Raw genomic sequence first — 273,124 nt, forward strand, 5'->3', positions numbered from 1 at the left:
GGGATTTGGACATGGTCAATCACAATGTTCAGAAGTTTCATGTAACTACACTTTGGGAAGTGGGCAATGTTGGGAGTGGAAACTTTCAGGGTAATCATGGTAAGTCAGTTGGGTAGCTGCAACGATATCAGTCATAATTTGAGTTAGTATCACTCAGGGCTGTCTGCAAGGATCAGTCAGGGTATTGATGATGGTTAGTGTTGGAAGTCAGCTCGATGAAAATCGGTGAAAGAAATTAGGCACAATGGTGGTTAATAGCGTTGTGAGTGCTGACTGCTTGTATTATGATAAAAAAACGTTCTGTTTCTTATGTTCCCCATGCAGGTTTACTGCAAGCCTGTCTGATGGACTCAGTCACAGCATAGGTTATTGTCTCTATTTCTCTGGTGCAATGAAGCCAGAGAGAACTGGCAAAGGAACGGATGTGCCAGCAAGCTGCTGATCAGCAGTAACCTCCAGAGGAGTAAAAAATGAGGTCTGCAGATGCTGGAGATCACAGCTGCAAATGTGTTGCTGGTCAAAGCACAGCAGGTTAGGCAGCATCTCAGGAATAGAGAATTCGACGTTTCGAGCATAAGCCCTTCATCAGGAATAAGGCCAACCAACCTCCAGAGGAAGCAGTTGCAGCTGAAAGTCTCCTTAGGCTGCAAGGGAGGTACAGAGGCTCAGAGTCACGTCCCTCAATACTATTTTTATTCATTCATGGGATGAGGGTGTCGCGAGCTGGGCCATTCATAATCGCCCAGGGGGGAGGTTAAGCGTCAATCACATTGTTTGTAAGCCAGACCAGGTAAGAATGCCAGTTTCCTTCCCTAAACGGCATTAGTGAACCAGATGTTTTTTTCCAAACATCAACAATAGATTCATAGTCGTCATTAGATTCTTACTTCCAGATTTTTTGTATTGAATTCAAATTCCACCATCTGCTGTGGTGGAATTTGAACCCAGGTCCCCAGAACATTAACTATCTGGATTAACAGTCTAGCAATAAAACCACTAAGCCATCACCTCCCCAGAATGGAGTGTGTGGCACCTTATAAGAGTGTAGTGCATGAGGTGAGTTTGGGAAGTTAGCATGAGAAAACTCACTAGGCCTCCTGGAGAGAAATCCTTCATGAAATTCACTAAGAATAACACTTAGCCAATTTCTGGTAATATCAGCCCTAGGCCTAGAAACAGGTTTCTAATAAAACAGAAATGCCATTGATACTTCCAGTTCTAAGTGCATAAACTATTCTATGAAATATTCAGTCATATTTTCATATGTAAAATGCTTTCAAATGAATTAGTTGAGGTACAATTTAATAGATCTATCTCCCTTTATAATGGCTAGATTTAAACCATTGTCAATCATTTGGGGAGAAAACTACTTTAAACCCAGGAGGTGTTTTTATCAGTTGAGACCAATATTTCCTTCATGACTCTATGACTCTAATTCAAACAGTAAAATGAGGTAAAGTCATTAATTGTAGCGTACTTTGATATGAGTTACCAGAAAACTTGAAAAATATTGATGCAGAGCAAAAAAAAAACACGCCCTGTTTTAATTTGCCATGTTGATATGGTCTTATCACTCTTTACATCCAACTGCAACCAAAATCAGGAAATACATCTTCTTTCAGCTGTCAATGTCAGTTGTATTAGTTTGCACATTACATGGGCGCTTGCTTACTACACACAAGTTCAGTTTGTAAAGTTTGACCCAGGCCTTGTTGTCTGTGGTTTTACAGACTGCTGTCTATGGTACAGCTAAGTGCAAGAGCTCAAAGACGTTTGCAGTATTGTGACCACATGCCCACACTTGGAGAGAGAAGAAATTAGTAAAGTGTGGTTTTCTCAGTGATTATTCTGAGCTTGTATTCCTAACTTTGACAGTAAGTGATAATTGTGTGTGTGTGGTTTGATACCTCTCTTCATTGATTCTTTCCTTATTATCTGGTGCCTTTCTAAGCTGTTTAGATGAACCCAGTCATTACGTCAAACTTTGCAAGATATATGCTGCTGCAACCTGACTCTTTTCAGAATTGCTGCCGTGATATGTTTTGGGCTGTGCTAAGTGAACTGATTCCTAAGGCTAAGGGAATCTGTCCTTAACCCAAGGGATTAGAATAGTGAAAGGCTGCAAAGTCAGTAATAGAAATACAGTATGCTCCAATGACAGGATCCTGTCAAAGTGGTTTTCAAGAAATGACTGATTTCTCTTTATTGCATTATTAGAAGCAGAATTAATAATAAAATATCTATTGAATTTGCAGTTGAAACAATTGCTTCTGTCACTGCCCTCCAGAATCAGGACATTAAGCCTCTGAAGGGCAGGAGTACAGAGCTGATTGTGAAACTTTGTGCTGTCCTCTTGGTTTGCTGATCCAATCTGTCCTGTGCCATTTTCCCCAGTGATGGGACAATGGGTGGCAGGGTTAAGTGACATGTAGCCAATTAAAAGCCCTTGCCCAGTACCCCCAACTCCAAAGGTGCAAAATAGGCAAGATGCCTGGAGATGGCCTCCTGGCAGGAGGGGACAGTAGTGGGTCATGCTTTAGGCAGGCTTCATGATCCTTCCCACTCACCTGTGACCTTGGCAATCTTGTGAAGATGTTCAAACTCCACTGTGGTGACCCAGCTGCTGGAGATATTTTTAACTTTGACGTATAGAGGGCTTCAAAATGAGAGGTTCCTCTCTCTTAGGTGAACTGGGAAGTGCTTCTTCTTGACTGCTTGGGAGGGAGGCAATGATGGATGGGAGGGGACGATCCTAATTGATTTGAGGCCAGTCCTATTGTCCTTATCCTTTGGCCATTAATTGATCAATTTAAGGAAAATCATAGCTGTGCGATTGCTGCTGTATTGTGATCCATGTTTAATCATGAGCCAAAGGTAAAATTACCCTGATCCATTGATTCATCATTCACTCATACAAATATAAATTAGATTAGATTACTTACAGTGTGGAAACAGGCCCTTCGGCACAACAAGTCCACACCGAAGCGCACCCACCCAGACCCATTCACCCCTGAACCTAACACTACGGGCAATTTAGCGTGGCCAATTCACCTAACCTGCACATTTTTGGAGTGTGGGAGGAAACCAGAGCACCCAGAGGAAACCCACGCAGACACGGAGAGAATGTGCAAACTCCACACAGTAAGTCGCCTGAGGTGAGAATTGAACCTGGGTCTCTGGAGCTGTGAGGCAACAATGCTAACCACTGTGCCACTGTGCCACCCTAAATAGATTGTGGTGAAATTTGCACTCTTCAAGACATTGTCCTGTCATTCTACTGTCCTTGTCAACGTGGAGATTTGTTACCTGGCACTTTATTACAATCTTAAAAATAATAATAATCATTCTCCAATTTACATGATGTTCTCATGTGTCTGGCGTGGGATTCATCGAAATGAAGGTCAACCCTGAACCGCAGCTAGCACCTACACTACCACCTGGTGGACTCATGTATATGCTGAGTGAGGCAGCTCTGCAGTGATTGATCTGGTGAGGAGCTGTGGTTGTTTCTTGGGATTTTAGACCACGAGGCAAGAAGATGTTCAGAGGCAATTGAAAGAATGCTGTGCTTAGAATGCGGGTTATTAAGAGACTTGGCTGGGTTTGTTGTAGAAAATGAAACAAAAACAGAAATTTCTGGTGAAAGTCAACTGGTCTGGCAGCATTTGTGGGGAGAAAGCAGAGTTAACGTTTGAGTTTGGTGACACTTTGAATTTCTGTTTCAGTTCCAAATCTCCAACATCCACTGTGCTTTATTTTGTTATATTGTTGTCGCAAATTGTGGGAGCCATTTTTATGAGTTTCTGATTTTTATTTTTATACTTATTATCTAATGCTATGATTTTTTTTGCGGGGTTTGTCATTTAGTAGAATCAAGAACAATAACAGCAGTGGTGCCACAGAATTTCATTTGCTGGTCAAGGAGAAATTGAATTTGAATATTTTAAAGTGTTAAATAATGAGAAATACCAATTCAAAACATTCAAGGCACAGACCTTTTGTAATATTTCTTAACTTTATTGTCACTTTATAGTCATGATGTAGATAATGGTCCCAGCAGACCATTAAAGTTGAATTTTAAAGTTGAACTTTTATTGTAAAGCTGTTTAAAATGCTGGCAGTCTCTGAACAGGAAGCCCCCCCTTAGCAAGTAAAGTGATCTTTTTAATCTAGTCGTTGTAATAGAAGAAACATGAGGAACAAAGCATTACCTCTGATAATGTTCCTTTGAAATGAATACCTGTATTACAAGTGTTGTTTATGCTTGATAGTACGATGGTCTGGATCACTGAAGATGGTTACTATGTTTTCAATATGAAACTCTTTGTTGGTCACTTGATGTAGGCCACAAAGATATACAGATCTCAGCGCATGTTAAGCATTTGCAATTAATATCATGATTTGGTAATTTATCAAGGCGATCATTAAAATACCAGTTTCTGAATGATAACATTTCTTAGCAGTGACAAGCAATTTGCTCTGAATTAGTCACTAATAGAAAAAAACCTGAGAAGTTTGCTTTGCATATCCTGTATTATGAATTTAATTTCTCCCTTAGCACATGGCCCAGTCTGTGCCTAATTAAACTTTTGTCCTTCAGCTTTTTTATTATAGGACAGCTATTAAGAATGTCTCCTATCCCATTTACTGGTGATTTTACTGTTGTACCAAATTCCAATTTGGTCAAGAACAATTTCATGCGATTTACAGTCATGCATAGAGGAGATTTCATATTAAGTGAACCTTGAAATTAGTCTTTTATTGGATATACAATTTCTTCATATCAGAAATATATTGAGTGCAACATTTATGTCCTTGACAACAATGCAAGCTGCAGTTTTGTTCATTTTAAGCCCTAGAATATGTGATAATTCACAAATTAAAAGCCACAATTGTTAAAGATGAGACTGTTAGACACATATTGTTTTTCCTCATATATCTGTTCTCCTTCCACAGCTGCTGTCACATTATCAGATTCTCCACAATTCCTTCAGTTTCCATTATCATCCATGGCCAGGTTTCCTTTTCACTGAAAAGTGGCTTTGAGACTATCACTCTGTCATTATCAAGCAAGCACCAGCTACTTTCCTGTCATTAATCATTAAACGCACAACTGGAAGAATTTTAACTGTTTGCTGCATTATCATAGTTTTGAAAAATGTAAGCAAATTAATTTCATTCTTCTGCAATTTTCTTACAATGAATTACTCTGTTAACTACCTTTTACTGTTTAGGTTTTGCAGGAAAATATCCATGAGTTAAGGGAAATATTTTGGTATCAGCCCATTTCTTTACCTCTGACCATCTTATTATGTTCCCCTTTATCAGATCCTTTTTTGATTTCACATTCAACATCTACCACTGTCTCAGTTGTTTCCATCTCTGATGTCTTTAAATCTTCCAATGTGTCTTCCTAAGATAGTGTGTTATTATTTTTGACATTTAATCCTTTTGAATTTCCTTTTAAACACTTTATAGCCCATTTTTCTTTTCCATTTCTTTTAAGTTCAATCATTCCTCCTTTCTCTTTCTAAAATTTGAATCCTTACCAATTTTGGTTTGCTAACATGGATATTGATCTGAGTGTTTCCAGAATCGTTTGTTTTTATTTCAGATTTCCTACAGTTGTAAGTTCATTTTTTTCCAATTTATGAAGTAAATGGAATGGTGAAATTCAACTTAGTTAACCTTGAAAAGTGAAGGGAAAAGTATTTGTGCAGATTCAGACTCTTTTTAGGTTTCTAATGAAGATCTCAAATCATACACAATTCAATCAGTTTGAAAAATGAATATTATCCTTTGAAGTCGCATTTACTGTTAGTGGACTAAATAAATTCTTCAACCATATTTTTGTTGCAGTGTAATTCCTTCCAAAGTGATAATAGCCCCATTCCCATTGTGATGCTCTGGGTGAGAGGTAGCTTCAGTTTGCAGAAATATAGCATCACCCTTCAGCAAGATATTCACCAACATTTTAAAAATTAATTCATGGAGTGTGAGCTTTATGATTGGGCCAGCACTTATTGTCCATCCTTGTTGCCTTTGACCTGCATGTAGTTTCACAAATGCATGATTTAGTAACTTTACTTCATGGCAATGAGTGAATGCATCACTCTTTAAAAAAGTATCAGCGTACCGTTATGCAAAAGCAGAAAAAAGGGAACTGTGCAAAATAAATCATGTATAACCTGAACACTGAGGCTATCAAAACATTGTTCATTCCTTATTTGTAAAGTAGGAATGTTGGATTTGAATTTATATGTAAGCCAAGTTTGAATAGGGCACAGTTTTGAATTATTATATTTGCCTTCTAGATAATTATTGTTACACCCAGACTCTGGGCAAGGTTCCACAATTTATTATAGTTTTCAATGTTATGTCCTTGATTGTTAAGCTTCCAGGTGAGTTGCAATGAATTGGCTTCCCTTCTTTAGTCATCCATCTCCCCGTTTGGTTGCAACAAGGTTAATTTAAAAATGAATCCCTTCACTCGATGCCTTTCTCCCAGACCTAATGAACTTTTGATTTAAAAGGACCCAATTTAACCAGTTTTCTGAATTAATACAAAAGAATGAGTTTATTAATTCCTAAATGTGTCTTACATTTATCAGATACATTAGGGACATTTAAGTGACTCTTGGATCGGCACATGGAAGATAGTACAATGAAAGGTACATATGTTAGTTTGATCTTCGAGTCGGATAAAAGGTCAGCACAACATAGAGGGCCGAAGGGTCTGTACTGTGCTGTACTATTCTGTGTACATGAGAGAATAAATAGTAATGTAACACACATACATGCAAGTTAAAAATAAAAGATGATTTCAAAAGATAAGAGCTTAAAAATCAAATATATGGATTGGTTTCTGAATTGTTCACCAAAAGTGGATAGCTTAAGAGTGGATAGTTGCAATGGATGTTCCTAGTGGCATTAGCGCTGGCAGTTGAATTATCTTAGTTTTGAAAATTGTTTGAGTTCTGTTGAAGATGGGTAGATGGGTACAAGGTTAGGCTAATGCAGTATGTGGAATGTTCTGGGCAATGATGTATGGGAGACAGCAAGCAGCTTGCAGTTAACAGTTAGCTGAGATATATTCATGTAAGGAATTAGTTAGACTAGTTCAGACAGTTTAACTGCAAATCCATAAGAGGAACAGTCGCAAGTGCATAAGATCCAGATGCCATAGAAATCAATATGGATAGTCACACAAGAATTAATAATAAGGGAAGACTTGCGTACAAGAAGCAGATGGTGGGAACAAATAAGCCCTGAAGATAATATGGAAGTAGAAGTCCTGTTGAAGTTAGAGGACTCAGCACCTTATATGAAAATAAGCTGTGTCCTGTTTTCACAGAGATTGACTGACATAATGTTTGTTTTATACCAATGTAACTACTGTGACACAAACATGTATAAATATATTGTTTTGAGCTGTAAATGGCAGACTCTGAGGTCTCTTCCACACTGTATTGGTACAAGCTTAATAAAGACCACTGTGTTGCAGCCCATTTTGACTGAAGACATAATTCCCTCCAACATTGTAGTTTTGTTTGTTTTTGACCAGGTCTGAATTCCAACATTCAAGGTGAGAAAAATCATTTTGTTTTCTGTTTCCCTTTTGTCTGGTTGCTAGCTCCCTGACGTATAATACTTAGAGCATCTTTACCTGCAACACTAGGGTGACGAAGGGATAATTCTTCAGCTGTGACCATTATGGCATGCTAATGTTGATGTGCAAGAGCATTCAGTTCCACTAGCACACTCCAGTAGAGTTGAAACTGACTTTTAACTCCTATCCTTACACATTCTTCAAATGAGAACACCTAAAATGTGTTTGCAGTTTGGGACATCATTTACAGGGGATTGTTTGATGTTGAACAGTAGGTTTCTACCCCCTTGTTATCTTTGTAATCACCAGTGACAACAGTCCAGTCATTTAGAATTTTCTTTGTATGTTATATTCTACTGGAATATTTGCCAGACAACCACTGAATTTACATCTGCAGTTGTTTTGACTCTGTAGTAGTCCTCTTTTTAAAAAAATACATTTTGGAATTAAGGGCTAAAAACAGGCATAGTATTTTCTAACCCATTGTCGTAGCATTATAAACAACTTCAGTATCTACGTTCTTTTGTTAGGACAATTATATGGTTTTGATAAATTTAAGACTCAAACCATTTTCAGAGTGTGAACATGTCATAACATTTGTCATATTACATTTGTATCCACTTATAAATAAACTTTCACATATTTATTACACTGTAAGCATTTATTATGTTGCTACAATCACAATTTAACATAGTTAAGAGGCCATTCTATCTTCTTCCAACTACATTCCATTGATACAACATCCCGCAGACAATTTAAACTTTAGCTGCCAGTATCCTATTCAGAATGTCATTTCAGATATTGATCATTCTGACATTAGTCTTGAACATTTACTCATCTCCTTTCATAGGTGTGTTTTTCATTCCAGTTTGTATCTTGTGTACAGGCAGATGTACGGGCAAATCCTGTCCCATTTACAATATTCCTCACAATCTTGCAGTCTCTCTGTACACTGGAGAGAATTCAATGTTGCTTTTATGCGCCAGTGAGCAAACATCCACAGAATGTGTAAAATTTACCATGACTGGAGCAACATACAATTTAAGCTTGACTTTTGTATGCCACTTTTTGTTACTGTGTGTGCTGTTTTGTAGCCCCATTTTTGGCCTTCATGCATGGCCTCCTGCCGGGAGCAAGGAATTGATGAATTTATTCCAGATCTCTTTCATCTCCAGCTACTCCAAACTCATTTATTGAATAAGTATATCTCATTTTTCATTTAGTGTATAATACCTTGCATTTAACTCTACTGCATGCCATCTGCCATAATTCTGTTCACTTGTATTCCTAAATAGATCTTCCTTTGTCCCTAGACTTTTCACAAAATTTATTTGGATTAAATTCCTGGTATATTACAGAGTTTGTTGGCCATCAACCAACAGATACCACAGACTACATCTAATGAGATGAAATACCATCCAAATAACAGATTCTGTTGACAAGAACAGCTAATAGATTGGATTAAAATCCAATACCACAGTCATTATGATTGTTGTTAAAAACTCTGCACAGCAGAATCTGGCTACTCTACAAATTCTCTGACATACCATGTGGTCTATTTTATATGTCTATTATAAATGGAAAGAGAAGAGCTAATTGTGGAGAACAGGAAAATTATGGGAAAACTACACAGATACTTAGTCATAGAGTCGGAGAGGTGTACAGCATTGAAACAGATCCTTCAATCCAACTCATCCATGCTGACCAGACATCCGAAATAAATCCTGTCCCATTTGCCATATCTCTGTAAACTTTTCCTATTCATGTTACCATCCTTTTAAATGTTGTTATTGTACCAGCCTCCACTACTTCCTCTGGCAGCTCATTCCATGCACACGCCACCTTCTGTGTGAAAACGTTGCCTCTTAGGTCACTTTTAAATTTTTCCTAAACCTATGCTGTCTAGCTCTGGACTTCCCCACCCCAGGGAAAAGGCCTTGTCTAATTATCCTAACCATAACACTCATGATTTAATAAATGTCTATAAGGTCACCCCTCGGCCTCCAATGCTCCAGGGAAAATAGTCCAGCCTATTCAGCCTCTCCCTATACCTCAAATCCTCCAACCCTGGCAACATCTTTGCGAATCATCTGAATCCTATCAAGTTTCACAACATCCTTCCAATAGCAGAGAGACCAGAATTACACGCAGTATTCCAAAAGTGGCCTAACCAATGTCCTGTACAGCTGCAACATGGCCACTCAACTCCTATACTCAATGCACTGATCAATAAAGGCAAATATATCAAATGCCTTCTTCACGATCGTGTTTACCTGGGACTCCACTTTCAAGGAACAATGAACCAACACTCTAAGGTCTCCTTGTTCAGCAACACTCCCCAGGATCTTACCATTAAGTATATAAGTCCTGCTCTAATTTGCCTTTCCAAAATGCAACACCTTACACTTATCTAAATTAAACTCCATCTGCCACTTCTCGGCCCATTAGTTGATCTGATCAAGATCCCATTGTTCTCTGATGTAGCCTTCTTCATCATCCACTACAGCTCCTACTTTGGTGTCATAAGCAAACTTACTAACCATATCTCCTGTGTTCACATCCGAATCATTTATATAAATTATGAAAAGTAGCAGAACTGATCCTTGTAACATACCACTAGTCACAGGCCTCCAGTCTGAAAAGCAACCCTCCACCACCACCTCTGACTTCTACCTTTGAGCCAGTTCTGTATGCAAGTGGCTAGTTCTCCCAGTATTCCATGTGATCTAATCTTGTAAACCAGTCTACCATGAGCAACCTTGTCGAATGTCTTCCTGAAGTCCATGTCGATCACATCCACCACTCTGCCCTCATCATTCCTCTTCTTTATTTCTTTAAAAAACTTAATTAAATTAGTAGGACATGATCTTCCATGCACAAAGCATGTTGATGATCCCTAATCAGTCCTTGCCTTTTCAAATACATCTACATCCTATCCCTTAGGATTCCCTCCAACAACTTGCCCACCACTGATGTCAGGCTTAGCAGTCTAGAGTTCCCTGGGTTGTCCTTATCATTTTTATTAAATAATGCACCAATCTTCTGGCATCTCATCTGTGGCTATTGACAAAACAAACATCTCAGTAAGCTGTCCAGCAATCACTTTCCGAGCTTCCCACAGAGTTCTTGGGTATACCTGATCAGGTCCTAGGGATTTATCAACCTTCACGCTTTTTAAGCTGTTCAGCACTCCACCTTTTTTTCAAGATGTTGCTATTTATTTTCCCACATTCTATCTCTTCCCTATCATTCTCCATAGTAAACACTGATGCGAAATACTTGTTTAGTATCTCCACCATCTCCTGTGGCCACACATAGGTTGCCTTGCTGATCTTTAAGGAGCCCTATTCTCTAATTACCCCTTTGTCCTTAATGTATTTGTAGAATACCTTTGGATTCTCCTTAATCCTATTTGCCAAAGTTATTTCATGTCCCCTTTTTGCCATCCTGATTTCCCTCTTCAGCGTACTCCTACTGCCTTTATACTCTTCTAGGGATTCATTCAATCTTTGCTGTCTATGCCTGACATATGCTTCTTTCTGTATAAAGAGGTGCTGCTTAAAAAAAAAGCTGGATTGAGTGTTCATAAATCTCTTCAATGAGATGAGCTTTATCCCAGAGCATTGACATTGGTAGCAACAGAGGTGGTGATTTTCTTTCACAACTCTATAGATTCTGGAAACACGTTTCCTGACTTGAAAGTGGCCAATACAACCTAAATATTTAAGAAAGGATGAAATGGGAGAATGGAGAGTTATAGACCTTTAGTTTGATATCAGTAGTAGGGAAAATGTTAGACAAAAGTGGCTACGACAGATGCTGGAGATTAGAGTCAAGATTAGAGTGGTGCTGGAAAAGCACAGCAGGTCAGGCAGCATGCGAGGAGCAGAAAAATCGATGTTTCGGGCCAAAGTCCTTCATCAGGAATGTTAGAAGGTACTAAACATAATAGTTTAACTGAACATTTAGAAAAGAATGAAAACGCTAGATTTGGACAGAGTTGACATGAATTAATGAAAAGAAAATCATATTTGATAAATGTGTTGGCTGTTTTGAAGGGTTACTTGGAGCACAGACATAAGACAGTCAATCAAAGTGGTGTATTTAGATTTCCAGAAAGTATTCAATAAGATCCACTCAAGAAGTTCATGAATAAAATTAAAACCTGTGTGAATGGGAGAATGTACTAGTAAGATTGAATAGACAGAAAGCAGAGACTCAGAACAAATGCATCATTCTCCAGATGGCAGATTGTTATAATGAATTACTGCAAGGTGCACAATTATTCATAATCTATGTAAATGATTTGTAAAAGTGGGACCAATTGTAATACAGTAATTTTTTTATTAACCAGCACCCGTGGGATCAGGAGTGTATCGGTTGATCAAATATTCCGAATAATCAAGACATATGTATAACTGCAGTAATCCCTGACCAAGCAAAGTTTTGAGACATCAACACTGCTGAAAAAATCTCTGTAAACACATCAACATGCCACCTAAAATCAATGTAAAAACACACAGTAAGGAATCGAAAGATAATGCAAGGGGTATATACATTACTGGCATACTTTATTTATAACATAAAAACTCAGACATCGCAGTAGATCGCGGTATTTGACATATATCATTTTTTGCCAGTTTATCAAGAGCACCAGTTGAAAAGGTGCCAGTTACAGTGAAGAGTCACTAAAGATATAAGTGCAACAAGCAATTAGGAAGGCAAGCATTGTATTGGCATTTATTTCAAGGTGATTTGATTACAGAAATAAAGAAGTCTTGCTCCAGTAGGGTAGAGCTTAGTGAGACCTCACCTAGAATTTGTGTATGATTTTAGTCTCTTTATCAAAGGAAAGATAGACTTGCCATAGAGGGATTTCAGTCAAGGTTCACCAGATCAGCACTTGTGATGGGGATTGTTTTATGAGGAGAGCTTGAGGAAACTGGTTGATAATCCCTTAAGTTTGGAGAAATGATGGATGATCTCAATGAAACTTATAATATTCTCACAGGGCATGATACATTGGAAATAGATAGGATGTTATCCCTGGCTGGTGACTCTAGAACTAACGGGCCACAATTACAGGATGAGGGCAGATTTTTTAAGATCCAGGTGAAGACAAATTTCTTCATTCAGTGAGCAGTGAATATGTAGGATTCTCTGTCCCAGAAAGTTGTAGAAGTGCAATCATTGACAAAGATCAATACATAAATCAGTAGGTGGCTGTGGCAACTAATGACATTAGGGGGTTTGAATATAATGCGGGAATGTGGCATTGAGTAGATGATTTTCCATGGCAGAGTAGGCTCAATGGAATGAATGGCCCATTACTGTTTTTAAAAGAGATCACTTTATGGTGCCCTCAAATTTCACCAAAGCACTCAGCCATGTCTATTAAATCTGCTGGAAAAGATTGGCAGCCTGCCAAAGCTGTTCAATGTGATCTACTCTTTCCATGACATTGTGATAGGTAGAGTCGGATATAACAGTGTGATATCAGATGTCTTTATGATCTACAGTGGGGTCAAACACCATTGTCTTCTGGCACTGAAAATCTTTGGAATATTCTTCTCTTTGCTGCTGACGTGTGCCTTCACACCTTCAACAAATGCTGTTGACTTACTTACCAGAACTGATAGAAGATAACATATTGCCAGATCATCATTGGAAAGTAGCTATATGATGATGGCACTGCATTAGCATGTGATACAGAGGAATACCTTCAGTGGCAAATGGACAGACTGTCTGGTGATTGTATAGAGTTTGGTTTGATCAACATCCAGGAAGACAAATATCATGGTGCAGGAAGATGCTGTGTCTTCATTTATCTGTTTGACAATGTGATGCTGGAGCTTGTTGATAGCTTCACATTTCCAAGTTCCACAAGTTTGGAATCAGTTAATGCATCACAAAAGCTGCAGCTGAGGACGTTTTTCCCCTGCAGCATAGGAGGCTAAGGGGTGACCTTATAGAGGTTTATAAAATCATGCGGAGCATAAGATAAATAGCAAAATTCTTTTCCCTATGGTAGGGGAGTTCAAAATTAGGCAGCAAATGTTTAAGGTGAGAGAGGAATGGTTCAAAAGTGATCCGAAGGGCAAATGTTTCATAAAGAGGATGGTACATATATAGAATTAACTACCAGTGGAAGTGGTAGATGCAGGTCACTTAAAAGATATTTAGATATGTACATGAACAGGAAAGATTTAGAGGGACATGGGTCAAATGCAGGCAATGGGATTAGTTTAGTTTGGGAAATCTGGTTGGCATGGACAAGTTGGACTGTTTCCGTGCTGTTGACTCTGACTGTAACAGCTCTGGAAAAGAGTATGAAACAAAAGCACCTTGACTGAGAACACCAGTCTATGGGTGGGGATGATAAGTAAGTTTGCAGATGGCATGAAGATTGGCCGGTTGGTTGACAGTGAGAAAGAAGATCTTAGGTTACAAGAAGATATGGAAGGTTTGATCAAATGGGCAGATGAGTTGCAGATGGAATTTAACCCTGACAAGAGTACGATGGAAGAAGTAACAAGACGAGGGAGTATTCAATAAATGGCAAGACCCTAGAAAGTTCAGAGGAACTGAGGGATGTTGTCCACTGAGGATACTTGCCCACTCATTCCGGCAAACAGGAGGAGAGCTCAATAGAGTAGCTAAGGCGGTATATGGGACACTTGCCTTTATCATTCATGGCATAGATTGGAACTACAGGGAGGTTATGTTGAACCTGCAAAAACTTTGATTAGGCCACAGCTTGGATTATTGTGTGCAGTTCTGGTCATGTACTATAGGAAGAATGTGATGCACTGGAGGGGGTGCAGAGGAGATTCACCAAGTTGTTGCCTGGGTTGGAGTATTTTAGCTATGAAGAGAGGCTATTAGGCTCAGATTATTATCTTTAGAGCAGAAAAGGCTGAGGGGGCAATTGACTGAGGTATGTAAGATTATGAGCGGCATGGAAAGGTGGATAGGAACTAATTGTTCATCTTAGTTGAAGGGTCAATAACAAGGAAGCATAATTATAAAGTGAAAGACAGGAGGTTTAGAGAAAAGAAAATTCACCCAGAGAATGATGGGAATCTGGAATGCACTGCCTGGGATGGTAGTCGCGGCAGGAAACCACACAACCTTTAAAACATACATATATGAATATTTGAAATGCTATAACATTCAAGGCTATGGACCAAATGCTTTAATGTGGGATTAGTATAAATAGGTCAGCACAGAATTGATGGGCCAAAGGGCCTCTTCTGTGCTCATGCCTCAATGACTCCATGACCAAGCTGGCAATGTATCTATCCTACATCCCCTACAGTGGGGAGATGAGGGCAACAGATGCTAGGCAGGAGAAAAGGCTGAACATTTTGCACTTCTGCTGTTTCAGATGTACCCATTCCTATCTTTTGACAGGACAAGGTCAACAACGCAGAGGTCCTGGAGCATATTGATGCCATTTTTGTTTATTCACTCATGGGATGTGGCCAACGCAGATTGGGTCAGCATTTAATGCCCATCCCTAGCTGTCTTTGAGAAAGTGGTGATGAGCTGCCTACAGTCCACATGCTGTAGGAAGATCCACAATACCAGTAGGGAGGGAATTCCAGGATTTTGACTCTGTGACACTGCAGGAACAGCGATATATTTCCAATTCTTGATGTTGAGTGACTTGAAGGGGAACTTGCAGGTAGCAGCTATCCTATGTACCTGTTGCCCTTGTCTTTCAGGAAGAAAGTGGTCATACATTTGCAATGTGCTGTCTAAAGACATTGGGTAAATTTCTGTAGAGAGTACACACTGCTGCTACTGAGAGTCAGTGGTGAAGGGAGTGAATGTTTGTGGATGTGGTACCAATCAAGCAGCCTGTTTTGTCCCGAATGGTGTCAAACTTCTTGAATGCTGTTGGAACTGCACCCGTCCAGGTAACTGGGAAGGATTCCACCACACTCCTGACTTATACCTTGTCGATAGGGACAGACTTTGGATAGTTAGGATATTGAGTTAAATGCAGAAGGATTCCAAACCTCTGACCTGCTCTTGTAGCCACTGTGTTTATGTGGTGAGTTCAGTTCAGTTTCTTGTCAAAGGCAATCCCAGGATATTGATAGTTAGATATTCAGTGATGGTAAAGACATTGAATGTCAAGGGCGATGGTCATCACCTGGCATTAATATGGCACAAATGTTAGTTGCTACTTTTTGGCCCAAGTTTGGATTCATTTGGACATGGACTGATATGATGTTGCAGGAGTTGTGGATCGTGCTGGCATAGCAAAGACCGTCTGTGCTTGCTCAAACACATAGAGTTCATTGGATGGAATTTGGCTGGCACATCCTCCTGGGTGTCCATAACTCCACTACAACGTCATTTGCAAGAATGACAAGGAAGAAATGGACATTGCCTCTGACAACTGGGAGACAGTCACTGACAACTGTGACCCTTGGAAGCTGATGTTTGGAAGGGCATTGGAAGAGACTATGAGAAACTAAAAGCTCAGCTGGCTGCAGAAACAGAGGCCAGTGAAGTCTTCACCTTTTCAACTCACTGTCTTCCTCTGCAGCAAATGCAATAGAGATTACCATGCTAGAGATAGGCTCCTGATGCAAATAGGAGTTGCTGAACAGAGTTAACCTCTCCATTTCAAAATGATGATATCTCTCTTGTTGGAAGACCGCACAGATACAACAGAGTCCATCTTAAAAAAACACATGCAATATCTGAGAGATTCTGTCGGATTGCATTAACTAACTTGCTTAGACATCTTAGTGCACCACAGTCTTAATACGTGCTGCAACCTCTATCCAACCACCCTCACCTCATCTTCCAATTAACACAGAGTCATTAAGTCTAGAAATCAGATTACTTGATATTATAGAATTTGAACATGTAATATGACCTACAGGAGTGATTGCCACTTGACAACAACAAATCAGGAGCAATGTTAACAAGGCGCCATTTATTAATACAAGGCACCATTTATTAATACACTATGGACGCTGGAAATTTGAAAAATAAACAAATAAATGAATAATCTTAGAAGTGGCCAGCAAGCCATCAATTTAAAAAATTCTGTTTCTCTCTACAGAAATACAGCTAGAGTGTCTATGTCTTTCATGTACTGTCTATTCTGATTGCAATTTATTATGCAGTAAGGCTGAGGAAGTATGGGGGAGGCCTGTTGTTTGATTTGTTCTTTGTGATGAAAGAGCCCCCTTCAGGTTGGGAACGCCACAATTTTGGTGCGCCAATGATAATGCTAATGCTAAATGTCTAGGTAGGATGTTGTGTTACTTGGAGGGGAGCTTTGGCATAATGTTCCCATGAGTTCACTGTTTTATCTTTCACTATTCCATCAGTGCTGGGAAATCTTTTCAAGAGAAGCGTGGTGAGCTCCTGTAGTATATTATGCAGGCTATCTCTAATGCAGATGCAATTAGCAAATGGTAGAAAGGAATGTTAAGTGCCATACAAGAATGGCAATTAACCAAGTTTTGCTGCCCTGGAATGTATTGAGCTTCATGGTGCTGTTAGAGTTACACATGCAAGTGTTGGTATCACATTTGGGCATTTTGATGGAAAGTCTTTCAGGAGGTAATACAATGCCCAGCCACTGCTCGACTCTTGAATCCTTGAAATTATTTTAAATTTTGACTAGTTAAACTTTCAGTGAGTGGTAGTCCCCAGAGTATTACCGATAGGGTCTCAAATGGTATTATTTTAAAGGACAGGTGCAGATATCAAGGCTTTCTCTTATTCAAGATGGTCATTACCAAATACTCATGATTTATGCGTGTTTTACCAGTCTAAGCCTATAGACATTTATGGGGCTGTTTCATTACCTGAAGAATTGTGAGTATAGCTACACCAAATGGAATGTAGTGGTTTGAGAAGGCAGCTAACCACCACCTTCTCAAGAGCAAATTAGGTACACACAATAAATGTTAGATGCTTGACTAGCATAGATTAGCCTGAGATACCTGTATCCCATGAATGAATGTTTTTTTAAAGGCTGAATTTTATACTGGTTAGCAGATCCAATCTGACTTTGTAATGGAACCAAGGTATGCATTGAAACAGCTGGGAAAGTTGTATTCAGAACACACTGTATATGTCCTGATTCTCTGATTATTGACTCCTAACTACCACAAACATTTTGTTTTGTACAAGGTATAACTTCAGTCACAGGAGGCTTTTTATTTTGACTTCATTGAACTCAGTTTTGCTGAGGGTTCTTGTGTAATACCACAACTTGTCATATTCTATCCTGTTGTTTAATAAGTTACTTTCATCTGTTCACTAAAACAGCCTCTCTCTAACAGAGAGAACAGGCTGTAAAACAATTAAAAAGATCAGATCGGTAAGATAAGATTAGTGTCTGATCTGTTAGATAAGAAATGAAAGCCAAACATTCATAATTGGAAATTTAAAAAGGTCTAAATTTCTAAAAATGTGGTTCTCTTTTGTATTTTTTGTCGAAAATAGAAACACTAAAATTGAAGTGCATTTGATAATGATCAGCGTCATTCTAGCATTGGTTTCCATGTTACTGCAGTCATGTGGTGCATGGTTACTAACATGGAAACACAATACCTCTTATAACAGAGAGTCGAGCATTATTCATTGACCTCCATTCAGAAATTATTCAACAAAAGATTTAGCAGAAATTAATTATGTGTTGTAGAATGACTTAGACTCAGTGAGCTGTAAGGTGCCGAGAAAAAGCTGTAGCTTCATTGTTGTACATCAGTGCTTGTACAGGGAAGACAACTTTGCAATTCTTCTAATGGCAGAAGATACAAGGTGTGAGCAATCTACTAAATCAGAGGATGATCTAAGTGCAAATGTAAGTGTACCAGATTCTTATTAAGTAAATATTTTAATATAACACTTACCCTATCTGTTTTCAATAACTGAAATGTTAATATATTGGATATATGTTTAATAGTAGTTACAAATAATTTTACCTGTTTAAGAGTGAGGATTTAAGAACAGATGTTAATAGTAAGTATGTAATTTGGTGCATGATATTTATGACAAAGCCAGATATTTATTTAAGTGAGGAACTTTATAACAAAGGTTACATTAGATGTATAATTGCAGTAGATCATGGCATATAAATTAATCTGATGCATAAGAACGCCTCATCTTCCTGGTTCCAGAAATCATGTTTTTGAGTGTAATTGATACATAAATGAAGCACTCCCAAAATGTTTTCTGCCACAAAATGACTTAAATTAGTAGTCAGCCTGACTTTTTGGCTTTTTGCACACGTGTTTTACTTACTTTATACCTAGGTGCAATGAATTGAGCTGATGGTACAGATGGTATTGTGAAGAAGGAGTTTAAAAATGAACAAACAGAGCAGACACTGTGTGGCAAATGACAAAGAAAAAACAACTCTGTCAACAAAAATATGAAGTATGAACTTGGTTCAAACAAAAAGTTATAAAACTTGCCAAAAAAGCAAAGGTCTATTCTATGGTGAGGGAATTCAGTGGTGGTAAAAACTGGTTCAAGAGTGGAAGAAGAAGGAATTGAATGTGGAGAATATGCCCACATCTAGTCTATCATGAGAACAGGGGCAGACATTAGCCTGACCTTGAGAAGCATGTATCAGAATGGATCCCTTTGAAAATCATCAGAATGATTTCATTGTCACCAAAAATGCAATGTGTGTATGCACATGTAAGTGGCCAAATCACATTCTGAGTCCAGCAATGATTTCATAGCATCAGTTATTCGTGTAGATGCTTTAAGGAATGAAGATATTTGCTGCTGTAGCAGAAGACCAAAATCAAGCTGACACAATCAAAAGACCTTAATGTCAAAATGGTCAGTTTCCACAATTTATCATCAGACAATGGCACAAATACAAATACTCATCATGTTACTTCAGCAACACAGATTAAGTGTTCATAATTCTCAATAATCCCAGCAACTGTTCTGTGAAGTAGAAAGATTGAAAAACAATTCTTGTAAAAACGACAACACACAAGGTTACAAGATATAAGGTGATATGAGCTTGCATGGCTAAGAAGTATAATTAACAGCTAAGATGATTTTCAAGTGCTGAAAATCAAGTTTCTTGGAGGGGTTTTGGGGCATGTCCACCATAATAGTTGGCTGGATGAAAATAATATGAGGTTATGTATTCATAATCTGTGGACTGGGATGTCCTGGTGAGCTACACAAAGAACGCCTGTTGGTGTTCATATACCATATAATGATAGGTTGGAACTTTATTCTCTGGACCATAGGAGATTGAGAGGTGACTTTATAAAGGTTTATAACATCATGAGAAGCATAGGTTAGGTAGATTGCCAAATGCTTTTCCTATGGTAGGGAACTCTAAAAGGTTAGCACTGCTGCCTCATAGTGCCAGAGACCCGGGTTCAATTCCCCCCTCAAGCGACTGACTGTGTGGAGTTTGCACATTCTCCCCGTCTCTGCATTGGTTTCCTCCGGGTGCTCCGGTTTCCTCCCACAATCCAAAAATGTGCAGGTTAGGTGAATTGGCCATTAAAGTTGCCCATAGTGTTAGGTGAAGGACTAAATGTAGGGGAATAGATCTGGGTGGGTTGCGCTTCAGCGGGTCAGTGTGGACTTGTTAGACCGAAGGGTCTGTTTCCACACTGTAAATAATCTAATCTAATCTAGAGGGCATAGATCTAAATTGAGACGGGAGAGATACAAAAGGGTGCAAAGTAATCATTGTTTCACACAGAGGGTAGTGAGTGGAACGGACTGCCAGAGATGGTGGTGGAGGCGAGTACAATTTTGTACTTCTTCCGTCAGGCAGAAGATACAGAATCTTGAACACACGCACCAACAGGTTCAAGAACAGCTTCTTCCTTGCTGTTAATAGCCTGATAAGTGGATCTAGAAGAAAGTGAGTAATGCAGATGCTGGAGATTAGAGTTAAAAAGTGTGGTGCTGGAAAAGCATAGCTGCTCAGGCAGCATTCGAGGAGCAGGAGAGTCGACTTTTCGGGCTTCAGCCCTTCATCAGGAATGTGGCGGGGGGGAGGTGGGTAGGGGTTGGTGGGCTGAGCGATACAAGAAAGGTGGGGCTGGGGGAAGGTAGTTGGAAAGGCAATAGGTAGATGTCGGTGGGGAATGATGTGGATAGGTTGGAGCAGAGAGTGGAGCGGAAAAGTAGGAAGGAAGATGAACAGATGGAACAGTTCTAGAGGGCAGTGCTGAGTTGGAGGGTTGGATCTGAGATGGAGGGGGTGAGGGGAGATGAGGCATCTGGTGAAATCGACGTTGATGCTGTGTGGTTGGACGGTCCCAATGTGGAAGATGAGATGTTCTTCTTCCAGGCATTGGGGGGTGGGGGGCTAGGATTTGGCGGTGGAAGAGGCCCAGGACTTGCATGTCCTTGGCGGAGAGGGAGGGGGTGCCAGGATTTGGCAGAGGAAGAGGCCCAGGGCTTGCATACCTCACCTACTGTGTCTATTGCTTTTGATGTGGTCTCCTCTATAGTGGGGAGACAGGAACCTTACCAACTCATGGGACATTTCAAAGAACATTCAAGAACACATGCACCAATCTACCCCACCACCCTGTGGCTGACCAATTCAACTCCACTTCCCACTCATATGTCCCTTAGGTCAACATCTAGGCATGTACCTCAATTAGCGATGCAGAATGGTATAGATGGATAGTTGATGGAGAATAAAACCTTCACAAAGAGTAGAAATATGTATGCTGACCCCTTGATGTATGTGCAGTTGGCCAACAAATTATAAGATACTGTTTGTATGCAAACTTTCATCAGATTTTTCAGAAAATGCGGAATATCAGATTTAGTGGAACAAGAGTAAGGTGATTTATTATGGAGTGATGATTCTGATGACCCATTTAAAAAAAATCTTGCTTTTCATCAGCATCTACCTCCTAGAGGTATGTTGTTGTGATTTATTTTTGTTATTTTGTCCTGTTGCAGGGAATGTCCTGCTGTTCCTGCAGACATTTTTGATAAAAAAAATGCTTTTTTGTTGCAGACAAAGTCTGCTCAGAGGAGACACTTGCTGTTTAAGGATTTCAGTTTGCTATGGTAATTGAACAGCCTTGGACAAGGTGAGGCTTTCTCTGAAGTATAAGAGATCAAATAGAGCCTCATTCAGGATACAATGCTATAAAAACATGAATAAGTTCATCTTATAGGATTCTGGTAGCCTGCTAAACAATACAGGTCATTTATGAAAGAATCCATTCTCTCTCTGGTTCCGAACTGTGATTATATTAAGAGTTCTTTCTTAGAATGAAGTATGTATTGAATGTCTTAATTAAATCTTCGTATTTTGCTGTTCCTTTCTTCATCCCCAATCAGGCAAGTATTGTATCAATTATTTTCGCAATGACATATAAAAACCTGCAGCCACTTGTACTGCATCTTCCATGTGTTTGCTCACAATCATGCCCAATTTTATGTTATCGGCAAACCGGGAAATGTTGCATCTGGTTTTCCAGTCCAGATTGTATGTGTACGTTATCAATACCCAAGAAATGATCCTTGCAGTATCCCACTAGTCACTGTCTGTAACCCAGAGAAAGACCCATTTATTCCCACTCTCTATTTCCTGTATGTCAACCAATTCTTATTTGATGGCAATATATTATCCCCATCTCATGTGTTTCATGTTCATTCTGCCCATTAACCTCCTATATAGGACCTTATCAAAAACCTTCTGAAGATCCAAATATACCACATCCATTGTTTCTCCTTTATCGAATCTACATCTTCAACTCCAGCCGATTTGTTACACATGATTTGCCTTTCATAAACCCATACTGGCTTTGTCCAATCCTGTTAATTTTTTCGAGGTCTGTTATCACAGCTTTTATGTAAACTCTAGTATTTTTCCCAATACCAATGTTAAAGTAACTGGTCTATAATTCATTGTATCTTTTCATACCTGTGAACAGGAGCCTTTTTATTAACTGTATACACTAGGCGTAGAAGTGGTAGGAAAGAACATCCCTATACCATTGCTGGCTTGGACCTTGTTCCAAGTATTTGCAGATGCCAGTAGGCATCGCTGATGACATATCCCATAAGTTGTATGGTAGGACTTATCCCTTACAGAGACTTCTAGGGTTGACATATATGGTGACATCTACTGTAAGGCTTATTGAGTGACTATTTAAAACCTTCTATTCTCTCACTATTATTTTATCCTTTCTTGCTTATTTAGATTTTCTATATTCAAGAGATGTGGACAACCCTTTCAGAACCACTGTTTATTGCCTATCCCTAACTGCCTGATATGCTGCTTTTTCAAATCACTGTGGTCCACAGGGTGTAAGGACATTCATTGTCCTGTCAGGAGAGAGTTCCTCGATGTTGATCTGAAGATGCTCATGGAGTGGTGATATATTTTGAAAGCAGGAATGTGTGGAATTTGGAAAAGAATTTTCAGATTTCCGTGCGCCTGCTGCCCATTGGCGATAGTGAGCATGGGTTTGGAAGATGCTGTTGAACAAGTTTTGGTGAGTCGCTACAGTGCATCTTGTGGATGGTACATTCTCCTGCCTCTGTGAACTGCTGATGAAAGGAGTGAATGTTGAAAGTAGTGGATATGAGCGATCTATGAGTGATAACAATTCCCTGGATTTGAATTTCAACCAGAATGGAGGTTTAAGCTGACATCCACAGAATGAGAACTATGGTAACCAGTAAGCAGATTCTGGAAGCTGTCATGAAAAATAACAATGGTGGTTTTAAAATGGATGCTTTATGTTTTTCAATCAGAGCCCAGGCAAAATCAAAAGAACATTGTGAAAAGTACATATCTCAAACAGGAAATGGACAACTTTCCCCTTTGTAACATCATCAGTTTCAAAGATAAAAAGAGTGAAGTAATTAATGTAAAAAAGACAAAATATTGAAATGTGTATAGAGTCAATTCCATCTATAAATTGAAAGTCATCATAGTTTGAGTGTAGAATGATGTTGGGTATATGTACATTGGATATTTCATATCAATTCCTTTTATAGTAATTCTGCTATCAAACTTTCAGTAAAGATATTTAATTGGTGAATTTTACAAAGGTTCTTTGTTCTCTTAAAGCTGATTTAAACCTGACAGAACTTTTTTCCTGATTGTTCCCAAGGGAAGATTTTGGATGCCAGAACAAAGAGAGTATTTACCATTTCTCCAGGATAACTAGGTGCAGCAGTGAACTATTCAATTCTCTTCCACCCTCTTCCATCAGGGAGAAGATTTGAAAGTTTGAATATGTATGCAAACAGATTCAAGAACAGTTTCTTCCCTGCTGGTATCAGATTCTTGGAAGGCATCTCAAATGTTAATGCTGGTGTCTCTCTGTGCACCTTCTGTGCAGCGGTAACACTGTGCTCTGCACTCTGTTCTGCTACTTGATGCACTTTGTATGGTACGATCTGCCAGTAGAGCATGCAAAACAATACTTCTTACTGTAGTCCAATAACTGGCTTCAATAAATCAGATCAAATCAAATCACTAGGATCTTGACTGATCCTCTGTCTCAATGCCAAATTCCTGCTTTCGGCCTGTAGATTTGGTGCCTTTAACATATAGAAATTTATCTATCTCATTCTTAAATATATTCAATAATGCGGCCTCCACAGTCATCTGTGGTAGAGATTGCCATAGGTTCACAACCGTTTGAGAAAATAAATCTTTCTTCACCTCAGTCTTAAATGGCCTACCTAGTATACCGTGTCATCTGCTTCTGTACTCTTCCACAAGGGAAACATCCTCCATGCATCCAGTCTGTACCAGCCTGTGAGAATTTTACTGTTACCTTCAATTGTGATGATCAGAACAACCCACTTCCCAAATAGAAATTAATGATAATGTGCTTGTTGTGAATGCATTTTGATGCATACATATTTCAGATGTGATGTCCTTCATGTACAATACTGTTCATAATTTGAGTTTGTCTCTTGCTACAATTAGTATACTATGAACACCACTGTAGTGAGCATCCTTTAAAAGATCTTTATTGAATTACACAGGATGATGGTCTTTATGTCAGTATGTATGTGAAATTGCAATCTTCTTTAAGAGAATGGGTAAAAAGTAGTTATCATTCATTTATTAAAGTTTAGTCAATGTTTTGTTTGCTCAACAACAATCAGCATTCCCTTTCTACCAGCAAGCATTTGAAAGTACAGCAATGTGTGAATGCAGCAAGGTAATTGAGTCAACCCATTTCAGGCCATTCTTAAAGTTGTTTACAATTTAAATAATTCATCTCTTCAACTGTAGAAGAAATGGAATGCTCTGGAGGGAGAATAGTATCAATTTGTCTTGTGGAAACATAAAGGGAGAACAATTTATGAGCTCAAGTTTACCATGTGGTAAATGGAAGCAGAAATTTTAAATTTTCCGTGCATGTGTATCAAAGAGATCTTAAAAAATGTTTGAAGTCAAGCTGATGCTGGAAATAATTTGTTGGTAATGTATAGCCATCTAAGCAAATATGGTGCTCTTTACCAGTGCTAATATCTTAGAATCTTACAGAAGTAGTGTTGCCCTGTGGACAAGTTGCTGGGCTTCCTTGCTCAGGTTTTACTGGTGTGAATGCAGTCTAGCATGTAATAAACCCAAACTGTTAAAAAAAAATCTTCTGCTGGCTATGCTTGTTACTTGCCTCCATCTTCCTTCCCACTTCACTGGGACTTATTTTAGGCCACTACCAAGCAGGCCAAACTTCAATGTGACCAAGTGTGAGTTGCATATGGAAGTATGACAGGTGTTGACTGCTGTTTGTGGAGACCATACTTGGTATCCTGACAGTAGTATCACCAACGTGTTGAGAAAGGTACTCATAAATAATTTGTTCAGATTTGTCAGCTGAGGTTTTTTTCAGAATGGCAGCTGTAATTTGTTCTTGTTATTATCCCTTTTATTTCCATTTAGAGTGAAAATACAGTATTATTTTTATGGTTCATAGACATGTACAATAAAGTCATTCTGGAACAAGGTCTATAAATTCACAAGTGGTCGGAAATTTTCCCCAGTGATCGTGAAATGTTGGTGAACACATACAATGTCCAGACATGATTCTTTGTTTAAATAGCATGACAGTTTTGGGAAATCTGATTTTTATTTTCATTACTCGCCTGATGAAGGGTCTGATGTGGCCTTGAAGCTCATTGTCTGTACCTATTAACATGGGTCAATTTTAGTATGCTGTTTTCTTTGATAACTTTTAAAGATGGCGTGAGTGACTTCAAACACACTTTGGATTAATGGGAATTTGCAGCTTTTCTGATTAACTCTGTGAGGCTTCTAAGGATGCGATGAACTGTAATCCTGATTCTACTGTCCATTACTGTGTGTGGTGTTGTATTTCCTCATAAATAATAGTATCAGGATGGAAGGACATACTATACTATACACTCATTGGGATAATGTAGCTATGTTTATCTTAGATGCTGTATAATTCCATTATTTATTATTTAAGCCATTTACACAATATATCAGACCATTAGCTGTTCAAGGTGCTGTAAGCAATTGAAAATTAGGTTCTTTAATGCTTACATTTTCCTTGGCTTTTTTTTTGTTGATTATTGTTCCAACTGTAAGATTAAATATAAGGTTAAAATGGATGATAGCATGACAAAGGAATATAGAGTCCATTTAGCTAGAACAGTCAGTTTTAAACTTCCAAATGTTAGATTGAAACAAATCTTATAAAGTTTCGATGTACTTTTATTCCAAGAATGTATTAAACATTTTCTACATTTGCTAATACCAAAGTCCATCTATTTACAACTGACTTTAAACGATCATGCTTACTAAGATCACTCATGCTTCTCCTGAAAATGGAATACACTGTTATTAGTTCAATTAAAGGAGCAGAAATGTGAGGATTTCTGGTCACTATCGTAATTCAACTCTTTCTTCTTCCTTTTATAGATCATATTGTATTTTAACTACAAACTCAGATGTTCAAAATCAATTTTGTACCATATGTGATTAGCATTCCCAACTCCAAATCATTTTAATTTTTATAATAGAATGAGATTTGAAGGCAAATGGATGAATGGTAATTCCAGGATCTACACCTGAATCCCATCTTTTAGATTCCAGGTGCTTAACTGTCTGTATGTGGTTTTGTTCCTCATAGATCTTCAAAACCATTTTTGACCAAGCCACCTCTCCTTATAAATCCTCCTTTCACTTGGCTTCCATTCCTTTTCAAAATCTTTCTGTGAAGCTTTGAAACTATTTTCAATGTTAAAAATGCAGGTTGTTGCTGACTCTCTTCTATTTAACATTTAGGTTTCTGAAATATCAGTTGATGTGACCAATTTGGATGGAACTTTGCCTGTGAAAAGGAAACATCCACGAAAAGGAAAGAGAAAACCGAAGTTACCATTTAAATGTCAATTTAAGGGAACAACTGAATGTTTCTACATAAACAAAAAAATTATCTTCTTTACTCTGATGGTTTTTGTTATTATGTTAATAACATGGACCTTACTATGGGTCTTTGTATGTAAGTATTTTGCCTAGCTATTCCCATAGAACAAATTAACTTCATATTTTGAATTTATGATAGATTAGTAGTCTATTCAAATGCCAGTGGGAGAAAGTGAGGACTGCAGATGCTAAAGATCAAAGTTGAGAGTGTGATGCTGGAAAAGCACAGCAGGCCAGGCAGCATCCGAGGAGCAGGAAAATCGACGTTTCGGGCAAAAGCCCTTCATCAGGAATGCATGAAGGGCTCTTGCCTGAAATGTCGATTCTCCTGCTCCTCGGATGCTGCTTGACCTGCTATTCAAATACCAGTTCTGATATTTAAAAAAGTTCCTATCAAGCAAGGATGACCTTGGGATTACTTAATACAAACTAGCACCAGATTATAAAATCAAATTGAAAGTTTTAATTGAAATGTTTACAAACATTTACAAACATTTCAATACAGTTGAAAACTTGATTATAACTCACATAATTGCCCATTTGTGTGAAAAGTTTAGGATTTGCATAGATACATTTTGGAGTTCATTGATATTCATTGCTTCTGTAAAGTGACTTCTCTGTCTCACTGTTATTAGAGTTGACTCACGTTGTTTCATCGCTAGTTGCACAATAGTGTTCAGTGGAGAGTCGACCTCTGATACCTTCTTGTGAATCAAATTGATGTCTTCATATATTTACTTATGTGTGTCCCAATCGATCTGAAAACAAGCCAAGAAAATATTGGGCAAGAAAGACCTGATGCCAATCTGAGCTATTTTTTTCCACAATAATGTAAAGATACAGAACACCAATTAACCAGACTCTCAATTCATTCAATACAACATGGCTTTAAATAATTCAAAGCTTAGAAAAATATGAACTACCTCATGTCAGTAGATTGCGTATCTCAATTGCAGCAAATGACATCTATCTGTCCTCCATTTTTCTAATATCTCTGCAAAATGCTCAGATTTCATTTTTAAAACTTGACTGAAGACACACAAGTCCTTATTCCATAATTTCCTGTCTTCATAGGAATTTAAGGCTTCATTCCTAACCACTGCCTCTTGTCTGATTAGATGCAATCAGAATTGGTATCCAATGTTTAACATGTTCCTTCCCTTTAAAACAAGTTTCATATACTTAAGAAGATAATTTAATCCTTGATGATGTCAATATTTGTTGAGAGACTCTGATTTAAGGTACGACACTTTATGTTTTTCTGACACCCTGAGCAACCCATGTCACTCTCGGCAATAATCAAAATAATGTGACTTTAGCTTCAATACACAATTTCCCAAAGCTTACAGCTCTTCCCTTCAATCCTGTGTGTGAAGTAAAATTATGTTATTTTAAAACACACTACTTAAATATTATTGTTTTCTACATGCATTTTGTGGAAAAATGTTAAAATGGCAAATACTGTGATGCGTTACTCTTGATTTTTTGCAGGAAAGGTGTTTTTATTTCAGAAATCTAACCATGATGCATGTATCTTCATTTGCATCCATTCAAACTAACCAAGCGTGTATTGGCTGTAATTAGTGCCTTACCCAAATAAAATACAGAATACTGGCAGTATTAGCCACAATTGCATGAGAAAATGGGGTAAATCTTACCTATGTTTAAGATTTTGGGAGTTTCTGGAATAGTCTTTGAGGGAGAGATACTTTAGTAAAGTACCCATGGGTCTCAGGCAGGAAAATGAGTACAGGTAGCTCTAGCTTGTTTTGGCTATAATGTCGCAAAAGAAATAGGTAACGGTATTTTCGAGAATGAACATAGAACATTACAACGCAGTACAGGCCCTTTGGCCCTCAACATCGCGCCAGCCTGTGAAACAAATCTGAAGCCCATCTCACCTACACTATTCCATTTTCAACCATATGTCTATCCAATGATCACTTAAATGCCCTAAATGTTGGCATGTCTACTACTATTACAGGCAGGGCGTCCCTACAATTTTGAGTAAAGAAACTACGTCTGAAATCTGTCCAATATCTATCACCCCTCAATTTAAAGCTATGTTCCCTTGTGCTAGCCATCACCATCTGAGGAAAAACGCTCTCACTGTCCATCTGATCTAATCCTCTGATTATCTTATATATCTCAATTAAGTCACCTCTCAACCTTCTTCTAACGAAAACAGCCGCAAGTCCCTCATCCTTGCCTCATTAGACCTTTCCTCCATACCAGGCAACTAGTAAAATGCCTCTGAACCCTTTCCAAAGCTTCCACAGCCTTCCTATAATCCGGTGACCAGAACTGTAAGCAATACTCCAAGTTTGGCAGCACCAGAATTTTTTACAGCTGCAACATGACCCCATCACTCAGAAACACTCAATCCCTTTACCAATAAAAGCTAACACACCATATGCTTTCTTAACAACCCTATCAACCTCGGTGGCAACTTCCAGGGATGTATGTACATGGACACGAGATCTGCGGGTCCAAAGATGTGCGGGTCAGGTGAATTGGCCATGCTAAATTGCCCATAGTGTTAGGTAAGGGGTATATGTAGGGATAGGGGTATGGGTGGGTTGCGCTTCGGCGGGTCGGTGTGGACTTGTTGGGCCGAAGGGCCTGTTTCCACACTGTAAGTAATCTAATCTAATCTAATCTAATCTAATCTCTCTGCTCATCTACTCTGCCAAGAATCTTACCATTAGCCCAGTACTCTTTATTCCTGTTGTTTCTTCCAAAACCTTACACTTTTACACATTAAACTCCATTTGCCACCTCTCAGCACAGCTCTTGCGATCTTGAAACCATATTTCTGACCTCACTACTCTCAACTTGCTGGACATTGTAATGACAATTTAGACTCCCACCCCTCTACTGAATTTGTTGAAACCCTCCTAAAGGCCATTAGCAAAGATTCCCCCCAGGATATTGGTACCCCTCTGGTTCAGGTATAGGCTATCCTCTTTGTGAGGTCCCACCTACCCCAGAATGAGCCCCAATTATCCAGGTATCCGAAACCCTCCCTCCTGCATCATCCCTGTAGCCACATGTTCAACTCCTCTCACTTCCTGTTCCTTGCCTCGCTCACATGTGGCACGGGTAACAAACCAGAGATAACAATTCTGTTTGTTCCAACTCTAAGCTTCCATCCTATCTCCCTGAATGTCTGCCTTAAATCCCCATCCCTTTTCCTACCTATGTCTTTAGTGCTTAGGTGGACCACAATTTTGGATGCTCCCCCTCCCCCTCAAGGATCCTGAAAACACAATCTGAAACATCATGAACCCTGGCACCTGGGAGGCAACACACCAAGCATGAGTCTTTCTCGTTCCCACAGAATCTCCTATCTGTCCCCCTAACTATGGAGTCCCCAATGACTAATGCTGTGCTCCACTCCCCCATTCCTTTCTGAGCAACAAGGATAGACTCTGTGCCAAATCCCTGTACCCCATAGCTTACCTCTGGTAAGTCTTCCTCACCAATAGTATCCAAAACGGTACACTTGTTATTGAGGGGAATGACCACAGGAGGTCCCTGCACTGTGTGCTGGTTCCTTTACCTCTTTTCGCAATAGTGTGATCCCATGGGGATTGGTTCGACCACTTTGTTATGTGCATGCACCAACGACAGCAACAAAATCTCAACGCAGTTCTGTGCATGTGCCGATGTCTACGCCAAAGTCTCTGCATCATTCTGCACGTGCGTGATATCAGCATCAGTCATCGTGTCATTCTGTGCATGCGTGATATCAGTGTCAGTGTTCATGTCATTTTGCACATGCATGATATCAATGTCTGCCTTTGTGTTCTGTGCATGCGTGATATCAGTGTCAGTCTTCGTGTTGTTCTGTGCATGTGTGATATCAGTGTCAGTCTTTGTGTTGTTCTGTGCATGTGTGATATCCGTGTCAGTCTTCATGTCGTTCTGCACATGCATGATATCAGTGTTATTCTTCGTGTTGTTCTGTGTATGCATGATATCAGTTTCAGTCTTCATGTCGTTCTGTGTATGTGTGATATCAGTGTCAGTCTTTGTGTCGTCTGTGTATGCATGATATCAGTGTCAGTCTTTGTGTCGTTGTGTGTATGTGTGATATCTGTGTCAGTATTTGTGTCATTCTGCATATGTGTGATATCTGTGTCAGTCTTTGTGTCGTCTGTGTATGCGTGATATCAGTGTCAATCTTTGTGTCGTCTGTGTATGCGTGATATCAGTGTCAGTCTTCATGTCGTTCTGCATATGCGCGATATCAGTGTCAGTCTTCATATTGTTCTGTGTATGTGTGATATCAGTGTCAGTCTGCGTGTTGTTCTGCTCATGCTCTGACAGAGCAGCCTTCTGTAAGAGGTACTGTACAGAGAGCAATTTTCTTACATTTTTTAAATGTACTGTGTTAAATTTACTTTTGTTTTGTTAATAAATATGATTTCAGCCTTCATACAGGCTGTGCTCTCACTTGTGTTAGACTTTTGGGTGATTTTTGAGCGATTATGAGTGATTTTTTTGCTGATCTGCCCCAACCTCACGTTTCCCACAAGCCCCATTATTTCCATTAAGTGATTTTCTATTAAGTGAGGTTTCACTGGAACACAACTATGGCATTATGGGACAACTATCTGTACTTGGGGTCAGGATTGAGTTGGTCTGTGATTCTGTAATATTGGGTAACTTGGCAGAGGTCTAACCTATGAAAGTTTGCTGCAGTTCTTGAAAGCTCTGGTTAAACTGGTATATTGCATTCAATTCTTGTTTCACCAGAATAATAACCAGCCTAAATTGAAATGATGATTAGGCTTGCATTCCCTGAACGTGCCAACTGGTGATCCAATTGAGGCATTTATATGAATAAATAAGTCAATAGGGTAAATGGTGAAAAACTAATCCTGCAGGCAGTGGAGTTCAGAATGGAAAGATGTAGTAGGTTAATCAGAGCGAGGCCATTCAGGATTTGTTAGTTGGAGAAATAGAAAGGTTTTTCTGCAAAATACTGCTGAGTTTAGAAGAATTGAATTTATTAAATCTGAGATACATAATTTTTGTTAGTCTGAGGTATGAAACTGAAGTTGAGCTGTAGATCTGTCCTTATCTAACTGAATGGCCAACCTGATAGACTAAATGGCTTGTTTGTATAATCACATGCCTTGAGGTGCCTCATCTTAAGAGGTTCTGCTGTATCTTTTACATCCCAGAGGAGCTCCTCTTCTCCTCCTGCCCCTATAAAAATAAATGAATGAGTCCTTTGGGGCTTCTCTTAGGTGACTGCCAGTGAATAAAGAGTAGATGCCAATTCTCTCCTGCTGAGACTTAAAATGGTATTGGGCTTTATTGATTCAAAATCTCTAACTCAGCTATGAGCTCTTTCAGGCATTTGCCTGGACTGCTTATTTTGAGTATTTGACAAAATTGCACAACCACAATAGTGATAGAATCTGGTGAGTAAACTCCTGCTAGGCAGGAGGCCTCAAAATCTTCCTTGATTCTTTTCCTTCAGAGTTTTGTTAGTTCAATCAGAAAGGCAAAATTAAATTGTAATTTGTACATGTTACTTCTGCCGAAGAAGTGCATTTTTCTTACTTTAAAGTTTAGCATTATGTTGATTAAAAATCTACATTAAAAATGGTACTTTCTTTCCATTATATAGTGAGAACACAAAACAATACTGCTTTGTATTTTGCTGGATTATTCCGTATAGCAAATATTGAATTTATTCCTGAGTATCGAAGGAAGGACTCCACTGAATTCCTCTCCATGGCCGCTAAAGTTCAGCAAGTGGTAAGAAACCTCTCTCACACCTTATGGTATATTATACAGGATTAAATACGGATAGGATGATAACTGAATTCTGCACGCTGTGAATAAGTGGGCTATGGCACGGTTGAATTAACTGGGAACATTTCCACATATCACATAAGTAGTGTTATATTGTAGTACACATTTTATATTTGTGGTTACTTGTTGTGAATTGTTTGCTTCTCTAATCTTAACTGTTTTATTTAATATTACGAAGGTTGGATCAAATCTCTGCTAATTAGTTGGAACTTCATGGTGGTGGATTTGATGAGATTCATTCAGTGGTTCTCGAGACTATTCAAATGGTATTACCCATATTCTAAACTAATTGTATACAAACTTTAGTCATGAACAATAGAAATTAGGAGTGAGTGCTGTACATATTTTAATGAAAGTTATATCCTTTCAAAAACTTTGATATAGTTGTGGTTTTCATTAAATTTAGAAGGCGATTGTGAGTGAAGAAACATAAAACTCGTAAAATATAATCTAATCAGATCCTGGGTGATATTCCTGGAAGATTAACTTGGTTAGGTAGTAGGCTTTGGCAACATAGCTGGCTTCACCCAGACTGTGCAGTGTGGTAGACTGTTCACATACTGCATTCAAAGTAGCATATCATAAGGAAGCAGAATTCATCAACAGAAAAAGACTCGATGTGATCAATGTACTAGTCTCTGTGATGATTGGTTCCATGTCTTAGAAGTCTGCCCCAAGTACTTTGAGAGCTGTAATAGTGGTTACAATATTGAGAACTTCCACCTTTCAGCTGTGTTTCAAGAGCCAGATTCCTTGCAAAGGATGGTTACTAAGGGACAACAGCTACCCTCTGAAGTCTCCATTATGCAACTTCCTGACTGCAGCATTGTGTAGATGCAATGTTGACTAGGGTCATGATGGAGCAGATGATAGGTTTGCTGTAGGAGAGCTTGGTATTCAATCTGGAGTTTGCTGCAGACAGAGCGTGCGACACCATCCTAGCATACAATGCTGTACACAACTGAAACAAGTAAAGAGGGGAAGTGATGGATTCTAAACAAGCTGGGAGAATGGCAGTAGTGTTTTGTGGAGGAAGGTTTAGGACTTTAAGCAGAAAGGTACATGATAGAATGCTGTAGCATCAAGAACAACAAACCATAAAAGATTGTACTGATACCCAGTAAGCAAGCAGCTCCTGTCAGTTCCCAGAGACAAATGCAGCTTCTGTTTGCTTTTGTTCATTTTTGCTGTTGCTGAATAAAAATGAATGCTTTAAATAATTTGCAAGCTTCGCTGGATGTGCTGATACCAATTGAACAATGAGAAGATATTGAGTTACAGTGGCCATTAGGGAACAGGATTCTAAGATTAAATGAAAATAAGGACAAGTCTCTTAGTGCTTTAAATAGCAATAGGTGTAAGAATGTGCATTTCCATGTGCAATGAAGTCACCATTGTGGCCTGAGCAGTGTTTGTTTCTGAAGAGCACGGTGAAGGATCACTCTGGGCTGTCAGTGCTTGACCAAGTACACAGCTAAGTTTTAAAGATGGCGCTGTCACCAGGAATCCCAGTTTATCCCAACAGTGGTGAGTACCTCCACCTACTGTGATTGGGAGAATAGAATGTGTGGGTTGCCATCGAGGCATTTGCATAGGTAACGAGGTGAGGTTGGGAAGGTTGTGTGAGAAATCTCACCAGGGCTCTTAAAGAGAAACCCTTTGTGAAACTCATCAAAATTGATACTTAGTTTATTTATGGTAAAATTCAGCCCTGAGTTATGGTGTGAGGGGAAACAAGCAATTGGACTATTATGTAAGCATTCAGGCATCACATCAATTTTCAGAAAGTGAGACTAACGTTTATCTATCAAATCATTGTATGAACTCCATAGAGGCTAACATCCCATCACCAAGTCACCTGTTATATACACATGAAAGGTCCTTAACACTGGCTCAGTTCACTCAGACCCAGCTGACATTCCTCTTTTTTATCTGTCAGCCAGGGCTCCCTGATTGGATTAGATTAACAGCCCCAAAGAGGGAACTCATATTTTAATGAGGTCCACCAGTTGACCTTATTACAATTGCTACATCTCTTTCCCTCTGGGTTCAAGGACATCCGCTGGCCTTTTTTTCTTGTAACACCTCCTGGGGTATTTAGACGTCGGGTCAGGTTTCTTTGACTCTACATCGGATACGTTCAGAATGTAACATACAGGAGCTTGCTTCTTGAGTCAGGGCGTCTCAGGAGGAATTCACTCTCTTTTTCCAGTGGCAAAGGCATCGAGGTGGCAACATCCACCATGTCAATCTCAGATTCTGAGGTCTCTTCAACGCTTGACAGAGAGTTATAGAGATAAAGATGTGTACAGCATAGAAACAGACCCTTCAGTCTAACTCGTTTGTGCCGACCAGGCATCCCAAATTAATCTAGTCCCATTAGCCAACATTTGGCTCATATGCCTCTAAACCCTCTATTCATAGAGACATCCAGAACCCTTTTAAATATTGTAATTGTACCAGCCTCCACCACTTCCTCTGGCAGCTCATTCCATACACACACCACCTTCTGCATGAAACAATTGCCCCTTAGGTCCTTTTAAAACCTTTCCCCTCTCACCCTAAACATATGCCCTCTAGCTTTTGGCTCCCCTATTCTGGGGGTAAAGATCATGACTATTTACCCCATAAATGCCCCTTATGATTTTATAAACTACTATAAGGTCACCTCTCAGTCTGTGACACTCCAGGGAAAAAGCCTCATGCTATTCAACCTCTCCCTTTGGCTCAAACCCAAACCCACAGGTTCCGCCAGCCTTTCCAATTGTTCCAAGGAGCTGGGATGTTTGCTCCCATACCATTTGCGAATTTTCAGCTTTCATGTGGTCCACATGCTTGTTCAGGACCATCACACCTACCTGACTCTATACGTCACTGGTTCTGACCTTGCATTGGTCATGCCTATTACCCATGCAGGGCCAGTTCTGTGGTTCCTACACAAGCTTGCAAAAATGCAAGATGGCCTTCACTCCTTCGATAGTCCCTAAACCCTCTTAAAAAACTTCCAGGTATTTAATTAGGACTTAACTCAGGCAGCCATTTTCTAATTGAAAAATTTCAGCCAATCAAGATGAATCTGTCTCAACCAATTTCACCCCATCAAGCTTAGGCCCAAGTCTTTTTCTACAATCACGACCAACTGAACCAACTGTTTCTCAAAAGAGACTAGAACCAAAGTTATACTGTAAATCCGTAAAGGTTCTCTGGTATATGTTCTCAGTCTAGCTGATCTTTTATGCAAACTTAAGGGTTGGACTCCAGATTGAATTTTGTAAGACTGGTTCTGCGATCACTGAATTGGCCATGCTAATATTGACATCCATTAGAATCGAATGACCATTTAATCAAATGTTTATTTTGATTGATTCTGGCTTTCAAGAGTGTGTACTGTCCTGGATACTGGTCTATGAGTTCTCTTACTCAATTTAGGTCTTGTAGGACTTCCTTGCTGTCTCAGGTCCCTATACCTGCAACAACTATAAACACTTGCTGATCCAGAGGACAAATAGTCAGACAACTAGCAATCTGCATCCACGAGCACAAACTAGCCACAAAACACCACGACCCACTATCTCTAGTAGCCACGCACATAGATTACAAGGACCACAAATTTGACTGAACAACACAATGATCATAGGACAAGCCAAACAGGGGACAGTCAGATAATTTCTAGAAGTATGGCACTCATCCACGAATTCCATCAACTAACACATAGACCTAGACCCAATATACCAGCCATTACAATGAGCAACTGGAACCAGCAACCGGCAACTGGAAGCAGCAGGAATTAAATCAAGTAAATTCTGGAAGACACACAGTGCAGCAGCTCTTCACAGGAGGCTTCAAAGCACTGAAGGTGTTACCTAGCCAGGGGATGAAACATCTGCAAATCAACTTTCCAGCTAGGTGAACATACCCACCACTACGACAACCGGCACCCAAGCAAACCTTGAACTCATATAGAATAGAATAGCAATGTATTGACTCATGTATTTTTCCATTGTTCAATTAATGGCTCCTGATTTGGGATACAGTGGAAAACCATGTCAAAACTACCACACAGGGCCGGGCCGAGACTGCCCTGTCATATTGAGATAAGACCTCCATTCTGGGCTATTGGAAGACTCAGAAGACACCTCCAAAGCAAAGACGAGACGTCTGTGCGGGGAGTATACCTTCACACTGGATACTGGAATATCCAGAGGCTGCTGAAGAAGACCTACACAATGGGATGGGAATGCCACTTTAGGCCGGGACCGCCCCTCCCGGACAAGTCCGCCACCCTGGGAAACTCCCTGCCAGGGCGCCAGGTTTATACCACCATTCGGAATTGTTGGAAAACACCTCATTACTGGCCCTGGGCTGGGAGAAGATGCCTTCCTCTAAAGTCATTAAAAGAAGATAGGGTACCAGGCTAAATGGGAACATAAAGAAATGTGCTGAAAGAAAATAAAGTAAAGCAGACAGAGTAGATGATCTTTGGGCAATTAGACTGAGGAGCCTGCAAAATGCGCTGTGATTATGCTTCACTTGTTGCATTTCCCAATGATAAAGCTAGTTGTAGAGTCTGAAGTCCAGTTGGGCTCAGCTAGTAGGTGCTTTTGCATGGTTACATCATTAATCCCACATACAACCAGTCTCTCAGCATCTCATTAAGGGTTAAACCAAAGTCACATGTCTCTACTGGGCATCCTAATTTAGTCTAAAATCCCAAAATGAATTTCTCTAATTCTCAAATTGCTCAATTCAACCAATAATGTCTCAGAAATAGAGGAGGCGTGGGGTCATCATATTCCTTAGCTAAATCCATCAACATTTGAAAGGTTTTAGTATCCAGACCTCAGGGAAAGTAGACTCCTAATAACTAAGAAAGCTATGGGTCCACAAGCTGTCAGGAGAATTACTGTTGCTTTCCATCTCCCTCAATGTCATTTGCCCTGAAAAAATAATGCATTCTTTTCAAATGCGGGGCCCAATCTTTGAAGGCAGGTAAGAATGAATGAAGTTTCCCAAATAACGGTATGATGCTAGAAGTGCTCACCTCAACTCAAAGACAATAGTTGCAAGCGAGTTTCTTCAGAAAAGTGCTTTACTCACAGCATCACTGACGTAACTCCAGTGACATCAGTAACCCTTTATTTACATGTGGAAAGTCCTCAATGTAGTCCCCACCCTGCCCCTGCTCCCTCAGAGCCAACTCTCTGACACTTTTCATTTTGCCTGTCAGCCAGGGCTCCCTGACTGGACCAGATTAACAGTCCCAATCAAGGAACTCATATTATATGAGGTCCACCTGGCTGACCGCATGACAATCATGAAACCTTAATCAATACAGCACAGTGTCATAGTCTGTGCTCTTTCACTCATGGGCATGCAGTAAAAAATGCAGGAGACAAGTTTTATAACCTACAGAAAAGGTCCTGCTGTGATCTAAAGGTTTATAAGGCCTCACAAGGTTTATGCACAAATCTAGTAATGCATAGATTGGAGTTATTCATGAAATGTCAGAAAGTGACATTTATATAGTCACAGCTTTAATGTTTACAGATATTGTTTCTCTCGTAGATATGTCACTTAACCAGGTGTGAGTGATCTCAGTGTCGTTATGAATGGTAGAGTGGTCTCATTGGGCCGAATGGCCTTCCTTCCACTCCTATGACTTATGGTCTTACGGTCTTATGTTATGTTAACTGGTCAATTTTATTTCATCTATCACGTATTCAGTATTGTGCTTTTCTCTTCCTTCAGATGAACAATGTTTATAAGAAATCACTTTTCTCCAAGTTGTACAAGCAATCAACTGTTTCTGACTTGAGGTACTGTATCTCACAAATTCATTAATTATAAAGATTTGAAAGCTGAATTTCCAGGATGTTGAGTTTATATAGCGGGACCTAAACAGTGATTTCCAAAAACAAATGAATAATGCCTCTGAAAATGGCAGGCACATCTTGGTACCTGGGGAGATTTTGGCTGAAAAAAATGAAAGTAAAGTATTAGGAAAAGAACTTTCATCAAAAAATTGCATTTTTGTTCCTTTTGAGCCTGATTTAATTTTAGTGTTGACAGAGAATTTCTGTCAATGGTGTAATTTTATAAAAACCTGTTCCTGGTATTGAGAAGATCAAAGACAGTTTGCAATTACCTTTTGGAGAACAGCAAAAACATCTATTGAATTGTGGGAAGGCTCCAGACTTGCTGCATGTTATATTGGAAGATTTTCTTCAAATGTTTTTTTTCTTGGCCCCACTAAGTCTCAATATTATGCGACTTCTATCATTAAAGTTACACCTGTTCTACTTTTTCTTTATCTATACTGGTACAAATAGTGTACATTATAATAATATTCTTTGGGGTTAATGCCATATTATTACTACTATTTGTTTGGACATCACAACCACATCAAGTCTGTTGGCAACGTAGGCCATGAACTCTATAATTACATAGCTCATATTAATTTCATTTGTGTTCCAAATTTAAAATAATCAGCAACAAAACTTTTGAAAATAAGATCATCCAGTGTTTATTACTTAACTAGTGTTGAAATTTACTAAGTAAAAACATGATGGTCACTAGATAAATAATAAAAAGCAAAGAATAAAAGCAGATAATGATAAAATGTACTTGTAAAAGAAAGATCCGTTTATAATTGTTGGAATTACTTGCTTGTAGATTCTCCTTAGTAGTAAAACCTTATAAAGATAATGTCAGAATTTAATAGCTGCAATGGCTTCTGTGGTTGAGTAGTTGGTGATTTTTCCCACAGAACGACTAAGCAGAACTGGCTGTGGAAAGTAATACAAGCTCCTTTAACTCTTTCTTTCAGCTTGTGCCCCAAGGTGGCCAGGGTCAGTGCAGCAGACTTTTGCTGCTTTGATATTTTCTCCTCACTTTGATGTTATGTCATCAGAGTTCTTAGATTAGGTTAGATTAGATTACTTTTAAAATGGTGTCTAAGAGCGTGTTATACAGAACTAACTGAAAGTAGCTGCAATGTAACTTTTGATGAATACAATGACGACAAAGCAAAGTCCACTACGCTGGAACAAAAAAAATTGCTGAAAAAGTGCAGCAGGTCTGGCAGCATCACATTTAAACATAACCAAAATGACAGCAGGTCAAATATCATATGGTGCACTGTAACATTATTGTGAAATATCTGAAACTGGGAACTATAGGGGTTGCTTGAGTAAATATTGAATTTGAATAATTCAAATCATAATACAATATAAACTTGAAAGAATTTTTTAAATGATTATATTTGAGAATGTTCCCTCTTGTGTTTCTTACATAGTAACAACAACAATGGTGGCATTCTTGTTCACTTCTGGATTGTTTTTATCGTTCCAAATATGAAGACCTTGTTTGTGTGTGAGGACTGTGTCAGTGCAATCTTAAAGGACTCTATTCAGACAAGTCTGGTAAATCGCACATCGATTGGATACCTTCTTGGACTTCCTGTGGACATGGACTCAATTATTGTTAATGGTTATTTTTTTGGCTTATCTGTTTCAGTTGTTGAAAATTGTATTTTGTGCCATATGTTATTTTATTGCTAATGGTAAATTGATTCTGCATGAGATTGACTGCAATGCTCAGAAGCTGATGAAAATTGGCTCAGACAAGTGTAAAGTGATCCATTTTTAGTATAAAGAATGAAGAGACATATAAACTGAAGTATGCAACTCTACCCACAGGGTATGTGGGCATAAATGTAGAAGATGATGGGACAGGTTGACAAAGTGGTTTAAAAGGGTGGTATGGGAATTTGGGCTTTATAAATAAAGATGGAGTGCATTGAAGCAAGGATGTTATGATGAACATTTAAGACGAAAATGGTTTGACCTGACTAGGAACATTGTATTCAGTTTGGGCACTGCACATTAGGAAGGATGTGAAGGTTTCAGAGAGGATACAGAAAAGATTTACAAGAATGGTGCTGGAGGTACCATTATTACATGATTTGGCTAAGTTTCCCTGAGATAAGAAAACGTTGAAAGGGGATTTTAGTCAAGATTCTCAAATTCATCAACTGTGTCATTAGAGTAGATATAGAGAAACCGTTCCTGTTGGTAAAATGGTTCAGCATCACAGGACTTAGATTTAAATTGACTGGTGAAAAAACCAAAGATGATGTGAAGAAAATCTCTTTTTATGCATTGGTTGGTTAGGATCTAAAATATGCTAACAGAAAATGTGATGGAGGCAGATTCAGTTGTGGCTTTCAATTTGGCTTGGATAAATAACTGAAGGGAGAAATGTAAGTTTACAGAGAAAAGACCAGGGAGTGGAGCTACCTAAATTGCTTTTATAAAGAGCCAGCATAGACTGAAGGATTGAATGGACTCCCCCCGTACTGTAACAATTTTATGGCATTAATTCAAGTTTAAGTCCAACAAATCACATAATTTTGTTGAGGGAAACAGTTATCTAGAATGGAACACAGAAATAGGAGATTCAATCAACCAGTTTCTATTGGTGCTTGATCCTTAACTATTCAACATATTGGTAAATGTTGACCTGATCCCCATTCAATCACTAACTCTAACAGGGCATTTGGAGCACAAAGTTCTGTGTGAAAGGTTTTCTCCTGAATTCTGTTCTCAGCTTCTTATATCTCCTCTAAGTTCTTAGTTCCATTGTTGTCGTAAACCACACAACCACTAGAAACTGTCTTCTATCTTTTCTATATTTTCCCTTCATAATTATAAACACCTCTATCAAGCTATATCAGTCAATTCTTTTTTGATAATTTTTCAAACTTATTTGTTTTTAAATTTCATTATAACACACAGCACGTTTGTAATCCTAAATTGGACTATTTCTATTTCTCAACATCCTTCCCTTGGGTGAATCCTTAGGAGATGTATAAATTTATATGTAATTACTTCCTGACCTTTCTATTTGAACACCTTACCATAAACATACAAATCTATCAGCTTTTTATAGCTTTATCCATTTGACATGCTAATTTTAATGTCCTGTAAATCTGAGTTGCCAATTACCCCTGCTCTATTCATGTCGAAGTGCAGTAAAACTTTAAAGAATTTTATCAACTCAGATTTATAGAATTCCATCTGCTACATTTTAGTCTATTCCAAGATCTTATGAAAATCACCTTCAGCTGTCTTTGGCTATTAGAAATATTTACTCTACCTCTTATTTCAGTATCATTTGTAAATTTTTGCACAACAAAATGGATGGCACAGTAGCTCAGTGGTTAACACTGTAGCCTCATAGTGCTAGGGACCTGGGTTCAATTCCAGCCTCAGGTGACTGTGTGGAATTTGCATATTCTCCCTGTGTCTGAGTAGGTTTCCTCGTGCAGTGCAAAGATGTGCAGGTCAAGTGGATTGGCCATGCTAAATTGCCCATAGTGTCAGGTGCATTAGTCAGATGGAGGTTGGTCTGGGTAGGCTGCTCTTTGGAGGGTTGGTGTGGACTTGTTGGATCAAATTCCTTGTTTCCACACAGTAGGGAATCTAATCTTAAAAAAAAATCACTTCCTCTTGCCTGGGTACAACTTTGTGAAGCACTATTGTCTAGTTCTGACCACTCTGAGAAATTGCCTTTTAATCATTCTTTTACCTTTGGTCTTCCAACCAATTTTCACTCAATTTGCAATTTCAGTTCTATATACACTAAACCCACCTCCAACCCCCCACACACTTTTTTCTCCAATTGCCTCATGTGTTAAAGGCAATGATGGAAGTCCATTTCAAAATATGCATGGCAATTCCCACAGTATCTGTCACCTCTTCTAGTAACTCATTAGGCAAAAGTGATTGTGCCTATAAAGATTTATCAGTTAATGTTTGCTCCTGACTTAATTTCTAAAAGTAATGAACAGTAACATTTAAGAGTATCCTCTTTGCATGTGCTTGAGATATACATGAAGAACACTAACAAGTTGTGCATTGATACACTGGGTTACTAATGTACACATTATTGACTTTTTTCTAAAATTATCCTTTCATAAGTTAATTTGTTATTGCATTAAGCTCTTTAAATTCAACATGGCTATTTAAAATGAGCTTAACATCTAACCTCACAACTGAATAAGTATTTACAATACGAGAGCTTTATGGTTTCAGGACCATTATTTTTCTAGAGGGTCCAGTAAAAACAAACACGAAGAATGCTAGAGAAACTCAGTAAGTTTTGCAACTTCTGTGGAGTCAATGTTTCTAATCTGTTATGAATCTTCTTCAGAACCCACTGGAGTTTTTCCAGAATGCTGCATTATTTTCAGATTTCGAGTATCCGCAGTATTTTGCATTTCCTCTAGAAAAATAGTTTGCTAATTACTTACCAATGACAGACCTTGTAAGTTGCTTGTGTGCACCTGCATCTGTGTGTTGTATGTGTCTTTGGATGAAATATTTGAACGCAACTGTTTGCAACTGTCTGCCTTCTTAATGCATTAGAATAAACTGCATATCCTGAATATTAAATAATTTTTATATTTTTACTTTTGATAGCTGGCCTCCGTTCTGATTACATTGCTACAGCTGTGACAGGTGAGAGTTTTAATTTAGTTTGGTCTTATGCAAATATTCTAAACTTTCAAGGAATAACTTTAAAAATGGAAGAAAATCTTTACTGAGCACCCTTCATAGCTTCAAGGTCTTGAAGGGTGGATATTGGCTAGGTCACCAGGAAAAGTCATCTTTAAATATTGTATGGGTTGATATTTTGCTGACAGATGTAATTACCACCTCTTTGTAGAGCTACATCTGCTCAGATGCAGGAATTCTACTGGAAGTCAAAGGAGCAATTGGTAAAAGTGTCTGGACAATTCACTACAGTAACTTTCACAAAAGCTCCTGAGAACCCAAATTCTAGTATAGGAACAGTTCAGATTAAACAAACAAAAAACTTAACGAAATATTGCAGATTCCTTCGGCATAATGTTCCCCTTCTTGTAGTGACGTGAACAATGCAGATACACGAGGGGAAAATAGAGGGAGAAGGAAAAATCTATAATTCCGACATCAGAAATGTTTCCTCAATTTCCCCGTAAGCTTTCATGGAAACTTCAGAATCTCACTATTGAGCAGCAACTACCTTATTTACATTCATTTGCTTTTCATTATTAGCCCATTTGCTGCATTCACACACCACTTCTAATTCTCCACTCCATCCTCAAGAAACAAGATTGCACAAATTCCTGACATGAAAGTCAGAACGGGTTCTAGATTAGAGTGATGCTGGAAAAGCACAGCAGTTCAGACAGCATTCAAGTAGCAAGAAAATCAACGTTTCGGGCAAAAGCCCTTCATCAGGAATAAAGGCAGAGTGCCTGAAGGGCGGAGAGATAAATGAGAGGACGGTGGGGGTGGGAGAAAGTAGCATAGGGTACAATGGATGGATGGGGGTGGGGATGGAGGTGATAGGTCAGAGGGGAGGGTGGAATGGATAGGTGGAAAAGAAGATAGGCAGGTAGGACAAGTCATGGGGACAGTGCTGAGCTGGAAGTTTGGAGCTGGGGTGAAGTGGGGGGAGGGGAAATGAGAAAACTGGTGAAGTTCACATTGATGCCCTGGGGTTGAAGTGTTCCAGGCATGAGGGAATGATTACAATCAAAGGTGGAAATTTGAAATAAAAGGATGGGATCTCATTGACCATAAGAAAGGACGGGGAGCACCGGAAGTGAGAGTGGGTTTCAAGGGTCAACATCATTATGATCTCAATGTGGAGAGTATAAATGATCATTAAGAGCATGACAATTTGCAAAGCAATGACTCTGGGGCTAATGTGGGGACATGTACAACTATATATACATACATATACTTAGATTTTAAAAAGACTGAATGGAAATGGGGAGGCTGAAAGATCATTGGGGACATGGGCAGCAACACAAAATGAAGTATGGGAGGATTAGTTCTCAGGCAAAGCCTACAAGTCACTCACATGGACACAAATACAGAAGGACACTCAAAAAGCTTAACACCATTAAGGACAAAGCAGCCCACTTGATTGGCACTACATCTACAAACATCCACTCTCTCCACTACCAATGCTCAGCAGCAGTGTGTACTATCTTCAAAAAGCATGGCAGAAATTCACCAAGGCTCCTCAGACTGCACTTTCTAAACCCATGACCACTTCCATGTAGAAAGACAAAGGTAGCAGATACACTGAACACCACAATCTGCAAGTTCCCTTCCAAGTCACTCACCATCCTGAATTGCAAGTATATTACTATTCCTTCATTACTAATGGGTCAAAATGCTGGAACTCCCTTGCTCATGACATTGTGGAACCACCTACTACAAATAGACTGCAGCATTTCTCAACAGCTCACCAACAACTTCTCAAGGGAACTATGGTTGGGCAATAAATGCCACCCCAGCCATCAGTACTGAAATAACTGTGCAGAGGCCAATATACCATCAACAAATCACCCTTTATTTACGTGTGCACAATAAACTGGCTGTAGCCAATCAACCAGCCAGCCAACCAGCTCAGAGTCAGTCCCCTGAACTGATGGGATTCTAAATCCCGTGTTTATTTTTTTCTTCTTGTTTATGAATGAATTAAAGAAAAGGAACAGGAGTTGAAACAACTCAACAGAGGCTGGTATCCCATCACCAAGTCACCCTTTATTTACATGTGGGAAGTCCTTGATACTGAAAATCTCCTGTTAATATTGGTCAGCCAGGGTGTCCTGATTGGCCCAGGTTAAAAGCTTTAATCAAGGTTTGTGCAGTCAATGGGATCCACCTGATCCAATCACTACAAGTACCCACGCCATAACTAAATTAAAATAAATTCTATAGTTGTCATTGGGAGATGATGTTTTTGCAGCTGCCACAATCACACACTGAATCGTAAGTATGCAAGGATATGGTCCCCCTTCACCTGCTCCATTCCCAAACCTCCTTTACCTGTTCCAGACCCAATCATCATTCCGCCAATCCAGACCTGATTCTCCTTTACGCAATCCAGATCTGATCCCTTTTCACCTGTTCCAAACCCGATCTCTTCACCCAATCACCCATCATCTGTTCCAGACCCACCCCTCCCTCACCAGTTTGACACCCTTTCCCCTTCACCCAATCACCCTTTATCTGTTCCAGATCTGACCCCCTTCACCCAGCCCAGACCTGATCCCGTTTCATCCATTCCAAACCCAATTCCTTCACCCAATCATCCATTATCTATACCTGACCTGATCCTCCCTCGCCTGTTTGGCCTCTGTATCCTATTCACCCAATCACCCTTCATATATTCCAGACCCAATACCCCTTCACCTGGACCAAACCCGATCCCCCTTCACCTGTTCCCGATCAAATCCCCCTTCACCTGGTCCAGATCCCTTCCTAGAAAATATGGCCCATTATCTTTTCTGTTTTTAATTTCTTTTCCATAAGAAAAGAAACACTTGTAGTTACTCTTAACTCATTGCATGGTTTGCGCATTGGGCCAATCCTTCAGTACATTGAGACTGAAAAACATTGTGTATGTATTGGGAATAAAGTGTCATTTGGATTCAAGATGATTGAGTGTCATTGCTGGGGTTCACCTGGGATGGGGATTAACAAGATTTTAAAGATATAGTGATCGGCTTTCAAATATTGGGGCATCGTTTTTTGTAGAACATCCATAACGGGTCATTACCTTGGAGCTCCACTCCAACATTGGGATAAAAGGTTTAGGGTGGAGCAGGGAGAATAGGGTAGGCTATGGGAAATGGCAATCCAAACTTTTGTGACAGGTATCTGGGCAATATCGCAAATGAAAAATGAGTTCCAGATTGTCAATTAATTTTCAAGTTCCACGTGATTTAGATCAATATGCATATTACTCAAATATTTGCTGTGATTTGCTCTCTTTTCAAGCAACTGACAAGCCATTTTGTAGTTGCTAGGGACAGTTGTGCAAGCCTGCAAGTTTGAAGGGTTTGAGTTGGATTTTTCATCAACGTGTGGGCCCATTGGGCAGAAACCTGGACCTGAAGATTTGCCATACTCTGCAGCTTTGGAAATTGCTAACCACAATACACGAGTAAGGAAAGAACTAGAATGTGTGAAACCAGTATATCCCTTCAGTTGTAACTTTGCCAGAATTCAACCTGCCAGGATATATGGTATTGAACATATTCGCTCATGCCTTTGATTTAACAGATTTAGAATCAACATATAGTATCTGCACTTGGAAACTCTCAATTTGTTCAATTGGAGGAAAATTGATGGGCCATGAAGGATTTTAAGGAGCTGTAAATTTACCACTTCATTGTCTTCTGTTATAGTTTTCATTTATACAGATTGTAATCGTGCAATTATGGGAGTGATTATGAAAATCCTTCACTTGAGGAATTTTAATGTGGATCCATATGAATATTAAAAGACTAGTCACCGCTGATGATGGTACTGGAGCAGCATTTGGGAGCTGAGAAATGAGGCAGAGATCCATAATGCAGTGCCTCCTAATTGTGAGATATTCTAATACATTTAAATAAAGTACAGAGTGGTTTTCCCTCTTCTTACAATGGGTTTGCACTCTGTATTCTAGTCACACATCTGCACAGACCTAGGAAAGCTCTGAGTGTAATTGTGTTGATAAAAGGGTCAAGACTTTTTAAAGCCCGACCTATACTTGTTTCCTTTGTAACTTTTTTAATAAAAAAGAATATATGTGATATTGCAATGAGTTTTCTTCAGGAAGTAACATTATAATATAAATTAGAAAAACTAATAAATGACTCTAAATTAATTGGAAAGCAAACTGTACTTGAAGAATTTTCAACAGTGTAGAGAATAGTTAGAATTTGATGGAATAGAGATTTTCAGAATATAAATTTTCGTGCTGTTTAAAGGGTAATAAAGAATTTACAGTGTCAGTTACAGAAGCAAAGTTGGCAAGTCAAGCTTACTCAGGATGGGTGTGATATTGGAATGCCTCAATCATTGTTCAATTTATGAAAAGGGTATGTCATAGAAAAAGTGTATGCAGGGGAAATTTAGGAAGTGGACATACAATGTCAAATCATCTGTAATAAGACTTTGCTTTCTCCAGGTTCTAAATATGTTATCGATAAATTTGCTGAGCAGGCTGGTATTCCAATTCCTCTAAACATCTTTGCTGCCTCTGGACAAGTACACTGCCACTTCAAGCTGACTTCACCACCAGGACATGTCATTCGTCTCTCCCTCAGCTCCTTACAGATTGAACCAGACAGCTGTGTCACAGATTCACTTAGCATTTATGACTCTCTCATGCCTATAAGGAGTAAGAATTTGTACCGGTATGTTTTATTGTGCTTCAAGTATTTTTGGATAGCTGGATTGCTTAACTGAACAATACCATATTTCTGTTGATTTTACAACATGCGCTAAATAGTCGTGCATAACCAGGAATGATTACCTTTTACTTCAGGCAGGAAACAAAGATCTTAATCTGAGTGGCAGCCAGTGACTAATGGGGTACTGCATGGACTACTGCTTGGACTCCAGCTTTTCACAATATATATTAGTTATTTAGATGAAATTACGGAATGTAATATCTCCAAATTTGCAGATGACACAAAGCTGGGTGAGAGAGTGCACCATGAGGAGGACGCAGAAATACTTTGGTGTGATTTCAACAAGTTATGTGAGTCAGCAAATATATGAAGTGTCATGTGAGATTATCCAATTCAGTAGCAAAAACAGGAAGGCAGATTATTAACTGAATGGCAATAAGTTGGAAAAGGGGATGCACAGCCAGCCCTGTGTCCTTGTACAACAGTCACTGAAAGTAAGCATGCAGATGCAGCAAGCAGTTAAGACAACAAATGATAAGTTGGCCTTCATGGTGAGCAATGATGTCTTGCCGAAATGGTATAGGACACTGGTGAGACCACACCTGGAATATTGTCTGCAGTTTTGGTTTCTTTATTTAAGAAATGTTTTAGAAATGGAGGGAGTGAAGCAAAGATTTACTAGATTAGTTCCAGATCATCTGGACTGGTACAGCTGGCTCTAAGGGCTAAATGGCTTCTTCCTGCTCCTGGTTTCTGTGTTTATATCTTGCATGATGTGAGGATAAAGCAAACCTTTGGATAATCTTGTAAAATTGCATCTCAACAATGTGTACATTGTATTCTACTTTTACATTGACATGAAGAAAGGTAGGATCAATTAGGATTATTTTCACTGGAGTTTAGAAGAATGAAGAAGGATCTCATAGAAATCAATAAAAATCTAACTGGACCGCTAAATGTAGAAATAATGTTTCTGACGACCAGGGAGCCCAGAACCAGTGGCCCACCTTTTAAAGATAATGGGGCAGGCCATGTAGGACTGAGATAAGGAGAAATTCCTTCGCCCAATGAGCGGTGAGCCTGAGGAATTCACTGCTACTAAAAGTGGTTTAAACCCAGACATTGAATGTTTACAAGAAGGAGTTAAATATATTTCTTAGGGCTACATGGATAAAAAAGAATGGGGAGAAAATAGGGATAGCACACTGAGTTGGCTCATCAGTCAGATAATTTGGACTGGTACAGCAGGCTCTCAGCACTGTCCCCATGACTTGTCTGGACTTGTCCGACCTGCCTAGCTCCTTTTCCACCTATCCACTCCACCCTCTCCTCCCTGACCTATCACTTTCATCTCCTCCCCCACTCACCCATTGTACTCTATGCTACTCTCTTCCCACCCCCACTCTCCCCAAGCTTATCTCTCCACGCTTCAGTCTCTCTGCCTTTATGCCTGATGAAGGGCTTTTGCCTGAAACGTCGATTTCGCTGCTTGTTGGATGCTGCCTGAACTGCTATGCTCTTCCAGCACCATTGATCCAGAATCTGGTTTCCAGCATCTGCAGTCATTGTTTTTACCTCTAAGGGCTAAATGGCTTCTTCGTGCTCCTGGTTTCTGTGTTTATATCTTGCATGACGTGAGGATAAAGCAAACCTTTGGATAATCTTATAATATTGCATCTCAACAATGTGTAAAAAGTGAGGTCTGCAGATGCTGGAGATCAGAGCTGAAAATGTGTTGCTGGTCAAAGCACAGCAGGTCAGGCAGCATCCAAGGAACAGGAAATTCGACATTTCGGGCCAGAGCCCTTCATCAGGAATGCCTGATGAAGGGCTCTGGCCCGAAACGTCGAATTTCCTGTTCCTTGGATGCTGCCTGACCTATTGTGCTTTGACCAGCAACACATTTTCAGCTCTCAACAATGTGTACATTGTATTCTACTTTTAAATTGTATTATAATCTGTAAATTGCTATGTAAATTAACCTAGGTGAGTGAAATTGATTGACACTTTTTTTATTCATTTATGAGTTGAGGGTGGCGCTGTCTAGGCCAGTATTTATTGCCCGCCCAGTGGGCAGTTTAAGAGTTAACCACATTGCTATGGGTCTGGACTCACATGTAGGCCAGAGCAGGTAAGGATGGCAGTTTTTATTCCATAAAGGACATTAGTGAACCAGATGGGGTTTTCCAAAATCAGTAATTGATTTGTGGTCACTATTACACTCTTAATTCCATGTTTCTTTTTATTGAAATCAAATTCCACCATTTGCCATGGCAGGATTGCGTACCCAGTCCCCAGGACATTACCTAGTTCTCTGGATTAATGGTCTAGTGATAATACTATGAGGCCATTGGCTTCCCTAACTATATCAGTTGGCTGTTAAATGCGCTTGAGAAAGGGCTAGCTTGAGGGTGTGGTAAAGCTGTCACAGAATCCAATGTCCTTGAAGATGAGGTGCATGGCAACAGCTGTCCAGGGAACATGCCTTTGAGACATTAGTGTCTATTGTCCAAGATGGAGGTCGAGGAGTGTAAATGGTGAACTGCAGTTTCCAAGTTTCCAGGTACCTATGCTGACTTTCATATTGGGAATTTTAAGTGTGCAGAATAGGAGAATGCACATTAATGAGGTGAGTTTAAGTAATCATGTGGAAAATAATGAGCATTAATTCTTATAAATAGGTAATTCTTCAACACTAGAGAGAACCTTGTCTTGATCTGTGGAACTTGGATAGGAAATGTAATTTTTCAGACTTGATGTCAAGATACTCACTCAATACCTCACCAAATTTTCCCAATTTTCCTACAATAGTTCAAATCAATCTGGCTCTTAATAGTGCAAATGCGATGGGTGAAGAATCCCCAGAGTTTCCTTCAGATAAATTTCTGGAGAAGTACATTAAAGAACCAATTGGGGATCGAGTTATTTTAGATTTATGATTATGTAACAAGAGATTAATTTTGCTGTAAAGGAGACTTTGAGAAATAGTGACTATAATGTGATAGAATTTTACATTAATTTTGAAAGTTACATAGTTCATTCTGAAAATAGGGTCTTAGATCTAAACAATGGAAACTATGAAGGTATGAGGGGCAATCATGGTGCTCTGAAAAAATACATTAAAAAATGTAATGTTACATGGGCAATGTATAGTATTTAAGGGAATATGATATGATATGTAAAAATATATTCCTCTAAGGCACAAAATTCCAACAGGTAAGACCATATGACCATAAGGCATAGGAGCAGAAATTAAGCCATTCAGCTCATCGAGTCTGCTCCACCATTCAGTCATGGCTGATAGGTTTCTCAATCCTATTTTCCTACTTTCTCCCTGAAATCCTTGATTCCCTTTACAATCATGAACTTAACTATCTCTGTCTTAAATATACTCAATAACTGACCTCTACAGCCTCCTGTGGCAATGAATTCCATACATTCACCACTGTCTGATTGAAGAAGTTTCTCCTTATCTCTGTTCTCTTATTGAGTTTTGAGAAAATTTGCAGCTCAGGTTGAGCTAAACCATGTCAGTTTGCTTTCAGAGCTGGAAGGTTCGTTTTCAGACATTTCGTCACCATAACATCATCAGCGAGCATCCAACTGAAGCACTAGTGATAAAGCTTGCTTTGTGTTTATGTGTTTCAGTTTCCTTGGGCTGGTGATGTTCCTGTTCGTTTACTCAGGGAGTAGTAAATGGATTTGTTGATAGCATTCCAGTTGGAATGCCAAGCTTCTAGGAATTCTCATAATTGACTCTGTTTGGCTTGTCCGAGGATGGATATGTTGTCCCAGTCAAAGTAGTGTCCTTCCTTATCTGTATGTAAGGATACAAGTGAGAGTGGGTCATTGTTTTGTGGCTAGTTAATGTTCATGTATCCTGGTGGTTAGTTTTCTGCCTGTTTATCCAATGTAGTATTTGTTACAGTGCTTGCAAAGTATTTTGTAAATGACATTAGTTTTGCTTATTGTCTGTATAGGATCTTTCAAGTTCATTAACTGCTGTTTTAGTGTGTTGGTGGGTTTGTGGGCTACCATGACGCCAATGGGTCTGAGTAGTCTGACAGTCATTTCTGAAATGTCTTTGATGTAGGGGAGAGTGGCTAAGGTTTCTGGACGTGTTTTGTCTGCTTATTGGGGTTTGTTGCTGAGAAATTGGCGGACTGTGTTTATTGTGTACCCGTTCTTTTTTACTACACTGTATAGGAGATTTTCCTCTGCTCTGTGTAGTCCCTTTGTGCTGCAGTATGTGGTGGCTCATTGAAATAATGTTTCAGCAGCAGTTGCCTTGCCTTTATTCAGCAGATATATCGTCACCTCTGATTCTATCTTCTCTCTCTCAAATTGCAGAGTAAATTCGATCATGTTATGATCACTGCTTCCTAAGGGTTCCTTCACCTTAATCTCACTTATCAAGTCTGCCTCATTACACAACACCGAATCCAGTATTGCCTGCTTGCTAGTGGGCTCCACCCCAAACTGCTCCAAAAAGCCATCTTGTGGACATTCCACAAATTCCCTTTATTGTGAACCACTATCAACCTGATTTTCCCAGACAACCTGCATATTGAAATCCCTCCATGATCACTGTGACTTTGCCTTTCCTACACATCTTTTTTTAATCTCCTGGTATATCTTGTGTCTCAGCCCCTGACTACTGTTTGGAGGCCTATACATGACTCCAACTGTGTTCATTTTTTACCTTGCAGTTCCTCAATTCTACCAAACAGACTCTGCACCATTGGACCCTACTTCGTTTCTTACTATTGATTGATTTGATTTCTTACTAATAAGGCAACCCCACTGCATCTGCCCACCTGCCTATCTTTTTGATAGGATGTATATCCTTGGATATTCAGCTCCCAATCCTGATCTGCGTGCAGCCACATCTCTGTGATGTCCACCACGTCATACCTGCCAATTTCGATCTGAGCACAAGCTCGTTGACCTTATTCCTTACACTGCATGCATTCAGATATAACACCTTCAGTCCTGTATTCACTGTCCCTCTTCTCATTGTCATTTGTTTGTCCAGTGTATCTGAACTTTGATTGCTAACTTTTTTTATACACTCTGTCCTATTTGTTCTGTGCTGGAGATTTTAATAACCTCTCCTGAGTTCTGCACTCAATTCCCTCCTCTTTTAGTTTGGGTTTTCTAATTTTCCCCTATAAGTGAACCTTCCCCATCATCATTTAGTTTAAAGCCCTGCCCACAGCCTTGGTTATGTGATTTGCTAGGACTCTGGTCCCAGCACGGTTCAGATGAAGACCGTCCTATCGGAACAGGTCCCTTCTTCCTCAGAACTGGTGCCAATGTCCCATGAATTCGACCCCATTTTGCCCACACCAATCTTTGAGCCACGCAGGTGCACACACCATTTACACAATTGTGAACCAGGTGTATTCTTTCACACTGCTGACTTTGTCCTGAAGGTAGTACTTTATTGAGTCACTTTCAAATTAATGAATAGTCATGTCATGCAAGCATATCTTAAATATGTATCTGCTGTATTCCTTTGTAACTTTCAACATGTTTATTCCCATATCTCAAACATTAACCAAAGTTTTGCCCCTCACCTAAGTAAATCATTCCACCGTAACGTTTCCTGCTCTTATGGTCTCTATATAATTACCAACCCTCCAATTCATATTTCTGATTTTGGCTTTTTAATTAGGTACATTTTTTTTCATTGTTGCACATATTTTTCATCTATACTACAATGAATCATGAACTGTAAACACCAATTTTCAGTTATGTAGTCTTGAGAATGCTGTACAAAACATTTCTGCAGAATATACATTTTGCACAATCGATTACAGTTTTCAATTGGAGTACAAAAGAAACAAAATCAATATATGTCTTGAATATTGTTCTACGTTACAATCATAGATAATAGAAGTCCTCCAGAAGATAGTGATTTCTAAATGAAGAACTGTGACCAATGCACTGGTATTATTATTCAAGTAATTATAAATATAAATTTGTGACTATTGTTTATGTCTGTCAATTTCAGAGTCTGCGAACCCTTTGCTTCTTTCCCAGTTTCCTTTGTGTCTACTGGCAATGGCATGTTTCTCTCATTCAAATCCCTCAGAATGCATGGAATAAGAGAAATAAATGGGTATTTTGAGGCAATTCCCAGTGAAAGTAAGTTGTAAAAAAATTTGTCATTGTAGCTTTGAAAATTTGTTTCTGAGCACTTACAGCTGTTAATTGGTGCCCTCTTTGTCTACTGCATAATGAAATGAATCAATATAAAATTAAACATAATTTATCTCAAGTCCTATTATACAGCTGGCCTTCTTGCTGCCATATCTATTTCGAGAGTGCGATGCTGGAAAAACACAGCAGGTTAGGCAGCATCTGAAGAGCAGGAGAATCAACATTTCAGGCATGAGCCTTTCATCAGTTTACTTACAAGTTGATAGTACTGGTAGTTATTTATATAACAAGATTGTGACAATTCTTTGAGTAAACTGAATATTAATGCACTAGTCCTGTTTAATTACCCATTTAACCTGAACACCTCATTATAGCTACAAATTAAAAGAGAAAATGGTGGCACAAAGGCTCAGTGGGCTAAGCAGAGCCCACCTGGAGAGAAAAAAACACATTTCAGGTCTGCGATCTCTCAACAGTACTGGAAAAAATTAGCAACCAAATAGATTTATGTCAGGCGGTGAACAAAAACAAAAACAAAGGTGGTTTTGGGTTGGAGAGGGAAGAGACTGAATGACAGAAGAGTTGGTCCTCCAGAATCAAAGAGAAAGGAAATGGTGGAAAACAAGAACTAAAAGATGTGCCCAGATCAGGCCATACAGTCATAGAGATGTACAGCACCAAAACAGACCCTTTGGTCCAACTCGTCCATGCCAACCAGATATCCTAAACTAGTCGAGAGTGTGGTGCTAGAAAAGCACAGCAGGCCATGCAGCATCCAAGGAGCAGGAGAATCGCAGTCCTCCCTTCCTCCTAGATATCCTAAACTAATCTAATCCCATTTGTCAGGGCTTGGCCTATATCCTTCTAAACCTTCCTATTCATATACCCATCCAGATGCCTTTCAAATGTTGCAATTGTACCAGCCTCCGCCACTTCCTCTGGCAGCTCATTCCATATATGCACCACCCTCTGCATGAAAAAATTAGGTCACTTTTAAATCTTTCCCCTCTCACCCTAAATTTATGCCCTCTAGTTCTGGGCTTCCCCCACCTCAGAACCTTGTTTGTTTACTCCATCCATGCCCTTCATCATTTTATAAACGTCAATAAGGTCACCGCTCAGCCTCCGGTGTGCAGCTAACTGAAAGAAAAATACAAAAACACAATAGCAAAGAAAAGGAAATAGGTGTTTACCACCTGAAATGGTAAATAACTACCTTGATGTTGAATCCTGGTGTCTGTAACTGTGAGGCTGGAAGACAAGGTACTATCCTTGAAGATTACATTGAGCTTCACTGGAACAGTGCAGAAGGCTGAGGTCAGAAATGTAAGCCAAAGAACAAAATGGAGGATTAGAGTAACAAGCTCAGGAACATGCTTGCTGCCTGAAAAGGGATATTCTCCAAAGTGGTCACTCAAACTGTGTTTGGCCTCTTGCCTTCCACAAATCCATCACAAATCTTTTGTCCTTGTCCCATACACACCTCTTCATCAAAACTTACTATATCTTTAACTTTTTCCAGTACTAATGAAAGGTGACAGTTAAAAAGTTAGCTGATTCATTCTGAACATAGATGCCCCTAATCTGAATTTTTTCCGGCATTTTCTATTTTCATTTCAGATTTTCAACATCTGCAGCAGTCAGATTTTCATTTCTATTATTACAGGCATTGTGTTCCTATTTAATACCAAATGGACATTTGTACGGGTTTGCCTAATATTTACCTGATGCAGACACAGATATTTATAACTTGTATTTTCATAAATCATTTTCAATATAACCACACAATAGAAGTGAAAGAAGAAGCAAAGAATCAGAGGGCAGAATAGCAGGGCTCAAGAGTCCATGTTTATTAATAATGAGCTTTTATCCAGTTCTGAAAATGTTTAAATCAGTGCAGATTTCACTCTCAAAACCTAAATAACCAATTGGAGCAAGTAAAGAGTATGTGTTTTATCAATTGTCAGAAGGATATAATGGAAAATAGAAATGTAATGCTTATGTATTAATGATAGATCTTATAAAATTCTCAGTAAGTTGTGATATTTAATTTGGGAAAAACTTCAAATACTTTTGAAGTTGACATTAGATACAATTGCTAATTGGGCATTAAACTGTACCCACTACAACATTAGTTTTCTGTGAGACAACCACACATATATAATTTGACTTTGTCAATAGGTTCCTTGCTATTTCATCACTGATCCTATGAATGTTTGGAAGAAGTCAACGAGTACAAGCATTCTGCTTATTCATTTGAATAGTGCACATTACATGGACTAAGCTGCCACGTAGGCCTGCATTTTCCAATAGCCAGACTGTCATTTTCCTGGCCCTGCTTGGAATCTCCTCTTAGAAATGCAGAACTCTCTCCTTTCAATTTTAATAAAAGGGGGTAGAGTGGCAATCACACATGAGAACACCACTAGGAAAATCCTGCCCACAATGTCAACAAAAATATTTTTATGACATATCTGAATATATACCGGTTAATTTCCTTATCCTTCTAGTCTGTAGACTGCCGACGGCTTCCAGACAATGTGAGTGGAATGTTCCTCAAGAGTCAGCATTCCTCACACAGATCCATGGGAGACCTGATGTAATTTCAATGCAAGCAGGCACTAACCTGAACTGCATCCCCATTACAATTGGATCCTTGGGGAGGATAGGAGTTGCAGGAAGGCAGGTGGTCATGGGGACCAGGAAGGTGGTAGAGAAGGTTGGATGGAAGGGCAGTACCCACTCCTCTTCCCCATGTCAAAACCTTGATCAGTGCCTGTGAACAAGGGACCTCTGGTTAAGGCACTGGCAAACCAAGCTGTCTAGGTGGGTTTCTGTGGACATGGGAGACTTATGTGAATCCAGCTCACTCCCTGAGCCACCACTCAATCCTGGTGGGCTCAAGGATAAGGTGTTCCTTGGGTTTTCAATGAGCCTACCTGCCTTCCCGCCGGCAACAGGCAGGTTTTCTGCAGCGAGCCCTTCCAGTCTAACCGCAGGGCACTTTGCCCACTGCCAGGGCTGACACAGAGTCTTCCAGACAATTCCCCCAGCCTATCTCCTATCTTGCCTGCTGTAGTGGGCTTTATTCAATTCTGCCTAGTGTCTCTTCCATACAAATCTATTCTTCTCTCAGAACACGATAAAACCTGATCATTTTGAGACTCAATTTGGCTGAGTGGCAGCACTTCAGTCTGTCACAAGGTTGTGTAATCAAGCCCAACTTCAGGGGTGATATTGATTGAAGTGATGAGTGATGTGAGCCAGACAGAACCCTGTGTCTGTTCTCTTAAGATGGACCTTCCTTGGGATCAAGGACCCCAGGGTAACAGTCCCATTTGCTGAGAGGTTCCAGCCAATCAGAGGTAGAATCTCTGTTGGTCAGCAGTGTCATTCAAGTGGTAGTGGCTGCAGCTGGGACAATACCCAGATAGTACCTAGAATCATCGCTGGATCCCAGGTATGGGTGAGTGATGGTGGGTGAAAGGTTGGGGATTATGGGCTGGGAGGATGTCCAGGCTGCATGGCCATGTGATGGCTTTCAGTGTGCACCCACTCCTGACTTTGCAAATCGAGGCCCCTTAATCAGGCAGTGAGTACCTTTCACTGAGAGTTCTTCCTGGGAACTTGCAAGTGATCACAATGCAGGTTTGCTTGTCATTCCCTCCACACATGGTGAGCCCACACTCTGGCTACTGGGTTTTTGTGCCAGGATAAGCCTCTTAAATTTGAATCAGTTGCCCTGGCAGTAGGGTGAGGAAATTGTTAAAGACAGTCCTTCCACATATTTTAGATTAGATTCCCGACAGTGTGGAAACAGGCTCTTCGGTCCAACAAGTCCATACAAACCCACCGAAGAGTAGCCCAGCCAGACCCATTTCCCTCTGACTAACATTACAGGACCATTTAGCATGGCCAGTTCACCTGACCTGCACATCTTTGGATTGTGGAAGGAAACCGGAGCACCCGGAGGAAATCCATTCAGACACGGGGAGAATGTGCAAACGCCACACAGACAGTCATCCAAGGCTGGAATTGAACCTGGATCCCTGGCCCTGTGAGGCAGCAGTGCCAACCACTGAGCCACCGTTCAGCCCCACTTGATTGAGATTGAAATATGGTTTCTACACATCACTCTCCTTCCCAATCAAATGCCCCTCATGTCTTCTCTTTTCAAGGGGTAGCCATTAAATTCTTCACCTGGACTTGAACAGAATTTAATTTCACTGTAGTATGGAGAAGGGTGAGGAAGGTAAGCATACCAGAGGTGAGCTAGCATTTTTGACATTGATTCTTCACTGTGCCAGTTTTTAAATTGGTTGGCTTGGAAAATAATGCCAAGATTTCTGATTTTAAACTAAATAAAAGCATCAGTGAGAGTGGGAGACAACCTTTCAAGAAGAGATTCAACTACATTTCTATGAAATTCAGAAGAAAGTAGAATAGGTGCTGTGAGAAAATGGCTGCCATTTCACTGCCAGCCCATTTTGCCCAGGGAGTCCAATTTCACACCTTCACCTTTCTGATATCATTAAACTATTGGCCTGTTTCTAATGATATAAAAGGTCAACAGTATTATTTGAAAAGGGAGTCTCTCGTACCTTGGCTGACATTCTCCAGTCAGCATCATCAAAAAAAAGTCAAATTATCAGGTTATTATAGACAGCTATAATAATCTTTCACGTAAACTCATTGTACAAAATTACTTCAGCAATACTGGTCTCATGCCAAATTGCCTGACCACCAGAATGTAAGGTTCCATTGGAACTCAAGAAAGAAACATGTGGTAGGCAGGTAAAGTTTAAAAAGAATTTAAGCAAAACAATTGATTGTTTTATTTACATTTGCTTAGAATTTGAAAGCACAATAATTTCGACAGATGGAACGAGATTAGAAGGAAATATCACCAGTCCATACTATCCAAGCTATTATCCTCTAAAATGTAGTAGTACCTGGACATTTAAGGTAATCCCAGTTGACTGTCTGTTTGGAAAATTTACAATGTTTGTTGGAATGCCAATAAATAGAAACATTCTGCTTAACGTCCTTCAAAGTGCCATCTGTTGGTAACATAATTGATTAGTACTCTCTTCAAACTTTGATCAAAGTAGGTAGTCAACCCTGTTAAAGTAATTGCATTTTACATTGTTGTTCATCTTTTAACTGTAATGACAATTTTAAAATTAACTTGTCAAGCCATTTCATGTTAGAACACTTTTAAATAGAAATTATATCAGAATATTAATGGTGGCCATGAAGAAAGCCATAAATTAAGTAGTGTAGCTTAAGGAGAAGGTTATGTATGCGCAAAATGGTTCCTCAAACGACTTCCTACAATACTAAGGGGTTTAAATAGGCCCTAACCTAAGAATAATGAAGTTATCTAAGCACTAGGAGTTATTGCATACCAATGTTCTTGTTAACTGGGACAGAGTTAACCGTAGCAGTGGTCTAAAGAGGGCCTTCAGTAATCACTATATAACTGGGAAAGTAACAGGAATCTCCACAACACACTCGTGCCTCATTACATTCTGGTCCTACCATTATGTCCATCATCTCTGGGATAGGAAGGCTCCCCCCATAGGCTATTTCCAGACCTCGGGATATCCCAAAGGATTCTTCTGCCAGTGAACTGTGGTTAGTTTTAAAGTTAAACATAGAAAAGTAATTTCTATGGTCATTGAGTTGCTAATTAGATGACATAAAGTTAAGATGGACATCAAAAGGGTAACAGGAGATATAGAATTGTAGATGTAGAGTCATTCCTGGCATCCACAGGTAGACCACTCAATGTAGAAATCGGGGTGTTTCTGATGAAATATTAACTCATATTTACTGCAGAACAACATCTTGGCTCTAAATCAACAAGTTTATGAATATGGCATGCCAGTTCCTCAGAATCAAATCAGAAAGTCCAAGTTTTTTTTTGAAATAAACCATTTAAAATTTTTTTTTTCAACATTTGTTTCTGATAGTTGGGATTTCACCTTAATCCCATTTAGATCTTTCAGACAACTGACACTGATGTTAAGAGGCAAATGGCCTCCTCCTCTGCTGAAGCAATCTAAGTCAAGAGTTTGGTGCTGGAAAAGCACAGCAAGTCAAGCAGCATCCGAGGAGCAGGGAAATCGATGTTTCGGGCATGAGCCCTTCGTCAGGAATGCCCAAAACGTTGACTCTCCTGCTCTTCAGACGCTGCCTGACCTGCTGCGCTTTTCCAGCACCACATTCTTGACTCTGATCTCCAGCATCTGCAGTCCTCACTTTCTATTTGGCAATGACGTCTAGATGATAAGACTGGACTCTGATTAAGTGGAACCCAACTCCATAGAAAATGCTGTGTGCAAGTTCCACCATTGTCTAGTTTGTTTATTAATGTAACCATTCTGCAATTCTCTTGATGGATAAAGATATTGGAAAGGTGCAAGGAGCCTCCTTCACTGTTTGAAATTATGTATTTTTTTCAGAAATGTTGCCACTGAATTTTTATTTTGTGATTCATGCTTTAGTTTATCTGATAGCCAACATGAAGAGTAAATTTCTGCAAGTGCACGTGGCAGGAAGAAACACAATAAAAGAGTATTTCCTCACTACACTTAACTAATATTATGAGAATTATTTTTCAGTGAAGAACTTTATGAAATTTGTTTCTGCTTCATTTTTGCTTCTACACCAGTTTGTTCCATTTCTTTGAGTTTCTGGAGCTTTCTCGTGTTATGCTATTGGTTTAATTTATATATGACAATGTGAGACCAGAGTGAAGATGCTAGTCTAGTTTTCCTTGGGTTGGAATGCTGCTGCACTAAGGGGAAATTACACTTGAGACTTATGAGTGCACTGTAATATCTGGACATATCTGCTTACCACTGCAGATAACAAGTAAATATGGCCATGTTCTGTCTAGGTCTCCAGATATTCACCTCACTGGGATCAGATTCTCCACAGGTGGGAGTGTTGGGATTGGCAGTGAAGGGTTATGAGGGAGGAAATATTCCAGAATAAGCTACATAACAATCAATGATTTGGAGGTTCTGGTGTTGGACTGGGGTGTACAAAGTTAAAAATCACACAACACCAGGTTATAGTCCAACTGGTTTAATTGGAAGCACTAGCCTTCGGAGGGCCGTTCCTTCAGCAAGTGGTTGTGGAGTGCACAATTGTAAGACACAGAATTTATAGCAGAAGTTTACAATGTGATGTAACTGAAATTATACATTGAAAAATACCTTGATTGTTTGTTAAGTCTCTCAGCTGTTGAAATGATCATGATTGTTTCACCTCTTTCATTTGTAAATCACAAAACTTTTTTTACAAGTTACATTCTCAGGTTAACTTTAACAATTGGTGTCAGCCTTTGTGCACGCGCGCGCGCGCACACACACACACACACACACACACACATTGTACTTTGCTCAAAGACTGCATGAATCCATGGTAAGACTCTGTTAACTCACTTTTGAGATTAGAATCAATCTAAACATTAGGGCACAGACAGGGAACACAGGGGGTTAACACCTTCAACATCTTAACATCTTATCTGGCTGACCCCAATTGTTAAAGTTAACCTGAGAATGTAACTTTTAAAAAAAGTTTTGTGATTTACATATGAAAGAAGTGAAACTAAAATGGTCATTCTAACAGATGAGAGACTTAACAAACAATCAAGGTATTTTTCAATGTATAATTTCAGTTACATCACACTATAAACTTTTGCTATAAATTCTAGGTCCTCCACAACCACCTGATGAAGGAGCAGCGCTCTGAAAGCTAATGTTTCCAATTAAACCTGATGGACTATAACCTGGTGTCGTGTGATTTTTAACAATCAATGGCTAGACATTTGAGTAATCTGTGACCAATCATGAACTTCGCTTTAGGTTGGAGGTTGAAAATGAATAGGATGGGTAAGGCAAATATAAATTATAAACATTACTTTGATGAATGTTCTGTTGTGTGTTTGTCAGACTTCTACACCTTCTTTTGGACTAGCACTGAAATTTCATAACTACACCGTGAAGGAAAAGGGACTTGAAAGGTGTGATCATGGCTGGTGGAAAATCAATGAAAAAATGTAAGGCTTTTTTTATTGTTAAAACCCATATTGCATCTATATAAAATATTTTCACGTTTTATTCTGTCCATTTCCATTGCCACTAACCTAGTGATAATTCGTTTGCATAACTCGGGTTTGTAATGAAAAATACTTTCTTCAGCCACATGAAGGAAGGATATTTGTAGGCCTATTGATGATGATATCAATGTCCTAAATTTCGGCAAAGACAATGAAGTGGAGTTGCAATCATTAGTGAGTGGAGAATTTGGTATGGTTAGAATCGGAATGCAACAAAATTGGGGCTCTTGTAATGCTGTGGTAGTGTCCATACCTCTAACACAGGAGATCTAAATTTAAGTTCCACCTGGTCCGGAGGTATGTAATACCATCTCTGAACAGATTGATTAGAAAAATATCAATTATTTCATATGTATCTGCAAAATGTAGGTAGAGGGAATGAGAGTATAAACAAGGCATATGTTTATGAACTTGTTGAATATTTACTTTTTCTTCTGTTTCAAAGTGCAAATTCAATATGATGGAGCCAATTCCCTCCGGTTGTCCAAATTAGCTGTAATTATTTAGGCTCCATCCATTAAATTCACCTTAGCCTCAGAGGGGCTGATCTCTTGTGAGAGAGAGCGAGAGAATTAATGGTGAGTTTAACCTAAGAGTCACCATGCCTCTGGGCAATGGGTAATGTTGAGAGGGCAGACCTTCATGTTGACCTCAGCCAATACAGGAATTGAATCCACATTTCTGACGTCACTTTATGTCACAAGCCAACTGAGCTAACTAATCCCCAGAGCCCCTGAGCAATGAATGAAATATTTACTATTTTAGAGAAAAGATTAAAACTCTGCTGATCAAAATTCTCTTATTCTCAGTCTGAAATAGAGCTCCAAATAATCAGAACATTGAAAAATATTGGTCCATTCATGATTGTGATTGTAGAATATTCTTTTCATTCAGGTACTGTGGTTATCAAATAGATCACCAGACAGTGTTCCACATAGCGAATTTCCTGGTCAATATCATGTTCCAGTGCAGTGGAAAACAATCAGACAAGGCATTTCTAGCAGAATACAGCAGTTATAACATCAGCCAGCGTAAGGATCTTTTTATTCATGAACACTTAAATTCATTTATGCACAACTTACAATAGTAGAATAATTAAATGGTTGCTTACCATAGCCAACTGAGCAAAGCTAAGAATGTCATGAACTGCAAACATAGTAGCAGGCTGTAACAAAAAAAATTAGACTTCTGCTTTTACCCGATAGCCATGTGTTCAATTGAGGATGGGTTTGGCATCTGTTTTAAGTGTAATCTGGTAATATTTTACAGCCTTTTAATTCTATGAGACAAAAGTGACTCCTGCTCCTGTGTCTAATTTTACTTCAGTATGTTACTCACTGACTTGTATATTAACATTTCCACATGGATTTTCATTCTCTGTGACTTTCCCAAGAAACGTGAATTCTTGCATTGGGCTTCCTTTAGTGACTCAGTTGTTTATTGTGATTACAGGCATGGCTTGCCATAAGATATAGAAGCAGAGTTAGGCCATTCAGTCCATCAAGCCTGCTCTGTTATTTGAAGCAGGTCGATATGTTTCTCAACTCCATTCTCCTGCTTTCCTCCTGTAAACCTTTATCCCCTTACTAATCAAGAACCTCTCTGTCTTAAATACACTCAATGACTTGGCATTCACAGCCCTCTGTGGCAATGAGTTCCACAGATTAACCATCCTCTGGCTGCATAAATTCTTCCACATCTCAGTCTAAAGAGTTATCCCTTCAATCTGAGACTGTTCCTTCAAGTCCTAGTCTCTCCTACTAGTGGAAACATCTTCTCCATGTCCACACTATTCAGACCTCTCAGTATTCCGTAAGTTTCAATGAGGTTCCCTCCCTCACCCTTCTGAACTCCATCAAGTAAGACCCAGAGTCCTCAACCATCCCTCATATGATAAGCCCTTCATCCCCAGGATCAATCTTGTAACCTGCCTCTGGACCCACATTAGGCCAACACATACTTCCTTAGATATGGGGAAAATGCCCACAATATTTCAAATGCAGTTTAACCAGAGCCTTATACAGGCTTAGCAGTACATTCTTTCTTTTGCATTGTAGTTCTATTGAAATGAATGCATTTGCCTTTCTAACTGCTAACTGAACTAGCATGTTAACCTTAAGAGAATCATAACTAGGACTCCCAAGTCCCTGAATGATTTGGATTTCCAAAGCCTTTTCCTGTTTCATAAATAGCCTATGCGTCAATTCTTCCTAACAAAGTGCATCATCTTGCACTTGCCCACATCATATTCCACCTGCCACTTCTTTACCCACCCTCCTAGCCTTTCCAGGTCCTTCTGCAATCTCCCTGCCAACTCAGCACTCTCTGCTCCTCCATCTGTCTTTATGTTATCTGCAAACTTACCAACAATGTCCTCAGTTCCTTTGTCCAGATTGTTAATGTATAATGTGATAGTTGTGGTCCCAACACTGACCCCTGCAGAACTCCATTAGCTGCAGGTCGCTATCCTGAAAAAAACCCCTTTATCCTCACTCACTGCTTTCTGCCAGTGAGCCAATCCTATATCCATGCCAGCACCTTGTCCCTAACACCATGGGCTCTTATCTTATTTTGCTTTTGGCAGGATAGGTGGGGCCTTCTTCCTATCTATGGACCCTCTTTGTAGCATCACGGGAATCTTGTAAAATGGTGGTTATGGTTTTTTCGACGCACCTGCCCACCATTGCTGCCACGGCATTTTTTAGTTCTACCCCCTCTGAGGTGAATGACTTAATCCCTGCTCAGCCTATCTGTTGTCCTGTCGATTTTGGATTTTATTTTGGGATGGATAAGGCAGAATTCGTTACTCACCTCAGTTGAAGTCAGTGCCTGCCTCTGTGCTGTTACTGCACTGTCCTAGCAGTTTTCCCCTTTGTGCTTTTTTTCTGGTTTTGCCTTCACCCAGTGCTTTCTGGTACTGCTACATGTCTTGTTGGGCTTTTTCTGCTGCTCACTGCTGGTTTTCTGGGTACCGTCACCATTTGCCACCATGCAGGAATATCATTAGGAGTTTGATAATGAGCGGGAAACTTAAGGCTCATGCAAATAGCGAACAATTAAGAAGAAGCATGTGATGCATCGGCTTTCATTCAAGATGATTTGAGTTCAGAAGAAGGGATCTCCTACTCCAGCTGTATAGGGCCTGAAACAATACCTAGAATATTAGTCTGCAGTTTTGGTCTCCCTACCGAAGAAAGTTCCAGTTGTAATGCCATGCTTCTAGGAATTCTCGTGGATGTCTTTGTTTGGCTGGTCCTAGGATGGATGTGTTGTCCCAGCCAAAGTGGTGTCCTTCCTCATGTGTATACAAGGATACTAGTGAGAGAGGGTCATATCATTTTGTGGCTAGTTGATATTCATGTATCCAGGTGGCTAGTTTTCTGCCTGTTTGTCCGATACAGTGTTTGTTACAGTCCTTGCTTAGTATTTTGTAAATGACACTAGTTTTGCTTGTTTTCTGTATAGGGTCTTTCAAGTTCATTAGTTGTTGTTTTTAGTGTGTTGGAGACACACACGAGAATTCCTAGAAGCATGGAATTCCAACCAGAACTCTATCAACAAACACATTGAGTTAGACCCCATCTACCATCCCCTGAGAAAAGGAACCGGAAGTGACTTCAACACAGGAAATAACATCACCATAGGAAATGACATCACCAAACCAAAGAAACCCAAACACATAAATTGAAAGCAGGAATTCTCAGCAGTGCTTTGCCTGAGGCCCACTGAAGATGTTACCTAATAGGGTGACAAAACATATGGAAATGAACCTTCAAGCTCAGCGAGCGATCCTACATCCAAAACCTCAACCTGAGCTACAAATCTTTTCAAAAAAAAGCTAATTACTAACTTCATGTGTCTTCAGTTCCTGATGTCAAAAGGGGCCGTGGTATCACTGCACATAACTTGCTGGAAATTGTTTCAATGCTATGCCCTGCTGCTGGAAGAAGAGGTTTTCACCTACAGACAAGGTGAAGGACTGACATTGCTTCCATCATAAAGTCAGAATTGCATTATTCACTGATGACTACACAGTGTTCCATGCAATTTGCAAGTTCTCGGATACTGGAGCAATGTGCACAAGAATGTATCAAGACTTTGGAAAGCATTTAGACTTTGGTCAATAAGTGGAAAGTAGCACTTGGGTCACACAAGTGCAAGGAAAAGACATCTTCAACAAAAGGGAATCTAACCATCACTCCTTAATATTCAATGACATTCGATCTCTGAATCTCCCAATATTAATATGTTAGGCATTACTATTGACCAAAGGTTGCACTGGTTCAGCCAATCAATACTGGGGCTACAAGAGCAGATTGGAGCTAGGAATCTTGCAGTGCTTGACTGCCCCAAGCATCTTCAAAGTATAAGTGATTGGAATATTCCACTTGCCTGGATGAGTGTGGTTCAACAGCTCTGAGAACATTCAACAGCACCTAGAACAAAGCAGGCCACTTGAAAAACACTCTATACAGATGAACTTCGATTATCTGAATGGCACAGGCAGGGAGTATTTTATTGGATAATCAAATGATCGAGTAATCGAATGCCAGATACCACAGTTTAGCCAAGCATTGGGACCTTGTGTTTTTGCTGGATAATCCGAAATTCGGATAATCGAATGCCAGATAATTGAGGTTCCTCTGTACACCTCCTAATTATTCACTGCCTCCACACAGCGGCAGTAATGTATATTATACACAAGATGTTGTGTAGTAACCCATCAAGGCTCCTTGCACAGCACTTTCCAAAGCCATGAAAGCTAGAAGGATAAGGACAGAAGATGTATGGAAGCATCACCACATGCAAGTTCTCTTCCTAATGACTCATCATTCTGACTTGGAGCCATATCACTGTTCCTTCACTGTAGCAGGATCAAAAACTCCCTTCTCAGCAGCAGCATATTGTACCTGCATCGTGTGGACAACAATGATTTAAGAAGGCATCTCACCATCCCCTTTTCGGGGGCAATTAGGGATGTCCAAATCTTGCATCACTCCCATAACACACACTTCATGTTTATTGTCCTCACACTAATTACCATCATCATCTTGCTCTTAAATAGCAGCAATTTCAGATGCTGGGACTGCAGCTATGACAGCTTCATCACCTTGCTCCTTCCTAACTGTTGAATAGCTCCCTATTCTGTTTATCTTTATCTTATACTTCTCTCTTTCCTAGCTCACTCACTACAGGCACTCCGGACAGAGTTGTATTTTCCCATTCAATATCTAATCACATTTATCCATCCTTTGTAAAGAGAAAATAGCACAGAATATAAGGATCTAAAATAATAGCAGGGGATGAACACCCACCATCAGATTACCAATCAAGGTGATCAGTGTTAAAAATCACACAACACCAGATTATAGTCCAACAGGTTTAATTAGAAGCACACTAGCTTTCAGAACAATGCTCCTTCATCAGGTGATAGTGGAGGGCTCAATCCTAACACACAGAATTTATAGCAAAAATTTACAGTGTGATGTAACTGAAATTATACATTGAAAAATTGATTGTCTGTTAAGCCTTTCATCTGTTAGAATACTATGATAGTTTCACTTCTTTCATGTGTAAATCACAAAACCTTTTTTTAAAAAGTTGCATTCTCAGATTAGCTGTTAACAATGGTGGTAGCTAGACAATATGTTGAAGGCATTGGCCCCCTGTGTTCTCTGTCTATGCCATGATGTTTAGATTGATTCTAATCTAAAAAGTGAGATAACGGAGTTTTACATGAATGCATGCAGTTTTTGAGCAAGGTACAATGTAATCCTGCAAGTACAAATTCACCTCACAAAATATATGTGTGCATGTGGGTCGTTGTCTGTGTGCGTGTGTCTGTCTGGGTTGGGAGTTGTGAGTGTGAGAAAGTGTATGTGTGTGTGTGTAGTGAGTGCAGAGTATCTTAAGTCTGTGAGGGGGTGCATGTGTGTCTGTAAGTGTGTGTGTGTGTGTGTGTGTGTGTGTGTGTGTGTGTGTGTGTGTGTGTGTGTGTGTGTGTAGGAGTATGTGTGTGTGTGGATAGTGCAATGGTAGTCACCTGTAATGTGACATGATAGCTAAATTCGGTACCCATAGGGATGGCCTCAACCGGGACCTTGGGTTCATATCACTTTACAGGTGACCACCATTGCACTATTCACACACACAGATAATCCTACACACACACACAGGCACTCCTATACACACATACACACGGACACACATACACACAGACGCGCACACAGACATCCACACACACCCCTACAGACACACACACTCCCACACTCACACATGCACCCCCTCACAGACTTAAGATACTCTGCACTCACTACACACACACACATACACTTTCTCACACTCACAACTCCCAACCCAGACAGACACACATACACAGACAGACAAAGACCCACATGCACACATATATTTTGTTTGGTGAATTTGTACTTGCAGAGTTACATTGTACTTTGCTCAAAAACTGCATGCATTCATGTGGAACTCCGTTATCTCACTTTTTAGATTAGAATCAAACTAAACATCATGGCATAGACAGAGAACACAGGGGGCTAACACCTTCAACATATTGTCTAGCTATCACCATTGTTAACAGCTAGCCCAAGAATGCAACTTTCTATATAAAAAAGGTTTTGTGATTTACACATGAAAGAAATGAAACTATCACAGTATTCTAACAGATGAAAGGCTTAACAGACAATCAATTTTTCAATGTGTAATTTCAGTTACATCACACTGTAAATTTTTGCTATAAATTCTGTGTGTTAGGATTGAGCTCTCCACTACCACCTGATGAAGGAGCATTGCTCCAAAAGCTAGTGTGCTTCCAATTAAACCTGTTGGATTATAACCTGGTGTTGTGTGATTTTTAACTTTGTACACCCCAGTCTAACACCGGCATCTCCAAAAGGTGATCAGTGCCCTTCCAGAGCAATGGACAGTCATGATAACAAGACAAGCAGTTTACTGAGAATCACATCTGCCTGTAATTTCTAATTCTTCATGGACTTCATGAAGTTGCAAATTCAGTTAGCATGATGACCACAAGCTGCATTTTGACTCAGGTTACCTGTCTGATAGCTCTTATCGTCTTTCTGTTTTCACCAGTGAGTCCTTGAAGATACAACAGAATAGCATAATCCTCTTGCGATACAGTTGCAGATGCTACCCCTATTCACCAGCATTGGTACTCTGCATGTATTCAAGGGATTTGCATTTGCTCAAGCAGCCAGGAGAAGCAAGCAGAAGCAGGTGGTAGTGGCAATGACAGTCAAAGAACTGGCTCAATGGATGGCAATCCCTTCCCCAGCTGTGATGAGGAGGAACGAAATGGGACCTACAAAGATGAAGCCTTGAAAAGAGAAATTCTTTCAACATGTGGAGTTTCACATTTTGGGGTATTGCAAAGCATTCAAGGCCTTATTGAATTTATGAAGGAACCAGCTACTAATCTGTGTGGACTCCCAACCCACGGCATCAGTGTTGTGCAGTCATCCTCAGGGCATGTAAGTCCTTTTAGGGAAGCACGATCATAGCAAGAATCTCTGCCACCAGCCTCTTCAACTTTACTGAAAGCTCAAGTAGCTGCCACTCCGATTATGGTTTCCTCCAGGAGCCAAATGGACAGGAACATTCATGGTATCACCGATGACCTGTATTATATGTGGCTGCAGATCAGTGGGATTGTTGGAAAACAAATTAGTGGAGTCAGCAGTGGCCCTGTGGGAATGACACATGTACCAGCAGTGGGTTGGGAGCTGCGCTTGACTGTCCTTGTAGTCATTGAACATCTATGAGGAATAACTAGCCCATCACAAGTCAATGGTCACAAACGTTTCAAAGACCCAAACATCAACAACAGTCAGCTTCCACTGTTTATTTTGAAACCACTGAGCAGCTGATGTAGGACTAACCAAGGATTAGTAAACCATCTTTTAAGGAGTGTATTACAAGTTTGGCATATGACTGAGAAATGTAGTCAAGATAATTACTGTGTTTGGTAGTTGACAGATTAACTTTTCACATTTAGCATTCAGATCTACAATATCTTTTCAAAGCCTCTAAGTCTGTTTGTCATTCATATGAAAGTTAGCTGAAAGGTTTATATGTTCCTTAATGAAGAATTCACGGAGTGGTGAAGGATGTAAGAAGAACTGTTAATGAAGAGTCAGATAGTGTAAGTTTTCAAGAGAGGAAAATAAGAGGGAACCAAGAGTCCTCTCAACTTAAAAGTTCGATCGAGCAGGTTTCCCAAGGCACTGGGGAATGACTTCAGTGCCTTCATTAGGAACAGCGCTCCGAAAGCTAGTGCTTTCAAATAAATCTGTTGGACTATAACCTGGTGTTGTGGGATTTTTGACTTTGTACACCCTGGTTCAACTGGCACCTCCAAGTCATAAATACAGAGGAGTTGACATTGCGAGATGTTGATGCTCAGGCGCGATGCCAGCAGCAGATAATGGCCATCATAGCCAGTTTGCTGGACTGAAGTGAATCTTGGATAAAATGTAGGTGAGTCAAGGACAGCAGGAGGGTGGCCATTACTGAGTGCGAACAGTTTCCTTAAATGGACTATTCAGCCCTTAAGACTAATGAAAGAGGCTTTAAGATTTAAGATTCCTCAGAGAAGTTGGACTTCCTTAAACAGAAAAGGGAAGCAGGGACCTGCACAAGTTAGATTGGTTACATCTGAACATTAACAGGACTGACATCCTCACAGGGAGGTTTGTTAATGCTGTGGAGGTAGGTGTAAACTAGATTGTCAGGTGGATATGATCCTGAAGAGGATTTCAGAGTAGAGAGAACCCGAAATGGAATTATGAGTTAAAACGCAAGCAAATGAGTTTGAAGGCAGAGGGAATGTAAGCTAAGTAAGGAAGAAGTGAGTTTAGTGAGGCTAAGTAGACTTTTAATGCAAGGAGCCTAGAGAATAAGAGGGAAGAGGCAAGGGCACAGATAGGTTTGTGGAAGTGCGATATCATTCCTATGACAGAGACTTGGCTGAAAAATGGGCAGAATTGGAACTCAACATACGGGGTTAAAAAAATGCTCAGGCAACATAGTGAGGGGGATTGAAGAATCATGGAATCATGGAAACCCTACAGTGTGGTAATAGGTCATTTGACCCATCTAGTCCATACTGACGCTCCAAAGAGCATCCCACCAGGCCCACGCCCCCGTACCCTACCCCTGTAACCCTGCATTGCCCATGGCTAATCCACCTGACCCACACTTCCCTAGACACTATGAGCAATTTAGTGTGGACAATCCACCTAACCTGCACATCTTAGGAACTGTGGGAGGAAACAGGAACACCTGAAGGAAACCCATGTGGACAAAGGGAGAATGTGCAAACTCCACACAGATGGCTGGAGAGGATGAATCGGAGAGTTTGGGATGGTTCTTGAAGAAAAGAAGGCTGAGGGAAAATTTGATGGAGATTTTCAAGATCATGAGTGGGCTGCATAGAGTAGATGGGGAAAAGCTGTTCCTGCTTATAAAACAATAAAGAACAAGACGGCATTGATTTAAAGCTATTCATAAACAAAGCAAATGTGAAGAAAGAAATTTTTTTTTCATATTGTGTATAGTTAGGGTATAGAATCCACTGCCTGGAAATGTGGTGGAGGCTGGCTCAATCAGGTATTCAAGAGGGCAACGGATGATTATTTGGATAGAAATGGTGTGCAGTGATATGAGGAAAAGGCAGGAGATTGACACTAAGTAAGAGAATGGATGCAGGAATGATAGGGTAAAAAATGAGGTCTGCAGATGCTGGAGATCTCCAGTTTCCTCATTTCCCCTCCCCCCACCTTGTCTCAGTCGGTTCCCTCAACTCAGCACCGCCCTCCTAACCTGCAATCTTCTTCCTGACCTCTCCGCCCCCACCCCATTCTGGCCTATCACCCTCACCTTGACCTCCTTCCACCTATCACATCTCCATCGCCCCTCCCCCAAGTCCCTCCATCCTACCTTTTATCTTAGCCTGCTTGGCACACTCTCCTCATTCCTGATGAAGGGCTTATGCCCGAAACGTCGAATTTCCTATTCCTTGGATGCTGTCTAACCTGCTGTGCTTTAACCAGCAACACATTTTCAGCTGCAGGAATGATAGGCCAAATGGCCTCCAACACCATAGCAATAATGTGATTTGGTTATATTAGAAAAAATGAACATAGACAAAGGGGAGATACTAATATATTTTACATACTTAACATGGGTTAATCCACAGATGCCTGTTGAGGAAGGCAGGGGAAGAGATATCAGGGGCCCTGCAGTAATTTTCAGATCCTCTCTGGCCACAATGAGGCGCCAGAGAACTGGGAAAGTGCTAACATTGTCCCATTATTGAAAAGGGGAAAAGGAACAGACCAAGGAAACTACAGACCAGTCAAACTAACCTTGGCGGTGGGGAAGTTATTAGAAAGAATTCAGAGGGATAAGATAAATCTGTATTTCGAGACTCATGGATTAATCAGGGAGAGCCCATGAAATACAAGTCATGTTGGATCCAAAATTAGCCGAGAAGGAGAAAGCAAAAAAGCAAAAGTAGAGAGATGTTTCTGTGACTGGAAATCTGTTTCTATTGAAGATACATAGAGCTTGAGCTGGGACCTTGCTGTGGGTGGTGTAACTTATTTAGATTTAAATGCAGAGGATAGGACCAAGACATTCGCAGATGACTTGAGTATAGGTAGGATCGTAAATAGTGAGGAGGATAGCCATGCTGCAGGAGGATATTAACAGATTGCTCAGGTGGGTACAGAAGCGACAAATGGAATTTGCGCCACAAAGATGTGGAATAATGAGCCTTGGGAAGATTAACAAGGTAAGGAATTACATTGCTGAAAATGTGTTGCTGGAAAAGCGCAGCAGGTCAGGCTGCATCCAAGGAGCAGGAGAATTGACGTTTTGAGCATGAGCCCCTCTTCAGGAAGAAGGGCTCATGCCCGAAACGTCAATTCTCCCGCTCCTTGGATGCTGCCTGACCTGCTGCACTTTTCCAGCTACACATTTTCAGCTCTGATCTCCAGCATCTGCAGTGCTCACTTTCTCCAAGGAATTACATTGTAATGGTTAAAATACTGGAAAGTACTGAAGATTAGAGTGAATTTGGTGTGTATTTTCTCAGGTAGGTATGGTGGTTAAGAAGGCATATGGGATACTTGCCTTTATTAGCCATGACAATGAATACAAGACCAAGTAGGTTATGCTGGAGCTTTATAAAATGCTGGTTCGGCCCCAACTGGACTATTGCATGTAGTTCTGGTTACTACATTATAGGAAGAATATGATTGTACTAAAGAAGTTGCAAAGGAGATTTACAAGTGTGCTGCCTGAGCTGGAAGGTCTTCGAATTAGATTTTATTGTCTTGTGTACTGAAGTACAGGAGTACACTGAAAGATGTACAAAATCGTCATTCTCCAGCGCCATTTTCGAATACATAAGAAAGGATTCAAAACAAAAGCAGAAGTAAAAGAAACAGAGCCATTTGAAAAGGAAACATCTCGATCACTCCCCTGCTTCTGACACGAGTCTTGAGACCCCACCTGACAGAAAAATAAAGATATGGAGTTCATCTTATAGTCTTTGAACACTCAGGTGTCTCGAGTCCCTGCATGCTGCAAGCACTGGAACATTGGAACCTTACTGCCCCTGCTGTCTGATACACAGGCCTAGCCATGGCTTGCAGCCGCAGATCAGTCTGTGTGTCAGGACCAGGGATTCAGCCTGGGACCTCGGGCTGATGTGACTTTGAACTGAGGATTAGACCTGGGACCTTCGGCTGAGGTGCCTTGTTCCGGTTTATGTTGCTGCCACTGCCTCGTCCTAAGACTGCCATTCCAGGAAAGAATGGTTCTAGCTGTTGCTGCCATTCCATGAAGGATCTGCTGTCACTGCTGCCATCATTCTGAGACAGAATCATCCACATCTCTGCTGCAAATAAAGGAGAAACAAAAGAAAACAATAAGAGAGCAAATGTAAAAAGAAAGAGAAAAAAAAAAGCAGGTGGAAGGGAACAAGTCCTGGGCTCAGGACCCTGGTCCAAATGCTACTACTCCAATGCTACCATCTTGAAAAAAAGGATTTGAGTTATGAAGAAAGTTTGGATAGGCTGGGATTGTTTGCCTTGGAGCAACAAAGGTTGAGAGGAGACTGGAGAGGTATGTTTGAGATCATGAGGGCATGGAAGTGGATAGGAAGACATACTACCAGTGATCATAGATTTAACGTAAGCTGTGGAAGATGAAGAGGGATTAAAATTAGCTTAGAGTGGTCAGATTGTTGTTGATTGTTGTAGACATGATGGGTTGAATGGTCTTGTGGATTTAAATGTCTATGAGTCTGAGGTTGGAGCTATCAGGAGCATACCTGATGAAGTGCATATGCTGTTCTTAAGGCATTCCTGGAGAGCAATTCTTAAGCATTACTCTGGAGAAGAAAGATATAATTGTGTCATTCAGTCGCCAAGTCACAAATAGCCTATCAATTACAAACAAATCAGCCTATTGCTTTCAAAACAGAGATTTTAAGGGGTGGACTTCAACCAACCTCCTACCCCTAGGTCCAAAGGACCTGTGAGGCTGGGGAGAAGTTTACTACAAGCAACCTCCCTCCTAGGCCCAGTTACTGCTCCTTCTTGCTGTTTCTGTGGTTGGACTTTATTCTCCATTCAGGTCACAGCTACAAGAATGACACCCATCCTAAACTCTGTGCTTATATCGGATAAAATAAGCAAACCAGAAGCCAGAAATAAACAAAGTTTAAACTCAAATATCCTTAGAAATCCAAAAAAAATCAATAGTACATGGATTTTTATGATATGAATGCTGCTTAAATGACTGTTTCCACTGTATTTCTGAAACCAGTCCCACCAGCCTTTATACAATGGATTCAGTGCTGAGTGAAACTTAGCTGTTCCATGAGAATATTTCTTTGGGGTCCAAAGTGCGTCAAATGTTCCTGTCTTACATTTATTCTCTTGTTTCATGCAAGAGCCTAGGTCACTTACATAAAACATATATGGCTATTGTCGTGATGATTGGAAATTGAGTGGAAATGTAGTAGTAATGGTCCCAAGGACATTTTCATTATACACTTATTCCATTCCTACAGGGGAAGCTTAGGGGTAGGAGGTTGGTTGAAGTCCACCCCTTAAAATCTCTGTTTTGAAAGCAATAGGCTGATGTGTTTGTAATTGATAGGCTATTTGTGATTTGGCGACTGAATGACACAATTATATCTTTCTTCTCCAGAGTAATGCTTAAGAATTGCTTTTGCATCACTGTCAAAGGAAAGTATGCATTTTTACCACATTGTACTTTTTTTTTGTTTATAAACAAATGCTGAACAAATTAACTAATAAACTGAAAGAAATAAGTGGAACAGAACTTTCTGTTTACCACTGCAAAAGATATCTGGGAAATGCTTTGTGCACGGTTCATAAGATGAAAGGTATGATCCTTGCTCTTGGTCCAAATACCACAAAGAATTACATGCAGTTTCTGACATGAACAAGTTTGCTCAGTCCGGCACATACAAAATCTGACTTCGATGTTAAGTTACTTCAGATGTATGGTAGAGTTGTTCTTTTAATCACTGTTTTTTTCCATTTACTTCCTCCAAGACAATGTTAACATTGTGCAGATTAAATGAGCTCAATTCTCATTTTTTTTTCTAAAGCTTGTCCTAATGGATATTATGTTTGCTCTACTGGTCTGTGCATCCGACAGTCTCAACGTTGTGATGGATCAGATGACTGCTTTGATGAAAGTGATGAAGTATTTTGTTGTAGGTACCTCCAAAGACTATTTGCCTTAAAGCTACATTTACTTCACAAGAAACGATAGCTAGAAAGTGTTACGTAAAGAAAACCTAATTGATAGAAAATTATGCAGGGTGTAAATTAGACATGTAGATTATTGTGGACAAATTTCTGTCGTACACTGCTGCCATATATAACTGTCCACAGCAAGCCATAAATTAAAAATATTATTCCAAAAGGCTACTTTTGCAAGTGCTTAAAGAAATATATATGCTGGGACTGATATTGTTATATGGATGCAGATTGAAATGGCGGTAAAGCTTGCTTGTCATTGTATATTTCACAATTAGTTTTATAAAAACAACATTTTGCTTTCTGCCTCACTAATGAGGCATTGGGTGTTCTAAGTGCTGTAATTGCATGGTGTATACAAACTGAATGCCCCACAAAGATAAGTCTTGTCATTTCAACAATGTGTATGTACTCTGTTAACAATGATATCTGATAATTACTAATAATCAACCAATCTGGCATTGAAAATTAATTGTTACAAGTATGGAGCCCATTCCTTCAGGTTTTAGTATTTATTGAAGATTTTAAAAATATACTTTAGTAAATTATTTTTTCTTTATATCACTTTTCCTGCTCTTATTTCTCTTCCTTACATGACTCAATATTGAAATCACCTTCTGTAATTTACATTTCTTTCTCTGTCCTTGTGCTGTAAGTTCCACAAGCCCTTAATGTGCTTACTTAATCAGGCCCAGGCCTGATGAAGGGTTATGCCTGAAATATCAATTCTTGCTCCTCAGATGCTGCCTGACCTGCTGTGCTTTTTCCAGTACCACACTTTATTGACCCTTGCTTAAAGGTTCTTACTTTATTCAAATAGTCCCAAGATGCCCCAATTCCTCCCTGTTTCACAATGTCAAAAACTTTGCATGCAGCTAAATTTAAACCCAGAATTTATGGGGCAAGACTACCAGATGCTACCATATGCCTTTCTAAAGCACACTCTGACCATGCTAGGTTATTGGAATACAGGAAATGGGTGCAGTTCATTAGAGGAAATGTCATCTGAATCAGTGCCATTCAAAATTACAGCAAAGTTTGTACTTGCTGAACCAAATCCCTTTTTCCAGATCCCCGCACTATAACATTGATGTCTTGGACAATTTTCAATACAGATTTAAAATCACACAACACCATGTTGATAACCAACTGATGAAGAAGCAGCGCTCTGAAAGCTAGTGCTTCCAAATAAACCTGTTGGACTATAACCAGGGGATGTGTGATTTTTAATTTTGTACACCCCAGTCCAACACCAGTGTCTCCAAATCATAATACAAATTAGATAGAATGTAAATCAAAAGATTAATGATTGTTAAAAAACAAAACTTTATGAGGTAGAAACTCATCTTGTGTTGTTGTACTCCCACAGAGTATCCCCATTACCAATACCTTGATCCTCTGTTAATCTGCTATTACTACTGATGTTTTCCATCTCTGGCCTCTTGTTGTTCCCTACTAGAAGGCTCAGAATGGGACCAAATTAAACAGCAGGATTATCCAGCCAACCTGGAAGTAATAGAACATTAGTACATATAAAACACACACAGCACTAATGAAAAGGAATATTGAGCCATAGCAGCAATAGTAACATTGTTTCAAGAGCAAACACTTCCCCCATTGTTCTGTAAAAATCTGTCTTCAGTAGATGATGTTCTTAAATGTCAAGCTTCAGAAGTGACCTCTGAAAACATAATTTCCCAACCTATGCTGAAAATGTAGTGAAAAATTTGAAGGTAATGAGACCAATAACAGAAGACTTTTCTTTCAGGATGTAGGCAGTTTTCTTTATTTCTTTTTGTAATGATATTTTCAAGTAGCTAGATGGGGTCTGACAAGTGAGCTCATTACAGCTTTCCTTCATTTAAATCCAATATTTGACAGTAATATAGAAATAAACATAAGTTGTGAAATTGCAAAGTTTGTTTTTGATTGTTGACCTAAAAACTTCTGCTCCAACAAAAGTTGCAAATAAAACAGTAAAACATTTTGAAGGAATTATTTATTGTATTAAGTTCCCTTAATACAAGAGATGAAGCCAGGTTATACCAGAGCTTTCAACTGTTTAGCATGTGTGCAATAAGTGTTAGGATTTCAGTCCCAAATTTTTACATGTTTTACATGTTTCAGTTTGTGATATATGGACAATGTGCAAAGCCTGGTGTGGTTGGTGGAGGGGATGTCAGATTGGGGGGGTGGGGGGGTGGAGTTAAGAATGCTGAGTTACAAATATGCCAATATTTGCCAGGATGTTTTGAAATAGCTATTACGCGACATTAATAAAGAGACTACCTGAGCAGCAGAATAAATGGCAGCGTTTATTAACTATAAACAAACAAAATAAACTGGTATTTTAGAATAGAACAGAATAGTAATTTACAGGCATGAGACATGAGACATGAACCTAGAGTGGTCACTATGGGTCAATGATTGCATGTAAGTTGCCACTTTGTGTAATATTTAATGCAAATGGAAGTTTGAATGCCAGACTCTTTTTATTATTTCTGATTTACAAAAAAGGTGTCGTTTAAAAATCTCAAAAGAATAGAAGTGCCACAATCATTCTTATCAAAATCTCCAAATAAAGAAAATGTGTCTAAATTACAGATTCGTTAACTCAACATCTATCATGAGGAAACTGTTAGAAGCTATCATTGTAGAAGTTATAGTAAGACTCTTGAATAACTTGAATAATAACATAATCAGGCAGAGTCAACATGGTTTGTGAAAGAGAAATTGTATTTGACCAGTCTGTTGAAATTCTTCTAGGTGGTATCGTGTGTCATAGTTAAAGGGGAACAGATGGATGCACTAAGTATTTCCAGAAAGTATTTGATAAAATACCCACCAAAAATTAATATATGGTATAGGGTATATCATTTTGGCATAGGTAGAAGCTTGGCTGGCTAGCAAGTAACAGGAGTAGGCCTAAATGGATCTTTTCATGTTGGCAGGCCGAATTAAGTGGTATGCCACAGACATCAGTAGAGCACCTCAACTTTTTATAATTTCAATAAAACACTTAAATGGAGGCATATTTGTCAAATTTGGGAATGACACAGAAGTAGGTGGGAAAGTGTGAAGAGGACATGGTAGCTACAAAAATACATAGATTGGCGAGGGCAAGGATCTGGAAAATAGAGTGAAATGTGTGAAAATGTGAAATTGTCTATTTTGTCAGGAAGGATAAAAAGAAGCATGTTATCTAAATGGTGAGAGATTGTAGATGCAGAAAGATGCATGAATCACAAAAGGTTGGTATTCAGGTAAAACAAGTAATGAGGAAAGCTAATACAATGTTATATTTTATCACAAGTGGAATTGGATACAAAAGTAGGGAATAAAACAAAGAACTGTGGATACCGGAGACCTGAAAGAGAAATAGAAAGTGTTGGTGAAACTCAGTTAGTCTGGAAGCACTTGTAGACAGAAAAAGAAAGGAAACATTTCGAGTCTATCTCTCTTCCCACTCCGTTCCACCACCCTCTCAATCCCAACCCCATCATCAGCATTTTCCCAGCTGTTTTTGGTTCTGAGGTAGGGTCACTGGACTCGAAACATGAACTCTGTTTTTCTCTCCACTAATGCTGCCAAATCTGCTGAATTTCTCCAGCATTTTCTGTTTCCTTACAGAAGTTGGGAAGTGAGGCTTCTGTTATACAGGATATTGGTGAGACCACATCTGGAAGACTGTATACAGTATTGATCACTTTGTTTCCTTGATCACTTTAGATTCTTGTTAAGCAAGGGATTGAAGGTTTATCAGGGATCGGTGGGATTGCAGATTTGAAATCACAACCCATGATCACAATAAGATCATTATTTTATTGGATGGCAGAGAGGGCTGGAAGGATTGAATGGCCTACTCCTTTTCCTAATTTGTATGTTTGTATACAATGTGCTGTTAACTTTGTTTGTGATTGGGTTTAATTTAGCTCCACCACCAAAAGAGTGCAACACAAATTCTCCACAGCACTACTTTATTTGCAATGGAGTCAAAGACTGTGAGAGTGGCACTGATGAACTCAACTGCACTGACTGTGAGTATTAAACAATATGAGTGAAATATACAGATTGATTCATATTTCAAAAATTCTAAAATGTCAGTTTTCATTTTCAGCTGTACCTTGCACAAATATCACCTATAAATGTAAGAATAACCTTTGCATTAGGAAGAGGAATGCTAAATGTGATGCAAGTGTAGACTGCTTAGATGGAAGCGATGAAATGAGTTGTGGTGAGTATCATATCTGTTATGGGGGAATATACCATTGAACCATTGAAGAAAAATTCATCTCATATAACACTTTTTAACTGCAGAGAAATGTTAAAGTAGCTTATCAGTGCAGTTTGCTTAAAATTTGGTGTTTGATAAGATTCCCCATGGTAGGCTATTGCACAAAATACAGAGGCATGGGATTGAGGATGATTTAGCAGTTAGGATCAGAAATTGGCTAGCTGAAAGAAGACAGAGGGTGGTGGTTGATGGGAAGTGTTCATCCTGGAACTTAGTTACTAGTGGTATACTGCAAGGATCTGTTTTGGGGGCATTGCTGTTAATCACTTTTATAAATGACCCAGATAAGGGCGTGGAAGGATGAGTTAGTAAATTTGTGGTTGGTGTAATTGTGGATAGTGCTGAAGGATATTGCAGATTACAGAGGGCCACAGATAAGCTGCAGAACTGGGCTGAGAGGTGGCAAATGGAGTTTAATGTGGAAAAGTGTGAGGTGATTCACTTTGGAAGGAGCAACAGGAATAAAATGTACTGGGCTAATGGTAAGATTCTTGGAAGTGTAGATGAGCAGAGAGATCTTGGTTTCCACGTACATAGATCCCTGAAAATTACCACCCAGGCTGATAGCGTTGTTAAGAAGGCATACGGTGTGTTAGCTTTTATTGGTAGAGGGATTGGATTTTGGAGCCGTGGTGTCATGCTGCAGCTATACAAAATTCTGGTGCGGCCACACTTGGAGTATTGTGAACAGTTCTGGTCGCCGCATTATAGGAAGGATGTGGAAGCTTTGGAAAGGGTTCAAAGGAGATTTACCAGGATGTTTCCTGGTATGGAGGGAAGATCTTATGCAGAAAGGTTGAGGGACTTGAGGCTGTTTTCATGAGAGAGAAAACTGAGAAGTAACTTAATTGAGACATATAAGATAATCAGAGGGTTAGATAGGGATAGTGAGAGCCTTTTTCCTCGGATGGTGATGGCTAGTGTGGGTGGATATAGCTTTAAATTGAGGGGTGTTAGATGTAGGCCAGATGTCAGAGGTAGTTTCTTTCTTCAGAGTAGTAGGGGCATGGAACACACTGTCTGCAACAGTAGTAGAATGACCAATCTTAAGGGCATTTAAATGATCATTGGATAAACATATGGATGAAAATGGAATAGTATAGGTTAGATGGGCTTCAGATTGGTTCCACAGGTTGCTGCAACATGGAAAGCCGAAGGGCCTGAGCTGCACTGTAATGTTATAACTTCTATGTTTTAAAATATATTTTCATTCTGAGGAATTATTTTCTGAAATCAAAGCCAGTCATTAGTAATTCAGGGTTTTAACGACAATTAAGTTAGAAATCCTACATATTCTGATGTAAATTATCAACTTACTCCAGTGGTAACTTAAGATTCCTGGAAAAGTATAGAGTGGAAGATACTCGGTCAATGATATTAAAGTGATTGTGGATCAATGTTCAACTAATTGTTTCTTTTCAATTCAATCATGCTGATTGTGGTATTCCGAGGCAGTGGCGCAGCCGAATAGTCGGAGGATCTAATGCTCGTGATGGACAGTGGCCCTGGCAAGTTAGCCTACACTTTTCTGGATCACCATATTGTGGAGCTTCAGTAATAACAAAAGAGTGGCTCCTATCTGCAGCACATTGCTTTCAAGGGGAAAAGTAAGCAAAGAAATTATGATTACTTGATACGCTGTTTTTGCTCAAAAGTGGTACAGTTCTGTTGCAAAGGATTCAACTGTAGGATGTAACTCAGATACATCAGAATTTCATCAGGTTTTGAGATATAGTAGTATTATAGAAATTTGCAATACTGGAGGCCATTAGGTCCATTGTGTTGGTGCTGGCTCTTTAGAAAGCTCATGTGCCCCCCCACCCCCCAAACCACATCACTTCCCAAATTTACTCTTAACCCTGTAGGTGTTTCATCCTGTTCAATCCTTTTTTGATTTATGGCAACAGTTTCCACCATCTTCTTTGTTTCCAGAATTCAACAGCTCAGTGAAAGAAGTTCTCCTCCCCTTCTCTCTTGGATTCTTTATAATGAAACTATGACATTTAGTCTTGTACTCAATGCTCAATTGAGTATAACATGTTAAGTATGACAACGTTATCACTTACTAGGAAGAATAATATTTTTCTATCAAATCCTCTCCTCATCTTAAAATCCTTTACTAAGTCACCTGAATCCATCCGTATTCCAAGGAGAACTGTTCTAACCTCTTCAGCTAGAATCTCACCTCCAGTAACAACCCAGTATGTCCCTTTACCTTTACTGCAGCTATTACATCTTTACGGAAGTGTCGTACTCAGATGATGCACAACACTCCAGCTGAAGTCTAAGGTGTGATTATAATGGTCTTTTTTGCGTTTTTTCTTGTATAAATGTAAGTTACTCATTTTTTAAAATCCCAGCACCTTTAAACATTGGCATTTATAGGCATTAACATCTCTTTGCTTAATCTGTACTTAATCTGTACCATTTATAGCATATTGATTTTCCCTATCAATCAGTCCAAAGTACATTGCCTCTCAATTCTCTGTATTGAATGCTACCTTCACACTTTTGCCTATTTAATTATTTTATATTATCCCGAAGTCTATAATTACTTTTATCATGATCTATTACTTTTCCGATTCTGTATCATACAAACTTTATACACTCCTGTTTATATCTGTGTTTACATTATTTATGGAAACTCAAAAGAGTACTGGACCCAATATTTGTCCTTGGAAAACACAACTACAAAGCATCTCTTAATCTGAAAAACATCCAACCACCACCACCCTCGGCTTACTGAAATTGCATAAATTCAGTATCAATACTATTCACATTCCCCAGAAGTTCTATAAGTGTATTAATTCTTACATTCTTATAATTCTTCTTAACAAATTTTAAATAAAGTTACCAAAGAAAGTTGAATGTGTAAAGATAGAATTGGTGTTAACGTTGAGATTAAGCTAATATTGCTTATAATAATAAACTAAAATATCAGTAAAGAAGCAACATGTCATTCTTTACATGATTTTGATAACAATAATATCTAAACTTCAAAGTGTTTTATTAATGGAGAAATACTTCGGACATCTTGAGGATTAGAAAGCTTCTCTACAAATTCATTTTCGTTCCTGCTTGAGTCTTATATTCAATGGTCAATTAATTAATTGACAACATTACCACTTAACAGCTCTATTATAGTAATAAATAATTTTGTGATTATAGCTCCTAAGTCAAGGCCTCCTTGTGGGACGGTGGTAATGTCTCTATCCCTGGACTGGGAAACCTGAGTTCAAGTCCCACCTGCTCCAGAAATGTGTAATAACATCTCTGAGCAAGTTGATTAGAAAAATAGGTTAATTTAGAAAAGCATAGGTTTTAACCTATTGTGTAAATAAGAATTAAATTCCTGTTGAATATGAAGAATATTATTTTAAGTCATTGTATTGTGTGGTGGAACGAACCTTGCATTTCAGAAACAAGAATTTATTTCTCTTTTTTGAAGAATGTCTGATCCCAGGTCATGGGTAGCTCATTTAGGAATGCGTTCTCAAGGAAATGCAAAATTTGTAAGTGAACTCAAAAGGATCATTGTTCATGAATACTATAATGATCGAACCTTTGACTATGATATTTCACTGCTACAACTGAAGGCGTCATGGCCAGATACACTTGCACCAGTAATCCAACCAATTTGTGTTCCCTCACTTACTCAAATGATATCCAATGGAGAGAAATGCTGGGTGACTGGCTGGGGGCAGAAACAGGAAGCAGGTAAGAATATCATGAAGTTCCACAATATTTTGCCTAAATTACAGGACTGTACTGTACTAATATGAACACATGTTGTTTTATTTATAATTCAATATAAATTTATACTAAGGAAAGGTTTCACTGGAATTACAATAATGCTCACTTACAGTTCTCTACTTGAACATGCCTGCTATTTCCTTCTCTGGTAACAATTTTAAATTGTATAGAAACAGTTGCAGACTTGATGTTATACTTAACCCCAAGGTGATTTTCTTTTTTATAATGCTACCACACCATCACTAAGATTGATTAGATTAGATTACTTACAGTGTGGAAACAGGCCCTTCGGCCCAACAAGTCCACACCGACCCGCCGAAGCGCAACCCACCCATACCCCTTCATTTACCCCTTACCTAACACTACGGGCAATTTAGCATGGCCAATTCACCTGGCCCGCACATCTTTGGACTGTGGAAGGAAACCCACGCAGACACGGGGAGAACGTGCAAACTCCACACAGTCAGTCGCCTGAGTTGGGAATTGAACCCAGGTCTCAGGCGCTGTGAGGCAGCAGTGCTAACCACTGTGCCACCATGCCGCCCATTGCTGTTATGAATACAAGTTTATATGATGGTTAAGTTTTCATAATTTAATATAAAATAGAAGGTCGAAGAGGCTTGTGTGATCTGCTCTGAATCAGGTCTAATAGCAGACCTGGATGGCTTATTTACTATATTGGCCAGAATTCTCTGAGATGTATGGGAACAAAGTATATACACTCTTGTCCAAATATAAAGGCAACAGCACCTGTGCTAACTGTGGATAGACCTTCGTCTCTGAAATTTTGGATGGATATCTGGACATATAATCCCCACAGATAGTTACAGGTAAGGTGCCAGAAGACTACAGGTTAGCTAACATGGTGTCACTATTTAAGAAAGGGGGTAAAGAAAAGCCAGGGATCTATAGACTGGTGAGCCTGACATTGGTATTGGGCAAGTTTGGAGGGAATTCTGAGGGACAGGTTTAACATGCATTTGGAAAGACAAGGACTGATTACGAATAGTCAGCATGGCTTTGTGTGTGGGAAATCATGCCTCACGAACTTTGATTGAGTTTTTTGAAGAAGTAACAAAGAGGATTCATGAGGACAGAGCAGTGGACATGATCTATATGAACTTCAGTAAGGCATTCGACAAGATTCCTTATGGAAGACTGGTTAGCAAGGTAAGGTCTTATGAACACAGGGAAAAGTAGCCATTCGGATGTGGAACTGCCTTGAAGGTAGAAGACAGAGGGTGGGTGTGGAGAGTTGCTTTTCAGATTGGAGGCCTGTGACCAGTGGAGTACCAGAAGGATCAGTGCTGGGCCCACTACTTTTCATCATTTATATGAATGATTTGGATGTGAACATAGGAAGTATAGTTAGTAAATATGCAGATGACACCTAATTTGGATGCGCAATGGATGGCGAAGAAAGTTACTCCAGAATTCAACAGGATCTTGATCAGATGGGCCAGTGGGCTGAAAAGTAGCAGGTGGAGTTTAGTTTAGATAAATGTGAGGTGCTGCATTTTGGAAAGGCAAATCAGAGCAGGATTTATATACTTAATGGTCAGGTCTTGGGGAATGTTGCTGACCAAGAGACCTTGGAGTGCAGGTTCATCGTTCCTTGGAGGTGGAGTCGCAGGTAGATAGGAAGAAAGAATTTGGTATCCTTTCCATTATTGAACAGAGCATTGAGTATAGGATTGGGAGGTCATATTGCAGCTGTCATGGAGTGGCATGGTGCCTCAGTGGTTAGCACTGCTGCCTCACAGTGCCAGGGACCTAGGTTCGATTCCAGCCTCGGGCGATTCTCTGTGTGGAGTTTGCACATTCTCACCATGTCTGCTTGGGTTTCCTCCAGGTGCTCTGGTTTCCCCCTAAGGTCACAAAGATGTGCAGGTTAGGTGAATTGGCAATGCTAAATTGCCCATAATGTTAGGTGCATTAGTCGGAGGGAAATGGGTCTGGGTGGGTTACTCTCCGGAGGGTCGGTGTGGACTTGTTGGGCCAAAGGGCCTGTTTCCACACTGTAGGGAATCTAATCTGTCTAAGACATTGGTTAGGCCAATTTTGGAATATTGTGTGCAATTTTGGTTTCCTGCCTTGGAAGGATGTTGTGAAACTTGAAAGGGTTCAGAAAAGATTTACAAGGATGTTGCCAGGGTTGGAGGTTTGAGCTATAGGGAGAGCTTGAACAGGCTGGGGCTGTTTTACCTGGAGCGTTGGAGGCTGAGGGGTGACCTTACAGAGTCTTATAAAATCATGAGGGGCATGGATAGGGTAAATAGACAAGGAGTTTTCCACAAGGTGGAAGAGTCCAGAACTAGAGGGCACAGGTTTAAGATGAGAGAGGACAAATTTAAAAGGGAGCTAAGAGGCAACTTTTTCACGCACAGGGGGATGTGTATATGGAATGAGCTGCCAGAGAAAGTGATGGAGGCTGGTACAATTACAACATTTAAAAGGCATCTGGATGAGTACAAGTGTTTCGAGGGCCATGGGCCAAGTGCTGGGACTAGGTGAGGTTAAGATGTCTGGTGGGGATTTAAGAGTTGGACCAGAAGGTCTGTTTCCGTGCTCTATGACTCTATGACTGTGGGAGGAAGCTGGAGCATCTGTCAGAAGCTTGCACAGACACAGGGAGAACCTGAAAACTCCACACAGACAATGTGATCATGGCTGATCATCAAATTCAGTACCCTGTCTCATTCTTGAAAAGATTCCATGTTTTGGCCTCAACTGTCTCAGTGGCTGAGAATTTAGGTTTAACACACTCTTGGTGAAAAGATTTGTACCCATCTCAGTCCTAAATGGCCCATCCGTATTCTTAGACTGTAACCCTTGGTTCTGGATTTCCCAGTCATCAGGAACATCTTGTTTGCATCTATCCTGTCTGTTTTCCAATAACTGTGCATTTTTCAATGTAACTCTACTCATTAACAGAGTCAAAGTATTTGCAACAACTTGCAACAATTTTTATCTAAAACTAGGAACATGTTAGCTTTAAAATGGGGATTGAATAACAGCTTCTAACTTGTTGCACCTAAACACCACAGATGATAGAATTCCAACTTCACATTACTTGGGAACCATGATGCGGAGGAGCTGGTGTTGAACTGGGGTGATCAAAGTTAAAGATCACACAGCACCAGGTTATAGTCCAATAGGTTTATTTGGAAGTACAGGTAGACAATCCTTTATCTGAAATTCCAAAATCTGAAAAGCTCCAAAATTCGAAGGCTTTTTCCTGAAGTTTTTTTTCTCCATAACAAGGTTGTTTGATGTGCAAGCAGTTAACCCAATTCAACACCCACTCAACCCACATCACTCAGATGTGATGTAGTGGCATGGCCCAGCACTGGCAGGAGTCAATTCTGTCTCAGTCCTTAAGGTAATCATGGTTGGGTCTGCTGTTCGGTCTTTTTTTTAATTTTACTCCAAAAATGTCATTCAATCCTTTAACCAAAAACTTCTGAGATCTGAAAGACAGCTGGTCCCGAGGGTTTCGGATAAAGGATTGTCTACCTGTACTAGCTTTTGGAGTGCTGCCCCTTCATCAAGTAGCCATAACTTTGTGTTGTGTGATTTATTACTTGGGAAGATAACAAAATGAATATTCATGGTCCGAACATACAAGAATTAGGAGTAGGAGTAGGCTATTTGGCCCCTCAAGCCTGCTGCACAAATTGGTAAAATGGCTGATTTGATTATGTTTTCCCCATTTGCTTCTCATAATCCTTAACTCCCTAACCACTCTCCTAATCTAACTCAGTCTTGACTATATTCAGTAATCCAGCCTCCACCATCCGCTGGGGAAGAGAATTTCACAAAGAGACAGAAAGAAAAACTCATCAGTCTTAACTATAAAGTCATGAGTTTTTAAACTCTGTCCCCTAATTCTCTAAAGGAGGAAACATCTTCCCTGTATCCACCAAGTCAAGTTCCCTTACTTTCAGTAGGATTACCATTCATTCCTCATTTTCCAATAGAGCCAAATCTAACATGTTCAATCTTCTCTTATACAGTTAATCACTTCTGCTAGGAATCTTTGAATAACTAGTGGGAGGCAGTGGTGATGGCTGAGTGATGATATCACTGGGACGTTAATCCAGGGCATGGATTTGAGTCCCACCATCCCATAATGGTGAAATTCAATTCAATGAAATTGATGTCCATCTGTGTTTATTATTGACATATGGGATGTGGGTGTCACTGGCTGGGCCAACATTTATTGCCCATCCTTAGGTGCCATTTGTGACAGCTGAATGGCTTCTAGGCCATTTCAGATGGTGGTAAAAGGTTAACCATATTTATGGGGTAAAGAGTCACATTTAGGCCAGATTAGATAAAATAGTTTCCTTCCCCAAATTGGTTTTATGCCAATCAACAGTGTTTTCAAGGTCATTAGAGTTGTAACTTAAAAATAATTAAATTCAAATTCCTCCATCTGCCAGGTCCTCAAAGCATTACCTGATTCTCTATATTACTAGATGAGCAACAATATCACTAGATCATCACCGTACACACTGTGATCAATTTAAATACTGTAATGTAATGTTCACATGCATAGGTGAAGGGCATTGTTAACTATTTAGAGCAGTTGTACATATTATGACTTCAAAAGATGTGGAACTTGAACTTAGACCTACTAAGTAAAAAATGAGGTCTGCAGATGCTGGAGATCACAGCTGAAAATGTGTTGCTGGTCAAAGCACAGCAGGCCAGGCAGCATCTCAGGAATAGAGAATTCGACGTTTCGAGCATAAGCCCTTCATCAGGAATGAGAGAGAGTAGCCAAGCAGGCTAAGATAAAACAACCCAGAGGCGGGGGCATGATCATTGCGCCAAAGGAGTACACAATGTCATTCCTGGTTGATCTAAGACACCATTGTTAGTGTTCTTGTGGCATAGTGGGAATGTCTCTACCAAGGGACTTGTCACTGACAGGGTCAGCATTGGTTGCCTATCCATAACTGGGCTTGAACTGTGTAGCTTGCTATACCATTTCAGAGGGCAATTAAGAGTCAACTGCATTGCTGTGGATCTGGAGTTAAATAGAGACTAGACAAGGATAGTAGGTTTGCATCCTTAAAGGATACTGACATACTGAATTTTTTTTTGCAACAACTAATAATTGTTTCATAGTCACCATGACTGAGACTGACTTTCAATTTCAAGCTTATTTATGGAATTCAAATTCCACTCACTACCACTGTGAAAGATGAACCAATATCCCTCGTGGATTAGCCTGAAATCTTTGATTGTTAGTTAAGTGACATTATCCTGAAATTACTGTCTTTTCCCAAATACTGAATTAAGTGTTAAAATTCTATTGAACTATTGAAATGGATCAAAGTGAAGTAATGCTTTTGTAATTTTCTTTTACCTGACTGAAGGTAGCAGTGATTCTACAGTTCTTCAGCAAGCAAAGGTTGAAATCATGAATCAGTCACTCTGCCGTTCCACCTATGGACTTGTCACTCCACGCATGCTCTGTGCAGGGTTACTTTCAGGGAAAAGAGATGCATGTCGCGTAAGTAGAAAAACAAATACCTTTATCAAAGTAAAAATCAAACTTAACAGTTATTCTGTACTTAAAAATTCATGAGCATTCAGATTTTCTATTTCCAGTATTATAGATATTTTCCAATCAGCATGTTCAGAGCACATCTCTGGAGCAGTTGAGATTTGAATCCAGGTCTGGTGGGCTCAGAATAGTGACAGTACCAGTGTACCACAGCAGCCCCTATTTCTAGCATTGCACAGTCCCTTTGCAATGGTTGAAAATACCTAGTCACCACAAAAAACAGAAATAGTTAGCAATGTTGTATTTTGCACAATTATTAATGGAAAAACATTTCCCTTTTCAGAAATACATATGCAATTATTTAGTATATAACAGCCCAAGGGGAGGTGAAGGTGCTCTAATAATACCACTGGAATAATAATCCAGAACCCCTGGTTAATGTTCTGGTGACTTATGTTTGAATCACACCATGGCAAATAGTACAATTCGAATTCAATAAAACTCTGGAATAAGAAATATATAACCATACTTGTAAAAACCTATCTGGTTTGTTAATGTCCTGAAGGGTTTGGGCTATTCGGAGAGGCAAAATAAACTGGGGCTATTTTTCCCGGAACGTTTGAGGCTGAGGGGTGACTTTGTCGAGGTTTATAAAATCCTGAGGGGCATGGATAGGGTGAATAATCAAAATACTTTTGACAGAGTAGGTGAATCCAAAACTAGAGGGCGGATATAAAAGGGACCTAAGGGGCAACATTTTCATGTAGAGGGTGGTGTGTGTGTGGAATGAGCTGCCAGAGAAAGTGGTGAAGCCTGTTACAATCACAACATTTAAAAGACATCTGGTTAGGTACATGAGTATGAGGGGTTTACAGGGATATGGGCCAAATGCTGGCAAATGGGATTAGATTAATTTAGGATATCTGGTTGACATTGATGAGTTAGACCAAAAGCTTTGTTGCAGTGTTGTATATCTCTACAACTATGACTATAACTAAATCTACCGCTCTTTACTCGTCTGGCTTACACATGACTCCAGACCCACAGCAATATGGTTTACTCTTAACTGTCCTCCTGGTAATTAGGAATGGGCAATAAATGCTAACCAAGGCAGTGGTGTCTACATCCCATGAATGAATGAACAAAATCTGGTCATTGTAAGTAGCTTTCCAACAGTTTTTGAAAAATGCTACATTATTCACACAATGCAGCTTGTATTAATCTGTGTTGCCGTTACAAAATTTTCCAAATTAATGGCGAAAAAAGTCATCCAGAAGTGCCTTCTACCAAAACAACGTGCTCAGCATTGAGGTCTTAATCATTCATTAATACCTATGTCTGACCCTCAGAATTCATTGACAGCTAGAGACACTCAAGAGAAGAATGGAAACACTTTAGGGATATCTTCAAGCATCCCCAAAGAAATCAAACAAATCTGTCGACGCTTGGAAGTCCCTGACGTGTGAGCAACCGAAATGGAGATTTATTTGGGAAGGCACAGAACACATCAAAAGAATTTGTTGCTCCAACTGGAGGCAAAGGGATAGTGCACAAATCTCTAAACAACTCAGCCTTCTGTCTCAATAAGCACCAAGTACCCTCCCTGTGACAAAGTGTGCAGATTTTGCACTGGACATATCAGCTATCTCAGAATCCATTGATCCAGAAAATATGCAAATTATCCTCAATCCCGAGAGACTTGCTAAGAGAAGATCAATCACAAAATGTAGGCTTTCCTCCGTGGTTGAAAAATTGGTATAGCCATGTGCCATGGAAGCTCATTTGCAGAGAGACCTGTTTAACTTTCAGGGCATGCAAAGTTTAGACAAAGGTGTAATTTGTGGCAGATATAATTGCCTGGGCACACACTTCTATTTACTGATGCAAGGTGTACCAATCTGTCAGGTCAGATTTGTGGCAATTGAAAAGCTTAACTATCAACTCCATTGCATATCTTTATGATGCACATTGAATTTATCGGTATTGATCTAGGTCAATACTAGATTCACCTACCATAATGTAGTGTCATTACAGACTGTTTTCTTAATTGTCAACGTAATTGGAATGTATTCAATGATGAATTTATGCTGGACTTCTTGCATCATTAAGTATAAATGTAGATCCAATATAGAAAATGTAGAAAGTAACTGTTGCTTTCCATGACTCAGAAACAATAAAAAAATTCCATGGTAAAGGTGATAAAACAGAGAATAGGAATTTCCACAATCACTGACTCTCAGATTTCTGTTGCCACCATGATATAGTTTGGTTGCTTCTCTACAATCAGGCTCATTTTCATTTTTAAATTAGTTCCCTCCTCTGTTCATATTACTGTAGCAGTTCTAAACCACTTGCACCCTGTGCAATAAATTGGCCTGTCTTTAAATAAGTACACTATTTGCAGTTGTAAACTCAGCATTCCTGTAGTCCAAATGACGGCAAGAATGTCATACCATTGCTGTGCACCTGCCATATTTGAGTACATATAGTGCACTTTTTGCTGCCATTTTCAATAGAAAATCCCAGAAGTGGGGTGGGGGGGTCCAATGGGGAACTGGAAGAATGGCATCTATAGAAATTACTGCTAACTTTGCTCAAGGTTAGTCTCAAACCCTGCATAACTGAAACAATTGATGATTACTTTTGCATCATTTTGTTTTATATTCAGGTGTACAAATGACTGCTGGACAGGCACATGGATGGCAGTAAATTGAGGGGTGTGTAGGTTAGGTTGATCTTAGATTAACTTAGCTCGACACAACATTGTGGGCCGAAGGGCCTGTACTGTGCTGTACTGTTCTATGTTCTATCCCTCTCCTGAGCATATGCAGCAACAAAATCACATTTATGCCAGCAGCTGTTGTATATCAGAATGCTAGTTCATTTCATGAGTTAGACTGAAGATCCTATTGAGGCCTTGAAAATTTACCCCCACAATCCATGCTGCAGGTAAGAGATGAGGCTGATGTCCCCTGAAAACAGACTGAGAGTCATCAGTGACAAAGAAATTGAAGGCCATGGTGATCTCATGCCCCTGGCCATCCTGCCTACAATTCTAGCCCACTCGTCCAACAGGTCCTGATCCAGGATGTTACCTCACATGTCACATGAGGGGATTCCTCATGAAGGGCTTTTGCCCGAAACGTCGATTCTCCTGCTCCTCAAATGCTGCCTGACCTACTGTGCTTTTCCAGCACCACACTCTTGCTCCACATCTCAGTTATGGATTCATAAGAAATGGGCCCTTCGTCCCACAGTCACGGACAGCTCCCAGGTCCAGCTGGTGTTAACAACAAACACAAACAAAAACCGAAATTGCTAGAAAAGCTCAGCAGGTCTGGCAGCATTTGTGGAGAGAAATCAGAATTAATGGTTTGGGTCAAGTGACCCTTCCTCAGAACTTAGCTGTTGTTAAGACATGCTTCAGGAGAGTACAGCAATCCACAAGGTATCGTTACGGTTGAGAACTTGGTGGACTTCTAATGTTTTAAATGACACAGGGCTTTGAATCTAGTCCATGGATAGCTGGGATCTTGGTGAATAGAGGGACAAACAGTATATTTCCTTAACCATTGAAATCAGCAGTGGAATGACCAATAAGAAGGATGAAATAACACCAGTGAATTCCATTTGAAATCAGACATTGAAAGAGAAATAAAGAGGGAAAGAAACATTGGGTGAAAAAGAAGGTAAATTATCTCTGAGACCTAGTCACACCCTAATGGAATGAAAGTCAGCTCTTCACAGCACAGAAATACGTCATTCGCTTATCATGCTGACAGTGGCTCTGTGAATGAACAATTTACTTAGTGCCATTCTCTTACCTTCTCCCTATAGCTCTGCATATTGGTCCCTTGCAAATAACAACCTCATTCCCTTTTGAAATCATCTGGTTATTGTTTACTTTCTGAACAAAAGGCATGATTGGAAGTCATTAATAATTACATGCTCTTAAGGGGGGCACTATAATTATTAGACTTATCCTCCAGCAACTAGTCATGTGCAAATACAGCAGGCTTATGAAAATTATGGATTTTCACCTGTGAGATGCTGATTTCGCACGGCTCACACTGAAACAGCACAAACTAGACATCACTATGTGGCAATTTGCAGTAAATTGCAAAATGCAGTAATGGTTCTTATAGGGTTCACATTGAAGGCTGCATTAAACTCCACCCAATCTGAAATATCTCAGAGGTTAGCCCTGGGGAATACTGTTAATTAATTAAACCTTTAGACATAGCATAGAAAAAAGAATTAGTGTTGTTGGTTAGATCAGTTGGCTGGACAGCTGGTTTATAATGCGGTGATGCCAACTACAGCTGAGGTTACCTAAATTAATTCACAATGCTTGTGACGCAATAGTCTCATGGCATTATTGCTAGACTATTAATCCAGAGGCCCAAGTGATGTTCTGGAAGTCCAGGTTTGAATCCTTCTAATCAGTGAGAGTGATGAGTTGATAGGTTTGAGATTTTGGGCTCCTGTGTCTTGACCTCTAAACCAGGAAGCCTGGGCTGAAGTCCCACCTGCTGTATAGGTGTGTAATAACATCTCTGAACAAGTTGGTTTTAAACGAGATTGGTGTTGGCACTCTATCAAAACCATTATCCAATGGTAGTTAGGTCTGCAGCATATACAACACTGACCAACTTATGGATGATTGATGTGCCTTTCAGACACCATTTGTTTTGGAAAAATCTGATCAATTTATTTTTAAATTTGTAATATTTATTTTCATTGCCGGTATTTTCAGGTCTTTGATTAATATTGCAGGGTGACTCTGGAGGACCATTATCTTGTCAGGAAAGGATTGGTGGAAGATGGTTTCTGACTGGCATCGTTAGCTGGGGCCATGGATGTGGAAGAGAAAATTATCCTGGGGTCTACACAAGAGTATCAAAGTTTGCCACTTGGATCCAGCAGCATGTCTCTACTTTGCCAATTACTGATGATTTTACATAGTTATACATTTGGATTATGTAATGGAACTTACTGCGACTCTTCAATGTGTTTACATTAAGAAGGGTTACATATTTATCAAAATGATAATAAGGTTAACCTAACCCTTCAATTATGCTATTTAAATGCAAAAATAATTTCCAAAATTATGACAGTGAAAGTTATTCATGTGTTTACTTATGTTATAAACAGAACATGCAAAGTCAATGTAAATTTAAATTCAGTTTCCCAACTTTATTATAATGGTTTAATGGTCGACTTTCCTGCTCCTCGGATGCTTCCTGAACTGCTGTGCTTTTCCAGCACCACTCTAATCTAGACTCTGGTTTCCAGCATCTGCAGTCATTGTTTTTACCTATCATGGTTTAAAACACAACCGTGCATTCTTTCAGGGGTTATGTTACTTCAAGTAACATTATTAAAGAATGAATATGTTGTTTTCTAGGAACATAGAAATAATAATACATAAGCACAAAATCTAGAAATGGAGTGCTTTGTTTTTATTTTTACATTTATCATAGGTGGGAAAAACTCAAGATGCACCAAGTTTATTTTACCTTTTGGATCCAATTCCAAGCCATAGATACTTACTGCTTGTTAGAAAGGATAAGTATTGTACAGTTCATTGCATTTATTTTAACTTTAAAGAAAATATCCCTTTAAGTGCAGTTTGGAGGCTGAGTTATTGTTTATTGCATTTGAGGAAATCTCACGTTGATTAAGCAACAGAAAACAGAGGAGTGAAAGGATATATCCATTCTCAGTCAGTAATTGGTAAAGCCTTCAATGATCAGGCCTTAGCCATACATCCTGTCAAAAGTGAATAGATCACAATCACATTGTATTTCATATTTCTTTACAGAGGACATGCCCAACTGAAATAGAAAATGGTCACATCATTTTTCACTTTCAAATAATCGTAATAATTTGTCAATTTGTTTCAGTATGACTCTCTCAGTGTTAAAAATATTGATTGAAGGATCCAAAGCATTGTGGGGTCTACCTACAGACTGCAAGTGATCAAGAAAGCAACTCACATCACCTTCTTAAGAGCAGCTAGGGACAGGCAATGAATGTTGGCCCAGTAAACGATGTTCACCTCCCATGAATGAATATTTAAAAAATCACAGGGACTCAAGTCTATGCCTTAATTGTGCTCCTTAAAGTATTAGGTTACCTTTTCAATAGTGAATCTTCCTATTTTGGTTTAATTCAAAAGATTTTGATTTTGATATATTTTTCCCTTGAGTTGTCACCTATATTTACAACATCATCACATTTTGTAGTTTAATACAACAGTAAAATTGATGGTCTTGTTGCTGATTTGATGTACTGTTTCTGTACTGACTAAATAGCTGTGTATATGAAGTTGCAGTGGTGATCTGATAAGCTGTATTTGCATTGGAAATTACTTTTATTCCAGTTACATGTGTTTGAAGGTGTGTGAAGTGTAAGGATTAAATATAACTACCCTGTATTAGGAAGTGATCCAAGTTAGTGCAGTTCTGGGGGAGGAAAGAGCCATTCTCAAAATATTCTCCATCTTGCTAAAAAATAGGAGGAAATTAAAGTAATTAATACAAAAAGAAAAAAAATTCTGTCCCTATCAACAATTAATTTCCTTGCACATTTGAGTGGAATTCAAATGTTGAATCCAGGTGTTATTCTACTGTTCTTTTCTTATATAATATAAAAACAAGGAAAAATATAATTGTACCCCAATTTATTTCAGGATATTGGTTTATAGAGGACATACCCGACCAAAGTTGAAAATGGACACATCTTTTTTCACTTTCAAATAATTGCAATACACCACTTTATTTCAATATGACAGGAATATTGATCGAAGGATCCAAAACATTGCTTATTCACATACTGATAATACTGTATTTTTCATGTTGATCCAGAGCAATATGTTCTAGGAGAAAGTGAGGACTGCAGTTGCTAGAGCTCAGAGTTGAAAATGTGTTGCTGGAAAAGCGCAGCAGGTCAGGCAGCATTCAGGAAAAAGGGCTCATGCCCGAAACGTCGATTCTCCTTCTCCTTGGATGCTGCCTGACCTGCTGTGCTTTTCCAGCAACACATTTTCAGCCCAGAGCAATATGTGGCAGTATCCACAAGGCCTGTCCTTGACTGTAAGGGATGCTAGCCCAGAGGAAGAAAATACTCCACTCGTGTGTAATGTGCGGTTAAACTTCAACAAGTTATGTCCTACTCCACTTTCCTTGCATTTTCCTTAATAAAAGTTATTTTATCCCAGATAAGTTTGTCATCTAGTTGTTTTTTGAACAAGGATGCAGCATTTGCCTTTTCATTTAAACTACTCACACTGTGCTTCTTGGAGCAGAACAACCTGTCATGATGTAATATGGAGATAGTGAGAACTGCAGATGCTGGAGATCAGAATGGCTAAAGAGTAGAGCTGGAGAAAGCACAGCAGGTCAAGCAGCATCAGGGGAAAGTAGGAATTGGCATTTCAATTCGGAAACTTTCATCAGGACTGGTGCATCCTTGTTCAAAAAACTACTAGTTGACACTTAGGAATCAGAGAGTGAAAGCAACTGTTAAAGGCAATTCCAATGAAATAATGAACCGAAAAAAAAGAAGTGGCAAACTTACCTAGGTTAAAATAACGTTTTTAAGGAAAGGGGAGCAAGTCCTGATGAAAGATTCTGAGCTGAAACATCGGCTCCCCTCCTTCTCTGATGCTGCTTGACCTGCCGTGCTTTTTCCAGCTCCACTCCTTTTCCGCTATGGTGTAATATGGAAAATACACCTGGAAAGAACAGTCTACCAGGCGTACATTTTGGTTGTCTACTTACCTCCATATGTATTGCAGTCTTTTTACTATACACACGAATATTGACATATGCACAAGTGAAAATCAGTGTAAGCAGTTGGGAACCACCAAATTCACATATATTCCTCGTCAAAGTATGAAAATGTAAGTTTGAAGCCATTACTCATGCACATTAGGTATGGCATGTGTAATAACACACAATCATATTAACAGTTTCATTTTCGGGTTTTGCTAAAAAAAAGGCACATTGTTATGAGTTCTTTTGTCTTCCATTTAATAGGACAATTTACAAGAATATCAATATCAAGGGTAAAATCAACATTCATAATGCATCAGAGTGCTGATTATTAGAAGTGATGCTGTGGAGATTGCTCTAATTAATGATCATTGACAATTACCTGCCAGGAGAAAGTGAGGACTGCAGATGGTCGAGATCAGAGTCGAGATTGTAGTGCTGGAAAAGCACAGCAGGTCAAGCAACATCCGAGGAGCAGAAGAATTGACGTTTCGGGCATAAGCCTTTCATCAGGAACCTTCCTGATAAAGGACTTATGCCTGAAACATCGATTCTCCTGCTCCTCGGATGCTGCCTGACCTGCTGTGCTTTTCCAATACCACACTAATTAACTGCTGGGTTTTGTTTAGATTTTAAATCAGGCAGGTTGAGTGATTGTTCATGTTAGGGCTATTTGGTGTAGTTGTGTCCCTATCTCTTGACCATAAAGTGCTGGTTCAGGTTCCACTTACCACAAAGGTGTGTCAAAACCTGTCTGACAAGTTTGATTAAAAATGTGTTTTTGGCTGATGGTTCAGAGTATTGCTCTGAGAAATGAACCAGCAAATTATGATTGAGTTGAAACAAACACAGTGAATGTGAATGCTCTTTCTGTCTGCAAAGGACAGAGTCCTGTGTATTGATCCAAAAAAAAGAGGAAGAGTTGGAGAAACTCAGCTGGTCTGGTAGCATCTGTAGAGAGATAAACAGTTAATGGTTCAAATCCACTAAAATAGATAAGTTCTTGAATAGTAAGGGTATGAAAGGTTGTGGGGAAAGACAAGAGAATGGGGTTGAGAAACATATCAGCCATGATTGAATAGTGGAGCAGACTGAATGGGCCAAATGGCCTCATTATGTTCCTATACCTCATGGTCTTATGGGTTCTTTGTCAGACCCTTCTTCATTGCAGATGCAAGCCTGGTTAACAGACATAGTTTGTAATATGAAAATATAAATGGTTGCACCTTGAAAGAACCCAAAATACACACACATACACATGCACCCACATGTAAAGGGAGAAAAGAAAGCTGATTTATAATTTTCATAATTTTATAATTTTGGCCAATAAGCCTTAGTTCTTGAAGGCAAAAAGGATAAGATTGAGATGTTCAGATGGCTGTCAGTCTGACATTCTGGTTATAAGGATGACATCAAAAAAGTGCTGTTGATTCTGAGATCCTGCCAAACACAGCTTTCTCAGGAAGCAGAGTATAAAGGAGTCTTCCAGTTGCTCTTAAGGAGGACAATCAGACTTCACACTGAATTCACTTCAATGGTGCAGCGGAAACAGGGGAAATAATCTGAGTAGCTAGTTCTTTAGCAGGCTTCTCCCCGTTGAAAATTGAACTGTACAAAACATTGTTTAAACAGAACAGCAATAAAGTTCAGTCATGAAAAAGGTCAGCTGTTCCTGGAAGTGAGTTCAACCAACCAAGGTCAGCAATTATCTGGAACAATGCAGTTTTCAATAAATATTTTCTTAATAAAAGTTCAAATGTATCTTTTCATCGTCCTTTCAAAAATAATGTATTCAAGTGTGTACAGTCATTCATACTCAAGTCCACAAAAACCATCATAATAGATAATTGCCTGATGTCAGGATACCTCATTGCACCTGGAGTCAACATTGAGGACTTCAAAGGCAACTCCCTTCCAATTGAATACCCCTGTGGTGTCATCTCTAGTGGGTCTGTCCTGCTGGTGAGAATGGACATAGCCAGAGAAGGTGATGGTGGTGCTGGGTTATCAGTGTCATGTATGATTCTGTAAGTGTAATAATACCAGGCAGTTGTTTGATGGTCTGTGGAACAACTCTCAACTTGCACTTTGCCAGATTGACAGGATAAGTGTGCTGTTGTCATTTCTGATGTCTAAATCAACACCACCTTGTCAATCTGTTTTATTATTTTGACTGTTATGTAGTGGGTGTAATACAACTAAACAGTTCATGATGCCTTTTCAGAGAATATTTAAGAATCAACCACATTGCTGGGGTCTTGTTTCATATTTAGGCTAGCAGGTAAGGATGGTGGATTTCCTTCTCTGAAGGACGTTAGTGAGCCAGATAGGTTTTTCATGATGATTAACAATAGTTTCAAGGCCCTAAGACTAGCCCTTAATACCAGATTTTCTTTACCAGTAATGCTGTTATGGACAGAATTTAAGTTTTAGAATTGAACTCTCTCCCTGTCCTCATGTCATATCCATGAATCGATTGTGATTTAATTTTTCCTCTTTTAAAACAATGATTGCATACTTCCCCTACCCTTTCTGTTTGTTCATTTGTAAGGGCTGCAACATTGTGCTGAAGTTAAATCAGAAGTCAGATTAATTCAACACATGCTTAGATAAGAGGTATGTGATCAGTTTGGGAGGCAGAGGGAGTGATTACTTTGCAACATAGGAATGCTCACAATATAGAGGGAAGAGATCAAAGCAGAAAGGCTAAAGATATTATTCAGTTAGTAATAACTTAACTACAAAGAAACTGAGATAGTAACTTAGTCACATCCTTGTTTTTGAGATGGAGTCCAAAAGTCCAAAGCTTGAGTAAACAGCCTTGAATTCCTTTGTGGGCATGTTTGGTTGGCTAGCCAGTGGTTGTCAAGTTATAAGCAGCATCTTCTCTTTAAAATTCTCTTCAAAGGTCTGATAAATAATTTTTTGAAATGTAAGTTCTGTTCTACTGTTTTAATTAACAAAAATTGTTTATTTTCAGAGAACACAGACACAGTTCATTATCTTTTTACAGGCAAATACATATAGATAGGTATTAAAGTTATTTTCTTCGAGGAGAAAGTTGTTAAAGTTATTTTGTCAACATTTCTTTTAATCTGAAAATGGCAGATGCCCCTCAAATACAATCACAGAAATAACAAAAAAGGGTTAGTGAGGGTCAACTAAAATTTAATACTGAAACACCTCCAAAACTCTTGAGACAAAAATAGAAATAGCTGGAAAAGCTCAGCAGGTCTGGCAGAACTTTCTGAGGAAGAGTCACTTGACCCAAAATATTAACTCTCCACAGATGCTGGCAGACCTGCTGAGCTTTTCCAGCAATATATGTTTTTTGTCTCTGGTTTACAGCATCAGTTTTTATCCAAAAGTCTAGGACCACTAGGTTTTGTTTCTGCATGATACATATAAAATTCAGAACTTTTTACACTTGTTTTGAACTAGCTGCTGATTGCAGGAAAATCATTTGTCCAGATCCTTAGCAAGGGGGCAACACATTGCTATGAGCCCAGATCAAAGCAGAGCAACAAAACTGGTGTGGGCATATTTATATGGAAAAGACAGCATCCAAATTTCCTCAATACTCTGTTTGTTTTACACCTGCCTCGGAGCAGATAAACAAAAAATTCTGCTCCCAACTGTATGTTTGTGAATCTAGTAAGTTGAATACAACAACACAATCCACAAGTGGCACCTTTCCACCGTTGCAGATAATGCCGGTGATCTGACAATGAAAGGAAGCATGATTCTGGATTAGTGGTGCTGGAAGAGCACATAATGAAAGGAAACACTCAGCAGGTTCCTATATCAACTAAGAAACCATAAAGGATTCTCCTTCTCAACCTTCACCCTTGTCTGAGGTTAGTGACCCTCACCACCACCAATGGTCTATCTCGTAGAGTCATCCAGTGCATGAATAGTGCCTTCAATCAAACTCATCCATATTGACTCATCCTATTGCCTGTGTTTGGCCCATTTCCCTCTAAACTTTGCCAATTCATGTATCTGTCCATATTGTATTAAAACAGCAGTCCTATTTTCTCAGTGTCTGTGTGGGTTTCTTTTGTGGATACCGGTTTCCTCCCACAATCCAAAGATGTGCAGGTCAGGTGAGGTGGCTGTGCTAAATTTGCAATAGTGTTTAGGGCTGTGTGGGTTAGGTGCATTTGTCAGAGGTAAATGTTGAGTAGTAGGGGAATGGAAATGGGGCTGGGTGGGTTATTTTCCAGGGTCTGTGTGGACTTGCTGGGCCAAGTGGCCATTTTCCACACTGTAGGGATTCTATGGTTCTATCTCTGAGCAGGTTGATTAGAAAAGAACAAATTCAGCTTGTGTTTGCGGGCAAAAAAAAACAAACAACTGCGGATGCTGGAAATCAGAAACAAAAACACAAATTGCTGGAAAAACTCTGCATGTACAGTTTCAGGCTCCTTCTTCAGAATGGGTCACTGGACCTGAAACTTTAACTTTGCTTTTTCCCCACAGATGCTGCCAGACCTGCTGAGTTTTACCAGCAATTTCTGTCTTTGTTTCGTTGCGTAAACAGTACGTGAATACAGCAAGATTGGACAGTATCAGTGCACATATAAACAGTCCACATTTGAAGCCGCCCGCCGTTTAGCAGACTTGGACCTGATGTTTGAGGAATACAAAGGCTCTGAACGAATAAGATTGTTTGGTGTCGAAAAAGCTGCTTTTGAAGACTCTCAGTGGGGCGCAGGGCGGCGCAATTTCCCCCACAGGCCACGTGCCCTGATGGTTAAGATTCCTGTGCAGTTTCTGCGCCTGTAATGCGCTGCCCACTTTCAGTTGGGCGAGCCCAGAGTGGCGCAAAATTCTGCTGGGATCGTGGGCTCTGAGAGGCTGCTGTAAAAATTGCTGGGAAAGGGCGGTTGAGAGAGTAAATCCACACAAAGTAGGATCGGAGTGCTTCTGGAGGTTTGTGGAAGCGAGTTGATCCTGAGGAGATTCTGCTTTTAACGAAGTAAGGCGATGTTAACTTTTTCAAAACAGAGGATCTCTGAGGTCTTCACTGTTTCAGAAGCAGTTGCTCATCAACAAAAGCAGGTAACATCCTCCAGTGGGCAACAGGTAAGGTGTCATCACCTGGAATGAGAAATCAGCTGAATTTTAACGATCACGCTGAAAAAAAATTGAAGCAGTTTAAAATCTTTTTTAAAAGTCAACCCATGAATTCTAAATACTTTTGTTATTGATGACAATTTCTCGGTAAACCTCAAAGCCTCGGAGGAAACATTTCTTTTCCATAGAGATTCATTATTTCATAAAATTACAATGCTAGTAGCAGTTTGCCTCATCAGGTGAAATTTATTTAGTGTGTGATGTTTGAAACATAGACTCAGATAAAACGCGTTTATTTCCGTTAATCAATTGTTTGTTATTAATCGTCAATTGCAAAGTTTATACTGACATGTCACATTTCCGAGATTCACATTCGATAAATCTTATTGTAACAAACAGAAATAAGCCGCTCATAACAAAATAATTGCCCTAATCACAAAACTGATGTGCAAGTTACCTGATGCAATGTAAATTTTAGTCTAAACTTTTCTTATTTATTTAAAATATAAACTACACTCAGGTGCACAATTTAAAACGAAACCGCAGGCTGTTAAAGTTGCGTTTGATTTAAATATTTTTCAGTATCTATAGAGACAAAAAAAAACACGTTTCTTTAACAGCTTTGCCTTTCAAACATGCTGCCCCAGGATCAAAATTTCATGATGGACAGAGTTGCAAACAAGGTGAAATAACAATGAAAGTGCTTGAGTCACCATCTGCACTGTAAGTGTGACAATTATCGGAGAAATTCCAGTATACTTTAGGTGATCAAATTCTGTTTCTACTTTTTTTTCTTCTTCAGAAATATCCTATTGCAGATTGTAACAAAGAAAGCTTGCCCACCGATCAGTGTCTCAATCTCTCATCGGCCCATTCTGTTGGTCCATTAGCACTCAAAACCTACCTCTGCCCTCTGGAGTTCTCCTCCTACAATTTGGCAAGAAGTGAACCCTGCAGAAGATGGATCCTTGGCTCGTTGCCCATAATCCCTCTAACAGCAGCAATAATTGTTGTTGTCTTTTGTTACTGTTTCTGTAAGTTTAAATCCTGCATTTTGGTTACGTAAATTAGAAGTCAAGTGGCTACTGTCTAGGCTGAGTTGACAGTGCTGTATAAGTTTAGCTTCAGTGTCTATTTCAACTTAGCAGAAGTTCCATGTAGATAGTATCTCCAGAATGTGGATGTAAGGTGTGATTGTTCTCCTTTTCAGCGCCTGCCATCTCCATTTTCTACCTGAGTGGAAGTCTAGAAATCTCTAACCTCACCTACACCAATGAGTTAGGAGACCCACGCTCACAGCAATTTATTTCACAAGCACAGGCAGTTCAAAATTATGTGAGTTTCAAGTTTTTTTTGACAGTACCATTTTGATCAGTAGCAAGTGTAAGTAATATGTGTGGTTATGTTATGATAGTGCTATTATTTATGATCTATTTTAATGATTACTTTCACTTTGAGCAAGAAAATGCTTCTGAACCTTATGATATAATTCAAACCAAAAAGGTTACTATGAAGATAGCATTAATAAAGGGAAGATTAGGTAGAGAGCAGATGAATGCAAAAGAACTGGTGGCCTGAAATGCATCTACTTTAATGCAAGGAGTATAGTATAAGGCAGATGAATTTAGGGCTTGGATTGGTGCCTAGGAGTATGATGTTATTGCAGTCACAGAGACTTGGTTGAAGGAAGGGCGTGATGATTGGCAACTAAATGTTCCAGGAGATAGACGCTTCAGACAGGACAGGGTAGGAAGTAAAAGGAGGGGTGGTGGTGGTGGAGGAGGTGGTGGAGTTGTATTGCTGGTCAGGGATGATATCACGGCTGTGCTAAAAGAGGACACTATGGAGGTCTTGGGTAGTGAGGCATTATGGGTGGAGCTGAGAAATAAGAAGGGTGCAGTTACAATGTTGGGGCTGTATTACAGGCCTCCCAACAGTGAGGGTGAGGTAGAAGAACAAATAGGTAAACAGATTATGGAAAGATGTAGAGGCAATAGGCTAGTGGTGAAGGGGGTTTTAATTTTCCCAACATTGACTGGGATACACTTAGTGTAAGACATCTGGATGGGATGGAATTTGTAAGAAGCATCCAGGAGAGTTTTCTAGAGCAGTATGTCAATGGTCCAACGAGGGAAGGAGCCATATTGGACTTGGTACGGGGGAATGAGCCAGGACAGGTGGTAGAAGTTGCGGTGGGGGATTTCTTTGGGAACAGTGACCACAATTCTATAAGTATTAGGATACTTGTAGATAAAGATGAGAGTGGTCCTGAGGGAAGGGTACTAAACTGGGCCAAGGCCAATTATATCAAAATTAGATAGGAGCTGGGAAATGTGGATTGGATACAGCTATTTGAAGGGAAGTCCAGATTTGATATGTGGGAGGCTTTCAAAGATAGGTTGACGGTAGTGCATGTACTGTTGAAGGCAAAGGATAGGAAGGGCAAGATTCATAAACTGTGGATGACCGGAGAAATTGTACGAGTAGCCAAGTGGAAAAGAGAAGCGTACATAAGGTCTAGGCAGCTAAGGACAGAACGGGCCCTGGAGGAGTATCAGAAGCGTAGGACAAATCTTAAACGAGGAATCAAGAGGGCTAAAAGGAGTCATGAAATAGCTTTAGCGAGTAGAATTGAGGAGAATCCAAAAGCATTTTATTCTTATATAAGAAGCAAGTGGGTAACTAGGGAAAGGATTGGTCCACTAAAGGATAATGAAGGAAGGCTGTGTGCTGAACCTGAAAGTATGGGTGAGATTCTGAATGATTACTTTGCATCAGTGTTCACTGAGGAGAGGAACCTGATGAATCTTGAGATTAAAGATAGAAGTTTGATTAGTCTGGATCATGTTGACATAAGTAGGGAAGATGTGTTGGGTAGGCTAGAGGTTATTAAGGTGGACAAATCCCAGGACCGGATGGGATCTATCCCAGGTTGCTGAGGGAGGCAAGAGTGGAAATAGCTGGGGCCCTGACAGATACCTTTGTGGCATCCTTAAATACAGGTGAGGTGCCGGAGGACTGGAAGGTTGCTCATGTTGTCCCCCTGTACAAGAAGGGTAGTAGGGATATTCCGGGTAACTACAGACCAGTGAGCCTGATGTTGATGGGAAAGTTGCTGGAGAGGGTACTGAGGGATAGGATCTATTTATTTTTAGAAAAGAATGGCTTATCAGTGATAGGCAACATGGTTTTGTGCGGGGAAGATTGTGCCTTACCACCTTAATAGAGTTATTTGAGGAAGTGACCAAGTTGACAGATGAAGGAAGGGCTGTTGATGTCATATACAAGGACTTTAGTAAGGTGTTTGATAAGGTTCCCCATGGTAGACTAATGGAAAAAGTGAAGTCATATGGTGTGCAGGGTATTCTAGCTAGGTGGATAAAGAACTGGTTGAGCAACAGGAGACAGAGAATAGTAGTTGAAGGGAGTTTCTCGAAATGGAGAAAGGTGACCAGTGGTGTTCCACAGGGGTCAGTGTTGGGACCACTGTTGTTTGTGATATACATAAATGATATGGAAGAGAGCACTGTTGGTATGATCAGCAAGTTTGCAGATGACATGAAGATTGGTGGAGTAGCAGAAAGCATAAGGGACTGTCAAAGAATACAGGAGGATATAAATAGACTGGAGAGTTGGGTGGAAAAGTGACAGATTGCTTTCAATCCAGACAAATGTGAGGTGATGCATTTAAGCAAGACTAATTTTAGAGCGAATTATACAATGAACGGAAGAGCCGTGGAAAAAGTTGAATGGCAGAGAGATCTGGGAGTGCAGGTCCATTGTACCCTGAAGGTTGCTGCACAGGTGGATAGAGTGGTCAAGAAGGCATATGGTATGCTTGTCTTCATTGGACAGAGTATTGGATATAAGAGCTGGCAGGTCATGTAAAAATTGCACAAGACATTGGTTCGGCCGCATTTAGAATACTGTGTACAGTTCTGGTCACCACGTTACCAAAAGGACATGGACGCTTTGGAGAGGGTGTAGAGAAGGTTTTATGAGGATGATGCCTGAGGTGGAAGGTGCTAGCTATGAAGAGAGGTTGAGTAGGTTAGGTTTGTTTTCATTAGAAAAAAGGAGATTGAGGGGGGATATGATTGAGGTTTACAAAATCATGAAGGGTATAGACAGGGTGGATAGAGACAAGCTTTTTCCCAGGGTGATGGATTCAATAATGAGAGGGCACGGTTTCAAGGTGAGAGGTGGAAAGTTTAAGGGGGATGCACGTGGCAAGTACTTCACACAGTGGGTGGTGGGCGCCTGGAACGTGTTGCCAGCAGAGGTTGTAGAGGCAGGCATGGTTGATTCATTTAAGATGCGTCTGGACATATGCATGAGTAGGTGGGGAGCAGAGGGATACAGATGCTTAGGAATTGGGCAACAGATTTAGACAGTAGATTTGGATCGGCTCAGGCTTGAAGGGCTGAAGGGCCTGTTCCTGGGCTGTAAATTTTCTTTGTACTTTATTCCTTTAGAAGCCAGTTTATCAATATGTTTTTTATAAAATTTAGTTTGAGTGGAAAGTATCAAATGCTAGTTTTGCATGTAAATCTTATGTGTAAGTAGTCATTAGAGCCAGGTTAACATACTAGAGAGGCTATTCTCTCCTTGTAAGGAAAAAAACAAGGAAACGTGGGTCAGTGGGTGACTGACATTAGGAAGAGCAGATAATGTAACTCCTCCAGTTGGCACAGTTTTAAAATAGTCCAATTGGAGGAACAAGAGCAGTCACTTCAGATTTCATTAGATTTTTGTGTAAAAGTACTATTAACAACAATAAATATCAAATTACGCATTACACTACATTAGCAATTCAGCCACTTTCAGATTTTATCTTGGTTAAGTAGATCTTTTGCACCATAAGTACAAAGTGCCATGTAAACATTACAGTGTAGTCAATCCCAGACTCAGTAATGGTGAGGACTAGCATGTCATTGTATACAGATCAACAACTATAGAGATTTGAATGTAGTTTGGCAATGCTTTAAAGTTAACCTGATATTTGCATTTTTTCACTGCATCTGTCAATGGGCAGTATCCCAGCAATTCCTGAGCAATACTTTGCTCAAACATATGCAAATAGGGAAGATATGTGGTGATCATTGGAGACACAGTTACCAAAGTGCTTTCACAATGCAATTGCATATTCATTTCTGCATTGTTGAATTTCTTTTTTTTTGCTGACCTGTCTTTATTTGTGCTGCGAGAGATTTGAACTTTACAACAGAGTTGATTTAGGAACCATCCTCACTTTGGTTATAACTATGGTATCTTTAGCCTTTTCCTCTTACAATATTGAAGCAATGACACAGGACGGCTTGCATACCAGACAGCAGAAGCAGCATTTGATAAATTGACCAAAGCAATTCTGGAATATATGGAACATTCCAATATCCTGCTGTTCTACCAGTCCCAGTCATTGAATAATGGTGGGCAATAGACATCCAAAATATCCCCATCTTCATTGAAGGAGGAGCCCATTTCATCAATATTGCCATTTCTTTACTGTTGCTGTGTCTGTTATGTACATATGCCACAGAAACTGCAGTGGTTCAAGAAGGCAGCTCACTGCCACTTTATCAAGGGTGTTAGGGATGAGCTGGCTTTATCTGTGACACTGATGTCTCTGGTAGAATTTATAAAAATATGCTTTTGAAACTCTGTCTTCATATCACTTAATTTCTACATTTCAATTTACCTTGTCTTTTATTTTATTGTTTTCTGCTTTGATGGAATCCAGTTTCATTGACCTTTACCTTGGTTTTTAAATTTGAAAATTCAATACTACATTTGAAATATAGATGCAATACTCAAGTTGAGGCCAAACCAATGTTTTCAACAGATTGAACATAACTTTCATGCTTTTGTATTATATGTCCCCGTGAAAATGCCCAGAATACTGTCTACTTAATCACTCTCTCAACATGTCTGTCACCTCTGCTCCTGTACCATTTAAAATTGTACCCTTTATATTATCTCTCTCCAATCTTCCCTGCAAAATAAATCACTGCAGACTTCTATGAATTAACATTCAGCTGCCACAAATTTGATCAAGACCACCAACCTATCTATCTCCTTTTGAAGTTCTTTACTGTTCTGATTTTGATTCACGACATTTCAAGTTTTGTATGACCTGCAGATTTTGTGATTGTTCCCCGAACATCAAATTTAAGATCTTTAGTTGGGTTTGCAGTCTGATGCATTTGTGTGTGCAAGTGATACAAAAGTGCACAGGACCCTGTTTTAAGCAGGCAAAGGGAACTCGCAGATGCATTGTACCTTTGTCAACAAAGGGGTTATAAAGTCAATCAGTCTCTGCAGCAGCCTCATGGCAATGACCTGACCAATCAGAAACTGAGAATTGTTCTTGCTGTGACTCCATGCCAGTGATGGCCCAACCAGTCACCACCCTCTTTTCATGAAATTGTCATTTTCTTTCAAGTCTAATTCTTGCATTCTAGTCCTGATGAGTGCAAAATGAAAAGCAACAATTTTAATATCTTTTCAGCAATGTTTAAGTTCTTATTTTGCTCACAATTCTGCTGTGCAGAATTTTATCTAATGCCTGTGAGAAATCTATTTGTACTACATGAACAGCATCAATTTATTTTTATTTGTTCCTGGATGCAGGTGTCATTGACTAGGTCAGCATTTATTACACATCTCTTATTTCCCCGCAGAAGGTGGAGGTGAGCAGCTTTCTTGAATCACTACCGTCCTTGATACGTAGGAACACCCACAAGGCTGTTAGGAAAGGCATTCCAAGATGTTTGACCCAGTGACAGTGAAGGAATGGTGATTCAGTTCCACGTCAGGATGGTGTGTGACGTGGAGGACATCTTGCAGTTGATGGTGTTCCCATGACAATGCTAAGCACGTCCCTTGAGCTGGTAGAGGTCATGGGTTTAGAAGGTGCTATAGAAAGAGGCATTGTGAGTTAATGCAGTGCAGGTAGCACACATTGGTGGTGGAGGAATTGAATTTGATGGTGTTGGATGGGTTGCCAATCAAGTGAACTGCTTTGTTCTGGACTGTGTCAAGCTTCTTGCATGTTGCTTGAAGCTGCACCATCCAAGTGATTTGGGAGTATTCTATCACACTCTTGACTTGTGTCTTGCAGATGTTAGCCAGGGGAAACAGAGGTGAGTTACTTGCTACAGATTTCTTAGCTTCTAACCAGCCACATTATCTTTAGTTTTGATCAGTAGTGACACTCAGATGTTGATAGTAGGGGTTCAGTGATGCTTATGGCATTGAGTAACAAGGGGAATTGATTAATTTTTTTCTTGTTGAGTGGTGGTGTCCACTGTAATACTTACTGGGAAACTCACTGGAAAACAAGCCCTGCTATTCCTGGAGTCATTTCAAAGTTTAAAAATTTAGTGAGTACACAAAATTTCCCAATTTCTCTGTCTTTTAGATTTGATTGACAGAAACCAGGTTTCTATGTTTAACAAGAATAGTTATTTATTATAAATAAATAGATTCTAGCTGCTGGTAAACAATTATGAACTGTTGACGTATAATTCTGTAATCCCCTGAAAATGCTCCACCTACTCACATATAGATAGCACAAAAAACATTGATGTCATAGGGTACAAGGCAAGACCGGGAAGGCAATTCATTCATTTCTGTCTACAGAGTACACTGAAATGATACCTTTGGCTTGTCAGGTCTTGCTGCCCCTTGATCTTCTTCCGCTGAGTCTTTTCACTTGCTTGCTGGAGGCAGAGAGTGACTGGTTCAATTTAACTTATAAAGTCTCTGACATATTGGTTAAAAGCCATAGCTCACACCAAAATTGGAGGTGTAGTAGACAGTGAAGAAGGTTACCTCAGATTACAATGGGTCCTTGATCAGATGGGCTAATGGGCTGAGGAGTGGCAGATGGAGTTTAATTTAGATAAATGCGAGGTGCTGCATTTTGGAAAAGCAAATCAGAGCAGGACTTATACATTTAATGGTAAGGTCCTAGGGAGTGTTGCTGGACAAAGAGACCTTGGAGTGCAGGTTCATAGCTCCTTGAGAGTCACAGGTATATAGGATAGTGAAGAAGCTGTTTGGGGACCTTATACAGTATTAGAAGATCATGAGGGGCATGGATAGGGCAAATAGACAAGGTCTTTTCCCTTGGGGGGGGAGTCCAGAACTAGAGGGCCTAGGTTTAGGGTGAGAGAGGAAAGATATAAAAGGTACCTAAGGGACAACGTTTTCACGCAGAGGGTGGTATGTGGATGGAACGAGCTGCTAGAGGAAGTGGTGGAGGTTGGTATAATTGCAGTATTTAAAAGGCATCTGAATGGGTATACAAATAGGAAGGCTTTAGAGGGATATGGGCCACATGCTGGCAAATGGGACTATATTAGGTTAGGATATTTGGTCGGCATGGATGAATTGGACATCCCTATGACTCGATAACTGATAAGAGAATATAAACTGGATTTGTTCAGGCTTGAACATTTTACTAGCAAGGAAAGGCTGGCTGCTTCCATTTCAGAAGTACAATAGTTTCTGACCAAACATTCAAACCCACATGCTGTTCAGCTTCCTGGGAGCCAATCCTTAAGCTGTTGGCAGGCAAAAGGCCTTTGTCATTGCTCTGTGGAATGGTGTTCAGTCATCAATCAGGTACTTCCAGCCAATCTCCTCTCCCGCACACACAGCCTGGCTCCAGCCCGACTGTTGTACCCACTGGGTGGCATGTTGGTTCAGTGGTTAGCACTACTGCCTCACAGTGCCTGGGTTCTATTCCAGGCTCGGGTGACTGGTTGTATGGAGTTTGCACATTCTCCCTGTGCCTGCATGGGTTTCTTCTGACTGTTTTTGTATCCTCCCACAGTCCAATGATGTCTAGGTTAGGTGGATTGTCAATCCTAAATTGCTCATAGTTTCAGATTTAACCATGAGAAATGCAGGGTTACAGGGATTGGGTAAGACTGTAAGTCTGGGTGGGGTGCTCTTCAGACTTTTTCCACACTGTAGGGTTTCATCTCTTCCCGTTGCTTGGACAAACAGCAGTGCAAACAGCATCCACAATGAGTGTCAGGTAAACTGCTTCTAAAATGTGTATCCATAATCGTTGACCTCCAAAAGAGCTCCCCTTCCCTCTTCAGTCTACAATCAAAAGCACAAGAAAAAAATTGTCTGTACAATGGTCATTGCCTTGCACTTGTGTGACATGAATGTTACTAGCCATTTATACCAGTGCAAGTCTGGATATTGTCCACATCTTTCTGCTTATGGAAATGGACTGCTTCAGTATCTGTCTCAGCTCTGTATCTGCCAACATCTCGACTTGGCCTTCTGATGGCAGGAAGATCATTGATGACACAGTGAAAGTTTGTCAGGTCTAGGAAATTACCCTAAGGAGCTTTTGCAATGATGTCCTTATGCAGAGATAACAGACTTTAAATAACCCCAACCATCTTCCCATGTTCACTTTTTAAGAGCTTTCCCCCAATTCACACTCACTCCAGTTTTGCTAGAACTCCTTGATGTCATAGCCAGTCAAATTCTGCCTTGATGTCAAGGGCTGCCTCTCTCAACTCACCTCTGGAATTCACCTCTTTTGTCCATGTTTGAAACAAGGCTGTAATGAGGTCAGGAGCTAAGTGGCCCTGGCAGAACCCAAATTGGACGTCACTGAGCAACTGTTGAGCAGGTGCTGTTTGATAACACTGTTGATGTCACCTTCTGTCACTTTACTGATGATCGAGAGCAGAACGATGGAGTGGTCATTGGCCAGGTTGGATTTGTTCTGTTTTTTTTTAGGTACATGACATACCTGAACAATTTTCAATATTATCGGGTCGATGCCAGTATTGTTACAGTACTGGAACGCTTGACTATGGGAGCAGCGTGTTATGAAGCACAGAGTCACAGAGTTATACAGCACAGAAGGAGACTTTTCATTCAAGTTTTCCATGCCAACCAGATATCCTAACCTGATCTAGTCCCATTTGACAGCACTTGACCAATATCTCTCTTTCCTTCCTATTCATAAAACCTTCTAGATGGCTTTTAAATGCTGTAATTGTATCCATGTCCACCACCTCCTCCCGCAGCTCATTCCATAAATGCATCACCCATTGCATGAAAAAGTTGCCCCTCAGGTCCCTTTTAAATCTTTGCCATCTTACCTTAAACCTATGCCCTCTAGCTTAAGACTCATTTACCCTGGGAAAAAGATCTTGGCTATTCAGTCTATCCATGCCCCTTATGATTTTACACTGCATATGATTCTATAAGGTCACCCCTTAGCATTCAATGCTCCAGGGAGCTGCAGCCTATTCAGTCTCCCCCTATAGCTCAAACTCTCCAAACCTGACAACGTCCTTGTAAATCTTTTTTGAACCCTTTCAAGTTTCACAACACCTACCCTCTGGCAACCAGAATTGTTTGCAGTACTCTAAAAGTGGCCTCAGCACCATCCTGTATAGCTACAACATGACGTCCAACTCCCACATTCAATCCACTGACCAATGGAGAAAAGTGTTCCAAATGATTTCTTCACTCCCATGTCTACCTGTGATTCCACATTCAAGGAACTATGACCTATGCCCTTTGTCTCTTTGTTCAGCAACACTCACCAAGGCCTTACCATTACATGTATAAGTCTGACCCTGATTTGCCTTACCAAAATGCAATACTTCACATTTATCTAAATTAGACTCCATCTGCCACTCCTTGGCCCATTGGCCTATCTGAATACGGTTCCATTGGACACCAAGATAACGTTCTTCACTGTCCAATGCACCTCCAATTTTGGTGTCATCTGCAAACTTAATAATCATACCTCTTATCCAAATCATTTATATAAATGATGGAAAGCAGAGGACCCAGCACTGGTCCTTGCATGTCTTCAGGACTGTTGCCTGAATTTTGTCAGGGCCCATAGCCTTCATATAAAATGTCTTGAGCCATTTTTTAAAATTTTGTGCTCTGAATTGAAATGGTTGAAGACCGTTGTATGTGATTCCTGGGACTTCATGAGAAGCATTTCTGTATTAAGATGGCTGCTAGTATTTCAATCTTTTGCACTGATGTGCTGGGCTCCTCCCTCATTGAGGATGGCAAGATTTGTGGAGCCTTCAGCTCCTGTTAGTTGACCCCCAACAGTCCAATCTGGATGTGGTAGGACTGCAAAGCTTAGATTGGTTGTGAGATTGCTGAGCCTTGTCTGTTGCTAGCTGTTTCCTTTGCTTGGCACACAAGTAACTCTGTTTTGTAGCTTCACCAGGTTGACACCTCATTTTTAAGAATGCCAGGTGTTGGCGTTCTGTCCTCCACATTTCATTGAAACGGTGTTGATCACTTGGCTTGAAGGTAATAATAGAATGGGTTTATGCTGGGTCAGGAAGTACAATATAATTATAATTCTGCTGCTGTTGATGGCTCACTGGACCTCAAAAATGTCCTGTTATATATTGTGATGTGGAGCTACCAGTGTTGGACTGGGTGGACCGAGTCAAAAATCACATGACACCAGGTTATAGTCCAACAGGTTTATTTGGAAGCACTAGCTTTTGGAGTGCTGCTCCTTCATCAGATAGCTAGTGGAATAGATCATAGGAGTCAGAATTATAAGTTGCTAGATTTATTTGAAAATTGTCTCGGTGGCGGTGTTGCACAACAAGGTATTCTTACTGTAAATATGGAACGTAGTCTTTATGTAGACTGTGGTAGTCACTCCTACTGATCCTGTCATGGACAAAATCATTTGCAACAGATAAATCATTGAAGTCAAATTCAATTTGATTTTTTTTCCTCTTTTTGATTTCCTCAGCGACCCCTGCAGTTCCAATCTAACAAGTATGTCCTTTCAGTTCAGTCAGTAGTGATGCTATTTAGCTCCTCCTGGTGATGAATATTGAAGACCCCCACCCACACTATGTTCTGTGATCTTTGCCATTCTCAGTGCTCTTCCATTTGGTGTCCACCTTGGAAGAGAACAGACTATCAACTAATGGGGGTTGGTTGGCAGTAGCTGGTAATTAGTATGAGATTTCATTGTCCATGTTTGACCTAATGCTGTGAGACATCATGGCATCCAAAGTCAGAGATGAAAACTCCCAGGACAACTCCCTCCTAACTGTAAATCAGTATGCCACAACTTCTGGTGGCTCAATCCTGCTCATGTTACTGGACATACCCAGCAATGGTGATGGTGGTGTGGGGCAATGATGGTACATTGTGATTCCATGAGAATCATTGTTCCAGACTGTTGCTTGACCAGTCTGTGGGACGGTTCGCCTACCTTCAGAACAACCAGATGTTGCTCAGAAGAACTTTGCAGAATCTACAGCAAGGTATTTGCTATTGTCATTTCTGGTGACAAGGTCACTGCTGGATGGTCTGTTGATTTCATTTCTTTGTTTAGACTTTGTTGTAGTGTTTTGGTACAACTGAGTGGCTAGCTAGGCCATTTCAGATGGTAGTCAAAGGTAAATCACATTGATGTTCGGCTGGAGTCATATGCTGGCCAGACCAACTAAGAATGGAAGATTTCCTTCCCTTTCCAAAGTGAGACTATTGTGGGTAGCAGTGTATTTTTGGCAGTACAGGTTTGATAGACTGAAGGGCCTCTTCTGTACTGTATATTTGATTGATTCTATATCCTGTTCACAAAAAGCAGAACAAATCAAAAGCAGCCTATTATTGCCCCATCAGTCTACTCTTGAAATTCAGTAAAGTGATGGAAAGTGTCATTGTAATTTGCTTTTTAATTCCAGATTTCACTATGTCACATTGGGATTTAAATCCATGTCCCAGAATATTACCTTGGAATTCAGGATTGCTAGTCCTGTGACACTATTACTACACCGCCACCTCTCATTTATCAACTCTCTCTGTTAGCTTATCAAAAAACCCCAGCAGTGTAGTTAAATATGAGTCACCCTTAACAAAACTATCTTTAATTAGCTCACAATAACTCAAATAACTATTAACTTTGTCCCAGATTATCATTTCTAAAAGCTTCCCCACATTAAGGTAACCCGGTAATTGCTGGGTTTATCTTTCCATGCTGTATTCACAGCTTTTCAACTAAACAATCTGAAGACTGGGGAAGAATTTCATGTCCACTTTTGTGGTCAATCACTCATCATCAATCCAATGCCAAAACATTTTGGCATCAGTCTTGATTGTTTTATCACGTTGACCGACCAGCAACATCTCCAGGAGACCAGATTCAAAGTCAAGATGAAAGTGAGGCTTATACAGAAACTGGTGGGTACTACTTGAGGCAACAGGGCCATTGCAATATGCACTGCTTCACTTACCCTGTTCTATCCAACAGCAGAGCACTGCTGGTCAACTGGCTGAGGAGCCATTACACAGTATCAATTCAAATTTTTGTGGATATCAACCTCCAAGAAGATATGAAGATTATTTCTGGATATTGAGACCAATACAGCTGGAATCCCTTCCCGTGCTATCAAATATTAAACCGCTTGATTACCGCAGGAAACAAAATCCCTCAAAATAACCCCACAGTGAATGAAGCAGTCCTATTGACACAGACTTCAACATAAACCACATGCTCATCTGAAATCTTGTCACTCTTACTGCAACATAATCTCATCCAACAAGCCTGCGACAGCCCCACTCTCAATGATGAACCCTCTGGCTGACTGTAACCTGGTAAGCAACCTGTATGATAAAGGCTCAGGTTTCAATCTTTCATGGAAAACCTGGAAACTATCCACCGCTTAAGGACAGACCAGGGAGAGTTTGGCCATGAGTAGAACATAAGCAGCAGTTCAAATTGTGATCATGGACATTCAGGTCAGACCATTGCCCACATACTGAACTCCTGCCCCATATGATCCATTCCCACAATCTCAACATTGAAGTGTCACTGTTTCTCCAGCCTGTTACTTTTAGTGCAGGTGGAGAGGTGTCCTGAACGAGTGAGTAAGCAGCATAGAAGGCATGAAGGATTAGTGGTGATGGGATTGAACAGGGTGACATTGAGTGAGGAGAGATGTTATAAGCATAAGCAAGTGTGGTAGAGCATGAGCCCTGCTGGGAAGTGGGTCCAGTGTCAGAGATAGACTTAATGTGAGGCATTATAGAGACAATGTGCACTTATACTGGCACAGTGGCAAAGTTCATTGACCTTCTTCATATATTTCAGTGCATTACTTCAGATGAGCCTGACATCGATGGTGGGCAAGTTGTCAGAGGGAATCGTCAAGGACAGGATTAACATGTATTTGGAAAGGCAAGGACTGATTAGGGATAGTCAACATGGTTTTATGCTTAAGAAATCATTTCTCATTAACTTGATTGAGTTTTTGAAGAAGTAACGAAGAGGATTTTTGAGGGCAGAATGGTGGATGTGATCACCTTCAGTAAGGCATTAACAAGGTTCCTCATGGTAGACTGGTTGACAAGGTTAGATCACACGGAGTAAAGGGGGAACTAGCTATGTGGAACTGGCTTGAAGGCAGAAGACAGAGGGCGGTGGTGGTAGATTGCTTTTCAGACTGTAAGTCTGTGACCAGTGGTGTGCCACAAGGATCAGTGCCAGGTCCACTGCTTTTGTCATTTATAGAAGTTATTTGGATGGGAACACTGGAGATATGGTTAGTAAATTTGCAGATGACACCAAACTTTGAGGTGTAGTGGACAGTAAAGAAGGTTACCTCAGAATACAACGGGATCTTGATCAGCTGGGCTAATAGGCCAAGCAGTGGCAGACAAAGTTTAGTTTTTGATAAATGTGAGATGCTGCATTTTGGAAAGGCAAATCGGAGCCGGACTTATACACTTAATGGTGAAGTCCTGGGGAATGTTGTTGCATTGAGTATAGCAGTTGGGAGGTCATGTTGCGGCTGTCCTGCTTTGGAAGGATGTTGTGAATACTGAAAGGATTCAGGAAAGATTTACAATAATGTTGCCAGGGATGGAGGGTTGGAACTATAGGAATAGACTGGGGATATTTTCCCTGGAGCATCAGAGGCTGAGGGGTGGCGTTATAGAGGTTTATAAAATCATGAAGGGCATGGCTAGGGTAAATAGACAAGGTCTTTTTCCCAGGGTGAGGGAGTCCAGAACTAGAGGGCACAGGTTTAGGGTGAGAGGGGAAAGATTCAAAAGGGACCTAAGGGGCAACGTTTTCACACAGAAGGTGGTGCATGTATGGAATGAGCTGCCAGCAGAAGTGGTGGAGGCTAGTACAATTAAAACATTAACATGACACAGCTGGATGGGTATGTGAATAGGAAGGGTTTAGAGGGATATGGGCCAAATGCTGGCATGTAGAATTAGATTTATTTACGAGATCTGGTCTGCATGGATGAGTTGGACCAAAGGTTCTGTTTCTGTGCTGGATAACTCTACGACTCTGACTTTTTAACTGACCCTGCATTAACCTGGGTGGTAAACTCAGTCCAGCTGGCATGATCTGTTGTCGTACCCTTTCTACTCATCCTGGGGGAGATTCACGTCCTGCCCATGCACTGCCCCACCCAGCAGGACTTTAAGGTCCTGCCTGCAAAGCGAGGTGCTAATTTATACTTTGCTGTTATGTTAAGAACCGTGCATGGCCCCTCCAGATTAACAGTGCTTGTCTGGGTGGACAATGGAATTTTACCAATTGTGCTACTCCAGGGATGGAGAGCTGTGATATCCCAGTTGTGGCATGTTGTTCCAGGTACAGTGGAATGGAGCTAGACAAAATGAGAGGGGCACTGTGTGGGGGTAGGTACTTAACAGGGTGCATTTTTAAAGAAATGGCAAGAAATCCTCTCAAGGAGAGAAGCCTTCCATGAAACCAATTGAACCTGACACTTAGCCTAAAAAAATGTAAGACTGAGCCCTTGTACTCGGTTGTGTGTGGCACATTTTAAAATTTGCAGAGCACTTAAAACTTGGATATATTTCAAACTGTGAGTGATAGATTTCAAGAGTGCATTGACAGTATAATGGACATGTGGCAGATAAAAGTGAATGCAGAGAATTGAACGCAAGAATGAAGGAAAGTGATAAAGAATAAAGGGCACAGTTTTGAAGTGGGGGCATGAATAGAGAGACTTGACAGAATGTCTACACAAATTGGGTAGCAGACCAAAGTTAGTGAGACATATGGGATCCTGGTCTTTATAAAGAGTGGAATGTGTGTACAAAAACAAAGAACCTTTCACAAAACACTGGTTTGACCTCAGCAGAAGTAATGTCCAATTCTAAACATTTAAGAAGGACATGGTGGCTTTTGTGGAGGCTGCAGAAAAGGGTTTTGATTGAAGCAGACAGATTACAGAGGCTGAGATTGTTCTCCTGAGATCTCCTACTCTTTGGAGATTCAGTGCTGAATGCTGACATGGACATTGAGGTGGGCCCCACTTTGTTAAAATTGACCAGATGATTGATGAGTACCAAGGATTTGTGAAAACATCAAGGTTTGTTTTGCACATTGCTGCGACTGCCTTAATCAACTAAAAATGTTGCAGAGATTAAATGCGCAGATTATGGAAGCAATGATCAATATTAAATTGGATATATATTAGGTTAATTATATTTAAAAAAGAAATGCAATATGTATAGATATATGAGTGAAGATGTAAGTGAACATGATTGGATAGAAACATGTTTGTACAATTTTTACAAGATTGCTGTAACTTGTCCCTTGAAGTCACAGCAGACATTCACTTCATCTTTGTTGAAGTGGGTCTGGACATTAGGAGAGTGTGAATTCACAGAAATTTTAATGCTCTTCCACTGAGATCAATGAGAAAGACTGTGAGAACCTCGATGAAAAGTCACCCCATTTTCTGGAATGACGGAACTAAAGTGGAGCAGTTATGATAAAGTTCTGTGCTATTACAAGTATCTTTCTTTGGTTGTGCAGTTACCTAGAATATCTGTGCAATCAGGTGGCGTGTGAAAGTAAGATTGGAAGAGGTAAAATGAGGTTTTTTTAATTGACTAGTGTAGGCCTATACAGGTAGTTCTTGTATAAAGCATAGTTTGGCAGCACTATTCGGCTATAATGTCACTGAAGAATTAGGGAACAGGATTTTTGAGAACACTTACCGATACTCGCAGTAGAGCGATTCCAGCTGTGATTGTTTTGCACACTTTGTTCTGCGCATGCGCTGATGTCAATTACTGTCAAAGCCTGTGAGAGGGACAGTACTATACACTGAGTGACTTCATCTCAAAAATTAAACTATTGAATGTTCATTGTTCTCCCTCTGAGGCAAGAATATTCCTGTATAATTCCTGAATAAGCTCTGTGTATCTCCTGCAGGACTGCATTACCCTTACATATACCATATGCCTTTATAATTTATTCTTGTACCTGCATATCCCACGATCTAAACCAACCCCCAGGAAACAATCTGAAAAACAATCAACCACCACCATCCACTTCTGCAACCATAACTGCATCTGAAGGTGGCGATGATGATGACCCTCTGTCCCTGCATTAACAATAGTTTTACAATTTAATGAGTTAAACTTACTTTTGTTTCATTAATAAATATGATTTGAACTTCATTCAGGGTGTGCTATACTTTATGTTAGGCTTTCATGAGTGTTATTTGTTGCTGATCTGCCCCTAACCTCACTTTTTCCATCGGCCCCATTATTTCTATTAAGCAGGTTTCACTGGAATGCACTGACAGTGTTACAGGAAAAGTACCTGTAACCTCTAGAGTTCCCAACAAGTAGAGACAATCTCGTTCATTCTTTCCTTCGAGTGCTTGTCAGGCTGAATCCTGATAAAGCCTATCCAGGAGCTGAACTAGGTGCCTTTGTCATTGGATAAGGAATTGACTGCTTAAGAATGAGATAAGAATACATTTCTTCACTTAGATAGTTAAGAACCTTTGCACTTTTTTTTATCCTAGAATGCTGTGGATGCTCAAGTTATTGAAGCAAGCGATATGGTGTTAGGGCAGGAAAGTGGATTGAAGTGAATAGATCAGGCATATTCAATGGAGCAGACTTGAGAAGCCCTATGGTCTACTGTTGCTGTTATTTCTTATGATTGTTGTTATATGCATCTGGAATTTGGAAAAAGAAACCAATTTTTTTTTCTCTAAATTAGAGAAAGTATTAAAAATGAATGTGATTCAGTACTTAATCAAAATTATACCTACTTGGATTTTTAGTTGTCTCTAACAGAAATTCAGTGGATTGATTTGAATCTATGATATGGCAAACTGGTCAAGACTTAGCAGGACAAATGGCCCTCATTCATTTCACACTTACTTATACACTCTTTAACTGTCAGTTTTCAGAACTGTATGAGCCATCTATATTGGGAAAATATTACCTAAAATCTGTCATCACTGCATTTAGGTGAGTACAAGAGTGTTTTTAAAATAACCTGTATAATTCTGAGTCAGTTTAGTTCTGTTTACTAATTTTCAGATTTATTAAGCAAAGTATAATCCAGAAATAATTGCTAAGTAGATGTTTTGTTAAAAATCACCAGTTTATGGTGTACAGGTAAATATTTCATGACGCACAAATTCATGTCTCTGTATAGGAAGTGGTTAATTCTACTCTGGTAACTTAGATTTCTTCTGAATGCATTCCTTCTGCTGTTTTACAGGGCTTAGCCCTGCATTAGCTGTGCTTCATAGAATATAAAACAGTATAGCACAGTACAGGTCCTTTGGCCTATGATGTTGTGCCAAGTGTTTATCTTAATTTAAGAACAACCTAACCTACACATCTCTCAATTTACAGCCATCCATGTGCTTGTCCAGTAGTTGCTTAATTGTCCCTAATGTCTCTGACTCTACTACCACTGCTGGCTGTGCATTCCACACATTAACCACGCTCTGTGTAAAGAATCCACCTCCGACATCTCCCCTATACCTTCCTCCAATCACCTTAAAATTATAACCCCTCATGACAGCCATTTCTGCGCCGGGGAAAAGCCTCTGGCTATCTACTGTACCTATGTCTCTCATTACCTTGTACATCTCTATCAAGTCACCTCTCTTCCTTCTTCTGTTAAAAGTGTGAAAAGCCCTAGCTCACTCAACCTCTCTTCATAAGACATCAACTTATCTTCATAAGACAATTCCCTGTAGGGAATTTATCTATGAAGGGAATACATGATATTTATATACATGACAGACTCTCTAGGTGTCATGAGGCTCCCAACACCAGTTTATGCTTCCCAGTGTGACTGGTTCAGGAAGTTTGACTGTTAGAATTTTGAAAATTAGAAATTGAGAAGTAATTTGACATTTCCACAGTGTAACTTTTAAAATATTATTCTATTGCATTTGTCTGGAAAGTGACTATCGTAAAGTATCATGTCATATCATGTGTGTTCTACCCTATGCCAGATGCTTGCCTCATTGAAAGTCATTGTTTCATCTTATGACATTTACATGGCAGTTTTTTTTTGTTGATGATGGTTTACCATTGCCTTCCACTTTCAGGGGTAAGACAAAGAAGACCTTAAGTCTACCTCAGCTGGAATGGAAATCAATCACACACAATATTGAGTCACACGCTAGTCAACTGACTGAACTGGGACCTCATCCATAAAGTGCAATACTTACAAATTGTGTTGTTTCTGTGAAATGCTTAAGAGGCACGATAATATGTCACTTAAATTTGCTCTAAGAGAAACATCTATCATTACAAAGTGATTATCATAGCAAAGTAATAGAACTGAAGTGTTTTCAATTCAAGCCATTTAATTAGAAGGCTTAACAAGCCCTCTTGTGGTGCAGTGGTAATGTCCCTAACCCTGGGCTGGGATACCTGGGTTCAAGTCCCAGCTGCTCCGGAGGTGTGTAATAACATCACTAAACAGGCTGATTAGAAAAAAAAATGGTTAAATAAAAAAGACACAATGGTAGTGTCCCTACCCCTCACCTTGGAGGCCTGGATTCAAAGTGCGCCTTCTCCAGAATTGTGTGATAATATCTGTGAAAAGGTTGATTAGAAAACTAGATAGATTTTAAAAATTAGACTGCTTAAATAATCAGGGAATCACCTGAACCAATAGCACCAGTTGACAATTGATCCATTGTGGCTACACCCATATATTTTGCTCATTTTGAACCTGGAGAAACAAAGAAGAGTTTATATTTTTAAAAAGTTGCCTTGGCAATGCTGTACTGATGGCTTAACTCCAAGTTCTATCCTTCTCCATTCAGAGTTGTAAATTTTCTTCTGGTTCTAGATTTTCCACCCGTCTTGCATTGATTTTTCAAAAACACTAGAGTGTCGAGGGAGAGAGGCTGTAAGTGGTACTGTGTGAACACTCTTCTCCAGATCTCCATCTCTTCCCGACGTCCTCCAAGTTCCAGTTAGAAGTGGCTGGTGATGTACAACACATCGTTGCATTGGAGGGTGTGTTGTAGTGATACTGCAATGGTGAAAATACATTGTGGTGCCCAGATTCAATTTTACAAACAGCAAAAATATATCTGGTTGACAACAGCTATGATGCCAAATTCAAAAATGTTGAGCTGCTTAACTGGCACTTCAGAGGCTGGGAGCAAGGCAATAATGAAGCAGGCTTCTGAACTCTGTTGAAGCCAATCTGTGTCCATCCAGAAGATGGATTAATTGGAGATAGCCATAATTATGCAAATAATACCAGACCAGAAAATTGGCAAGGATTAGAAGTCTGTGTTGTGGTCCACTGAAGACCTGCTCCCTCACCACCAGATGCCTGGAGGAAGAACGCCTCATTTTCTGCCTCGGAACACTTCAACCCCAGGGCATCAATGTGGACTTCAACAGTTTCCTCATTCCCCCTTCCCCCACCTCACCCCGGTTCCAAACTTCCAGCTCAGCACTGTCCCCATGACTTGTCCTACCTGCCTATCTTCTTTTCCACTTATCCCCTCCACCCTCCCCCCGCCCCCGACCTATCACCTTCATCCCCTTCCCCACTCACCTATTATACTCCATGCTACTTTCACCCCACCCTCCTCTCATTTATCTCTCCACCCTTCAGGCACTCTTCCTATATTCCTGATGAAAGGCTTTTGCCCAAAAAATCGATTTTACTGCTCCTCGGATGCTGCCTGATCTGCTGTGCTTTTCCAGCACCACTCTAATCTAGATTCTGTTTTCCAGCATCTGCAGTCATTGTTTTTATCGTGCTAAAGGTTCAGCCCATTTTTGCAAAACAGACATCCCATGCTCTAGAAACAAACCAGAATATTTAACTGCAATTAAAATACTCCTTATGCACAATAATTACATTCTATATGAGACAAATATCACATCTACTAGGGTCATTTTTCTGTGTCTATCATACAAAGTGATGACTGTTAAGCATTGCAGAAAATTTACCTAGTTTTATCAATATAAGAAAATAAATAAGTTTTCGAAATTGAGAGATGTTAAGACACTAAATTGATAATATATTCACACTTCATCTACATACTACAAGTCAATGATTCCATTGGGTAGTACTTACTTTGTGTTGATCTCATTTCTTTGTGAGTGCATTTTCTTCTCGCATCAGCAGTACTGTACTTCCAGACTCGAGTGTTTACTGTTGCCTACTTCAGAAACCAACTGGGCCATTTCACTCCATCCCAAGTCTGGGATTTCTGCCTTTGCAGCCTAGCTCCTTTTTCTGGATTACATTCCATCAATACTGTACTCCAGCCCTGGCTTTACTTACTGCTTCACACATATTGAGCTCAATCTTGATTACAGCTACTTACTGCAGGGCCTGATGTTAAGGATCCGAATGTGGCAAGAGAATGACCTGATTTTTTTGTTGGCCTTCTTGAATAATAGTTTCCATGATTCAACCCCTTCTCTCTCACACACACACAGACACAGAGACACAAACACGCGCGTACGTATATCCACACACATGTATATGCATGCACACACACACATTTTTGTGGACAATTTCTGTGACTGTTGAAGAGTTGAAATTCCAAATTTGTTTATAACACTTCCAGGAAAGGGAAAGGAATAGAACCACACAAAAATGATGCAAAAGGGAGAGAGGGAAACAGAAGGAGACACATAGTTTTAGAAAGTGATAAAAAGATTGAGAAAAAAGTGCAGAAATCAACTAAGAGTGAGGTGACATTGAGAGAAACTCAAATAGAATGGGGAGAGCGTGGTAAAGTGGAAGGTAAAGGTGAAAATAGAAGGAGCATGTGTAGGGAGATTGAATATGTGCTCAATTCTTAATGTGTGCTACAGCAATGCAAAGCTCAGTATCAGAGGCATGACAGTGGAACATATGTGGCCAGCATTTGATCTTGCCAGTTTCCATGTCAGTTTTATTTTACAATTCCATATATGTGAAAGCTCTGAGATATTTTCTCTTCTGTTGCTGTTGCAGTGAAGGAGAAGGAGGGCTCCGGGCATATTATTGGAGTAAGTTCTCCGCTCCAGAGAATATAGCACACTACATCAAAAATGCAACCACATCAAACTTGCAACAAGTCAATGGCAAAAAGCTGAAAGTGCCCATGCTGAACTCTTCTGAAGAGATATCCTCCACCGAAGAAGATTTTGATGTTTATACAGTTGAGCTGTTTGGTAGTATTTTTATACACATCATTTGAAGATTTGTGCAGTTCAGTCTATTGGTTCTCATTCATGCACATTCTTTCAAGTAATCACTGTTTTTTCTACTTTTTGCAGCTTCAGGATCTGAAGAATATGACTTGACAGTAAAGTCAGGTAAGGATGTTTTAAATCTTACTGTTACTTTAGGTGTATATATTCAATTGACAGACATAAATATTTGTTGATATACATGGGTGATCCCATTGTTATTACATGAAGGCTGATTTGAATTTTGTGAAGATTGCAGGTGATGGTCTGGGATCATTGGTGGTCACAAGCAACTGGTCAGAGTTGGATCAGGGCAAGGAAGGATAAGATTTTGAGTGGCTGTTGCACAACCTTTGAACATTGGTGAATATATCTCTTAAAAAGAAATGTTCATTTCACTTGAAGCACTTAGTTATTGGTGCAAACATTAATGCACTGAAGCATAGGATGTTAAAGACAAGAGCTTCGAGGGTCAATGGCAATGTTGGAAATCCTAGTAGAGCAAGTGAAGTCTCCTTCTGCTCACATTGTACTGGAATCCCTGCACAGACTTGAAAACAAACCCAAATGAGAAAAAAGTTTAAGTGCTAAATGCTGGATCTATCATCCTACAGACAAGAATTCATTGCTGTAGGAATTCAACAATATTTCAAGGACATCAAGGATTAGAATTTATCTTGGTAATTCAAACTCTGTGTTAGTCCTTACCTCACTTTTCTTCCCCACTGCTGTACTTCAAACTTTCCATTCTTCCATTTTACTTCTTCTTCATTCACAGCAAGTCACTGCACTATTTTACATTGTTGCTGCATTCACCTGCAGCTGATGCTCCTAAACCACATGCACACAGTAAACCGTACACCTGGTCACATCTGCAAGACCCTTTATTCTTCTGCCAACCACGTCCATATTCTTTATTGACGGGACTTTTTGCACATGAAAATCTCCCTAGCCTTCTCTGAACTTAATACTTTGCCCTCTTAGCACTCTCGGTGGATATGCTGAGCAACATATGATTCATGTTCAAACTCTTGCACCATTGTTTTTGCAGGACAAATGGGCTCACAATGCAAAGGGTAATACTCAGACTGCATCGCATACCTAAAGCAGGAATCCCCACCTTTTATGAAATGAAAAAGCTCAGGAGTCATGGCAATGGCAAAGCTGGAGGAACATTCATCAGGGTTTTCCGTTTTTTAATTTTACTATTTCTGTTTCCTTTGAAAACATACATTCAAGCATTCTCGTACAGTTCATGATCTCTTTCTATGACATATGCACCCTATTTCTTCATGTTTCAGTAGATTTGTCACATCATTTATATTCAAAGAGAAGGCTGGAAAGGGGAATAGCCTGCCAGAAGAAGTACCATCACTTGCTCCATTCTTCACAATCAACAGACTATTGACATGGATAATGTGCTAGTGGGGAGGTACAAGGTGATTCATAAAGCCACGTGACTGCAATGCACTGACCAGAGGAAAGGAAATTCTGCTGAGGAGTAGAATACAGGGATAGCGTTTTCAGAAGTCCAGCCTACAAAAAGGAACTTCTTGATATCAGTGGCAATTGCTGGAGTCATTGGGCAGATTGCCTGGGTGCTGCTGCAGCAATGTGTTTGAGAGGATCAAGGTGTGCAGTTTCCTATACACACATGCACATGGACACACATATACACAGACGCACACACAGACACCCACACACACCCTTACAGACACACACACTCCCACATGCACCCCTCAGACCTAAGACACTCTACACTCACTACACACAAACACATACACTTTCTCACACACACAACCCCCAACCCAGAAAAACACACACACACACAAAGACCCACATGCACACATATATTTTGTGGGGTAAATTTGGACTTGCAGGGTTATATTGTATTCATGTAGAACTCTAAGCTCAAAAACTGCATGAATTCATGTAGAATTCCGTTATTTCACTTTTTAGATTAGAATCAATCTAAACATCATGGCGTAGACAGAGAACACAGGGGGCTAACACCTTCAACATATTGTCTAGCTATCACCATTGTTAACCTGAGAATGCAACTTTTTTAAAAAAGGTTTTATGATTTACACATGAAAGAAGTGAAACTATCATTGTAATCAAACAGATGAAAGACTTAACAGACAATCAATTTTTCAATGTATAATTTCAGTTACATCATACTGTAAATTTTTGCTATAAATTCTGTGTGTTAGGATTGAGCCAAAATTCAATGGTGCAATACCTTAGCAGGGACAATGGTGGATATTTCTGAGTATAATGCAGAAGATGCAGGATCAGTTCATTCTAAAAAGGAAGAAAGATCCTAGAAGGAGGCATGGGTGACCGTGGCTGATGAGAGAAGTTAAGAAACATATAAAGTTAAAAGAAAAAGAGAAATAGCAAAGATAAGTGGGAAAACGGAGGACTGGGAAGCTTTTAAAGAACAACAGAGGATTACTAAGAAGGAAATACGCAGAGAAAAAAATGAGGTATGAAGGTAAACTGGCCAAAAATATAAGGAGGATAGTAAAAGCTTTTTTAGGTATGTGAAAGGCAAAAAAATGGTTAAGACTAAAATTGGGCCCTTGAACACAGAAACAGGGGAATATATTACGGGGAACAAAGAAATGGCAGAAGAATTGAATTGGTACTTCAGATCTGTGTTCACTGGGGAAGACATAAGCAATCTCCCTGAGGTAACAGTGGTTGAAGGACCTGAACTTAAGGGAATTTATATTTGCCAGGAATTGGTGTTGGAGAGACTGTTCGGTCCGAAGATTGAAAAGTCCCCGGGGCCTGATGTCTACATCCCAGGGTACTGAAGGAGGTGGCTCGAGAAATCGTGGATGCGTTGGTGATTATTTTCCAGAGTTCAATAGATTCGGGATCAGTTCCTGCGGATTGGAGGGTGGATAATGTTGTACCACTTTTTAAGAAAGGTGGGAGAGAGAAAACAGGAAATTATAGGTCAGTTAGTCTGACCTCAGTGGTGGGAAAGATGCTGGAGTCTATTATAAAGGATGAAATTACGACACATCCGGATAGTAGTAACAGGATAGGTCAAAGTCAGCATGGATTTGTGAAGGGGAAATCATGCTTGACTAATCTTCTGGAATTTTTTGAGGATGTAACTCTGAAGATGGATGATTGAGATCCAGTAGATGTAGTGTACCTGGACTTTCAGAAAGCTTTTGATAAAGTCCCATATAGGAGGTTAGTGAGCAAAATTTGGGCACCTGGTATTGGGGGCAAAGTACTAACTTGGATTGAAACTTGGTTGGCTGATAGGAAACAAAGCGTAGTGATAAACGGCTCCATTTCGGAATGGCAGGCAGTGACCAGTGGGGTACTGCAGGGATCAGTGCTGGGACCGCAGCTTCTTACAATATATGTTAATGATATAGAAGATGGTATTACTAATAACATTAGCAAATTTACTGATGATACTAAGCTGGGTGGCAGGGTGAAATGTGAGGAGGATATAAGGAGATTACAGGGTGACCTGGACAGATTAGGTGAGTGGTCAGATGCATGGCAGATGCAATTTAATGTGGATAAATGTATGGTTATCCACTTTGGTGGCAAGAACAGGAAGGCAGATTACTACCTAAATGGAATCAATTTAGGTAAAGGGGCAGCACAAAGAAATCTGGGTGTTCTTGTACACCAGTCAATGAAGGTAAACATGCAGGTACAGCAGGTAGTGAAGAAGGCTAATAGCATGCTGGCCTTCATAACAAGAGGGATTGAGTATAATTGCAAAGAGGTTCTTCTGCAGCTGTACAGGGCCCTGGTGAGACCACACCTGGAGTACTGTGTGCAGTTCTGGTCTCCAAATTTGAGGAAAGACATTCTGGCTATTGAGGGGGTGCAGCGTAGGTTCACGAGGTCAATTCCTGGAATGGCAGGACTACCTTACGCTGAAAGACCCGAGTGACTGGGCTTGTATACCCTTGAGTTTAGAAGACTGAGAGGGGATCTGATTATGACATATAAGATTATTAAAGGATTGGACACTCTGGAGGCAGGAAACATGTTTCCACTGATGGGTGAGTGCTGAACCAGAAGACACAGCTTAAAAATTCGGGTAGACCATTTGGGACAGAGATGAGGAGAGTGGTTGCTGTGTGGTTGCTCTGCCCCAGAGGGCAGTGGAGGCCCAGTCTCTGGATTCATTTAAGAAAAAGTTGGATAGAGCTCTCAAGGATAGTGGAATCAAGGGTTATGGAGATAAGGCAGGAACAGGATACTAATTAAGGATGATCAGCCATGATCATATTGAATGGTGGTGCAGACTTGAAGGGCAGAATGGCCTACTCCTGCACCTATTGTCTGTTGAGCCTTCCATTATCATCTGATGAAGGAGCGATACTCCGAAAGCTAGTAATTAAACTTGTTGGGTTATAACCTGGTGTTGTGTGATTTTTAACTTTGTACACCCCAGTCCAACACCAGCATCTCTAAATCATGACTACAGCTTCAAGTTGTGCATCACGTTGGCCAGTAACATTAGCACTTGGCAGTTTACCATGGAGCCCTATCACCAGTACCTTGTCATACTGTGTTTGGGTCTAATTCTGTTTGCTCTGTCAAGTTAAAGTTGATGGAGTCTATTGAAGCTTTTTGCAAACACTTCTTTTTGTATGTTTTGCTGCATACACACAATCTTTTCATACAGTTAGAACTTCTGTTCACTTCCATTATCATCATCATCATTACGAATGTTTCTGATGTTAATCACATTACATTGTCTTCAGTTTTTAACAGCTCATCATCAGAATTTCAGGATATGGAAATTTTAACAAATAAAAAACAAAGAAGTTTTATTCCCATTTTAAGCTATTTTTTTCCTTTCGCTTCTTTAGTTTTCTCTTTCCAATATGCAATGTCCTTTTATTGTCACATACACTCCATTGTAGGAGTACAGTGAAAAGCTTTCACAATGTCTGCCCCCTTTTGGCAAACTCTTAGGTACAAATACCTAGGTATAATTCTTGGATACAGGAGAAGACTAAAAGTAATAGCATTTCTTATAGAGCTGAAAAATAAGTTAAAAATAGGACAACATTAAAGGGTTGGTATTGCAGCAAGGTAGGAAATTTCAAATAGACATTACAGTATAGCAGCTCAGCACAAGGCCTCTACATGTGGTCTGACCACCCATTTTGAGAGTAAACTTTTCCCCAAATTCATGCCACTCTTGAATCAGTCACAGGAAGGTTCCCTAGGGTGATCCTGGGGGAGTACTGATTGACTTTTTAGTCTCCCTACGGACTTATGACTGGTCTCCTCTTGGTATCGATGCAGGCAAACATCAGACATTTTGGATGTAGAATTATTGTTGTCAACACATATAATCCTATTGCAAACTAAAGCACAATGGAGCACCACCACATTGCCACTGCAATAATCTTCTTTATCATAGTTATAAAGGAGCGTAACACCTCATGTGGTAGCTGAAAACATTAAATGAGACATTTCCAATTTTGAAATATTCTAACCATTGATATTGTTATTCTCCCATTATTTTGCACATTCTCATCTTTAATATTTCCATCTTACCAGAAAAGCTTGCAGTGCTTTATAGATTTTGTCTTTGTCTATTTAAGAACTTTGATTTGTCAACTCTAACTATGTCATTAGTCACACAACATCACCTTATTGTCCAACAGGCTTACTTAAAATCATAAGCTTTCAGAGTGCTGCTCCTTCACCAAGTGGAGTTACCTGACAAAGGAGCAGTACTCCAAAGGCTTGTGATTTCAAATAAACTAGTTGGACAATAACCTGGTTTTATATGACTTCTGACTTTGTCCACTCCAGTCCAACACCAGCACCTCCACATCATAATTTAAACAATGCAATATTTTTCAACTAATGTAACATAATCCTTCATTAGCTCTGACATAGACAACACCATAATATGGCCATTGACACTTTTATTGAAAACAAAATGTGTATCTTTAAAATATATCTCCAATCTGCTTAATAACAATGAATAATATTGTACTATATCAAACCACAATGGATAACTGTCATTAATTATCTCCAAAACTCCATTTCTTTGGTCTGCTACATTAATTAGTTAATGCTGTTGATTGGGGCTGACTGTTCACAAACTGGTCGTCGCATTAACTACTTAACAGAGGCTGCACTTCACAAAGTAAAAACTATGAGGCACTATGTGACAGCTCTGAGTTAAAGTAATGCCAGTCCTTTTCTTTGAGATAGTAAGTTGGTGTAATCATGCTGTGAATTTGAGTGCACAAAATAGGAAATTTCAACTAAACTGCAACATAAAAACTGAAGTTTTTATTTAATATTTATTATTAATAATATTTATTTATTAATAATATCTTATTGGTGTGCTGTTTATTTAATTTTGATAATTGATGAAGTTTACCATCTTCTGAATCATTGGAGACCGTACAATGTACAATTGAAGATACATGTCAAAACCCTATGGAAGTCCTGAAGTGGGGACTTAAGTGGGAAGTTTATACTTCCGATGGGAAATGGCTGTGCTCCCCACAAATGGTACCAGCTGAGTTTGAGTTAGGCACATCAGTGTAGATTCAGGGAACATACCTGGGCAGTTTACAAAGAGATTGATAGATTAAAATCTTGTCTAACAGATGAGTAACTCCATGTTCCCTCCTGAAGCCCTGACTACCTGCTGACCATCTCTCCCCCAACCCAAATTGACTTGACTACAACCCATCCCAGGTCCTCCTAACTGACCATCTGACTATCTACCAGCTTGATGTGACTAACTCCTTGATCTCTTTAATCCACTGCTCCCACCTAAGCAATCCCGTCCTGACTACCCACTCACCCACAAATCTATCTCACCCATCACTTCACCCTACCGAACTACCCACTCATCCTACTTCTCACCTACTTATCCCCACCTACTCATTCACTCATTCATGCACACACCCAATTACCTGTTCATTCACTGACCAATCACACACACATTCACTTACAATCATATTCAGGGCCTTTGAATTTAGCAAATGTCAGCAATGTCATAAAAAGGGGTGTGTCTTGTCTTCTCCTGAATTGACTCACCTCTGATAGAGTTTCCTGAGGGATGCTGCACTGCACCTTTCTTCAACAGGTAGAATCAGAACAGTCTGGAAGAAACATGCAGCATCAATGAGCTAACAGGAAAATCTGTGCGTGGTGGTATTAATTTGCATGTGATTGCTGCTGCTTTGAAGGTCTGAACAAATATAACATTTAATTAGTAAAGGCGAATAGCTGAGACTCACCACTCACTATTTGCCAATTCTCCTTCCTCTTTGAGCTATCTCAACATGTAAATCGTGTATTTTCAAAAATGTAACCCTGATTGTGCACTAGAGATTCTCAATGAGCTGTCACTGGTTGAGAAAGTATGAAGAACATTTACTATTGCTTTGTAAATGACAAATAGACTTATCATCTCTCTTTTGTTCTTCTGTGTGTTAGAGTCCCCTGAGAGCCATGGAGCTGACATTATCTCCACCCTCCATCAATACGTCACTCTATGCAGTTAAAAGGTCATTGATGGCATCTACAGATCTGAACATCAAATCAAAATCATGAAAAACCTCACGATTTTAAAAACGTTACTTTAAAAGCTTTCTCCCATGGTGATCCCATTTCGTGGCTTCAACATGGTTATAACTTCAGTATGAGAATAGTGAGCCCAGTGTTCACAGGAAAGACCCATGAGAGCAGAGGGTGCAGAAGAGTGAACCTGTGAGAGTAGGGCTGGGCCGGCCGGGCTGTGCTGGGCTGGGCCGGGCCAGGCGGGCTGGGATGGACTGGGACGGGCTGGCACAGACGGACAGGCCGGGCAAGGCTGGGCTGGTACGGACTGGGACAGGCTGGGTTGGACTAGAATAAGGTGCTAAGCTACAAAGCGGCCGTTGTCATCTCTGAGCTTGCATCTGAAGAATTTCAGCTTGCAACTCCACTTGGGCTCCTAACTAGACCACTCAACTTTGAGAAGTCCTATTTTAGGAAATTAGTCAGCCTTAATTAATTTTCCATGATTATGATATGGACCTCACATGTTATATTATCATAACCGCAGTGAGAGACTGGTAAATTCTTTTTAGATTTTAAACCATACTCCCTCTGCTTATTGATGTAGGTGCTTAAGTTGTTTTTAAGCTAGTGGAAATAATTTATTGTGTAGCAATATGCTTAGCATGCAGTCAGTGCAAGTACAGTACAAAGCACTCAGGTCTCAAACAGGGTTAGAGAGTTTTTCAAAATTCTGAAATTTCTTTTGTGCATCTTCACATAGGCTGACTTTCCCTTTGCAGAAAATTGTCAGTAAGTTCATTTGCCAGTAGTTGCCTGAATGTTCTTCTGGAATTCAGTGACCAATGGAGAGAACCATTGAGAAAACATCCAGTTATCATTTCCTGCAGGAATTGATCATTTGGGTCAATCTATACTTTTAAAAGGGACTAGTTCAATATTCATTAAGAACTAGAATTAAAGCTTACAAATGCTGCTTCATAGGAGTATTGAGTGTTTTCATTTCAAAATGGGAAGTTGTGGAAAATGTTATTGTGCCATGAAGGAGATTACTGGGTTTATAGGAGAAAAATCAGTCTTTTATGTTCAGGTATTTGGATTTCCACTGGTTATTATGATTTTTTTTTTGAATTAATAAAATCTTATTAGTTTCAATGTTATATAATTCAAAACATTGCTTTTATGAGCTGTAGGAGTTTTTATTTCAGGTTGTCTTTCAGCTTGTGGATTTCTGCATGAAAATCATAATCATTTAGAAAGCCAGTATTTGCACTCTACAAGTGAAATTGGGGTTGAGGTGTGGGGGGGGAGGAGGAGAGGGGTGGGGGGTTGGATTGGTTGATTTGTGCTGAGCAGATTGAAATAAATCCAAGAAAAACTGAAACCTGATAGTGGGTAGGAGTGTATGGTTGACCAGCTTCCCAGGATAGTGCACCTCTGAAGGGTTCATGCAAGTGAACAAGCTAGCATTTGTAAATTGCCAAATGTATCAGTCCCTGATGAAGAAGTTAGTGATTTCAGACAGGGTTTAAAAGGAAACATGCAGCACTATGAACGTGAAAAATGTAGAAATCTATTACCAGGCTATTTATTAATTTATTGGTAAGTTATAACACTTAGCCATTTTTGTTTATAGCTGCAAGGTAGTATGGCTTCTTAGATGTTGAACAGTTTTAAATGATAAGGAAATTTGATGCCTAAAATTCTTGCTTTACTTGGCCTTTTGCTTATAGTATGTGTATTTCCTTCAATCTTTTTGTTTTAAATAGGGTATTGCACCTTTTTGCCATTTTAAATTATCCTTACAATTTGATCAAGTTATAAACTAATGGTTATGTTTCGTGTTGCTATGTAAGATTTACTTCTCTCATTTTGCAGCGATTTCTTTTGATCTATATGCAAAACCAGGCAACAATCGGACACTGACATTGACACTCCCAAAGAGATCCTATTACCAGTGGCGGCTCCGAGTTCCAGCAGGCCATATTGTACACTTAGTGATCCTGACCCTACATGGGGCAATTCCAGGAAACTGTGCAATCCATAAACTATCAGCCTATGATTTCCTACTTCCTGTACAGAACAAAATAATAACACGGTAAGGCAGTATGCATTTGGTGTTAGTTACTTTCAATACAGTGAAACCATATGTTCATGCCACAATGGTGATAAATTATCTCCTAGCTTCAACATTTGTTTCCTTAAAGGAGTAAATGTGGCATTTTACCTTTGTTTGTCTGACTTCTGGTGTTTAATGAAAAAATAGTGTAGCAGTGCAACAAACAATCAGTTTAGACTGGAAGCTAAACTGAGACCACAACCTAAATAAAGCTTTCAGTTGGCTTGTCATGCAACAGTCCCAAGTCTAACTGTATCATTCATGGTTATAGTTTGTGAATCATGTTTCTGTGTTTGCACCAGGAATCCTAAGCAAAGCACTAACACAAATGTTGATGATGTTGTCAGGGGTTCTTGTGATGAGTGAGCCACTGTAAGTGCTAATCTATGGAAACATCAATTGCATGGGTTTTATGATAGCTGATTTGGAGAACCTCTGGGAAAAATCCTGAGCAAAATTGCTTTTGTAGTTCATGTTTGGATCATGTGGGTTTTTATGTGAAGCGATCTGCTTGTGGAAACACATGCATAAATGTACTGAAATTTAAACATTTTCAGTTCATTATAACCACATGGTCCAAAGTACAGAGAACTGTTATGAAACCATGAAAATTTGAAGACTGTTCACAAACTTCAGGTATCATTGAGAAGAGTCTGAAATGTTTGATTAAGAACGCCTATTTCCAGCCAAGATTAAAAGAAAATGTTGACCGTTCACACATTTCCAGTAGTATTGGGGCAGGAGCCTTCATAACAGAAACAGTCCAACAAACCATACAGGCAGTCATGGAATAGATTGGTTAAAATAAAATTTACCTCTTTTAGAGTAATGGCTGTTGTATTCCATTTTAAAGGCCCCCAAAGCCACTGTGATTCTACTGAGAGAAGGTAATTGTGTAAGATAAGTGAGGAAGCAGGATTCCAGATGGGGTGGGAAAGGGAAGAAGCTAAGTGTGTGGGGGAAAGGTATACCAAGTGGATGTGGGTGTACTTGGTAATGATACTGGGATAGTAATCCAGAAACCCTAAGCTAAAGTCTGAGGGCATGGGTACAAATCTCAACATAGTAGAGAGTGAAATTCAGTTTCAACATAAACCTGGAATAAAAATGAACCCTAATGGTGACAATGTAGCCACCATTGACTTGTTTTTTTAAAAAAACATCTGGTTTACTAATATACTTTCAATCATCCTTAGGTGATATGGCCTCCGTATGTTTCTGGGTAGTTAGGAATAGTAATAATTGTTGGCCTAGTCAGCATTGCTAACGAGTCATAGAGTCATAGAGATGTACAGCACAGAAACAGACCCTTTGGTCCAACTCATCCATGCTGACCAGATATCCCAACCTAATTTAAACCCACTTGCTAGCAGCTGGCCCATATCCCTCCAAACCCTTCCTATTCATATACCCATCAAGATGCCTTTTAAATGTCAATATTGTACTAGCCCCACCACTTCCTCTGGCAGCTCATTCCATACACATACCACTCTCTGCATCAAAAAGTTGCCCCTTAGGTCCCTTTTATATCTTTCCCCCCTTACCATAAACCTATGCCCTCTAGTTCTGGACTCCCCCACCCCAGGAAAAAGACTTTGTCTATTTATGCTATCCATGCCCCTCATGGATTTTATAAACTTCTATAAGGTCACCCCTCAGCCTCCGATACTCCAGGGAAAACAGCCCCAGCCTATTCCACCTCTCCCCGTAGCTCAAATCCTCCAACTCTGGCAACATCCTTGTAAATTTTTTCTGAACCCTTTCAAGTTTCACAACATCCTTCCGATATGAAGGAGACCAGAACTGCATACAATATTCATGAACAAATCTAATCCATCCTACCTTCTCAAAAGAAGTGTGCTCATGGGAATGAAGGGGGTTGATGGGTGTTTGAGGATGGGGCTCAGTTAAGTCATTGTGTTGTACAGATGTAACATCAGTCAGATGGCTGTGGGGGAAGGATTGGGTGTTTGGAATGGAGCCACTGTGAGTGACTGAGCATCCAGAGATGAGTTGGAGAGATGGGGGTCAGTTTCATATTTAACCAAGACTTGGAACAAGACATAATCCCTCTAATTAAGGTAATGAAGTCAGAAACTGCTAAAGTTTCTGATTCTAACTCAGTGTTGGGGATGTTTTTCAGAGGGTTCCAAATACCAGATAATTGCCCATTGAAAGTTTAAACTTCCCGAGCAGTTACAATGTAGTCAGTGCATACCTCTGAGAGGCCTCAATGCGCATCTTTCAGTGTATACCCAGTCTCAAACAATCCAAACACTGGAGGATATGGGCCTGTATTCAACACTGTATGATCTGGTATATACATTTTTGCAAAATAACTGTGCTCCAAGTAAAGTACTTTAGACAGTATTATTGTTAAATGCTTATGGAAAATATAGTTTAGATTCAACTTTTAGTTCTTCATCTTTCAGATTCTTGAAAGTGAATAATTCTTCAATGCAATTTTTCTAACAAAAATGCATAAATTAGAGAAACTTCTCTCAAATCACCACTTAAATAAGTCTAAATTTAGCAAATTCTTCATGTTGAATAAACAAACACAATTTTTTTTTCAGGTGGTGTGGTTCGCCTGTAACTTGGAATCCTCCAGTTATCAGATTGACTTCATCAGGCAATGTGATGTTGGTGACATTTTCCTCAAATGTACCAAGAGTTGGTTCTGTATTTAAAGCATATTTTGAGGCTGTTCGAAAAAGAGGTAGTTTTCAATTTTTTATAATAATATTCACTTGATAAATCAGAACTTGATTATTGCTGAGAAAAATAAGATACTGATCAAACATTTTGTTTGCAAATCATCAGGTTGGATGCAAGAGTATCAAATTTCAAAAGGAACAACAATTTATATGCATCAGGATAGAATTCCAAAACCCAAATCTCATAGAGTATAAATTTAATCTCCCTTTGCGATTTGGTATTTTTACATTTGTCTGATGAATGCAAGACTAAACCCTAATAACATGTCTCTTAGCAATAATAAAATATTATTCGAAAAGTATTTTGAGTGATATAATGAATATCAGGTCTTCTGATTTTATTCAAATTTAAACCTTAAATTGAACCAGTAGGTGGACAAAATAGACTTCTTTGTGCCCATTGCAGCTAAACATTGTTAATAATGTAGGAGGTTACAGAATCATACAGCACAGCAACAGACCCTTTGGTCCAACTCATTCACACTGCCCAGACACCCCAATTGGACCTAGTCCCATCTGCCAGCATTTAGCCCATATCGCTCTCAACCCTTCCTATTCATATACCTAGGAGAAAGTGAGGACTGCAGATGCTGGAGATCAGAGTTGGAGAGCGTGGTGCTGGAATAGCACAGCAGGTCAGGGAGCATCCGAGGAACAGGAGAGTCGATGTTTCAAGTATAAACCCTTCATCAGGAAGAGCTTATGCTCAAAGAAACCCTCTTCTGCTCCTTGGATGCTGCCTGACTGGCTGTGCTTTTCTAGCACCACACTCTTCAACTCTATTCATATACCTATACAGATGCCTTTTAAAAGTTGTAATTGTACCTACCTCTACCACTTCTTCTGGCAGCTTGATCCATACCCACACCACCCTCTGCATGAAAATGTTACCTTTTTAAATCTTTCCCCACTCATCTTAAACCTATGTCCTCTAATTTTGGACTCCCCCACCCTAGGAAAAAGACCTTGGATATTTACCCTATCCGTGCCCCTCATGATTTTTATAAACTTCTATAAAGTTTATATGAGGTCACCCCTCATTGTCCAACACTCCAGAGAAAAAAACCCGAGCCTATTCAGCCTTGTCCTATAGCTCAAAACCTCCTGTCCCAGCCAAAGTGAGTTAGTCTAATATTTGTTTGCTTTCAAACTTCAACACTAGTCAAAAAGTCTAATTAGATTGAGAGAGGAGACTGGAGTGAATTTTCTCAGCTTTATTTCCCTCTTATGTTGGTTAGATAGCTGGCTTGTGATGCAGACTGATGCCAATAGTGTGGGTTCAATTCCTGCACTGGCTGAGGTTACTACAAAGGTGTCTCCTTCTCAATGTCTGTTGCTATCTGAGATATGGTGACCCTCAGGTTTAACCACTACCAGTGGTCTCTCTTTAATGAAAGAGCAACACTGTGATCTGCTAAGACTATGGTGATTTTAAATCATGCTGTTTAGCACCATTATTCAACCTCTCTGTTTTCTAGTTGTTAGCATTTAGGATTTCTCTCTCTTGGATAGAAGGAATTAGTAATTATCAAACACAGTTGATATTTAGTTGACTTAAAATACATTTACTTTTGACTGAAAATCAAATTAACTTTAATATACAATCACTTTTCCTTATCTCTTTCTCTCTCTCTCGCTACTCCTCTGGCTGTTGTCTCCTTCTATATTTATCCCCTTCCTGATGTTTATTTACTTTCTGTATTTTATGGAATACAAAGCAAAATCTGACATTTTTCTTTATATTATCAGAATACTAATGTTTTTTCTCCGATGCTTTCTCACACAAATGCACTGAACCCATCATTGAAATTTTACGTGAATAATAAATTTTGTGCCATCTTCAAAAACATCTGAACAAATACTACTGAAAGGGAAGTTATGGAAAGTTATCATTCCCATTGATTAATTGTGGGAAATTATTCTAATTAGAATTATATTGACAATTAGAGACAATTAGAGACTCACAACCCAAATTTAGCTTGTAAAATCACAGTGGTAGGCAAAAATACTAAGGATCAGATTTTGGGAGCAGGTGAAACCTTTAAAATCCTCTGAAAGCATTTGGTGCTGTGGTAGCATCTCTATCTTTCAGCCAGGAGGCATGGGTTCAAGTTCCATTGCACGAAAGGTGTGCATTAACATCTTTGAAAAGTTGAGGAGATGGTGGTGTAGTGGTAATGTTGTTCGACTTGTAATTCAATACCCTAACCTAAATGCTCAGGAAAGTTGGTTCAAAGTCCATTCTAGTAGTTGGTAACATTTGAATTAGATGCTCTTGTGGTGCAATGGTAATGTTCCCACTTCTGGGTCAGGAGGCCAGGATTTTTACCTCACCTGCTCCTGGGGTGTATAATATCATCTCTGAGCCAGTTGATTATAAAGAAACTAGAGTGCGTCATATGTGATGCCTTTTATTTTGAAGAGCCTGCAGTAGTATCATACACTGATGATACTCTTCATGAGTTTTCAATAAAACACACAATTCACAAACTACCTTCACCATATCATTGCTATCAGTTGTGAACAGTGTTTATCAGCAATCTTCTCTGCATGCTAGGGGAACTTTATGGAACAGAAAATCCCTATCTTCTTACAGCAGAGCTGAATAGAATATGTATGATTTGGCAATGTTAAGATTGAAAAATAGTTTTTATTTCTAGCAGTACTGTGTTTTATTTTAATTAAATGTTGCTTCTCATCACTTCTGCAACACGATTTAATTGTCTTGAGGTCAGATGTGGCAAACCTGAAAATCAAATATACCTTCCACTTCCTCAGAATCTCAGTGAATAACAATGAAAAGGACAGAGCAGAATTGCAGAAAATTTAATATTTCCCTTCATAGTTCTAATATCAGCTCCCATTCTCAGCTGTAGAAGAACTATAATTAAAATATACTTAACGTGGAGATATATTACTATTTTTCACATCTTTGTTTTGAGACACTTGTATAAGAGTATGATATAGACAAGAAAGTTTGTGATAAGCAGCCATGAGCTCTGTGATTTTAGTCTGCTCTGTTATTAGGCTGTGATATTTCTAAATACTTTGAGAAATAAAGAAACAATTGATTCCTTCCCTCACAAGGTTGTGGTGGTAACTTAATATCCTGGAATGGCTCCTTGAGCTCACCCTACTACCCTCGTTACTATCCTCCCAAAATTGACTGCACCTGGACCATCACTGTGAGTAGCAATAAGATTGTATTAATTTAAATCTGTCTCTATCTCTGCAATTAGTTTTTTTTAATTGAGAAGAAATAGCCAGACTAACCTATTGCTTATCTGAGGAAGCAGATCTGATCAGTAATGCTTTCAAAATAATAGTGCATAGAACTGAAGTTCAATGAAGCAATAATTTGATAACTTCTGTGTATTTCTGTGTTAAATTTGTACATTTGAAACATACATTTTAGTGTAGCACAGACCAAGAAACATGTCCCTACTTCTGTTACTCTTAGCCCAAGAAAATTATTTATGTTTATATTGCATGATTCATGATTTCTGGATGCCCAAAAGCACTTTTGAACCAATGAAATAGCTTTTAAATTTAGTCACTGATGTGATTTTAATTATCTTGGAACTTAGAAACTTGGAAAAACTGGTCGAAAAATTGTTTGTACTCTACTTAAAATAGTGGCAGGCACGGTGGCACAGTGGTTAGCACTGCTGCCTCACAGCACCAGGGACCTGGGTTCAATTCCCGCCTCAGGTGACTGACTCTGTGGAGTTTGCACGTTCTCCCCGTGTCTGCGTGGGTTTCCTCTGGGTGCTCCAGTTTCCTCCCACAGTCCAAAGATGTGCGGGTCAGGTGAATTGGCCATGCTAAATTGCCCATAGTGTTAGGTAAGGGGTATATGTTGGGGTATGGGTGGGTTGCGCTTCGGCGGGTCGGTGTGGACTTGTTGGGCCGAAGGGCGTGTTTCCACACTGTAAGTAATCTAATCTAAAAAATCTAATCTAGTGACTACAATGATTGGATATTTGAATGTATTTTCCAAATCATAATTCAGCATATAATTGGCAATTATACGTAAAGTCAAACATATGAATGATTCATTGACTATAATAGCTGTCATCTCATTCCTTAACAGACACCTGCAATGGGGTATATTATAGCCCTTTCTGTTATTGTTTTGGAAATCCAAGCAGGATCCCAAAGTTCCAGTAATTGTGATAAGGACTGGTTGGAGATTGAGGGCATCAGGTAAGACGAGTAAATTGTAGAGCTGACCATTGTATTGAAGTGGGATGGTATGATCAAATTTGGGGTGGCTAAAAAGATTGAGGGTTTCAAGAGGATGAAAATAGAGAACAAATTTCCTCTGTTAGGGGAACCTAAAATTAGCACAGTTTTAGTATGAGATAGATCAGTCAGTAGTGAAATCAGAAAAGGACTCCTCCAAAAGGCTTCGGTGCTATGATAATTTACAAAAGGAGAAAGGCAGAAAAACTTGGACCTTTGGAGATGTAAGGAATAATGAGATGCTGATGTGGGCCTTGCTGGTGAAAATAAGATCTGGATTTTTGTAGGACGCTGAAAGTTTTGACTTGGCATGGCAGCGCAAACTGACCATGCTATAGAGCTGGGAGTTACTTTGGATTTTTTATTTGTTACAGTAAAACTTTTACAATATGCAATACTGTTGTACAGTTCTTTCTTGGTCCTTGGAAATTTTATCTCTTTATTACTTATTGGTCTCTGCAGAGGTCATAATGCTAGGAAGGGAAATTGAATAGGAAGAGGATGAAAAGGAGGACAAGCCTCAGGGCCAGATGCCTTAGTTGAAGAGAGATCCATGAGGTTCTTGTTAGAGGTTAAAGTGTAAGAGACAGGAGAAAGAGCTTTAAGAAAGCATTTGGTAGATCCCTGGGGTTCAACCTGCCATCTAAGCTCATCCCAGAGTAGTGGATAGCTTTGACACAGGAGAATGAGCTTCAATGAAGCTTGAGCCAGTTGTGACAATGAATGAGAAAGCCAACTTTGTGCCAAACATGTTTACTTTTATACCCCTTGGATTTGAATAAATGAGGATGAAGGCTATAGCAATGAGAAGAGCAAGAATGAGAAATAGGATGTCCTGAGGTCAGGCCATTTAACATAATGGTGGAAGACAGACTTAACAAATTAACAGGTTCCGGTGTAATGTGGCTCAGTGTTAACATTCATATCTCTCAGTCAAAGGTTTGTGAGTTCGAAACTCATTCCAGAGATGAGCATACAATTTAAGATGACAGTGTGTGCAGTATTCAGGGATGGATACACACTTGGAGGGCTATTTATAAAGTGTGATGTTAACCCAAGGCCTCACCTACTCTCTCAGGTGAACATAAAAGATCCCAAGATACTATACAAAGACAAGCAGAGAAATTCTTCCTGGTGTTCAAGCTGATTTTTTTTGTTCAACAAAGTTTAGAAAAAAGATTTATTTGGTCATTATTAGTATATTGATTGTGTAAAGTAGGTGCCTTACAGTACTGACAACAATAGTGACAATGCTTCAAACATATTTATTTGCTTGAAATCATGAAAGATGCTATAAAAATGAAAGTCCATCCTTTCTCTTAGGCATGTCAGAAGAGAATTCTATTGTCTTTTTGTCACAGAAGTGAATTGAATAGGCAGCAGTGCCATCTCCTGGAGGCTATTGTGGTGAACACTGGTATTCCATGCAAGGAATATTCATTAAAGTGTGGAGAGGTCTCTCAACTGTTTGTCTCAACTGCAGCTCAAAGAACAGGCTGAAGGCTTATCATAACATTTAAAATGAGTTCAATTTATAACATCTCAAATTGCTTCCAAATTTTATTTTATGAACATATCAAGACTTGTTTCCTAAATATTCAAACTAAATTAAACAGGATGATGGTCTTTAGTCCGGGTCAATATAACATTTGGATGTGCTGGTCATTTCATATAACCTCATCCCTGCACACTGTGTGATAGAGTTTTCTCATTATCTGAGAAACTTGTATTCATCGCTAGGAACACCCACTAGATTGTAGCATTTACCTTTACGAAAATCACCCATTTCTCATTGCACAAAATGGAAGTAACGGAAATACTTTTCTATAATCGACTTTGGCAAAAGTACTGACCGTTTTAGCTATACCAATTATTCTAGCTCAGTTATTTTCTATTTAAATAGCTGCTAGTCTTGAGAATAGTTCTTGCTTTATTGAAATACAACGTTATTTTATAGTCAATTTCAGCTTTGAAAAGTAGTGTTCATTGATGAGGATAGAAATAGAGGTTGTTAGAAACAGTAAAAAGTGAGGTCTGCAGATGCTGGAGATCAGAGCTGAAAATGTGTTGCTGGTTAAAGCGCAGCAGGTCAGGCAGCATCCAAGGAACAGGAAATTCGATGTTTCGGGCATAAGCCCTTCATCAGCCCTTCCTGATGAAGGGCTTATGCCCGAAACGTCGAATTTCCTGTTCCTTGGATGCTGTCTGACCTGCTGCGCTTTAACCAGCAACACATTTTCAGCTCAGTGGTTAGAAACTTAGCCAGACATGCAGGACAAATATCAGGAAAAATGGACAAAGATGATTTTTTTTTGTTCCTCAAACATTAATAATATTACTGGGGTATAAAAGTTGGAAACGAGCCTGGAATTAATATCAAAGCCATTGTTGAAAGCAAGCCATGAGAATTTTACTCACTGGATCTAAAATGTCAACCGTACACCAAATTATTTTGTACATAACTCAATTTAATGCCGAGACAACTAGATATGTGGAGCACAATAATAGCAGGCAGACCTAAAATACTTTCTTCAATTACAAAGTTAAAAATCTCACAACACCAGATTATATCCAACAGGTTTAACTGGAAGCACACCAGCTTTTGGAGCGCTGCTCCTTCATCAGGTGGTTGTGGAGGACACAATTCTAAGGCACAGAATTTATAGCAAAAGTTTACAGTGTGATGTAACTGAACTTATACATTGAATAATACCTTGATTGTCCATTGAGTCTTTCATCTGTTCGAATACCGTGATAGTTTCACTTCTTTCATATGTAAATCACAAAACTTTTTTTAAAAAGTTGCATTCTCAGGTTAACTGTAACACTTGATGTTAGCTAGACAACATGTTGAAGGTGTTAGCCCTCTGTGTTCTCTGTCTGTGCCATGATGTTTAGAATGATTCTAATCTAAGAAGTGAGATAACAGAGTTTTGCATGAAATCATGCAATTTTTGAACAAAGTACAATGTAACTCTGCAAGTATAAATTCACCCCACAAACGTATATGTGTGTGTGTGTCTGGGTTGGGGGATTGTGAGTGGGAGAGAGTGTATATATGTGTGTATATGTGAGTGTAGAGTGTCTTAATTCTGCGAGGGGGTGCATGTGTGAGGTGTGGAAGTGTGTGTGTGTGTGTCTGGGGTGGAGGGGTTGTGAGTATCTGTGAGAGAGAGTGTATATATGTGCGCGTGAATGTAGAGTGATCAAAGTCTCTGAGAGTATGCATGTGTGAGTGTGGGAGTGTGTGTGGCTGTAAGGGTGTGTAAGAGTGTCTGTGTATATGTTCAATTATTGCATTAATAAAACTATAGTTTAATGAAATACATTTGATCACACCTTTACTTTTGTAGGTACTGTAATCGAATAACTGAGGGTGGCTTCAGCAAGATTTATGGAAGATCTGTTAAAATTAAGTTTAAATCTGATCAATCAATCACGTACAAAGGATTTTATTTGGAGTACAAAGCCTTCAGCTATGAGGATCGTAAGGAAAATTGTTATTTTGGAGTTTTGATTCACAGGAATGATTGTCTAATTTGCACCAAAAATGATATTTGGGATATTTTCATGCTATTTTTAGCCTATTTTCAGTATGTCATTGTTTCTTGGTTGCAATACAGTGATGAAAGTGGTTTAGACTAGTTTCTGCTGCAAAGAACACATTCCACCCCCCCTTTCCCCAAAAGTCCCGAATGTACTTGACCTTTCCTGCAAACTACATTTTGTGCTAAACTAAATACATCTGCAAAGTTCTGTTTCTGGCCCGTAGAAATACTATTGTGCATTTTTTTCAATATGAAATATGGTAGCATAGTGTTAAAACAATGAATTAGTAATCCAGAGGTCTGCAGTAACAGTAACTGAAGCTAAGAGATTACATGTCAATTCAACAACTGAGAATTTAAATTCAATTCATTAAATGAATTTAGAATCAAAGGCTAGTATGAATAAAAATTTCTGAATACTTGGAAATGTATGGGAAAACAGGACAAAGTCAGCATGGTTTCATCAAGGGAAGATCAAATCTGTTAGAATTCTTTGAGGAAGTAACAAGCAGGTTAGACCAAGGAGAGCCAATGGATATTAAAAATCACACAACACCAGGTTATAGTCCAACAGGTTTAATTGGAAGCACTAGCTTTCGCTATAAATTCTGTGTCTTTCAGTTGTGTACTCCACAACCACCTGATGAAGGAACGGCACTTCGAAAGCTAGTGGTTCCAATTAAACCTGTTGGACTATAACCTGGTATTGTGTGATTTTAACTTTGTACACCTCAGTCCAACACCGGCATCTCCAAATCATGATTCCAATGGATGTTAGCCACCTGGATTTCCAGAAGGCCTTCAACAAAATGCTGCACAGGAAGCTGCTGAGTAAGATAAGGTCCTATGGTGTTAGAGACAAGGCACTAGCATGGATAGAAGGTTGGCTGTCTGGCATGAAGGGATAAAACTGTCCTTCTCAGGATGGCAGCTGGTGACTAGCGGTGTTCTGCAAGGCTCAATGTTAGGACCACAACTTTTCATTTTAGACATTAATGATCTAGATGAAGGAACTGAAGGCATTCTTTGCAGATGATACAAAGTTAAGTTTGGAAGGACAGGTATGACTAAGGAGATGAGGAGGCTGCAGAAGGATTTAGACAGGTTAGGAGAGTGGGCAGATGGGAGTGGCAGAGTCTAGAGTGTGGTGCTGGAAAAGCACAGCCAGTCAGGCAGCACCACACTCTCGACTCCAATTCAGATGCTGCCTGACCTGCTGTGCTTTTCCAACACCACACTCTAGACTCTGATCTCCAGCATTTGCAGTCCTCACTTTCTCCTAGATGGAAGTAGCAGATGAAATACAATGTGAGAAAGTGTGAGGTCATGCATTTTGATAGGAAGAATAGAGGCAGACTATTTTCTAAATGGGGAGAAAATTCAGAAGGCTGAAGTGCAAAGGGACTTGGGAGTCCTTGGGATTCTCACAAGGTAAACTTACAGGTAGAGTTGGTAGTGAGGAAGGCAAATGCAGTAGTGGCATTTATTTTGAGAGGACTAGAATATAAAATCAGGGATGTACTTCTAAGGATTTATAAAGGTATGGTCAGACCACTTTTAGAGCATTGTGAGCAAGTTTGGGTCCTGTACCTCAGGAAATTTGTACTGGCCCTGGAGCATGTCCAGGGGAAGTTAATGAGAATGATCTCAGGAATGAAAGGCCTAACCATGAGGAAAGTTTGAGGACTCTGGGTCTATACTCGATGGAGCTTAGAAAAATGAGAGGGCATCCAATTGAAATTTACAGAATGCTGAATGGTATGATCAAAGTGGACCATGGGAAGATATTTCTATTGGCAGGAGAGACTAGGATCCGAGGGCACAGCCTTAGAGAAAAGGGAAGACATTTTAGAATGGAGATAAGGAGAAACCTTTTCAGTCAGAGTGGTGAATCGATGGAATTAATTCCCACAGTACGCTGTGGAGGCCAGGTCATTGACTATATTTAGGACGGAGATAGATAGGTTCTTGATTGTCAAGGGAATCCAGGGTTATGGAGAGAACACGGGAGAATGGGGTTGAGAAACTTATAATCCCTGATTGAATGATGGAACAGACTCAATTGGCTGAATGGCCTAATTTCTGCTACTGTGTCTTATGGTTTTATGATCTAAAAAAGCTAGCATCAGTAAAGATAACTATGAAATTATAGACTTGTTGTAAACACCATGGTTTACTGAGATCATTTAGGGAAGGGAAGCTGCCATCCTTACGTGATCTTGTCATTTGTAACTCCAGACCCCTAGTAATGTGATTAGTTCTCAATTGCTCTGTTGAATCATTTGGTAAGCAAACCAAACTACAATGAGAAACTATAAAAGGAGCAAAACTGGATGGACCACTTGATGTCAATTCAGGCACCTATGTCAAATACATACTAGAATCATAGAATCCTTACAGTGCAGATAGAGGCCATTTGGCCCATTGACTCTGCATCAACCCTTCAAAGAACAACCCACCCCCATATCCCTACATTTACTTTGGCTAACCTGCATATCTCTGGACAATCCAGCTAACCTGCACATCATTGGTCTGTGGTAGGAAACTGGAGCACCTGGAGGAAGTCCATGTATTCACAGGGAGAATGTGCAAACACCACACAGACTGTTGCCTGAGGCTGGATTCGAACCTGGGTTCCTGGCACTGAGGCAGCAATGCTAACTGTGCCCCCCCCCTAAAGGGCATTTTATGTCCATTAACTGTGCAAAGTCTCCACATCTACACCTGGGGGTGCTGCATCAATGATGAGAGAGCTGTTACACAGACCAGTCCAGCAACTTCCATGTTACAGTAGCTCAGGGTTATTGCAGCAGTTCACATCGCTGTTGTGAAAGCTCAGACACTTACTATATTGAATATGGAAGCCAATGAAAGAGGCTTCCAGCACATAACACCCCTCATCACTGGAAGAAGCGCACAGGTAGCAAGATGCAGAATGTACTCAAGATGGGAGGTCTCAGTGTCTACCATCATTGGTAGCACCACTGCTGACTGAGCTGACCTAGTTCTAAAAGACATTGCTGCCAGATTAGGTCTGTGTTAGACAATGAAATAGCCATTACAAAGAAGTTGTTACTTACTGGTGTAAGTGATAATAGCAAAATGATTATGGAGACAACATCCTGTCTTTATGCTGTGAACTGAAAATGTGTTGCTGGTTAAAGCGCAGCAGGTCAGGCAGCATCCAAGGAACAGGAAATTTGACGTTTCGGGCATAAGCCCTTCATCCTGAATTTCCTGTTCCTTGGATGCTGCCTGACCTGCTGCGCTTTAACCAGCAACACATTTTCAGCTCTGATCTCCAGCATCTGCAGACCTCACTTTTTACTTTATGCTATGAAAATCGTCTTAAGTAACTGTCAGTTATCTCAAGGTGTTAATCTATCGTAATTCATGTCATTGTGACAGAATGTTTACATTGGCCCTTGTGATTAATAAAGCCAACTTTTATTGTCAGGGTAAGTTTTCTATATGAATAAAGTTATATTTTAAATACTCATACAGCATGACACAAAATTTAGGAAACAGATATAATGTTAGATCATTAAACTATGTTTAAATTTATATAACACACTGTCTTCTACAAATTTTATTGCACAGACGTCAATACATTTTATAACCATAATTTCTAACTTAACCAGCTTGCCCAAACCAATTTAAGTGCAAGGATGGATCATGTATTTCTTTAAAGAACCATTGTGATGGATGGAGGGACTGTCTGGATGGCAGTGATGAAACTAAGTGCAGTAAGTATTTACTTTTATTTTTCATATGAACAGTCCTTTTATTTTTTTCCAGCTAAATTGTAAAATACACATTATTTAAGTATATAATTGCAAACTTAATTCAAACATAATGTGAGGTGCAAACATTGTAAAAAACTGAATAATGTCACAACTGAGATGCAGAGTAGTCATTAACTGGGAGTTTGTATAACTCATTGAGGCTCTTTTTAAAAAATTCTTGAGTGTTCCAAGTTAAAAAATAACCAGCAGCAAAGTTTTAATCTTAAACAAAATTATTACATCAAGTATTAAGTAACAAAAGTGACAGCTAAAAATACAGATACAACAATTAAAAGTAGGTACAGATGAAAGATACTTATAAAGATGGAAGTAAGACCAGTCTGTTATTGTTGCAAGTGTGTTATGTGCTTGAAGGTTTCCTTCCCAAAGTGAAGGTGTTGAAAAATTGAGGTCAGAAATTCTGCAATTGTTATGGCCACTATAGTTGAATAGTTGTGGGTTTCTTCTACAGATGGACTGAATAGAAAAGGGACAAAATGAAGGCTCCTTTGTTTTGCTTTTATAATGCTGTAGGTTGTTGAACTTGGGAACCTTGTTAAATACAACAGTTCTTTAGCTGGGTTGCTTCCTCTCTCTGTTGAAAACCCTCCTTTCTCTGATGGTGTCTCTGAATTATTCCTTGAGTTCTGACAAAATTGTTTCTCGTAGATTGTCCTGTGCAGAACAAAACTTAACATGCCTGCCCTGTTAACTTTCATGAATCATTGGTCCACAGGGCAAAGTCAATAATGCTGAAATTTATGTGGTGCCCTTCTGGTTTCCTTTTTCTCAGAAACTTTGAATTCTCATATCTTTATATCTTCCTTCCACCTCCATGCCAGTTTTGTTGTTGGAAAACTTTCACTATGTTTGCTATACTACACATAAATGTTTCAGGTTTTAGCATGATCAGACATGCATGTTGCTCTGTTATGTGGTTCCTGCTTTTGTAATATATTCATGCAGAGTGGTTTGAATTTTTCCATTTACAAAAGATTGCCTCAATTCCAAAGTATCATACTCATCATTTAACCTTGGATTTATTGTACACAATGTAAATTTACTAGGGTGGGAGAACATCATCAGTATTTAATATATTACATAACCTGGTTGTAATTAAAGTTCTGTCAGGTGCTTCAACATCGACCTGAAACTTTTAAAGTTCTTTCTTTGCAGATGCTGCCCAATATAATGAGTATTTTCAATTTTCACTTACAATTGGTTTTAGATTATTGCTGTTTAGGCTGAAATAAAGTAAGCACTACATATTAAGTGTTTAATTTCCAGAAGAATCTTCAGCTAAATGACTCTATCTCCAGATGGAAAAAAGATGTAGATCTTTTGTGTTGTCCCAAGGGTTAATCAACTTCAACATTTGTTCGCATTATGATTTATGCTGAAGTAACACTTCAGACTGTCAGTTTTTTGGCTGATAATCAACTTTCAGGAACCACCATGTAAGATGCTGTGTTCATTAAAGATCAGATTAGTATTCTTTGTCAAATATGTAATACTATAACAACATAACCATGAGGAGATAAAATATGAAATTTGTGAGATGCTACCAGTCATGAGAGGTTTCATAAAATTTGGCTAGATGGTACATTTTTTTCCAAAAGGATGAAAACTGTCAGTGGGAACTATAAACTTGAACATACAGCTCATGGGTGTCACAATATAACTTTTCAAATGGACTTCACATGTCCATTGTTCCACAAGCTATCACAAAATGAATAAATGTATAACAAAATGACTAATTTGCTTGGTCCTCAGAGCTAACATATTTTTAAAAGTTCATTCATGGGATGTGCGTGTCACTGTCTAGACTAGCATTTATTGCCCATCCCAAATTGCCCAGAGGGGAGTTGAGAGTCACCTACATTGCTGTGAGTCTGGAGTCACATGTAGGCCAGACCAGGTAAAGATAAATGTTTTCTTTTGGCAGGATCTATTTCTCCTGCTGCCACTGGCACTTACTGCTTTTTAACACACTGGAATTGAACCAATCAGGGATTGTTCTCAGGCAGAATACCCTTAACTCAAAAGATTCTAGATGGCACTGACTCTCGAGTTCTCTCACTCACTGTTTCAAAAAGCAACATCATATCACACAGTTCAATAATATATAGCAATTGATATTTTTAAATTGCAAAACTTCCCTGATATTTCAGTTCTAGCAGTCCAAATTCCATTTCTGTTACAGTCCCATAAAAAAAGAAAAATCTTAAAGGAGGTTGCTCTGACTGATATGAATCTGGCCTCAATTCCACATTTCCCCATGCCACCACCCACCTTTAGATTAGATTAGACTTACAGTGTGGAAACAGGCCCTTCGGCCCAACAAGTCCACACCGACCCGCCGAAGCGCAACCCACCCATACCCCTACATTTACCCCTTACCTAACACTATGGGCAATTTAGCATGGCCAATTCACCTGACCCGCACATCTTTGTGACTGTGGGAGGAAACCGGAGCACCCGGAGGAAACCCACGCAGACACGGGGAGAACGTGCAAACTCCACACAGTCAGTCGCCTGAGTCGGGAATTGAACCCGGGTCTACAGGCGCTGTGAGGCAGCAGTCACTGTTTTTTCAAGAACTTTGAAAAATATTTCATAAACCTTCCACAACCACACTCTAGGGAAGAGAGTTCAAAAGACTCACTATGCTCTGAAAGAAGAAACATCTTCTAATTTTCATCTTAAATGGGAGATCCCCTCATTGTTATTAATTTTCATCTTAAATGGGAGACCCACTTAATTGTTAAATTATATTCCCTATTTGTTGGCTTCTCCACAGATGAAACATCATGTCAGCATCTGCACTATCAAGTCCCCTCAGGATCTTGTATATTTCACCTGGTATTCTTCTAAACCCAATTGGAGCAGTCCCAACCTGTAACCTTTCCATGTAAGAATTCCTCCATCTCAAGTATTATTCAAGTGAAACTCCTCTGATCTGCTTTTAATGCTTTTATGTCATTAACCCATCATTTGACTATCATTGCTTAGAGAAGTGATATTATCAGTTTTCCACAGTAAACATGGAAACTTACAGCGACATGCTATTGTCAAAGGTACTGAATGTGGATTCAATAGTGACTAAGTGTAACTTTTCTAAGAGAGTTGTTTTCTAAACAATAGAGAGTGTACAACAATGAACATTCACAATGATGATACTAAGCTGTGGTTACTGTAGTTACAAGGAAAAATTGAGATATTATGTCGATAACTTTGAATTTCTGCTTGACAAAGTCAACCATGTCTAATTTTTCTTTGCTTTTGTTCTGGATAGATTGCTACTTCACATGTCCAAGTGGAAACTGCATTCTACATGGATCTGTTTGTGATGGAATCAATGATTGTGGAGATGCAAGCGATGAACTGAATTGTACAAGAGCAAGCAAGTGTCTTTCAATTCATTTTTCACTTTCCATTTTTCTTCTAACATAGCTTAAAAATTAAGCTATTAAAAATTATTTTTCAATGCATACATAAATTAACCAATACAAATTAACTATGCAAATTTTCAATATAATAAACATATTACTGTGAAACTTCTTACTGGTTAGACCTTATGGATTACATTTTATGAGTAACTTTTTCTCTGCATCAGTCATTAAAGGAATCGCTCAATGGAAACTACTGAGGATATGGAGTCACAGCATTGTTGTTAATATATGATATAATCTTGATATATGAAAGTAATAAATCTTTGATGTAAATATCCTAAGATGTAAATTCTAGTCCATGAAGTTATGGGGACTATTGCATTGTCATTCATTATAATTAGCATAGGATTTATTTTGTGAGTAAAATATAATATAAAGCAATAAAGTAGAATGGGTATTATAAGCTATTTGGAAGATCAATGCAGCAGAATAATCTTACAGCAAGATGATAACTTTATAGTATTGTCATTGGACTAATAATTCACAGATGCAGGTAATGTTCTGGGAGCCTGGGTCTAAATGGTGGATAGTGAAATTTGAATTCAATAAAAATCTGGAATGACTATGAAATTGTCGATAGTTATAAAACACATCTGGCTTACTAATTCCCCATGGGAAAGGAAACTGGCATTCTTAGCAGGTCCCCAGCCCCACAACAATGTGGTCAACTCTTAACCGCCTTCTGAAATGGCCTTGTTAGCCACTCAGTTTTATCAACTGCTACAAAATCTAAAGAAAGGAATGAAACTTAGCAGACAATCTGGCATCAACTGAGGCACCTTACTAACATGTGACGCCAAAATTAGTATATCCGTCTTGCGGACTGGTCAAGTACCAGTCTGACATTGTCATACACACAGAATCATACCTTACAGATGATGTCCCAGAAACCACCACCCTTGTCTCTGGATGTGTTTAGTGTCACTGGCAGAACAAAGCCAGCAGATGTAGCTGCACAGTGACTTACAGTTGGGAGGGTGTTGTTGTAGGAGTATTCAATATTGACTCCAGACCCCATGGTGTCTCATCAGGTAAACATGGGCAAGGAAACCTCCCATCCACCCCTGAGTTAATGAACCAGTACACCATCATGTTAGAGACCACTCAGGAAGCACTGAGGTGGAAAGGGCACAGAATAAACTCTGTAGGAGTCTTCAATGTCCAACACCAAGAGTGGCTTATTAGCACCACTATTGTCCTTTAAAGTGGTTGAACTTTAAAGGACATAGCTGCGAGACAAGACCTGCAGGAATTGGTGAGGGAACGGACAAGAGGGAGAAAGATACTTGACTTCCTCATCAATAAACCTGTCACAGTTGTATCTGTCCATGACAAATTGCTACGGGTGACAACCATACAGTGGAGATGATGCCTGGTTAAATATTGTGAATATCCTCCACCATGTTGTCTGGCACTATCAACATGCTAGACTTCAAGCGGACCTAGCAACCCAAGACTGGCCATTCATGAGGCGCCATAGGACATTTGCAGTAGCAGTAGAATCATACTCCAATACACCCTGGCAATTATTGCTATTAAGCAGGAGGCTCAACCCAAATTCAATGGAGAATGCAAGAGAGCACCATGAGGCATATGTAAAAATGAGGTGTCAACCTCATAAAGTTACAACACATGACTACTTGTGTTCTTAACAGCAAGTGATAGACAGAGCTAAGCAAATACACAACCAACAGATCAGTTACAAACTCTGCAGTTCTGCATATCCAGTCATGATTGGTGCTGGACAAATAAAAAACTCACCGGAGGAGGAAGTTCCACAAATGCCACCATTCTTAATGATGAGCAATTACAGTAGCTCAGTGCAAAAGATGATCCTGAAGCATTCACAGCAATTTTTAGACTGAAGTGGGTGGTGGAGGATCTACCTGGGCCTCCTCCAGGTCCTTAGCACCACACATGCCAGCCTTCAGCCCTCTTCACTCGATATCAAGAAACACCTTGAGGCACTGGACACTGCAAAGGCTATGGGCCCCAATAACATTCCAGCAATAGTATCACAGAATCCTTACAGTCTGGAAATAGGCCCTTTGGCCCAACAAGTCGACACTGACCCTCCAAAGAGTAACCTATCCAGACCCATTCCCCTACCCTATTATTCTACATTAACCCCAAACTAATGCACCTAACCTACACATTCCTGAACACAATGGGCAATTTAGCACGGCCAATCCACCTAACCTGCACATCTTTGGACTCTGGGAGGAAAATAGAGCACCCAGAGAAATCCACGCAGACACTGGGAGAAAGAGCAAACTCTACACAGTCGCCCAAGGCTGGAATCAAACCTGGGTCCCTCGTGCTGTGAGGCTGCAGTGCTAATCACTGAACCACCGTGCTGCCCCATACTGAAGACTTGCTCTCCAAAACCTGCTGTGCCCCTCGCTGGGCTCTTCTAGTCCAGCAACAACAATGGCAACTAATGGACAATGTTGAAAATTGTCCAGGCATGTCCTGTGCACAAAAATGCAGGACAAATCTAACCGGGCATTAATTCCCCAGTCTAATCTCAATCACCAGTAAAATGATGGAAGGTGTTGTCAACAGGGCTATCAAGCAGCAGTTACTCAGCAATAGGTTTGGGTTCCACCAGGGCCACTCAACTCCTAACTTCCTTACAGCCTTAGTACAAAAATGGAGAAAAGAGCTGAACTACAGAGGTGAGGTGAAAGTGATTACCTTTGACATCAAGGCCACATTTGACCGAGTGTGCATCAAGGCCCCCTAGTAAAACTGGAACTGGGAATCAGGAAAAGGACATTGCTCATGGGAGTTATACCTGGCACGGTGGCACAGTGGTTAGCACTGCTGCCTCACAGCGCCAGAGACCCTGTTTAATTCCTGCCTCAGGCAACTGTCTGTGTGGAGTTTGTACATTCTCCCTGTATCTGCGTGGGTTTCCTCCGGGTGCTCTGGTTTTCTCCCACAGTCCCACAGGTTAGGTGAATTGGCCATGCTAAATTGCCTGTAGTGTTAGGTGAAGGGGTGAATGTAGGGGAATGGGTCTGGGTGGGTTGCTGTTCGGAGGGTCGGTGTGGACTTGTTGGGCCATAGGGCCTGTTTCCACACTAAGTAATCTCATCTAATCTAATCTAAAAGAAGGTGATTATGATTGCTGTAGGTCAGTCATCTTAGCTCCAAGTCATCATTGAAGGAGTTCAAGGCCCAACCATCATCAGCTGCTTCATCATAGACCTTCCCTCCACATGGAGGTCAGATACAAGGATGCGCACTGATGATTGCACAATGGTCAGCACCATTTCCAACACCTCATCAGATACTGAAGCAGTCCAAGTGCAAATATATCAAGATGACTAATATCTAGGCTTGGGCTGATGATATTATCAATGTTTATAAAATCATGAGGAGCATAGATAGTGTGAACAGCCAAGACCTTTCTCCTAGTGGGATTATCCAGAACTAGAGGGCATAGGTTTAAAGTGAGAGGGGAGAAATTTAAAAAGGACCTGTGGGGTAACTTTTTCAGGTGGAGGGTGGTGTGTGTATGGAATGAGCTGCCAGATGAAGTTGTGGAGGCTGGTACAATTACAACATTTAAAAAGCATCTAGATGGGTATATAAATAGGAAGGGTTTAAGAGAGATTTGGCCAAATGCTGACAAATGAATGTGTGGTTGGCACGGATGAGTTGGACCGTAGGGTGTGTTTTGGTCTTTTATGACTCGATGACTCTAATTGCCAGGCAATGGCCACCTGTAACAAGAAGAGAATCTAACAATCATTTCTTGACATTTAATGTTACCATCACTGAATCCCTCACCATCAACATCTGGGGGTTACCAATGAGCAGAAACTGAACTGGACTAGCCACTTAAGTACTTTGGCTACAAGAGCTTGTGAGAGGCTAGGAGTACTGCAGTGAGTAACTCACCTCTTGACTCCTCAAAGCCTGCCTACTTCCTATTCCTATACCATTTCAAGGTAGAAATTGGAAGTGTAATGGAATACTCCCCATTTGCCTGGATGGATGCAACTCCAACTACATTCAGGAAGCTTGAACTATCCAGGATTAAACAACCATTTAATTGGCACCACATTCACTAACATTCATAACCTCAACTACTGACGCTCAATACCAGTAGTATGATGGATCCACAAGATGCATTGCAGTATTCGCCAAGGTTCCTAAGAGAGCCCCTTCCATCTCACGGTCACTACCATCTTGAAGGACAAGAAATACCACGAACTGCAAGCCCTGCCCCCCAGCCACTCTCTATCCTGACTTGGAAGTATACTAAGCCATTCTTCAGTGTTGCTTCCTAACAACTTTGTGGGTCTACCTATGCCAAATAGATTGCAATGGTTCAAGAAGGTAGCTCTTCACCACCTTCTCAAGGGCAACTCGAGATGGGGAATAAATGTTGGCCTCTACAGCAACGCAGAGAAAGTGAGGTCTGCAGATGTTGGAGATCAGAGTTGAAAATGTGTTGCTAGAAAGGCACAGCAGGTCAGGCAGCAACCAAGGAGCAGGAGAATCGACATTCCTGAAGAAGGGCTCATGCCTGAAACGTCGATTCTCCTGCTTCTTCGATGCTGCCTGACCTGCTGCGCTTTTCCAGCAATACATTTTCAGCTCTACAGCAATGTCCACATCCAGTCAACACAAATACATAAAACCTAGAACATAACTTAAATATGTCAAACATCCAGATATTAATCATAATATTTATAGACAATAGACAAAAGACAATAGGTGCAGGAGTAGGCCATTCTGCCCTTCGAGCCTGCACCACCATTAAGGATAATCAGCCATGATCATATTGAATCAGTATCCAGTTCCTGCCTTATCTCCATAACCCTTGATTCCACTATCCTTGAGAGCTCTATCCAACTTTTTCTTAAATGAATCCAGAGACTGGGCCTCCACTGCCCTCTGGGGCAGAGCATTCCACACAGCAACCACTCTCTGGGTGAAGACGTTTCTCCTCACCTCTGTCCTAAATGGTCTACCCCATATTTTTAAGCTGTGTCCTCTGGTTCGTCACTCACCCATCAGCAGAAACATGTTTCCTGCCTCCAGAATGTCCAATCCTTTAATAATCTTATATGTCTCAATCAGATCCCCTCTCAGTCTTCTAAACTCAAGGGTATACAAGCCCAGTCGCTCCAGTCTTTCAGCGTAAGGTAGTTCCGCCATTCCAGGAATTGACCTTGTGAACCTACGCTGCACTCCCTCAATAGCCAGAATGTCTTTCCTCAAATTTGGAGACCAGAACTGCACACAGTACTCCAGATGTGGTCTCACCAGGGCCCTGTACAGCTGCAAAAGAACCTCTTTGCATCTATACTCAATCCCTCTTGTTATGAAGGCCAGCATGCTATTAGCCTTCTTCACTACCTGCTGTACCTGCATGCTTACCTTCATTGACTGGTGTACAAGAACACCCAGATCTCTTTGTACTGCCCTTTTACCTAAATTGATTCCATTTAGGTAGTAATCTGCCTTCCTGTTCTTGCCACCAAAGTGGATAACCACACATTTATCCACATTAAACTGCATCTGCCATGCATCTGACCACTCACCTAACCTGTCCAGGTCACCCTGTAATCTCCTAACATCCTCCTCACATTTCACCCTGCCACCCAGCTTAGTATCATCAGCAAATTTGCTAATGTTATTAGTAATACCATCTTCTATATCGTTAACATATATTGTAAAAAGCTGCGGTCCCAACACTGATCCCTGCGGTACCCTACTGGTCACTGCCTGCCATTCCGAAATGGAGCCGTTTATCATTACTCTTTGTTTCTTGTCAGCCAACCAACTTTCAATCCAAGTTAGTACTTTGCCCCTAATACCATGTGCCCTAATTTTGCTCACTAACCTCCTATGTGGGACTTTATCAAAAGCTTTCTGAAAGTCCAGGTACACTACATCTATTGGATCTCCCTCGACCATCTTCAGAGTCACATCCTCAAAAAATTCCAGAAGGTTAGTCAAGCATGATTTTCCCCTTCATAAATCAATGCTGACTCTGACCTATCCTGTTACTGCTATCTAAATGTGTCATAATTTCATCCTTTATAATAGACTCCAGCATCTTTCCCACCACTGAGGTCAGACTAACTGACCTATAATTTCCTGCTTTCTCTCTCCCACCTTTCTTAAAAAGTGGTACAACATTATCCACCCTCCAATCCGCAGGAACTGATCCCGAATCTATCGAACTCTGGAAAATAATCACCAAAGCATCCACGATTTCTCGAGCCATCACTTTGTATTGAATTTGTATTTAAGACATCAAGGCATTTAATTATATGACAAATCAAATTAAGAAAGAGTTAAAGCAGAAAATATAAAATCAATGTAGCAACATTACAAACTAACCAATCATTTTAACATACCATTGATTGGTATACCACATATGCATTACTTCTTGCCGTAAAGGTTCACATTATGAACTTAAGCCACATAAAAGTGTATAGTGTTTTATTTAAACAGAATTTAGTCAGAGGTCTGAGATGGCCTGATAGTCTCCTTGGTGCGGCATGAAGTTCCAATAGGGTGATTGTTGGTGCATAAAAATACCTTTTGGATCCTGTTTTGGACATTTAGAGCATTTAGATAAAATCTGCTTTAAAGTAAACTGGGTTGACCTAAAACTGACCCTTTTTGTGAATAAAGTTAACCACCATTTCTGCGAACAATTCAGTACCATACTGGAACCAATGTCTTTCAAATGAGTTGTCAGACTGAAGCCCTGTCAGTCTTGTCAGGATGTAAATGACCCCTTGGTACTACTTGAAGAGGAGCAGGGGAGTTCTTCCATATCCTGTCCAATATTTATTTCACAACTAACACTTAAACCAGATTATCTGGTTATTTATCCCATTGCTGGTTGTGGAAACTTACAGTACACAATTAGCTTCTGAACTTTCTACATTGTAACTGTGACTATATTTCTAAATAACCTCATTAACTACAAAGTGCCTTGAAACATTTGTAGGTAATAAAAAAGCACTATATAAATGCAAATCTTTTTCATTCTATTTTTCTCTGAGACCAAATTCCATTTCACAGTATAGATTCAACTTGCTTTATACAAAGAACATATTCTAAGTATTATCCTGGATGTTGATGGAAAGTTATATAGGGAATCTCAAAGGGAAATATCCAGGAATGGCCTCAACAATGTTTTTAAATCATATGAATAATTATTTTAATAACATTCTGGTTTTTGAATACAAGAGTAAGTTCTTGTGTGAACGTAATAATTGCCAAGACTGTGTACAGTTGAATTACTGATACTAAATAAGGTGGTGTAAAAGAATGTTATTGGCTGACTGCATCCAGAGTCTCCATTTATTTACTTTAGCAAGTAGCGTGGAGAGCTGTAGCATAGTTATGATTAAATGCTCTGCTTGCTTCACAACTCAATTATTAATTACTTTACATATGGTAAATGACAGGACAAATACTTAGTTGAATTATAGAAGCATTCATGAGACGTTAGAGAATAATGTTGAAAAGATTCCCATTCATTTGATCATAAATTTAAAGTTTTTCCTTCAGGCTGATGTTTCAGAGTTTCCTATAGATGTAGCTATTGTCTTTTCATTTAATCCAGCCAACAAGTCATAAGTGACCAATATTTTGCAAGGAATTGAATAACTGGGATGTTGCTGGTATGTTCCTGTAAAAGCTTTACATAGAAGGTTTATATTTAATGGGGATAAAAAAACATTGTTTGTAATCCTTTGTGAACTATGATCTCTCAGCAGTGATCTTTCCTTCATTGCATAAAGGCTGCTCCTTTACATCATATAAGTGCCATAATGGTAAATGTGTGAACAAGATTAATCCAGAATGTGATGGGAAAAGAGACTGCATGGATGGATCAGATGAATCAGGCTGTGGTATGTTGAGGTAAACTGTGGTACACTGCAAAATGTGACACACATCGAGCCATATTTTTGTTGAGTACAATTGTGTTACGCTCAATAGTGAGTAATTTCTGTGGAAAATGTTATACTTTCCTAAGTAATTTGTTTTATATTATTGTAGCTTTTCTCATGGTCTCACTTACATAATGAAATTATATCTGTGTACTCCTGGTAGCATTTTATAAAAACTATTTATCTGTACATCTTAAATGTCAAAATAGCATACAGAAGAATTTTATAGAAATGTTTCGATATCCAAATTTCACTAGGGATTAAAGGGACGAATATTACAGACCAATTACAAGGTGGAAGACATTACATAATTAGACACAATCTTGGATAGTCAGACTTATGTCACTAGTATTGGATTACTGGATGGTGCCTTGAAATAGAGGAAAATGCGAAATGAGGTAAATCTGTAATAAGATGTATATGGATCCATGCTTAAAACATTAGAAATTAAATGCAAGAAGTGAGGATTATTGGGGCAACAGGGAACTACATCGTGTTTTTAATTAACCAGATGCAAGTGAATGTAACATTCAGGTTTGTAGAATATATTGAAAAGAGAAACTAGATGGAAAAGGAAGTGGCATTGCTCTACATATTGGAAATCCATGGAGATAGTTGTCGAAACTTACAAAATTAATTCTGAAAAACCATCACTGATGCAAAAAAACCCACACTAATCCTGAAGGCAGAATTTACCCCTCCCTGGAAGTAGCAAGAGAGGTGGAAAGAAGGTCAAATATTTGGACCTACATGCCCTGGAGTGATACTTGTCCCCATCTCATCACATCAATAATTAAATGCTGGGAGAAATAGTCCACTGGGGTCTTCCTTGAGTCAGCAACAATTAATGTTATTAAATGATCAATTAACAGATACTTAAGGACTTCAACTCATCGCCAACCCAATTATCTGCCTTCAGTGTCAGCGAAGAACGTGGCTAGTTCCTCCCTACAGGAATACCAGGGCCCTCATGGATGCACCACAGAGTGATTGCCCAGAGCGTGGCACTGCAGTTTGTCATTCAAGAACTCTGATGCTATGAGATTGACATCGCCACGCTCAGTGAAAGCCAGCAAACTGGAGAGGGACAATTCAAGGAACACTGAGGCAACTATACTTCTTCTGGGAGGGAAAACCAGAAGAAGAACACAGAGAAATTGCTGGAAAAGCTCAGCAGATCTGGCAGCATCCATGGTGAGAAATCAGAGTTAACGTTTTGGGATCCTTCCTCAGAGGAAGGGTCCCTCAAACCAAAATGTTAACTTTGATGTCATTTCACGGATGCTGCCAGACCTGCTGAGCTTTTCCAGCAATTTTTGTTTTTTGTCTCTGATTTACAGCATCCGTAGTTTTTTCCGTTTTTTTTGAAATTTATCCGAGTTGGATTTGACACCAAGAATAAATTTGTCAACTAGCTTCATCATTGAACTGAGGAAATGGAGGCAGATTCTGTGGGAAGAGTGATAGCACTTAGAGATGTAATGATGAAAAAAATGAAGAGGGAAAAATGAGAGTGGTGAAAACGAAAAGCTGAGACTCAAAGTAATTACATATCTACAACCAGACGTCCCACATGATAACAAATGCTGTATGTGTCATGAAGCCTGCAGAACCCAAATTGATGTCATCTTTGGACACGTTATCCTTGCCTGTGAGTGAAAGTCAATAATGTAATTGTGATAACTCAGGAAGCCCAGATGGTAAGAAACATCATTTATTGTTGAACTCAAAATTGAGCCAGTAATCACAGCATGCACAAGCTAGTCCCAGCCCAGGGCAGACAGTTCTGCAGATCCATCCCCCTGGGTCCACTTTATAGATATTTTTAATCCACCTGTTAAGGCATGCTGTTGCACACCTCTGGAACAGGTGAGACTTGAACGCAGGAATCCTAGTTGAGCAGTGAGAACACTATAACTGTGCCACAAGAGTCTTTGAGTCCATTCAGAGTGGCATCACATACTCTAGGCCTCCTGAGTGAGAGGTAGGGACAGAGCCTTCTGGGTGGGCCTGCCTTTTTTATATTCAGAAGTTAACACACAATTAAATGACTTCCTCACCACTAAATCACCATGATATTTCTTTTCACTATTAACCATGTGGGTCTGCCTCTTTTTTTGCCTTGCATGTGAAAGTATTATCTCAAACAAATGAATGACTTTTCTATCATCAAATTGTCATGACTTTTTTTTTTGAGCAATTAACCATCATCAGGCACCACCCATTCAGCCAATGGGTCTGTCTTCTAAAGAGCTCGGTTGATGAGATACCAAAGGAACGCATACTCAACAAACTCCACATATCCAGTGATTTCCCCATAGCCATTAAAGAGGTTATCACAGTAATAATATGAAATTACAAATATATATTGGAAAGATGTTAAGAAAACTGGGAAAAGATTTGGAAAACATATACCATCTGAAGTTAAGTTAAAAAATGCTTTCAGTTCTGCAACAAGACATTCAGAGAATAGGTAAAATCTATAAGCCGTATAAATAGGACTAAAACTGATGATGTCTACAAAATTCTATTTGTTCTGCATGTTTTACATAAAAATATGATTGAATATCAGAGGAAAAAGAGTGAATTTCGATGTGTGTTGTCATACTTACTCACTGTAATCTCTGTGGAGGAGTGGCAGATATTCTGGAGAAAAACAGTTCATTTTTTTCCAGGGTTTCTGCTTTGCATCCAGTAAAGTTACAGAAGTATGACAACCCTCATGAGTAGTCATCCTTGCAATCCTTTGCATTTGTTGTAAATGTAGATATTTATTCTGCACTACCACCATGCAGACACAGATGTAAGTCCATTATAATTTTATTGATGTTCAAGTGGAGAGTAACAGTTTTATGCTGCTTCTTCACTGTTTCATAAATTGAATCATAAGTTAGAACAGGTCTAAGCTAAATATGTTTTAGAATAGTTAATTTTGATACAAATCAAACCCCTCCATTCCTATTCACAATTACTTCAGTTATTAACTACAATGGAAAAGATATATAAAGAATCCTGTAACACACTTTATCTTTAGTTTTATGTGCTTGAAATTGAATCAGAAACTATTGCACCAGATATGAAATGGGCTATTGTTATTATGTTTTAATTCAGTTAAATTGATAGAATCTATTGCAAATAGAAATATAATCTCCAAATATGTTTCAGGATGTGGAACAAGTCCAGCCAAGAAAACAAAGATTGTTGGGGGTGAAAATGCCAAGAAAGGGAAATGGCCTTGGCAAGTTAGTCTGCAAATGGGAATGTATGGGCATATCTGTGGAGCATCCATTGTTTCAAATCGTTGGCTGGTATCAGCTGGCCATTGTTTCCAAGACTCTGACTCAATCCGGTAGGTAGAAATATGTTCATGATCATGCTGAAATTGACAGAAGTGAAACATTCTTTTCAAAATGATCGTTTCTCTAATAAATTATTTATTTTCTAATTGAATATTTGGAATCGACCATCCAGAATTCTTCTGATATAATGGTAATTCAAGTAGTGGATGAACAAATCAAAAAGATCAGCCTTCCCTTAGTTTAGAAAGAAGCAAGGACTGCAGATGCTGGAGAGTCAGAATCGAAAAATGTGGCGCTGGAAAAGTGCAGCAGATCAGGCAGCATCCAAGGAGCAGGAGAGTCGACGTTTTGGGCATAAGCCCTTCCTGATGACTTCTGCTCCTCAGATGCTGCCAGGCCTGCTAGCCAGTGCCACACTTTTCAATTCCCCTGAGTTTAGCAAGAGTGTGGTAAAAATTCATTTCTTTTCAATTTACATGGAAGGTTTTGTTCTGCTTCCTAATGACTCGCACCAGGAGTGCATTATTGAGAAACTGTATATATCCAGCTCACAACTTTCTATCCATTAACTGTATAAATGTAAAATAATAAAATTGGAAGACCACATGACCGATGTACTAAAAGTGGAAGCAACCAAATTTTTACCCCTTTTAGCTAGCCTTTTAGAAAATCTTTTACAGCACTTAATCCTGCCATTTAGAGATAACAAATTAACAACAGAAGTTAATGCAATATTAAATTATCTTCATTCCGAAAGTTTTAAATTTTACAAATGAGAAATGTTAGTAGTTCCTGCAGACCTGTAGCATGCCTCTCACTGTCTCAAGAGCAATTAGCAATGGGCTCTATCTGTTCACCATGTCATCAATTGTCACATCCTGTGAATGAAAAAAAAGAGTTCTGAAATGTCTATTGTGTATTTAATTTTATTTTGAGATCAAGCAAACACTGTGATGGTCAATGCCAGAGTTAAGGGAATGTTGAGGAATAGGAAGTGTGGTAGTGCAATTATGATTGTTGGCCATGCTATCAGTTGCCTTTGCCTCCAGCTCTCAGATTCCCTCTCTACATCTCTTATCCTATCAATCTCACTTTCCTCTCTTAAGACACGTCTTTGACCAAGCATTTGGTCATTTCCCTATGTGGCTTGCTTGTTTTAGTGTTCTTGTGAAATGCCTGGAGGAGTTTCATTTTGTTAAAGGCCCTGCATAAATATACATTGGGTATTAACAATAATGGATGAGTTGTTCGTTGGCAAGAAAGGTTCTGCCTAACTTGTCTCTTCCTGTCTCTTCCTTCATTTCCTTTTCCTGTTCTCACTTGCTTGCCATATAGGTTTTGAATCCATTGTCTAGTGTACCACTAACCACCAATGATCTCTCCACCACCACCCCCACCACTCCCACCTCCCACCAGATAGTGCAGAGCCTCTCCAGAATCATCCAAGCAGCAGAAACATTGTTTAACTATTCAGAGAAACCTGATAAGTTTTTGTGTTAACACATTTCTAATATGTCACAGAATTTCCTTATTCTTACAGATATTCCACTTCATCAGCTTGGACAGCATATTTAGGCTTGAGGTTAATGAATAGAATGAACTCCTGGATAGTGACCAGATCAATTAACAGAATTGTTACCCATCCCAAATATGAAGAATATACATCAGATTATGACATTGCTCTATTAGAATTGAAGACACCAGTCTTTTTCAGTGATTCCATCCAACCGGTCTGCTTACCTGCTATTACTCATGTCTTCAGTACCACATCAAACTGTTACGTAACTGGCTGGGGAGTACTAGGAGAAGATGGTATGTTGCTTTTGTAAATGCTGTTGAAAAATAAACAATGAGAGTGTATTGTTTTTTGCATAATGAAGAAAACACAGTGCAGTCCTAACAAATGTACAGGTAAGCAAAATGACCAGTGCTGCCCAATTTGAAGCTTGATGTGAACATACCTTGGATAATTAATGCTCCAATGTTGTACGGCTGTCTCTGATCCATACTTTCTGGAGTAAGCATGTGATCAGTGAATTTATTCTGTAATTTTTATTCAAGTAAGTTGACAGGGTAAAATGTTCATTTGTGTGTTTTGGTGTGTAGTGGAAATATGCTCTGTTTTATTGTATTATGCTAATATATACTATTTATGTTTATGCTCAGGTAAAATAGCTTTGTTACTACTGTTTACATTATTTGACACTGTAAATTAGTTAACAATTGAAAACTTTGGGAAAGGTATATAATTTTAAGATAAGGATTAATCTTTATTTTGCTATATTTATCTGAGGTTGTGCTTTTACATTACTGCAAGTTTACTGGAAAATGGTAATCTGTGTTGATAAAGTCCTGCTCCCTGATTGTATATTAGGGGAGTGAGAATTAAATCGGGTTGATAATTTTGATGTTTCCAAATTCCAATGATTCAAATTCCACCATGACAGTCTGAGAATTTGAAATCAGTTTAAGAATCTGGAAGTAAAAGATGGTATCAATAAAAAGTTACAATCAAACTCTTAGATTATTGTAAACACCCAAATACTTCACTCATATCCTTTAGCGAATGCAACCTGGTATATCATCTGATCTGTGTGACTCCACTTCCACAGCAGTCACTTGTTATCGAAGTAGTCCAGCAAGTCACTTTGTTATATCAAATTATTTCACAGGACTACAGATGTTCATAAAGAAGCCCCACAACTGCTTCTCAAGGCAATAAATTGTGACCTTGCTTTTATCCCAGGAATAAATAAAAACACATGTTCTGCCACTATCGGATGATTTCACTATTTTGTTCATACAGTGTTTCAAATTAATGCTTTCAAATATGAGCCACAAGTATATTTGTGAGTTTACTCATGTCCTTTATAATAAGGTGATACATTTTTTCCAGTTCACCAAGAACCCATAAGACAAAGGTGCCAGAGAGTTGGATTTGCAGACATTTCCCTTAAATACAAGGGGCTATCAATACATACATGTGTGGTCCTCAGAGCTTCATGGTGTCATCGAGCCAGATTCCTGAATGGGAAGGAGTTTCAGTCCAAAGACCAGCTCATTTGTGACCATTGACAGCAATTATGAGTTTATGAGTCACTGTGCTGGCCATCATGTACTGCTTCAGCTGATTGTTCCACTTTGCCCCCATTCTTCCAGTCCACGGGCTGTTGTGCTCTGCTCCGGGTTTTCAAAATTACCATAATTTGTCATTTCTTTTCCCTTTATTCATTTAGCGATCAGTTGGGCTTCTGTTATAGATATGGTATGAATGATGACAGGCTCAAAAATAGTATCCGCAAAATAGTCGACCCCATAAATTTAACCTTAAAAAGTAGTCAGAAAAACTAGACTCCACCACTTCCTCTGGCAGCTCATTCCATACACGTACCACCCTCTCTGTGAAAAGGTTGCCCCTTAGGTCTCTTTTATATCTTTCCCCTCTCACCCTAAACCTATGCCCTCTAATTCTGGACTCCCTCCACCCCAGGGAAAAGACTTTGTCTATTTATCCTATCCATGCCCCTCGTGATTTTGTAAACCACTATAAGGTCACCCCTCAAGGTTTCCCTCTGATGCTCCAGGGAAAACAGCCCCAGCCTGCTCAGCCTTTCCCTATAGCTTAAATCCTCCAATTCTGGCAACATCCTTGAAAATCTTTTCTGAACCCTTTCAAGATTCACAACATCTTTCCGATAGGAAGGAGACCAGAATTGCACACAATATTCCAACAGTGGCCTAACCAATGTCCTGTACAGCCGCAATATGACCTCCCAACTCCTGTACTCAATACTCTGACCCATAAAGGAAAGCATACCAAACGCCGCCTTCACTATCCTATCTACCTGCAACTCCACTTTTAAGGAACTATGAACATGCACTCCATGGTCTCTTTGTCTCCTAGGGAGCACCAGTCCCTTGGACTTTACTATTAAGTAAGTCCTGCTAAGATTTGCTTTCCCAAAATGCAGTACCTCTCATTTCTCTGAATTAAACTCCATCTGCCACTTCTCAACCCATTGGCCCATCTGATCAAGATCCTGTTGTAATCTGAGGTTACCTTCTTCGCTGTCCACTACACCTCCAATTTTGGTGTAATCTGTAAACTTACTAACTATACCTCTTAGCTTACATCCAAATCATTTATATAAATGATGAAAAGTAGAGGACTCAGCACCGATCCTTGTGGCACTCCACTGGCCACAGACCTCCAGTCTGAAAAGCAACCCTCCACCAATACTCACTGTCTTCTACCTTTGAGCCAGTTCTGTATCCAAATGGCTAGTTCTCCCTGTATTCCGTGAGATCTAATCTTGCTGACCAGTCTACCATGGGGAACCTTGTTGAACGCCTTACTGAAGTCCATTTAGATCACATCTACTGCTCTGCCCTCTTCAATCCTTTTTGTTCCTTCTTCAAAAAACTCAATCAAGTTTGTGAGACATGATTTCCCATGCGCAAAGCCAGGTTGACGATCCCTAATCAGTCTTTGCCTTTCCAAATACATGTATCCTGTCCCTCAGGATTCCCTCCAACGACTTGCCCACCACCAACGTCAGGCTCACTGGTCTCTCATTCCCTGGCTTGTCCTTACCACCCTTCTTAAACAGTGGCACCACATAAGCCAACCTCCAGTCTTCTGGCACCTCACCTGTGACTATCGATGATACAACTATCTCAGCAAGAGGCCCAGCAATCACACCCCTAGCTTCCACAGACTTCTAGGGTACACCTGATCAGGTCCTGGGGATTTATCCACCGTTATGCGTTTCAAGACATCCGGCACTTCCTCCTCTGTATTATAGACATTTTCAAGATGTCACCATCTATTTCCCTGTCCCTTTCCTTGCATATGCTTAGGATGAATATTACCTCACAAGGTAGACTACAAGGACATTAATAGTCATAAACCTTAACAAACTGAAAGAGACCATAGCACTGTTGTACACAGCTGAGTTTATGTCAAATATCAGGTTATCCAGAAAGTTGATTCTATACTTGAGCACCCAAAGCAATGTCAGTATTGTTTAATTTTTTTATCCTATTGCTATGTGTCAGAGCCACATTGACATCTGCGACTAAGCTTGAGTCAGCCTGCTAAATGCTTTGCCACTTTGCTTTGGATTACTTTGATGGATGTGTTCTGTTGGGTCTGGACCACTACACATGCAGGTGCAACTTCCTCAACCTGAACTGATGGAGCAGTTTGGGTCCCTGGCAGAGGAGAGGTGCTGTTTCTGGAGTTTCCTGAGATGATGATCCCTGGATGCCTGGCTGTTGTTCCTCCTCCCTGTCCATGTGAAATGGCACCTTGCTCAACCCTCAAGGGCACATGGAGGACAGAATCACCAGATACCAATTGCTCCGCTGTATGTGGCTGTCAATGGTAGCTGCTGTCCATTCCAAGGAAGGCAGACATGTGCTAATATGCTGGAAGCACATCAGCTGATAGACATAAGGCAGAGTCCTCTGCCCTTTTATCCAGTTTGTACAGGATCTCTGGAATCTCTGGCAGATTTGCCCCTACTCACCTCTGTATCTCTATCAGCTTTTTAAAAGCTGATCCAGAGGCTCACCATCTGTACTGATTTTAGGGACCTATTCTCCAGCTGTCCCCTGAGTGTTTAAGACCTTGGCCATTCCTTAAGCCTCTAGCTGCAGGCCTGTGCTCACAGAATATGGGACCAAACCTACTCGTGACACAGTACACACTGAGGTGAATGTCTCTGCGCTGATGGGCAGTTGGAAGGCAGATCCTGACAGTGTATCCTCTAAGACAGGCGACTGTTCCTCCCTAGAGGTATGCTGTATGATGCTGGTAGAGTTGGACCTGCAGACTGGGAATCTTCCTCATTTGGTTCTGTCTTGGGAGAGGAATCCAGAAGCTGCATGAAAAACGTAAGGGATTGTTGGTGTCACAAGTTTCTCCCTTACCCAGTATTTTATTAAAATGTTACTGTGATTGAGTCATAGAGTTGCACAGCATGCAAAGAGACCCTTCAGTCCAAATCATCCAGGCCAACCAGATATCGTAAATGAATCTGGTCCCACTTGGTAGCTTTTGGCCCATATCCCTCTGAACCTTTCCTATTCATATACCCAGATTTCCTATTCATATATCCAGATACCTTTTAAATGTTGTAATTGTACCCACCTCCATCACTTCCTCAGGCGGCCATATACGCACCACCTCTTGGCTGAAAATATTGCCCCTTAGGTCCCTTTTAAGTCTTTCCCCTCTCACCTTAAGCCTGTGCCCTCTTGTTTTGGATTGTCCTACCCTGGGAAAAAAGACCTTAGATTTTCACCCGATGTCGATAAGGTCATCACTCAATCTCCGACACTCCAGGAAAAACAACCCCGGCATATTCAGCCTCTCCCTATAGCTCAAACTCTCCAATCTGGCAGCATCCTTGTAAATCATTTCTGAACTTTAACAACTTCAGGTCATTGGAATTTCCTTTCACAAAAGATTGTGAAAGCAGAATTACTGAAGATATTTATGGCAGAACTGATAAATTCTTGATGAGCAAGGAGTAAAGGTTATTACAGATTGTTTGGAAGGTGGAGTAATAAGATCAGCCATGATTTTATTGAATGAGGGGCTGAATGGCCTACTCTGCTTCTACTTTATGTGTACGTATGTGCAGCTGGGTACAGCAGGGTCTTTTCACTAGATGGTTGTAGCTACCCAATCACCCCTTCAGCACAAGCACACTGTCTCTGCTCTCTGCCAGCCCTTCAAAAGGGTCAAGGGCCTCCTGTTAGACATTCCCCCATTTGCTCACATTCTTTTCCTGCCGAAGGAGAGAAACATTAAAAGACGTTAGAAAGGGTATATGAGTAACTTGGCTATATTGATAGATACAGTTAGAGATGTCAATCTTCCAGAGCAGTGATCGGCTGGTTGTGTTATTAATAAGAAGAATGTTGTTTGGGACAAGTTGGAAATTAATTGGAACTGGTTGAAAAGTGGTTTGGTCTTGTCAGAAGCTAGACTTGATGCAAAGCAACAAAGTATTGTGTGCACGTAAGGTACCTGTGAGATGTTCATCTTAAATCCATTCTTTGTGGCTGTGACCTTAATCCATTCAAACATTTGGTAAAAGGTATCAGGCATGTCCGTTCTCCTCATTGTGAACTGTCAGTAAGCTAGTGCGTATTGCAACTTCTTTTATATTTTAAGTGTGAACCCTGACAGATTTGTATGAGCCAGTTGCATCATGGTGCATGTAGTGTTACATTGGTAGCTGCAGTAAAGTGTCAGACTGCATTTGGGGTATCTGATGGAGATACCTGGCATCCAGTCTTGTATGTTTCAGTCTTGAGCAGTGACAAAAAAATTCTCCCCTCACCCAATTTGAAAGATTTGAAAATCTTTCATTGCTGTAAAAATATTGTTAAAAACATAAAGTTATTTGAAGCTGGAGACCGACTGTGACCTTGGAGTGATTTTGTAAGTCACATTGCTAATTAAAAAGTTGACTGTGGTTCTCTGTTACCAAGGTGCCTAACCTGGTGTGGCACTTTTTTTTGCATCTTCATGTGATTCTTGACTCTGAGGTTGAATGTTCACACATGAGTGTTACCCTGGAGACTGAAATAAATATAATATATTGGTCAGAAAAGGATTTTGTTAGGCATGGATGTTGTTTGAACAAAGAAAGCACAGACTTAATTAATTCTCTTCTACAGTATTTATAGAGTGCAAGGAGATAATTTTGCTATATGTGATTTGTGGATCCAGTGGACGTTCAATTCCATGGGGGGTCCGTGTGGACTTGTTGGGCCAAAGGGCCTGTTTCTACACTGTAGGCAATCTAATCTAAACAAAATCTTTTTGTATTTTAGGTGAATTGGCCACTGTTCTTCAGGAGGCCAGTGTGAAAATAATTCCCCTCAATATTTGTAACAAGTTATACAAGAACTCAGTGACAACTAGAATGCTGTGTGCAGGCTACCTTCATGGTGGAGTTGATGCATGCCAGGTAAGTAGCTGTGCGTTTCAGAACAGGTAGTTAATTGACAGTTGCAGAACACTTAAAATACAGAACCAGCTGCTTTGACTTTCACTAAAATATACTGCAGTGCAACTCGAGGTTTATCTTTATTGTTTTAATGAATGTTGATCTTAAGATGTAGTAAGTTAGAAACAAGCTTTTTCATTAAATTTTTATTTAATTCAATTTTTGTATATAATTTTACATCACCCACTTATAGGAAAAGAATTTTCAAACCATTGTAACTTAATGGATATTTTCCACAATCATAGCTGCAAAATTAGGCTGTGTACAGTTTGATTTCAACTACAAAATAAAGACATATTCATAAGACCTGCATTAGTCATTCAAGTCCAGTCACATTTGGTATAGACAAGTGTGATGATCATTCTTACAGAATAATATCTCAATTAGAGCAATTAATAAATTGTCAGTTAATCTGTCTCTTCTGTTTGTTGGTTAAATGTGGAATAAGATCTGACACAAGAAATTTTCTGCTGTACCAACCCGCCCCATACCAAGATCCCAAACTATTGTTCCTTCTATATAAAAGCTTTAAGTTGGCGTCTAAGCCACTGTAAAATATGTTTAAGAACATAAAAACATAACAAATAGGAGCAGGAGTAGGCCGTATGACCCGTTGAGCCTGCTCGCTGTGCTGATCTTTTTTGTGGACTCAGCTCCACTTACACGCCCACTCACCACGAGTAATTCCTGTACTGTACTATCTTTGCCTTGAAAACATTCAATGAGGTAGCCTAACTGCTTCATTGTGCAGGGCATTTCACACATTCACAACCCTTTGGGTGAAGAAATTCCTCCTCAACTCAGCCCTAAATCTGCTTATTTTGAGGCTTATGCCCTCCTCGTTCTGGTTTTACTCACCAGTGGAAGCAAACTCCCTGCTTCTGTGTTACCTAGTCCCTTCATAATTTTATATGTTTCTGTAAGATCCCCCCCCCCCCCCTCATTTTTCTAAATTCCAATGAGAATAGGCCCAGTCTACTCAATCTCTCCTCATAAACCAATCCTCTCAACTCTGGAATCAGCCCAATGTAACTCCTCAGCACCCCCTCAGTGCGAGTAGATCTTTTCTCAAGTAAAGAGACCAAACCTGTACACAGTACTCAAGGTGTGGCCTCTCCAGCACACTGTATAGCTGCAGTATAACCTCCCTATGTTTAAACTCAAACCCTCCAGCAATGAAGGACAATATTCCATTTGCCTTCTAAATAACCTGCTGCACCTGTAAACCAACATCTTGTGATTCATGCACAAGGACACCCAGGTCCCTCTGCACAGCAGTTTATAGAATTGAGAAAAAAACACTCATGAAATCCTTCTCATAAAAGCATACTTGTTGCCTGGGTATATTTATCGCTGGTGGCTATCTAAAATCTGTTTCACAGTACCTGAAGAAATGGAATGGCATGAAAGAGATATTACGATAGTAATGTTTGTTATTTTTGACACAAAGTAAATGTCTGTTATGTTGCTGACCTAATAACTGATGCCATCTGCCAGGGTTAATCTGTTACCATTTATTTCATACACTTAAATGTTTGGAAAATTTACCACATGATACTGTCCTTAGTGCGTAATGGAATATCATAAAACTAATCATTAATGTATGTACCTAGTCTGATATCTTTTGTATCTCAAATATAATACAAAAATAGTCACTTAGTACGCCTTTCCAGTCCATCATGTTTTCGCCCCATCAATTGATCATTTCACACTTTAAAAAAGGTACAAAAGAAACAAGAATCATTTCAGTTGAAATCTGATACTGAAGATTGGTCACAGTTTGGTGTATTTACTTGCTCATGTAAAAACATAAAGTTATTTGATACTCGAGACAGACTGTTGGTGAGCTTTGAGCAGGTTTACAAATCATACCATTAATTGAAGAAAAAGTTGAGAGTTGTGACTCTGTCACCAAAGTCCCTGCCCTCCTATGACCTTTATCCTAGCCACATCACATTCAAGGGATGTACAATTGAATGTTCATAGTCATTTGTCTCCAAATTTGTCTGGGCTACGAAAAGTCCATTTCTTTATGAAAACTGTTCACGATTTCTAAATAATTCTCGATAACACCGGCTTCTTTTTCCAGTTCCTGCCTTCCATCATCCAGCTAGGTGAAGATACCCTCACCAGGTTAAATTCCTATCTATCCAATCATAGCCAATTCTATCCAATAAGAGAATCATCCACAATGGCTTTTTTTCCAGCTCCCACACAGCTACATCTACAGTCCCTCAAGTCCCAACATTGGCCTCTTATTTTCATCCAGATCCTACCCATTTGTAACATTGTCCAATAACAATTCATCATCACCTTTTCAGGAAAAATCAGGAATGAGCAACAAATGTTAGATTTGCAATTAATGCTCACATCCTCACTCAGTTATAGGAAGGATATTATTAAGCTGGCAAGGGTTCAGAAGAGTTTTCGCAGGATGTTGCCGGATATGGAAGCCTTGAATTATAAAGAAAGGCTGGATAGTCTGAGACTTTTTTCGCTGGAACTTAGGAGGTTGAGAGGCGACCTGATAGAAGTTTATACGGTAACAAGGGGTATAGATAAAGTTAATGGTAGTTGTCTTTTCCATAGAATGGGGGATTTCAAAACTAGGGGGTATATTTTTAAGGTGAGAGGAGAGAGAATTAAAAAGGATACTAGAGGCGAATGTTTTTCAGAGGGTGGTTCATGTGAGGAATGAACTTCCTGAGCAAGTGGTGGATGTGTGTACCATTATAACATTTAAAAAGATATTTGGATAAGTATGTGAATAGAAAGGTTTGGAAGGATATGGGTCAGGGGCAGGCAGGTGGGACTAGTTTAGTTTGGGATTATGTTTGGCATTGACTGGTTGGATCGAAGGGTCTGTTTCCATGCTGTACGATTCTATGAATGTCACAAAAAGTTGTATTTACATAATGCCTTTAATTCAATAAAATGTACTCAGATGCTTTATAGAAGTCTTAGAAAGCAAAATTTGACATTGGCTACCTCTGGTCTTATTTGGGAAAAATCACATAAAACTTGATTATAAGGAGTGTCTTAAAAAAGGAATGATATGGAGGAGACAGTGTTAGACTGGGGTGGACAGTATATACTCCAAATAAACCTGTTGGACTATAACCTGGTGTTGTGTGATTTTTAACTTTAAAATAAGAAAGAGAAATAGAAATGTGAAGGGCTTAGGAAGAGAATTTAGTGGTTAGCCAATTGAAGGTATATCCACCAATGTTTCCGAAACAAAATCATGGATGCTGAAGAGGCTAGAATTAGATGCTGCAAGAGGCTTTCAATAAGGTCCCACATAAGAGATTAGCATGTAAAATCAAAGCGCATGAGATTGGGATAGTGTGCTGGCATAGATAGAGAACTAGTTGACAGAAAAGAGGCATACAAAATAAATGGGTATTTTTCCAAATGGCAGCCAATGAGTATTAGGATACTGCAGGGATGAGTGCTTGGATCCTAGCTATTTGCAATAGCTTAGTTATGAATAAAGATAGGATAGGCCCACAGGTTAAGGTGCTAAATTGGAGCAGGGCCAATTTAGAGCCCATTAAGTATATGCTGTACATCTCTATGACTCTATCTAGCAGAGGTTGACTGGGTGAGTCTGTTTGAAGGAAAGGGAACCACTAGCAGATAGCAGGCTTTTAAAAGTGTGATATCAAGAGTCCAGGGACAGAATATTCAATTTAAGCTATTGGGCTCAAGTGAATCCGTTGATGACTACAGTCACTGGGACTGGGGGCATTTTAGCGAAGTTTGCCGATGATAGGTGGACAGGCATGTAGTACTGAGGAAGTGGGGAGGCTGCAGAAGGATCTAGACAGTTTTGGAAAGTGGTCCAGGAAATGGCCGATGGAATTCAATGTGAGCAAATGTGAGGTCTTGCACTTTGGAAAAAAGAATACAAGCATGGACTATTTTCTAAAAGGTTGAGAAAATTCATAAAGCCAAAGTACAAAGGGATCTGGGAGTGCTAGTCAAGGATTCTCTAAAGGTAAACATGCAGGTTGAGTCCATGATTAAGAAAGCGAATGCAATGTTGTCATTTATCTCAAGAGGGTTGGAATATAAAAGCACTGTTGTGCTACCGAGACTTTATAAAGCTCTGGTTAGGCCCCAGTTGGAGTACTGTGTCCAGTTTTGGTCCCCACACCTCAAGAAGGATATACTGGCACTGGAGCATGTCCAGCGGAGATTCACATGGATGATCCCTGGAATGGTAGGTCTAACATACAAGGAATGGCTGAGGATCCTGGGATTGTATTCATTGGAGTTTAGAAGATTAAGGGGATATCTAATAGAACCTAACAAGATAATACATGGCTTGGAAAGGGTGGACATGAGGAAATTGTTTCAGTTAGGCGAGGAGACTAGGACCCGTGGACACAGCCTTAGAATTAGAGGAGGTAAATTCAGAATAGAAATGCAGAGACATTTCTTCAGCCAGAGAGTGGTGGGCCTGTGGGATTCATTGCCGCGGAGTGCAATGGAGGCCGGGACGCTAAATGTCGTCAAGGCAGAGATTGATAAATTTTTGATGTTACAAGGAATTAAGAGCTACGGGGAGAATGCGGGTAAGTGGAGTTGAAATGCCCATCAGCCATGATTGATTGGCCTTACTTCCACTCCTATGTCTTATGGTCTTATGGTCACTTTTAAAACTGATCAAGAATAGGTCTCCTTAAAGATCAGCCACAGGAGATGGGGGAGATTTTTAATGAATATTTCTCCTCACTGTTTATTGAGGAGAGAATCATGATTGCTAAGGAAATCAGGGAAACAAATGGGGATGTTTTGGACTGCATCCATGTTACTAGAGAGGAGGCGTTTGCAGCCTTAAAAAGCACTAAAGTGGATAATGTCCTGGGCCTGATCAAGTCCATCCTCGCACATTGTGGGAGGCTAGGCAAGAAATTTCAGCGGCCATTGAAGAGATTTTTGCTTTATCTTTAGCCACTGGTGAAATTTCAGAAGACTGGAGGGTAGCTAATGTTGATCCATTGTTTAAGAAAGGTAACAAAGACGAGCCAGGGAACTACAGGTCAGTGATAGGCAAGTTGTTGGAAAGGATACTGAGTGACAGAATAAATATGATGTTGTCCACTTTGGTAGCACAAACAGGAAGGTAGATTAATATCAGAATGAGGATAGATTGGGAAAGCGGGGAGGTGCAATAAGACTTGGGTGTACTTGTACACCAGTTACTGAAAGTAAGCATGCAGGTGGCGAAGAAGGTATGTTGGTCTTTATAACCAAAGGATTTGAGCACAGGAACAAGGATGTCTTGCTGCAATTGTACAAGGGCTTGGTGAGATCACACCTGCAATATTGTGTGCAATTTTGGTTTCTTTGAAGAAGGATGCTTTACAAATGGTTGGAGTGCAATAAAGACTGATTTCTGGAATGGTAGGAATTACCTTTGAAGGGAGACTGGATTGGTTAGGACTATGTTTACTGGAGCAAGCTATTTAGCACTCCAATGAGGAGAAATTTCTTCATCCATAGAAAGGTGACCCTGCGGAATTCTCTACCAAGGAAAGCAAATGAGGCCAAAATGCTGAATGTTTTCAAGAAGGAGTTATATATGGTTCTTAGGCCTATAGGGACCAAAGGGTGTGGAGAGAAAGGGGGAAGAGGGGACTGAGTTAGATCAGCAGCCATGATTGTATTGAATATGGAGTAGCTTTGCAGGAAGAGCTAAACAGCATTGTCCTGCTCCTATTTTCTCTATAAATATTCCATAAGCTTTTGGTTGGAAAGGAGCACAGAGATAGAGATGATCAAGGCTATTGTGAAATTTGAAAACAAGGAAGAGAACTTTAAAAGTGAGCCTTCCTTACTGTGACCCAATGGATGAAAAATGGAATTTGGCATAAGTAAAGAAACAGGCAGAATGCAAAATATTCAAAATCGCGATTGTCAACAAATAGAGAGTAGTGTGTGGTAAGCAGTTCTTTATCAGATTGGAAGGGTGTATGCAGAGATGGTGATGCCAGTGTGTTTGTATTAGGGCCAAATCTCAATTTGGTATTGAAGGCAAAGTTTCTTTTTAGATGACACAAACTTGGGAATGTAATGAATCTGAGAAGGGTCATAACAAATCTCAGGCAGCAGAGACAGAATGGGCAGGCATATTAAAGATAAAATTTAATATAATGATCAAGTGTAGTTTGCAATTAAATAATGCAGTTGTAAAACGGCTGCTGCAATGGGAGATGGGGTTCACATACATAATAGGTTTTAGGCTTTTTTTAAAACAAAAAACCCTCGACAAGCTTGGGCTGTCTAAAGAGGAATACAGGGCTGACTCTTGCCAGAAATCAGCGAAGTGTCATTTTTTGCAACTATCAAGAAGCATGTGTGTTTTCTTGTGTATCCAAGCACTATGGTGTCCTGCTTGTCCAATTCCTCCCACTCAGCACAGATGGAAGTATTGGCCACTGCCCCACACCTCTTGGCTTTCCTGGTGCTAGGACCATCATTAGAGCCCAGCCAAGTATCTAGTCGAATGCAGGAAGTATGTAGCTGCCCTAATGGTTCATTTTATTTGCCTCGGATGTGCTGAAGATAGGGTACCTGGAACCCTGCTCTGCCAACAGGCATCTGGATGTTCTGCTGGATGGCAGGTGCACGAGGTCATTGGCCATGAGGTCTGTCCTAACACATTGGTGACTGTTGGAGATAAGATGAGCAAGCAATAAGCTGCAGTGGTCAGGTCATTGCTCTGACTTTCAAGTCGGGAATTTAGCTAGTCTACTTTTTATCCAGTGGGTGGAAGATTGCATATCAATCAGGTGAGATGATGGAATATTGAGAAGTTAATATTTGCAAATAGGCTTCTCACTGATCATTAGCAAGACTGTCATCTCTCCATTCAACATTTGGCTGGAAAATGGGACTATTTCCCATGGAAAATGGAAAATGTCAGCCTGTTCCTGCCCCACCGAACTCATCTCCGCGTACCTCGACACGGTTCTGTCCCCTTTAGTCCAAGAACTCCCCACCTACGTTCGGGATACCACCCACGCCCTCCATCTCCTCCATGATTTTCGCTTCCCCAGTCCCCAACGCCTTATCTTCACGATGGACATCCAGTCCCTGTACACCTCCATCCCCCATCACGAAGGACTCAAAGCCCTCCGCTTCTTCTTTTCCCACCGCACCAACCAGTACCCTTCACTGACACCCTCCTTCGACTGACTGAACTGGTCCTCACCCTTAATAACTTCTCTTTCCAATCCTCCCACTTCCTCCAAACTAAAGGAGTTGCCATGGGCAACCGCATGGGCCCCAGCAATGCCTGTCTTTTTGTAGGATATGTGGAACAGTCCATCTTCCGCAACTACACTGGCACCACCCCCCACCTTTACCTCCGCTACATCGATGACTGTATCGGCGCTGCCTCGTGCTCCCACGAGGAGGTTGAACAGTTCATCAACTTTACCAACACCATCCACCCCGACCTCAAATTCACCTGGACTGTCTCAGACTCCTCCTCCCTCCCCTTCCTAGACCTTTCCATTTCTATCTCGGGCGACCGACTCAACACAGACATCTACTATAAACCGACTGACTCCCACAGCTACCTGGACTACACCTCCTCCCACCCTGCCCCTGTAAAAACTCCATCCCATATTCCCAATCCCTTCGTTTCCGCTGCATCTGCTCCCAGGAGGACCAGTTCCAATACCGTACAGCCCAGATGGCCTCCTTCTTCAAAGACCGCAGATTCCCCCCAGACGTGATCGACGATGCTCTCCACTGCATCTCCTCCACTTCCCGCTCCTCCGCCCTTGAGCCCCGCCCCTCCAACCGCCACAAAGACAGAACCCCACTGGTTCTCACCTACCACCCCACCAACCTCCGTATACAACGTATCATCCGCCGTCATTTCCGCCAACTCCAAACGGACCCCACCACCAGGGATATATTTCCCTCCCCTCCCCTATCAGTGTTCCGCAAAGACCACTCCCTTCGTGACTCCCTCGTCAGGTCCACACCCTCCACTCCCAGCACCTTCCCCTGCAACCGCAGGAAATGCAAAACTTGCGCCCATACCTCCTCCCTTACTTCTCTCCAAAGCCCCAAGGGATCCTTCCATATCCGCCACAAATTCACCTGTACCTCCACACACATCATCTATTTCATCCGCTGCACCCGATGTGGCCTCCTCTATATTGGGGAAACAGGCCGCCTACTTGCACAACGCTTCAGGGAACACCTCTGGGACGCCCGAACCAAGCAACCCAACCACCCCGTGGCTCAACACTTTAACTCTCCCTCCCACTCCACCGAGGACATGCAGGTCCTTGGACTCCTCCATCGCCAGAACATAACAACACGACGGTTGGAGGAAGAGCACCTCATCTTCCGCCTGGGAACCCTCCAGCCACAAGGGATGAACTCAGATTTCTCCAGTTTCCTCATTTCCCCTCCCCCCACCTTGTCTCAGTCGATTCCCTTGAACTCAGCACCGCCCTCCTAACCTGCAATCCTCTTCCTGACCTCTCCGCCCCCCACCCCACTCTGGCCTATCACCCTCACCTTGACCTCCTTCCACCTATCACATCTCCATTGCCCCTCCCCCTAGTCCCTCCTCCCTACCTTTTATCTTAGCCTGCCTGGCACCCTCTCCTCATTCCTGATGAAGGGCTCTGGCCCGAAACGTCGAATTTCCTGTTCCTTGGATGCTGCCTAACCTGCTGTGCTTTAACCAGCAACACATTTTCATCTGGAAAATGGGACTATTTGCTCTTATCGCATCTCCAATGCCCCTCCCCCAAGTCCCTCCTTCCTACCTTTTATTTTAGCCTGCTGGACACACTTTCCTCATTCCTGAAGAAGGGCTTATGCCCGAAACGTCGATTCTCCTGTTCCTTGGATGCTGCCTGACCTGCTGCGCTTTTCCAGCAACACATTTTCAGCTATTTGCTCTTATGGCAGGATCCACTCACTAATGCCCATGCCGTTCAAGGGCTGGGAAAATTCTCCTCATAAACTGTAAAAGTAAAGAAGTTATTCTGAGTTTTTAGAAAATCACTATGTAGGTTTCAGCTGGAGTCCTGTGCCAGTTTTGGGAATCACAGTTTTTGGAAAGATGTGAAAACTATGTAGAGGAAATTTACTGAAAACCTAGAATGCGAATCTAAACACAATTTAGTAGGCAGCATCAAAAAATTGAAAATAAGTTAAACATAAAATTTTCGAAGATAAAGGAGTAATTGTGCAAAGTGTTCTGATAGTGAGGATTACCTGCTTGATTTCAGTACTCGGATGTACAAATCTTTCATTATTATGACCTGGCATATCATTTGACTTACTGTGAGAAATGCCTATTCTTCAAAAATGGTTTTGTTTACTTTCTATTGAAGGGAGACTCTGGAGGTCCACTGGTTTGTCTGGGGAAAAGAAGGAAGTGGTTTCTCGCAGGAATAGTCAGCTGGGGAGAAGGATGTGCTCGACGTAATCGTCCTGGTGTTTATACTCGGGTTTCTAGATTTTCTGACTGGATCAAGCAACAAATCAATTAGATCGGCAGTCCGTTCTGTGAAGATGCTCACTATTTTTCTTAATTGGAGTATTTTAATATTTCAGTATTTTTACTTATCACTCAAGGGGGAGCCTGAATGATGGAAAGTAATAGGGCCATTGATGCAACATATTACCATTTTCGAGATTCAGTGGCCTGTAAAGACAGTGGAAGAACAAATATCAGCCTTTGCTAATAAAAACACTTGGTACAATGGTTAATATCACATGACTGATCCTTGTCAAGAAGATAAATTCATACATGGACATGAGTAATGCTAATAATTGGCATTCTTACAAGAATAGTACCTTTGTTATTCATTTACTTAAGAGGAAATGTTACTGTATAATAATTATGTATATTTTATAAAGATTTTCGAATCCAATATTTCAGATGTGTCTTAAAGAATAGATACATTAGTTTAAAAAAGACAATGTGTAACACCATCTACACTAGGTTCATGCATAAACTTTCCTGTTTAATAATTAGTTATCATAATGTCTTTATTGTAAATTTGGTAATCGTAACAAATATCACATTTATTATTGTGAACCAGTATGTCATTGATATTGGATAAAATATTTCAGTCAAATCTTTATATAAAGGTTAAAAGTACTTTCAGACCATTCAGCTATTTTGTTTGTTTTAACTTAAAAATGAACACAGTTTTAAACTAACTCTATTTTACATTTTTTTCTGTGTCACAGGACCAATATCCCATTCAGTAGTTGGACAAAATTATGTTTTGGAGTTCAATTGTGGAAATGAAAACATGAAGGAGATGATGTCTCTCTCCTCCTTCAAAATGCTCACCTTTTTATCTTTGTTTACTAACTTCTTTCTTTATTTTTGGTGCCTCCCACCCTACCTGATTCTCCCATAAAATCAGTGAGTTTTGAGAAGATTTGTAGCTCAAGTTGAAGTTCTGGATGTGGGTTTGCTCACTGAGCTGGAAGGTTTATATTCAGACATTTCGTCATCATACTAGATAACATCATTAATGAGCCTCCGGGTGAAGCACTGGTGGTACGGCCCACTTTCTATTTATACACACATAAATATAATATGGGCCATATCACCAGTGCTTCATCCAGAGGTTCACTGAAGATGTTGCCTAGTATGGTGACGAAATGTCCGAAAATGAACCTCCCAGCTCAGCGAGCAAACTTGCATCTCCCATAAAATATTTCACCATGTAAATGGTCATGTGTAAATACAAGTGGTGCTGTTGGCAAGACAATCTACTGGTACTAGAGCCTCTTTTGATTTATAGCTATTACACTGGTGCTGAGTCAACCAACATTTTAATATGGATATGCAGTCTGGTTGTTATAATTTCAAGTTAAGCTCCACTACAGAGTACCAAATACAAATGTATCTGACAATTATACAATTGTGGTGATAAAACCATAGGTCCAAGGAAATAGAAGTAGACATGCTTGTTCCATTCTACGTTTATTTTATAAACATACATTGTCATTAATATTCTTATTTTTGGATTAATTCTAGTGGTATTTACACTTGAAAAGATGTCACACATTTTGATAATGATTTGGAGGTGCCAGTGTTGGAGTGAGGTGTACAAAATTCAAAATCACACAACACCAAATTATAATCCAATGGGTTTATTTGGAAGCACTAGCTTTTGGAGCGCTGCTCCTTCATCAGGTGGTGGTCACAAATCAATTTAATAAATCCTATATGACTGTGAAAACAAATTAATTGATCTTACGTTAGTAGCTGGAGTAAATATCTGAACTTCATTGACAGCAAGGAAGAGATAACAAGATCCAAATTGTACCTAAGAGCAATCCTTAATTACCCCTTAGTTCTCAATGTTGTTGAATAAATCTTTCTCTTTCAAAGTTACTTCATGAGAAAATAGTTGCACAATGTTTGATATCTAAATGTACCCAAATGTCACGTGATTTGTTGCAATCTTTAAATGGCCAGAATTTCCTGAATTGTGTTTGTGTTGGAATGTTTACCAATTTTTACACTGGTCTTGCTTAAAGGATCTTAGGAAATTTGGGCATTGTGAAACTCAAGTACTGGTATAATATTGGCATAAATGAAGTACAACCAAGAGGGTAGTAGTTCTTTGAAAGCTGTCTTTTGCAATGATGTTGCACTCTCTGAATTTCTTGTTGCTGCTGCTCTTCCTCTTCCATTATTTTGTAGAATACACCTAAAAGAATACATCTTAAGGAAAGCCATTCTATAACATTTATTCCTGCATGTACGGGGACATAGGGATCCAAAAAAAAATCAGGTACAGTGGGACCTAACCAAGCAATTTGGTTAAGTCAAGTGCAAACAAAGTGAACCTGGTTTTACACATAATGAAGATATTGCTAGCAAATTCCAAACATCCTAGCTGGGCTGATATCAGTGGCTACAGGACAGTCAAAGTCTAAACTAATTGAGATGAATCTATATCAGTGTGTTAGTTGCTTTAATCTAGTAAACAAGAGTAGCAATGTAAATAACCAGCTGAAAGTTTCATCAGATACGTCTTAGTTGTAGAAACGATTGAGGAAATGTACCTATAGCAACATTTAAGCATAAAAAGGTTTTAAGTTGATTGTGCAAATTTGCCAGAGAAAATTCATGCACCTACATCTTAGCTTCATCAAAACATTTCAGTAATTCCAGGCCAAAGGTGTGCAGCATAAATAATTCCATTGCTCATTAGATACAAGTGACAATCTGTACATAACCTTTGTGAACTGTCTGTCATTTCTACTGCATCTATATGCAAAGGATTTTAGACTGAGTCCCTCCAAGCAGCTTGATCCAACAGATATACATAAAGCCAGCAAGCCTGAGCCTCGTAATCCTGGAATGATGCCATTTAGAACTCTCTAAATGCAGAGTAGAGCTTTCTGAATGTGAGCAATATTTATTTTGGGGTACTAACCTTTCAGGCATCTTTCTGTTGATGTTCCTCTCAAACCCAGCCTGCTATATGCTCTTCAAAAATACATACCCTAAAAAGGAACAGGAGTTTTGTTAGCAACTTATGGAGAAAATGTGAAATGGATGTGCTATAATATATTAAAGTATTGTATACATATTCTACTCAGTTGAAACGGCACATTAGATTTAGTGGGAATATCTATGTGCTTTTTGCAATAAAATAATACTTTATTTATTTCTAATATCTTTGTAGTTTTAAATATATTTCCAGTGTTAACCCTTTCCCTCTCCAGTTCATAGTAACACAGTTTGAGTAGATCCTTGAGGATACTGATTGCTTAACTTTGAGTGCATTTGTCCTTCATGTAAATGTGACATGTATTTCCACTCTAAGTATGTATTTCAAATAAATGTAAGTTGTGTGACTTTAATGTAATTTAAAGCAAGTTCGCAAAACATGATGCAACACTCTGTTATTTGTTGATTTCTTCCCTTTTTGATGTGTGCTATCTATAGCAGGGCAACATGTCTGCATAACTATATTGTGCAATGTAATAAAAATAGGGTTTAAAACTAATGTTTTATTTATCCATTGTTAAAATGTTACAAAATTAAAATACATTAATACTATTTAACTTTCAAGGTTTTTTGATTCAGGATCCATTCCTTTAGATTGGAAAATCTATTCTACTACTTAAGAAAGGTGAGCGAAGGAAACCAGGGATTTATTGATCAGTTAGTCTGACATGTTTTACAAATTTGTAATATCTATATTTGAGGATACAGTGATTAAATATCTTTTAAATTTTAAGTTGATCAGAGGTAACCATCATAAATTTATAAACTGTAGATGTACCTAATGAATTTGTTTGAAATTTTTGAATAGGTGACTAAATTAGTGAACAGGGAAAAGACTTTCAGAAGGCATTTGATATTGTGCCTCATAAAAGTTTTTGTCAGTTGAAATTCAAGCTTATGGAATTGAAGGAAAGTGATTGACCTGGTTAGGAAATTGGCTAAGGGACTAACAGATAATGGGCAACCCTGCTTTCGACTCCTTACTGTCTTCCTTCTGCTCACTACTCTGCTCCTTTGCTGTCGACCATGAGTAATGGATTCCTGGTGAGTAGGTGGAAAGAGTGAATGGTAAGGAGCAGGTTAGCTAGAGAGATAGTGGGAAGGGCAACTAAGGATTCATATTGGGACTGTGAACAAAGCAGAGGGTGAAGCAGCAAATAATGAGGCAAAGATGTGAATGGGGGTGGTGAGTGTGGCAGTAAAGTGGATGATAAGTAAGCATTCATGTTCATAATATTGTGTGTACACATCTATGGACAGAGTGGGATGCTGACTTGCAGATGCATCATAATGACATCAGCAGCAATAACCTCCTGCACAATGTGATAGTAGGCAGTGCTAAAATTACAATTCCCCTTCAAGTTGTTTTTAGTTTCCAGAATAAGACATGAACAATGAGTTTGCCATGATATGACAAGTTTATTTTTTCATAAATTTGCAATCTAATTATAACTTAGGAGTTTGAGATTTTTGTTTTTGCCTTAAGATTTCATTGGTGTTCCATGTTTCAAAGAGTTGGGAACTTTGGTGAAAAAGTCTAATTAAAAGCGCATTGATCACTTTAGTGAGTTCTGTTGAACTATAAACAGCTACACCCTAGGAAAGATGTAATCATTTGAATTTGGCAGCTTTATTTTCAGAAATATCCATTCTCCACTGCATCTTCAATTAATAAGATATACAGGAGTCCGTATCGGTTTACTAGAATCCCAGGTGGATCTGTGTTAGGATTGAATGTCTAATTCCCCAGTAGCATCTGTGTGCACAGACCATCATTTTGGGGCTCAGCAATAATTTGGTTGAATTTCTAATTGTGGCTTATCTAGAATTGGGAAGTTGGAAATAGTGTGGGCTGGGGAGAAGCAAAGTAATCGCTTTTGGGCCAGCATCATAAAACCTCTTTAGGATACCACTGTACTCAGCACTGTCATGGGGTCTGGCCTTATAACTTTCCAACTGGCACTATGTAGGTACCTAAGGAATGAACGACCAGAAAACAGAATGGAGCACCAGGCCCCTCCAGCTCAGGCCACAGGGAGGAAGGACTGGCTTTGCAGTTGTGTTTGGTTGGTCTGGGAAAGCTGGAATTGGTACAACCCTTTGGGCTGTGGTCCAGAATGGAAAATGGCACGTCTGAACCAAATCAAAGTAGAATTAAAGCGGGTGGAAAGGAAAGTCGAGCCAAGACTTGGAGGAGTTGGATTCGCCCTGGATTTCCTCAGGCTTCTTCCTTGCAGACTTGAGTCCCAATCGGCTTCAGCACATCCACAAGGTATCTTAACAATAAAGCTTCGTCGACGCTTTGATTTTGCTGAAGACTGGCAGGCAGAGCTTGTTCACTCGCGGCTGTGTGGGCATGGGCGGCGCGCCAACTCCTACCCACCGGCAGCAACTCAACCGTAACCAAAAACCTCACATCCAAACAAGCGGAGGATTCCTCCCCTTTCCCTCCCTCAGGATGTGTTTCTGGTAATCCGACCCGCTCCCAACTGCAAGGAGGAGGAGAAAGAATCAAAAAGAGAACGTTTCTACAGTCACACTCGCCGGTGATTTGCAAAGAAATGTAACAGAACAAAGTGAAGCGATTTGCTTTTCTCTTTTTTTGCATTTAGAAAGATTGGGTGGAAAATGAGAGCAGAAACTGCTGAGCGTATTACTTGTCCCAATCAAACCTTGCCTACTGCCGTCTGCAGCAACCAGGTGAGTGAAAGGAATTTCATGAGGAGAAAAAAAATGTTTCTTCTGCTTGTGGAAACATTGGAGGTTTTTTTTTCTCTAGAGATAAACCGAAGTCAAATGGGCACATACGGTGACTGACCAATATGTCTTTTCAAAGTTAAATTATTCATTAGCTAAGGACATGTAGCTTTGACATATAGTTGTGCATAATAATTTTGGGATCACAGTTAAATGTTTTAGGTATTTCGATTACGGGTCACGCTGAGTTGAGCACTGCTGTTTGATGTCAAATGCTCACTTTTCAAAGCACCTCTGAGAGCTGCAGTTCATCTCATCTTTCTTGGCCTTTTCATTCTCACATCGTCTACTTTTCAATTCAATCTGAATTTCGGACAAAATCCACCAATTGAATTGGCTCAATACCAGTGGCAGCTTTAGTAAGTTAGCTAAAGGCCTCTATGTTCTATTCTTAAGAATATCTTGAGAATTTATACTGAGAAATTAAATAAAACTTTCCATGTAGAGTTGGAAGAACCACTTGTGTTGATTGATGTTAACCTGGACCTAACCAAAAGGGACTACAAAGTGATATAAAAATTTACTCATGAGAAATTGTTCTTTGAAGTGTTTTCCTTCTACACTGTTTCTTTGATCAAACACAGCCATGTTGCCAATTACATAATTTATGTGGTTTTCTACTTCAGTTTCAGCAAATGTTTAGTGAAATCAATTCTAATGCTATCCTGCGGGCTAAGCATACTGTCTGATAATAATCAATGCAGAAGTTATCAAATTACTCCTTGTTTGATCATAGAATTGTAGTTGGAATAGAAGGCTCCAGTGTTGTTGAAGAAGGATTGGAAAAGTGTATCAGTCTCAAAAACGTGTGTAGATGTAGGAAGAAGACATCCCAGTGATGCCTCCAGTGATGGATTTGCCTCCCAATAATCACTGCCTTTGCTGATACATGAAGATAACTTGGGTGATATATTGAAGAGTTGATATCTCTTGAGGAATTCTGTCTGCAGGAGATGAGAGAAAACGATGGGGAACATCAACTATTGATTCAAAGATCTTAGTTTGCGCAGCAAAGAAATGGGGGAAAGTACATCTATAAGGAGTTCTTGTTCGACGTTTACTTTTCAAATTATCACAATCCTCTCATCCTTCAGCAATTAAACATTTATTTTATGAGAAAAACTAGGAATATCACCAGTAGCAAAAGCATGTGAAATCAGCAAATTTTAGTAGCCACAAACAAAGAAGATAAGTTAATAAAATATGTCAAATGATAAGAACTACAAAATTGGAGGGAGTTTAGAGTGTATAGTGAGGTGCCAGATAGGGGACAACCAGCCCTCTCACATAGGTAGATGCGTAAGGAAAATATGATAGCTGATGTCACGTGTAATACTAAAACAAGGTTAGCAGTGCAAGGTTTTGAAGAAAATCTGGGGACCAAAGATTAAGAGTAGACTCACTAATGACAAGAGCCGCAATTTTGATTTTTTTTCTGGCTTTGTTAGCAACAAATGCTTGGGAATGTAAATCGATTGATATTAAAGCTGCATTTCCGCCAGGAAATCAGATGAAGAAGTGTTTCTTAGACTTTCAAAAGAAGCACCAAACACAGTAGGGACACTCTGGTGGTTAAATAAATATGTACATGGCCTAAATGATACATCTGGTGTTTGGTAATTTTCAGTAAGACCTGCCTAATTAAAAATGAGTTGCCTTTAGTTAAAAGCAGATCCAGTCAAGTTTTATTCATTTGTATCATAAGGGATAGTTTTTAGGCATCTTTTTGATGCACATAGATGATTTTTCTTGTGGGGTGGGGGCTGTGAATTTGAAAATGTTGTTACAAGTGGACTTAAAGAAGAATTCAAAATTGGATGTCAGGTTTTTGGGCTTTTTATATACACTGAGTTGGACATCAGGCAGGAAGTCAATAGCAGTTTGTATCAGCAATCATATTTGGAAAATATTAGCTCCATTCAACAAAGTAGGACCTGACAAAAAGTTACAGTAGTTTTCAAAACTGAAATGGAGGAATTGTGAAGTTTGATTGAACAGCTGAATTGGCCTGGCACTCAAACAAGACCAGATATCTGTTTTGATAAATTAGAATAAAATAAAAAGACGTGGATGCTGGAAATTTAAAATAAACACAGAGAATTCTGGAGAAATCCAACAGGTCTGGCAGCATTTGTGGAGAGACAAACAGAGTTAATGTTTTGCTTCCAACATTATTGACAAAGTTAAACACAACAATGACAAATCATACATTGCAAAGTAATATTCAAGTGAATAAAACATTGAAAAAAAAATGGAGCATTGTATTTTGAAGTTTACATCGTTGGGAAAATCCAAGAACATAAATCTTGTTTTTAGTGCTGCTTCTTATGCAAGTCTATGTAAAAATGTGTGATGGATTCTCAAGTGCTGGAAGGAATATAATTTTTCTTGTAAGAAAGTGAGCAAAATATTGCCTTTAGTTTGGGAAGCTGGCAATATAAAGTACCTTAGCAGCAGATACTCTTGCCTTTGGTGAAGCAATGAGTATGACATTTTTCCACGCCAAAAGATTGGAAGAAATTCTACAAAAAAGATTTAGCACCAGTAACAATTGAGTATTGCATATATAATAATTTCTGTGTGATTTAAAACAGATGCTAGAGAATAGAGGAACCACCGAATTGAAATGAGTGGATAGCAGCAGTCAGCTACCTGATTATTTTACAAAGAAAGGTGTGACTTCTTAGCAACTTATGGACAGGAAAAAGTACACTTGGAATTTTAATGTGCATGAAAGAAATGGAACTATGGTGTTGTCATTATGTTATGCTTAGTTTTTTCACTTTTATGTATGTTTATAAAAGAAACAGGAAATCTGTTATTGTCTAATATAGTCTGAAGAAATGTCTGTAGCTTAATGGAGTAAGAGAACAAGTGATGGTGTGAATTTGAATAAACACGAAGAACTCGTAATTAGTGGGATGAGTTTTAAGGAGTGCAGTTAACGGGAGTAAAGCTGTCATCAGAAGTGTGGACTTGGATTCTGTTTAAATAGAGTTATCTTTTGTACAGCAACAAAGAAACTTCAATGCATTTTGAACTGTCCAAAAGATAATAGTAGACTTCAAAAGGACATGGACTGGATGGAAATGTGGCAGATGGAATTGAATGCAGAGAACAGTGTTGCCTTTTTGGAAGAAGAAGGAGGAGGGTAGGCAACTTAGTACAAATAATTTAATTACATAAGGACCTGTGGGTATATGTATATGTATCATTGGAGAATGTAGGGCAGGTGAAGAAAGTAGTTAATCAGGCATATAGGATTGTGGGCTTTACAACAGGAATATTGAGTACAAAAACAAAGAAGTTATTTGTATCTTTATGAAACGCTGATTTAGTCTAGCTTGAAATATTGTGTCTAGTTTTGAGCCATACATTTTACGAATCTTTTGAAGGCATTAGACAGGGTTCAGAAAAAAATCAAATGAATGGCTACAAGATGAAGACTTACGTAACATGTTTAGATTGGAGAAACTGGGTCTATTGATTTAGAGCTGAGGAAGTTGAGAAGAAGTTTGGTAAAGATGTAAAAAAATCATCAGAGCCTGGATGGAATAGAGAGAGGGAGGAACAGTTCCAATTGGTGGAAGGGTCGGGAACTGGATAATTCTGATTTAAGGTGTATGGCATAAGAACCCGAAGTGACAAAGAAAAACCTTTTTACAGGCTAAGAGATTTGAATCTGGAATATAGTGTCTGAGAATGTGTTGAAGGCAAATTCAATTATGATTTCTAAAAGAGAACTAGATAATTATTTGAAAAGAATTACTGGGCTATGGGGCATGGGTAGAGGGGTGGGACCAGAAGAGTTGCTCTTGCAGCTTCAATAGCTGCTCCTGTACTGTAACTATAGTGTGCACAGTTGGAATGTTTTAAACCCTTTCAATGTGGGAAAAAAAGTTTGAAAAAGTGCTCAAATGACCATTTGAAGGAATGCAGTCAGTGAAGAAAAAAATTAACTCCAAACTGGGAGAGAAAGAGGCAACGAAGTGAATCATGGAAAGGATTGGAGTTGCGGCAGTGCAATACAGAAGGTGATAAGAAGTAGTTTTCCAACAATTGAATAAAGTGTTTGCCAAAGGAGTCGCAACATAGAAAACCTGTAATTGATCAAAATGTCATAAGTAAGTGACACTACAAATGATGGGGAAAAGTGATTGGAATTCAAGAGCTGTATCATAGCCAGTGAGTGTTATTAACATGATATTTCTAATACTTTACAAAACAACTTAATCCAGTTAAGTAATGACATAAAACCAATACTGAAAAATGGTGGAATTAATGGTAATGTGGACAAAAAAGTATGATTTTGAATAATATTTAGATAGGCATATTACATGTGTTGAATTTTATGTTTCCTTTATTTCTTTAAAGCTTTGTATGTATTGCATCATAAGTTATGACATAAAATTATGAGTTTATATCTTCAGCAGGAGAAAACAATTGAAGCTACTTTGAAGTAAAAAGTTCAGCTTATGTGACTAAAGTCATAATTTTGCTGCAAAAGCATCCAACTTAATAATAGAATTCTTGGTATCAAGTTCCACATTTGTACAGGACTATTTCTTTTCATAGACTCATTGGGCCTCAAAGGATGGAATTGACCTATACACCTTAAAAGGGAAAGTAGGACAGAGAGATGTAGAGGTGGGTTCCCAAGCTTGTGACCTGGTTAACTCCAGCAATGGCCATCACTGGTGAAGTAGTTCTAACTGGAATGCACAAGAAGCCAAAATTGGGAGTGCTGATTTCTGGGGGTGGGTGGAGGTTGAGGATAGTACAGATATAGGAATAGGTAAGGCCTTGGATTTGGAAACAAAGATGAGAATTTTTAATCAAGATATTCTTCAATTGGGAGCCAGCAGAGGTTAACAAGCATAGGGTTAAAAGGAGAACAGAACTTGCGGTAAGTGAAAACATGAACAGCAGTGTTTTGGATAACTATATGTTTATAGAGGGTACAATGAGGAGTGCATTAAAATAGCCAAGTAGAGGTTACAATTGCATGGAAGAGTGTTTCAGCAGTAGATGAGCTAAGGCGGGATGAAATGAAGCAACTTATTGGAGGTGGATTTGGGTGATCTTAATGATAGCTGCAAATGTGTTGCTGGTCAAAGCACAGCAGGTTAGGCAGCATCTCAGGAATAGAGAATTCGACGTTTCGAGCATAAGCCCTTCATCAGGAATAAGAGAGAGAGAGCCAAGCAGGCTGAGATAAAAGGTAGGGAGGAGGGACTAGGGGGAGGGGCGATGGAGGTGGGATAGGTGGAAGGAGGTCAAGGTGAGGGTGATAGGCCGGAGTGGGGTGGGGGCGGAGAGGTCAGGAAGAGGATTGCAGGTTAGGAGGGCGGTGCTGAGTTGAGGGAACCGACTGAGACAAGGTGGGGGGAGGGGAAATGAGGAAGCTGGAGAAATCTGAATTCATACCTTGTGGTTGGAGGGTTCCCAGGCGGAAGATGAGGCGCTCCTCCTCCAGCCGTCGTGTAGTTGTGTTCTGCCGGTGGAGGAGTCCAAGGACTTGCATGTCCTCGGTGGAGTGGGAGGGGGAGTTAAAGTGTTGAGCCACGGGGTGATTGGGTTGGTTGGTTCGGGCGGCCCAGAGGTGTTCTCTGAAGCGTTCCGCAAGTAAGCGGCCTGTCTCACCAATATAGAGGAGGCCACATCGGGTGCAGCGGATGCAATAGATGATGTGTGTGGAGGTACAGGTGAACTTGTGGCGGATATGGAAGGATCCCTTGGGGCCTTGGAGGGAAGTGAGTGTGGAGGTGTGGGTGCAAGTTTTACATTTCCTGCGGTTGCAGGGGAAGGTGCCGGGGGTGGAGGTTGGGTTGGTGGGGGGTGTGGATCTGACAAGGGAAATGATAGCATGGATATGAGGTCAGATGTTCATCTCAGGATTAATGGAAAATTTCGAAGCCTCTCTGAACACAGGATTAGTCCTGGGTATGGATGATTGTAAATGTGGCTGTATTGTTTAAGAAATGAGTATAAAATAACTCAAGAAACTACAAATCTTTCAGCTTGAGATCATTAACGGGAAAACTGATGGAGGCTATAATGCGGGATAAGGTAAATATACACTTATATACCCAAGAGAGAAATAAGTTAATACTAAACAGTCAACATGATTTTGTTAAGGGCAGGTCATGTCTGACAAATTTAGTGAGTTCTTTGAGGTGATACAGACAGTGGATAAATGTAGTGCTGTGGATGTTGTCTATTTGAACCTTCAGAAAGCATTTGCTATGGTTTCACTGGGCAGGTTGGTAAGCAATTTGGAAATGTTTGGCATTGATGGGTCATTGACAGCAAGAACTAAAGTTGGCTAAAACTTAGGAAGTGGAGGGTAGATAGAGATGGATATTTCTCACACTGGTGATGAATTGATATTGGTGTTCCCCAGGGATTGGTACTGGAAACCTTGCTTTTTTTGATTTATATAAAGAATTTGGAGAGGAGTGTTGCAGGCAAAATCTGTAAATTTGCAGGTGATACTAAAGTAGGGAGAGTAGTGAATTGTGAGAATGATGCTGAGCGATTTCACAGGGACATTTACAAGTTGGTCAAATGGGCGGAAACCTGGCAGACAAATCTCAATGCATCTTGGTAGAAGCATAGAGAGATAATACAGACTCGATGGTACATCTTGAGAAGAGTACAGGAGTGGAGGACCTTGTGCAAGATTCTCTGAATGTGCCTAGGCAGATTAAAACAGTTGTTAAGAAGGCTTATAGCTTCCCTGGGTTTCTAAATAGAAGCATAGAGTATAAAAGTGAGGAACTGATGGTACGCCTCTACAAATCATTCCGCAGACCATGTTTGGGGGATTGTGTTTAGTTCTGGTCACCTTATTTAAGGAATGATTAGATTAGATTAGATTACTAACAGTGTGGAAACAGGCCCTTCAGCCCAACAAGTCCACACCAACCCGCTGAAGCGTAACCCACCCAGACCCATTTTCCTACATTTACCCCTTCACCTAACACTACAGGCAATTTAGCATGGCCATTAAGCTCTGGAGCAAGTTCAAAGGAGATTTATTAGAATGATATCAGGAATGAGGAAAGATTAAAGAATTTGTGTTTATTTTCCTTGGAGCAGGGAAGATTAAGCGATGATCTTACTGAGGTGTTCAAAATTATCAACAGTTTTGACAGTGTAAAGAAAGATAATCTCTTTCCACTAGTTGCTATGTCAGTAACTAGGGGTCACAATTTTAAAATTGTCAGCAAGAGAGCTAAGAGTGAGATAAGGAAAAATGTCTTTACTCAGTTGTTAGCATTTGAGAATGTGCTGTCATGGAGAGTGGTGGAAATGGATTCCAGTGGAGGTTTCACAAGACCTATATTTGAAAGTGATGAATTTAAAGGGCTGGAGAATGGGACTAGCTGGATGGATTTTTCAGGAAATGGTACAGACGCAATAGGTTGAATGACCTCCTGTATTGTAAAATTCGATGATTCTATGAAAGACATTTTATAAAGGATTTGAGTCATTGGATGTGGACGTCATTGGCGAGGCCAGCATTTATTGTCCAGAGGCCAGACTATGAGCAGACTAACTTTATCTCAGACTGTTGCCAAGGGGAGATATGGAATTGGCAGCTAGGCAACTGAAATAGATGTTTCTCTTATTTATTTTATTTAAGAAACTGGGCAATCTAAGAACCTGTAGCCCACACTTCTGCACCATTTTGCTTCTAAACATCTGCCCAGATTCCTAATTTTCTACCATTCCCTACCTGCTTGAGGTTCTGATCCTTTCCATCAAAATAATACAGAGAAAAAATGAAACCTTTCAGACAAAACATGAGTGCAGCCTCTACAACTGTTGCATTGAGAACAAAGCTTTGACTTAACACAGACTCCCTGTGGGTCAAATAGTCTCTTCCTGTTCAATTTGGGCCAGTAGAGATTGCAATCAATGATTCAGTAACCTTCCTCCTTTTAGCTTCGACCACTTGTTTTAGAGAGATCTTGTTCTCAGTCTCCAATGATCTGTCACATCTCTGTTTCAGTAAAACAGCTATGAATGCATTTTTGGAACCTAGGGTCCCTTTCTAATTCCCTGCTTACTCTTATTCTCCCTTCACTGAGACTGCTGGACCTCTAGCCATTGTAGCTCCCACGTTGAAGAAATAGTTGTCAGTCTTTAATTAGTTGAACTATTTTGTTCAATATAGAATTCTCTATTCCTAACAATAGAATCCCATTGACAAAAGCCACATTATTTATTTCTAAGCAACTCTATATAAATAATTATGGTCTTTGAAATAAAATCCAATGGTTAGCTGTGTGTATCATATAGATTAATGGAATGTTTGATATGCTACTAATTCACAGCATAAGAAAATTCAACCCAGTAGATAAAACTAAGCTTTTAGATCCTTTTTAAGGCTATTAGGAATATAATTTGAACATCTAAACATTTCACAGCAATTTAAGTAACCTTTATATATCCGTTTGATATTAATATGTCGGTATCTAATGTAAGGACTATGCCTTTTCAGCCTTTATGTCAAAGTTTCATGACATTTGTCTTCAATAAAAATAAACAATAGGATTATGCCCTTTCCCAAGTTTGAGTAAAACAAAATTATCTTTGGATTACCTTCAGAAGGTTAGCTATAATAGTTGAATAATATATGTTGTACAATCATTTTCAGGTATGTCCTGCTGTTCTAACCACACCAGACAGTACACCAAGCCAACACTTAACTGCACAGTACCCACAATTGTGCCATGAGGCTTTGAATCCAAAAATTCCAGAACATTCTACACAGCTTTACACTCAACCAGAAACTGGTCTTCTGAACAAACTTAAGAAGAGATGCGATCCAACAAGAACTGTTTTGGGCATACTTTTGCTGTTGGTCATACTTGGAGGAGCTGCAGCCATTTTGTGGTATTTTGTCTGTAAGTAAAGTTCTAAATTCAACCAATGTCATTTGAATCACAGGAGTACTTTATAGCTTAATAAACATTTTACGAAATCTAGAAAGATGCTCGACCATTGGACGGCATAGTGGTTCAGTGGTTAGCACTGCTGCCTCGCCAAACCAGGAACCTGGGTTCAAATCCACCCTTGGGCAACTGGCTGAGTGGAGTGTGCACCTATCTTCCTATGTCTGCATGGGTTTTCTCCCGCAGTCCAAAGATATGCACGCTAGATGGATTGCCCATAATGTCCAAGGATGTGCAGGCTAGGATTAGCTGTGTGAAATGCAGAGTTGCAGGGATAAGATAGCTGGATGGGTCTGGGTGAGATACTCTTCTGAGAGTTGGTGTGGACTGAATGGCCTGTTCCTACACTGTAAGGATTCTACGATTCATTGACATATACTGGTATTAAATATATTTGAAGTTTCCCAAGTATAAACTCCAACTTTGTACATCCAAAGGGTCAAGCTACACACTAGACGTCTGTCAATATAGTACCTATGTCCGTTTTTAGTGTTTGTCCACTCGCATGGTTTCATTTGGAGTTAAGCGTCTAATCTATTGTTGTTGGAGGAGAATGAAAATAAGGAGGATTTGCATTTATAAGGCACTTATCATGAGCACCAGACATCTCAAAGCATTTTACAGCCAATGAAGTGTTCTTTTGATGTATGGCCTGTGATGTATTGGAGACAATGTAGCAATTAATTTGTGTTCCACAAACTTCCACAAGTAACAAAGTGGCAATGATCAGCTAATCTGATTTTACTGATATATATTGAGAGATAAATATTGGATAGCATACGAGGAATAATTCCCTTGATCTTCAATATAGTCGCATGGAATTTGTTACACCCATGGGAGCAGGCAGAATGGGCTTCAGTTTAACATATCATCTGAAAGGCAATGAATGCTCACATAGTGGAGAACACACCATTATTGTTATGCTGAAATTGTGGAGTGGAACTTTTACTCTGAACTCTACTACCAATGGAGCTACAGGTAACATATGTATTTGCAGACATAAAGGATGATGCTTTTCAGTATTAAAAATCAAATGTTGTATTTGTATGTTGTTTTCACATGGGGGACATGGGACCAGGGATCCAGGAAGCCAGGTTTCCAACAGTTTTATCATTTTTGTGATTTTCTGAAATTTCATCCACCAGAGAAGACAAACACATAAAATAGGAAAACATTGATGAAACAGAAATATCTTAAGGCCCATTTTCTGGATAATCAGCCCTTCCTTTCTAAATCCATCCCTTTCTCCTCCTTTGCTGATTTTTAAACTGCTCGTACTCCTCATGGCTGCTTTTATTTCTAGCTAATTATTATGCTTCTAATGCCATCTCAAATTTCCCTTGTAAGCGTGGCTTGACCATTTTACTGCACCAGTCAGGAATGAAGAATTCTTGAAGTTCACTCATGTCACCATTGAAAGTTTGCCATTGCCTTACCACCATCATCCCTTTAAGTAATGTGCCCTAAGCTATCAGAGCCAACTTGTGCCTCATCCCTTCATAGTTTCCTTTATTTAGATTCAGAATCCTAATCTCAGAATCCTAACCTCAGAATCAACAATGTCACTCTCCATCTTGATTCTATAATATTATGGTCACTCATCCCTAAGGAGCCATGCACAACCAGATTGTCGATTATTCCTTTCTTGTTTCACAATGCCAGTCTAGGATATGGCTCCTCAACATATTTGTCCAGAAAAACATTGCATATACCCTCCAGAAATTGATTTATCGAATCTATATGAAGTTTAAAGTCACCCCCATAATTATAGATGTCCCTTTATTGCATGCATCTCTAATTTCCTTTTTAATGTCATTCCAACATCACCCTTACAGCTTATGGGTGCATAAACAACTTGCACTAATGTTATTTTCCCTTCGGTATTTCTCAGCTCTACCCATGCATATTCCACATCATTGGAGATTATATCCTTCCTCACTATTGTGATTATTTTCTCTTTGACCAGCATTGCAATTCCACTGCCTTTTCTTTCTTTGACTGCCATTCCTGAATACTGAATAACCCTGATGTTCAGTTCCCATCCCTGTTTAACCTGCAGCTGTCTCTTCATAATCCTGACTATATCATATCTGCTTACATCTGTTTATGCAATTAATTAATATACGTTATTGCAAATACTTTATGCAATTAGGCAGAATGCTTAAAGCTTGTCTTGTTCCATTCCCATTAGTTTATATTGTGACCCTGTTTGATCCAAGCCATGTCCATCACTTTTCTTCTTTCCCTTCTGTCTTTGGATCTTGTCCTTTATTCACCTTCCTCAGACACCTTGCATATGTTTTCATCCCTCTGCCTTTTTACTTTAAAGCCTCTCCAACCACTTTGGCAAATAGCTCTGGTCCAGTCAAGGTGTAACCCGTCCAGTACTGGTCCCACCTTCCCAAGAACTTGGTGGTATAATGGACAATGAGGAAGATTGTCTAAAAGTACAGTGGGAGCTTAATCAACCAAGGCTAGTGGAACAAGGAGTGGCAGATGGAGGTTAATTCTGATCAGTGTGAAGTGTTGCATTTTAGTAAGACAAACCAGAGCATGGCTCACACAGTTAATAGTAGGGCCCTGGGGAGTGTTGCCGAACAAAGACACCTAGGGTTGCAGGTACATAGTCCCTTGAATTTAACATCACAGGTAGACAGGGTGGTGAAGAAGGCATTTGGCATGCTTGCCTTCATTGGTCAATGCATTGAGTACAACAGTTGGAATTTCATGTTACAGCTCTATCAGGCATTGGTAAGGGCATATTTGGAGTACAATGTACAATTCTGGTCTCCCTGCTATAGGAAAAATACTATTAAACTGGAAAGGGTGCAAAAAAGGTTTACAAGGATGTTACTGAGACTGGAAGGTTTGAGTTATAAGGAGGGGCTGGATAGACTGGGACTGTTTCCCTGGAGTGTAGGAGGCTGAGCACTGACCTTATAGAGACATATAAATTCACAGCAGGCGTAGATAAGGTAACTAGCTAAGGCTTTTTTCCCAGGGTAGGGAAGTCCAAAACTGGAGGGGATAGGTTTAAAGTGAGAGGTGAAAGACTTAGAAAGGACCTGAGGTGCAACTTTTTCACAAATACTGTGGTGCATATATAAAATGAGCTTCCAGAGTAAGTGTTAGAGGTGAGGACAATTATAACATTTGAAAGATATTTAGACAGGTACACAGATAGGAAAGGTTTAGAGGGATATGGGCCAAATACATGTTGGGTATGAACAAGTTGGGCAGAAAGGTCTATTTCCGTGTTGCATACTCTATGACTAACTGGTCCAAAAGCCCCAGGAATCTGAAACTCTTCCCCTCACACTATCTCTTCAGCTACATGTTCAATTGATGTATCCTGCTATTTTCTACTCTGACTAACACGTGGCACTGGTAATAATCCTACAATCACTACCTTTTATGAAGCAACGATCCAAATTACTTCCTAACTCCCTACATTATGCTTTTGGACCTCATCCTTTATTTATCTATGTCATCTGTACCAATATGTACCACAATCACTGGCTTTCACTATGCCCCTCCAGAATGCACAACTGGCTTAGTCATAGGAGACAGATGACAGATGGAGTTTAATCCAAAGAAATGTGAGGTAGTGCATTTTGGAAGGTCAAGTACAGGTGGAAATTATACAGTAAATGGCAGAACCCTTAGGAGCATTGATATGCAGAGAGATCTGAGTGTACAGGTCCATACAGATCACTGAAGGTGGCAGCACAGGTATTTAAGGTAGTAAAAAAGGCCTATAGGATGCTTACATTCGTTGAAAGGGGCATTGAGTGTAAGGATGGAGAAGTTATGCTGCAGCTTTATAGAACCTTAGTCTACACTTGAAATATTACATAAAATTCTGATCACAACACAACCAGAAGGATGTGGATGCTTTAGAGAGAGTTCAGAAAAGGTTTACCAAGATGTTGGCTGGTATGCGGGATTTTGGCAATGAAGATTGGATAGATTGGGTTTGTTTTCACTGAAATGCAGGAGGTTGAGGGGCGACCTGAAAGAAGTTTATAAGATTGTGAATGGCATGGATGTTGTGGAAAGAGTGAGGATTTTTCCAAGGGTGGAGGGATCAATTACTGGGGGTCACAGGTTCAAGGTGCGAGGAGGGTAGTTTAAAAGAGATTGCAAGGCATGTTTTTCATACAAAGGGTGGTGATTGCCTGGAATGTGCTGCCAGAGGAGATGATGGAAGCCGACACAATAGCAGCATTCAAGAAGCACCTGGACGAGTACATGAGTAGGAAAGGAATGGAGGGATATGGATCGTGTACGTGAAGTCGGTTTTAGCATGGAAAGGCAAAATGTGTCGATGTAGGCTTGGAGGGCCAAAGGACCATTCCTGTGCTGTATTGTTCTTTGTTCTTTGTTAATGTCTTCGATATTCTTGACCTAAGCACCAGGGAGGCAACATACCATCCTGGAGTCTCATTTTCAATCTCATAAATGTCTGTCTGTTCCACTTACTATTGCGTTCCCCTGTAATAATTGCATTCTCTCACTTATTATTCTTACCCTGTGGAGCAGACTGAACTGTGTTGCAATGAATTTGACAGTAGCTGCTATCTCCTGTGAGATCATTCTCTTCAAGAATATCCAAAGCGATGTATCAGTTTCAGTCTGTTCATAGAATCATAGAGTCATAGAGATGTACAGCATGGAAACTGACCCTTCGGTCCAACCCGTCCATGCCTACCAGATATCCCAACGCAATCTAACCCCACCTGGCAGCACCTGGCCCATATCCCTCCAAACCCTTCCTATTCATATACCCATCCAGATGTCTTTTAAATGTTGCAATTGTACTCGCCTCCACCACTTCCTCTGGCAGCTCATTCCTTACACGTCTCTTTTATATCTTTGCCCTCTCACCGTACATCTATGCCCTCTAGTTCTAGACTCCCTCACCCCAGGGAAAAAAACTTTGTCTATTTATCCGATCCATGCCCCTCATGATTTTACAAATCTCTATAAGGTCACCCCTCCAGTGCTACAGGGAAAACAGTACCAGCCTGTTCAGCCTCTCCCTATAGCTCAAATCTTCCAACCCTGGCAACATCTTTGTACATTTTTTCTGAACCTTTTCAAGTTTCACAACATCTTTCCGATAGGAAGGAGACCAGAATTGCATGCAATATTCCAACAGTGACCTAACCAATGTCCTGTACAGCCGCAAGATGACCTCCCAACTCCTGTACCAAAAGCATACCAAACGCCTTCTTCACTATCCCATCTACTTGCTACTCCACTTTCAAGGAGCTATGAACCTGCACTCCAAGGTCTCTTTGTTCAGCCACACTTCAAGGACCTTACTATTAAGTGTATAAGTTCTGCTTAAGTTTGCATTTCCAAAATGCAGCACCTCACATTTATCTAACTTAAACTTCATCTGCCATTTCTCAGCCCACTGGCCCATCTGATCAAGATCCCATTGTAATCAGTCCACTTTGCTGTCCACTACACCTCCAATTTTGGTGTCATCTGCAAACTTACTAACTATGCCTCTTATGCTCATTTATATAAATGATGAACAGTAGTGGACCTAGCACCAATCCTTGTGGCACTCCACTGGTCACAGGCCTCCAGAGTGAAAAACAACCCTCCACCACCAGTTTCCTGATGAAGGGCTTATGCCCGAAACGTCGAATTTCCTGTTCCTTGGATGCTGCCTGACCTGCTGCGCTTTTCCAGCAACACATTTTCACCTCCACCACCATCCTCTGTCTTCCCTTGAACCAGTTCTGTATCCAGATGGCTAGTTCGCCCTGTATTCCGTGAGATCTAACCTTGCTAATCAGTCTGCCATGGGGAACCTTGTCGAACGCCTTACTGAAGTCCCTATGGATCACATGTACTGCTCTGCCCTCATCAATCCTATTTGTTATTTTCTCAAAAAACTCAATCAAGTTTGTGAGACATGATTTCCCACGCACAAAACCATGTTGACTATTCCTAATCAGTCTTTGCCTTTCCAAATACATGTACATCCTGTCCCTCAGGATTCTCTGCAACAACTTGCCCACCACCGACATCAAGCTCACTGGTCAATAGTTCCCTGGCATATCCTTACCACCTTTCTTAAATAGTGGCACCACGTTAGCCAACCTCCAGTCTTCTGACACCTCACCTGTGACTATCAATGATACAAATATCTCACTAAGAGGCCTGGCAATTACTTCCCTAGCTTCCCACAGAGTTCTAGGGTACACCTGGTCAGGTCCTGGGGAATTATTCACTTTTGTGTTTCAAGGCATCCAGCACTTCCTCACCTGTAATATAGACATTTTGCAAGATGTCACCATCTAGTTCCCTACATTCTATATCTTCCATGTCCTTTTCCCCAGTAAATTCTGATGCAAAATACTCGTTTAGTATCTGCCCCATCTCCTGCAGCTCCATACAAAGGTTGCCTTGCTGATCTTTGAGGGTCCCTATTCTCTCCCTCATTACTCTTTTGTCCTTAATGTATTTGTAAAAACCCTTTGGATTCTCCTTAACTGTATTTGCCAAAGCTATCTCATGTCCCCTTTTTGCCCTCCTGATTTCTCTCTTAAATATACTCCTACTGCCTTTATACTCTTCTAAGGATTCACTCGATCTATTCTGTCTATACCTGCCATATGCTTCCTCCTTTTTCTTAACCAAACTCTCAATTTCTCTAGTCATCCAGCATTCCCTATACCTATCAGCCTCTCCTTTCATCCAAACAGGAATATACTTTCTCTGGACTCTCGTCTCATCTCTGAAGGCTTCCCATTTTCCAGCCATCCCTTTACCTGCAAACATCTGCCCCCAATCAGCTTTTGAAAGCTTTTGCCTAATACCGTCAAAATTGATGTTCCTCCAATTTAGAACTTCTACACTGAGATCTGGTCTATTCTTTTCCATCGCTATTTTAAAACAAATAGAATTTTGGTCGCTGGCCCCAAAGTGCTCCCCCACTGACACCTCAGTCACTTGCCCTGTCTTATTTCCCTTGCACCTTCTCTAGTAAGTATATCCACATACTGATATAGGAAGGATTCTATTAAACTGGAGAGAGTTCAGGAAAGATTTACCAGGATGTGCTGGGAATGGAGGTTTGAGTTGTAAAATAGGCAGGAGAGACTGGGAACTTTTTCACTGGAGCAAAGGAGGTTTATAAAATCATAAGGGGCATTGATATGGTAGATAGCAATGGCCTTTTCCCTAGGGCAGTTGCGTTCAAAATTCGGAGGTGTATTTTAAGGTGAAAGGAGAAAGATTCTAAAATGACATGACAGAAAACCTTTTACCCGGAGAATGATTAGTGTGTGGAATGAACTGCCAGTGGAAGCAGTGGATGCATGTACAGTTATACCATTTAAAAAACATTTAGATTATTACATGAATGCGAACGTTTGGAAGGATATGGGCCAAACATGGGCAGGAGGGACTAGTTTAGTTTGGGATCATGGTCCATGTAGACTGGACCGAGGGTATGTTTCCATGCCATATGACTGTATAAGAGAAACTACTGGAAGAGCTATTAGAAAATATAGAGCTAAATAAAATTCTGTGCCCTGATCAAGTGTATCCTAGACATTACGGGAAGTTAGGGAAGAAATTGTAGAATCCCAAGCAGAAATATTTGTAATAACTATAACCACGGGTGAAGTGCTGGAGGACTGGAGGGTGGCTAATGTTGTGCCTTTATTTAAGAAAAGCTGGAAGGAGAAGGCTGAGAGTGATAGACCTGTGAGCCTGACATCGGGGTGCGTAAGTTGTTGGATGTGATTCTGAAAGACAAGATTTACATGGGTTTGGAGAGGAAAAGACTGATTAGGATTAGCCAGCATGGTTTTTGTGTGAGGGAAATCGTATCTCACAAATTTGATCGAGTTTCTTGAGGACGTAACCAAAAGGATTGAGGGCAGAGAGTAACGTTGTTTACATGGACTTTAGTGAAGCTTTTAAAACCATAAGACCATAAGACATAGGAGTGGAAGGAAGGCCATTCGGCCCATCGAGTCCACTCCGCCATTTGATCATGGCTGATGGTCATTTCAACGCCACTTACCTGCACTTACCCTGTATCCCTTAATTCCTTGCGAATCAAGAATTTATCAATCTCTACCTTGAAGACATTTAACATCTCGGCCTCCACTGAGCTCCCTGGAAATGAATTCCACAGGACCACCACACTCTGGCTGAAGAAATGTCTCCTTATTTCTGTTTTAAATTGACCCCCTCTAATTCTAACGCTGTGCCCATGGGTTCTAGTCTCCCCTCCTAACGGAATCAAATTCCCAGCGTCCACCCTTTCTAAGCCATGCATCATTTTGTAAGTTTCTGTAAGATCTCCCTTCAACCTTCTACACTCGAATGAATACGATCCCAGAATCCTCAGCTGTTCATCGTATGTAAGGCCTACCATTCCAGGGATCATCTGTGTGAATCTTCGCTGGACACACTCCAGTGCCAGTATGAGCAACCTGAGGGTGTGGGCGGCACGGTGGCACAGTGGATAGCACTGCTGCCTCACAGCGCCAGAGACCCGGGTTCAATTCCTGCCTCAGGCAACTGACTGTGTGGAGCTTGCATGTTCTCCCCGTGTCTGCATGGGTTTCCTCCGGGTGCTCCGGTTTCCTCCCACAGTCCAAAGATGTGCGGGTCAGGTGAATTGGCCATGCTAAATTGCCCGTAGTGTTAGGTAAAAGGGCAAATGTAGGGGTATGGGTGGGTTGCGCTTCAGCGGGTTGGTGTGGACTTGTTGGGCCGAAGGGCCAGTTTCCACACTGTAAGTAATCTAATCTAATCTAAAAAATTGGACACAGTATTCTAAACGGTATTCAGAAGCACATTGCTGCTTTTATATTCCAACCATCTTGAGATAAATGACAACATTACATTTGCATTTTTAACTATGGACTCAACATGCAAGTCAACTATGGCAGAATCCTGGACTAGCACTCCCGGATCCCTTTGTACTTTGGCTTTATGAATTTTCTCACCATTTAGAAAGTAATCCGTGCCTGTATTCTTTTTTCCAAAGTGCAAGACCTTACATTTGCTCATGCTGAATTTCATCAGCCATTTCGTAGACCACTCTCCTAAACTGTTTAAACCTTTCTGCAGCCTCCCCATCGCCCCAGTACTACCTGCCTGTCCACCTAACTTCGTATCATCGGCAAACTTCACCAGAATGCCCCCAGTCCCTTCATCCAGTGAACAGCTGCGGCCCCAACACTGAACCCTGTGGAACACTACTTGTCACCAGCTGCCATTCAGAAAAAGAACCTTTTATCCCAACTCTCTGCCTTCTGTCAGACAGCTAAGCCTCAATCCATGCCAGTAGCTCATCACGAACACCATGGGCTCTCATATTACTCAGCAGCCTCCTGTGAGACACCTTATCAAAGGCGTTTGGAAGTCTAGATAGATACCATCCACTGGGTTTCCCTGGTCTAACTTACTTGTTACCTCTTCAAAGAATTCTAACAGGTTTGTCAGGCACGACCTCCCTTTACTAAATCCATGCTGACTTGTTCTAATCTGACCTTGCACTTCCAAGAATTTAGGATCCATCGTTAAGGATGAGATTTCTAACATTTTACCTACAACCGCGGTTAGGCTAATTGGCCAATAATTTTCCATCTTTTGTCTTGATCCTTTCTTGAACAAGGGGTTACAACAGCGATTTTCCAATCGTCTGGGACTTTCCCTGACCCCAGTGACTTTTGAAAGATCACAACCAATGCCTCTGCTATTTTCTCAGCCGCCTCCCTCAGAACTCTAGGATGTAGCCCATTGGGGGCCAGGAGATTTATTAATTTTTAGACCTTTTAGCTTTTCTAGCACTTTCTCTTTTGTAATGGCTACCATATTCACTCTGCCCCCTGACTGTCCTTAATAGTTGGAATAATACTCATGTCTTCCACTGTGAAGACTGACAGAAAGTACTTATTAAGTTCTTCAGCTATTTCCTTACCTCCCAGCACCAGCCTTCCTGCATCAATTTGGAGCAGTCCAATTCCTACGTTTGCCTCTCGTTTGTTTCTTATGTATTGAAATAAACTTTTACTATTATTTCTAATATTATTGGCTAGCTTAACTTCATATTTGATCATCTTCTTCCTTATTTCTCTCTTCGTTATCCTCTGTTTGCTTTTGTAATCTTCCCAATCTTCTGATTTCTCAGTGCTCTTGGCCATTTTATAGGCTCTCTCTTTTTCTTTGATACATTTCCTCTGTTCCTTTGTCAGCCATGGCTGTCTAATCCCCCCCACCCCCGAATAATCTTTCTTTCCTTTGGGATGAACCTCTGTACTGTGTCCTCAATTATACCCAGAAACTCCTGCCATTGGGTTCTGCTTCCAGTCAATTTTCATCAGTTCCTCTCTCACACCCCTGTCGTTAATACGATAATTAACCTTTCGTTAATTATAACACCATTACATCCGATTTTGCCTTCTCTCTTTCAAACTGCAGAGTGAACTCTACCATATTGTGGTTGCTGCCTCTTAAGTGTTCCCTTATTTTAAGATCTTTTATAAAGTCTGGCTCATTACATAGCACTAAATCCAAACTAGCCTGCTCCCTTGTGGGGTTCATCACAAGCTGTTCCAAAAAGCCATCCTGTAGCATTCCATGAATTCACTTTCTTTGGATACATCAGCAATATTATTTACTCAGTCCATTTGCACATTGAAGTCCACCCATGATCACCATGACCTTGCCTTTCTGACATGCCCTATTTATTTCCTGGTACTTATTGTGCCCCTGGTCCTGTCTACTGCTAGGAGGTCTGTACATAACTCCCATTATGGATTTTTGGCTTTGTGATTCCTCAATTCCACCCACACAGACTCCACATCATCTCACCCTATGTCATTCAGTGCCATACATTTAATTTCATTCTTAATTAACAAGGCAATCCTGCCCCCTCTGCCCACCTCCCTTGTCTTTTTGATAAGTTGTAAATCCTTGATTAACTGCCAGTTCTAAACCCCCTGCAACCACATCTCTGTGATGCCTACCACATCATAATCATTTCCGATGATTTGTGCCATTAATTCATCTACTTTGTTACAAATACTATGAGCAGTAAGGTAAAGTGCCTTAAAGCTAATTTTCTTATCCTCATGATTTCCAACATCTCTCGTAATATGTCCTAAATTATTCTACCTTTTTGCTTCATTCCTAGCCTACCTTGAACTTAAACCCTCCACACATGTTAACCATCTTATCTTTCTACTTTACTCCATACTCCCTGTTGCTTTCCCTTTCCCTTCCCCCCGACTCACAAGTTTAAAGTCCGAGTGACCACCCCATTTATCCTTTTCACCAGAACACTGGTTCCAGATCGGTTCAGATGGAGACCCTCCCATTGGTACACATCGCCCCAGTTCCAAAACTGATGTCAATGTTCCATGAGATGGAATCCCTCTTTTCCACACCAATCTCTTAGCCACATGTTTACATACCTAACTTTCTTATCATTATGCTAATAAGCACATAGCTCGGGCAGTGCTCCAGAAATTATGACCCTCGAGGACCTGTTATTCAATTTCCTTCCTAGTGCTTGATACTCCCCAAACTGACCCTCCTTCCTAGCCTTGCCTATGTTGTTTGTGCCAATGTGAATCACAATAACTGGATCTTCTCCCTCCCGCTCCAATATCCTTTCAAGCCGGTCAGAGATATCCTGCATTGTTCCGCAAGGCAGACAAGTTTCCACATGACAGACTAATTAGTAAAGTTAAATCTCATGGGATTCAGTGTGAGCCTGCTAATTGGAAAAGATGATGTGGAGATGCTGGTGTTGGGCTGGGGTGGACAAAGTTAGAAGTTATTCACCGCTAGGTTATAGTCCAACAGGTTTATTTGAAATCATAAGCGTTTGGAGTGCCGCTTCTTTGTCAGGTGATTCCAGGATGAAGGGCTTATCAGGTGAGGAACCATTAAGAAGTCTGGATCTGTACTCGATGGAGTTTAGAAGGATGAGGGGGGAATCCCATTAAAACTTACAGAATATTGAGAGGCCTGAATACCAAGAACACCAGTAAGAGAGACTAGGACCCGAGGGACAAACTCAGAGTGAAGGGATGACTCTTTAGAGCTGAGACGAGGAGGAATTTCTTTAGCCAGAAGGTGGTGAATCTGTATAACTCAATGCTGCAGAGGGCTGAGGAGGCCAAGTCATTGAGTATATTTAGGTCACACTTCTTGATCAAGGGTGACAGGGAGGAGAATGTGGTTGAAAAATACATCAGGAATGGCTGAGCAGAAACGATGGGCCGAATGGCCTACTTCTGCCCTTGTATCTTGTGGTCTTATTTACATATAATTACCCTTACAGGTTAAAAACACAAGTGTTAGACCCAAACAAAAACAGAATCTTACTAGAGGAAATCAACAGATTTGGCAACATCTATGGGAAAAAAGCAGCACCTGTATCACAGCAATTTCTATTATCATTTCAGATCTTGAACATCCACAGTTCTTTGTTTTATTTTAGTGTTCAATCCAATTTTCTCCCTTTCAAACTGGATGTAATATTCAGTTTTATTGTGATTGTTACTACCTAAAGATGTCTTAATGCTGTAGTCAATTCATTAATGATGTCACATTACACAATACCAAGTCTTATACAACCTGCTCTTTGGTTCCAAAATGTGTTGCTTTAAGAAACTATCTTAAAGTCTACATCTGAGCTACTACTGTGAGTCTGGTCTTTCCAATTTATATGTAGATTAAACTCTCATCCATGATTATTACCATCCCTTATTATTATTACAAGCACCCAGTATTTCTTCTTGTATACTTGGTAGTGTATTATGGTTACTTTTAAGGGACTGTATATCTTCTTCAGTATATTCTTCATCTCCACTCAAGCAGGTTCTATGTTGTGTTTTTATGAAGCAAGGTCATCTCTATTGCACAAATGCCAGCCTTGATCAACAGTACTACCCCTCCAACTTTACCTAACATCCTAATTTTCTTGATTGTCATATATCCCTCAATATTCGGAAGCCAAACTGTGTGATGCTGAAGCCACGTCTTTGTAATAGCTAATGGATTTTATTTATTTATTTCAATGTGTGTGATCAATTTCTTTAATTTGTTATGAATGCCATGCACACTTAGATACAGAGCCTTTAGTTTTGTTGTTTATCTTTATAACATCTGGTCTTGATTATTGGGGTATTTGTAGGCTTCATTTCTCTCTGACCCTTCCTGTCACTGTCTAACCCTCGTTTCCCTCATTGTATTATTTACCTCTCATACCTAGTCTCTTCTCTTCGATATACCACATCATTCTTTATTTGAAATCTCGCCCCACTATTTAGTTTAAAACTCTCTCTACTTCCCTAATTATGTAGTTTGTAAGAATGCTGCCCAGCTCAGTCATAGTGTAGACCATACAATGTTACAGATTCCCCCAGAGGTGCCAGTTGTCCACAAAATGAAGGCTCCTTCTTTGCCTGGCACACCAGTCTTTGAAACACCCATTCATCTCCTTAATTTTTTGTACCCCATGCTAATTTGCTTGTGACTCAGGTAATGATCTAGAGATTAGAAACCTTGAGATCATTGATGTTCTGCTTTTAAATGTAGTGTCCAGATCCTCAAATTCTCTATGCAAAACCTGATTCCTAGTTCTACATTTGTCATTGGTATCTACATGGATCACAACCACTGAATCAAACCCTTCCCACGACAAGTTCCTTTCCAGCCCTGAACAGATTTTTTTATTAATTCATAGGACTTGGGCATCGCTGGCTGGCTGGCATTTATTGCCCAACCCTAGTTGCCCTAGAGAAGGTAGTGGTGAGCTGCCTTCTTGAACTGCTGAAGTCCACTTGTTCTGGGTTGACCCACAGTGCCATTAGGGAGAGAATTCCAGGATTTTGATCCAGCAACAGTGAACGAATGGTGATATATTTCCAAGTCAGGATAGTGAGTGGCCTGGAGGGGAACCTGGAGCTGGTGGTATTCCCATATATCTGCTGCCCTTGTCCTTCTGGATGGAAGTATGTGCGAGTTTGAAAGGTTCTGTCTGAGGATTAAACAGATGTCCTTCTGTTTGGCAGGTAACACTGCAACACTGATCTTTGCTGCAAAGAATTATGTCAATTCCCCTCACTATAATGTTGCCTAACACTACTAAAGATCTTCTTGCTCCCCCCACACCCTCCCCCTTGATAGGCTTCCTGTACCACAGTGCCATGGCCAGTTTGTACACTGACCTTGCAGCCCCCATTCTCATCCAAACAAGCTGAGAAAACCACAAAGCTGTCAGACAATTGCAGAGGCTGATGCTTCTGAATTCCTGCCATTGTCTCTTTACTTGCTTCATTGACAATCACACAGTCTGACCACTTACCAAATCAAAAGACTCTATCCTAAGTGGTCAGATTGCTTTCTCGTAAAAAGAATCCAGATAACTTTCCCAATCACAGTTCTTCATTGTTCAAATCAGAATTTCATTTTACCAAAAAGAAAATCCAACTTAGCTTGCACAAACTTGAGAAATAAAGACAAGAAAGTAAAACTTGTATAAGTAAGCACTTTAAAATGAATAGCCCAGACAATTAACAGAAACCTGACCTGTTAGACATCCTAGCTAACTGAACAGTTAAGATAAAGCTACAGTTCTCTCAGTGTAACAATGAAAGAATGCTGGTTTCTTTTAGTCATAGCTGTTCAGTTTGTTATAATGTTTGATCCGATCAGCTGAAGAAGCTATATTGGGGAGGAAGGTTGCTGAGTTGTAGTATCAATTTGGTAGGGTGCACCAATAAATTGGGAGGATTGAAGGAATAATAGCTGGCAGAGTACAGCAACAGATTTGGAGCTGTGTAGGATGTGGCAACCCTTTGTGTAGAAAATAGAAACACAGCCGGATATGTCAGTAGAGCAGTAGAGTAATATAATATGGCAAAATGAGAATAATGGGAATTCTTTGTCTAGATAACTGACTCCATTTTGGTACCAAATAGCCTATTCATTTAAACAGACTCCAATATATGGTGTAGGAGTCATAGAGGTCTATGTCATGGAAACAGGCTTTTTGGGCCAACTTGCCCATGTCGTCCAGTTTTCAGAGTTATGCTAGTCCCATTTGCCTGCATTTGGTCCACATCCTTCCATATCTGACCCATCCATTTATGCGTCTAAATATTTGTTAAATGACAAAATTGTACTTGTTTCCACCATTTCCTCTGGCAGCCCATTCCAGACACTCACCACCCTTTATGTGAAAACAAATCACCTGTGGACCCTTTTGTAACTCTCCCCTAAAACCTTAAATCTATGCCCTCTCGTTATAGAATCCACAACCCATGGGGAAAAACTGTTAGCTATCTACCTTATCATGATTTTATAGACCTCTATAAGGTCATCCCTCAGTCTCCTACACTCCAGGGAAAAAGTCCAAGCCTATCCAGCCTCTCCTTATAACTCAAACCTTCCAGTTCAGGTAGCATTATAGTGAGTCTTTTCTGCACTCTTACTAATTTAATAATATCCTTTCTCTAATAGGATGATCAGAACTGAACAGATGTAGTCCAAATGTGGCTTCACCGATGTCTTGTAAAGCAGCAACAAGACATCCCAACTTCTGTACTCAATGCTGTGACTGATGAAAGCAAGCTGAAGGCCTTCTTCACCACCCTGTCTACCTGTGACTCCATTTTCAAGGAGCTATGAACCCGTACCCCTAGATTTTTGATCTGTAACACTCCCCTGGGCCCTACCATTGACTGTGTAAGTCCTGGCCTGGTTTGACCCACCAAAATGCAACACCTTACATTTATCTAAATTAAACTCTACGTGCCATTCCTCAGCCCACTGGTCCAGTTAATCAAGATTATCTCAATAGATTTCAATTCAACTTCAAGTTCATTGTGACTTGCCTTTCAAATAGGTTCTAAAAGTCACATTTTATTGGTTCACTCATGGGATATGGGTGTCACAAGCTGGGACAGCACTGGTTGACTATCTGTCGTTGCACTTAAGAGGGTGTTTGTCAGCTGCTGTCTTGAATAACTGCAATCCATTTGGTGTACGTAAAATGATAACGTCGTTAGGAAGAGCTTACCAGAATATTAACCCAGAAACTTTGATAGAATAGGCAATATGTTTCCATGTCTGGATGATGAGTGGCTTGGAGGTGGTGGTGTTCCCATACAACTGCTGCCCTAGTCCTTCGAAGTTAAAATGCTCATGGGTTTGGAAAGTTCTGTCTGAGGAGCCATGGTGAGTTTCTGCAGTATTTCTCGTTGATTCTATGCACTGCTGCTACTGGGCATTGGCAGTTAAGAGAATGAATGTTTGTGGATTGGGCAGGTTTGTCCTGGATAGCTTCTTCGGTGTTTTGGAGCTGAATTTATCCAAGGAAGTGGGAAATATCCCATCACACTTCTGACTTATGCCTTGTAAATGGTGGACAGGTTTTGGGGAGTCAGCAGACAAGTTACTTGCTGCAGGATTCCTACCCTCTGCCTTGCTGTTGTAACCACTTCATATTTATATGGCTAGACCAGTTCAGTTTCTGGTCAATGGAAATCCCCAGGATGTTGACAAGTGGGTGATTCAGTCATGGAAATGCTATTAATTGTCAAGGAATGATGGTTAACTTCTCTCATGTTGGAGATGATCATTACTTGTCACGTGAGCCCAAATTTATATATTGTCCAGGTCTTGCTGTATTTAGACATGGACTGGTTCAATATCTAAGGAGAGTGAATATTGTACAATCATCATTGAATATTTCATTTTCCATAATTCATATAAAAGCAACTACATAATCACTTCTAATAATGCCTTTGCATCCTCTATGCATTGTCCCAATTTTTAGCCAGCAGTTGCCTTTTGTTTTGATATATGGGTTGTTTCATTTTTGTACAAATTCCTCAATTTTACAATGCAGCTAACCTTCTAAGTATGGTAGTTTTTAAGGATTTTCCTAAAATTGTTTATTTTCCAGTCTTGTAAGCATCCTTATATTTACAAAGATATGCAAAGTTTCCTTATTAGCTCAGTTTCCGTTCTTAGATCCATTTCATCCAGCTCTATTACTTATGAGAATTCAATTTCACCAGCTTCTTTTAATGCTTATCTCCACTTTCCTGCCTTGATTCAGAACTCTTGATTCCCTCCCTGATTAAAAATCTATCTGACTCAACCTTGAATATACCTAAGGACTCGATCTCTCCAGCCCTCTTTGGTAAATTATTCCACCAGTTCATTATTCTCTGAGAGAAGGAATTCCTCTTCATCTGCACCTCAAAAGGGTGACCACTTATTCTGAGGTGATACCCATTGGTCCTAAAAGGTGAAACAACCTCTCTGCAACTAAACTGTCAACTCCCCTAAGAACCTTGTATATTTCATTAAGATTGCCTTTTATCCTTCTAATCTCTAATGAGCCCAGGTCCTACTCAACCTCTTTTCCTTATTTTGTGTTTCTGTTAAATTTCCTCAGTTGAAGAAATTGATTATAGTCCTTTATTTTAAATTTATGAGAAATAATGGAATCATTGTTTTAAGGAGTCTTGCAAAAAACCTGAGCTTCCATAATGTAGGGAAATTAATCTACTTGTTGCAGACACTGCAGAATTTTGTCACAACACAAGCCAAATGAAAACTGATAACCCTTCTGCAATTCCAGCAATTTAACTGAACAAAAGATTTGAAAACAACAGGTTCGTTGTGATGGGAAATTTTAACTTCCCATATATTGACTGAGACTCCCTTGGATGGGGCAGAGTTTGCTAGGCCCGTCCAGGAGGGTTTCTTGAAGCAATACGTAAGTAGTCCAATTAAGAAGGGGCCATACTAGGCCTGGTATTTGGGAATGAGCTTGCAAGGTGATCAAAATTTCAGTGGGAAGCATTTTGAGAAGTGACCATAATTCCATAAGTTTTAAGTTACTTATGGATGAGAATAAGAACAGTCCTTGGATGAAAGTACCAAATTGGACAGGAACTGGGGAATGTGGATTGGGGGTGGCTGTTTGAGGGTAAGCTCATATCTGTTATGTGGGAGCCTTTTAAAGGCCAGTTTGATTGGAGTTCAAGACCATCATGTTCCTGTCAAAGTGAAAGACAAGGATGGCAAGGTTTGGGAACCTTGGATGACAAAATAAATTGTAAGCATAGTTAGGAAAAAACAAGAAAGCATGAATAAGTTTTAGGAAACTGAAGACAGACAAGCCCCCGGGAATATAAAATCAGGAAATAATTTAAACAAGGGGTTGGTAGGGCTGAAAGGAGCCATGAAATTATCTTGGCAACAGGATTAAAGAAAATACCAAGGCTTATTAGAAATATATAAGGAGCAAGAGGGTAGCTAGGGAAAGGGTTGGTCCATTCAAGGACAAAGGAGGAAATGTTTGTATGGAGCAGGAAGATGTGGGTGAGATCCTTACAGATACTTTACATTGGTATTCACAAAGGAGAAAGGCATAGTGGATGGTGAGTTTTGGAGGGGTATGTTAATATTCTGGGGCATGACAATATAAAAAAGGAGGAGGTGTTGGCTGTTTTGAAAAGCATTAAGGCAGACAAGTCCTCAAGACCAGATGGGATCTATCCCAGAATGCTGAGGGAGGAATTACTAGAACCTTATATGAAATCTTTGTATTATCTTTAGTCACCAGAGGACTGGAGAATAGCCAATATTGCTCCTTTGTTTAAGAAGGGCAACAGGAATAATCCAAGAAAATACAGGCCAATGAGCCTCACATCAGTGGTAGGGAAATTATTGGAGAAGATTCTTATGCCCATGATTTATTCATATTTGGAAAATATATGGACTTCTTAGTGATAGGCAACATGGCTTTGTGTGGAGGAGGTCGTGTCTCACAAACTTGATTGAGTTTTTTGAAGAAAAGACAAAGATGATTGATGAAGTCAGGGAGGTAGATGTTGCCTCTACAGATTTTAGCAAGGCCTTTGACAAGGTCTATCATGGCAAGCTGATCCAAAAGATGAAGTCATGTGGGATCTGCGGTGAGCTGGTAAGGTGGATACAGAATTCCTTCAAGATATTTTTATTCAGGTTACTCTTCATTTATAATAATATTAACTGTATGTACATTAATCACATGATATAGAACAAAGAACATTACAGCACAGTACAGGATCTTCGGTACTCGATGTTGCACCGAAACCAATCTGAAGCCCATCTAACCTACACTACTCCATTATCATCCATATGTTTTCATGTCACCTTTTGATTCCAAATTTTGATATCATATTTGACTTACCACATTAACTATTCTATCACTAAAGCTACCAATCTCCATCAACCAACTCACTCTGCCTCAGCTCATCTGCTGTTAAAATCCCCATCCAGGTTTGACTACTCCAGTGCACTTCAGGCGAACCTTCCATGTTCTACCCTGCACAAACTTGAGATCATTCAAAACTGACCATGTGCTAACATGCACTAGGTCTCGTTCACCCATCATCTTTATACTTACTGACCTACATTAGATCCCAATCTGGCAATGCTTCTGTATTAAATTTCTCATCTCACTTCATGACCTTGCCCTGCCTAAAGCTGTAATGTTCTCACCCTGAGAGATCTGCACAATACCTGTCCTCCAATTCCATCTTCTCGAGCATCTCTAGTTTTACGTGCTCAACCATCAGAAATTAAGTCTGCAGGTACCAAGAACCTAATGTCTAGAGCTCCCTCCCTAAAAGCATCATGGGTCTACCTACACAAAATGGACTTCAGAAGACAGCTCACCGCCATATTTTCAAAGGCAGCTTTGAATGGGTAATAAATGCTGGCCCAGCCAGTGACACTGGAGTTCATTCTTGTTCTCATCCTAATTTTACAAGCTCCTTAAAACCTACTATTTTGATTAGGTTTTGATGATCAATCCTTATATATTATTGGATTTAATGCCATTTTTATTCAATAACATTCCTGTGAAGTGCTTTATGATATTTAATTCATTTACAGGTGTTATAGAAATTCGATTGTTGTTGGAATATTTTAAAAATTTCTTATCACGTTTGGTTTTACCTTTTAAAACTCTGCTTACATATTCATGGGGATTTGACAAATAAATGTATCCCTTGTAGTAGAGTCATAGTGATAGAATTTCTCATCCAATCTATCAGGAGTGAAGTTTTTCACTCAGATACAGCCTCTGAATATTGTAATAGTTTTGATTAACTTTCTATATTCTATCAACTCCAACAGATGAGATTCCAAATGGTAGAGTGTACTTCAGTGGTTCAGTTCATCTTGTAAATGCCAATTTCAGTCCTGCATTAACAGACAGCAAATCCGCTGAGTTCATCCACTTAGCCAATCAGGTCGAGGAACCAGTAAGTAATATACTTTTATATGTTGCTTTTCATTCATTGGGACAATTCAAAAGCTAGAACTTACTTGGCTTAAAATGAAGCATACAAAATCATTAGAAAGTATAACAGGAAGATGTTCTGCTTGGGTATAATTGGCAGTCTTGGTGCAAATTACATTTGAAGTTGTGGTGACTTTCTGGAGTGAAGTTACAGTTCATCCTACCACACAAACTTATTTCCATCGTAGCACATGCCAAGTCAGCACTATTAGACAGCACCATTGGAGTGCAAAACAGAATGTATTTGGTTTTTGTTCCATGTATAAAATCATAGAATCATCAACAAAAATACTTATTGATATATTTGGAAGGAGTGACCTGATGCAGTTTTATTAATAGAACTGAAAATGGCATTGCCCATGAAATGAGCATCTTACTAAGAATCTAGTCCAATACTTGCAAGTTGCCTGAATTTAAATCACTGAAAATTGCTTTCGTAACAATACTGAACAAGTTACTGGTTTCATTGGTGTGCATCAATTTGTTTCATTATAAGTTAAATATTTTTTGATATTTAAAATGTGCATATTTGTGCCTTTGCATTTAAAAACAAGCTTAATTTGAAGAGCATCTTGAGCAGTCAAAATTATTTTGACTTGTTTGTGTGGTTGTTATTGTGAGTAAAATCAGTTTCAAGTGCAAAGAATTTTAAAACCAATGTATATGATTGTGAAAACTCAATTTATCCTCAACATGGTTTGCACATGCAATTCTAAGATCTTATAGTCTTCTAGGCTGATCTTAGTACAAACTAAACCATAACATACAAAATCCTAAATATATTCTGTTCCATTTTAATCACATTTATTCCACTCCTGTTCCTGAAAATATATGTCATGATATAGAAAAAAATAACACATTCTTATTAAATATGTTAGTAAAATAATTCTTCTTAGCAAGAAGACAATAACTTAGGGCAGGATTTTCCCCTTTTTAAAAAAGGGGCCAAGCATGTTTGTTGCCTGCTATATTAAGAAAACTCACCATCTTGACTGCCAGTCAGTTCAAGCAGAGTATAAGCGAGTTTCTTTGTGAATCTTAGGCCTGGATTCAGGCAGATCCAGTGCCAAGAAGATAACTACAATTTATGTTTTATATTCTTTTGTGTGAAGAGGTAGAGCAGTTTGAGCTTATGGGTGGTTTTGACAGGCACATCTCCTTTACCTGCAATCTATGCCTGCAGCTCTCCCCACATTGGAGCAATGGTTGTGCTCCTCACAATGTATAGCAGGCAAGTTGACCTGGTTATCCATTCAGGTAGTCAAGTGATAGAGGTCATGACAAATGGATCTTTAAGTGGCTATTGCTTTACCACTTAAGAGCCTTAATTAATGGTGGACTTTTTTGCACAGAACATAATTAATGAGATGGCAAGGAGTCTTTGGGGCCAACCCATCTCATTATTCCTTCTCCTACCACCTTTCTTGCACCTCCAGGGAGGGGAAATTGCACCCCTAATTATAGGTAGACCAAATAGAAACATCAAAGCATAGAAAATAAGTACAGAGTAGGATATTTGTCCTTTCCTTTGACCCTGCTCTGCCATTAAATACAGTCATGATTGAACATTCAAGTCAGTGCTCTTTTCCCCTTTTCTCCTCACTTCTTTTGACTCCTTTTGCACTGAGAACTACGTCTATCTTCTTCTCGAAAACGTTCAATAATTTGATCTTAGCAGTTTTCTGTGGCAGACAATTCCACAGGCTCACCAAACTCTGGGTGAAGACAGTTTTCCTGATTTCAGTCTGATATGGCCTTCCTCGCATTCCTCAGACTGGGTCTTCTCTAGCTCTGCATTCTCAGACTTTGGGGACATCTTTCCTGTGTTTACCCTGTCTAGACTTGTTAGAACATTATATGACATTTTCCCTCATTCTTCTAAACTCCAGTGAATATATTGAGTCCTGCCATTGCAGTTCCTCCATAGTTAGAACATCTTTCCTCACAGGGGGACTAAACTTGTATACAGTACTACAGAGGTGTAATGATAGCTACTTAGAAATAACTGAGTGGTAAAATTCAATTTATTGCTTGGTTTATTTTATGTGTTTGGCAGTTGGCTGAAATATTTCAAAGATCACAGTTGGCACAACGCTTTGTCAGTGTCAATGTCATCGCCTTTAGGTAAGAATTTATTCTTTAATATTTTCATATAGTTGTTTTCCACTCAAGTCAAAATCTTCTTTTAAGATTTTTCAAATGTTAATTCGTTTCTGTCATCCATTCAGAGATTATTAATGATCCAGTCATGTATATTACTCTTCACTGAAGCATTAGACTAGGATCATCATGTAATAATATGTGCAAATATGTAGTTAAAATCCTGGGCTTTGCAACTAATTGCTGATGTCACAATTTATAATTATTCTGACAAAATACTCCTTTGCAATAAAATATAGTTTAAATTCTGAAAGGAGAAACAAATTTTACAGTATTTCTAAATTAAACCTTAATAGCCATAAAATAACCTCAACAAGTACAAAAGCTGCATTTGTATAATAGAATTTTTGCGGAAAACACTCAAAGCACATCATAAATGTTTAAAGAAAATGGATCATGTGCCAATGAAACAGATGATAAGTAGTGACCAAAGTAATGGTTTTTATTGAGAGGGAAGTTGAAAAGGCATTGGGAATTGAGACTCACTCTCACAAATTTCCATCATATTTGACTGAACACCAAACCATGGAATGATATGGCACAAAAGGAGGCCATTTAGACAATTAAAACATGGGAGAAAGAGAACTGATGATGCAAATAGAGATGAAGGTAAAGGAAATGGAGAATTTGAAAGAGTGACTATAGAATGGTACAGAAGCAGGCAAGGACTACTCCACTGGAAGATGTTGACATTCAATCAGTATTGCATGATTTGAAATCAAATGGTTTAATTTGGAAAGAATCTTCCGTGAAGACGAGGCTCTCAAATAAAATCGCAATTGCATCCGGAAGTGATCACAACTTGCTAAACTTGGGGAAGCAGGCATAAGCATCAAATGCAAATTCTGAAATGCTATGATATAAACAAAAACTTTCTCCCAAAACCATTCCTCACCTTTCCATTTTATTTGGCAAACTACCCTTTTGCTCATTCTCTGTGTTGACACTGCTTGAGTGACCAACCCTGGAGGGAAGTCAAGATGTTTTGTCAAATGGGCAGATTGTGGGAGAGAGCTGATTTTTCATTTTGTTGGAAATGGACTTCACTGGCTGGCCAGCACTTATTGCCTGTCTCTAGTCACCCTTGAGAAGGAATCTTTCAAAACAATTGTTTAACAGTATCAAATACATGAGTTGTCTTAAAAAGTGCTTTAACAATGCCATTGTTACTCAATGTTTTCCACAACTTAACCACCCACACACTGACTGAAACCCTTTTGAGAAATTAATAAATTATCGATGCAAAAATTTGAGAAGGTGGTGACGAGCTGCCTTTTTGAACCAAGGATTGAGTCACCACCTGTTCCCCACCACGTCTAGGACCCTTCCTTCCCATCCACCATCTCTGACAAGGTACATGTACAATGCTTTCCTCATGTCCAGGCTCAAGTCCCTTCTTAATTTCATTTTAGGGTGATTGATTTAAATAAATCTCTCTTGGATGTCCCAGAGTGCGGTTCAACAATCGGTAACGTTTATTGATAAGTAACACCGGCGGAGACCAATCGAGGTCCGAATCTCGGCTGTTCTGCTGTTCCCGCGCGCTACTACACATTATATACCTTTCTTTGTCAGGATGTGAGGATTCTGAGTATGAATGGGATGATAGTTCCCCATCATCACTGGAGTAGGTGCAAATGGAGGGTTTCCTGCCTTCCCAGGAGAGTTGCAGTGTACACACAATAGGGTGCTAATTGGATTATGTAAACGGGTCCGGGTACTATCTGCTTGTCTCTCTCTGTGAGGGCTGGAGTGTATTAGTCTGTTCACTCCTGTCTGGTGGATGCCTGTCCTTTGTGTCAGGATGGTTCTGTATTGATGAATATGGGTGTGTTTCAGTCAGTCTCTTGATTTGATTAGGAGATGGGTTTCCATATTAATTAGCTCCAGAGTTTTGGTCTATGAGTCATGGTTAGTGTCTGGCCTAGTGTGGATTTGATCTGTCCTCTGGCTCCCATCTCCCGGTCACGTGGGCGGACTGGCAGCTGCTGAGTTCTGTGGGTTTAAGCTGCGGTAAAACACAAAATGAATTCCTATAGTTTTACCGATGTATGCATAGTCCCGTGGCAAATGTGGGACGGCTCTGATGCCCGCTTGCAGTCCCCCCTTTCGGCAAGGGGTTGGACACGTCCACACCCCCGATGCCGATATCTTGAAAGTCGGTTCCTCACCCGGTACATTCCGCCGGCAATCATGCTGCAGTCATGGGGCCTTTGGATAGTCCCGGGAGATGGTTACATTAACTCGAGCCCTGAGAGCTCGTGGTGCCTGATCGCCTGCCAGGAGTCTATGGCGTGGAGCATGGTCTTTCTGGCCTTTCGTTTCTTGTGCTGATGGCATGAGTGACACGCCACCAGGAGTCAGGCCAGAGCCAGCAGTAACTGTATGCCTACAATGCTGTGTGAGATGATTCGGATCCAGGGATGTATGTTTATTCCCTGAGGGTGTCCCTGAATTTGTCGGTAGCTTGTATGGACTCGGGGTTCCGTCGTCAGACCTCTGAGATGTGAGCTTGCCCAATCGTGACTGGGCACCTGGGGGTGAAGCAGAACTCGTGCTGGGGAATCGGGCACTGCAGTCCGTTATACCAAAATGAGGTTTCAAGAGTGGAAACACTATACTGTCCCCTTCCACCATACCCCACCCTAGTGAAGTGGGGGCCTGTGGGTTCGATTTCAAGGGTGCAGCCCTGTGTACGGTTGAACCCACATTCCGCTGTTTCATTCCTTTGTAAGGGGTGAGGACAGATGGTAATTGCCCCCCACTGTTTGCAGCCTGTAAGCGGCACCCCGTACACAGCCCCGTTTCGAGATATGGCTGTGTGGTGAGCTAAACGATATTTGAGGGAAGCGTTTTCCCGTATGACTCCGATGTTCTCAATGTGAAACAGGAGAAATGGCCCAGACCCTGGGGTGACCACGGGGTTTAGATTAGATTAGATTACTTACAGTGTGGAAACAGGCCCTTCGGCCCAACAAGTCCACACCGACCCGCCGAAGCGAAACCCACCCATACCCCTACATTTACCCCTTACCTAACACTACGGGCAATTTAGCATGGCCAATTCACCTGACCCGCACATCTTTGGACTGTGGGAGGAAACCGGAGCACCCGGAGGAAACCCACGCAGACACGGGAAGAACGTGCAAACTCCACACAGTCAGTCGCCTGAGGCGGGAATTGAACCCAGGTTCCTGGCGCTGTGAGGCAGCAGTGCTAACCACTGTGCCACTGTGCCGCCCAAAGGAGGACAATCCCGACTCCTGTCGCCTCACTGACCTCACAGTCGGGAATCACTGGGTATACTCTGGTCATACCCTTCAGAGTCCGGCTGTCGAGCGGCCTGGAGCGCCCTGCGAGTGAGGCCAGTTTGACGCTGTCGATCCAGTCGGGCACCTCCCCACTTTGGACCTGGTCAAGATTATGCCGGATCTGGGCTACCATCCACAGGCCATACGCATGGCACAGGTGCCCCTCGTGGACATGGGCCGTGTTTTCTCTTTCCCAATCTATAAGGCGGTTAATGGTGTGGGCATGTGTTTCCAGGACTGCAATGCCGTCGAGCTGGATGTATGCTCCCTCTTCTCCCAGGAGTGCCTGGTCTGCCTGATTTGTGAGAGACCTTTTAGCAGGTCCCTCATTACCCCTTTAGTTGCTTGATCTTTTCGTTAAGGCCCTGGATGTCTAGGGAGTTTACTACGGATGTCCCCGTGTTGAGTCCTGTGAGAGCATCGTTGACCATGTCCCATCTGTGTTGTTGTGTGTGTGTGTTATGTATGTCGGTCCGGTAGTGGGTTGCCCCCATGGCCTCTATGGCCCTCTCTATAACCTCCTTCCCCATCATGGCGTATAGGTTGTGTACCTGTGCTGTGCAATAGTCGGGTACCCGGATGCCCGATATATTGACCAGCACAGGTACGACCTCAGGTCGGACGTTGTCATAAAGGGCCTCTCCCTCATCCCACAATACCAGTGCCCCCGCGGGCCCCGGTCCCAGAGAGGGGCACGGCAATATCTCGGGAGTCGTGGTCGGGGGTGGTGTGATTGGGGCGGGTGGAAAGCACAAATACAAGGAGATGACCGCGGCATTGGTGGGCTCATAATACCCGCAAACAGACAGATCCCGTAAACTAAAAGCATCAAAGGCCGGGGCAGAGGTGAGGTCCTCCGGCATGGCACACATTATCCCGAATGAACCCCCCTTCGAGGCCGTAAAAGATGGGGAAGGGCTTTGATAGGTTGGGGAGGCGCTGAATGGGTTCGGCCATAGTGGCGAAATGTGCAATGAAAGAGCGTCAGTATTTAAAAAGCCTCAAGACGCGGCGGATTCCCCTGACTGTGTCCGGCCACGGCATGTCGGCGATGGCCGACTTGCGTTTGGGGGGGGTAGGGTCTTGTTTCCCTGGCTGATGTCGTGTCCCAGGTACTGGACTTTAGCCAGTCCGACCTGGGCCTTCGTGGGCCTTATTTTGAATCCTGCCCAGCCGAGGGTCCGCAGGACGGTGGCCAGGGCTCCCAGGTGGTGGCACGCGTCCGTGGGCGTGATCAAAAGGTCGTCTACATACATTAGGAGGGTGCTCGAGAAGGGGGAGAGGTCGCACCCCTCCAGGGTCCGGCTCATGACCCTGTGGAAAATATTAGGGCTATTGTGGAAGCTCTGCGGTAGGCGGGTTGTATACTGTCTGTCCCGCAGCGTGAAGGCAAACTTGTCCTGTGAATCATGATGCAGGGGAATGAATCAAAAGCCATTCGCCACATCCAGGACCATAAAGATCCGGTGTGAGGGTTCGAGGCCGTTGAAGATGGTGGTCGGGCTGGCTATGATAGGGTGCTCTTTGGGGGTGACCCTATTGAGTGCCGTGTTGTCGATGGTGAGCCTGTAGCTCCCATCCAGCTTCCAGACTGGCCATATAGGGGAGTTGGTGGTGGACACCGTGGGGCGCAGGACGCCGTGCCGGGTGAGCTCGGCAACGATTGCCTCAGTGGTGCGCAGCACCTCAGGTTTTATCGGGTATTGTCGGTGCGGGGCGTGTATGGGACCGGGTATCCGCTCAGGAGGGGAGCGGACAAGGCCACAGTCCTGCTTGCTCGTGGCCCACACCTCCGGGACTAGTTGGCAGACGGCCCTGAAGGCACCGTCCTTGACCCAGTCCCGGGCAATGGGCACACTGGGGACAAGCGCAGCGATGATTTAGTGGGCACCCATCTACCCTCGTGGGCGCTCTTGTGAAATTTGCGGGATGTCCACAGGAGGCGGCGGTGGAACGCGTCCACCACCGCCCTCCGTTCGCCCAGAAGGTCGAAACCCATAATCATCCCCTCTGAGTTTGGGCAAACCCAGAAATGCACGGGGAGTAAAATGTTGTCTACCTCTAGGAGGACGGCCTTGCTTCGGCGTGCAATAACCGAGCTCCCCCAAACCCCTTTAATGGAAATGGAGTGGTGGGTTGAGGGAAGGTCGAGGTCGGTGAGGGAGACTGATGGCCCCATATCAGTCAAAATCTTGCATCGGCGGCCCCCTAGTGATGCGGAAACCCAGATACGGGTTTCGGCTCCCGGGACGGGGGCCAACGCTACTCAGTCTTTGCGTCGGGCGAGCAGCTGTAAAAGCTCGAGCAGCTGGCCCCGACTGAGTTGATCCCAGTCGGGGGTGGTGGGTTTCAGGCTTGGGCTGCGGGGTGTGTGGGGGCCGGGGTCGCTGTTGACCCCTTGTCTGGGGCGATCCTGGTCGTGGTGGCGCGAGGAGTGCGGCTGTGAAGGTGGCTTGCTCCCCTTCGGATCTGGACCCCAGGGGCGTCAGAAAGAGAGTGGGCATTGGGCTTTGCGGTGCCCCGTCCGTTTGCAGCAGAAGCAAACGTCCGGTTCGTCCGTCAAAACTGCCGCAACGGCAGCGCCGCTCGATTGTCAAGGGACATGGCCCAGTTCTCAAGCTCCGCAAAGGTGACATAGGGCACCAGGCCAGTCTGTAGGACTGCCTGGTGTGCGTGGCTCAGGCCGTCTTTGTATAATTGGACGCATGCAGGGTTCTGCCTATCAGCGTCGGGAACCCCGCTGTGTGCTCGGAACGCCTCAAACTTGCGGACCCCATATTCCTGGGTGCCCTCCCCAGGTTTCTGAGTGATACCCACAATGGCATTCCAGTCGACCAGTGTATGACCGAGCGCCTCGCTGACATCAGCCTTGAAGTCGGCGAGGGCAACCTCCTATTCGCGACGGCTGTCACTGAGGTCAGCACACCAGGACCCATTCTGGTGCGCGGGCTGGAGCCTGGACCACAGGTTCTCTGGGAATTTGGTCCGGACGTCCCTATTGTGAAGGTTGTGGCAGATCTGCATCTCCCTAAGCCTCTGCCAAAATTCAGCGTTATTGTTCCAAGGCTTAAGGGCGGGGAGCCTGTCCAGAAGTTTCATGGTGTCGCCCGGGATCAGGGAGACGTAGGTCACCTTAAGGAGGGGGTTATGGGCAAGGGTCGTGGCCCGTCCCCTCTCCCCTCCCCCGGGGGTATATTCAACTTTCACGGGGCTGCACGGGCATAGCCCGTGCGCAATTCCCGGGGGTCTGGATTGTTCGTGAGCCCCTCCCAGTCCCAGGTGGGGGACAGCGGGACGCTGGGCGCATCGGATTAGGTCGGTAAAACCATACGGGCAGCAAGCGCCTGGGCTTCTAGGTGCTCTGTGGCCTGCTTTTTCTTGTCTTGGACATAGGCTTGCTGGCAAGGTTCAGCTTTAACTGTGCCTGTAGCACCAGGACGCAAGCTTGCTCGTACCTATCTTTCTTCTGGCGGGCCCACCACTCGCGCTGTACATTCAGCGAGTCAGCGGGTCGCCAGCCTGAGCGAAGCATAGCTTAATAACTTTTTTATTCTCAGCGGCTATAAAACAGGTAAGGGAGCCCCCCGGCCCCCAGTCTAGGTCTTCAGCCATGGTAGGGGCGCAGCGGGTGTACCTTGACAGAAGCTAAACTAAAGTAAAGCTAGCAGGCGTGCTAAGGGATGTCACTGGCACTAAGCTTATTAATCTCCCAGTCGGGGAGCCCACTCCCTGTAAGTTGAACCCTAGCCCCGCAGGTCAACCTGGGCAGGGGTGGGGATAGTTACAAACGGGGTGCATGTCGATTCCTGAGCGCGCAACCCCGGATTCCCGTGAGTCTCTCTCTCACCGCCTGACGTTCAGCGGCCGTGTGTACCCCACGAACACTATGTGTGAACCAGGGGCCCGAGTGCAAGGTGGGGGGGGAACTCATACCTAACCGCGCCTGATCCTGCAGAGGCCAACACCTCGAGACCACGAAGTCAATGGGCAGAGCGTGTAACCGTCGCTAGGCCGAGAAGCTCCGTGTCTCGGGCTGGTTTGGAGGACTTCCCTTCTTGTAGCGCACGCGTGTGCGCGCGTAGACCTCCCAGCCTCTACCGCGTACGCAAGGAAGGCGCAAAAACCAGGCTCAACGTACAATGGGGTCCCCTATCTCCCACTCCAGAGGTCAACCAGAAAGGCTTGTTTGGTCGGTTTTTAAACAGGGGGGTCAATCTGTCGGGGTATCGTATCTAAAGTCGTCGGTCCAAGGATAGTCCGTCTGTCACAGTAGCACATTAACAATAAACGACAATAATAATAATCACGCACACATTTACTAGTGTTCCGCGACCCCAATCGCCCACCCGCAAAGGATCACACATACACACACACACACACTTTTAAAGAGTACTCTACCGTTACACGACTGCCAGACTCACTCTGTTCACAGGTTCAGATAATGGCCGGCAGTGAAGTCCTTTGCGGGGCACTGGGAGACTTTTTCGTGAGAAGTAAAAGAGTAAAGATACTCACCCAGTGCCATCGCAGGGATCCAGCAGCCGTCGTTATCCCGGACGAAGCCCCCAATTGTTAGCACGGATGAAATGATATCAGTCCGAGCCTAGAGTGCGGTTCAACAATCGGTAACGTTTATTGATACAGTAACACCGGCGGAGACCAACCGAGGTCCGAATCTCGGCTGTTCTGCTGTTCCCGCGCGCTGCTACACATTATATACCTTTCTTTGTCAGGATGTGAGGATTTTGAGTATGAATCGGATGATAGTTCCCCATCATCGCTGGAGTAGGTGCAAATGGAGGGTTTCCTGCCTTCCCAGGAGAGTTGCAGTGTACACACAATAGGGTGCTAATTGGATTATGTAAATGGGTCCGGGTACTATCTGTTTGTCTCTCTCTGTGAGGGCTGGAGGCTAGCACCCCCCTTTGTTCCCTTGGGGTGCTGGTGTGTATTAGTCTGTTCATTCCTGTCTGGTGGATGCCTGTCCTTTGTGTCAGGATGGTTCTGTATTGATAAATATGGGTATGTTTCAGTCACTCTCTTGATTTGATTAGGAGATGGTTTCCATATTAATTAGCTCCAGAGATTCGGTCTATGAGTCATGGTTAGTGTCTGGCCTAGTGTGGATTTGATCTGTCCTTTGGCTCCCATCTCCCGGTCACGTGGGCGGACCGGCAGCTGCTGAGTTCTGTGGGTTTAAGCTGCGGCTGCCGTTAAAAACACAAAATGAATTCCTATAGTTTTACCGATGTAGGCAGAGTACCGTGGCAAATGCGGGGCGGCTCTGATGCCCGCTTGCAGTTGTTAAACTATCATTGCGTGAATACTTCAGAATGTCACAATTGAGGGAAAACAAAATGATGTCAAAATTTTCCAGTTGGAAAGGCCATGAAAGAGTTAGATGAAGGACATAGAGCCAGGAGCTAATTTAGGTCAGTGCCAAATGGTTTGATGAGTAAGAGAGATTTGGTACATCACAGGCTGTGAAGAATGAGGCTTTGGACAAGCTGCAATTTATGGGGTTTGATTAAAACCACAGTTGACATTTTACCCTCATTCTGCAAAAATATTTATTTACAGTTAATTAAGGACAGTTGGGCAAACAGCTATTCTGATTTGTCCTACACAGAAAAATCTGAGAATTTTTATTCTAACAGGTATTTACTGCAATTTTTATGCATTATTTAGTCATTAACTTTTTTATGCTTTAGAATTCTGCACAACTTTAAGGAATCTTTCAAAACAATTGTTTAAAAGTATCAAATACATGTGTTGTCTTGAAAAGTGCTTTAACAATACCATTATTACTCAAGCTTAATGTTTTTCACAAGTAAACTACCCTCACACTGGCTAAAAACTTCTTGAGACACCAATAGATTATCAATGCAAATGTTTTGGTTTCTTGCAGGTGGGTTTCTAATGGAATTTAATATTTATGTTCTTTCACAGTGAAGGAAGTGTTTTAGCTTACTTCATGATTACATTCTCTGTGGGGAGAAATAGACTTCTGGAAGACAATAAAGTCCTACATGCAGTTGATGTGGTTAAGGTATTGAATAACTACATGAGGAAAACAACTGAATTAAGCACTACAATGGAGTTTTTGGAAAAGTTTCATCTGGACATTAATTCTATTAACATTTATGGTATGATCGTTTTCTTGTCAATAATAGTTCTCATAAGTAGAGTTCAGATGTCAGTTATTGATTGTCAATGTATTTGTTCGGGGTATGTAATCAGATCCATATATCTCTGTTTGAAATCAGCACAAGATTAAAAAAAGTACAAGTCAGTGTTATATACTAACTGTGTTAGGTTCTTCTTCAGTCTCTCTTTTCTGAGAATGGAGATAGAACATAGAAAAGTACAGCACAGAACAGGCCCTTTGGCCCACGATGTTGTGCCAAGGTTCAATCCTAATCAAAATATAATAACTTAACCTACATACCCCTCAACTCACTGCTATCCATGTGCATGTCCAGCAGTCACTTAAATGTCCCTAATGACTGTGCTTCCACCACCACCACTGGCAACGCATTCCATTCTTTCACAACTCTCTGCATAAGTAAAGAAATTAACTCTGACATCTCCTCTATACCTTTGCCCTAATATCTTAAAATTATGACCCCTCGTACCCGTCAATCCTGCCCTGGGGAAAAGTCTCTGTCCATTGACTCTATCTATTCCTCTCATTATCTTGTATACCCCGATCAAGTCTCCTCTCTTCCTCCTTCTCTCCAGAGAGAAAAGTCCGAGCTTTTTCAATCTTTCTTCATAAGGCAAGCCCTCCAGTCCAGGCAGCATCCTGGTAAACCTTCTTTGCACCTCTCCAAAGCCTCTGTATCTTTCCTACAATAGGGCGACCAGAACTGGACACAATATTCCAAGTGTGGTCTCACCAGGGGCTTGTAGAGCTGCAGCAAAACCTCGGGGCTGTTAAACTCGAGCCCCCTGTTAATAAAAGCCAAAACACCATATGCTTTCTTAACAACCTTTTCCACTTGGGTGGCAACCTTGAGGGATCTATGTACTTGCACACCCAGATCCCTCTGTTCCTCCACACTGCCAAGAATCCTGTCTTTAATCCTATGTCAGCATTCAAGTTCGGCCTTCCAAACTGCATCATTTTGCATTTATCCAGGTTTAACTCTATCTGCCATTTCTCAGCCCAGCTCTGCATCCTGCCTATGTCGCGCTGCAGCCTGCAGTAGCCCTTGATACTATCGACGGTACCTCCAGTCTTTGTGTCATCTGCAAATTTACTAACCCACCCCTCAACCTCCTCGTCCAAGTCATTTATAAAAACTACAAAAGGTAGAGGCCCAAGAACAGAGCCCTGTGGGACCCCACTCAACACTGACCTCCAGGCAGAATACCTTCCATCTACAACCACTCTCTGCCTTCTGTCAGCCAATCAATTCTGAATCCAGACAGCCAAATCTCCCTGTATCCCATACTTCCTGACTTTATGAATGAGCCTACCATGGGGAACCCTATCAAACGCCTTGCTGAAATCCATAAGCACCACATCCACTGCTCGAACTTTGTCGACCTGTCTTGTCACCTCTTCAAAGAACTCAGTAAGATTTGTGAGGCATGACCTGCCCCTCACAAAGCCATGCTGACTGCTTTTTTTCATACTATGCTTTGCCAAATAGTTATAGATCCTGTCCCTCAGAATTCTTTGCAAAACTTTGCTGACCACATGTGTAAGACTGACTGGTCTGTAATTGCCAGGGATTTCCCTATTACACTTCTTGAAAAGGGGAACAACATTCGCTTCCCTCTAATCCTCCGGTACGAGTCCCATGGAGAGTGAGGAAGCAAAGTCTTCGCCAGCAGCTTAGCAACCTCCTTTCTCGCTTCCCGGAACAGCCTAGGAAAAATCTGGTATGGCCCTGGGGACTTATCAATCTTAATGTTTTCCAAAATTTCCAGCACATCAACTTCATCAATCTTGATCTGGTCAAGCCTGTATCCCAGCTCTTCAAAGTTCTCATTCATAACAAGGTCCCTTTCCTTAGAGAAAACTGAAGCAAAAGGGCTTCCTCTATCTGCTCAGACTCCACACACAAGTTCCCTACACTATCCCTGATCGGCCCTACCTTCTCCCTGTTAAAACTTGAGTTGTATTGTGATCTTGCTTTAGAATGTATCACTTTAAAGGAATATTTTTTCTTTCTAGTTAATGACAGTATTTAACAATGACAGTATTTAACAATGAAGTGATTAGTTTGTTAGCTATCCAGTCTGAAGCTTACTTTTAATTTTTTTGTAAAAGAGAGCCTGAGAGTTGTAGTTTTTCAGAGATCCAACTGGTGTATATAAAACAATGTTTTCACAGCTGCATGTTCCTGGCTATTTTAATGGTTGTGTTTGATACAATATGCAATGCTATAAACCTCATAACCTTGCTCATAATAACTATGTTTATAAGTGTTCATTCATTTTGAGTACATTGGAATATTTTGAAATTTGTTGCTAATGCTTTTCCTTCTATTACCCTGTTATAGAAACAGAAAGTGAGGAGCATTCTCTCTTCTCGGAAGAAGGTAAAACATTTTTAAAATAATTAAGTTGTAGGCAACTTTTCGTTCTGCTGCTGAGGCATGTGTCAGTAGACAATATTGAACTGGCACAATGTTGGTTTTAGATTCTGTTTACACAACAGTAAATGCAACTCAAAAGTTTCAATTTGACAATTATGAATGGAATGCAGTTTCATATTTTGCTATTTCAAGAAATACAACATGAAAATAATTTCTTTGAAATAAATTCGGAATACTGTCTGATGAAAAAAAAATCTCTGCTCAATCTCTCACACAATAAAATAGCTATTTATAGGAAATTATCTCTATTTTGCAAACAATATGTTGACTTGTTTGATAGAAGACAATTTAGTATCAGTGTCTTAGTACAGTACTTTTGACAGTCCTTTAATCAGTCTCCTTGTAGCTGATGCACTTTAGATTTGGTGCTTCATAATGTGTGAAAGGATCTATTCAGCAAGTAGAACATTATGAATGTTGTTGAGTTCTGTGCAGGGCTGTACTTGGTGATATTAATTCACAATATATCTTTGACGCCAGTGACTACTCATAATATATTCCATTATTAGATACTGCTTAAATTGTAGTAATTATTACATCTATTATTAAAACATGTTAAAAGAATACCAATGCTACATGCTTTTCTTAAATTCAATTATTACATTATTCAATATTGGGGAGAACAGATAATCATCAAAGCTGTACAAATTTGAGAAAGCATAGTTCATTAGAAGAGAATTATTATGAAATATGTGCTCTAACAGGCTTTCATGAAATTTCAGATATTATTAACTAGGCACTAAAAAATTATCTCTTTGAATCACAACATATAATGCACAATTTACAACAATCATGGATGCCAGTCAAATTATTTAAACATTGAAACAACATAATCAATGACAAGCCATTGCATGGTGCCAGTATTTTCAGTGCTGTGGACATCAATTGATTCCAAAATTGATTCCAGCCACACTGCGTGTGTATTTTCTGATGTAAGCCCTAATGTTTGGTTGTTTGTTATTATGGGCATGAGAACTGCCTGTCGGCAGTAAGCAGACTGAGGAAACTGGATATCATTTGAAGAGAAAGCATTTACATGGTGATGAGGATTGGGCTAGAGAATGGGACCAGCTGAGTTACTTTTCCAGAGAATCAACATGGATATGATAAGCTGAATGGTCTCCTTTTGTTCTATAACATTGTATGATGCTATGTTACTGTATTGTACTCAAGTATGAGTGAAATTGACAAATAGAAAATCAATGTGACTGGTACTCTTCTTTGGGGCAGCATCTGTTTCAGCCACCCAACTTCTTTCCTTCTAAGATAAAAATCACACAATACCAGGTTATAGTTCAACAGGTTTAATTGGAAGCACTAGCTTTCAGAGTGGTGCTCCTTCATCAGATGTTTGTCCTGACCACCTGATGAAGGAGTGGCGCTCCGAAAACTAGTGCTTCCAATTAAACCTGTTGGACTATAACCTGGTGTTATGTGATTTATGACTTTGTAAACCCCAGTCTAACACTGGCATCTCCAAATCATTCCTGTAGGCACTGATCACAATGAATTCTACCAGCCTTCACTTCAAAGATACATAAAAGCTTAAAGATGCTGTGTCATTTGCCTAGTAAGAATGTTAGTTGTGAGGAGGATACAAATTGATATAGCAAGGTTAAGTGAGTGTCCAAACATTTTACAGTTGGACTATAAAATGGAAAAAGGTGAGGCTTCCCACGTCGGGAGAAGGAAGAGAAAAGCCGAGTATTATTTAAATAGTGAGTGTGTGCAGATTGCTACAGTACTGAGGTACCTTGGTGTACTTGTAGATGAACCACAAAAAGTCAGCATGTGGATACAACTGATATTCAGAAAGCAAGTGCAATATTGTCCTTTATTGCAAGGGGATGGAGTATAAAATTTTGCTACAACTGTAAAGAGAATTAGCGAGCCTGCCTCTAGAGTACTGTGTACAGTTTTGGTCTCCTTAATTAAGGAAAGATATACTTTTAGTGGAAGCAGTTCTGTGAAAGTTCATTAGGTTGAATGCTGAGATGAAGGTATTGTCTTTTGAGGAAAGGTTGAATAGGTTGGTTGTATATTTTTGTATAGAACAAACTATATGGTAAATCGAAAAGCCTGGGGAAAATTGATGTACTGAGAGATCTGGGTGTTCAGGTCCATTGTACCCTCAAGGTGGCAACACAGATTGATAGAGTGGTCAAAAAGGAATACAACATGCTTTCCTTCATCAGACGGGGTACTGAGTACAAAAGTTGGCAGGTCATATTCCAATTGTATAGGACTTTGGTTCAGCCATACTTGGAGTACTACATACAGTCTGGTCGTCACATTACAAAAAGCATGTGGATGCTTTGGAGAGGGTGCAGAGGAGGTTCACCAGGATGTTGTCTGGTATGGAGGGCGCTAGCCATGAAATGAGGTTGAGTAGATTAGGATTATTTTCATTAGAAAGATGGAAGTTGAGGGGGTACTGAATTGAGGTCTACAAAATCATGAGAGGTATAGACGGGGTGGATAGCAAGAATCTTTTCTTAGAGAGGGGGACTCAATTACTAGGGATCACACGTTCAAGGTGAGAGGGGAAATCTTTAAGGGAAATGTGCATAGAAACTTTCTTACGCAGCGGGTGGTAGGTGCCTGGAATGCGTTGCCAGCGACGTAGTAGAGGTGGACACGATAGCATCATTTAAGATGTATCTAGACAGATACATGAATGGACAGGGAGCAGAGGGATACAGATCCTTAGAAAATAGGCGATAGATTTAGTTAAAGGATCTGGATTGGTGCAGGCTTGGAGGGCCAAAGGGCCTGTTCCTGTGCTGTAATTTTTTTTGTTCATTGTTCTTTGTGTCATGATTCTGAAGGAGTTTGAAAGTGCTGAGATGTTGTTTCACCTCAAGGGAGGGACTAGAATTACAGTTTAAACATAGGGGTATTTCTCTTTAAGATGACGATGAAGCAGACTTTCTGCTCTGAAGATTGGTCATTACTGTTTGGAATGCTTTCCACTAGCTAACAGTGGAGACCGTGTCATTAAATATACTCAACTCTCAGTCAGGTTTTTGATTGATAGGAGAGAACAGGGCTCTGGCGTAGGCAGGGAGGTGGAGTTAAGTCCCAAATCAGGTGAATCGTGATCTAACCGAGCCAAATGGATACTGCTGTTCCTAATTCTTATCTTATGAGCTAACCAATATTTCCAGTGTTGCAGAGTGAGTGAATAAGTGACAAAAAGTGTATGCCTGTGTCTAAAATCAAGATGAATTATGAAGTTAGACTTCATTGGAGGGCTTTTTACTGGGCACACCTTTGAAAATGCCATGTGCTACATGATAAGCATAAATCTGTAAGGCTGTCTCACTTTATTATATTTCAAAGTAATCAAGATGTAACAGATTTCAGAGAAACCTCTTGCATCATGTATGTTTTGCCCTTATATTTATAAATCGGAAACATTGGAGAACTGTATATTGACAGAATTTGACTCAAAAATAGTTCTATTCATTCCTGGGTTGCATTGTTGGTTTCATAGTTGACACTACCTTTTCCAAGGCATGTCACACTGTGGAACTCCAGATTTTGCTTTTGCCTCCAGATGCAGCATTGGTTCCACAGCAGGGTTTAAAATGTATCATTTTTGGTGCTGCTGTCGAGTCATCCCAGGTTGCACACTTAATAAAAGTGCAGATGCACCCTCTACGTATGTACAACCCACCTTTTCTTTGCACCATCTTCCAATGTGTCATTGTACAAAATCAGTTACTGCAAAGGGCCAGTCAGAAAACTTGTTACTCCGTTCTTGTCTCCTTTACACTTAAAGTAAAAAAAAATCAGCTCAACTGAGAATCCCTGAAGTGCAAGAACAGTTGTGCAACAATAGGTTTCCTTTCTTTCTGAAAAAAATGAGAGAGATACATGACACTGCAAAGTTTGTGTTTTGTTCAATTACTGTCTTTATTAGGGATGTAATTACTGAATCTATGAAGGAAATCTGCCAAAGTTCTAAAAGCAATGGAGATAAGAACAATTTACCAAAAGGTTTGCAATAAAGGCAGGTAATGAAAAGAACAAAACAAAACTCAAAATGAACAAAACAAAAGGTGAAAATTAAGTTAACTCAGATGCTTGATGAAAAAGGCAGAATGTGTTGACCTAAACAAGCAGTGTGCTCATGCTGTGATATTTCCCAAAATCAATTTTTCCACTTAATATAATGGGGGACATGAAGAAATAAGATTTGTAGATAATGTAAAACAAGCTGCATGGGAAAGTGGCAAGATGGTTTTGAAAATAATAGACCAACAAGCAGCTGTATTTGGCAAGAGAAGATTAATTGCCTTCGATATTCTAATGACTGAGATTAGATCATCTTTTGAGACAGCTACAGTTTGACCTGAATTCTATATTCTAGTTGAGGGCAAATTCCAAATTGTAATTGAAATTAAAAACAGTCTTAGAATTGTTGTGAAACTTGCATCAATTTGGTACAAAACAAATTAATCTGGCAGGAATCTATATCAGGCTATGTCCGCTATCACTCCCTATACAGCATATTGCTGTCAACTTTCTGCATAGTAACCTTTCCATTATGTTAACCAAGTTTAAAATAGTTTATTTATGGAGATGTATGAAATATTCATAACATCTAGGAAACATCTCAAAACCATCTATACAGATTCAATTTATAAGTTCCACCCTTTCACTGGCATCCAAGCATACTTCATGTTCCAGTCATTACTGAAACAGTATTTCCCAATGATCTGCTGTTGTAACAAAGAACAATGGGTCTTTCAGTTTTGTTCCAACATTAAGTTCTGATGATCTTATCTTACCCCTCAGCATGTCCTGTGACTGATAGAAGAATCCAGTGGCATAAAGCGTCATCATGTCGTTGGGAGATGAGAGCGCCTGAAAACCATTTATTGCAAATCACGATTCAGAAATACTTTATGAATGATGATTGCAGCCTGAGTTACATTGCACTTTACGATTCATTGGTGCCTGGAAAACAGAAACTAATCATCAGGTAGGGGAAGGCAGGACTTTGGTAACGAAATCTACTCTACAGGAACAGTACAATTCAGGTAGCACTCGATGTGGGGACCAGAAAATATGTGTTGAAAACATGTGCAATTAAGCATATTGGGATGCAGGCCTGCAGGCCATGATCTTCCTCTTGTTTTCTTCTTGCAAAGGTTCTCCCCAGTGTTGTCCTCCAGTTGATGAGGGTTTTAAAGGGCAATGGTCATCACCTGGAAGGAAGGAAAATCATGTAGGTACAGGGGAGGTTTTGAAATGATCATACTTTTGTAATATATGAGGATCACTTTCAAAGTACCCCTGTTATAGGATTTTATGCAAGATAATGAAGAATATTAAGAGGCATGCCAGGCAGATCAAACCTGACTGTGTGGACGTAATTTGACACCTATTAATCTGCACGCTCAATGTCATTGTGATCACAACTATTTTGTGATTTAGTCTCCTTCCAGATGCCCAAAAGAATTATCTCGTGTACTGGCAAATTTACTGTTTAATTAATGACTGGGTGGTTCTTTCACTTCTCTTCCCAGTAATGTGCCACATGCATACCCAGTTTAAGCATAAGGTTTGATTTTGGAAAATATCAGGATCCATTCCTGACATTGTATTAATGAGCATTATCAATGTGACTTGCACTATGTGCATCTTTTGGTCCTGATTGTATCTGTGCTGATAATGAGAACCTGCATTTGAATACCACAATTTACAATTTTAGCATATCCTATAGTGTTCTGCAGCCAATAATTATGTTGCCAGTAACCATACACTATTGAGTCTTGTGTAAATCTTTGACTGAATTCCCTTCATTTCACATGAAATAATAGTTGGTGTCTTGAAATTCAATACATTTACTTTCTAATCATACTTTGTGTCCTCTACAATTTGACCAACTGGAAATCTCCAGCAGCCAGAATTTCTGAGAGCTGATTACTTCGAGTGCTAAGACTGTAATTGGAAGAAATGTTTCCATGGAGAAAGCCCACTTGCCAATCGATCAGCACTTTTCTCTCCTTTTGTACAACTATAATTTGCCTTCACTTTGGTATTTCTTGCAAATTGTCTTGACGAATGCATGACCAAAAATGTTTTCTTTTCAGCAATACTCAAATTCTATCCTGTCAAACAACTATTTGTAGGACAAAAAAGTAATAGAATTAAATCTTGAGTGAAATGATCAGGAATAATGACAAAATTTGTGCTGTGACAACTCATTATGGAAAGCATCCACCAAATCAATAGAAACAGCATGTGTCAAAGTTCACTTGGGGATGAATTTTGACTCAACAGATTTAGAAGAAATTTGAGGAAATCCACTCACTGATCCCAAACATTCTGCACTTGTTGAATTTTTTTCCTTATGAGATTAGCATTGAGCTTTGTTTTGGTAAATAATGACTAATTGAAATGAGAATAAATGTTTACTAGTACAGAACTGAAATATTGTGAAATGGACACAAGAAGCTGAAGTTTTTAGACTTGCACTCATCAGAACTGGGATGCAAAAAACAGCATAGAAGCAAGGGACACCATTTTGTACAGACTAAGAAGAGGGTGCTGATTGGTTGGGTCATCATTGGCATGGAGATGCAGCAAGAACAGATAGCAGTCAATCTTAATTCTCAGGCCAGGCAGGTAGATTCTGATTGGTCAGGGCATTGCCATAGTGATGCAGCAGAGTTTAGCTCTCCACTTGACTCCTTTTGTTTTGATAAAAATGCAATTGTTGCCCACACTGAATTAGTGGCTTGCTAAGTTATCTCAGAAAACACCTTAGAGTCCGTAGCATTGCTGTGGGTCCAGAATCTCACATGGGTATTGATGGCAGATTTCCTTCCCTAAAGAGCATGAGCAAACCAGAGGATAGTTTTGACAAATGAAAATAATTACATGGTCACATGGCTTTTAACTCCCAATTTAGTTTATTAAATTCAAATTTTAGCATCTGCCATGATGTTGTATTAATACCCATATATCTAGACATTAGTCTGGGACTCTGGATTACTCATACTGTGATATTACAGCTATGCCACTGCCTTCTCCATTGATAATATACCTCAGTATCAAGTTTAAAACATCACTCACTGCGCACAATGACATTTATTTTCCATTTGTAGCATTAGTTACCTTGTGGCCTGAGTGAGTTTGCAACTTTTGTGCCAAATTCGAGCTGTGAACCTATGCCACCTGAGAATTAGATTGACACTGCCCCCTCGCCATTCCCTGTATGCTCCTTTTAGCCAGAAAATGGAGGACACTATCAGCAATCAGCCTGTGTTCATAGGTAAACTGTTAGTTGTGCTTATAGGTAAACTGGAGGCTTCTGATACTAGATGCAAAGAGGGAAAGTTTAATCTTTTTCTCACAACCTTACCAAACCCTCTCATTAATGTGCATTAAAGAAACTAAAATAGACATTTAATTGGCATCAGAGAAAGATGACATGTTAAAACAAAGATGTTGCCAGTTGTTGCTAAAAGTGTTTTTTCTTCATGTAGACTATTGGCACCAAAGCTCACCAAGATGTAATCAAATGCTTGTGAATATGTGTTAGTCACAAAGGCAGGCTATTAGGATAAAATAGAAATGAATTGTATTTTCCTAATGGCCTCATACTTTCTGCAATGATATAAGTATGTGATAAGAATTGTTCTGGAACAGCTTGTCTATAACCCAAAGCAATTCCATTTTTATTAAACAAATTGAATCCAACAAGATTTTTTTAAAAAATCTGAAAGCAGTGTTCAAGGTTCCATTTTAACCAATAACTATTTTCAATGCTTAATATAATATTTTGCGTTCTGAAATGCATGCTAATAATTTGCAGACATCCTCGTTCAATATTTGAACCAGCTCAATATAGACTAAGTCAACCAAGATATCTTTGATGATTTTTCAACTTTACATTAATTGGGGATATTGCCCAAACGTCAGATATAGCGCCAAAACTTTCTGGTTTTAATAATAAAGAAATTATTGTACCTCAGTATACTACTGAGAAGAACTTGTCTAAGTCTTAGAGTCTATAAGGGGCACCGTTTGAATGCAAAAACATGATTAATAAACTTTTCCGCTGATTTGAAGTAAATCTTGTTCAAACACAAAATAAACTGGTTTAATGGAAAGGACAAAACAAAAAATACGACTTCTTTTTGCTCCCTGTCTATCACCTCTCAAATAAAGAAGTGATTGCAAACATTCTCCCTTTAAAAGTTACAGGGGATAATCTGAGAATGCATACTAGATGTGTACAGACCATGTTCACAGACCATGAAAGCATTAGCCTCTGGGCTTATTCAGCAACAGGTTATTCAAAAACTAGATTTGACTGGTTTTCCATTCTTCTTCTGTGGAAATAAAAACAATTATTAAAGCTTACTTAATTAACTTCACCTGACCATTTGCAGCCTTTTGAAAATTCAAATGCTGTCAACTTTTCAGTTTAGATTTTTCCATTTCCCTGTCACTTGGTGAACACCAAGGATTTCTTGCAGTTTTGGGTGCAAATGTTGGAGCAGTTTGAAAAATACTGTTGTTTTTGAACAAAATTTTCAGTTCAGTGGTATTTGTAAGCAATCACAGCTACAAACAGGTCACATTCAGAAAATTGTAAAAGTGTCCATAAAATGTCTGGGTTGGAAGATGTAAGGCCTCTTTCAGCTTGAACCCTCCACTTCTGGGCTATCTCTCATAAATGCAATGTTTTTTTTCAGCTGGTTTATGATCTGCCTCTGCCTCCTGTGCCAAACATGCCTGTGAGGTGGTGAGTGGGGCAGAGTTTATATAGATCACAAGAATTCCATATCCCAGTCCACATTACATATTGAAGGGCTTTAGGGAAACTTGAGACTGTACATGGCTGGAAGGTGCTACACTCTCCAAAAGGTATACCCTGAAAGACCCAGCTCCTAGAGAGACACCTATCAAGACAAGGTATTGCGAATATATGCCTTTCTGATTGTATGAGCACGTCCTGCCTTTAGATGTGACAGTGACAATAGTCCTGAACTACCTTGTCACTGGCTCATTTTAGGGAATGGCTGTATACCTGGGTAGCAACTTTCAAAACGTCACCAATCACAGCATCATGTCAATGACAGATGTCCTGTATGTGATGCCAGTACAATACTCTGAATTCCAAACTGACAGAACCACTCAAGCTCAGAGGAATGTGGACTTTTCCTCCTTGGCAAGATTTCTTTGGGTGCAGGGTGTGACCATCTGCAGGTGTAGACAAGAATGCGAGCCAGTTGCCTTTCTCCTGAGGCAATTTCAGGTGCTGCCAGGGAGACTGTTTGGATTATTGCTAAGGATGAGGATTATCTATTTAAGTAATTACTGTTAATACCTTTGTGTAGTGACTGCTGCCATCACAGAACCTCTGCCACTATTGGTCAGTTCATTGGTCTCCTGACCATATGGTTCCATGCCTTGACAGTTGTGTACTATGACCCAGTTCATTCCCTTGAGGGTTTCTCACATGGTGGTGGTATGCTCTGCTCTGCAAAATGTGACGTGTGAGACAGATGAAAGATGCAGAGGAATGGCCCCTATACAAAGGAGGAGGAAGACATGATGTATCTCAGTGACTTCCAGAGGTTTAATGTGAACATCAAGGCAAGTTGGTAGGGTAGCTCAGGTTGCATTGATACAGTTGAAAATGTGTTGCTGGTTAAAGCACAGCAGGTTAGGCAGCATCCAAGGAATAGGAAATTCGACGTTTCGGGCATAAGCCCTTCATCAGGAATCCCGTTTTCAGGCTTATGCCCGAAACGTCGAATTTCCTATTCCTTGGATGCTGCCTAACCTGCTGTGCTTTAACCAGCAACACATTTTCAACTGTGATCTCCAGCATCTGCAGACCTCATTTTTTGCACTGATACAGGCCCATTTCTCTTGAGGGAAAGGCATTCTGGATGGTATTCGCTTTGTACCAACCTTTCCTCTAAGAAGGACCACCATGTAGTATCTGTCATGTAGAGAGGTGTTCTGTTTCTTGACAGTGCCTGGAAGACATATCACTATTAGCCACACAAAAAGAGCTATTTTATGTGTGACTTATGAGCTTTGCAGCTATGCCCAGCTGATCTTAGTTCTCTAAAGAGCATGCTCATAACTAGCCCTGTCTCCTCCTGTTCAATGTGAAGTGCTGATTACCATGTGAAACCTATTTTAAATTCATTTCAGGCTCCATCATGGTATGTATTTCTGCGCTGTTTGTAGTGTGCTTGACTGTTATGACTGTGGTGCCTCACGTGACTCCTCCTCCTCTGAAGGTGATGTAACAATCATTTCCATTTGTGCTTTTTTCACTTTTCCCCCATCACTTGCTTAAACTCAAGTGCATTTCCAGCTCCAATTCCGATGAAAGGTAATGGAGGTGAAAAGTTAACTCAATTTCCCTTTCCTCAGCCTCTGCCAAACAATCTATTTCTAGCATTCTCTGTTTTTATTTCAGGCTTTCAATATCCACCATACTTGTTCTTGAACATTTGTTATCTTGTTCATTGCAATGTAACTTAGTTTTTTTAATCTTCTGATAAAGCTATTTGTTTTGCATTTATAAATTGGACTACTAAGTAGGTTTAATACCATCAAATAAGTATATCGATGTTCACTCATGCATTTTCAATAATTTTCACGTTGTTCAAAACTCACTTCATGGCTGAGAGGAAGGCTTTGTATGTCATCAAGTTAATGAGGTCTGGAAATGGTTCTGATGCATTTGAGCTGTTTTGAAATAACTTGTTAGTCTTGTTTGTGTTCAAAGAGGAGAATTATCTTGATGTACCAATTCTGAATAATATATTCTACATACGGTTGCACAGTCACTGTAAACAATAAGCTATTTTTCAAGTACAATCTCATCAAGCAGGTTGGAACAATTCCACGTCAATACCAACTGACAATTTAGTTGCATTTAGCTGAATGCTGGCTTTGTAGGATTAATAAGAACCGGATAAACACACAATACGCCAGCCTAATTTGGTTTATCTTATGCTGAGATAATTTCAGAAAGATTGCAGTATCTGCAGTGTATTATTTAGCTAAATGCAAAAGTCTCTTCTGATATACAAGTGATTTGTTGCCCATAAAGTCCAAAATAAACAAGTACTTTTGAAACAGGAGATTATTTTCTTCTGAAGCTTGAGGTATTTGCTGCCCCCCAGCTTACATCAAAGGTATTAAAACCTCAGAATAATTTCTGATCATATTCCTTCTTTGTAGTTTTTGAAGTGACTCAATATTATTACAAGAACAATTAACCATTTTTATTGTTTTAGAAATGACATGTGTAAATTAGAATTATATTGAAATAAAAGTTTTTAATCTCTAACGATATATAGAACCAACTTTACACAATGTTCAATGTTGTATCTTTATTTGACAGGATTTGTTCCAGCAACCAACTCTTTCCTTTGCAGACCTTCACTGTGACATCATCAGGGAATGTGATGTTGGCTATATTCTTTTCACAATCTCAAAATATGAATCAATTTGAAGCAACAGTACAATATATCACAACAACAAGTGAGTGAACATTTTGACTTCCCAGCTGTTAAATTTTATAAACCCCTTACGATCCTATGTGGATGTACAAGTTATGTCAACATACTGGTACGTAGTTAATGTAACCAGTCAATAGAACATTCAACTGAATAACTGTGGACTAGTTAATTTAATGTTAATTAGATGTAAACTCTTACAACCCATAGTTCCGGATCAAATGAATAAGCACAGCACAAGAAAGGGACAAGCATTAAAGATTTACTGCAAGGTCACCATGTTCAATAATTTAGGGCTTTTTTTTGTTAAACAAAAATGCAATATATTAATGTATTTGGATTTCAAGGAAGCGCTCAGAAGGTTTGTCACAGGAGATTTGTTAAAAAAGCAGGTACTAAGTATGAAAGTAAATATTAAAAACATAGTAATGGAAATACTCAGCTGGAGAGGAAAACCGAGTTAATGTATCAGGTTGATGATCAATAATTTGAGCTTTGAATTCTGATGAAAGTTGCAGAGTTGAAACATGAGCTCTGTTTCTCTCTCATGTGATGAGTATTTCTAATATCTTTTGTTTTTATCATTTACAGCATATTGGTGGAGGAAATGCTGCAGCTTAGATAGAAAATTGAAGACAATGGGTTTGATGTTAACTGTTTCATCAACACATGGGAAACTGGATGTTTCAGCAAGACATTTTTAAGAACATTTTTAAGCTGCACTTATATCTGACTTCTATAATTCCTGACCACTTAGGATGAATAGCTTGATGACGAACTTCAGTTAGTCATTTTCTATACTTAAAGCGATTCTACTTGAATGAGACTTGAAGCATTGTCTAAGTGTTTCAGCATCCTAGAAAAAATAAAGCAGTGGACTATGAGGCAATAGCTCGCTTCATTGATGGTACTTGGAAATGGTACTGTGAGCTAGATGATTCAGAGTGAGATTCTGTATCCTGCTAGTGGTGGGAGGCACACTGCCACAGACAATAAGAAGGAACGATTGGAAATCATTCAGCACCAGGGGCACAATGCCAGTCACCAAAATACGGTGCTGCAAGAGGTTCAATGATCAAATCAGGACAAGAAAGGTCAGTGGCTTTGCACATCTGCTGGTCCCACCACAGTATGTGTACATGAGCCAGTGCATGAGTCCTTTGATAATGCACTCCCTGCATTACTTTCTACTGGAGGTTTGGAGTTCTTGTGCCTGATGAAAGACATAAATTAAAATAGTCAAGGTGCCATGTCATAAATCTGCATAATATCATATTTCAACAGCTGCTGACAGCATGTCAAGAGGGTCAGCATTGCACACTGTGTGGATGTTGAATATTGAGTAGTGTTTAGGTTAGAGGCTCTCACTTCCCCATCTCTGTTGGCCAGACACATTCAGCTTGTCTCCATTGTCTCTTACTCCACAGCTGCTTATACAGAAATGGCTGGAAGACTGTCTCTGTATCTCTGCCTTTCCCTGATGTCCTGTGCCATTTTCTCTGGCAGGGAAAGAAATGAGTGTGACAGATGAAATGTCTTAATGAACAGTATTTATGGGGTGCCCTAATATCATGATCTATCCTGATGTGGCTTTAACCTTAAGCAACGACTCGTGTATACACTCCTATTTCAAACTTACCTTATGGTGCACTCATCCTTGGATTGCCTCAATCCCTATTGTCTTAGTTCCATATGATGCCGTTTCCTCATAAGGCACACTACAAATACTGTTCATTTGTCATGAGGCAGCAGGTTATCAAGCAACCTCATCTCCTCTCTCTCAGGAAATAGCTCATTGACTCCTTCTTCCCAGGGATGGTTAATTTGTATGTTGCTTTTAATTCCTTTATAACAGCTTCTCCTTGCCCCTTTCATCTCAAGAAACAATTTATTCCAGGAAGAGTTATTGCTGATTCTTCCAGTCCATGAAGTTATTAAAGTTCTGAAGTTTACATTGATGGATGCATTAATTTCTGCAGTTTGAATCTCTACTCACCTGTCACTAATGTGTTAAAAATCACACACCAGGTTATAGTCCAACAGGTTTATTTGGAAGCTTTAGGTTTCGGAGCATTGCTCCTTCATCAGGTGGTTGTGGAGTATAAGATCGTAAGACACAAAATTTATAGCAAACGTTTACAGTATGTTGCACCTGAAATTATATATTTAAAAAGACCCGGATTGTTTGTTAAGTCTGTCATCTTTTAGAATGACCATGTTGGTTTCAGTTCTTTCATAAGTAAATCTCAAGTTTAAAGTTACATTCTCAACTGAACTTTAACAATAGTGCCATGCCAGCTCAGATGTTGCATTGAAGGTGTCAGGTGCCCTCTGTGTGGCTGTTGTGTGATTTAACTTTGTACACCCCAGTCCAACACTGGCATCTCCAAATCGTCACTACTGTGGAATGACAAGTGGGTAATGAGAAAATTGCAACTATTGGTGATTTTATTCTGCATCTAAGATTCAAGTTAAAGTTCTATAAGCAACTCCTATGCTAATCTGAAAGTGTGAATCATAAACACTGAACCTCAGAGCAGTGGAAAATGACCTTGAAGCTAATTGTAATTATGTCAAAAGAGAAAAAGTACTCTCTCAGAACAAGTCCTATGAGCAAAAACATTTCAAAAAATAGATTTGAAGTTTCGGCATTTGAAGGAATTTAAGTATTGATCAGATTAGAGAAAGATTGTGGCTTGTGTGTCTCAAGTCAAGTTGAGATGCAGTTTTGCTTTTGATATCATCGCCAATGAGTTTTCTTTATGTGCATGTAAATACTAATATGTTACAGTCTGACTAATATGTTACAGTCACTAAATGAGTCACACCTTCATGGAGTTTTATGGAGCTCTGGAGATTTTATGAGTGCTTTGGCATTTAAATTCTGAGTCTATTCTAAGAAAAACATAAATGTGAGTTTGGAGCCCTTGATATGGGGAGTGAGAGTTGTCAGGTGGAGGAATGTTCCTGGGTTTTAGTTATACTGTGGAATGTTATTACCTTTCTCAACTAGATGCAGGGAAAAAGCAGTGAGATGGAATGGCATCTTGGAAATGGACTACTGTTTAAAAACAAGATGCCAGAAGATCAAAGAACTGCTGGACTATTTTCTGAAGAAGATAATTCAGATTGTTTCTTTAACTTTTTTTATTTTCTGGGATTTTTCTAACATCCTGAAATGATGTTCTCGAAGACTGGGGACTCCAGAATAAGGGCTATAGTCTCAGAAAAGGGATATGCCATTTAGGCCTGAGATGAGGAGGAATTTATTCAGCCTGGGAGAAATTAGCCTCTCAAATTCTCTGTCGCAGCAAGTGTTTGAGGCCAATACATTGAATGTTTTCAAGAAAGAGTTACATAGGGTCCTTGATTTATGAATGTACAACTTACAAATATGATCTCATATATGGGCATAATTTTAAAGTGCCAATATGCAAACATTTCCTGAACTTATAAATGGCTATTTTGTATAGTCCTTTGTTATATTCTGACCTGCGATCAGACCTTAGAGCAGAGCCTGTTTGCAGCACGCCTGTATGTATGTTTCTTACAGCCAAAGGGATCAAGCAATATGGGGATAAAGCAGGAATAAGGTACTGTGTAGGATAATCAACTGTGATCATATTGAATGGGCATAAGCTCAAAGGACTGAATGGTCTATTCCAACTCATAATTTCTATGTAATTGCCACTTTTACTTTTAGATGAAAATGAGGAGGACAATTTCCTTTGTGCATTTTGTTCCAATGAATTTATTAACACATATTACATAATGTTGCGCTTCGGTGGGTCGGTGTGGACTTGTTGGGCCGAAGGGCCTGTTTCCACACTGTAAGTAATCTAATCTAATCTAATCTAATAATGGGTTTATGATTTTGCTGCCAAGGATACACACATTTTGTGTCCACAGACATTTCTGGACTTTAAACTAGATAGCTTTAAAAAAAAACTACTATATCTTCAGTCAGAGGCTTTTAGTCATAGTATAAATTGGAAATTTTGATGTACTTTGGTAGAGATACCCATAAATTATTTTGCATGTCAGTATGATTACAATGTGTTATTTATTCCTACTCTTTTTGACTTTCAGCCTGTGGTGGAAATTTAACAGCCTATAATGGATCACTGGCCTCTCCATTATATCCCAATAACTACCCTCCAAATATCAACTGTGTCTGGACAATTACAGTAAGTCAAATTTAAGATTATAAACTATTTACGTACAAATTATGCATAATTGGAACCATCTAACTATAACATTACCATAAAACAATATAGCTGGTGGTTTGTAGCATTTGTTTTTGCTTTTTGGTAATGAAGGGTTTCAACTGCAGGGCACCTATTTTGTATGGGTTTTATTAACATTGATGTTACCTTTCAATCTTCTGTTTTCTTAGAATTAGACTAAAATATGAAATTTTTCTATCCAAATATACACATAACAGTGACCTGTTTTCTTTATAACTTAAAAAGGAGTTTGCTGGATTTTGAACAAACTGCCTCATATCTAACTCTTCCTTTCAGAGTTGACAAACTGAAACCTATACATTTGTTCGTTCATGCGCCAAGCAACATAAAGTTGCAAATACAAATTTCTTTTATGTCTATTCATTAGGTATTGAATCTATTATATTTAAATCAAAGTCCTGCAATTGTTGTGTGGGTGCAGAATACTGTGCATTGTTTTTAAAGCTTTAACTCTTGAAAGGATACAACAATCATGTCGCATGCCAGAAAATATCAAATGGTCGATTTTGTAAATTGCTGTCCAGTATAGCATGTTATAATCTCTACGCAAACGCAGTTCCAGAGCCACGTCGTGAATATCTCCAAAAGTGCAGATATGAAATATGCTACAGTGCTAATTCAGTGATTGGATATAAATTCTACATTAACAAAATTTATTTACTGCAAACATCATCTTGGCAGAATGATGTCAGTACTTTATTAATTGTTGTTACACAGATTAAAAATATGGGGAACATTCTTTTCATAGAGACGTTGGAACCTCTTTAAAAAGTGCAACATGCCACAAATATATGTGTCCAAACTGTTAAAATCAAACCCTCTTTTACCCAAATGTGGGTAAAATGATCTCGTCAATGCCAGGGATGTTTTCAATAGTTAAGGACACTTGCTGTTTAAATTTATATGTTGAATTTTGTGACTTGGAGAGGGTGCCAATGGGACAGTGCAAAGAATCAAATGCTTTCAGGGGATTGAATAAGAGATCTGCCTCAGAGAAATTGGCAGAACAATCAAAAGGAGCCGTGTCTAGTTCTCAATGGTTTTTTGTACATATATACACATTCCATTTTTGTAAGTGATTTTGAAAAACTCTCTCTAAGAAAAATTGATTGATGCAATGATTCAAGTATTTACTTTTGCTGCACATGGATGAGATTCAGAGCCATTCCTGGCTAATGGGATAAATGTCTTTGGTTGCGACATGAAGGAGTTCAATCTAAAATTAGCTTTTCTACTCATTGCTACAGTTTTGAAATTCATTTCTGAGTTCTAAACATCATTGGCTAGGCCAGCATTAATTGCCCATTCCTAATTACTCTTGAACTAATGCCTTGAACCTTTGTAGTCCATATATGTGGCAAACCGCCAGCACTGTTAGAGAGGAGCGTCCAGGATTTTGACCCAGCAACAGTGAATGAACGGTAATTCCACGTTGGAATAGTGTGTGATTTGTATAGAAACCTGCATGTCATCACATTCCCAATCAATTTCTCCCAGTTGGAAAAGTTTCAGGTTTCGAAGGTGCTGATGAAGGAACCTTGGTAAGTGGAAGTTGTACACACTGCTGCCACTATACATTGGTGTTGGAGGGAGGGAATATTTATTCTAGAGATTTGAATTCTGACAAATATCCTGAATGATATTGAGTACTTTGAAAGTTTTAGACGATGCACTCATTCAGGCAAGTTGACAGTATTCCATTATACTTCTGACTTGTGCCTTACAGATGGTGGACTGGCTTTGAAAAGGTAACTCAGCAAATGAGTTAACCACCACAGAATTTCCACCTTTCAGCCATCTTTTGTAGCAAAAGTATAAGTATACTGGATCAGTTAAGATTCAGGTTAGTGGTAACTATCAGGATGTTGATGGGGGGGATTCAGCATGAACCGTGTCATTGCAAATCAAGGAGTAATTAAATTCTCTCTTGCTGAAGGTGGTCATTACATGCATTGTGTGACTGTTATTTGCCACTTATCTGTCTAAGCTTGAATGTTACCTAGATCTTGCTGCACGTAGATGCAGACTGTAAAAAGAAATGCTGTTATACCCATGATGTACCCAATTCTGAGGAAGGGTCTCTCAACCCAAAATGTTAACTCTGATTTCTCTCCACAAAACCTGTTGAGCTTTTCCAGCAATTTTTTTTGTGCCCTTGGTGTACTGGCTGTCTTACCTTAGTCATGTGGTTTCTACCTGTACCATAAGTGTATTTTGTGCAGACTATGCAGCCATTAGACATGCATCATTTGTAACATTTTGGAGTCATATGTGGAAATGTGTGGATTTTCAGAGCTGCAACAAGCCAGCTACTGAAATAACAAGCAAGGATGAAGTGAAAAAAATAAAGTCTGTGACTCTATTATTGGATGAATCAAAATGGCTAGGCATCTTCTACTCCCTACTGCGATGGAAATGTAAGGAGATATGAGCCAGAATGGGAAGTTTTCTATTCTGTGGCAAAGTGTGAAGTAATACCAGAATGAATTAAACAAATTAATCATGTAAGATTTGATGTTCTGCTATCAATGCTGGAGCAAGAGTGTACAACCTACATTGCAGCCTGGATCTCACTGAGGATCAGACAAGCTGGGCAGAAGAGGTTCTGCAGGCTTTCAAGATACATTTTGAACCCTATATTAGTATTATTTGTCAGCAGCATTTATTCAGTATCTGAGTAAAAGGGGAGAGGGAGACAATGCATCTAACTGATTCCTGAGTGCCTGGATAACTGAAAAATAGTCTCATGAGAGAGAGAATTGTTTTAGGCATGGAAGATTCTGTCATGACAGCATGTCTGATGAGGATGGAGAAACTTTTTTCTCAAGAAAGCTATTGACATATGCACAAGCTCTGATGTTACCCATCATCAGCTAGAGCATATTAATGGGAGAACAGATGGAGCAACTGGAATGCAGAGTACTGGGTTAATTTTAAGTTTCTTGGTACTGTAGATGAGCAGAAGGATCTTGGTATCCATATACGTCGATCCCTGAAAGTTGCCACCCAAGCTGTTAGGTTTGATAAGAAGGCAGACGGGTGTGTTAGCTTTTATCAGTAGAGGGATTGAGTTTCGGAACCATGAGGACATGCTGTAGCTGTACAAACTGGTGAGGTTGCACTTGGAGAATTGCATACAGTTCTGGTCACTGCATATTAGGAAGTATGTGGAAGTTTTGGAAGGGGTTCAGAGGACATTTACTACAATGTTGCCTGGTATGGAGGGAAGGTCTTACGAGGAAAGGCTGAGGAACTTAAGGCTGTTTTCGTTAGAGAGAAGGTTGAGAGCTGACTTAATTGAGACATTTAAGATTATCAAGGGTTAGATAGAGTGGTCAGTGAGAACCTTTTTCCTTGGAATGGTGATGGCTAAATGGTGATAGTTTTAAATTGAGGAGTGACAGATATAGGACAGATGTCAGAGGTAGTTTCTTTACTCAGAGAGTAGTAGGGGTGTGGATCGGCCTGCCTACAACAGTAGTAGACTCCTCAACTTTAAGGGCTTTTAAATGATAATTGGATAGACATATGGATGAAAATGGAATAGTGTAGGTTAGATGGGCTTCAGATTGGTTTCACAGGTCTGCGCAACATCAAGGGCCGAAGAGCCTATACTGAGTTGTAATGTTCTATGTTCTGTGTTCTCAATGTGGCTTTGAATTATGCTGAGAGCATTGCAGGCTGAATGAGAGCAACAGATTAGAAAAAGAAAATATTTGCAGAAAAACCAGGAAAGATTCTAGTATGGGGAAAGCAATCCTCTATCTCAGATAAATGAAAGTATTAGAAAGAATGAAAACAAGCCTACAAAGATGGTGGCTGAGGAGATTTCAGCAAATGATTCACTTCATAGCATTCAGCAGGTTGACACCATCTGATCCAAAGGTGATATATAGTTTGTGACTGTCAAAATGATAACTGTAGAAAGAGAAGGTAGGTGAATATGAATTGTCAGACATATGCTTTGTGTAACATCTTGAGTTTTGCATGTCTGTATAATTTCACAAAGGACTGTATTACATAAATGAAGTCCTCAAAAGTGAGGTTCGGGTTCTATAATAAAAATATTCTTACGACAAGAAAACAGCTGAAACTAAGAGCCCAATCCAATGTAAAGAACAAAGAGCTTCAGTTCCAGAGGTAGACATTAAACAAAATCCACACATCTCAGCTGAAGCATGACTGAAGGTTGGATTAGTAACCCTAACTCCACTGTCACATTGTCTCCCCCAAACAGGTATTGATTAAAATGCTCACAAGCAAAGCAAGTAGCCAAGTACTATTTATCTATCTGAGCCTAGTGATAATCAATTTGTGTTAATGCCCTAGATGTAACTGAAACTGATTTGCCTGCTGAGTAAGGGTAGCTCCAAGTTCTATCTTGCTGACATCATGCTGCAAGATGTCTTCGTCATTGATATCATAGTACCTCAGCACTGACACTGCTATTCCTAGTTGATTCTAGTGAAAACAACTTCTTGGTCAGGGGCATAATACATGTGAACAAAGTATATCCTTTGTAATGAGCTTGTAGATAGGTTCACACTGATGACAAATCAGGAAATAATCAACAGATCCAATAAATTATTGCACTGTTTCCTGATGGATTGTTACAGCTCTTGCCTTGTCAGGATCTAGGTGAATTCCTTTTTCTATCACTTCATGACCAATTTGACTTCAGACTTGTTCAATTTAATCTTTCCCTGTTCATCTCAGGTTCATTCAGTGAGCTCTGTCTAGCAATTGTACCAGATTCTGATCATTGTCTGGGGTATTTCACAGATAGAGATGAAGTGATAGCTCAAGATAGCATCTTGTCCAAAGAGACTAGTCATTATACCAAGGAGTTTAGAAAAGAAAGCCACCGAAGAATTAAAGCTAATCTGACGAAGACAGGAGTGTCATCTACGGGCCAAACATGAGCAATGAAATTAAGGACCAATAAGCCAGAGTAGTACTTGTGAGGAATACTAAGCTAAGCAAGTTAAAAAATTGCTTATGATGCATGATTTTCCAGACAGATCATGGATGAATTTTTCAGAACTGTTCACTCCCATAGGAACTGATATCTTGTCACCACGGAGTACTATCCAGACTACTGGGTGTTACAGCAGCGATGTCAATGACTGCCTGTGAGATTGTAGAACGTCTGAAAGTGGCAAAGGTCTTCAGTTTAGGAGAAAAGAACGTAGGCATTTAACTCTGTGGTAACTAACAAATTCAAGTATTGGTGCAAAGGATACCTTTCTGTGGTCAGGGCTTGAAGTCTGTTGCTGGGTTACAGTGAAGCAATTTTCTCCCTCGAGTCTTGAGATTGCTTGACGCCCTCACCTGCAGTAAGGAACATTTCCTACATTGCAAGGAACAGAAAATGACCTTATCAAGTTTTTGGCATGTGACTCATTTTGATACACAATCTTTCCTTCAACTCACTTAGTGAAACAATACATTTTAAAAAGGGAAACTATATAGCACTTCTATCCATTTAGAGCAGATATTTTCATTAAAAGTCTCAAAACTACAGAGCTAGTCCAGAAACCCTTTAAATACTGTACATTCAATTTCATAAGTTCTCCAGGTTGTGGACGTGTCACAGTCACGTAGGGTGAAGAAGTAATTGTTTATTTCAAAATCAAGTGTGATTGTAGTTATCTGCAAGTTTTCTTGATATAGTTTAAAGTTGTTTTGAACAGAACCTGTATATTGAAAAACTGACCTAAAAACCTGCAGTGTATTGTTTCTAAATCTACTTTTCTGTTTCATGTGGTTGATTGCAGATTCTGCCAAAGTCCCTTATCAGTCTGTTGACTCATAAGGATTAGAAATTCAATACATCAAGGGGTTTTTATAACCTTTTGTAGATTTCCTAAATGGAATTAATTTTATTTGAAAGCTGTAATTTGACCAATGCTCTGTAACTTGGAATGCAGTATTGGTCTCAGGTACTTAATACCTTAAGAGATTATTTTGGGGATCATGAACCAATATTAGTTTTAATTCCACAACTGTTTTTCACAGGTATTTTATTCAATATTTAAGAAGGTTATTACTCTAGGCAGTTTGACACATTAACTGCTGCAAAGGTAATTACGCAAATAGCCTGAAGTCCATCCAGTCCTATTCTACTGTAAGTCCAATGAGAAAGTGGTGCAACAGCCAAAATTAGATAAGGACATGAATGCACTGGGTCCTGTGCTATTTTAATTCCATGCATTCCAAGCAGAGGCCTTCCAGGTATTTCCTTGGCCCTGACCTGTGAATTAGACAGCAGACCTAATGAAATAAATGCCTGGCAACTGGCAGTAATGGAGTTCACTTCAGGGTTTAACTCTTGTATTCATATTAGATTGATGAGCTACAATTCAAATGCTTCTGGGCTGAGGGTCTGAAGGATTTAGGGATTTCCTTTATTGGGGAGCACCTGAGATACACCCCAGGCATGTGGGTACACATCTAGATTGGGAGAAACCTGCTCCCATATTCAGAAGGAGTGTATAGAACATTACAGCGCAGTACAGGCCCTTCCACCCTCAATGTTGCACTGACTTGTGAAACCAGTCTGAAGCCCATCTAACCTATACTATTCCATTTTCATCCAAATGTTTATGCAATGACCATTTAAATGCCCTTAAAGTTGACAAATCTACTACTGTTGCAGACATGGCGTTCCACACCCCGACTACTCACTGAGTAAAGAAACTACCTCTGACATTTGTCCTATATCTATCATCCCTCAATTTAAAGCTATGTCCCCTCGTACTCACTATCACTATCAGTGGAAAAAGACTCTCCCTGTCCACCCTATCTAGCCCTCTGATTATCATGTATGTCTCAATTAAGTCACCTCTCAACCTTCTTCTCTCTAACGAAAACAGCCTCAAGTCCCTCAGCCTTTCCTCATAAGACCTTCCCTCCATACCAGGCAACATTCCAGCAAATATCCTTTGAACCCTTTCTTACGCTTTCACATCCTTCTTATAATCCGGTGGCCAAAACTGTACGCAATACTCCAAGTGCGGCCGCATCATATTGAGCTGCAATATGACCCCATGGCTCTGAAACTCAATTCCTCTGAGGTGGGGAAAATCACCAGTCTTGGGGTTAGAATCGTGATTCAGTGACAGAGTTGATTGTACAAAGAAACGGGAGCTCCGGAGGGAGAGAGACGTCCGCCAGCAAGGCTGTCAGCTGTGAGCCTTCTCTCACCTTTGGAGCACTTGTCAAAATATTTTATACAGTTCAGGGTATAATAGTCCAAATGTCGAGTCTTTATTTGTACAGCATGACTTGTTTACAGAAACATTACAGAGTCATTGTCAGTTTCAGCAGCTACGCGGAAGTTCACTACTGCAATAATTTGTTATGATCGTTCTTCCTGAAATGGAAGATTGCTTTTCATTGCTGCAAATCTGAAGTATTAACATTTCTAATGAAGGTGGTGGCTGAACTCAGACACTTCAGAAGAGGAAGTGTACATTTCTGATGTGTATTCTCTTGCCCACCTGCCTTAAACTAATCATCTATGATCTGTGTCTACTGGGCTGGTATCCTGTTGGTCTCAGGCAGTATCTGTGCTTGCTTCGCTGTACTTCTCAGCGGCCATCTTGAGTGCTAAGTGACAAACTTATGGCTCAGCGGCCATCTTGTGTCTGTGTTACCTGTGTTAGCATGCCCCATGTCAACTCCTACTTCGTTCCCCTCTTTGAGGTCAAGGAGGGGCCTTCGGTGATCTCCCGCAGACCACCAAACTCACATATAGAGGGAGGCCTTTTCTAAGGTCTCCTCATCCTGAGGGGTGTCAAGGAGTGAGAGTTTCATTAGGGGCTCTTCTGTGGTGACACTGGCTGTTGGCACCGCCTGTGTCAGTAGCACCTTCTAGCAAAGCATTAAACACCTGAGCCCTCGGCAGAATACCAATATGAGTGAAATAAAGATAACAATCCTGTGTGACAATAGGGTCCCCTGGGTTTGCCTATCAGCCATTCTAGCCAACAATCTCTTCCTATGGCTCCTTGTCTGAAGACATCCAGCTGGTCCCGAATGTTTTTAATCACCTGTGTAATATTGTAAGGATTGTCAATGACATGGGTTATACACTTGTCACCAAAGATTGTACATACTCCCCCTTGTTGGGCTAACTGATAATCCACTGTGTAATGTGTCTGCTGTGTGTAAAGCCTGACTTCAGCCAATTCACCATTAATTGCTTCAAGAGCCTTTGACGTATTGTTCCCTAAGATTGTCAATCCACACACAATGTAGTTTTGGTTTTTAGCGCTGATGACCCCTCTGTCCCGTCCAAAGATAGAGATCCCAAAAACCCATACCCCAGTGATGATCCCAGCATGGTGGGGGTCTGCTAATCAGTGCAGAATTCCCGGCTAATGGGGTGGGTCACCATCCTTCTCCGAACATGTTCCCCGCTGGGGCATGGTACACTGAGGGGTCCTATCATTCCAACTGCAAAAAGGTTCAGGAGGTTTGGTGAGTCAGTAGTGTAAATCCCCATAAATAAGAAAATGAATCCCTTTGCTGCCTGATAGTATACAGTATCCTGTTCCTGGGCCTGTTTGTCCATCCATCTCGCCTCTGACTCCCTGTTTGTTCCCACCAGCTGGTAGGTATCCAATGGGTATGTCCATGTGACAGAGCTGACGTGAGTGCCATTCACTGTCCATATATAAATTGCCTTCTCGCGGTTACATTCCAGCATGCCTGCTCGCTGCAGGTACAGGTAAGTTGTCCCTGGGTGACTGTACTATGTTGGTGAGTATATTATGTCTGCACACATGAACTGTTTCTAGGTACCAGGGCATAAACACATCCCAACCCTGGCCTATGAAACAGAATGGGTAATCAGCGATGTTTAAATAGGTCTTTCCCTCCCCCTCATGGGCCAGTGGGCTTGACCAATTGCACACAATTGAGAGTCCCCTTTTGTATTTTCCTAGCTGTCCCTTATATGGCACACCCGAGGTATCTATTGTGTATAAGTCACGAGGGGTTCACACAGGGTGGCCACAAATAAGGATTCGACATTTCGTGCCAGTGGCTAACAGACAGTTTGGTTCCCATGTAAATTTAGGTGGGTTTTATAAAAGAGGTGATCCTCAAATCCCGACAGGCTTCCACCCATTGCAATATTTAGAAACAGTAGTATATACTCAAGTATGTACAAGATTAAGCTTAAATGAGGTTAATAGTAAGTGTCCCTTTTTTTCACAATGGTACCCGGAAATCTGCAACAGTAAGTGATTTCTGTGTCTTGTCAGCAGTTTTATCCATGCCTCTGGGTGGTTTGCTTGGTTGTGGTATCAGTACTCTCCCTTTGGTCACTGCCTTGCTCGTAATTCCTGTCTGTGCCTGGGGGATGGTCAGTCATATTATTTTGTTCATAGGAGTCCTTATATGGTTTGAGTTGGGTCCATGTGCCTTTTCCCCTTATGTCTATACAGGCACTGGTGTCACCACTGATTGTAACTTTGTATGGCCCATTTTATTTTGGGGTAAAGCCTGGTTTGTCAGGCAGGGTTCATATGAGGATGTGGCTTCCAGCTGCTGGGACCTCAGGGAAGTTTTTGAGTTCACCTGCCTTGTCCTTTTGCTTTGTCTCTCAGTTACCAATTTATGCATCTCTTTTAGTTGGGTGGTTAATACCAGAACATATCTCCAGAGTTTGTCTTTTAGAGGACCTACATTGCACCCCCCTGTTTTAATGGTCTCTGCTAATTGTATTGCTCGCCCAGTCATTAATTCATATGGTATTAGTCTGGTTGCCTGATTCGTCGTGGCTCTTAATTTTATTAATATGGCTGACAGCACTTCAGTCCATGTCCTTCCTATGTCTGTATGGCCTTAGCTAAAACATTTTTAAGGGTTCTATTCAGTCTCCCTACTATCCCTGAGCTCTGGGCGTGATAGGGGATATGAAATTTTTGTCTTATCCCTAGTAACTGGCATACTGTTTTCATAACTTTGCCTGTGAAATGTGCACCTTGATCAGAGTGGATCCGTAAGGGTACCCCCCCACCTCAGGATTACTTCCTCTGCTAGAATCCTGGCTACAGTGGTAGTGGTACACTTTTTGGTGGGGAATGCCTCTACCCATCGGGTGAACCGGTCTATGATGAGCAGGCAGTACATTTTCCACGGGAAGTTGGCAGTGGCCCTGTGAAATCCATTTGGAGGTGTTCCCAGGATCCCTTTGGCCTTGTTTGGTGTTATATCCTAACTTTTATGGATCTACCTGGGTTGTGCTGTGCGCAAACCACACATCTGTGGCAGTGTTTGGTTATATCGCTTGCGATTCCCTTCCACCACCTCTGTCTCCCTAGACTTGCTATCATAGCTTCCCTGCCTGTACGAGAGAGCCAGTGGTGCAGCTCGAGCAAGGTGGTTTGCATGCATACTGATGCTGCCACCTTGCCTGCTTGCTTCCAGGCACCATCTTCCCCTTTGTGTGCTCTCTGCTTTTTCCATCTCTCTCTCTCTCTCTCTTTTCCTGCAGGATATCCTCCTGCAGCAGCTGTATGTGAATAGCATCTGCCGCTAGTTCTATTATTATTGCTATTGGAACCTCATCGATGGTTTCCTGCTCTAAGGCTCGCTGGGCTCCTCGGTCTGCGGCTGGTTCCCTTTAAGTTTCAGCCAGCCTGGACTATCTTTCCCTGGCTCCTTTTGGTGCCCTGTTGATTTTTATTACTGCAGCCTCATTTGGCTGTTCACTGGCGTTCAGCAGTGCTTGGATTCTTAACTGGTGTTTGAAGGGGGCTCCCCCAGTGGTGGTGAACCCTCTTCTCCCCCATGCAACCACGTAGTCATGTACAACTCCGAAGGCATCTTGGCTATTAGTAGAAATGTTCACAATTCTCCCCCTTGACAGCTCAAATGCTTTGGTTAGCACTACTATCTCTGCTACTTGTGTGGACTGACTACCATCAATCCTCCCTGATATAACGGTGTCTAGTTTATTGTTTATCACTGCCCATCCTTTCTGGGGCGATCCCGCTATATATTTCCATGACCCATCCATGAAGAGGGTCTCCTCGGCTGTGTCTAGGGGGGTATCCTTTATCCTAACCTTTTTTCGTCCTCATCAATAGCTCCGCAATTGTGCGGTTCCCCTGTGTCTGGAATTCCCTCGGCTGGGCTTTCTTCCGTATCCCTAACTATTATCACAGACTGACTTGGTGGGAGGAGAACTGCCTCCCACGTTCCCCTTCTCATATTGGAGACAGCCCTCAGCTTCCTGGTGTTTAACATTCCCACCAGGGTGTTTTTGGTGTGGAGGATGACATTCTATGTCATTACTGTGGGTTCGCTGACCCTCACGGCCCAAGCAGCACAGCCTAAGACCACAATGCATCTGGGTAGCCTGGTGGCTACTGGCCCTTCCATGGTAGAATAATACAGGTCTTCTCCTGCCACTGTTGTCCTGTGTGACACTGTGAAGTAAAATCCTTCCTCATTATTACAATGTATGTGGAAGTTTTTACTGGGATCTGGCAGCCCTAGCCTGGACGTGGGGTGGAGCACGATATTAACTGAGTTTTTAGCACAGTATAAACCTCTCCCTGTCCTGGTCCCCAGGTCAAAGGTTCCAAGGCAGGCCTGTTCCCTTTGTTTAATTTTTGAATCAGTTCAGCCAATTTTGCGAACTCTGGTATAAAGCTCCGGGTATTGTTCAATAGCCCCAAGACCTTTCTGACTCCCCTTACAGTAACAGGATTAGGGCATTTGCTGAATTGCCTTCTTTCGGTCGCTTGACATTTCCTTGAGTCCCTGGGATATAAAGTGCCCAAGGTATAGGACTTGTGCATGTCCAATTTGTGCTTTTGTGGGGCTGACCTTTAACCCTGCAGCTGCCAGCTCGTGCAACACGAGGTATAAAAGCTTCCTGGTGTCCTGATTTGGACTCCGAAGCAATCAGGATATCGTTCACATATTGTAGGGCAGTGCTCCCTTCTGGTAAATCTATTTTGCTGAGGATGTCGCTCATCACTTCGATGAAAAATAGTGGGACTGTTCTGGAATCCCTGTGGCAGACAAGTCCATGTGTCGTCCCTATCCCTTACTTTGAAGGTGAATTTATTCTGGGATCCGGAGTGTAGTGGAATGGACCACAATCCATTAGCTATGTGAAGATTTTGTGCTCGGGGGCAATCCATTTAAAATTGGGAAAGCTCTGCTACAGTGGCATGCAATTGTTTCGCACCAAGTAGACAATGGTGAGTCTGTAGCTCCCATCAGGTTTTATGACTGGCCACGTTGGGGAATTGGTTGTACTTGTGGCTTCCCTCAGGATTCCCTATTTTACTAGTCTTTTAGCTATCTCCGTGAATGCTTTCTCTCCTTCAGGCTTGTTTGGGTATTGCCAGTGGGGCTTATGCTCCGGTCCGGGCACCATTATAGGGTCTATCTCAATTAAACCTGTGTCTAGCTTTGTCTCTGCCCATGCCTCAAAGAAAGATGGCTCTGCATTCTCCCTTTTCAAGGCTCCAGTCCCTACTGGTGGCTGCAGCAGCTACTTTAGTAGTCTCGAGGTGACTAGTAAGTTTCCCAATCTCAGTCTTTCGACCGTCCTGATTTGGCCAGATCAATTTTCCTTTTGCACAGTCAAGCAAGACTTCATATCCTTCATGAGATAGTTACCCATTATGCTGCTTTCATTGTTTTTACACACATAAAATCTCATAGTGATATGTATATTATTGATTTCCACGAGGATAGTCTCGCTTAAGTAAGTGGGTGTCTTATACCCACCTACCCTGGTAAGGTGGATCATTTTATTTGTGTGGAGTAAGGGTAAGTTGGTGATAGATTCGGCCACTTCTGTGTCTACCAACATCTCACACTTTTTACCTCCAACTACTGCAGGCACATAAATTCTCCCTTCAATCCTCACCCTTACGAATGGGAGCAGCTGGTTGTCAGCGCTGCGGACCGCAGTAGTCCTGCAGGTCCGTTGTGTTCTGGGTGTTGTTTGGGGGTCCCCCATACTTTCCCTAGCACACTGCCTGTGTATGACCTGCTCTATTGCAGTGGCTGCAGTACTTTACGCTGTTCCTTATCCTATTCCCTGCCTGTGGGGCCCTACAGTCTCTGGCAAAGTTTCCCTGTTGGCCACAGTTTTTTATTAGATTAGATTAGATTACTTACAGTGTGGAAACAGGCCCTTCGGCCCAACAAGTCCACACCGACCCGCTGAAGCGCAACCCACCCATACCCCTACATTTACTCCTTACCTAACACTACGGGCAAATTAGCATGGCCAATTCACCTGACTTGCACTTCTTTGTGACAGTGGGAGGAAACCGGAGCACCCGGAGGAAACCCACGCAGACACGGGGAGAACGTGCAAACTCCACACAGTCAGTCGCCTGAGTCAGGAATTGAACCCGAGTCTCAGGCGCTATAAGGCAGCAGTGCTAACCACTGTGCCACCGTGCCGCCCACAGTTGTGGCAGGATAGTTTGGTTCTGCTGTCGCCTTCCTTCTCCGGGGGCTGCTCTGTCAGGTTTTGTTTTTATTGAGGGAGCTTTTTCCTCCTGCACCCACCAGCCCACTCTACCAGGTCATCATACTTTTGGGACATTATCACTCCCATTTTCAGGATAGAGCTGAAAAGCCTGAATGAATGTCCGGTCCACATGATCTGGGTTTGCTTGTCCTGAGCACTCCTGGTATACCCCAAATAATCGTTCCCCATACTCAGAGGCTCCTTCCTCTTTAAGCTGTTAAGTGGTCGTGATTTTGCTCCAGTTTGTGGCAGCATTTCCCAATACTCACTGGATCACTTCTTTAAAGTCGGTGAAGTGGGCCTGCTGGGCATCCATCTCAGCTGTAAGGCAACAGCATATGTTGACCGTCCTCCCCATAGTCTCGGGCTGCTGTGATCTCAGGTCTGCCATCTATCTGTCTCCATTTGTCCATTGGGCAGCCTGCCCAGACCAGCTGGTGTAAATCCCACAAGTACAGTTGTTGCCCTACCCATATACTGTCTAGCTATATGCAGAACCTTGTGTTTGCACTTCGGGGCTGTAACTTGCCCAGGGAGGCCAGTTCCTTTCTCTCAAGGGAAAGGGTTTATAGTTTGCTTTGTGCTGCAACTCTGTCACCCCTCTAGTGACTGACGTGAGATTATATTCTTGCACCTTCTGCTCTGCTGAGGGAGCAGTTGGTCCCTGCTGTACAGTTTCGTAGGATGGGAAAGAGTCAGTCTCCCTTTCCTCCTGTACTTCTTCTAATCTTTGTTCTAGCTCCTTTATCCTATCCTCCAGCTCCTCAATTCATTCTTGGCCTTTTCTTTACTTGCTTGTTCAGTTAGGCCTGCTAATTGGTACACTAACATTACCCCTATCTTTTTAGTTTTATTTCGCTTTTCTTTGTCAATCCAGTTCCACTGCTGTACTAATGTCTGGGATGGGTCCCAACCATCTTTCTTTGTCTGTTCTGTCAGCGCTAGTCTGTCTGTCTTGTATTTCTCAATAAAGGAACCTGCTGTGTCCCCTTTAAAATCCTGATCTGCCATCCCTGGATATAACCAACAGTAAAGTGTCCTTAACCAGTGGGACATCTCTACCCCCGGCCATTAATATTGTCCCAACACTGTCCGTAAGGCCATAGCAGCCTTCTAGCAAGGTGTGCTCTCTACAGGTGGGACTTCTCTACCCTCCTGGCAAAAGTGAGGACTGCAGATGCTGGAAATCAGAGTTTAGATTAGAATGGTGCTAGAAAGGCACAGCCAGTCAGGCCGCATCCGAAGAGCAGGAAAATCAATATTTCGAGCAAAAGCCCTTCATCAGGACTGGAGGCAGGGAGCCTCCAGGGTGGAGAGATAAATGGAAGGGGGGTGGAGCTGGGGAGAAGGTAGCCAAGAGTACAATAGGTGGTTGAGGGTGGGGATGAATGTGATAGGTCAGAGAGGGGGGTGGACCGATAGGTGGGAAGGGAGATTGGCAGGTAGGACAGGTCATGAGGATGGTGCTGAGCTGGAAGGTTGGAACTGGGGTAAGGTCGGAGGAGGGGAAATGAGGAAACTGGTGAAGTCCACATTGATGGCCTGGGGTTGAAGTGTTCCGAGGCAGAAGATGAGGCGTTCTTCCTCCAGGCGTCAGGTGGTGAGGGAATGGTGGTGGAGGAGGCCCAAGACCTGCATGTCCTCGGCAGAGTGGGAGGGGGAGTTGAATTGTTGGGTCACGGGGCGGTGGGGTTGATTGGTGTGGGTGTCCCGGAGATGTTCCCTAAAGTGCTGTGTGAGAAGGTGTCCAGTCTCCCCAATGTAGAGGAGGCCGTATCAGGAGCAACGGATACAATAAATGACATTGGTGGATGTGCAGGTAAAGCTTTGATGGATGTTGAAGGCTCCTTGGGTGGGGCCTTGGATGGAGGTGAGGGGAGAGGTGTGGGCGCAGGTTTTGCAATTCCTGTGGTGGCAGGGGAAGGTGCCAGAATGGGAGGGTGGATTGTTGGGGGGGGGGGTGTGGGGCGTGGACCTGACCGGGTGGTCACAGAGGGAACAGTCTTTGTAGAAAGCAGAAAGGGGTGGGGAGGGAAATATATCCCTGGTGGTGGGGTCCGTTTGGAGGTGGTGGAAATGTCGGCGGATGATGTGGTTTATGTAAAGGTAGGTAGGGTGGAAAGTGAGGTCCGGGGGGGTTCTGTCCTTGTTACGTTTGGAGGGGTAGGGTTTGAGGGTGGAGGTGCAGTTGGAGAGCATCTTCAACCACTTGGAAAGCGAAATTGCGGTCTTTAAAGAAGGAGGCCATCTGGTGTGTTCTGTGGTGGAACTGGTCCTCCGGGGAGCAGATCCAGCGGAGGCAGAGGAATTGGGAATACGGGATGGCATTTTTGCAGGAGGTAGGGTGGGAAGAGGTGTAATCCAGGTAGCTGTGGGAGTTGGTGGGTTTGTAAAAAATGTCAGTGTCAAGTCGGTCATCATTAATGGAGACGGAGAGGTCCACGAAGGGGAGGGAGGTGTCCGAGATGCTCCAGGTGAATTTAAGGTCAGTGTGGAATGTGTTGGTGAAGTTGATGAACTGCTCAACCTCCTTGCGGGAGCACGAGGAGGCGGTGATACTGTGATCAATCAACTTCTCTACCCTCCCAGCTACCATTACTAGCCAGTACCTACCAGTCAGCTGGGAATGTTGGTTCAATTGAGTCTGTTCTTTACCGGGACTCCTCTACCTTCTCAGTCACCTCTGCTGCTCCAACACCGCCTGATAGGCCCAGAAACCTACCTCTGGCCTGGTGTGCTCTCTACCAGGGGGACTTCTTTTACCCTCCTGGCCACTGCCACTATTCAAGCTCTGTCATTCTGCTATTGACTGACAGGGTATCACGGTTACTCTCAGTGTCCACGCTTCCCACCTCGGTAACATGCTGCTCCATTGGAGTTTGGCTCTTGGTCAGAGTGATCAACTCCTTTTCCTCACTACTTCAGGTTAAAACACAATAACAGACAGTACCCAACCTTTGACCAGGCTCTAGCTGGACACTGCGTTGCTCGCCCCTACAGAGTCCAACATTACCCGACTTTGCCACTTGTGCTTCACAACTCCTAGTGCCCTTGACACCTCAATTCCCACTAGGAGAAAGTGAGGACTGCAGATGCTGGAGATCAGAGCTGACAAATGTGTTGCTGAAAAAGCATAGCAGGTCAGGCAGCATCCAAGGAGCAGGAATGAGGAGGCTTATGCCTGAAACGTCGAATCTCCTGCTCCTTGGATGCTGCCTGACCTGCTGCGCTTTTTCAGCAACACATTTTTCACCTCAATTCCCAACTACCATGTCGGGAAGGGCTACTGCTCTTAACAACCAGTTTAGGGCAAGATTTTTGAGGCAGGCACTACCTTGTCCTCTGGTCATTTCAGCCCAAGCAGCTGATTATCACACCAGCTAGTACACTTTTCCACTTACACTCCACAGGCATGCACTTATACTCAACCCAGTACTTTCGCACAAGTTACATGTTACAATGGTAAATTCTTTGAAACTGTGTCTTTGGCCCAGTCTGACTCTTCCCGTTTTCAGATTCAAAGTGTCTCTTACCCCGGCTTCCCGAGTGTGGCCTTTGACCAGAGCACCAGGAATAAGAGACCCTGTTCGCAGCGCCAGTTGTTGTGGGGAATATCACCAATCTCGGAGTCAGAATCGGGATTCAACGACAGAGTTTATTGTACAACGAAACTGGAACTCCAGGAAGAGAGACGTCCGCCAGCACAGTTGTCAGCTGGGTGCTTTCCCTCACCCTCGGAGCACATGTCATGATATTTTATACATTTCATGGTATAATGGTCCAAGTGTCCAGTCTTTGTTTGTACAGCATGGCTTGTTTACAGAAAACATTACAGAGTCTTTGTCAATTTCAGCAGCTATGTAAAGTCCACTGCTGTAGTAATTGGTTGTGATCGTTCTTCCTGAGAAGGAAGATCGTTTTCTATTACTGTAAATCAGAAGTATTAACACTTGCATACCAGCAGTCTCAGGTAGTTAACATTTCTATTCAAGGTGGTGGCTGGACTCAGATACTTCGGCGGGCATTGACGTTACTGATGTGTATTCTCTCGCCCACCCGCCTTAAACTAATTATCCATGTTCTGTGTCTATTGTGCTGGTATCCTGTTGGCCTTAGGCAGTATCTGTGTATACTTCACTGTATTTTTCCATGTAATGGCTCAGCAGCCATCATGTGTGCTAAGTGACCAAGTTATGACAGCGGCCATCTTGTGTCTGAGTGCCCTGTGTCAGCATGCCCCGTGTCAACTCCCACTTCATCTCTACCAATAAAAGCTAACACGCTGTACACCTTCTTAACAACCCTATCAAGTTGGGTGACACCTTCATGGGGTCTATGTACATGGTCACCAAGATCTGTCTGCTCATGTACACAAAGAATCTTACCATTAGCCCAGTACTCTTTATTTCTGTTGCTCCTTCCAAAGTGAGCCACCTCACACTTTTCCACATTAAACCCCATTTGCCACCTCTCAACCCAGTTGTGCAGCTTATCTATGTCCCTCTATAACCCTGCAACATCTTCAGCATTATCCACAGCTCCACCAACCTTATTATCATCTGCAAATTTACTAATCCATCCTTCTACACCCTTATCAAGGTGTTTTATAAAAATGACAAACAGCAGAGGCCTCAAAACAGATCCTTATGGTACACCATTAGTAACTGAGCTCTAGGATGAATATTTCCCATCAACCACCACCCTCTGTTTTCTTTCAGCAAGCCAATTTCTGATGGTAACTGCTAAATCACCCTCAATCCCATGCTTCCATATATTGTGCAATAGCGTACTGTGGGGAACCGTATCAACACCTTACTGAAATCCATATACACCACATCAACTGCTTTACACTCATCCATCTGCTTGGTCAGCTTCTCAAAGAACTCAATTGTTTTGTGAGGCACAACTTACCCTTCACAAAACTGTGTTTACTATCCCTAATCAATTTATTCCTTTTCTAGATGATTATAAATCCTATCTCTGATAATCCTTTCCAACACTTTACCCACGACCGAGTAAGGCCCACTGGACTATAATTACCAGGGTTGTCTCTACTCCCCTTCTTGAACAAAGGGACATTTGCTATCCTGCAGTCATCTGGCACCATTCCTGTTGACAATGATGACATAAAGATCAAAGCCAAAGGCTCTGCAATCTCCTCCCTGACTTCGCAGAGAATCTTAGGATAAATCCCATTCAGCCCAAGGAACTTATCTATTTTCATACTTATCGTAACTGCTAAAACTTCCTCCTTGTGAACCTCGTCCTGTCCAGTCTAGTAAGCTGTATCTCAGTATTCTCCTCAACAACATTGTCTTTTTCCACTGTGAATATGATGAAAAAATATTCATTTAGCACTTCCTCTCTCTCTTTGGATTCCACGCAAAACTTCCCACTACTGTCTTTGATTGGCCCTACTCCTGCTGTAGTCATTCACTTATTCATGATATACCGATAGAAAGCTTTAGGGTTTTCCTTGATCCTACCTACCAGCAATGTTTCACGTCCCCTCCTGACTCTTCTTAGCTCTCTCTTTAGGTCTTTCCTGGCTAACTTGTAACTCTCAAGCATTCTAACTGAGCCTTCACATCTTATTCAAACATTAGCTTTCTTCTTCCTCTTGACAAGAGATTCAACTTCTTTAGTAAACAACAACTCTCTCCCTTGACAACTTCCTCCTGCCTGACAGATACATACTTGTCAAGAATATGAGTAGCTGTTCCTTAAGTAAGCTCCACATTTCAATTGTGCTTATCCCCTGCAGTTTCCTTCCTCATCCTATGCATCCTAAATCTTGCCTAATCGCATCATAATTGCCTTTCCACCATCTCTAATTCTTGCCCTGTGGTATATACCTATCCCTTTCCATTGACAAAGAAACATAACCAAATTGCAGTCACTATCACCAAAATGCTCACCTACGTCCAGAACAAGTACTTGGCCGGGTTCATTACCCAGTACCAAATCAAATGTGGCCTCGCCCTTTGTTGGCCTGTCTACATATTGTGTCACAAAACCCTCCTGCATACATTGGACAAAAGCTGACCCATCTAATGTATTTGAACTATAGTATTTCCAGTCAATATTTGTGAAGTTAAAGTCCCTCATAACAACTATCCTGTGACACTCCCGCCAATCCAGAATCATCTTTGCTATCCTTTCATCCGCATTTCTGGAACCATTCAGAGGCCTATAGAAAACTTCCAACAGGATGACCTCTCCTTTCCTGTTTCTAACCTCAGTCCATACTACCTCAGTAGATGAGTCCTCAAACATTCTTTCTGCCAGTATAATACTGTCCTTGACGTATAATGCAACACCTCCCCCTCTTTACCATTGTCTCTGTTCTTACTAAAACACCTAAATCCTGGAACCTGCAACAACCATTCCTCTTCCTGCTCTATCCATGTCTTCAAAATGGCCACAATATCGAAGTCCCAGGTATCAACCCACACTGCAAGTTCACCCACCTTATTCCCGATGCTCCTGGTGTTGAAGTAGACACACTTCAAACCATTTTCCTGCTTGTCGCTTCATTCTTATGACCTTGAAATCATATTTCTGACCTCACTACTCTCACCCTCCTGGACACTGGAACTCCAATTTAGGTTCCCATCCCCCCGCTGAATAAGTTTAAACCCTGGTGAAGAGCATTAGCAAATTCTCCCCCCTCCCCCCCCAATGCACTCATTTGGAAGCAGAAGTTCCCACCAGGTGCATCCAGCGCACTTATACTGGGAAAATGCTTGCATATTATCTGACCGAGGAAAACCAGTTTGACTCAACCTCTCTAGCATTCATTCTTGTATTTAATTCAAATTAAATATTAGATTAGCAGATACATTATGATATCAATATTAAACATTTTCTATCTCCGGGGCCAGACTTGTAATAGCACCACCATGTGCCCAAGTGAAATTGGTCCTTAGGCCATTGCACTATATCTCAACTTGACCTATTTACGTTGAGCATGACCCCATAGGCAGCTTGCATAATTGAAGGCATCAGCATAACATCACCTGCCTCACTGACAGCAGCACTGTACTAAATCTAGGAAGTGAATTTTAGAATGGCCTACAGTGTTGCTGGAAAGTGGTATAAAGTTTCCGATAGCAACTTCTGTTTAGTTAGGTGAACAGTCCTTAATTTTCTGATGAAATGAGGTTTACCTTTACACTAAAACAAATTGGGAGAAAGTGAGGACTGCAGATGCTGGAGACCAGAGTTGAAAAATGTGATGCTGGAAAAACACAGCAGGCCAGGCAGCATCCGAGGAGCAGGAGAGTCGATGTTTCGGGCATAAGCCCTTCTTCAGGAATTTTTCTGAATGATTCCTGAAGAAGGGCTTATGCCTGAAATGTCGATTCTCCTGCTCCTCGGATGCTGCCTGGCCTGCTGTGTTTTTCCAGCATTACACTAAAACAAATTACTTGGAATTGAAGTCACTGAAAATGCTGAACAGTCTTGAGTCAGGAGCATGTCCAAGATGCCTAAAAAAAAAGATGCTCTGAATTTAGCAGTGTGAACAATACTTGTCCAGTTTGAGCACAGCCTGTTCCACTGTTAAATTGGTATATTTTGTTTTTGTTCACACTTGACAATAGAATTTTCTAGAATTGCATTGTGTAATGAGTCAACTTCATATAGACTGATCAGTCCAGTTTCAGAATTTACTTTTCTCATGTGCCATACCAGCAGAAATAAAAATTGGATTAAAAACATTCATATATAAAAACATCAAAAATAGTTGTATTTGTATATAAGAACTAAGAGAATACAAATTATAGAAGGGCATTTGACAAAGCGTGCCTACACACAGTACATGTTCCTTCCTTGTGATACTTCATTCATTTCATTTCATAAAGGAAAATGCTGCCTTCAGACTTTCAATGCTAATCAGAGAAATACAAGACTAACTATTTAATTTGACAGTTGCATGACTCAGTTTCTTTTCTATTGGATAGTTTGCCATTTTTGCCTTACTGATGACCTTCAACAGAATTTTACTTAGCTTATTTTAAGAATCCTTTTTAGATCCATCCCAAACAGGTAATCTATTCTACTTTAAATAGATCACAGTGGAACAATATGTCTGAATATTTTATGCAGTTTCAGCAAACTAAGCACAAAATGGCATTGAAATATTATAGAGATTTTGAGATGAGCACTAGGCTGACATACTTAGCAACATATGATGAAGAGATTGATAGAATTTTTTATTTTTGTGGCAACAGGATTTAACTAATACTGATACATAGGAACAGTATCAGTGAAGAAAGAGGAACTTGCTTATGCAGTAATGGTACTGAACTAATCATTCCAAGGGGCTTGGACGAATGCTTTGGAGATGCAAGTTCAAATCCTAACATGACTGTTGGTGAAATTTAATTTCAGTCAACAAATAAATATGGAAAAGAGCTTGTAAGGGGTAATTGTGATTGTTGGGTAAGGGGAGTAAGAGACCAGAGCAACCTTGTGTTAGGGTCACAGAGCTGAACATCACTAATTGTAAATGCAACAAAGTGAGCAGAATTAGAACAGACTAGAAGAATCACTGTAGAAGATACACTAGAGCAAGATTCTTTGTTCCCCAACATCATCTGTTATACAGATTCAATCCCAGAGAAATATCACTCCTATCTCAGATTTCTTCTAAAATCTTTGTTGAACTGAATTTTGACAGCTTCCTTATTTTAAGCTGTGGAGAAACGTTTATAATTCCTTTTTCAGTCCGCTGGCATGAAACTCTCAATTCTGATGGCCTAAACTTTCTCAGTTCTAACAATTTGAAGATGTACCTCTAAACTCTCTTGGCTTGGAAGTTCCAAAGACAAGGATCCATTTCTGCCGGGGTGACTGGTTTTCCCTGAGTTGACTTGATTTTCCTGCTCAGAGAATCTATTTTACATTCTAAACAGATCTCTAGGTCCTTCTGATCTAAAACATTTAACCTTCTGTTCTGCAATCAAAACTAACAAATTGCCTTATTCTGCCTGTCATAAACCCAACAGAACAACCATTTTTATTCATTAATATTACAAGGACTGTCCCAGCCACTCAACTGCAATCACATGCTTTCCTGTAGCTGATGGATTTAGGTCATGGCTCCAATTGACCTGACTATTTAAAAAAAAACTCACAGAACTGAGACATATCCATCTACCTTTTATCTTAAGTGTGTGTATGTGTGTGTGTGTCTATTTTATACCCCTCACACGATGAGCTGTGCCACACTTTAAGAAAGATGTGAATGCATTAGCAAGAATTCAGAAAGTATTCACAAGAATAGTTCTAGGTATGATGATGTTCAGCTATGAAGACAGATTAGTGAAGCTGGACAGTTACCCCTCGGAAAGGATAAAGTTAAGAAGAGATTTGATTAAAGTTTTCCAAATCATGAGAGATATGGACAGAATAGACAGTGAGAAACTGTTCCTATTCATAAATGACGAAGGGGTAGCATGGTGGCTCACTGGTTAGCATTGCTGTCTCACAGCACCAGGGACCTGGATTCGATTCGACCTTCAGGTGACTGTATGGAGTTTGCACATTTTCCTTGTGTCTGCATAAGTTTCCTCTGGGGGCTTCGGTTTCCTCCCATGTTCCAAAGATGTTCAGGTTAGGTGGATTGGCCGTGCTAAATTGCCCACAGTGTCCAGGGATATGTAGGCTGTGGATTAGCCATGGTAAAAGGGGGGTTACAGGGATAGAATGGGGGGGGTGGGATGATGGGTCTGGGTGGGATTCTCTTCGGAGGGTTGGTGTAGACTTGATAGGCTGAATAGCCTGCTCCCACACTCCTGGGATTCTAATAAGATAACTCAGATTTAAAGTGATTTGCAAAAAGGAGTAAATGTGACATGAGAAGGAACTTTGTCATACAGTGAGTATTTCAGGTATTTTAATGTATTGCCTGGAAGTGTGGTGCAGGCAGTTTCAAATTAGGCATTGAAGAGGGCAATGATAATTTAAACAGGAATTAATGTGCAGGGTTGTGCAGAAAAGGCAAGAGAATGGCATTAACACACAATGCTCATTTGAAGAGCTGATACAGTCATGATGGGCCAATTGGTCGCCTTCTGCATCGTAACAATTTGTGATTCTGTGCTATGTGCTATTTAACCACTACCGTGTTAAATGAGATAGATTCAGAACAGATATAGCAACACAAAGCTCAACTCTCAGAAGGAGCTACTTGCCAGCACCAGAAATGTATCCAGCCACAATCTGTAATTTCATGGTTTTGGACTTTGCAACTTGAATATTAAAAGGGAAATAATACCTGAAATCAGACCAATCCCACTGACGTACATGTCTCGTAGTAAGTATAGACCAATGGGACCTTTAGACTTGCATCACTTGAGTACATTTTCTTTAATATTGAAATACAGACTGTACACATTAATTAAATAATTTTGAATTAACTACTTTCTACAATTTCTGTTTCGTGCTTAGGTACCGAACCCAAAGCTGAGATTGAGGATCCAGTTTCCAACCCTGAGACTGGAAGGCTTACAGCCAAACTGTGCGAAAGACTGGATTTCTATTGATGGTAAACGGTATGGGAGCATAACAGTCAGTTCAACAATACATTTATTAAATCATTTGCCGAACATGCCTGTTCCAAATCTGATCTAAGGTTGGATAATACATGCTCCTGCCAGTTGTGTTTTTGGTGTGGGGGCAGGCATGTAAAGTAGATGACATTCCGAGCCCACCACGTACCCATCTACCCTGAGCTCATCCCCTTAATGCAGACAGTAGGAAGGTGAGAACTGCAGATGCTGGAGATCAGAGCTGAAAATGTGTTGCTGGAAAAGCGCAGCAGGTCAGGCAGCATCCAAGGAGTAGGAGAATCGACGTTTCGGGCATGAGCCCTTCTTCAGGAATGAGGAGAGTGTGCCAAGCAGGCTAAGATAAAAGGTAGGGAGGAGGGACTTGGGGGAGGGGCGTTGGAAATGTGATAGGTGGAAGGAGGTTAAGGTGAGGGTGATAGGCCGGAGTGGGGGTGGGGGCGGAGAGGTCAGGAAGAAGATTACAGATTAGGAAGGTGGTGCTGAGTTCGAGGGTTGGGACTGAGACAAGGTGGGGGGAGGGAAAATGAGGAAACTGGAGAAATCTGAGTTCATCCCTTGAGGTTGGAGGGTTCCTAGGTGGAAGATGAGGCGCTCTTCCTCCAGTCGTCGTGTTGCTATGGTCGGGCGATGGAGGAGTCCAAGGACCTGCATGTCCTTGGTGGAGTGGGAGGGGGAGTTGAAGTGTTGAGCCACGGGGTGGTTGGGTTGGTTGCCCCAGGTGTCCCAGAGGTGTTCTCTGAAACGTTCTGAAAATAGGCAGCCTGTCTCCCCAATATAGAGGAGGCCACATCGGGTGCAGCGGATGCAGTAAACGATGTGTGTGGAGGTGCAGGTCAATTTGTGGCGGATATGGAAGGATCCCTTGGGTCCTTGGAGGGAAGTAAGGGGGGAGATGTGGGTGCAAGTTTTGCATTTCTTGCTGTTTCAGGGAAAGGTGACGGGAGTGGAGGTTGGGTTGGTGAGGGGTGTGGACCTGACAAGGGAGTCACGGAGGGAGTGGTCTTTTCGGAACGCTGATAGGGGAGGGGAGGGAAATATATCCCTGGTGGTGGGGTCCGTTTGGAGGTACGGAAATGACGACAGATGATGTGATGTATATGGAGGTTGGTGGAGTGGTAGCTGAGGACAAGTGGGATTCTGTCCTGGTGGTGATTGGAGGGACGGGGCTCACGGGCGGAGGAACGGAAAGTGGAGGAGATGTGGTGGAGAGCATCATCGACCACATCTGGAGGGAAATTGCGGTCTCAGTCCCAACTCTCGAACTCAGCACCACCTTCCTAACCTGCAATCCTCTTCCTGACCTCTCCGCCTTCACTCCCACTCCGGTCTATCACCCTCACGTAAACCTCCTTCCACCTATTGCATTTCCATCCCCCCCCCACCCAGGTCCATCCTCCCTACCTTTTATCTTAGCCTGCTTGGCACACTCTCCTCATTCCTGAAGGGCTCATGCCCGAAATGTCAATTCTCCTGCTCCTTGGATGCTGCCTGACCTGCAGCGCCTTTCCAGCAACACATTTTCAGCTAAAATCAGCAGCCTAATCACTGTATGTAAATAAATATTTAAATAGCAATTGGACAGGAGTGGGCTGCCCATTTGTTATTTTAAGTTTCAAAAAGGCAGGGAGGAAAGGTGGGAGTACTGTCTTTGGAGGAGGCCCTTTACACATTGGGGTTGCCCCCTGAAAAGATAGTGCCACCCACATCCTTCCTGCATAGAGTTGTAGAGATGTACAGCATGGAAACAGACCCTTCAGTACAACCCGTCCATGTCGACCAGATATCCCAATCCAATCTAGTCCCACCTGCCAGCACCCGGCCCATATCCCTCCAAACCCTTCCTGTTCATATACCTATCCAAATGCCTTTTAAGTGTTGCAATTGTACCAGCCACCCTCACTTCTTCTGGCAGTTCATTCCACATACATACCACCCTCTGTTTGAAAAAGTTGCCCCTTAGGTCTCTTTTATATCTTTCCCCTCTCACCCTAAACCTATGCCCTCTAGTTCTGGACTCCCCGAGCCCAGGGAAAAGACTTTGCCTATTTATCCTATCCATGCCCCTCATAATTTTGTAAACCTCTATAAGGTCACCTCTCAGCCTCCTACACTCCAGGGAAAACAGCCCCAGCCTGTTCAGACTCTCCCTATAGCTCAAATCCTCCAACCCTGGCAACATCCTTGTAAATCTTACATGATCATAATTAAAAATCCACTGCCTCAATCTTCTCCCTTAGGTGGGCAAATCCTCCCCTGTTCTATATGTCTCTGTCATTCCTAACTCTTGGAATCATGACTGCTGTACTGGTAGCACTTACTATCAAGTTCTGATGCTGCAGCTGCCAGTCAATCAAATAAGCTAGCAGCTCTAGCGGGTGGGCATTGCTCCCAGTCAAGTGAGGTATGAAAATCCATTCCCGACCGGTCAGTGCTGCACACAATTGCTGCAGGGCAGCCTTTTCATTTCCTGGTCAGTCTCTGACTGACTTTTTAGTTGAGGTGGTGGGGATGGTGGTGGTGGTGGGAGTCATCATCTCTGGTAAGTTGCTATAGTGTATCTTGTAAATAGTGTGCTCTGCAACCATATTGTCTCAGTGTTGGAGTGAAGGTTTACCGTGATGAATGTGGACCTGTTTCATCCTGTATAGTGTTAAGGTTTTCATTGGTGACCACCCCTGCAACATAAATCAGAAGTGGGGATGTTTGCTGATGATTTTTTTTATTCATTTA

General features: G+C 40.5%; 2 protein-coding genes across 2 annotated transcripts; both read left to right on the plus strand.

Moving 5' to 3' along the window:
* Positions 1-23,070: 23,070 nt before the first annotated feature.
* Positions 23,071-94,769, plus strand: tmprss7 (transmembrane serine protease 7). The gene is made up of 18 exons (XM_060832800.1): positions 23,071-23,103; positions 26,889-27,105; positions 32,674-32,804; positions 38,610-38,677; positions 40,156-40,349; positions 43,343-43,381; positions 47,883-48,111; positions 54,125-54,258; positions 59,126-59,238; positions 62,238-62,344; positions 63,299-63,435; positions 76,086-76,193; positions 80,172-80,276; positions 80,357-80,477; positions 81,985-82,140; positions 83,982-84,250; positions 89,674-89,810; positions 94,581-94,769. The coding sequence occupies exons 1-18, from the start codon at positions 23,071-23,073 to the stop codon at positions 94,767-94,769; spliced, it is 2,487 nt and encodes an 828-aa protein (XP_060688783.1).
* A 4,781-nt stretch (positions 94,770-99,550) lies between these two features.
* Positions 99,551-181,477, plus strand: LOC132820596 (suppressor of tumorigenicity 14 protein homolog). The gene is made up of 19 exons (XM_060832801.1): positions 99,551-99,599; positions 102,126-102,366; positions 103,244-103,344; positions 103,872-103,996; positions 120,903-120,970; positions 124,965-125,164; positions 125,270-125,308; positions 134,597-134,816; positions 137,414-137,556; positions 140,642-140,739; positions 141,648-141,760; positions 145,153-145,286; positions 148,989-149,093; positions 152,428-152,535; positions 160,345-160,479; positions 163,684-163,867; positions 165,358-165,629; positions 171,669-171,805; positions 181,222-181,477. The coding sequence occupies exons 1-19, from the start codon at positions 99,551-99,553 to the stop codon at positions 181,378-181,380; spliced, it is 2,631 nt and encodes an 876-aa protein (XP_060688784.1). The 3' UTR covers positions 181,381-181,477.
* Positions 181,478-273,124: the final 91,647 nt, after the last annotated feature.

This window comes from Hemiscyllium ocellatum, chromosome 12 (genome assembly GCF_020745735.1).
Source record: "Hemiscyllium ocellatum isolate sHemOce1 chromosome 12, sHemOce1.pat.X.cur, whole genome shotgun sequence".
Classification (NCBI taxonomy): Eukaryota; Metazoa; Chordata; class Chondrichthyes; order Orectolobiformes; family Hemiscylliidae; genus Hemiscyllium; species Hemiscyllium ocellatum.

Bases quoted from the DNA above. Each gene is read 5' to 3' on its own strand.
- LOC132820596 (XM_060832801.1), top strand. From the start codon at position 99,551: ATGGACATAGCCAGAGAAGGTGATGGTGGTGCTGGGTTATCAGTGTCA. The intron at 141,761-145,152 runs GTAAGACGAGTA...TTACTTTTGTAG, and splicing joins TTGGAGATTGAGGGCATCAG to GTACTGTAATCGAATAACTG. The intron at 163,868-165,357 runs GTAGGTAGAAAT...TTATTCTTACAG, and splicing joins CAAGACTCTGACTCAATCCG to ATATTCCACTTCATCAGCTT.
- tmprss7 (XM_060832800.1), top strand. From the start codon at position 23,071: ATGGGTTTGGAAGATGCTGTTGAACAAGTTTTG. The intron at 48,112-54,124 runs GTATGTTTTATT...TGTCAATTTCAG, and splicing joins AGGAGTAAGAATTTGTACCG to AGTCTGCGAACCCTTTGCTT. The intron at 54,259-59,125 runs GTAAGTTGTAAA...ACATTTGCTTAG, and splicing joins TGAGGCAATTCCCAGTGAAA to AATTTGAAAGCACAATAATT.